The 288,358-nt window shown below is 37.5% G+C and overlaps 3 protein-coding genes across 8 annotated transcripts in view; 1 reads left to right on the top strand and 2 right to left on the bottom strand.

The window, feature by feature from the left end:
- The first annotated feature begins 27,644 nt into the window (after positions 1-27,644).
- Positions 27,645-160,673, top strand: SLC9A3 (solute carrier family 9 member A3). Of its 4 annotated transcripts, XR_008917819.1 has the most exons (18): positions 27,645-28,563; positions 87,324-87,626; positions 99,859-100,019; positions 104,674-104,752; positions 112,771-112,948; positions 116,173-116,393; positions 119,364-119,566; positions 128,624-128,713; positions 129,087-129,157; positions 129,897-130,026; positions 142,780-142,895; positions 143,738-143,867; positions 144,915-145,091; positions 145,807-145,879; positions 147,326-147,439; positions 149,349-149,592; positions 150,910-151,015; positions 154,489-154,619. XR_008917819.1 is itself a non-coding variant. In XM_056824346.1 (17 exons), exons 1-17 carry the CDS (start codon positions 28,338-28,340, stop codon positions 154,490-154,492), a joined length of 2,520 nt encoding a protein of 839 aa, XP_056680324.1. In that variant the 5' UTR covers positions 27,645-28,337; the 3' UTR covers positions 154,493-160,673. The 4 variants fall into 4 exon arrangements, 3 of the variants coding, with proteins under 3 accessions (XP_056680324.1, XP_056680323.1, XP_007486826.1); XM_056824346.1 differs by lacking the exon at positions 150,910-151,015 and having other exon boundaries at positions 154,489-160,673; XM_056824345.1 differs by lacking the exons at positions 149,349-149,592; positions 150,910-151,015 and having other exon boundaries at positions 154,489-160,673.
- An 11,059-nt stretch (positions 160,674-171,732) lies between these two features.
- EXOC3 (exocyst complex component 3) lies at positions 171,733-208,169 on the bottom strand. 2 transcript variants are annotated; one of them, XM_001368773.5, is made up of 13 exons: positions 207,926-208,169; positions 202,159-202,358; positions 199,484-199,703; positions 197,442-198,123; positions 190,132-190,249; positions 188,464-188,589; positions 183,966-184,066; positions 180,325-180,435; positions 180,066-180,216; positions 177,867-177,989; positions 176,719-176,880; positions 173,974-174,101; positions 171,733-172,411 (listed from the first exon to the last, which is right to left on the bottom strand). In XM_001368773.5, the coding sequence occupies exons 2-13, from the start codon at positions 202,300-202,302 to the stop codon at positions 172,240-172,242; spliced, it is 2,238 nt and encodes a 745-aa protein (XP_001368810.2). In that variant the 5' UTR covers positions 202,303-202,358; positions 207,926-208,169; the 3' UTR covers positions 171,733-172,239. The 2 variants fall into 2 exon arrangements, with proteins under 2 accessions (XP_001368810.2, XP_056680326.1); XM_056824348.1 differs by having other exon boundaries at positions 208,072-208,147.
- Positions 208,170-221,930: 13,761 nt separating this feature from the next.
- Positions 221,931-288,358, bottom strand: part of AHRR (aryl hydrocarbon receptor repressor) — a 284,514-nt gene continuing 218,086 nt past the window's right edge. For both annotated transcript variants that reach the window (XM_056824349.1, XM_056824350.1), the window contains exons 5-11: positions 281,313-281,402; positions 262,072-262,201; positions 259,672-259,805; positions 244,311-244,510; positions 230,326-230,384; positions 229,734-229,875; positions 221,931-227,170 (exon numbers count right to left, since the gene is read on the bottom strand). In XM_056824349.1, coding sequence (XP_056680327.1) covers positions 226,057-227,170; positions 229,734-229,875; positions 230,326-230,384; positions 244,311-244,510; positions 259,672-259,805; positions 262,072-262,201; positions 281,313-281,402 — 1,869 coding nt within the window. In that variant the 3' untranslated portion in view covers positions 221,931-226,056. The remainder of the gene's footprint in view (positions 227,171-229,733; positions 229,876-230,325; positions 230,385-244,310; positions 244,511-259,671; positions 259,806-262,071; positions 262,202-281,312; positions 281,403-288,358) is intronic.

A 288,358-nucleotide genomic window follows, 5' to 3' on the forward strand; every position in this document is an offset into this window, starting at 1 on the left:
TATGTGAAATGATTCATTGGGGAGACTAGGCATGTTAATCTGGGAGATTTCAATATGCTTGTCTCCCAGTAGAATCACAGGGGGGGTTATGAAAGGGAATCTTTTTTATCTTAACTTAATCAAGTACTTAGAGTATTCCACCCTTTTAATTTAATCAGTCAGGAACTGGAGGATCCTTTTGATAAAAGTTTACACCCTCAGAGGAGGGGAGTTGGATCCAACAGGCACTGCCCATCCTGGCAAATTAAGAAACTATGATTGATTCCTGATATGTGATAGGGAGAACTGATAGGTGAAGGAAACTGCATATAAGCAAGAGCCTCTGGGACCTTCTGGGTCTTTTGGAGGCTCAGTCTTTTGGCAGCTCAATCTAGTTTGATTCAGCTTGATTAGGCAATCAATTCTGCCTTGGATTCAGTGTTGGTGGCTCAAGGAGTTCGGCTTCAGTGACTCTCTTGAGTTGAGGAGACCCTGGCCAGAGACACTGGCTCTTCGGCTCTTCTTCTTTCTTCAGTGGGATGTTCTCTTTGATCTGGAGGCACCTGGATCTGAACTTAGGGTATTTAGCTGGGCAATATTTTCTACCTCCTTCCTACATTTCCCCCTTTATTATTTCTACCTTGCTATAATAAAACTACTAACAGCCTTGTGACTTAAGAATTAATTTTTATAAATGGCAACCACAACAATTTTTAATACTTATATTTGTCAAACCCATTTCAATTAGTACATGGCCCATGAGTTAAGAATGGTTTCTACATTTTAAAATGCAGCTAAAAAAATTTAAACTATTATTAGCTCTCTGGTTATATACAAAAACAGGAGACTATAAAATTTGGCTCACATGCAATTTTTCACCCCCTGAATTAGATAATAATATAGTTAAATAGACTTAGAAATGATTGAAACGCTGGGTCCAAAGAAGAGTTATTTATGGCTCAATGGCAACTTGGAGGGACATCTCTGGTAGAGCAGCCCAGGGATCTGCACTTGACCCAATGCTGGATGTGAATTAAATACATATTGTATTTGAGAGGAGCATGAATTTTAAATAGCATAGCCAATATACTGCCTATTGTCCAGACCCCCCCAAAAAAATCTGTATAGGCTGGAAATGATAGATTAATCAAATAAAATGACATTTATTCCAATATTCAAATAGATAGATGATCTCATTGATGAAAGAGTTTTTACCTAATGATACAATTATATTTCATCTACTCTGGCCCATCCTGTGCAACTTTTGTGTATGCCTTCCCATAAATGTGCTGGAGCAGAATCAATCCAAAAACCTTCCTTGCTTCCTCATGACATTGCAAAAATACCAATCAAATACTTTGGCTGTCCAATTATTGTCCCTTTTCCTGATCATATGGTCCAACCATTTTCTCTTCTCATGCAATTTTTGAAGACAATTTTTAACTCTTGTTCTTTTTCAGAGTTCTTCATTATTTATATTTTGAAGATTGCCCATATTCACTATGCATCTCTCCATTGCTTTCTATATAACACTCACTTTTAAGTCTTCAGAGATTATTGTCTTTTATGTTTCACTGTTATTTAGCCATAATGTTTGAATGATAGTATTGATACTGATTCAATCATTCTGGAGAGCAATATGGAACTACGCACAACGGACCATACAACAGTGCATACCCTTTGATCCAGCAATACAACTACTTTGCCTGTATCTTAAAGAGATTTCTTTAAAAGGGTAAAAAGACTTATTCATATTTGTATGAGCTACTTTTGTAATGCCAAAGAATTGGATATTATGGAGATATTCATCAACTGGGGAACAGGTGAACAAGTTGTAGTATATGATTATGATGAAATACTATTATACCATAATAAATGAAAAAAAAAATGATTCCAGAGACATCTGGAAAGACCTACATGAAGTGTTGCAGTTAAAGTGAACAGAACCAGTAAAACAGTATAAACAGTAACAGCAAAATTGGATGATGAACAATTGTAAATGGTTTAGCTATTCTTAAGAATACAGTGAACCAAGATAATATCCAAGAACTCCTGATGAAAAATGCCATCCACATCCATAAAAAGAACTGATAAGAGTCTGAATGTAGACCAAAATATACTGTATTTTACTTTATTTCTTCATTTTTTGGTTTTGTTTGGTTTGGTTTGTTTTTCTTCCACACATGGAAAAATACTCTACATCATTACAGGTGTAAAATCTATACCAGATTGCTTGCTGTCTCAAGGAAGGGGGAAAGGAAGGAGGGAGAGGGAGAATTTGCCTCAAGCTAAAGAGAAAAATGAAGTTTAAAAATTGTTTTTACAGATAAAATAAGAAGAATAAATAAAATATTATTAACTTAAAAAATATTGATGGAGCAGCTAGATGGTGTAATGAATAGAGCAACAGGTATTGAGTCAGGAAGATCTGAATTCAAATCCAGATTCACACATTTCCTAGCTGCGTGACCCTAGGCAAGTAACTTAACACTGTTGACCTTGGTTTCAACATCTGTAAAATGAGCTGGAGAAGGAAATGGCAAACCACTCCAGTAACTTCGCCAAGAAAATCCCCAAAGGGATCAGATATGACTAGAAATGACTAAACAACAATAAAAATTGAGACAATGAAACTTTGTGTTCATGAGAAGCTAAGAAGGTGGTGCAGTAAAGGAACTTTGCAATTTTGTTTATTTATTTTTCATATTCAAAGATATTTTATTTCCTCAATTACATGTAATAATTTTCAACTAAAATAAACAAAAGTAAAAGATCCAAATTGTTTCCCTTCTTCCCTTTCCCTTCACCATCTCAGAGATGATAAGTAATTTGATTGGATTATACATGTATTATAATGCAAAGCATACTTCCATATTGGTCATTGTTATAAGAGAATATTCATATAAAACAAAAACTCCAAAATAAAACCATAAAAAAGTTAATGTGGCATGTTGATGTGAAATATAGTATGGTTTCATCTTCATTCCAACTCCAACAGTTCTTTATATGGAGGTGGATAGCATTCTTTGTCATAAATCTTTCAGCATTGTCCTAAATCCTTGCATTGCTGAGAGTAGTGAAGTCTTTCACAGTTGATCATCATACAGGTATTGCTGTTACTGTCTACAATAGTTCTGTTTATTTCACTCTGCATTGGTTTCTAGTTGCTGTTTCCCTTCTAATCTTGGTTACATAGGTTTTGCTTTTACAAAAGTTCTTTTTAAATTTATTATAATCAAAATTATTCATTTTATATGTCATAATGTTCATTATCTCTTATTTGGTCATAAATTCTTCTTTAAAAAATCCTTAATTTCTGTCTTAGAAGAAATAGGAAGTCTTGGTTCCAAGGCAAAAGAACAGTAAGGGTTAGGCAATTGGGAATAAGTGACTTGCCTAGTATCATACAAGTAGGAAGTATCTTGGGCCAAATTTGAACCCAGGTCCTCCTATCTCCAAGCCTGGCTTTTTATCTCCTGAGCCACCTCGCTGCCCCCAAGCTTCACAATTTCTTGAAAGCAATCTAGTCATATCTCTTCCTCCTTTACAACTCTGAATGCAACTTCTCCAGCTGCACAAAATACAAAATGTATAAGATGATGTACAAGCTCTGCAAGGCATCCATGAAAATATATATATTGAAATCTGAGCAATAGACTTTCTTCATCCCCTTAAACTTTCCTCAGTGGGTAGTTAGGCCAAATTCCACTGCGTGGTTACTGAGCTCTACCAGGAAGCTCTACAATCTTGTTGGATTTAATGCAATAAACACAATATCATCTATAAGCAGGAGCATCTGGAGAACTTTGCTATCTATACAAAATCCCTTTTATATCTGCATTTCATAAAGGATCTCCTTCATCCCAGTAGCACATAATTTTTTCTTATATTGTTTTATGTTCCCAATTAAATTTAATAACATTTATTTTTTGGAAATTTTGAGCTCCAAATTTTCTTCCTTCTTTCCTGCCCTCCCTCCTCCCTAAGAAGACAAACAATTTGATCCAGGTTATACATGTGTGATCATGAAAAATACATTTGCATATCTGTCATCAGTAGCATATACTTTTGACACATATACATGTTTTATGCTTTTGTTGTTGTTGTTATTGTTCAGTTTCAACTCTTTGTGACCCCACTAGGGGTTTTCTTGGCAAAGATCCTGGAGTGCTTTACCATTTCCTTCTCCATTTCATTTTACAAATGAGTAAACTAAGGGAAACTTGGCCAGGATCACACAGCTAGGAAGTGTCTTAGGACAGATTTGAACTAAGGAAGATGAGTGTTACCACCTCCAGGCCCAGCACTCTATATACTATGGTGCCACATAGTTCCCCAATTTCTATTATGACAGGGTCATTGAACAAGATTATTTCTAGTAAAATCATTATGATGAACTGATGGAAAATACTTTTTTGTTAAAAAAAAAGCCTTTAAAGTGCAATTCTTTTCTATGGAATTGAACAATTTTCATAACCAACTAACAGTAAGTAGAATGTGACCTTATATTGCTCATATTTTTTCCCATAATTGTGAAATGGTAAGGATGTGCTTCACTGCTGAATATCATTATCAAAATCTTCTTGTCTCCTACTAATACTTTCCTCGAGGATGCCCTTGATTCATGTGTAGATGACTTCTAAAGATCTTGTGTAGGTGGGAGAGTAGACATATAGATCAGTGGTTATGTTCTTTATTTCATCTTTGTTCGATATTTTTCTTAAATCCTTACCTTTCGTTTTGCAATCAATATTAAGTGTCAGTTCCAGGCAGAAGAGGGATAAGGGCTAGGCAATTTGGATTAAATGACTTGTCCAGGATCACACAGCTGGAAATATCAGAGGCCACATTTGAACCCAAGACCTCCTCTCTCGAAGCCTGGCTCTCTGTCCACTGAGCCACCTAGCTCCCCTACCTTTGTTCAATATTAAGATCCAAATTTTTCCACACCCTTGGAACCTTCCCCTGATTCAAAAACAAACTTTTATTTATAGACTCTTCTTCCAAAGGATCTCAGGGAGGGATTGAATAATTAGAATCTGTGACCCTAAAAACTATGATTCCCAGAAAAACTATGATCCCCAACAAACTACGATTCCCAGAACTCCACTCACTTCCCATTGTTACATGCTGACATAGACAGGATATAAATTGGGTGGAGGTCCATCTCTCTCCCTCTTTCCTTCTCTATTGTGGTGTTGGTGGAGCAGGCTTTTTGAACAGGTAGAAAAAACTTAGCCATGTGGCTCTGTTTTGTTAGATAATAAACTCTGTGAAATAATACTTGAAGTATTGCAAATTAATTTTAATCTTACACAGGGTATGGAGAAAAGGACTCTGCCCCAATCTATACTCCACACAGGAGTAGCTGGGATAGTCTACAGCAGGAAGAGAAGAGAATAAACTACTGAGAGTAGAATACTTCCTTTTAAAGATGCCTGAGTCATTGGCTCTTCCTGCTCAGTGGTCCATTGGGACATTTCTTTATCATCCCCATAACATCTGATTCACTCATGGCTAGCTGGAAGCAGCCTGGGTTTTGGCTCCCCAAGCACTAGTTAATGAGAAACAGTTAAGGTAGCTATGGACCTAGCCTGTTACCTTGGGGAATAACATGGTGTAATTGTGCCCCCAAACTAGGAGACCTGAATCACTCAGGAACTGACTTTGAGTAATTATTCCTTTAATATCCCCCATGAGACATGCTATGTCCCATGTTCCATTTTTTCTCCTGTGGACCTCATCAAATACATATACATACATACATCCTTGTAGACATACTCTATACATAAATACTAGATAAAAGGTTATCTATATTCAAAATCAATTGCTCAGCTGTCAGATTATGCTTCTTTCTTCCTATTGCTGGACTTGAAGGCAGGAAGGACTGAGTTCAAATTGAGCCTCAATACTCTAGTTGTATGATCCAGGGCAAATCACAAACTCTCTAAGCCTCAGTTTACCCATCTTTAAAATGTAAATAATAATAGGATATATTTCAAGGATTGTTCTGAGTATCCAATGAGATGATGCCTTTGCAATTGTTAAGGCATTTTCTAAATGCTAACTATTATCACTAAGTGTGTGCCAGGCACAGAAAACAATGGCAGCCTAGATAGTACAGTAAGTAGAGTGCTGGGTCTGGAGTCTAGAAGACTCATCTCCCTGAGTTCAAATCTGGCCTCAGATTCCTCCTGGCTTTATGACCCTGTTTGCCTCAGTTTCCTCATTTATAAAAAAGAGCTGGAAAAGGAGATAACAAACCACTTCAGCATTCTTGCCAAGAATAATTCCAAATGATGTCACAAAGAATTGGACATGATTGAAATGAATGAACAATGAAAACATAGAAAAACAAGTTAATTAAACAGCAAATAGGTTCTTCTATTCTAATAGGGAAATATCAAAACATATACAAACTAGGTTTTCTATATTAAACCATAAGATCTAGCTAGAATGAAAATTCATACAATTGCCCAGATATAGATTTCAAAGATCTTGGTAAATGGAAACATCCAGGCAATTACTTCTTTTGTTCATCTTGTTCACCCAATTATTAGGTGAGTTGCAGATAGAATTTTTTGGTGAAGGATAGGATCCTGGGAATTTGTGGGTTAGGAATATTCACTTATTACTCAGTTACAGTATTCAGAGCTAAAAAAGGGGGGGGGGGATCTAGTTTCAGTCCTCATAATACAGATGAGGAAATCGATGGCTTTAGGGAGGATGTAACTTGCCCTAGCTCTCACTAGGAATCAAGGATCCAAGCCTAAGATTTGGAACCCAGGTTCACTGCCCCCAAGTTGAGCACCCTTTCCTTTGCATCTCATGCCTCAGTCCTAAGGAGTCTTGACTATCTAATGATCTGAGAGAATCTCATTGGAGAAGTTTTCTATTGAACTTTTCGTGGAAAGAATTGGAGAACAAAGTCAATTATTCAGATGTAGTCTGGAGTCAAGTGCAGATGTGTGAGGAAAATGGCTTTAGGTCATAAAAATTAACGAGAGCAAATTGCCACTGAAAAACATTAAATTATTCCCTGGAGTTTTTTTCCTAAGCTGATGAAGTCTTGCATGAATGGATATTCTGGTTTGAAAGGTTAATTTGTGCAAATGAATGTTCTGTTAAGCACAAAACCAGTGCATAAAAATTCACTTTCTTCAGTCACACAAGTTGTGTGAATTCCTATTATGAAAAGGTCCCATTGTTCAGGTGTGTGCCCACAGACTTAATATTCCTCGTTGAAAATTCTGTCATGCGTGTTATTTAAACAGAATGTTCTAAAAAGTGCAAGTTTCACAAAGATTAGACACTCAAATATGGCCTAGTGCCCTTAATATGCCTTTGTGTTTAGGAATATTTATGAAGCACTTTGTTCTTCGTATCCATATGGCATCGCCTTTGTAGTTGCCCCCAATTCTAAGGGTTGAGGGATATGGCCTTATTAATCCTGACCATGCCTGGGAAGGTCTATTGAAGATGGGGCCCAACATATTTCAAGGAGGCAAGAATGACACCCAGTGGGAGTGATTAATGAACATCAGAACCTGATTAACTTGGGTTTCCTCGTTTCTGGGCTCTGGACCAATGACACCAGGCTGCCTCCTAAGGTTTGCTGCCTCATGCAGTGGGATGGTGAGAGATTTTTGTTTCAGGGCATCGTTGAAAAGCCACAAATACACAAGAAGCCAAAGGAAAGAGCTGCAGGTCAGGGAAGTGAAAAAGCACAGCACTTTAATAGACATAAATTTTAAGTTATAAAGGAATTCTCCTGGATCCTCTTTTTTCCCTCCCAGTAGAGCCCCCGTCTACATAGACCCAAGGAGAAAAGTTGGAATATTCAAAATTATGCCAACCAGACTACATAATGAATGTAAGGAACTGTTGGTTTGTTTTTTAAATCATCTTTGTATCCTTGGGCTGGCACCTTGAACCTAGTAGGCACTTAATAATGTGCACTTAGTATAGTGCCTTGCACATAGTAGGTACTTAATACGTGTTTATTGAATTGAATTAGCAAATGCCTGGGGAAATATATGGTTCCTAATTCAACAGTAAGGGAGGTGGAGGGAAACAGCTTAAAGGTACAATTTTCTGAAAGGCTTTGAGGGGACCAAGTATTTGACAGACAATAAAGACAAAGACTAAATTTAATATAGGATTCTCAGAAAAAGAAACTTTCCTTGTTAATGTAGGTCAGCATCACTGCTGAAATTTATCATCTTAGAGAATTGTGTAGACCAAAGCAATGAGAGATTAAATGACTTCTCTGGGTCACCACTGAATATATGTCCAAAGAGCAACTGAAAAACCAGGTATCCGCAGCCCAAGGCCAGCTTTCTACCTTATCACATTGCCCATCTAGAAAAATGAGCTTGGATAAATTATATCAATATAAATAATCTCTCTTTTCTCTTTCCTCTTCCCTCACTATCCTTTCTTGCTCCTCCCTTCAGTTTCATTTTTTACTTGATAAATGCTCTCTTGACTGGGAAGCTAAGTAGAGATTTGGATAAAATGCCCAACCTAAAATTAGAAAGACTCTTTTTCCCAAATTCAAATCTAGCCTCAGGAACTTACTAGTTGTGAGGCTCTTGACAAGCCATTTAACCCTATTTGCCTCAGTTTCCTCATCTGTAAATAAGATGGAGAAGGAAATGGAAAAACCACTCTAAGATCCTTGCCAAGAAAACCCCAAATGGGATAACAGAGTCAGACTCAACTGAACAACAACAACATAAAAATGTATTTGAGAGATCTACATAAACAAGAAATCTTTATAATAAATAATAAAATGATTAAATTGACTAAGAATATTAATTTAGAAAGTTCTCTGAAAAGGTAGGACTCAATCAAAAAGTCATATAGTTAACATTCTTAAATGATGACCTAGGAATTTATCATCATACTTTGTTTCTCTACATGTCTATAAATACAGGAAAATAATTGTCCTGAAAATTTTAGTTCCTTTATTTTTTAATTTGACTATTTTTAGTGTCACGTTAGATAGAAATCTTGAATAGGATTGCTATTTATTCTACCTTTGCTAAAATACTTTGGTGGGCTTTGGGCATAGCCACTCAATGGGGAAAAAAAAAGAAATCTTACAAATTATTTGCAGTTGAGTTCCCCAGTTAATATCATAGGGTGCTAAAATTGGAAAGAACCTCAGAGACCATCATTGGCTCTAAGCACCTGAGTTTAGATTCTACCTCTTTTCCATACTACTTGTGTGACCTTGGGCAAGTCACTAAACTCCTGTAGACTCAGTTTTCTCATCTGTAAAATGAAGAGATTAGACTGGATGATCTCTGAGGACTCTTGCAGCTCTGAGTCTATGACTTTTGACTTCTCATTGAAGCATGAATAGCTCATGCCTCAACCCAAGTGAGTATTGCCATTCAATATCCCAGTAGCTGCTAGCATGCGGCAGTGGCCACACCCCGGGCAACGACTTGGACAGGCCGGCCAAACCTTGTGAGGGTAGCCATTGGGTCATAGACCCCTGGTGAACCAGGGCTTTGCTCACCCAGCATGTGAAGACTGCTTCAGCTGAACAGGCGGAAGAAACCAACAAGAAGGTTCAACGGCTGAGAGGGCGATGCAGCAAAGCACTGTAGAGTGCTTAGGGCGTGTTGGAGCACAAAAGACAACACGGCCATCCAATGCAGCTGAGGAAGTCTCCAAGTGTAACGACTTTTTGTGCCACTGGACCCAGGCTTCCAAAGCCGAGAGAGTGGGACTGTCTCTGTGCATCGACTTTTCCACTTAAATCTCCTTCACGCACAAGTATCTTTGTGTACACTCATCTATCATAGATGAAAACGCACAAAGACAATCGTCATCCTCAGTTACTGAGAGACTACTACTATTATCTATTAAGACTGTGCAAGGAATAATTTATTTTGTAGTGAACAGATGCAATCTTCCAAAAACACAATGTCTATTTGTATTCCTCTAGAGAAACTCAAGGGAAAAGAGAAACTTTTGCCACCATAACCTTCCTAATTTCCTCTCAGAATATTATCAAGAGATTTTTACACAAAATACAACTGTCAAAAGCTTCCTTCTAACAACTATTATGTTGTCTTATTGTTTCTTCCCATATTATCATTCCTTTTTCTATTTATTCATGTCATTCAGAAACCCAGAATTTTGATGTAATATTTGGGCACCAGAGAATTGACTCAGGTCATTCCTTAACCCAGAGATCAGTCTGATTTAAGAGTCTTCTAATAACTAACCAATCATGCACTGGCAAAGAAACTAACCTAGAGGAACAACTGCTTTGCATTTATTTTGCTAGCAATATCTATCGCAAAACTACAGAATCATAGAACTTTAAGGCTGGAAGAGATTTCAGAGATCATAGGATCACAGGTTCATAGAACTTAGAAATGGAAAAGACCAAGAGATTATCTCATCTAATATCCTCATGAGAAATCTAGTCAAGAAAAGTTGCCCAAGATCACACAAGTGGTCTGGAGCAACATCAGAATTTGAACGTAGGACCTCTGATTCCAAATCCAATGTTCTTTCCACTACACTTGCTATTTCAGACTGAATAGGAATCCTTTATGGTGTCCTGACCATTGCTTCTTCTGCCACCACTTGATGCAGTGATGGAGAATCTACTACCTCCCAGAACTACCCATTTTGATTATAAACAGCATTAACTGTTAGAAAAATTTGCCTGAAATAACTGGAACCAGGGAAGAGTCAGCTTCAGAAACTATCTTTTCACTTCTAGCCAAGGAAAACCTAAGGACAGAAAGGATAGGGTATGTGCACAGCAAGAATAAACAACCTAATCTCTCTCTCTCTCTCTCTCTCTCTCTCTCTCTCTCTCTCTCTCTCTCTCTCTCTCTCTCTCTCTCTCTCTCTCTCTCTCCGTATCATATGATAATGATGATTTCTTTTTTTTTTAAACCCTAACCTTCCATCTTGGAGTAAACACTGTGTATTGGTTCCAAGGCAGAAGAGCAGTAAGGGCTAGGCAATGGGGGTTAAGTGACTTGCCCAGGGTCACACAGCTGGGAAGTGTCTGAGGTCAGATTTGAACCCAGGACCTCCTGTCTCTAGGCCTGGCTCTCAATCCACTGAGCCATCCAGCTTCCCCCCAATAATGATGATTTCTTAATTATTTCTAGAAGAGATCAATCGAGCCCTCAGAGAAAAGGGACTAACACTCCACACTCTTGATTGTCCAAGCATTGTTATCTACTATCTTGCACAACTTGGAGATGCTTCCCCAACCTCAAAAAAATATCGCAGCATCTCAGTGTTGGAAAGAACTAGTTCAACCTACGTCTGAACAGGAGTCCACTACAATATGCCTGATAAGAGTCACCTAGTCTCTCCTCAATGACTGTGAGTGATCTCATTATCTCCCAAGGCAGCCCATTGCACTTGGACAGTTCCAGTTATTTGGATGGCTTTGTTTACATGAAAGTGAAATCTGCTCTTTCATCTGTTACCTGCTGTTCCTAGTTTTATCTTCTGGGACCAAGTTCAAGTTTGAACCACCTTCCACATATTAATCCTTCATGTATTTGAAGATGGTCCTGATGTTCCCTTCCTCCATGCTCCAAGTCATCACTTCATCAGCCTAAATATCCATAATTCCTTCAACTAATCACATGCTCCTCAATCCCCTCACCATGTGGATTTTCCTTCTCTGAGTGGGATCTAATTTGTGACATCCCTCCTAAAATGTGGGGCTCACAATTGAACACAATGATATGACATGACCAGGTTAGAATAGAGGCTCTATTCCTTTTCCTGTTCTGAATAATGCTTTCCTTCTTCCTTTCTTTTAAGAACCCACCTTCTAGAAAGACTACAGAAGCATAGCACTTATCCTTCCCCTTGATATATTTTCATGAAAGCTTTTTTACTGATATACATTACCTACCTATGAGATTGGTTCTTTTATCTAATGAAATGAAACAGCTGAAGAAATGCATATGACGTACTCAAAGCACGGCAAATTGGCAAGTTTGTCTTTGGTGCCCCTATCTTGCCCTTTCTATAACCTTTTTCTCTTATTTAACTGATTACTTGCCTCATGTGTGTCTTTCTTGCACTAAAAAAAATTATTTCATAAAGTAATTCACGTGAGATGTTAGTGATCTATTATGTTGCTACTCTTTAGAAAATATTTGCATTTTAAAAGAGGACCACAAGGAGAAGGTCATTCTCAGCCCAAATGTACTAATCTCATAATCACAGATCATAGTATTTAGAGATGAAAGAGACATAAAGACCAGCTAACCTGAAGCTCTCATTTTTAGATGAAAAAAACTGAGGCCTCAAAATAGTAACTGGCAGGTCTGCTATTCAAATCTAGGTCCTCTGATGAAAATCTAGCACTCTTCTATGATAGAATTCAGGGAAATTGAGGGGAGCTCATCTTGGAAAGAGAGATAATGGAATATTGGAAAGAGAATTGGAGTCAGAATCAGACTTCTGTACTAATTAGCAGCACAACCTTGGTCTTAGCCTCTCCAGACTTCTATTTTTTCATCTGTCAAGTGCAAATAATTAATGTATGTCTTCTATATTTCACAGCTTCCTGGGAGGATTAAGTTAAAGGACATATGTAAAAATGCCTTGAAGAAATATAATACCCTACATTTTGCTAAATTGTCATTGGCATTGGCCTGAAAAGAAACCCCTAGCCTAAATTGGAAATACCAATAATGGGAAAATAGTGTTTTTTATTAGAAATTCTAATACAATTGTATTATATACTTGCTCTAATTTCAGAAGTAAGATCTTGAAAACTCTAAGCCCGTGGTGGTGAACCTATGGCACACATATCAGAGTGGGCACTCGGAGCCCTCTCTGTGGGCATAAGTATCATCACCCAAGCACAGAGTTCATTACTGGAAAGTCAGAGGGATGCTGGGTCATGTTGCTCCCCACCCCCTCTCCAGGTCCACATGAGGACATTTCTCACATCACCCACCCACCCCCTAAAAGGTTCGCCATCACTGCCCTAAGCTCTCCTTTTATGATATTCTCATTTAGTTAAACCAGTTTAAGCAAAGATGCTAGCCATTGTGGATGATGATGTAAAATTGCTAGGCTGGAAACTAATAATCATTGGTGGAGTGCTTTGAAAGAAAGGTCTTTTTCTTTCTGAAAGAGATATTTCATGCCCACTGGCTAAAGTCTGATGAATGATTTATTTGAGAACTTCCCATGTGCCAAATTTTTTTTCAGAACCCTAAAGACCCTTTCTCAGGCCATTAGCAATAATTTGTTATTGTCAGAATTAGTTTAGATTAGTTGGAAGCTATTCCTATGGACCTGTATATACTGTCCTCTCCTTGAACCAATAAAAATAATTCTAATAGAAAACAGAATTTCTAATTCAGCTACCTTGTAACCTAGATTTTTTAAATTCTCACCTAAAGTAGTAAGTTCCTGAGTTTTGATTTCTACCAAGATTGGCAAAGTAAGAAGGGCCTTTAATCCTTTAATTTCTGGTACAGAAAAATGCAAAGAATCTGGAAATACCTGGATTCTATTTCATCCATTGTTTATACCAATGAACTCAGGAAGTGGAAATTATAATTCACTAATATAAATATAAGGAAAGGGCCCAGATTTATAATTTCATTGGGATCAACAACTACCTGATGAGGAAATTCTCTCTATCCATGCAGGTTAGCACCATCTTTAAAAACTTTTATATTCAACTTCTCGACTCTTAGAGAATTACTTGGAGAACTGGACTTGCTCAAGACAAAACAATTTATATGTACCAGATGCAGAACTTGAGCCAAGATCTTCTTAGCTAAATCTTCTAGTACAGGACCTCACCTTTCTAATAGAAATGTGCATTTGTAGGGTAGATAGTGGAATCACTCAATTATAGGATTCAGAAGTGGAAAGGACCTAAGAGGTCATCTAATCCTTTCACTTTATAGATGAGTAAACTAAGTGGGGAGGAGGTAAGTGATTTTCCCAAGGCCAAATAGCTGAGAAATAGTAGTCATGACTGAAACCCTGGCCTTCTGATTCCAAATCTCTTACAGATTTGTAGATTTAGAGTTTAGAATGTAAGACTTTGAGGGAAAAGACAGTTTAATTTTTGTCTTAAAATCCCTAATGCCTAATGATGCCATACACATGGAACTTGTGGGGTAAGGATTTGATTGAGTTAAATGAATGACTCCTCTAATTTAATCCCTTCATTTATAGATAAGGAAAGTGGTGCAAGGTTATATGACTTGAAGGTCATATAGTCAGAAAGATTTTGAGCCTATGGATATTTCTAGAGGCTTCCCTTTAGCCCCCAAATCATTCAATAAATATTTATTCATTCAGTAGGTTATTCATCATGCATTTACTAAGTCCCTACTGGGTGCAAGTCCCTGTGCTTAGCCTGCTCATGATACAAAGTGAACAAGTATGGTACAGTGGTAAAAGCAATGGTTTTAGTGTGAGAGAACAAGTTTCAGATCCCACATCTCATTTGCAAAATGAAGGCATTGGACTAGCCTAAGATCCCCTCTCCATGGATAGATTTCAGTGGGGAAAATGAATGTGGATAGGAGGAAAATTACATCTTTATTTTTACAACCTTGAACTGAAATCTAACATTTCCTTGGACCATGAATTTAGGGAACAAAACATTATCCTGAAAAGGGATCCATAGTTTTCAAGAAACTACCAAAGGGCCCCTGTTCTAGACTTGCTCTCCCTGTCTGGATCTATGCTATTCATTTGTGATACTTGTTATATTCGCCCAACTTCAGTGTCTTATGAGACAAAAGGGATTCTTAACCTGGAAATGAGGTCCTCTATACCATATTTTTGTGTTTACCATCACCACCACTTTTTCCAGCTTCCTTTGGTGTGCTGTTGTTATAGTAGTTGAGTCATTTTAGTCATGTCTGGTGCTTCTTGGGGTCTTCCCCAATGAAACTATAAGCTCCTTGAGGGCAGGGTCTGTCTTTCTCACTCTGTATTTGTATCCCCTAAGCTTAGTATAGTGCCTCACACCTCATCAGTGCTTAATAAAGACTAGTTTCCTTCCTAGGGATCTGTGAACTTGTTTTTAAAAATATGTGATTACTATATTTAAAAACAACCTGTTTCCTTTATAATTCTATGTACTCTGTCCTGCATTCAAATTTTGAGAGACTCAAAGGTTTCACCAGTCTGCCAGAGGGGTACACAAAAAAGATTAAGAATTTTTGGACCAAAAGGCCTCTGTAGTACCTTTCAGTGTTAAGTTAGACCATCCTAATGAATAAGGCATAGTCACCATCTCTAGAAGAATACAGAGACTTCAGACTCTGCCCACGGCACGTAATGAATGGTCAGAAAGGACTGTTCTACTCATTTGATTTATTTAGCACTTAATATGTGCAAGACACAGTTGGGCAGAGGATTACAATTCTAGGTGTTTAATGAATCTTTAGTGAATGGCATTCTGAGACACCTGGTACAGTTCCCTTTCTTTCCCACTATCTCCTTCCTCCTTCCCCCAAACCCCCCCAAAAAATAACCCCAACCATTCCAAGTTCTTTCCTTAGACCTCCCTCCTATGATTCTAAGTCCTTCCTCTCTGTCACACACCATTTCCATCAACCATGGTACTCCATTGCAGAATCCCAACTTCTTCAATAACCCCTTCCATTCCTCAGATACCCTCCCTCTCCTTGTCTACACAGCATCCCCTTCCCTGTGAGGTAGAGGGGGCAGGGGCAGGTGAGGCACTTTGTATGTAGAGCAGGGACGGAGGATAAGAGGTGAGAGTGTCCTCTCCTCTTCTCCTCCAGTAACTGCTTCTCTGTTTCTGCTGATTTCTGCAGCAGCTCCAGTCATTCCAGACTAGGCATGTGTTGTCTGAAGGGATGCTCAGGCAGACAGGGATGAGGGAGAGAAGGAGAGAGACCTCAGGTAGGTCTTCTGGTTGGGAAAAACCATGTGGCAGAGCTCCCATTGTGGACTTAAGTACATCACCAGATTAACCTGTCAGCTGATGATACTGTACTGGTAGCATCAAGCCCAGGAGCCTTGTAGATGTTCCTGGAAGAGATCTGTATCCACTCACACAAGAGCCTGGCTGACAATCCTCCAAAGTAAGACCAAGAGGGGGGAAAACTCCAGCTGGTGTCTGTTGGACTTATAGTCAGAAGGAAGGAGGGAAAACCAAGAAGACAGGAATAGTGAGAGCACAGGCTTGTTGTATATCAAAAATGTCAACAGTTAAATTAATTTTTGTAGTCTAAAATCTGTGTGGTTCTTGGTGTTCTCTGCCCTCTTTTTTGATACTCTGCCACCATTACTGTAGAAGCATAAAGAGACTACATAGAACTGAAATCCAAAGAGAGTTCACTCAATGACATAAAAGATTGCTGTCTGTTGCAAGGTATAAAGATTGTTTATTATTTAGATCAGAGGTGTCAAACATGTGGCAAACAAGATAGGCCACATGTGGCCTACAACATGCATGAGTGCTGCCAAAATCAGATTAAAATGTAATTGGGAAATATTTAATACTATAAATAATAATACGGTACAACATAAGTAATATTAGTTTGTGGTTTTCTAAGTAAACATGCTGCCCACAGGAATCTGTTTCTATTTGAGTTTGACACCACTGGTCTAGACTATGATATGCACGACCAAATGACTTCTGAGTTATACTAAACTATTTCAAGGGAAACCAAATGAATTATGGTTCTAAAAGTATTTTTTGGAAAAACAAGTCCATGATCCTCAGGTTAAAAATTCTTTGTTTAGAGGAGAAAATAAGAGGATAGAAGGATGGAATCTTACTGTAAATTCACAGTTACGATGATATGAATATAATGATAGGGCAACAAAGTCAACAAAGAAGCAGTGGTCAGACAGAAGGTCCAAGAGATATCAGTGTTACAAAAGAGAGCATGAAGAGAAATTAGTCAATAATGTTAAATACAGTAGATGAGTTAAGAAGCACCAGGACTGAGAAAAGACCATTAGCTTTAGCAATTAAGAGATAACTAATTTTGGAGCTACCCACTTGATTCATGAGGCTAGAAGCAGGATTTCAAAGATTTGAAATCTTTAGTTAGTGAGAAGAGACTTAGAGGCAGTGATTGCAGAGAACTTGAAAAGATGGTAATGTCTAATGAAGTTTTTTTAAGGACAAAGAAGACTTTTTGCATGTTTGAAAGCAGTAGGGAAGGAACTAATAAATAGAGAGAGGTTAAAGATTAGAGGAAAGAGAGAGGGGGGGAGGGAGGAAGGGAAGGAGAGAGAGGGAGAGCAAGAGAGAGAGGGAGAGAGAGAGAGAAGGAGGGGGAGAGAGAGAGAGAGAGAGAGAGAGAGAGAGAGAGAGAGAGAGAGAGAGAGAGAGAGAGAGAGAGAGAGAGAGAGAGAGAGAGAGAGGGAGAGAGAGAGGGAGAGAGAATCATTGGTGGAAAGTAGAAAAGAGTGACTGAGGCATGATGTCAAGATGTTTTGAAGTGAAGAAAGAAATCTCATGTCAAATGACCTCAGTTTGCCTCGGGGCAAAAGACAAAGTTCTCAAAGAAGAAAGAGTGGAGAGGGGTAGATATGGAAAGATTAAAGAGGGAAGAAAAAGTTTGTATTAGCTTCTTGTGGGGTGAAATAGGGAACCAATTATAACTGTCTTGCTGCAGTGAGGATCCAGTTGAGGTTTCTAACATGTATATTTAATGCACCTAATTGGCATTTTTGTGAAACTTCTTCCAGCTGTCCTCAAATAGCTCTGAGGCCAAGAAATGGATGTGTGATGGATGTATGCACAAGTGGTACCCCTTAAATGGCAGGAGATCTACTGTAACATTGCCATAACATTGGGTGGACCCCTATAAAGTATTTGAAAAGTTACACAGAATGAAAAGATGTATATTGACTGTCATCTGTACCATCAGAGGTGGAATTCATATCAGTGAGATCACCAATCTCTTGAAGGCTTGATTTGGAAAGAACACCCACATTGATGAGATCACAGAGCCACTGAAGTATCATTTCTTATGATGCAAATAGTATTCCTTTATAACCATATATCACAACTTGTTGATCCATTCTCCAAATGATGGACAACCCTTCAGTTTCCAATTCTCTTTCACTACAAAAAGAGCTACTAAAATATTTTGGTAGAGGTAGGCCCTTTTTCCTTATCTCTTATTTGTTCAGGATATGAACTCAGTAGTGATATTGCTGGGTCAAAGGATTATGCATACTTTTATGGCCTTTTGAGCATGGCTCCATATTGCTCCCCAGAAAGGTTGTATCCATTCAAAGTTCCACCAACAGCATATTAGTGTCCCAGCTTTCCTACATTCCCTCCAACATTTATAATTTTCCGTTTTTGGTCATTATTCCAGGTTTTTTTCACCTATTTCCTCATTTCTTACTGCATCACATTATTCCATCATACTCATTGATGTTTACATTTATTCACATCACATATTCACAGCTAATTTATCTATTGTATGATGAACTCTCCATTAGTTTTCAGTTTTTTTGGTCCCACAAAGACTTCCATAAATATTTTTTTACACAAAAGACCTTTATCTTTTTCTCTACTGCCAGATCTCAAATGATACTACAGAGTAGTAATTAACAAAACAATTTAGAACTTGTTTAAAAATATCAAAAAAGATCAATCTGGAACACATTAGATATACAACATACAGAAGCAAATAAATCTAATGCCTTAGTACTTGGTAAACAAAAAGACCATAGCTATTGGGGAAAGGACTCACTATTTGACAAAAAACTGCTGGGGAAATTGGACAGAACTATGGGAAAAATTAGATTTAGACCAACACCTTTGGAAGATGTACAAGATATCTTGTACAAAAATATTCCAAATGAGTGCATGACCTAGATATAAAAAGGGATCATAAAACAATTAGAGACATATGAAAAATAATACCTATCAGCTCTATGGACTACAGAAAAGTCCATGATCAAACAAGAAACAGAAAAGATCACAGAATATAAAGTGGACAGTTTTGATTTCAAAAAATTTTAAAGTTTTTGCAAAAATAAATTTAATAAAGTTTAGATTAAAAGGGAATCAAAGAGGGGAGAATCTTTGCAGCAAGTTTCTCTAAGAGGGTATGTAGATGGCTCAGTGAATTGGGACCCAGGTCTAGAGATGGGAGATCGTTTTTAAAATCTGGGCTCAGATACTTCCTAGCTGTGTGATCTGGAGCAAGTCACTTAACTTCCATTGCATAGCTCTTATCACTTTAAGATGGAAGATAAGAGTATTTAAAAGAAAAAAATTCTAGTCTTATATAGATAGTTATTAGTTTGTTTGTTTTTCATCTTTAAGACTGTGTGATTTTAGCTCCAGAATCTTAGATCTAGCTCATCATACAAATTAACAATTTTACAAATCAGGAAAATGATCCCTGGAGAAATAAAATGGTTTGTCCAAATTAACCAAGTTTATTGTTTACTCTAGAAGTTTGCATTTTTCTTTTGCAGACATCACTGCTTTTACCTGGGATGTCATTATAAAAATCCAGTCAAACATGACTTAAATATTGGACTCCTCATTGCCTAACTTTTCATATCTAATCATTTATTAAGTCCCAGGAATTTTGGTTCAGTAAAACAACAACAACAACAAAATTAACAAGACCTATTAACCTTAATAACTTGTTTACATTTTAATGAACTAATTTCCGTGCATGAAGTATATATTAACCTTTCCAGTTACTCCTTCTAAAACCTTTGTAAGGATTGTTTGTCTATTCATGCATATTCACTTTTCCTTTTCCACAATCATAGAGGATAATGAGGCACCCTGGTAGTTCATAAAAATAACACCAAATTTCTTTTCTATTCCTTACATTTGCTGGCCTTCATAGTATAATAGTATTCCACTACATGAACATACAAAAGCTTATTGAATTATTCTCCTGGTGTTAAGTTGTACAAAGGTAGGGGGCACTTGGGAATGACTGTGGAATGGCTAGTGTAGATATTGACCCTTTAAAAGGTGAGTGGGTAGGAAAAAAGTGGAAGAGAGCAGACTCGAGTAGGACTCATCCAGTGAGGGCTTTGATCCCCAGAGTCCTTAACCTGCCCAGTCAGTCCCCAGACTGCACAGTGTCTCCCCTATTAGTATGTGAGCTTCTTCCATTTGTTCTGGAGGACAATTTGAAACTGCCCTAAAAGCTACTACGCTGTGCATATGCAGTGACCGAGGGATACTGCTGCTAGGTCTATACTTCTCAGATAGTTCAATGAAAAAGTCAAAAGGGCAACATGTACAAAAATATTTCAGCAACTCTGTTTGCCATAGCAAAGAACTGGAAGCTGAAGACGTACCCATCAATTGGGGAATAGTTGAACAAGTTATCATCTATGAATGTGAAAGAATACTATTCTGCTGTAAGAAGTGATGTAGGGGATAGTTTCAGGAAAGCCTAGGAAGGCTTGGACGAACTGAGGCAAAGTGAAGTGAGCAGAACTGGGAGGACAACTTACACATAACAACTTTATAAAGATTTGAAGGTCTTGGGAACTCTGAACCATAAAATCAGTATCCAGGCATGATTCCAGAGAGCTCATAGTGAAACAGGCTACCTCCCTCCTGAGAGGCGATGGACTCAGAATATAGGTGAAGACATGGATCTTTTTTGGACAAAGCCAATGTGGGAATTCGTTTTACTTGACTCTATATGATTGTAGCAAGGTATTTTGTTTTTCTTGCTTTCAATTGGGGTTAGGGTAGGAGATAGGAGGAAGAGGAGGCAGGTCTTTGAAAAGTAAAATACAATTTAGTTTCTTTAAAAAAAAAAAAAAAGAATATCCTTGAAGGCAGACACCAGGTTTTTGGCTTTCTTTATATATCCAGCACTTACCAAAATGTGGCCACATATTAAGCACTTAAATGCTTGTTGACTGACTAACAGAGATGGCAGCAATAGAGAAATAATGGCAGATCAATGGAGATGGAACCATAAAACCTGAGGAGAAAATGGCCATCTTTTTTCCATAAATATCTTGACATGGGAACTCCATTCTGATATTTCCAGGAGAAAGTTGTTTGTTGTCCTTCGTACTAAAAAAAAAAAATGACATCCCTGATCATGTCTTTTGACTCCTGCATAAATTGGATTTAAGTGAAGCAGAGGTGCACAAAGTTGTCAGCTTTGGTCTCTCTTCCAGAGTGATCAAAGTCCAGGGGCCAGACAAAAGAAAGGAGGATTGGTGATGGCTTCTGTTGCAATGGATGACCTTGGCTTCTTCCATGTCTAAATAAGCTCTAAGCATTCCACAACAGCTATTTCAGCCATCTTCATGGCCGTAAGAACAAATTATTCTCATCTGCCCATTCTGCCAGGCAGAGATGCCTGGTATCGACACCCCCTTAACTCAGGTTTGAGAGCAGTTAGTTACCCTTAACATACTTCACTCTGACAAGAGGGCTTCCCAGAGTGTGGCTGCTGCACAGACTCTAGCATCTTGGAGCTACAGGTGAGATCTGGAGTGGTAGGTGTTCCCTGAATACCCTACACGCCTCACCAGGAGAAACTAGAAACAAGTCAAAAAGAAATGTGGGGGAGCTATCTCAAAATTGAACCATATATGCATTAATGCTAGACCTGGGATTTAAGGCCACGGGCTATTTGTGAGTCTCTTTTTTCCCCTTCCTAAATTATAAACTTTTTAAGGTCAAGGACTTATTGCCCCCAATATACTCTCCTTTTTTTCTATATAATCTCTAATCCCTCTTTCTCTACTAATTTATAATGGTGATAAACAGCAAGTCATCTGATCTGCTCTGGCTAGAGTATATCTTAGCCCATTTTCATGAAAAGTCAGAAAGATGGGGGAAGTGAGAAGGAGTAGGGGGAGGGAGCAGGAGGAATGAGGGGAGAACAAGTTAGCATGCACGTTAAGGACTTGTCTTTTTAAACACTGTATTCTGCCCCAGACAGTCATGGGGGTGGAGGCAGGGACTCTCAAGATTTGCTGGGTCATCCCAAAGTGCCAAGTCCTTCAGAGCTGAAAACATGTGAGCATGTTTCCCTGGAAGTGGCCAGGATACAGGCTCAGCATTCCATGGATATGCCCTAGCCAGGAGATTGCAGGTTACTCAAGTTCCTTCCCTGATGCCTAAAAACATGGCCACATCTTCCTATCCTTAAAATAAAATCTCACTAGATGCCACCATTCCTGATAATCTTTAATCTCTCTTCTGCCCTTCTCAACTTAACATGCAAATGCCATCTACACTTGATGTAGCGATTTCCTTTCCTCTCACTCTTTGAAATGCTCTGGCATCTGGTTTCCAGTCTCTTCTTTCAATTGCAGCTGTTCTCCCCAGAGTGACCAATGATCCCTCAATTGACATATCCAATGGCCTTCTTGACCTCTCTGTAATATTTGGAAGTGTTGACCACCACCTCCTGCTGGTTACGCTCTCCTCTGGGTTTTTCTTAGTTCTTCTCTTATCTATCTGACCATATCTTCTCACTCTCGATTTTTTGCTGGATCTTCATGTCATGCACACTAACTTGTGGGTTCTGCTCGGGGTCCTCTTCTCTTTCCCTCTAGTCTCACTTGTTGATCTCAACAACTCCCATAGGTTAATTCTTATCTCTATGCAAATAATTCTTAAATCTATATATTTAGCCCTAATTTTATTGAGCATTTCAAACCATAAGACCCTTTAGCAACTCAAACTTAGCATGTCTGAAAGAGAACGCAATGCTTTTCCCCTTCAAATTTCCTCTCTTCCAAACTTTCCTATTACTACTAAGAATCCCACTCTTCTTCTAGCCTTGCTTCATGTCCTCCATATCATCCTCAACTTCTTACTCTCATTCATAGGACATGCAAAATCAGTTGCTGAGTCTTGTCTTTCATATCTCCACAACTCTCAGAGAAGTCCCCTTCTCTACTCACATGGCTGTCATCCTAGTTCAGGTCCTCCTCACCTCTTCAATAGCGTCCTAATAGGGATCAAAGCTCAACTCTCTCCCCACTGCAATCCTTCACACAGCTGCCAAAGTGATGACATCCAGGTCTCACCAAGTCACTCTCCTATTTTAAGTAAACTCCAGTGGCTCACTATTGCTTCCAATATTGAATATTTATAGTAAAAGCTATGTAGTGCCTGAGACTACTTCCTCAATTCTCACTTGCAGTGAGTCCTTAGAGGGCAGCAGACTACTACCCCTTTGGGTTCCAGAGGTAATTCTGAGCAGTTGGGTTTCTAGTTCTATCCCTCACTAGCGCCCATAGGTATGCTTCTCATTGGTTATCAGACTTAATTAGCTTTTAGAAACGTGATTTGCAAAGCAGGTATAGCAAGGCCAGTTGCTATGAAAATAGCCCCTCCAATTTGGGGGCACACTCTTCTTTTGCAAGCTCAAGTTTGATGGAGTGGGCTCAAACATAGACCACAAAGCTAGTGGGGCACAGGTGCAGATGGCCAAGGGATAACTCAAAGCTTTAGTCTTTGGGGATGTCCTTTGTGAGACCTCAAGAAGTTGTCCTTATGTGTGGCACAAAGGAAACATGAACTTCACAAATTCAGAGATATCTCCAGCCCAAATGTTGTTAAGGGTCTACTTGTGCCCAACCTGTGGTAGACCTTCTGTACTCCATTGGATTGATCAGCTACATATGATCACATTGTATCCTTAACCCAACATCATGATATCATTGGTCCTCTTGAAAAGAAAGGACAAACAGCTGTCCAAAACGCCAAGGGCCATTGTCTTTGTAGATTCTTTCACCTGAAATCCTCTGCCTGTGGTGGGGGGAATCTTACTCTAAAACAGTTTCCTTAGTATCAGATGTGGCCTCAGCTACATAGCAAATGCTGTCAGGCTACTGCTCCAGGGACATAGCAATTGACTCTGCTGAACACTGCTGCTCCAAATCTTCTGAACTTCAAAATTCACAAGGTTATCACCTGGTTAAAGAAGAGGCTGGGGAGAGTTAGTGAAAGAGAGAAACAAAGGCAAAGAAAGACAGAGAGAAGAAAGGGAAAGAGAAACAGAGGCAGAGAGAAACTGAGACACTAAAAAAGACAGAAAGGAGGGAGAGAGAGATATACAGAGAGACAGAGAGAGACAAAAAGACAGAGAGATAGAGAGAGACAGGGGAGAGAGAAAGAGAGAGAAAAAGAGTGAGAGAGAGAGAGAGAGAGAGAGAGAGAGAGAGAGAGAGAGAGAGAGAAGAGACACCCAAAAGACACACACAAAGAACAGACACAGAGATAGAAATGGAGCAAGAGAGACAGACTGAAGCAAAGGGGAGGGCAGGAAAACTTTCCTCTAGCCCCTGCCCCCTAGAATTTCTTCCTTCAAAGTTGTTATTTGATGGATTTCCCCCACAATTCTATTGACTAGCTCTGAACTAAATTGCTCTTTTTTTTTATAATATAGCCCCACAAGACATGACTAATTCTTTCTAACCAGTCACCAGATATTTCCTCTGAAGAACCATCTGCTTTCATCTAATGATCTAAAGCTCCTATGATCCTTTAAAATTGATTAAGGATTTTATTCATTATTGGTAACCAAGAGGTCTAGACCTTCTTTCATTAATTTGAGGTAGGGAGTGGACCTCAGCCTCTACTTATAAACTCTCCTTTGTGGCAACTAAAGTACATCACAATCTAGGTCTTTCTACTCTTATGCATTATACCCTTTCATGCACTCCTTCATTTAGCCAGAGTGGTCTGGTTGCAGTTCCTAACACAATATACGCCATCTCCTACCTCTATGTTTTTGTATCAGATGTTTCCTATATTCAGAATGCTGTCCATCATCACCTCCACCTCTTAGAAACCCTGACTTCCTACCAGACTCCACTTTCTCAGGAGGATTTTTCTCGTACATGTATCTATACCACATGGAGACTTTACCCACTGAAGTTTCGATGGATCTCTGGTTAACATGAGAAAAAGGGAGTTTGGGGAGAGTTTTAGGGAAGCCACAGATAACATACAGAGGTCTATAGATGACAGAGAAAAAAAGTTTAGAAGCTCAGAAATGCATAAAATGTGTGTATAGTATTGTATAATAGCAAACTATTTTATTTAACTTTTAAAAGTTAAACTAGATAAAGTTAAAATTAAAGCTATTTTAAGTTAAAATAAATAAAAAGTTAAAATTTTCTAAAAGAATGCAAAAGCCAGCGGACAATCCACAAAGGCTGAAAATGTAGAGATATCTTAAAAGATTTAGTAAAATAAATGCCTATAAAAAAGAAAAAATTCATACTTCTCTGGTACAAAGAGAGAGCCAAAAAAATTCACTTGGATTTTCCAGAGTAAGGGATGCCTATACTCCCAGCTGCTAGTCTTCCTCCTCTATCTAGTCTGTATCTTGTATATACTCATTCATATACATGTTATCTTTCTCATTAAAACTCCCTGAGGGAAGAAACCACTTTTACTTTTTTCTATCTATTCTTTGTACTTAGCAGAGTAAACACTTAAGAAATGCTTGTTGATTGACTGATATTTTTATCCTTGTATTTCCTTCAGATTCTAGGCTTGCACAGAGTAAATTCTAAATGCTATTGTTGATTTAGTTTGATGAATCAATAGGACAGCTAGAGGGTTAAGGGGATAGAGCACTGGGTTTGGAATCAGTGGGCTCATCTTTCTAAGTTCAAATCTAGCCTCTCAGATACTAGCTTTGTGACCCTGGGAAAGTCACTTAACTTTGCCTCCTTTCCTCATATGTAAAATGAGTTAGAGAAAGGAAACCCGAAAACAAACAAACAAACAAACAGTATCTTTGCCAAAAAAAAACCCAAATAGGGTCATGGAAAGTCAGTGGTGACTGCAAATGACTGAACAAAATGAATCAGTGCCTTATTGTCCCCATGTCCAGATGGTCAGTACTATTCTTTCTTTTAAAACTAGCTACTTTTACAGCCAGCATTGGGTCAGCAAGCTTTTCACTTTAGATGCAATTAACTTAGCCACCATGTAGGGGTAAAGACCTCTGGAAGATATCTGGTACAGTCATATGATCATAGGACTTGGTACTTAGAAGGGCCTTGGTGAGCATCCAAGCTGAGGAAACTGAGGCTCAGTTATAAAGTGACTTTTCCAAGATCACACAGGTAGAAAGTAACTGTGATTCAAACTTGACTTGTGACTCTGCCATCATTTATAAACTGCTGTAGAAGCATTAGAGGCTCCCCTTTGCCTTCAAGCTAAAATGCAAACTCCTGTATTTGACCTTTAAAATCCCTGCCTTCCTCATATCTTTTTAAAGCTTCCTGTATATCACTCCCTCTCATATGCTCTAGGCTCCAGCAAAACTGGAGTACTTTCTGTTCTTTATACACAGTATTCAGTCTTTTGCCTCTGGGGCTTTGCACAGGCAGTCTCCCATGCTGGGCATTCTCTCTCACCTCTGCCTCATGAACTCCCTAACTCCTTTTGAGGCTCAGCTTAAGTGCCACTTCCTTTAAGAGAGCCCAAGTGGTTCACCTTCTTTCGGGCATCACTGTGTTTGTATACTTGTCTTTACATCTCTGTGAATCTGTTGGATCCCTCTAAAATATAAGCTCCTTGTCCTCACAGATTGTCTCACATTTGTTTTGATAAAAGTATGCCCATGAGCATTCCGGACACCTTGGGCTACTCCAGTGACTGACACATCATCAATTAGCCATGACATTGGCAAAAAAATGTAACAAAAAAATTCTCAAACTGAATAAATGGAAGAGAAAAAGAGCAATTTAGAAATAACTGAAGAGAATAGGTAGGTGGCTCAGTGGATTGAGAGCCAGTCCTAGAGATGAGAGGACATAGGTTCAAATCTGGCCTCAGATGCTTCCTAGCTGTGTGACCTTGGGCAAGTCACTTAACTAGCCCTTACTAGTCTTCTGCCTTGGAACCAATATATAGTATTGATTCTAAAAAGGAAGATAAGGGTTTTTTTAATAAAATGTTTTTAAAAGAAGCAACTGAAACTGTACTAGGAATTATGCTCTACTGTTTATTTAAAAACCATATGCTTTGATGTTTCTACCCAAATGAAACCTTACCTCCTATAGAAAAAAAAAAAAAAAAAGCCTTTTCTCCATGCCTAGAGGTCCTGGGTTCAAATTTGCTCTTGGACACTGCCTAGCTGTGTGACCCTGAGCAAGTCACTTAACCCCCATTGACTAGTCCTTACAGCTCTTCTGCATAGGAATCAAGTACAATATTGATTCTAAGACAAAAAGTAAAGCTGAAAAAAATAACTTTTCTCATCCCCATAGTCGGTATGACGCTTTCCCTGCAGAGACCATGCATAGTGCTTTGTTTTCATCTCTCAAGCCTGTTATTTTGTAAGATAATCATTTACACGTGCTAATGAATTACTTGTATAGCTCACCCAATTCCTCGTACAATTTTCCTCTGCACACAATTGGGACTTTAAAGAATTATTGAACGGAAATGAAGCAAACCTTCATACTTGTGTGAGCTCCCTTCTCCTGATGCTTTCGGCATCCCGTTAAACGGGCGTTCATCTGCCAAATTTTTGCCCCCCCCCCCAAACCCCTTCCCAGGATCTATCCCAGGCCTCGGCCCCTCCCTCCCGTGCATTGTAACCCCATTGCTTGTGGGGGGACCCCACGGGGACCCCACGGAGCTAACCTCGTGGCTAGGACCTCTCCGTTCACCTCGCGCTTGGGACGGTAGGTAGAAGCCGTGGGAACAGACAGCGTCGAGCGCTGCGACTCGGACTCCTTGGCCGCTCTCGGACTGACTTGTCTCAGCCGAACTCCTTATCCAGGAGTCAGACCGGCCAGAGCCTGAGATACACGGAGTGCGGGGCGGGGTACATGTGCGTGTGTGCACGTGTGTGTACGTGTGTGTGTGAACTGTGTAGTTGTGTGTGTCTGTGTGTATGTGTGTGGTGTATGGTGTGTGTGTGTGTAGTGTGTCCAGGGAGGGGAAGGCTCCGCCTCTCTGGGCTCTGGGTCCGCCCAATAAAGAGAACTGTGGCCAGACCAGCAGCTAGCACCGTGCACTACTCTCGACTTCGCTCCTTCTCCAGCTCCTGGCGTTTCTTCTTTCAGATAGCCCGGCGGCCCTGTGCCCTTTTGCGCCGGGTAGGCTCCTCTGTCAGTCTGTCAGTATCGTCTGTCTGCCTCGATAGCCCTGGCCTGATCTAGAGCCAGGAGCAGCAGGTGAGGCTCGGAGGCTCAGGGGGATGTCAGAGATTATGTTGATCCCATCAGACTGGAAAGGGCGCTGAGCCGGCACCAGCACCGGCTCCGCTGCCGCTGGACGTGGAGCTGTCAGCAGAGAGCAGGTGGCTGCTGTCTGTGACCATCGCTGCCCCCACTTGGAGGCAGCGCATCTCAGGGAATCCCAAGTGTCAGGCTTCAGGATGGCGTTCAGGGTGAGGGGGACGACCCAGGAATTCCGTTTCCCTGTCTGGGGACTCTTGTTTTTGGCCCTTTGGATGCTGCCACGGGTGCTGGGGGTTGAAGAGATCCCAGGGCACAATAGTCATGAAAATCAGGGCTTCCAGATCGTCACTTTCAAATGGCATCACGTCCAGGACCCCTACATCATCGCCCTCTGGATCCTCGTAGCTAGCCTGGCCAAGATCGGTGAGTGAGGTAACAAGCCCCCCACCCCACCCCCTAAGGCAGACTGTCGGGCGACTGGGGGAGTTGGCAGCTGCTGACCCAGACTCTAAAGATCCTCTTTTCATGTTTGGGGAGGATGATGGTATTCGCGACCCAGAGTGGAAGAATCAGAATCATTTAATTTATTTAGACGTTCCTTCCCAGATTTCCCTGCCCCTGGACACGAAAGATTGCAGTGACCTTGTTACACAGATGTAGTCTGAATCTTTAATCCAAATTAATGAGCTATCTTATCATAAGCCCTTTTTCTAAGGCTGATCCTATTTCTTTTTCATGTCAAATACTTTAGTATTTTCTAAAGCAAGTATTTTTATCCCGTGATGATTATTCTCCTCTATCCATAGTATTCATATAGCTAATGACTCTTCTGGGAAAACATCCCAGATTTTTTTTAATGGTGTGTCACTTTGTGACACCTCCTCTCCTCCCTCTCCCATAACATAACACTACCTCGAACTTTATGGGAAAGTGCATCTGAAGTAGATAGGGATTGCATTCCACAGCCAATGCTGAGATTGGGGTCATTTTGCACATAAGACTGGGTTAGTGCCCCTGGTATCCTCAACATTTCCTGGTTCTGGTGACATTTTACCTTTTGTAAAAATTTCTGTCTGGTTTAACAAGCATTGTAGGACTTGGCATATTTCACTTTTAATAACACTAGCTATCATCCACATATATAAGCCTACAGAATTCAGTGGTTGGCATTGAATTCTTGTGTGATTTTTGAAGAGGTTGCTGATAAAGTTTGTTGAGAGCTTTAAAGGATATAGTTAGAAACTGAAATGTTGTGCTTTTATTACCTGAATTGCTCTCCAGTATTTCCAATAGATCTGAAATCTCATTAAGCCTTAATTACTCAGCAAACTGAAAAATTTCATCCTGATTCAATGGCAACAACCTATGCATTAGCAAAAGTAATAGAACAGGAGAAAAGATATCATATGTAAAAGAGAAAACTTTTTTCCCAAGCCTTCCTTATAGATGTTTGGTGTTTATGACAACTTTCCCCCCTTTTCTCAGAGTTATAGTTTTTTTTTTCTACTACAAGTTCCTGTTTGTTTAAAAACTTGAATGTTTTTTTTTTTTTCAAATTTGAGTTCATTTCCTTAGACCATCAGTAGTTATGAGATATTTCTGCTTCAGGATACCAAAGCAGGTGATTGGGGAAACCATGTGTGCTATGACATTTTCTCCTGTAATACTTTTCTTTCCCCCCCCCCTAACTTCATTAGCTGTCTGTTCATTCCTCTGAGAAAGCTGCCTCACCTTTCAATAAAACAAAGGTGATAATTAACTACTAGGGAAGGTGATAGGAAGGTTAATTTTCCTCAAGTGCTAGCCTACAGAAAATTCAGTAGTTTTAATAAATGTGTCTTTTTCCTGTAAGTCATGTTTTAGTTCATAACAATCCTTTGACAGGCCTGTTGTCCCAGCTCTGTGCAGTGAACTTTTTTCTGTCTAATATAAGTATATCCTGCTCCCTTCAGGTAGATGGGCTCATTTGATACAACCTCATTCTCTTTCTTTTTAGTATTTGACCTCTATCTTTATCAAATGATTTCAATCCCAAAGCAGAGCAAGGGGAATAGGTAATTTGTGTAGCTACAACTGAACAGTTAACTAATAATAAGAGGACATAGTGTGGTATGAGAGGTGGCCTCAAAACCAGGAAGATTTGAACTCATGTTCCAACTCTAAATATATACTAGCAGTATGGCTTTGGGCATGTCATTTATCTGAGTGCCCTAGGCAATTCTTAGGACTCTAAATTGAAGAAAAGGTACTAACTTGATCTGGTAAGAGTGTTTTCTAATTAGGAATTCTCTGCATCAGTGAAATCACTGATACAATCCCTGTTCAAAAAGAAAGGTAAATACCTGAAAGCATAAAGCACTCCAACTCATTTTTTTTTTTTTGCATCCTCACCGGTACCAGAAAAGGAAGGATACAGATTAAACATCAACTTCATATTAAATTGTTTTGAGACATAGCCTGATAGATAAATGATAAAAGCCTAGTCATGGATCCAGGAAGGTCTAGGTTCAAGTCCTCCCTCAGACACTTACTAGCCTGACCAAATCAATGAACCTCTTGGTGCCCCCTTGGCAACATTCTAGGAAATTACACACTAGACTAGAGTCCCTACACCAGTAAGTCCCCTATATCAGTGAAAAGAAGACATTTGGGCTCTGGTATGATCTTTTTAATTTTCCTATCCCTTTAACATGCTACAACATTGAAAGTCTTCGAAGGGGATCTAATTTATGAGTAGATCAGAAACTGGATGGAAGAGGCAGCTAGGTGGCACAGGGGATAGAGTGCAGGAATTGGAACAGCTAGGTGGCATGGTGGATAGAGTGCCAGGCTTGGAGTCAAGAAGAATTATATTCCAATACATCCACAGATACTTAACTGTGTGACCCTGGGCAAGTCATTTAACCCTGTTTGCCTCAGTTCCTTGATGGTAAAATAAGTTGGAGAAGGAAATGGCAAACCACTACAGTATTTTTGCCAAGAAAACCCCAGAATGGGATCATTACACAACTGAAAAATGATTAAACAACAACAAATTGAAGATGATACTAGCACCTACCAACCATGGTTGTTGTGAGGATAAAATGAGATACTTGTAAAATACTCTGCAAACATTAAAGTGTTATAATACTTTCAAGTGGGATACTTGGAACTTTTTAGGAGAAAAACAGTAGATGAACATAGATTTAGAGCTGGAAAAAACCTGAGAAGCCGCTCAGTCTAATATGCCCATTTTACAGATGAGGAAACTGATACTCAGAGAGTCCCATAGCTTATAGGTATCCAAGGGCAAGATTGGACCATCCTTCTTTACTCCAAGCCCACTATACCATGCTGTGTTTCACAAAATAACATGGTTTGTATAAATGTCAGCTCACTGGGGGCAGCTAGGTGTCTCAGTGAGTCAGGCCTGGGAATGGAAGGTCCTGGGTCCAAATTTGGTCTCAGACAGTTCCTAGATGTGTGACTCTGGGCAAGTCCCTTAACTCCAATGCCTAGCCATTATTGCTCTTCTGCCTTAGAACTGATACTTAGAATCAATTCTAAGATAGAACGTAAGGGTTTGAGATAGACAGAGAGACAGAGACAGAGAGAGGAAGAGAGAGAGGGAGGGAGGGAGAGAGGCACCCTTTTCCTTGCTAAGCCCTTTTGAATAAAGTTCTCTCTCTACCACCTGCACTTTGCAGGTTTTGCATGACAGCTCCAACAGTCCTAGTTGTTTAACCTTTTTGAACTCATTTTCTCTTAAAGCCTAAATTTCCTCATTTCTAAAATGAGGAGGAAAATGATACGTGTACTACCTGCCTTGGAAGATGGTTGTGAGAATTGAAGGACCTAATGTAATGAATCTGCATTGTAACTTTAGAGCACTACCTATATTGAGGAAGCTTGTATAACCTAGAAAATATTTTTCTCTGATTTTAGTGAGCTGAGGTAATCATTTAGAGTGGAGCAGCCCTCATGTCTACATCAATTTGGCTGTCTTGGAAAGACTCCCTAAAGACTTCTGTAAAAAATACTCTGTCCTAGGTCACCAAGGACCAAATACTTATCCGCTCTCCCTGATATGATTAACCCAGAGCAGAAAGAGATCACTATCAAATCAGGGAGAAGGTTCTCTAGAAATACAGATGAAATTCTGTTTAAACAATTTCACATGACAATTCCATTATATGAAACTATTTCCATTTCCCAGATTTCGAGCCCTAATGTAGGCTTATAACTGTTTTGTTTCTGGTATAAATAATTTTGTGAAGAGAAAAGGCTATATAGATGATATGCCCACAAGTCTTGTCAATTTCATAATCAATCCAGTTGGGGATTATGGAGTACCTTCAGAATGTCAAAGAGATTGAGACGACTCCCAGCATGTTGATGGGCGGACCCCTCTCTAAAGGATTTATGAGGCCAAGTAGCTAAATGCTGCACTGTATGAGAGGTAACGAATAAGCAGCAATTGGCACTTATTGGTGAGATTACATATCTATTGGAAGCCTTTAGTGTTGCCCTTTCAGGATCTTTTAAATAAAGCATATGATACATATAATTGATGTATGTATAAAAAAAGAATGCTTTCTGAGAGAACTAGAAGATTGTTTGCATGTTGGTTGGTTAAGGTGACTAAATTGTTTGTCTTCAACATTTGAGTGAGATCTTCAATGAGTGAATGGTCAAAGAAGATATTCTGGGAGTAAATTGTTTTTAATTGGAAATTGCATAAAAAGAAAAGTAAAGAATGGATGGGAGTTAGGAATAAAGGATTCAGATTCAGAAAGACTGATAGAAGCAAAGAGAAATATAAACTGGAACCCATAAACTGAAGATGAATTACAAAAGTATGAGTGGTCTAGGGATCAGAGGTAAAAACAAGGGAATGTGAAAGAACTCTCAAGACTCATTTAAAATATGGCCTTCTGTTGACAGAATAAAATATGCAAAAATGATAAGATCTCTTCTAAATTAAAGAAAAAACCCTTACCTTCTATCTTAGGATGGGTACTAAATATCCATTCCAAAGCAGAAGAGTGGCAAGGATTAGATAATCGGGGTTAAATGACTTGCCCAAAGTAATATGGCTAGGAAATATCTGAAGTCAGGGATTTGAACCCAGGACCTTCTGTCTCAAGGCTTGGCCATCCACTGAGCCACCTGATTTAGATACAAATGTTTTAGACACCTCAAACTTTTTCATCCTAGACACCTCACAGAATCAAAGAGTTTTAGGAAAATATCTTGGCCTTGACCTAATCTGACTTCCTCAGCGAAGAATCCGCAATTCAGTTTTAATGAACATTTAATAAGTATCTTCTGTATGCAAGACTTTGTCTTAAACATCATGAAAGCACAAGGATATGTATAGTATTTGTTCAGCTTTCCAATCATTCTCTCTAGAGAATGCAGTCTGCTACCCCATACAGAACTCTCGCCCTGAGTGGGCAGTCTTTCAGCATTTTCTTATAGACACTATGTTGCTCATATACATTTACTTTGATTCTACATTCATTTGAAATCCCATTGAAATGGATGGGACCTTTGGCCATCTTGTCTAACCTATGCCTAAACAAGAATGTCTTCTTCATTACCTCTAAGGAATGATCGTCTTTTTCTCATAGATCTTTAATGAGGGAGACCCTACTATATCCTGAAGCAATTGATTCTACTTTGAGGTTAATTCACTGATTCTGAATGGGGGGAGGGGGAGGAGAGGTTGTTTTTCATATCAAATCCAAATATGAATCCCTACAAATTGCTTAGTTCTGTCATATGGAACCAAAGAGTTAAGTTTTGACCTTCTATATAATAGAGCTTCAGTTGCTTGAAGAGTGCGATCATGCTCTCCCCCTCCTCACTCTGTTTCTCTTCCCTAGGCTAAACATTTTCATTTTCTTCAACTGATCCTAGTCATAGTATCAAGGAACTGATTCACCATCTCCAGATTATCAATATTCTTAACCATAATGGATTCAATTTCAGGATGGGAATTCTGTTGAAGTCATAAGATCAGTCTGGTTCCAATAGGGAGTGCTTTTTATCCGAAGGATAAAAAGGATTTTTAACTTTTCTAAATCCCACCTCACAATTTAATACATTTTAAAAGAATGCCAGTGTTTTATTTATCTGATTTAAAATACTGAACAATAGTAGTGTCAAATTCAAATGAAATGGATTTCCATGGGCCACATATTGACTTGGAAAACCACAAATTACCATTATGTTATATTGTATTTGTATTATTTTATTAAACATTTCCCAGGTACATTTTATCTGGTTAGCAGTACTCAGGAATTTTTACTATGATAAATTTGACTCTTCTACTGTACAGTAAGTAGATCCTATACCATAAGAGTTTTCTTTAATTCTAATCTACTGAATAATGAAAGAATCAGAAAATGTAAAGGCTAGAAATGCCTTGGAAGTCATTTCATCTTACATCTGCATTTTATAGGAGGAGAAGTTAATTGCCTTTCCCAAGTTCCCAAAGCTCTCTAAAAATTAAACATTTGGCTGGATTATTTGCCTGGCAATATGTAGCCCAGTTCAATTATCCTACTAAAGAATACTTCTCCCAATTACCTTTAAACTGACCCTATCAGTTCTCAACACCATTCACTAAATTGACCCATCCTTTCTGCTAAAACAGTCAAGCACATCTCCAATTTCCTTGATTTTTTTTTCAGAAACGTTTCACAAGTTATTCAAATTCTTTACAGAGAAGGAAGTTACCCAACTCACAAGTTTACAAACTGTGTTTAATTGGGTTACTATGAACTGAGTTCATAGTCTTGTTCATCTTGAGTTCAAGTCTAGCCTCAAACACTTATTAGCTGTGTGCCTTGGGCAAGTCACTTAACTCTTTGTCTCAATTTCTTTATCCATAAAATGAACTGGAGAAGGAAATGATAAACTAGTCCAGTGTCTTTGCCAAGGAAAACCCAAATGGGGTCACTATGAGTGGGACACATCTGAAAAATAACTGAACAACTAAAATGAGAAGAAAATCCTTTTTTTACTCCAATGCCTAGGTCAAGCTAGTACTCAAGACCTAAATCCACTTACTTTCTTTACAATGTTTATTCCAGATACATAAATATATTCTTTATATTTTTGTTTCCAAGAACACGAGAAATTAAAAGATCACAAAAGAGGGGGAAGCTAGGTGGTTGGGTGAATAGAGAGCCTGGAGAAGGGAGGTCCTGGGTTCAAATGTGACCTCAGATAAGTCCTAGATGTGTGACTCTGAGCAAGCCACTTAGCTTCAGTGGCTTAGCCCTTACTGCACTGCTGCCCTGGAATCTATACTTAGAAGGTAAGATTAAAAAAAAAGTGCCTGAGCTAAGCCTTGAAGGAAATATGGGATGCCAAGAGGGGAAAAGGGAAAAGGGAGTACATTCTAGGCATGGAGGACAGCCTATGCCAAGAGAGGCAAGGAGACAGAAATGGAATTCCAAGTTCAGAGAATAACAAGCAGATCAATGTGTCTAAAATATGGAATCTGGGCAAAGGGAAGTAATATGAAATTTGACTGGATAGGTAGGCTGGAGCCAGACCTTGAAGGGCTTTAAATGCCAGGCTATAGAGTGTATGTTTTAAATCCTAGAAGCAATAGAAAGACAGTCTAACAGAAATATTGGATACTAAGCATGAGTGAAATCTTGGCTTTACCATAAAGATTTAGCATCCAATCATCTACTGGGCAGTTAGGTGATACAGTGGATGGAGTGTTGAATCTGGAGTCAGGAAGACATCTTTCTGAGTTCAAATCTAACCTCAGTCACTTATCAGACCCCAGGTACGTCATTTAATCCTCTTTGCCTCGGTTTCCTCATCTGTAAAGTGAGCTGGAACAGGAAATTGAAAACTACTCCAGTATATTTGCCAAGAAAACCCTCAAAGGGGTCACAAAGAATCAGATATGACTGAACAAGAGAAAGTGACTGTTTTAAGATAATGTTGCCGTTCATTACTGTTGCATAAAATATTTCCATGTTGAATTTACTCAAAAATGACTGCCTTATGCAGGGTCATTTTTGAAATATTTAAGTGAAGTTATTTCTAGAACAATAGGATTAAGTTTTATTCACATCAACAGAAACATCTTCTTTCATGTGGTATTTTTTAAAATAATTTTAATGCATCACTCATTCTGAATCTAGCCTTGTGTTAGGTCCTCCAGAGTGTTCTTTTTCAGTCACTCCCAGTCATGTCCAACTCTTTGGAACCTCATTTCAGATTTTCCTGCCAATGTGGTTTACCATTTCATTATCCAATTCATTTTACTAATGAAGAAACGAAAGCAGAGTTAAGTGACTTTTCCAGGGTCACCCAGTATCTGAGGCTGGATTGAACTCAAGAAAATGAGTCTTCCTGACTCCAGGCCCATCATTCTATCCACTGTGCTATATATAAGGCAATATATGATGGTATCAAAGTGAGTGACAATTCTCCAAAGTTCAGAAGAAGGAAGAAAATAAATAGAGATGATAAATAAATCTTATACTTGCTTGCTTTTGTAACACATACACTAAATAAGCCTAAAATAATCAAATTAACATTTAGGAGAGACTTTAGAGATCATCCAGCACAACTCCCTCATTTTTACCATGAAAGAAAGTGAGGCCCAGTGAAAGAGAACAACTTCCCCAAAGTCACACAAATATTAGTAGTGGTTTACTCAAAACATCCCAAAACGATTTGGAGGAAGTAGCCAGTTTTGTTGCTTAGTCATTTCAGTCATGTCTGACTCTTCTTGGCCCTATTTGGTGTTTTCTTGGCAAAGATACTCAAGTGGTTTGCCATTTGCTTCTCTAGATCATTTTAGAGATGAGGAAACTGAGGCAAGCAGGGTTAAGGGACTTCCTCAGGGTCATATAGCTAGCAAGTGTCTGAGGCCAGATGGTTACTCAGAAAGATGAGTCTTACTGACTCCAGTCCTGTCACTGTACCATCTGGCTGCCCAAAGTGATCAATACTGACTGTCATTTATGTAGCACTTGATATACATATATAATTTTGATTCTCAGGATAGTCCAATGAGGCAGGTAGTTCCATTATTATTTATATTTCACAAATGAGGAAGCAATCTCTGTAAAAGGGATTAATTCCCTTTTTCAAGGTCATAACACAAATAAGTAGCAGTCAGGATTCAAACTCAGGTCCTCTTACTCTAAATCCAGTGCTCTCCCCACCACACCATGTTACTTACCTCACACATGACATAGGGTAATAAACCAGGGATACGGTTCTTAAAGCATTCAAAACTTGCCCCACCTATGAGAAGCAGGGTACCCTCTATTTGAAAAACATGGTTGTAGCCTTATTGTCTAAGCAAGAGACACTTTCAGAGGTTTAGTGTTTTATCAAAGATTCCAAATTGAACATCAAAATAACTCAACTTGTTTAATAACTGCATTCATTCATTTTAATTCATGATGTGTCATGATTTGGTCACTCAAAGCCAAAAGGTGCCGTTATTGATCAGTAGAACATAATCAGTAGGTCTTTACAGATGAGTCAATGATGAATTAATATTTTCCTAGCCTTGGGCTAGTAATCAGGAGTTTTGCATTTATTCCTTTTGGTGGCACTTATGAGACATTTCTGAACGTTAGGAAACTGCCTTTGATTTCTTCATTCTAAAATAATTTTGATTACAAGATATCCCCTACTATCTCACAAGGTGTCTATGAAGTTAATAATATCAAGGATGCATATAGTCTTTGAATTGGAAAGGATCTAACTTAAATGTAACTTTGGAAAACTTTTCACCTAAAGCAGGAGTGCTTACAATCAGTCATCTAGACTCTAACTGGAAGTTTTCATTATGAGTCATCATCAGATGTTCTGTCCAGTTTGGGGGCAGTTCAGTTTATTGCAAAGTTCTTCCCCTGGTTGAATAAAAATCAATCCCCCTGAAATGTCCATCTATTGGTTCTAGTTTTGTCTTCTGGAGGCACAAAGAGTAACTTGTATCCTCTTTCAGTTTAATAGACCTTAAAATAGTTGATGATGCTCTCATGGACCCCACTAGGTTTTCTCTTTCCGGTTAAAACCACCTGCATCTTCATCAGAAACATCTATGTGAATCAGAGAACATGATTTGTAGACCCTTTTCTACCCTGGTCACCCTGCTCTGGAGGCACTCCAGGTAATCAATGTCCTTCTTAAGTTGTGGCACTCAGAGAACTGAACACAAGATTCTAGACAAGCACGGTGTACAATTGGACCATTATTACCTCCCACGATTTGGACACACTATACTCAACATTTATTGCTGCCTAAAATTCCATTAACTTTGAAAACAGCCACATCCCACTGTTAGCTCATCTTTAGGTAATAGTCAACTAAAATCTCCAGGGCGTCTTCATATAAAGTAATGCTGATTATTCTTGTGTTCAGTTTTTAGAACCTAAGTGTAGGACTTTCTATTTATCAATATTCAATATTTTGGGGTTGGGCCAATTTTTTTCAAAGTATTTTGAGATTATTTTGAATTTTGATTCTTTTTTTCTAACATACTTGCTTTCCACACAAGTGTTGTGCCATCTACCTAATTTAGTAAGCATGTCATTCATCTTCATTTCAATTGCTGATTATAAAAATATTGAACATGCCATAGCCAAGGACGGAGCCCCAGAGTACACCAAGAGATATTTGCCTTGAGGTTGACATTAATCTTTTCAGCAACACTCTGATACAATTCTTCAACCAGCCACAAACCTCCATAATTAAACAACATATGTTCCTCCCACATCCTGTCACACAGATAGCATTAAGGACTTTGTCAAGTGCCTTTCGGAAATACAGTAGTTGATTTAAAGAAACAATATTTGTGCTGGTCACTGCTCTGAATTTAGTATTTAATTTTTATTTAGTGTTTAATTTTATTTAGTATTTACTTTAGTATTTATAATTACATATGTCACATGTAATTATTATATATAAAAGTATTTATTTAGAATTTAGTATTTAAAATTAGAATTTAGTACTAATGTAAAGATAAAAGTAAAAACTATTCCATGCCCTCAATGAGCTTACATTTTATAGACTTCTCTCCTCTACCCATCTAACAACACTATACAAACAGGAAAAGAAATTGGTGATTTGTTCTTAGTGAACACATTCTGCATTTTCACCTCTCCCTGTTCTAAATGCCGACAAACCATCTGTTTAATCATTTCTAGATCTTGAGGTGAGGATGGGGGAGGGGAGGAATTCAATTTCAAAAAAAATTATTGTGATCTTTTCTTTTACTCTTTCAGAACACTGAGTTGACATTTGTACATCTCCGGTCTCTCATTACTTCTCCCACTTTTTATATTTTATATCTTCAAAAATCATTATTATGCAAGGCTTTTATTGCAGTCATTTGTTTTACATAATTTGACATTGGGCCTCTCCCAGTCTCCAAGATTTCTTAGTGATTGGAAGTTTCTATGATTGTACAACAATGATAAAAACAACTGATATTTATACGATGCCTTATAACCTAACAAAACATTTTATGTTCCTGATCTATAGAATTCTGTGAACTCAGTAGTATAGGCATTGTTCTTATTTTTACTTCACCATGAGCTGCAAAACACAAGTATTATCATTATTATTATTTTAGAAAATTCATTACTCCCATCTTTTCAATAGAGTGTGGGTAGAAAGTCTGCAAAACAAATCATTGTCATGCTATATAGGGTTTTTTTTACATTCAATGTTTTATAGGTTATTGTACAAGTGGATAAAACAATTGCATTTTGTTGTAGAATAAAAGTATTGAGATGTAGGTTCTAATGTCTTTTGTGTTGCAATGTCATCAATTACAAGGCACAAACTCCAGCAGCAAACTGTGTATACATATGTACCTTATCCTGTTTCTTTATGACTTTGATTTCTTCTGCTTGGTCTCTACATTTTGAAGATTTTTTCATCCCAAACAGTTTGGGAATTATGAATATTTGCCACCACGAAATCTTTTGAAATGTTCTAAAGTTTTTATGGAACAGTATTGTGTTTGGGTAATTGTGGAAAAGAGTTGGTCTGTGAAAAGTCTCAGTTTAGTACAATTTATTGTTTTTATTTCTCAAGAATATTTGGAGGACTGCATTTCTAGTCTGTAGTAGCATTTGTCTGTTCTTCCATGAAAGTTAGCAAATAATTGACATATAATTTTAGCCACTAGATCATGTTGTGCTGGGGATTTGAAGGGTGCAAAGTTGTTGTAGTCCACAGTGATTTGTTTTATTGTTTCTGCCATTTCCATCCAAAGGCTGCATTGATCACTAAGTGTAAGCTTCTTAATCATGTCTTTTCTTGTTATTTCTTGTGGCATTAACATGGTCCTGAATTGCCACTATAAACTCTTCTGCTTCCATAGACAAATCCAAATGTCTTGGCCATCTTCTTGGCACTTCTTTGTCAATGTACAGTTGGCCCAGGACATGAAGAGAGCACCTAAGAAGGGCCTTTGAATTCCATTGTAGGATCTTTGCCATTTCATTGGCTCCAGAGAGAATTAAACCAGTTTGAGTTATATCTAAAAATGTAATATTGTGTACCTGTTAATAGCTTTTACTACTGTGCAATGAAATGGTAAAAGTCAGCTTGTTTCAGATGTATCTCAATGTTAACATGTCCCTGAGAATGTCTAACAATCCTCTTCTTCCTTTTTAGTTAAGATGTGTTTATTTTTTGGTAGTTGCCTTGGGGCAGTACCTGGCCCCAGGTTCCTTCATGTGTTATGGTGTTTTGTTTGTATGTTAGTGAAATATGTACTAGTCCACTTTACAGTTCCAAAGGCATATATTAAAACTAGATTTTAGTAGATGTCAGTTGTATTAATTATGTACTTGCCATTTCTTATATCAGTGACAGCTTGGTGATACAGGAGGTAAAGCACTGAACCTAGAGTAAAAATCTAACCTTAGACATTTATTAGCTGCAATAAACAAGGTCACTTAGCCTCTGGCTCAGTTTCCTCATCTGTAAAATGGGGATGATTATAGCACTTACCTTCCAGGGTTGTTGTGAGGATCAAATGAGCTCTTTATAAAGTGCTTTGCCAACCTTAAAGTGTTTTTATCAATATATCAATAATAGATTTCTCCTTAATAACTTTATAAACTGTATGTCTTGCCTGGAAGAGATGGGAGGGGTTGTATTATCCTCACCCATTGGTTCCATTTTACTTCTAGATCCAAGCTTAGAGGCTTTAGACTTTTTGAAGCCAGATGATATTTTAGTAGCACTGGGAAAAGATGTAACACAAAATAAGGGGACTATTTAGGAGGGGCTTTGACTCCCTTTTTAATTTGGAAGCCATGTTTAGCTCCATTTAGGAGAAATGATAGACAGAAATGTAATGAGCTTACATTATGTCTCTGAGAATGATGTTCTCTGTGAACTAGGAACTAGAAATACTCTAGCATTTTCATGATTTAGTGTATTGGTGTGTGTGTGTATGTAGGAGGAAGGAAAGCAGGTGGGAGTCCAGAAATATGAATACACACATATACCATATAGTTGCATTCTAGAACTAAATATGTGTGTGTGTGCATGAGTGTAGATGCTATCCTTGAGCCTAAGCCCCTACCCCTGGAATGTGCTGTCTGCTCTTTCTCCCAGGGCCCCAGGTAGAGGCTGGAGGAGTAAGGAACCTTCTACATGGAACACTGTAAGGATAGGAAGGGAAAGGGAAATGAGCCATCCCTCCACATCTGCTGTAGTTTTTCTAGTCTGGAATGTCAAAGTCATTTGAGCTGCTAGACCATCCCCTGGAGACACAGGTAGGATACAAAGGACCCTCCTGGCCACTGTTTCTAACCCATGAATAGGAAGCTTCTTGCCATCCATCTCAAGACCTTATTAATGGATCTTCTGGCAGTTAGTTCCCCTTTTGATGTGGGATTATCTCTGCCTTAATGATGGTTATAGCAAATGCCAGATGATGTCCTGCAGGCAGAATACAGAATTTGAACTCTTTAGACAGATTCAGAGTCCCAAAATGCAACAAGGATGAGATGCACTGGTTTCCCATTGCCTCTATGATATGATGCAAACATCTCTGATGCTTAAAGCACTCTATTTATTTTTTGTATGCTATTTTTACAAACTTCTTTCTTCTTCCTACTTCTTACATCTTTGACATGCTGGCATGCGTAACTGTCCTTGCCATAGTTCTGTCCATAACACTCCACCTCCCTTTGCACCGGTTATCCCTCCTAACTGGAATGCACCACCACTATATCCTCTTGACGTTTGGAGTCCCTTTTAGGTTCAGCTCAAGTTTCACCCTCTAAACAAATCCATTCCTGATTCCCCCCAAAGGAAGTGGTCTTCTCTGACCAAAATTGTTTTGTTTTCTTACTTGTGTATGTGTTATTCCCTCCCCCTTCTAGAATATAAGTTCCCTAAAGGCAGGACTTGCTTTATTTTGTAATTTGAAATCACGACATCTAGTACATTGTGCTTGTCACATAGTAAATGCTTAATAATTGTTGGTTGAAACGAATTGTCTTGAACCAATAGAGAATGATTGCTTTTTAAAAACTGTATATAGTTTTGCAACAGGCCATAATGGGAAGAGAGCTGAACCTGAAGCCAGGATTCCATAGGCTTAAATCTTTCCCAGGGCTATAGGACCTTGGCAAATCACTGAATTTCTCAGTGGTCCAAGAAAATCTAGGTTATGGAGAAGGTATTGATCAATCTACATGGATTGGAGATTTCCTTACCTGAGAGTTCCCTTATACAGCAGCTCCAATCCCAACCCTGTATAGTTCTTATAACCACATAAGGGAAAGAAGAGAAAAAAAACCAAATACATTGCTACAATTTCTGTACATGCAGGGCTCCCACAGTTCCCCCATGCCCAGACAAACCCACACCCCTGAAGTTTAAAGGCCAATAAAATGTCAAATTTCTCCTTCCAGCTGATATGAGGGAATAGCCCTAACCACTCAGCCAAGGTCCTCCTCACCTTCCAATGCTATTATTCTTTTATGCTACAAAGAGCAGTAAATAGGGGCAAGTAGGTGACTTAGTGGATGGAGACCCAAGCCTAGAAACTAGAGGTTCTGGGTTCAAATGTGACCTCAGATACTTCCTAGCCATGTGACCCTGAGGAAGTCACTTAACCCTATTTGGATAGCCCTTACTGCTCTTTGCCTTGGAACCAATATTTAATATTGATTATAAGATAGAAGGTAAGAATTTTTTAAAAAAATAGAGTAGTAGATATACATTTGCATAAACCATGACAAGTCTAAGTCTTTTAGTCCCATCTGGTTGTCTGGGGTAGAAAACAGATACCCCAGCACTGTTACCCATCCCATTCCTTCTCCTTGTTGGTAATCTGGGGTAGATAGAAAACAGATACCCCAGCACTGTTACCCATGCCATTCCCTCTCCTTGTTGGCAATCTGGGGTAGAAAACAGATACCCCAGCACTGTTACCCATGCCATTCCCTCTCCTTGTTGGTAATCTGGGGTAGAAAACAGAAACTCCAGCACTGTTACCCATCCCATCCCATCTCCTTGTTGGTAATCTGGGGTAGATAGAAAACAGATACCCCAGCACTGTTACCCATCCCATTCCTTCTCCTTGTTGGTAATCTGGGGTAGATAGAAAACAGATACCCCAGCACTGTTACCCATCCCATTCCTTCTCCTTGTTGGTAATCTGGGGTAGATAGAAAACAGATACCCCAGCACTGTTACCCATGCCATTCCCTCTCCTTGTTGGTAATCTGGGGTAGAAAACAGATACTCCAACACTGTTACCCATCCCAAACCATCTCCTTGTTGGTAAGCTGGGGTAGAAAACAGATACCCCAGCACTGTTAACCATGCCATTCCCTCTCCTTGTTGGTAATCTGGGGTGGAAAACAGATACCCCAGAACTGTTACCCATCCCATACCCTCTCCTTGTTCTTCTTTTTAAATAGAACCATTTTTCAGGACCTTTTACATTTTTCTCCAGTAGAAAAAACAGCTTATCATAATATATATATATATATATACATATATATATATATATAATTCTATTTATTGCACACATAACTGAGACTAGACTCACAAGGGAAGAAAAATAGACTACATATGCAGAACATCACTGTGATGACTAGTTCCCCAGAAACTCATCCTGCTTTGTGGATGCCCATGCAGATTCTCCATATATACAGTTCTCCACGGGCACAAGGTCACAGTAACTTTTAAACTTCACCTTTCTCTTAACCTCTGCTATCCTATTAGGTTTTAGGTTTAGAACAATTTGCCCCAACTTAAATATCAAGTCCAACCTTCTTCATTAGTCAATTGGGACAGGCTCTAACAGGAAATATTTCCAAACTTTTCACTTAGTTATTTTAATGAAAAAATCTATCTTCCCAATTGTTTGAATAACTATTGTAAAATTCCTTGAAATAAAATAAAGGGTTCTATAGTGCAAGTCAAGTCACTAAGGCATCTTATCAAGTTCCTGCTATGTACCAGGTCCTGTGCTAAGCCCTTGGGACTACAAAGAAAGGCAAAAGGCAGCCTCCACCCTGAAGGAACTCACAACCTATTGGGACACACAACCTGCAAGAACAAGATATTTACAGCATGCATTTATGGTACTAAGATTCAGGAACCTGGGAAAGATTTACTTTCAACTTTTTCACTTTTAAGGCTTGTGGACTTGAGAAACTTGTATGATCCCACTTGGCCTTGGTCTCCCCATTTTGGAAATTAAAGAACTGGAATAGATAATCTCTAAACTCTTTTTCTGAGTCTAAAACATTATAATTATAGCAATTTGTATTTCTGAGAAGCAAACAAGGCATTAGAGCTCACTATGCATGATGGCACCTCCAGCCTGCTATACTCCAAACTTAATGACTCATCTACACCAGAAAGAAGTGTTAGACTCACTGTCAGGCCTCCAGCAAACTGCAGAACTTTCCAAGGACCAGTCAGAACCAGATTAAAGTGTTATTGGGAAATCTTTAACAAAATAAGTAAAAATACAGTATTGTTGTTCCATCTTGTCTGACTCGTCCTATCCCTATATGAGGTTTTCTTGGCAAAACTACATAGAATAGTTTGCCATTTTGTTCCAGTGGATTAAGGCAGCTTAATTAAATAATTTGCCCAGGATCACACAGCTAGATTTGAACGCAGGTCTTCCTGACTCAAGGCCCAGTACTTGATCCACTAAGCCATTGGTTTTCTAAGTCACAGGCAACCTCAGATCTGTTTCTATTTAAATTTGACACCCCTGATCTATACAACTTTCTAGGCATAACCAAGAAAGACTAGTTGAGCCAGATGCAAATCTGGAAAGCACAAGTGTCTTTTAAGAATGTACCTCTACCAGAAGCCTGGAACAGAGCAGTGGTCTACTCCCAGGAATTAATTAGACCTGCAACAATTATTGTAAGAAAAGGGATTTGCATGATACTTTTTGTATTTGCCAAGATGGTCTCTGAAAATATAAACTTATAAAACCTACTCCTTTAAAGAAAAGGGGTTTCAGAAAAAGTGAGGCCTCTATAAAACAAGATAGTGAGAAATACAGAATAGACTCTGGGCAGAACTTTAGGTAGATTGTTGTTATTTAGTAATTTCAGTCTTGTGCAACTCTTTGTGATCTCATTTGGCATTTTCTTAGCAAAAATATTAGAGTGGTTTGCCATTTCCTTCTCCAGCTCATGTTATAGATAAGGAAAAAATGAGGCAAACAGGATCAATTGATTTGCCCAGGGATCACAGAGCTAATAAATGTCTGAGGCTAAATTTGAACTTGGGAACATGAGTCTTCCTGACGAGGTAAATTACTTTCTCTTTAATTCAGGTTCCTAGCCCTGAGCTCTTCATTTTCTTCATTTTCTTTGGTTATTGCCTGTTTCTCTTGGGCTCTCTTAGCAATCTTCTTTCAAAATATGTTTTCAGAGACTTCATTCATGCAACAGTATAAATGACAGATAACATTTTCATTCATTTGAAATGTGGTTTTTAAAGCAATGAGGATATTCAGAAATGGTAATAAAAAGTCCAAGAGCTATATCCAAGGGATTTCCTCAAGGATTTTACTAGCATGAACATGAGGATATTTGGCATATAAAGTCTCTCTCTCTCTCTCTCTCTCTCTCTCTCTCTCTCTCTCTCTCTCTCTCTCTCTCTCTCTCTTTCTCTCTCTCTCTCTCTCTCTATTTCTCTCTCTCTCTCTCTCTATTTCTCTCTCTCTCTCTCTCTCTCTCTCTCTCTCTCTCTCTCTCTCTCTCTCTCTCTCTCTCTCTCTCTCTCTCTCTCTCTCTCTCTCTCTCTCCCCCTTCCCTCTCAAAACAGGACATTGATAGAGCTACCAGGTAGGTTATAAAATAATTTATTGGAGTCTGGAGCTGAGCTATGACCCTACAACATCCTGAAGAAAAAAAAGCAAAGGTTGATAAGTGCTGATAACATCTAGCATTCAGATTTCAGTGAGGGAGATTGATCTAGGTCACTCGTACTTAATATAAGTGGTTACCTTGTTGAGTTAAAACAAGGGCTAGTTTTCCAAAAGAAACACATGAATGAGAAGTCAGATTCTTTCTAAGGTAGAAACAATCTTTGGTTAGTGAAATGTTAAGCTATTTCACTGACACAAATGATAATACACACATACATAGGCAATATTTCATTTGAACCTCTCAACAATCCTATGATTTAAGTGTCATAGGTATTCTTTCCACTTTGCAGACAGACTAAAACTCAGAAAAGTGAACTAATTTATCCATGATTACAAGTTTCAGAGGTAGAATTTGAACTCAAAACTCCCAGATTTCAAGTCCAAACAAAGCCTCTCCTCTTTGTATCCATATAACAACTTTCATTGTTATGAAATGTATTACTTTGTTGTAGCAGACTTTTGTTATAAGGAATCTCCAACGTACTATTCACTGGGCAGTTATTCTACCTCATATTATAGCTGTATCTGTCTCTTGTCTCCTGCCTCCATCTCCCTGCTGCCCATTTGCAAAACCTGTGAGATGAGGTATTGTGTCTTGTACATCATTCTATTTTCCACAATGACTTTCACAGAGCAGGTGCTCAATAAAGATTTGCTGAATGCATGAATAATATTAAATAGTATTCCTAATATGTAGTACCTAAATTAAAAACAGGATACCATTATACTGGTAACGAAAAGACATAGTATTTGGACATTCTTGAAACTAAGGCACTCACCTTTTCCTTCTTGAGTCACTTCAGTCATGCCCAACTCTTTGTAACCCCATTTGAAGTTTCCTTGGCACAGATACTAGATTGGTATCTTTCCTTTTCCAGCTCATTTTACATATGAGGAAACTGAGGCAAATAGGATTAAAGGACTTGCCCAGGATCATACAACTAATGTCTGATGCTAGAATTGAATACTTCCCTGTTGGTCCAGCACTCTATCTACTGTGCCACCCAGCTGCCTTCCTTTTCAATATGTAGGTGTAATTATTAGTTTGAGTATATGATATAAGTATTCAGATGAATTTCTTGGTAGAGAAAGTTGGGATATTTAAGGACTGAAGAGAGTTGGCGAATAACTGATACTTGATGACCAAAGATGGGACTTGAAGAGTTCAATTGTATGCAATTCTTAGTAAATTTTCTTCCCCCTTTTCAATTATAATGAGATAAACATAGCCAGACACTCCATTTATAGAAAATGACACTTAGATGGGTAAAGTCCAATAATGAGATTTCTACTATAGAAACTTTGAAGAGGCAGAACTTCAAGTCAAAGAGAACTAGGTTCAAGTCCTACCTCGGAGACCTATTTATTTAGTACTCATACACAAGCCACTCAACCATTGAATGTTTGAAACAAATCTTAAAGGCTCAAAGTTCTGTAAGAGACGTCTCTATGACAATTTATTTTACATACCAGGTATTCCCTACATAGTTAAAATTGCCAGGCTAGGCAAAAATTAATAATGAGTAAGTAAGCACAGTTCCATTGAATACTGGTTATAGAGTCAGGAAGATTTGAGTTTGAAGAGTTCCTCTGATATCTTACCAACTGTGCAACCCTGGGCAAAATACTTAACCACTGTGTGCCTGTAACCTAATCTATAAAATGGAGATAATAACAGCACCGATTTCCCTGAATTGTTGTAAGGACTGAATAAGGTAATGATATAAAGCACTTTGAAAGCCTTAAAGTGCTATGTAAATGCTAGCTTTTATTTTTATTCTGTATCTCTCCTCCCTTTCCAGTACTGATAAACTTGTAAAAAGAGTAGTCTATATGAAATGCCTTTATTTCCTACACATCCATTTACTCTAAGCAAGTATGATTTCCAAGCCCTCCCTGTCCTTTCCAAGATCACTATTAATTCCCACATCCTTGAGATCTTTTCTTCTTTTCTCAGTCCTCATCATTGACCTTTCTGCAACATTTAACATTGTTGGCTATGCCCTTCTTCCAGAATATTCTCTCATCCCTCATCTTCCATGACACTTTATAATTCGAGCTGTCTTCTTGTCTACCTGATATTTTTATTTTCCTTTGATATTTTATTCTTTTTTCCCCCATTCACTAAGTATGTATATTCCTCAATAGCCTGTCCTGAGTCTTTTTTTTTCTATACTCTCCTTTGGCAATTTCATGGCTTTAATATGTACCTCTAAAGAGATGATTTCTATATCTATATGTCTAGATAGATATAGATAATATATCTTAATAGATTTAGATTGCATATGTATCACTTACTCCGATCTTCATCTTGAGTTTGAGTCTTATATCTCCAACTGCCTGCTGGACAGTGTCTATTTGCATGTCCCATAAGCCCCATAATCCCAAACTGAACTTTCCCTCTATAGATTTCCAGCCTCCAAAGATCCTTCTCCCAAGATTTAATGTGTCATTGAAGAATCTTCCATTAAGTCCTTCATGCTCTCAAATCTCCAGCTCAAATGCATAGAAATTCTCTCTTGCTCTTGACATCTTCCTTTCCTAGGTACAGACTGGTTGTTAAAGGTAACCTCGCCATGCAGGTAAAAGACAGCTTCTAAATGAATTATTCATAGATTATCATCTGGGATCATCTTTTTTTCATACACTTTTTAACTCTAGTATCCCTTTCCCAATCCTGGTCTACCATATTTACTTTCAGTAAAGTGGCCACAGTAGCAAAAATGTATTTTCTCCTTAAAAAAATCAGTACCTTCTCTTGGTCACCCCACCAAGTTCTTGTTTCTTAAAGCCTGAGATAGTAGAAACCTCCTGGAATGAATGAACTAGTAATGGGAAAGCAGGATGGCAAGAACAAGAGTCCTAGATTCAAAGTCAGAAGACCTTGGTTTGAGCCGTGACTCTTTTATTTACCTTGTGAGTGATCTTGTGTAAGTCTCTCTTTGTTTGGTTTTATATACATGCATACATATGTGTGTGTGCATGTAAGCTCTCTTTGGTCCCATTCCCTTATCTATAAAATGTGGAGTCGGATTTGATCTCTGTGGAAAAGTGAGTGGTATGTTGGCACTGGACTAGGAATCAGGAAAACTCATCTTTATAAATTCAAATCCAGCCTCAGATTCTTACTGTGTGACTCTGGGCAAGTCACTTAGCCCTTTTGCTTCCATTTCTTAATCTTAAAATAAGCTGGAAGAGGAAATGGCAAACCACTCCTCAGGATCTTTTCCAAGAAAACCTCAAAATGGGGTCTTGAAGAGTCGAACATGACTGAATGACAACAATAAATCTAATGTCGAAATACCTCTTATAAATCCTAATCCACAAACCATCACTTCCCAGCAGGACTTTTCTCCTCTTAGACCCAGCTGTGGAATTCTCCCAACTTCTTTCCCAGTTTCTTAGCCATGAAGCAAATAAACCATTCTTTGAAAAAATTCTTAGAGATTATAATGCTAATCATAACAGGGAACAGGAAGTTAAAAGACCTCTTTCCCTAACTCCTCACCCCTTATCTCAGCAAGCTACCTGTGCTTATATTTAATGGTTTACAAAGAGGCTCTAGATGCAGAGTAAGATATTTTTAGACATGGTCAATATGTGAATTGGTTTTATTTGACTATAGTTCTTATAAGGGAGAGTTTTTAGGAGAAAATAGTAGGGGATAATAATGATGATGTCTAAAAAAAGTAATTCCTTTTGCTTTAAAAAGCTATATATAATAAATATTCAAGGTCTCATAATATTATCTTTTTTTATTCTTGTACAAAATATTCATGATATTGATGCTTATCAAATTCATGCTAAAAAGGAAAGAAAAAGCTATGTCCCTTCTTTCTACAATCCTATTTCCTCTTTATTTTGCTCTCCTCCATCCTCTTATTTTATTTCTTGCTATATCTCTCATTTCTTTCTCCTTCTTGAATGTCATTCATTCATTTCTTTTTCTTGTTTCTCTCCATAACATCTTCTTATCTTTGTTTTGTTCTGTTTTATGAGTGCTTTTTGCCCTGATCTCCTCTCAGTTCAGTATAAAACTCAGATTTATTAGCTGCACCTGCAGGAATCCTGTCTCAAGAAACCGATAAAAGCAGTTGGGAAGGAGAAAGAATCAATGCTAGTGGACATGGCTGATGCTCTCCCACACCCTAATTCAAAATCCTCCTCAGACTCTAACCCTCATCCTAAAACTCTAACCTTACCCTAAATTTCTAACTTTAACTCAAAACTCTAATCCTCACCTTGACTCTAACTGTAACCCTAAATTCTGATCCTAACTCTAAAACTCTAATACAAACCCTAAGACTCTAACTATAATCCTAAATTCTGACTGTAACCCTAATCTTCACCCTAAAACTCTATCCCTAACCTTAAGACTCTAACCTTAACCCCAATTTCCGACCCTAATGCTAAATTCAAACCCTCATCCTAAAACTCTAACTCTAATGCCAAACTCTGATCCTCACCTTAAAACTCTAACCCTAGCCCTAAATTTGTAGCTGAGAGAAGGTATGGTATTACTTCCCCTGTCAAAAATATGTGAAAAATTTGATGAAGTTTTTGCCTTATGGTTACTGATTCACAGTATGGTATTGACTCTCTATAAAAGGGAAATATCATTCATTTCCTTTTTATTCATCTATATGCAAAGCTATCAAGCACCTACGTACAAATCGGTGAGCTAGGTCAAATAGGGAGATACTAGTTATTTGTTGTTTGAGTCTTTGAGCAAGTCACTAACCTCTCTGAATCTCAATCTTCTAATTTTAGAACAGTGTGTAAAAGGGCATTACCCATTCCACTGGGTTCTTGTGAAGATAAAATTAAACAACTTGAAAGTACTTTGTAAAGTTGAGAGTGTGAGATAAATGTGAACAGTTGTTGTGATTGCTACCATAATGATAAATAAGGTTCAGTCCCGGCTATTCATAATTCTAAGGAAATAGGAAAGGAATAAATTGCTTGTCTTAGCATATAAACTAGAAAAAATCAAGCACTCAAAGTGAAATGAATGGATATGCTGAATGTCAGCCAATACCAGTACAGTATTCCCTGGTTTAGGATTGTTATTATTAGCGAATGCCAGATTATTGAAGTAGGTATCCTGTGTAAATTACATATTTTGCAACAGTCTTTAAACCCTACTCCACCCTGACACGCATGCTTCTATCCTTCAAGTTTTCTCTCATGCTCCACCCCATAAAACACAGTCTTCCCCTCTTCAATTCATCCAGCTTTCTCTGACACTAAAAGAACTCTGGACAGAATCCACTCCAAGAAACTATTCCCAGTCACAAGTGGATTTGGTAACCTAAAATCTTAGTAGAAGAAAGTGTTTTAGGGGTAGCTAGATGATTCAGTGTGGATAGAGAGCCTAAAGATGAGAGACCTTGGGTTCAAATTTGACCTTAGATTCTTCCTAGCTATGTGACCCTGGGCAAGTCACTTAACCTCCCTTTTATCACTCTTTTGCCTTGAAATCAATATTTAGTAGTGAGTCTAAGACAGATGGTAAGGGTTAAAAATAAGGAGTTTTTGGAGGTACCATGCCAAAACTATCCTATATACTCATAGAACCTTTATTGTCATTATAAAACATGAATTTGCCTGATTTTTATCAGTTTGTTACAGTGTACATATACCAGCATTATGCAATGCTAAGTAAAATGCTTAATAACTTAATTATATTTTATAAGTCATAATTTTATAGTTTTGTAGTGTTTAGTCAAACCCTTCCTCCGTTTTCCAGACATACTTCTTACAAGAAGCAATATACTCCTTTAATAATAATCTTAAGCATCTTAGAATTATTGAACAAATGACTTTAGAGATGATCTAGTTACCTCTCTAATTTTACAGATAAGCAAACAGAAGCCAAGAAAGGGGAGTTTATTTGGCCAAAGTCACAAAGCTAGCAAGTGTCAAGAGCTAGATGCCTCTGCATCCATAGCCTAGTGCTCTTTCCAATAAGCCAAAACTAAAACGCTTCATCTGAACAATGATTTTTAATTTGCAAAATGGACATCAAATAAGATCAATAACTGAAAAGAGAATTATTGGCTAAACTTTGCAGAAGACAACTTTAAGTGTGAAGAGAACTTAAAACTAAGCTTTTCTGACTTTAATATGATGGCACTGCTTAAAAGCCTTCATTATATGATATGATATCATCAGTACCTAGCACATTACCTGATAGCTCTACTATTAGAAAATGCCTATCTTGATCTAAAAATCTACATTTTTGTAATTTGGTCTCAGTTAGCCTTTTGGAAAAACAGAGAGTAACAGAAAATAATGACTTCCTCTCTTTTTTTTAAACCCTTACCTCTGTCTTACAGAATAAACACTAAAGTATAGGTTCTAAAGCAAAAGAGTGCTAAAGGCTAAGGAACTGGGATTAAGTGAGTTGTTCAGAATCACATATCTAGGAAGAATCTGAAACCATATTTGAGCCCAGGACCTCCTGTCTGTAGACCTTGATGTCTATCCACTGAATCACCTAGTTGCTCCTTGATTCTTTCTTTGATGATATTTGTCTTTCATATATTTGGAGACAGCTATCATGTCTCATCTTAATTAAACATTCCCTCTTCCTCTGATGGAGTGATTTCTTGTCATTCCATTTGTCCTCCTTTGGATGGACTCTGATTCATAGTTATCCTTTAAAACATGGTATCCAGACTTGACCCTTGTATTCAAGATGTAGACCAAGCAGAATAGAGGAACACTATTATTTCATGTGATTTGGATAGGACAATCTGTTTTTATTGATGTGAAGTGAGAAACCAAGGAATACACAAATGTAAATGGTTGTGATTCAGGTAAACTTGTTAATCGGTTTCCCAAAGGGATATAACATCATTCACCCAAGATAAAACTATGTATGAGTACGTGTGGATAGAGAGAGAAAGGGAGAAAGGGAGAAGGAGAGAGAGAGAAAGAGAGAGAGAGAGAGAGAGAGAGAGAGAGAGAGAGAGAGAGAGAGAGAGAGAGAGAGAAAGGGAGCAAGAGAGAGAGATACACAGAAAGAGAAATATATAGACAATCAGATAGGTAGATGGAGAGAGGTAGGTATGTATGTCTATAAAGCTATACTGACTTATAAAAATATATAGATATATAAAAATCTGTTGCTCAGTTGTTTTAGTAGTACCTAACTTTTTATGTGTATACATATACACATGTACACACATATAGGTCTTTTACTTTAAAAAAACACTATGACAGAGGATCTATGGAAAGGGTTATGAATTCTGTGCCTATCATACCCTACTTCTGTTAGTTCTTACTCTAAACAATCATGTAAGCAGATTGCATAATGAATGTAATGGACTGAAGTGGCAACTCCTTAAGATGGTTTTTTAATCAGCAAAATGTTATTTTTATAGATGACATTTATATCCACTACCATGGGAACTATTATGAAAAACCTTGATCCTTGAGAGAGTTTATGGCTTTATAGTGTTCCATGGTGGAATGTTGGTTCTCAAGTCTGAGATGTGCTGAGTTTGTCTTTGAGCTTCTCCACATACCTGTGAGCCATGCAACCAAAGACAAATCACTTCCCCACCCAATCTGGCCTTTAATTTTTTCATCTGTACTAGATGATTTCCCAGGTATCTTTCAGCTATGGTATTCTGCATTTCTGTAAAATAGAGGAATTAAAAAACTCTTCCTGCCTAAAACAGGAAGAGTTCATGCAAAAGCAAGAAAATAGCATATGCTCCATCAAGGTTGGCTTTCCAACATGGTGGACATTCCAACACAATTCAAGACATTTCTGCAAGGCATTGTTCTAGGTGCTAGCAATACAGAGATTTTATACACACACACACACACACACACACACACACACACACACACACACACACCTACCCTTGTCCTCAGGAAGCTTGGAATTAAGCATGGAGTTTGGAAGGGATTGAGAACCACACACAGAAAACTATACTACAAGTTATAAAGAGAAAGGAAGAATATGTGGATTAGGAAAACCTGAGAGATTTGAAAATATGTATTTGTCTAGTTTGGAAGTTAGAGGAATTAGAAAAGTCCTCATTGAGGAGAATATTCTTGAGCTGGATCTTGAAAGGGGAGAAGCATTTCAAAAGATGGACTAATGGAAAAAGTCCACAAACTCTCCCTTCACTTTCACCACACAAATACAGACAGACACACACAGCCTTTCACAGTGCTTTGCCCCACGAAGACTTCACATATTACTGATTCATCCTGTTAATGAGCATCCTCTTTTTAAAATCTGAACATACCTGCAAAGGTTTAGGAAATGTCAGTCAGACATATTTTGGAAAGAATTCAATCAGTCAAAATTTCCTTCCAACAACAAATAGATCAGCTGAATGAAAGAAGGGAAACAGGTAGTTTTGAAGCATGGATGATTTTGTAAAGGAATCTTAGACTACAGAAACTATTATTACATATTCAAACACTATAATTAGGACATGTAGTCATGTGTACGTTTTAAGTAAATTACATCCATGAAAAATTAAAATCTAACCTGATTTCTTTTATACATCATTTATTTATATTATACATCATATTATATGTATATTATGCATCATATACATTTCTTTCTTTTATACATCAAAATGCCACTTACACACAAATCTGCATCCAAGTCCCCAAACTATATTATAGGTTAAAATTAGTCTTTATAAGTTTAGCTATAGACCAAACTACCATTTACAATACTGTTTGTTTTATGTTGATAGGGAAGTGGGGTTAGGGAGATGGAGGTGGCAGTATTTCTAGTTTTAAACAACTCTCTTAGCGACTAACTTTTATAAGTTGTTAAATTGGGGGACATCAGTATTTCCATCTCCCCAAAGAAGCTCAGCTTGAATCTGTTGGATGGTTTTTGGAGATAAATATTGAGGAGTAGTGTATAAGGAGATATCCAAGAGAACCTTTTTCTAAAGGGACGTTTGACTCTTTGCAACCATTTACTCCCCATAATCAAAAGGTGAGAGTTCAATTCATTAAATACTTATTGCATAGTCTACCTTGCATTAACTCAGTTTAAAATTTTCTCTTTTAAGAAATGATAACAAAATAAAAAATAGAAAATTGATTCATTGACAGGCATCCAAAATCTCAGTTTTCCAGGACTTCTGGATTCTAGTAGCCTGTAACTTTTTTTTTTATTATTCTGAGCCTCCTTTTGTATTTTTAGATAAAATGTATACAAGGAAAAATTGGATACTGTCATGGAAGAAGCACTAGGTCCAAAGTGAGTAGATACCTAGATTCTGGTACTGGTTCTAACACCTAAACGTTACATGACATTAAACAAGTTATTTACCAGTTTCCTCAATATAAAATTAGACTTCCATTCAGTTATCGATGTAGTCCCTTCCAGGAATAAAATTCTTTGATTCTATGATCTCTGATCCCTCACTGAAGGGCCTGGGATACACTCTGAATTAAATGTGAATTGACTGAGTTTGTACCCTGCCACTAATAAGCTGTTATTTAACCTCCTTTGGACCTGGGTTTCGTCATCTGTCCCATGTGGGAATTGGACTGAGGAGCTCTAATATCCTGTAATAATCCATTTAGACTCTCAAAATCTATTGTACCTGGAGAGAATTCAAATGAGGTTTGTTTTTGTTTGCTTGCTTTTTAAGTAATGGGATAAGGTTTATAGAGACTTGGTGAAGCCAGCCTGGGAGTGTGAGACAAGCGGACAGCTAACAGGAGTTAGGACAGCAGTTTGTGAGAATGAGCCCGAATTGGTCCTTCCTGGGATGGAAGCCGTGCTCTCCCTAGCCTAGATGCCCATCCTACTGAGCTCCCTGATCATGGCAAAGGGGGAGAAAGGAGAGGAGGTGGGTGTTCCCCATTCCCATCCAGCAACTGGCCAAGCTTAGTTGTTCTTTGTTTTCTCACCTTGACCAATGCGGAAAGCTTCCCAAAGAATTCGCTGCCTGCTAAGCTGGAAATATCAAAGTTCAGCCGGTTTTGAGTTCTTCTGTTCTCTTTGTGTAGCAGAAAAATGGTTTTCTGGTCAAAGCAGAATGCAGAGGAATTTAAAAAAAACACACACACTTTTTTCAAGATAACTTTGGAAATGAGACCTAAGCATGGAGAAATGCCAGCACAAAATATCTTTATTTCTATTAAGATGAAAATTCCTAAAATGGGTGACTCTAATAGCAGTAGAATCATGATATCTTTTTAAAAAACCCTTACCTTCCATCTCAGAATGAATACTGCATATTGGTTCCAAGGCTGAGAAGTAGTAAGGACTAGGCAATGGGGGTTAAGGGACTTGCCCAGGGGTAACCCAACTTAGAAGTGTCTGAGGTCACATTTGAACCCAGGACCTCCCATTTATGAACCCAGCTCTCAATCCACTGCTTCACCTTTACAGCATTTATGGGATGTTTAATAGTGCAAATGCTAAGAAAAGTGCAAATGCTAAGAGTTAGTAAATAAGTTTATATTAAACTTTTCCCTGCAAGATGGTGCAAGGGATGGAACACTGGGCCTACAGTCAGGAAGACTCATCTTTATGAGTTTGAATCTGGTCTCAGATACGTACTAGCTGTGTCTCTGGGCAAGTCATCTAAGCCTTTTGACTCAGTTTCCTCATCTGTAAAATGAACTGGAGAAGGACCACTTGGAAAACTATTCCAGTATCTTTGCCAAGAAATGGTATCCCAAAGTCAAACAAACTGAAAAATAACTGAACATATTTCCCTTTCTCATCTATTGCCTAACTTATGTAAGAAATGGGTCCAGTGTGATTGTCTTGTTGGGGTCATTCAGATGGGTAAGATATACCCAAGAACTAGTTTCTGACCTCTGCTGCCATTTCTTAAGTTGTTTTGTCTGTGGCAGAGGGCAAGGTTTGCTGTGGCATCTACAGAACTGTAGTTCCTGTGTGGATGGATAGAGCACATTTCAGCCATGTTCCTACCATTTAGTTATTTTTTACTGTACAGTCAGACCAAAATTCCTTTGTTTTCATTATGTTTATTTTTGGAAAATTCTGTTACCCATGATATTTGCAGGTATTCAATTGCTTCTCTTTTTCCCTATTAAAAGCTAATTCTCTGAAAAGAAAGGATAAAATGTCTTCTTTTGGCCCTCCCATTTCCCTTTGAACTGATGTGACAGTCCAAGAATGGCCACCAGTTCTCTGATATTTTTCTATACTCCTCTAAGAGATTATGAATGTCCCTGAGAGAACTCCATGAAAAATACATGAGTGATTACTTTATACAGTATTATTCTCATCAATAGGCACTTAATAAATCCATACCGAATTGACTCCTCATTTAATACATCATTCACAGGATACAGGAGTCAAATCCTTGTCACCACATGACATTGCACCATGCAGAGATATTCTTTCTTAACACTTTAATGTTTCAAATAGTTCAATTAATTAATAGCAATATTGGATGATGATTATCTGTGAAAACTTGCCTACTCTCAGCAGTGATTGATCTGGGACAATTCTTTTTTATTTTTATTATTTTACAGTTTATTTATTTATTTTTAGACTATTTTTCTATGTTTCCATGTTTCATTTTCTTTCCTTCCCCCCTCCCGGAACTGACAAGCAATTCCACTGGGTTGTACAAATGTTATCACTTGATACCCATTTCTGTATTATTCATTTTTGCTACAGAGTGATTTTTTAAAAGCCTAAACCCCAAATCACAAAATCTGGGACAATTCTGAAAGACTTTGACAGGGAAAGCTATCCACCTCCAGAGAAAGATCTGCTGGAATCATCTCCCACATCAGTGTATTTATGGTTTTATTTTGGGGTTTCAGTCATGTATAAGCTTGCTCTTACAACAGTGACCAATATGGAAGTGTGTTTTGCATGACAAGTTAAAAAGTGAAAAAAAAAAAAGCAAATATTTCAAAAGATCTATGATTTCATTAGGTTGGTTATCCAATGCAGATAGCAACCCCCTTGGGTCTTTATAGGCATTTCTCACGAGTTAACACAGCCAAAATTAATCATCACCTAGAAGTTAGCCTTCAGATGATGAGTTTTCCTCAGTTTCCTTAGGACAGTTCTTGGATGACAGACACAGAGTCAGTCACTAGTCCTGTATTCCAAGTAGTAATAGCTTGTCAGGATCTGTCCAAGATTGTGCTCTAAAAACATAACCTTAAAGAACAAAGGGTCAGCTCCATTACCTGATGAGGCATCAGGATAGGAATTTAGCAGAGGAATAATGACAATGACAACAATTCCTTGACTTTAGAAAGACTAAAGACATGATGGAGCAAATGAAGACTCCCAAAACTTCAGTTTGTTTTTACCTCCCTGATCTGACATTCGTGAAATGTCATTCCCATATTCTGTGGGTTCTGTTAGAACAGAAACTGCTTATAAATCGAACACTATTAGTTAATAATATAAAATCAATATCTTTTAAAATATTTCTTCTAACAAACTATTTTTAGTTTTTTAATTTTATTCTGAGTTATTTTGTTGTTTTATAATGCTAATCATCTCATCAATACTATCACTTGCAAGTAAAAGTATATTCAGAACCAAATCATTGTAACCTTTGTGTAAAAGAGGCAGCAAGGTGGTTCAGTGGCTAAAAAACTGGACCTGGAGCCCTGGATTCAAATCTAGCCTCAAAACATTTACTAGCTATGTGACCCCAACAAGCCATTTAACCGGTTTGCCTTAATCCACTGGAGAAGGAAATGGCAGACCACTGCAGTATCTTTGCCAAAAAATCCCTTGAACAATACAATCCTTGGGGTCTCAAAGAGTCTGACACAACAGAACATCAACAACATTTGTGTACAGGAATGTTTTATACTTATTTTGGTGTCCTGAATTACCTGTTGCTTCATACTTAGGGTTTTTGAGGTAGAGTTTTTTTCCCCCTTATTTGTATATTTCTGGAATCACTTTTTAAAAAAAAGACAGAAAGCTATTAGTTGGGAACAGTCAAGTATTTCTGATGATTCCAGAGAAAGAGTCTGGGGCATTCACAGAATCAGACAAGGATAGAGTTGGATTACATTAATGTTATGTTTCTAAATGATACTAAATAAAATATATACACAGAGACACAGGCTTGGCTACATCACACTGATTCTAAGAACTATGAATTCTTTTATACATAGCTGACCCTTTAATATATATTTTTTGAATTAAATTGAAACTTTGTGCTAGGAGGTAAGCTGCATAGTGGAGATAATTTTGTGCTTCTTGAGTAGAATAGACCTTGCAGTGGTGAAGAAGAAGAATCTGTTGTCAAAGTCCTTTATTCATTAACTCATTAATCCTAGCAGCATTCCTTTGAGCAGAGACACCCTTAACAGTGAGATGAGCCTTGTACTTTAGGAAAATGCTGTAAACTCTCAGAAGAGCCCTGTGTTAAGTACATTTTGCTCTAGGCCAACCTACAATAAAGATTGCCTACGGGTGACCCTGCACTTGAAGCATTTTACATGAGCTGGCAGTGTGCAAGAAGGGCAGGGTTGGCAACAGGCAACTGCCTCCTTCCTGGATGGCATCCCGATTTGCACACTTGGCTGGTCACCCAGAGAGAAGAAGGAATGGGGTCTGCCAGTATTTTCTTTATTGGGACGAAATGTCCCTTAATGTCCACAGGGCACTATGATCAAACCCTATTTTGGAACGAGAAAAACTGATGCATAGAATGCCTATATACCTTAATGGAAAAGCCAAGAGAATGCAAATTGAATCATCAATCAGGTAAGATGCCAAATGAACTAAAAGAAGGAATTTATTTATTTAGTGGGAAAACATCTTCATTCAGCCTACTTCAAGGAAGTAAAAATGGAATTTTTTGTTTCCATTTTCTTGTTCTATGTTAAAACTGTGTCCTGCATCACCTAATTCTTCCATGATTCCTTGAATTTCCTTTAGTGAGACACTTGGAAAGCTGCCTTCACCCTCACCAGTGGATTCTCTACTTCGGGGATTATCTTCAGTGAATAGTTAATCCTGGCCCAGCTCTTCCAAGTGTGTTCCCAGACCCTGTAGACTAATTTTCATATTAGCCAGAACAATTAATGATTCGTAAAGTAAGCTAAATGACAAAAAAGGAATATTCATCCCCAAACCAAAAGTTCATCATTTTTATGTAACCGATAACTTTGATTTCTATGCCACTGGTGCCATCCATTTGCCTAGATCATTTAAAGCTGACTATAAGTACTTTTCTTGCAACAAATTTGGGTTTGCTGGTGTTCCTTCAAAAGGGGAGAGGGAAAGCATGAAAATTTAAGAGGTTTTTCTTCCACTAATGGTTCTTCCTCCAAACTAAGTTTCTGCAGCTTTTAAAAACTGCTCATATAATCCTAGTTCTGCTTACCAGGAGAGATATTATTATCCTTTCCAAAGAAAGAAAATGGTGTAATCACAATGAGATCCTGTCACTGCCCCATTCTGATTTTAGCCTAGGATTACAATGGGATTTCAGATCAGTTTCTTATGCCACATTCATATTTGTGCCAAGCTAAATTGTTTTCAACTTAAATAGACTTCCTATAGTTCACAATGCATAACTGTGTTAAGTTAAAGTTAAACTACTACTGAGCATCAGCTGGGCTCTCTAGGGAACAAGGTCCTCTTTGCTTTGTAATGTACAACAAGTAGAATCGAATCATATTCATTAAGTGCCCTCCAGAACAAGCTGCTTTAGATTAACGAAGCTTAAATCCTTAAGGGACAGTATGGTCCATTGGTTTAAACATTGACCTCAAAATGAAAAGGTTGCCATTTGATGAACTATCTCTCATTGACCACACATTACTCTTCCCCATAGTTCAGTGATTTCCTGTAGGATTTAGTATTGAACAAGTTTTTCAGCCTCTAGAGTAAAGCAATATTGAGCAATATCAGAGAAGTGGTCGGTTTCCTAATGATCAGTACCATGGTCAAGGGAAGGGAACTCTCTAATGGTCTCCACAGAATACTGATCCTCTTCTTATTGCCTGGATTTTTTCCTCTTGGTTAGGACTTAGATCTTTATCATTAGTCTTTAACCTAAAACAAATGCTGAGAATATCACCCCCCCTCCCCAAGCCATTAAAAATCTTTTATACCATCTCATTATTTGTAAAGTACTAAGTTGATTGGTTGCTCTTAAACCTTTGTATCCAGAGCAAGAATCATTTTCTGTGACAGCTTTTACATTTATAACCCTTGTCCTCGCCACCTTTTTTACCACAAGATATTTGATTTATGCCTGACTTAAAACAGACTGTATTAAAAACATAATTTCCTTTTAATGCTTCCATCACTTATCCAAAATTAAAAATGGAGATCAATGATCTGTTGTAAAATTACATAAGTATATTTTGTCCCTTCGACAAAAAGTTTATGCTCTATAAATTTCTAATGTGTCTTCTTTTTCCCTTCTTACATGAGCTGCCTCTTTTTCCAGTTTCAGACCTTTATTTATGACTCCTTTCAGGACATTTGGATATCTCACTGGCACCTCAGCATATCCAAAACTGAGTTTATATTCTCTTCTCCCTCTCTAAAAGCTTCCCATTCTACCATTATGATTTCTATCAATGGCACTACCTTTTGTTTGTCTCCTTTGTTTATTACCTTCTCAACTCTCAAATTTATCAAGTCCTGGTAATTCTACCTCCAGAAAAATTGTCTTACATTGTTCCCTTTCTATTGCCATCACCACCACTCTCCTATTACTCATTATTACCACACTCCTAGACTATTTCAATAACCGCCTAAAAGATCTTTCCAACTCTACTTTCTTGGTCTTCTCAAATTCATCCTTTATATTATTTCCCAAATAACCTTGCTTTATTTACATAGATCTAGTCTTTTCATTCTTCGATAGCTTCCTATCAACTACCGAGTAAATTTCAAGTTTCTTTGGTTGATTTATCCAATGCCCTTCCACAACATGACACTACTCTTTATTTCCACCCTTATCACGTATTACTCTTTCTCAGATAATCTACTTTTTAACCAAACCAAACTATCAGCTATACAAATCAAAGCTTCATGCTCCCAACTCCCATGCCTTTACCAATGCCATTGCTTATACTTAGAATGTGTCTCCTCAACTCTTTTATTATTGAATTCCCACCTTGTGTCATTTAAAATCTGACACAGAAGCTTCCTCTGTTCCCCAGTCATTAACTACAGTCTCTAAGACATCACATGCCATTGTCTTATGACTTTCTGATGCACTACTCCTGTAATTTTATCTATTAGGAATATTAGAAAAACTAGAAAGAATGAAAGAAGAAATCTAGGAGGCTGACCAAATTTGTCTAAACTAAGCCTAATTTAGTAAGTAACCTGAAATCTTAAATGGGTGAGATGAGAGCTTCTTGAAAAAAGACCTATGATGGTTATCTTTGGTTTTGTTTTGGTTTTGTTTAGTTTTTTACTGTATTTGGGGATCATAGGATTAGGAGGAAAATCTAAAATAATTCAATTCAATAATTGTTTCTAGGCACTGGTAGAGATACAAACTGAATGGCATTTTGCCTTTTCTGGACATAATTATACATTTTTTATTTCTAATTTTTTTTACCAATTACATATATTAACAAATTTCCACATAAGTTTTCTGAAGTTATATGATTAAACTTCTCTCCCTCCTTTCCTTTCTGTATTCTTCCCAGTGATGACGGGCAATTCAATCTGGATTATCCATGTATTATTATGGAAAACATATTTCCATATTTTTCTTTTTTGTAAGTGAATAATCTTATAAAACCAAAACCCCAAAACATAAACCCAAAGAAACAAGTGAAAAATAATATGCTTTGATCTGCATTCTGACTCCAACAGTTCTTTTTCTGGAGGTGGGTAGCATTCTTTATCATAAATCCCTCAGAATTATCTTTGATCATTGTATTGCTGAGAATATCTAAGTCTATCACAGTTGATCATTCCTGTTATGCTGCTACTGACACAGATAAGTATCATAGAAAATAATACATAATGCTGCATCATGATGTGAGGCATAGAGAGTCGGTATATGATATATGATGGACAAAAATTTCCCCTGAGAATCAAAATATTGAAGTCCTGCTTCTGACACTCACTGGCTGAGTGATTTCTGGGCAAGTCACTTAACCTCTACTCATCCCCAGTAATACTTTAAATTGCAGAGAAACTGAGAGACCTACACAGTTAGAAGAATGAAATTACAGATCTAGGCAAAACAAGAGGATCAACAAAAGAAATACACCTAATAGATGTATAAGAGAAGTATATAGGACAATGCTTAATGAAGTCAGGTAGAAGGAAGGAGGTAGCCATTATGGAGATGAGAATTTAAGTTGGGCTTCAAAGAAAACATAGGAAATCACTGGGTAAAGGATGGGGAGGGCATTCAGGTACAGAGTATCTATCATAAACTTAACAGGCTCTGCAAATATTACCACACATCAAAGAGCAATCTTCACCCAGGCAAAGTATGGCAAATATTGTAGAGCAGTTTTTCCCACCACTCCCTCCCAGGAAGACAGGGATGGCTATCAGGAAATGTCATTCTAAGAACAATCTGTACACACAAAATAGATATGTGAACATCAGCGTCTGTGTGGCTTTTTGCCACAACTTGTAAGGGTTGGCATTTTACTCTCTACTGTACCGGAGCCATCACTAGCCTTTCATGCCCATTTAATTACATATCATCATTGGAAACTGCCACCTTCCAACCAACTAACATTGTTTAGAACCATAAACAGTGGAATCTATGCCTGTTTCAGGAGACCCATTTTTATCTTTTTTAAATGTTAAGCATTTTAAAGGCACAGACCTGAGTTTACAGAACACAAATTTGAAAAAAAAATGTTCCCATATTGGAAAGCACTGAGCCAGATTTTAACAATGAATAGAGCAGTCACTAACTAAAAGTCATCAGAAAAGGCCACCACCATTGCTATTGCTAGACCAACCCTCAGGACATATGGTGTTCTCATTGGTGAGTCAATATCCATCTCTTACTCAGGTATAGTGTGGTGACCAAATCAATTCTACCAGTGCTTCTGGAAGGGGCTTGTCAATGGAAAGGCTTTATTCAACACCCCTTTGACTTCCCACAGTAAAATATCCTTTCTTGGCCAAAAATAAAAATAATATAGGTTTATTTAGGTATTCTATTTCTTGCTCTGACGGTCGAGGCAGTTTTTTTTTTTACATATTCTTCCATTTCTCTCTCATTAAGTTTGTTTTCATATACTTGAACAAAATAACTCTTACTAGTTGCTTTAATTTCACCATTGGTGATATAGTCACCCTTTTCATCTTTAATGTAAGTGATCTGGTTTTCTTCTCTCTTATTTTTTATTAGATTAACCAATGGCTTAACAGTCTTGTTGATTTTTTTCCATAAAACCAACTCCTAGGTTTATTTATTAATTCAATGGTTTTCTTACATTCAGTTTTATTTATCTCACCTTTAACTTTTAGAATTTCTAATTTGGTGTTTAATTGGAGATTTTTGCTTTTTAAAAAAGTTTTTAAAATTGCATTCCCAATTCATTCATCCTTTCTTTCTCTGCTTTAACATAAGCATTTAGAGATGTAAATTTTCCTCTCCTTACTGCTTTTGCTGTATCTCATAAATATAAACCACTTGTTATAAATCACTTTGTCCTTTTACTATACTCCATAAACATTACAAATGAATAATCATACTCATGTCTTCCTGTAATATCTCAACATAACAATAAGTTACAAAGTCCTGAGTTTAAAGAAATAGTAATATCATGACCCACATGATTGTCTGCACAACTACAGCAATTAAATGTGTCTATGAACAGGTTAGATTTACAACAGTCTTGGAACATTGCCCAAATGTTTTATCTGTACAAAAGATGTCTTTTATAAAAATAGCCCTGTTGGAATCTTGTTGGCAATATAACATAAAGTTTAGTTAGACTGACATTTGACCTGCTCCTGATTTTTTTTTTCAGGAAAAGGATTGTTTGCACAATCACTGTAGTTTTTAAAGGACTTTTTTTTTCACCAAATGAAACGCTTCTACCAAGCAGCTGCTTTTAGATAATGCCAAAATTAAGTCATGCTATATTTTTCATACTTCTCAAAGTTTTTATATATAATGTGGTTCACTTCCATGTTCTCTAAAGTTAAAATCTTAGAAAGAAACATTATTTGTTTGCCTTCCAGTTGTGTGACTTGAGTCAAATCCCTTTGCTCTCTGGGATGCATTTTCTTTGTTCTGTAAATTGAAGAAGTTGGATCATCTCTTAGGTCTCTTAAGGGTCTAACATGATCATAACATATCTATTTTGTAAAAACATGGAGAATATTTAGTATCACATTTTCTTCTCTGCACGTGGGACTGTGTATTCTCTACATGATGAAGTCAGAAGATACTCTTCTGTTCCTTCCTTTTTCTTCTAGCACTGAAGGCAATTTAGGTTTATCTTTGCCTCATTCCTGACCCTCCATCTCAACTTCCAAATCCATTTTAGATATTTTTAATCTTCCTATAAGTTTTTTCTGGTCCCAGGAGATATGTTATGTATGAAATGCCCACAGTCCCTCCCCTGAGCCTTCCTTTCCTATGTGACTTCTGATAGTTGGGGCATTTCAAAATTTTCTTTCATTAAAACTTGTCTTTCCTGCCTCCCATTTCCTTAAGACTTGGCATTTTTGCTATATGACAGTAAATCATATGATCAAATAATACATGCCAGTATGTTCATGATGAAGAAGGAGGTATTTGGATAAAATGTCTTAACTTTAGTGATGGCAGTTCACAATGATATCCTGGGCCAGGAGTCTTGAGCAATCATTCTTTTGTTTTCCCTTTCACATAGGTGGGAGGAAAAGTTGGGAGGCAGAGATGGAAACACACCAAAAATATTTCAATATGAAGTGAATGGAGGTTGTAGATTGTTAAAATAACAAAGAGGTAAAGGAGAATGAAAGTGTAGGATAAAAAACCACAAAACTATAGGATTAGAACATGAGAAAATTGTTCTAGTACCAACTGTCCTTAGAGCAGGATGCAAGTCATTAATCATCATTTAAGTAATTATCCAGTAATACAAGTTGCCTTAAGTAAATAATTTCCCATTTTCACTTAGTTGGAGGAAAATAATAAAAAAGAACTTTATGAGGAGAATTGGTTTGTTAAGTAATATTGACCATGAGAATTTAGTTGCCTCTTTTTTAATTTGATTTTTAATTTAGAGACAGTTATTTAAAGCAATGGAAAAAACCACACACGTTTCATTGCCTATATAATGTACATTGTATGTATGTTGAGGCATAGAATAGTAGGATAAACTGGAGATTTTAAAAAATTAAGGAAGCAATAATAAGAGATAAATAAAACCAAATTTTCTTGCAAATAATTCTACAAGGTTCTCTTCCACCTGGATGAGGGCTCAGCAGGTTGATTTTGTCTAACAGTCAATGTGTTACTTGGGAGACACTCACAAATATAGTTGTGAATTAAACCCATAATCCCTAGCCTGTAATTCCTTTTGGCATGAATTTGAATTCTATGGGGAATTTGAATATATAATTTAAACTTTCTTGGTTCCAAGAATCAAGCTCTCTTTATTTCAAACTAGTGATAACCAGGTAGTGTGAGTTTTATGCTGAATCAAAAGTCCTTTCAGTTTTACTGCTTTTCTCTCAGATAAACCTAATCTTAGATGCTTCATGTACTGAACTCTAGAAGTCTAATTTGCTTGATCTGTTTACTGGGAAGCTATAATTAAAAAGAGAAGTAAAGTCAGTCCTGACAACACAACCTTGTTCTCTGGTGACACTGTTCAGCTCATCTAATTATCTCTGTAAAGGCTTTTTAATCTACATGGGGAAAACATTCTGGGGTGTAACTGACTTCATTAGAAAAATTGTATTTTTCAAGATGATGCTTAAGGGAATTGCACAAGTATTTAGGAAGGGCCAGGATGATACATGAGCTGCAAGAAAATAATGACTGCTAATTTCATTCAATAAAATTACTGCTGAAACTTCATTGTATTTCTACTATATCACTGACTGAATAGCATTTCTGTGGTAAATGTCAGTCACAGAATGACTACATGTATGTGTTGTTGTTGTTGTTGTTGTTGAGTCATTTTCAGTTGTGTCCAACTCTTCATGACTCCATTTGTAGTTTTCTTACTCAGATCTTGGAGTGGTTTGCCATTTCTTTCTTCAAGTCATCTTACAGATGAGGAAACTGAGGCGAAGAGGTTTAACTGATTTGCCCAATGCCATGCAACTAGTAAGCGTCTGAAGCCAGATATGAACTCAGGGAGCTTTGTCTTCCTAACTCCCTAACTAGCCCCTGTGTTCTATCCTCTGTGCCACCCAGCTTCAAGTGAAGATGTATGCATGTGTGTGTGGTGTGCATATGCATTCACACACATGTGTGCATGATGCTTTTCTAAACAAGGTACTGGGGATTATAAGACTTAATAATGTCTAGGTAGTAACTAGAACATTCATGAATGAAATGGGTGTCTCCATGTGTTAAGTCAAAGAAGTTAACTCAAGACAGATTTGGGCCACTTCTGACTAATCAGACAGAGTTTCCTCCCCTAGCTTCTCCCTTTGTGGTGGTCAGAGGCCATCAGATGTTTATGAGGATTAGGTTTTAAATCCTTTTAGAAAGTCTTTCTTGCGAAATACAAAAGTGACATAAAGCAAACTTGAATGTTGTAATTATAGGAGGGGGGAGTTGTAATCATTGTGCTCAGCAATTCAGATAACTAAAAAAAGTTGAGAAATATTCTCAGAGAAGCACACAAAATGTCTAAAATAAAATCTACCCCCTCTGCCCCCTTTCCAGTCTAGACAGCTATCTCACCAATGGACTTGCTCTTAAATACAGACAACTCCTTCTGACCTCAGTTAAGAGAAGTGGGACTTTTTACATCTGAGAGGGTGGGTGGGGTGCTACTCCCCACAGTTGGGAGGGAAGAGTCCTTAGTTCTGTTTCTGATTCACTTAAACCTCTGTGTGCTGCAGTGCATTCATCTGTAAAATTTCTACTAGGGCAAGAAAGTTTGGAAAATTCATTAAATAATATTGACGAAGTTCTTAAAGGTGACATCAGAAACTCTTACTTTCTGCACTGGGCTTTGGATTTTGACATAGGGAGAGATGGCTTGTATACACATACACACACACAATACAAAGAAGTACATGATCAGAGAAAAGGGAATGTCTCTATAATGTGAAACTTGAGGGGAAATGGGGTTGAGGATAACCAAAGAAATTTCAATGTGGAGGTGATAACTTAGAAGAAGGAGATCACTTCAAAAGATGGAGATGGGAGAAAAGGGAAAATTTCCTTTGGGGATAGGAGATGATGGAAGCAAAGCCTGGCAATTGAAGTGATAATAAGATTAGAACAGGGATAGAAGGAGCAATTGGTGGCTCAGTGCTTTGAGACCTAAGCCCAGAGATGGGAGTCTTCAGTTTAAATCTGGCCTCAGATGCTTCCTAGCTGTGTAACCCTGGGCAAGTCATTTAATTCCCGTTACCTAGCCCTTATTGCTTTTTTGCCTTGGAACCAATATCCACAATTGATTCTAAAATGGAAGGTAAGGGTTAAGAGAAAGAAAAGAATAGCCATAGAGAGTACTGCTAATTTGGATGAAATTTAGGGTTAGAGGGGGCAAGCTGGGTAGCTCAGTGGATTGAGAGTCAGGCCTAGAGACGGGAAGTCCTAGGTTCAATCTAGTCTCAGACACTTCCCAGTTGTGTGACCCTGGGCAAGCCCCTTAACCCCCATTGCCTAGCCCTTACCACTCTTCTGCCTTGGAGCCAATACATAGTATTGACTCCAAGATGGAAGGTAAGAGTTTTAAAATAAATGAATGAATGAATGACTAAATGAATAAATCAATCAATTAATCAATTAATTAATTAATTAGATTAAAAAAAGAAATTTAGGGTTAGAGATCGGGAATAATATCAATGCTGGAGAGATCAATTGATTCCTCATTACCAAGAAATCACCACCAAAAGCATAAACTCCAGATCCTGCCATTGAAGATTTCCTACAATCTGGCAATTTACCATTCCAGGTAACTAAAGAAGTTGTAGCAGGAGTGGAAAGGAAGGAACAGACCTGACAGGCATAATGGAGGCAGAAATGAAGGCTCAACCACTGATAAGATTACAGAGTGAAGGAGAGGGAAGTGGTAGAGATGACTGAGAGTCAGCAATGAAAGAAAAGTTGGACGAAGGGCAAACTGACAGGAAGCAAGGCTGCAATAAAGCATTCCATTTTGAAGAGCTGGAATATAAAAAAAAAAAAAAACTATTGGAGTGCTATAGGTCTGTGTAATTAGCTAAGTTGGTTTACACTCCTATTAAGAGTAACATATTATGCTGGCCAGTTAGAATTTGGGTTTGCTTTTTTTTCCCCCTGTCCGTGACCATGGCCTGTACCCTAATTCAATGAAGTGTTTCTCAAGTGTCCTGTAAGTCACAAGGGGAAACTGGGAAAAAGTTTGTGGTTAAGTACAAATCCACTGAGAAAATTATTAATGGATAAGCACCATAATATTTGCATAAAGCACACTTAACAGATTGTAAACTTGAGGGCAGGTCTGTGACTTATTTATCTTTGTGTCCCCTACATACTAAGCTTGATATTTTGCTCAGAGTGGAAGCTCATTGAATGTGGATTGACTTGATCAAAATCCATAGATTTGTGATTTTGACATCCATAATATTTCAGGACCTAATCTGGGTTCCCTGTGCATTATCTGAAAAAGGATAGAACACTAGCATGAACTCTCAGGGCTTTAGCAATGTTTTTCTAGCCAGCTGTTTACTGGTATGTTTAGTTGCATTTCATTTACAAAGGTTTGCCCATGTTAAAATAAAACCAAAGGATTTACTGTGCTTTTTAATTTAAGTGGATTCAGCTAAATCTTCAAATTAGCTCAAAAGATCATTGAAGGCCAAAGGGGATTTTTTTTTATACATATAAGTAGGTCAGAGACTCTCTGGAACTATGCTTAATGTCTTGAAGGATGGTTTATTTTGTAATGGTAGATCAGCTGATATCCTTTATGGGGACTGGAGGGAACTATTTTAGCCCCAACAGCCAGAGGACGCTTACTATTACTAACCTGTGCAACTGTAGTCAGCTATTGCTGACCTTTAACATCAGTTAGAAAAGTTTGTAATTAGAGTTAAATGCTTTGTTATCCTGTAGTTACTATAATGCAACTGTACCATTTTGTGTTTAATTAGCTGTAACTCTTTCAGGGCTCTTGCAATAAGTTACTGGCTACTTTAGATGCCACTTAAATAACATATCATTGCTTAAAAGGTATGCTAGACTCAGCTGCCAAACAATTCTGAGTTCTTGACTTTCTCCATTATTAAACTCTTATCAAATACTTCTTCCCTTTTTCTGTCATTATTTTGGTTTCTTGACACTAGAAAAAAATCTTTTGCCATTGGAAATTTATCAAACTCCTTGTTATAAATTTTCTCCAATATATTGTTGACATTGTAGCATTTAGCTGTGGCAGTTAGTCTCTTTTTGCAAGGGTTTGGTAGTAAATTTGGGTCAATGTGGAATGTCCTAATACAGAGCCTTACTGTTGACATTACTGTTCACATTATTGTAGGTTGAATTGTGGCCCCTGCAAAGTAGCAATTAAAATACCATGTAAAAACGGATTCACAAAGCTAATTCATAATGTGGGTACTAATTTGTTGCTATCAGTATTATAAAGAGATCTCATAATTCTTTATTTCTAAGCCTGCTGACTGGGCATTTTGAGGAATCCTAGGAACTGAAGTGTAAGCACTCAAATATATTATGGTTGAATGAATGAATAAATAAAATAATCTTTAGGAATTTCATTATGAAAAATTTTACAGTCATCATTTATAAAGGCTAATAGAAGATAGGTTGGCCCATATACCCTTTGACTCAATGACATTTTCAAAATATCCCTTTGATTTTTCATTCTCTCTCTCTCTCTCTCTCTCTCTCTCTCTCTCTCTCTCTCTCTCTCTCTCTCTCTCTCTGTCTGTCTCTCTGTCTGTCTGTCTGTCTGTCTGTCTATCTGTCTCTCTCTCTCTCTCCCTCTCTTTCTCATTCCCATACACACGTGTGTTCATGTACTTTCATAAATGAGGAATCTAGCAATGCTACCTAAAATGATGTTATGGTTTGTTATAAATAAAAATGAACAGATTTTTGCCCCCGTAGCCTGTTGGGATTCAATAGATAAATCTCTGTGGAGGTGCTTAAGCTGAATCTGAAGATCAAAATGGCAACTTCATGACATTGCCACTGGTTACTGGTATTTCCATGGCTCCAATAATTATAGTTATTTTCAGTGAAGGAGAATTATCCCACAGATTTGCAAAGCAACTTTGAAATGTAAGGCTGTCCAGAGAATGAAACAATTTCTGGAATTATGTGGTACTGATGAGGATAGAAGGAACCACATGCAGATGTGGGTAAGTGAATGGGACAGGTAATAGATCAAAATTGAATGACCTTCCTCAGTATCTCTCCATCTTAAAATCCCTGCCTTCATTCAAGATTTAGTTCAGATGTCACCTTCAGGATATTTGATAATATTTGGCAATATTACCCAGGGCCATCTGTCTTTCCAGCACTTCCTTTCCCCACCTTTTCCAGAACACTACCCTTCCCTTTATTTTCACACTCACATTCTTCTCTCCTCTTCTCTTTGTTTTTATGCACACACACAAAATTTGAACTCTTCTAGGAAATAGCAGGCATTGTGGTTAAGATAGGTTTAATTAATAAGTAGGAGATAAGGCAAGTCACTAGTTAGAGCATCTTCATTGACTTCTAGCTGCCCATTTCAAAAGAATCATATTTAGCAATCCTAACTGTGAAATTACCCTGAGATACTTCAAGATCAATAAAAAGGGAATTAATTAACTTGTTTGGAAAGGATATTTCTTGGTACTACAGGCACAAACTTTGCAAGATTTTCCTCATTCTGTTCTGAATCAGTCACATTATTACAAATTAATATAATGTTCACAGAAAATGGATTGTGAGGTACAGCAGACATGACCACTGGCAAAAAGAGGACAAAATAGAAATTTCAAAATTTACATCTTTGCACTCAACTCCTAATTAGTAGGTTCCATTGTCCCTTGGGGCTAAGGCTTGGGAATTGTAGAATATACCAAATAAGAATGTTAACTTATTGACCTTATTATATCCATTATACTTTTAATTGGTGAGCTACAAGTAAATTGCAACTTAAATTCAGCCAAGTCTTTAGTTTAATTAACTCATTACAATTCAATGTGCATTTTAAATGGTGATCATGAGTAGTAGTAGTAGGAATTGGATCAAACTAGAATCAGGTTAGTTTGAAAATCCTCTGTAAAAAAACCCTCTGAAGTGAATTGTATGCACAGGAGCTGTCTAAAAAGCCCCACAAAGCCAGAGCTACATGAGAATCTAAGTTGACTAGTGGGAATTAATTCAGTTACCCAAACTGGGCCCCCTCATATGCCTGCTTCTTTTTATTGGTAGTATATAGAGGGTCTCCACTCATCATCTGATCTCAAGAAATTCTTTACCTCTTGAAGTTATTCTTATTTTATTATAAGGAGCACTTTTCATGATCAGTAAACCTTAGACAAATCATTTCATAGTTCCAGCTTCAGTTTCCTCATCTTTAAATTTGAGGGGTTAGACTACATAATCTTTCAGACTCTTTTGGTTCTAAAGAAATTCTGATTCTAATTCAGGTCTGCAAAGGCCAAGTTTTCTGACCAGATTTTAAATGTCCTCCTTGCCTCATCAATGAATGAGGACTTTGAACACTAAATCTAACTCATTCCAAGGATATTTACCAGACTTCCATTTCTGGGAGCTAAGATAACAGAGTAAGGAATGCTTGCAGCTTGCCAAGGATATTCACCCACCATGCCATTAAACTGCTGCTAGCTCCAGCATCACCCTGGAGAGCTCCGTAAGTCCTCACATCATGGGGAAGTCTCTGAGTTGAAGAAGGAAACTAATTTTTCTCTACCCTTTCCCCTTTGGACCTCCAGTTTCCTCCACTCTTTGATAAATGTTGGTATATTGTAACATCATGATAGTGCCAGAAAAGGGGAATTTGCTAAAAAAAAAAAAAAATAAAACCTAGTTTAAATACTCTGCAAGGATAACAACAATAATCATAATTTAGTGTGTTTGCCAAATTTATAACTTAAATAAAACACTGGAGGATAAATGAACTGGGATAACCCCTTTTCCCCTCCAAAACTAATTCTCTACTCTAGACCAAAAACTAAGTTTGCTTCCTTCTTAACCATGTATGCATGTAAAATGGATGGGCCAGTAGCCTTGCAATTTCTACAAACACTAAAAGTTAGATGTAAACTAACCTTCTTATTTATTGTTTCTCCTTTTATCCACCTTTCATTTCTTTTCCCCTTGTTTCTCCATTACATTTTCATTAAGATTAATTTTTGGATTTCACAAAGAACATGATAAACCAGCCATAGTACATATACATATATGTATATACACACATGCACATGTATGTGTAAAAATAGACATTGACATATGTATGTCTATATACATATATATATTCTCACTGAATAAGGAGTTAAATAATTCATTCAATGAATTTTTAGAGTCTGGTAAGAAAGAGATACACTCTAATGTTAGCTTTTAATTACTCATTATTTCAACTGAGGGAGGCTTTATGATACCTAGCTTAATCTGATAATATATTAAAAGGAACTTTGAGTTTCTTGGAAGAGGGAGGGGAAGCACACCAAGGAATTGGCGTGCAAAGTTTTGTTATTATTTTTTTTAAGATAAGCATGATTTCCGTGTACCCTTCTGATATTAGCCAAGTGCAAGCTTTTATAATTGCCAAAGATAAATTCCTAATTATTATACATGTCTCTGTAAATCACCAACTAGACACTGAAAAGCCTAATACTAGGAGTAATAATGGTTAAAGTTCTGACTGCACGAGCAAGACAATCCCAATCCTCCAAATACAAAAGATCCAGGCACCTTACTAGTGACTTAGCATGAGGAAACCATAAAAGCTTTAGAAGTTTACCTTTGTGGTTCCAAGTGACTTAACAGTTTGCATTTGTTAACCTGTAGAGCAAATCTTATGAGAACATGCTGCTTCTTTCAATCACTGGAAGATTTCATCTTCCAGTAAGAACTACAGATAAGTTGGCATGATGCAAATTAGAGAGGGTTTCAGCTATCAGATATTATTTCCTTAAGATGTGAATTCTTTCTTCTATAGGCTCTAGCAGCCATTTTTTTAAACCCTTACCTTACATCTTAGCATCAATACTGTGTATTGACTCCATGACAGAAGAGTGGTAAGGGCTAGGCAATGGGGGTTAAGTGACTTGCCCAGGGTCACACAGCTGGGAAGTGTCTGAGGCCAGATTTGGACCCAGGACCTCCCATTTCTGGGCCTGGCTCTCAATCCACTGAGCAACTCAGCTGCCTTTTTTTTTTTAAATAAACCCTTACCTTCCGTCTTGGAGTCAATACTGCGTATTGGTTCCAAGGCAGAAGAGTGGTAAGGGCTAGGCAATGGGGGTCAAGTGACTTGCCCAGGGTCACACAGCTGGGAAGTGTCTGAGGCCAGATTTGAACCCAGGACATCCCATCTCTAGGGCTGATTCTCAATCCACTGAGCTACCCAGCTGCCCCCTCAGCTGCCATTTTTAAAAGGAAAGAGCTATTAGTTATGCTTTACCCTCCTTATCCCTACAGGGCCCTACATCTCTCTTATTCCTACCCCACTCCTTTCTCCAAGCTAATGAGTTTATGTTTAGGAATGGAGAATATTTTGTTTAGTTGTGGTTGTTCAGTCATTTTTCAGTCATGTACAACTCTCTTCATCACCCCATTTGGAGTTTTCTTGGCAGAGGTCTTGGCATGGTTTGCCATTTCCCTCTTCAGATCATTTTTCAAATGAGGAAACTGAGGCAGGCAAGATTAAGTCACCTGTCCAGAATCCCACAGTTAGTAAGTGTCTGAAGTCACATTTGAATTCAGGAAGGCACTTTACCTACTGTACCACCTAACTGCTTTGAAAGAATGAGGAAGATCATTTTTGGCTTAGAAGTGTGACTAGGTCTGGGTAATAATTAGGTAACTCTAACCAAACTCAGTGTCTTACACATGTTGTTGTTGTTCAGTCATTTCAGTCGTGACCAACTCTGTGACCCCATTTGTTTTCTTGGCATAGATACTGGAGTGCTTTGCAATTTCCTTCCCTAGCTCATTTTACAGATAAGGAAACTGAGGAAAACAGGGTTAAGTGGCTTGCCCAAGGTCACACAGTTAGTAAGATCAGATTTGAATTCAGGATGTGTCTTCCTGACTCCAGGGCCCAGAATTCTCTCCACTGTGCTATCTGGCCATCTGTTTAGCAATCAATTTATTAGGACCCAAACCCAATATAGAGTAAACTGAGAAAGCCACACATACTCAACATCAATCTTTTAAGCATGGACCATGTGTGAGACACTACATTGGGCTGGACACTAGGAATACAAAGAAAGTGCTGCCTCAAAGAATTCTACATGGGGCAAGGGGACAGTGCAGTATATCATATATATGTGTGTGTGTGTGTGTGTGTGTGTGTGTGTGTGTGTGTGTTTTAATTTTACATTACAATTATATTGCATATTATATTTACATTTTAAAATAAAATTATATATTGTAAATATATGTAGTAATTTTAGAACACTGACAACAAGAGATGTTGGGGGAAAGATCCCATAGCTGATGAAATAGAGGCTGGCTTTGATCAGAAACAGGGATTTTCCGAGGTTTAGGGAGGGAGAGAATGACTCTCTAGGCACAGGATACAGCCTTAAAAAGGCATAGAGATGGAAATGACAGATTCAAGGAACCAAAAGTGGGCCAGTTTGGCTGAAGCAAAGAGGGCATGAAGAAGAGCCATGTGAAAGCTAGAAAGGTGGGCTGGAGCTGATTTGTGAAGGCTTTTAAATGCTAAGCAGAGGAATGTGTCCTTTATCATAGAACAATCAGAAATCTGGAGCAGGAAAATGAGCTTGTCAGATTCATGCTTTTAGGAAGATCATTGTGGAAGCTCCATAACAAAATGGCCTGGAAAGGAGAAGAACTAGAAACCGGGGGACAAATTGGAAGAGTTTTGTAATTCAACCTGAAGTAGGATATCTAGCATGTGAGTGGAGAGAAGGGCAGTGAATAGATGCAGCATATGTTGTGGAGTGAGAGAGCAGTGAGAGGAGATGTTGTACTGATTAAATATGGGGAAGTGGGAGAGAAGGAAAAATAAAGATGAATCAACTTCCCTAATCTGAAACAGAAAAGTTTGGAGAAGGGGTGAGCTTAACAGAGGAAGAAAAGTCCTTTTTTTTTTTTTAAAGACAGATTGAGCTTGAGATATTTGCAGGATATCCAGTTACTAATGTGGGACTAGTGTGCTTCAGAAAGAATTAGGACTAAATTTAGAAATCTGGGAGTCATGTGCACAGAAATGATCCTTTAACCAATGAAAACTAATGAGGTCACCAAAAAAGGGGGTTTAGAAGGTAGATTCAAGACAGTCTTGAAAGATATCTATGGTTAAAATATGGAACATGACATAGCAAAGGAGACTGAGAAGGAGTCTTCACACAGAAGAAGAATCAAGAGAGAGCAGTATCATGAAGACTCAAGGAGGAGAAAGTATCCGGGAGAAGGAGTGACCAACAATATCAAATTTGTAAAGCATGTAAGCAACTTGAAAGATTGAAAAAAAAACCAAAATTTCTGTATAGGGTATCAGGAAATTGATTTAATAATAAAGAGGCATCAGTCAACATTTTCAGCACCACTTAGTACTGAGTACTCTCAGAGGTCAAGAAAGAAATAGAAAGTCTTTCCCTTATACCAAGTGGGGAAAACAGAACCACAGTGAACTGAAGGAATTTTTAGAAAGCATCTCACCAACAATTACAAGTGAATATAGTACCTGAACACCAGTGCTTGAAATCCAGCTTCCAGTTTCTACCCCTCTCCTCACAGCTGACAAACTGACGAAATTAAAAAACCCAAACAAAACTGACCCTGTAACTCCCCTGCTCAAAGAGCTCCAATGGCTCCCTCTTGGTTCTATGGTAAAATATAGTCTCTTCCAACCACCTTCCCAGGGTTGTTTTAAATTGCTTCCTCTCATGCACTCAATATTTCAGGCAAAGCAGCCCACCTGATATCTGTGAATACCTCCTACTTGGAATTGGCTCTCTTCCTAACTTAACCCGAATTTTTTCAAAACTCAATAGAAAAACCACCTTCTATAGAAAAACCAGCTTCTATATGAGTCTCATCCTCCTTGACATTGCTTCACCCAGAAATGACTGAATATTTTGTATTTAATTGTGTTTTTGTGGCCCTCTCTAACAGAAAGCAAGTCTCTTGAGAGAAGGAATTCTTTTGTATTCCCAATATGTAGTAGAGTGCCTGGCATAATAGCCTTAACAAATATTTGTTGAATGAATAAGATTCCTATCTAACAGAATGAAGTCAGGTTGAATGGAGCTAACCTCTAGATTTTTGAGAATCATCCTGGGGAAATTAAGTTCTCAAGTTTTCAGGAAACAAGAAGAACAAGAATGATACATTTGAACTTCACAGCAACAATGTGAGGGATTTTATTATCAGGTCAGGTTTTATTATCACAGTTTTAGAGATGAAGAAGGGCCAGCTTGGTTAAATAGCTTCCCCATGGTCACTACCTAAAACCCAGGTTGAGTTTAAACAATAAGGTAGTTCTCTAACTAAGGAGAAAAATGCTTTTGTTGAATTATCATACTATCATGATAATTGAGAACACAGCATTATGATTAACTGTATTTTAGAAATATGTGTCTTGTTTTAGCCTTCCTCTTTACCCTCCCTATTACATAACTAGATAATTATTTTTTACTTAGGTAATATCAACTTTTCCCATAATTTGTTGCAATCAGAGAAACACAGTAGTTCAGTAGAAAGCACGGTATTTGAAAAGGACTCAGGGATAGACTCCTGGATCCTATCTGTTACTAGTTATATCTGTGAGCATAATAATTTAATTTCTCTGGACCTCAGTTTCCTCATCTGTGAAATAAGAAAGTTGTACCATGTAATTCAATGAGGTCCTTAAAGAAGCACCTTAATGCATGAAAGTCTTGAAACAGTAAGCTACTGCATTATTTTAACAAATCTCATCTGTTTGGGGAGTTAGCAGAGCTTCTGTTATTCAATTATTTCAATCCTATCTGACTCTTCATGACTCTATTTAGAATTTTCATGGCGAAGATTCTGGAGTGGCTTACTATTTCCTTCTCCCAGTCATTTTATAGATGAGGAAACTGAGGCAAACAGGGTTAAATGGCTTGCCCAGGGTCACAGAGCTAGTAAATGCTTGAGGCCAGATTAGAACTCATGAACACGAGTCTTCCTGATTCCAAGCTTAGTATTCTATCCATTCTGCCACTTAACTGCCCCACCAGAGCTTCTAGGTAAATTAATTAATAATTCCTTGGTCTTATCCACTGGTGGTCTTCCTATCTCGGAGTCAGGGGAGCATCACCGCATGAATTGCTAGATCTAGCAGGTCTCACACTAGCATGAGAACCAGTTACCTGTAAATAAATGCAGTGGTTTTACAAACACTTTCCCTTCAGAGCACATTACAACCCCAAACCACAAAGACTTTTTAGAAAGAATTCACTTCCTTTATTTCAAAAGGTGGCTGAAACAGTCAAAGGTTATACATTCGGTCTGTATCTACCTAAAACAAGATTCCCAGGTTACCTGATTATCAATGCTATAATCTTACAGGAGCAACATTGCCACCGGAAAATGGGCTGTAAATGAGTAAACAACGGTAGAAGATGGAGAAATAGAAATTTTGCAACTGTGCCAAGGTAGCACTCCTAGCCCAATGTCCCACTGTCAAATGAAAATTCTTGAAGTCTACCCCAGAGAAGAGGATGCTTTTATATGCCCTTCTAACATGGGAAGACATTAAATACTAGCTAAGTAACATTGTTCTCTAAGAGCTAGTCTAGCTAATGATAATACTAGTTGGCATTTATATAGCACCTTAAAATGCCATTTTACATACTATAACCCATTTGATCCTCACAATAACCCTGTGAGGAAGATGCTATTATTATCGCAATTGCACAGGTAAAGAAATGGAGGCTGAGAGAAATTTACCACTGTTAAATGCCTTAAGGAAGGATTTGGACGTATACCTTCCTAACTTTGAGTCCTGTCTCTATTATGTCACCTCCATGCTGAAGTATGAAGAGACTCATTGCCGGAAGATTGCCTACTGAGTGAATAATTTTTATTTTGGCTACAGCGACTCATGAACCCCTCATGAAGGCATGGAAAGTCTTCAATATGCACATGTGGAGTAATCTTCCATGTTGACAAAAATATAGTTCTTCTGAAGCACTCATGCAAAATTAAAATAGCCCCACAAAGGAAGAAAATGGAGCCAAATCCGTATTATAACCAGTTTTAAAGGGAGAACCTAGGGCACCAATATCCTCAAGTTACTTCATTTCATGTCATTGTTTCACCTCTACAAGTTTTTAGTACCAAGCCTGTAATTCAGCCCCATTAGAAGAGCTAAATTCAATTTTTAAAAACTCCTTTAAGACCTATCTTCAGCATTCTAATTTCCAACTCGGTATTATTTGGAATCATTAGTTAGAAGATCCTAGATTTGGAAGAGATTATAACCTTGCAAGTGCAATCATATCATATCAAACAAGTGAAATATAACAGGGATAAATATTGCATTCTACAAATCGCTTTCACAAGTACAGGTTGAGGGAGTTGTGAAGAAATTAAGTTTCCATCAGCTCCTATGAAAAAGATCTGGGAGTTTTAGTCAATTTGTTGGCCAAGAAAAAAAAAGCCAATGCTATCCTAGGCTAAATTAAGAGAAACATGGCACCCTAATGAGGAAAGTCATAATACCACTACACCCCATCCTGCTTGACATATTGTGTTCAATCTGGCATATTGTGTTCTATCTGGGGTACTACATTTTTTAAAAAGATACAGATAAACTAGAGCATACCCAGAAAAGTGCAATCAGGTTAAAGAATGAGACATGCAAGGAATGGTTGAAGGAAATAGCACCGAGTAGCTTGTAAAAGACTAGGAGGTACCATGATGGTTATTTTCAAATATTTGAATGTAGAAGAATGATAAAATGTGTCCAGCTTGACCCTAAAGGGTAGGAACAGGAGTAATGGGTAGAAGTTTCAGAGGCAATTTAGGTTGAAAAGTTTCCTAACAGTTTTGGTTACACCAAAGTAGAAAGGGCTTTCTCAGGAGGCAAGTACTTTCTCCATCATTGGAGGTCAAGCAGATGCTGAACAGTCACTTGCTAGGGATGCTTTTACAAGGTAACTGATGCTTCTGAAGTCCTTTCCTTTCTTGGGATCAAGAGAGAGTTATTCTTATTCAATCAGATTGTTGTTTTTTGTCTTCAGCCAGACAATTAACTAACTTTATTAGGGGCTTACTACATTCTAGGCTTTGTACTAAACATTGGAGTTTGGGGGAAAAAAGAGAGGGGGATCAGGGGAATCCCTGCTCTCAAGGAACTCACAGTATAATAGGGGAGACAAAATATAAACAACTATGTACAAACAAGATATTGTATAGGGTAAACTGGACATAATCTAAGAGGGAAGGCTTAACCATTAAGAGGGAATGGAACAGCCTTCTTGTAGAAGGTAGGATTTTTGCTGAGACTTGAAGTCAGAGAAACCAGCAGCAGAAAGAAAGAATTCCATGTAAGGAGAATAGCCAGCAAAAAATACCTAGACAGGATACAGAGTGCCTTGTGCAAGGAAACAGCAAGGATACCAGAATCACTGGATCATAAAGGAGGAAGAGGTGAGTTGAGAAGGGTACAAAGGACTTTAAACCCATAAGTTGTTGTGTGGCATATGGACTGAAAATATATATTTAATATTCTGGAGCCTTATAAAAAAGAATCATCTACTATGTATATTTCCCTATACTATAACCTTGTATATTCAGTTCCATTTAATGAAACACATTTATGAAGTGGATGGAGTTCTGGAACTGCACTCAAGAAGACCTGATCTCAAATCCAGCCTTAGAAATTTACTCACTGAGTGATTCTGGGCAAATAATTTAACCCTATTTGCCTCAGTTTCCTCATCTGTAAAATGAGCTGGAGATGAAAATGGCAAACCATTCCCTTTTGTTTCCAAAAACATAAGGAATTTGTGGAATCACAAAGAATCAGACATGACTGAAACAACTGAAGGACAAATTTCTTGAAAGAGGGCAAGGCTCTAATGAAAGTCTATATGCACATCTAATTTTATTTGTTGACAAAAGAATAGTAGTACAGAGGGTATAATGGAAAGGTAGAATAGAAAGGGATAGGAATGGATGTCAGATCCTTGGATGGGAATGAGGAAGCAGGAAATGAATGAATGCTTATTGATTCATTGATTATTATGTGCAAAGTATTGTGCTAAGTTCTGGGAATATAAATAAAATAATGAGCAGTCTTTGCTCACATTCTGATTGGGAAGACAAGATGTATGAAGCTTCAGCTCCAGAGTAGATGGAAAGGTCCAAAAGAAGCCAAGAAAGGAACTGCCATTTTAGGCAAGTCCCAACTCGGACTAACTGCTAAGCAGAGATGTAGGGCAATAGCAAGGTAATGTTGATTTGACTATCAATCCCAGAAGAAAGGAGGGATCTTATGCAGTAGCCAGAAGATGGTGAGTCCTTGGTCCTATAGAATGGTCCAGAAGTGAGTAAGTGGAGTCTTAGGGTCCAACTGATTATACAGGAGTGAGGCATGTTCAAAGTTCTCAACCTCCACTTTGGGCCTATTCTAGTGCTAAATAGATCATCTAGGAAAGGAGTAGTGGAAAGGAAAGTGTTTGTTCCTAGACTGTTAGTCAGGGTGAAGATGGAAGGTGGAAGAGCAGATGGAATGTCTAGTATAGAGGGATATAGAATGTATAGAAAATTATTCTTAAATTGCATGGAAAATATTTGGCTAATCTTATATGTTTTATCTTCATACTATATCAAAATTCATATTGGATTTTAAAATATGTATTGTTTTATCCATAAGGATCTTAAAATTTATCTGCTCCAATTATTTTATTTTACAGATGAGGAAACTAATAAAGGCACAGTGAATAACCTAGGATCATGCAGTAGAACAAAATATGATAGTTGCCTCCAATTATTTGAAAGCTTCTCATGTGCTGGAAAAAATTAGATCTATTCTACTTGGCCCCTGTGAATGGTATTAGAAATAGTGGAATAGAAGTTACAGAATCTCCCTTTGATGGACATGCCATGTATTTTTAAAAAAAGGTTTAAAAAAAACACCTTACCTTCCATCTTAGAATCAGCATCATGTATTAGTTTCAATACAGAAGAGCAGTAAGATCTAGGCAATTGGAGTTAAATGACTTGCCCAGTACCACATAGCTAGGACTTTTGGAAGCCAGATTTGAACCTAGGAAATCTCTCTGTACTGAGACAAGTAGCTGCCCCTTAAAAATAGAATTTTGACATAGGATTATATATCTGGATTTGGAAGGACCCTTAGAATGCATTTGACTGATTCTCATATTTTATTGATGAGAAAACCAAGGTCCAGAGAGACAATGACTTACTTACCCACCATACACCAGCAATAAGAAACAGGATTCAATTGATCCAACCATTGTGGAAGGCAATTTGGAATTATGCCCAATGGGCTTTAAAAGAATGTATGTCCTCTGATCCAGCAATACCACTACTAGGTTTATATCCCTAAGAGATAAAAAATGGGAAAGGACCTGTTTGTACAAAAATATTTATAGCTGTGCTTTTTGTGGCATCAAAAAAATGGGAAATAAGGGGGATGTTCCTCAGTTGGCTGAACAAAGTGTGGTACATGGTGGTGATGGAATACTATCATGCTATAAGGAATGATGAACTACTTGATTTCTAAAAGAAATGGAAAGACCTCCATGAACTGATGCAGAGTGAAATAAGTGGAACCAGGAGAACATTATACAGAGTAACTGAAACATTGTGGAACAATCAAATGTAACTTCCTTTGCTACTAAAAGCAATGAAGTGATCCAGAGCAAGTCAGAGGGACTTAGGAGAAAGAATGCTATCTACTTCAAGAGAAAGAACTGTGAGAATAGAAATCCAAAAGAAAACATATGATTTATCACTTGTCTGTATGGGTGTGTGATTGGAGTTTTAGCTTTAAAAGATTACTACAAAAAGGAATAATATGAAAATAAGATTTAGGTGATTATATATATAACCCAGTGAAATTGCTTGTCAACTCTGGGAGGGGGAAGGGGAAAGGGGAGGGAGACAACAAGAAACATGTAATCATGGGAAAAATTTAAAAAGGGAAAGAAATAAAAAAGAAACAAACAGAATTCAACTCAGGTCATCCAAATCCAAGGCTTTTTCTACTATACTATCACAGAAAGATAAATTGGAACATTTGCCCATGGTTACCATGAGTCAGTAGGGGAGCTAGCTGGGGATAGGACTGGGATTTCCTAGTCTTAAAAGGAACCTGCTGTGTCATCTACTTAAATCACAAAATGTCTTTAGTAGCATGCTTTCAAAACAATCCTTTTATGTCAGATTATGATGAAGTAGATAGACTCCAGGACTGAGGTCAAGATTCTTCTTTATGAGTTCAGATTCATCCTTAAATAATGACTAGCTATGTGATACTGGGCCAATCACTTAACTCTGTCTCATTTTCCACATCTGTAAAATAAGCTGGAGAAGGGAATGGCAAAGCATTCCAGTATCTTTGCCATAAAAATTCTAAATGGTGTCATGGAGAGTCAGACACAATGATAAAAGGATAAAGCTGTCATGTACACCACAAGAATTACTGAATAAAGGTAATGTCTGAATAATTAGAGCTCATACTGGTCTTTATGAATCTAGGGCTATCACTCCTTGATAGTGAAACTCTGGAGTAGAAATGTAATGATTTATACAAATAATTATGAAGAAACTTCCACATTCTTACCTGGTTAGATTATAGTGGGATAAAGAATGTGAAATTTCAAACACAACATGTCCATGTTGTATATTTACATATATGTTGTTGTTATTATTATTTTCTATAGGGATCTTAGAATCAGTGGGAAGACAACTTCATTTCAACTCAAAGGACCTGAGTTTTAAATCTTTTCTCTAAATTTTATGACCTTTGTGATGTTTTGATGCATATCATTTGGCCTCAGTTTACTAATCTAGCAAAATGGATTGGATGAGATGAACTCTGAGATTTTTTCCAACTCTTACTCCCTGATCCTACTTGTACTATCTGAATGGCTTGGACATCCTATTTTTTCTACTTCAAAATTTGAATGGAGTAGATTGAACTTTTGATTAAAAATTATTTGCTGAGAGAATATAGCAAATCACCTGGAAATTCTTATCATGAGATATAATTTATCCAGAAAAAATAAGTTCAGTCACTAATTTCAGATGAGAAACTTCCATCTGTAACCCTATCAGGCCCTCCAAGAAAATTCCATTTATTCTGGAATACTCATGAATTTTTCTTGCTCTAGTCTCTGGGCTGATAAATACAACAGCTAATTAATAGACGTGACTGTTCCTATACACCCTTTTGATAACTTGGAAACGGAATGTTACCCTTTACCAGATTCATGGGATAGCCATTTAAAATTTAAAATTCTTTAAATAATAAGAGTAGTCTTTGGCACATAAATGAAGGGAATGTGACTATTTATCTGGCACACATTGAAGGCCAGTTATTCTTTACCTGGTCGATCAACATTAATTGTTATTAAGTTAAAAGCATTATTAACACAAAGAAAGTCCGTCCTTCCCCATCTCTTTTTCTGAGTCTGAAAATAGAACAAGAAATATATTAGACAAAATAGCCCCATCTAAGCACAGTTCACCTATGGGGATAAAAGACAGCCATCACTTTGCTTTAGGGAAATAGACTAGTTGATTATATAGAGATGAAAGGGAAGAATTCTGTGATGTTTAGGAAGAGGTCTCAAACTCTCAGATTAAAATCTAGCAATTGCTCTCAGAGCTTTATCTGACTTAATCTAAATCAGTCACTGTCTCCATACCTTCCTCCTCTGTCAGCAAAACCTTTTGGGGGGGCGGGGTGATAAGTTACCATCCTATCAGCTCACACATCAGTATCCCACCACATGCCTTGGAGACTACAAAAAAGACTTCAAGGTTATTCATTGTAGCTTCTCATCAGGAAAAAAAAGTTGGGACCTTTGCCTTAAGAAAAATTACTAGAATTAGCAAATGAAGACAGCAGTGACTTCCCGGGAGACTATACTAAAGTGAAGGCATGAAAGAAAGGGAGTCTAGGACACTGCAGTGTTTGTGTTACTGTATCAGTCAGATTGAAGTCTCTATCCAATGAATGAATTACAAAGGAACTGAAAGGATGGGGGAAAGGAGAGTGAAATATTGCCTCATAGGAAGTGAATCTAGGATAGTCCAGGCTAATCAATAAATCAGTCAAGAAACATTTATTAAGAACCTATTATGTGCTGGGGTTTAGGCTTATTAATTTAGATACAACGACAAAAATCAAATAATTCCTTTCCTCTTGGAATTCCCCTTGGAGGGAAATAATGTATAATCAAGCTGGTTAGACCAGGGCCAGATGAAGCCCATTTAAGAGAAAGATGCCCCCTGCTCCTGTACTACCAGAGGCAGTGGTAGTGATTAATTGGTAGACATTCATTGAGCACCTACTATGTGTTCAGTCCACATGTGATATGGAGGAATAGAAATTAAATGAAAAACTTAGTCTCTTCCCTTGAAGGAGTTAAAGAACTAGAAGATTTCTGTCCAGGTACCAAGTGGCGAGTTGAGATCCATGTTCTGTAAAAGACTATGGATTTGTTAGATCTAGACATGAATGTGCTTAAGAGGGGAAATGTTGCAATTCATCAACATAAATATTTTATTGGATTTGCAACCAAGTGTATTGCCTAGTTTGCAGGTGTTTCAGTTTGTTTGAAAAGAAAGGGCTAGAAAGTATCATTTGATTTTCAAAAGGGACCACTGCTGATATTTCCTATGTTTGTGAGTTCATCAAAGAAAGAGGGTCCATGATACAAGGGTAGCTCCAAGTCTTAGAAGAGGAAGAAGGGGACTTAGCTTTCAAGGAGTAGAACTTAACCTCACTCATTTCATTAGCATTTCCTAAGTGCTGGTTATGTGAAAGCTCTTCCCTCATGCCTCCTCAAAGCTTAGAGGTGACTCTAAGTCCTCAAAGGCTACTTCAGTTGAGTTCGAGCATTCACAGGTCCTACCATCTTGTGTCTAGTAATGGATTGTATGAACATTGCCAAAAGTCGAGCTAAGTTCAAAGAGGTTCATGACCGGAGGGTGGGCCACAAGTGATAATTTTGGGGAGAGGAAGAGTTGTTTTGTTTGATTTGTTTATTTGGTCATTGAAACTCATTCAATCATCTATTAAGCCTTTGAATGGTTTTTAATTGCATTGTTGTAGAAAGTGCTTGCTGGTAGAAATCATGGGTTCCAAAAATACTTAAGAATGCAAAAAAGTTCTAGGTGTTGGAATTCAAAGATGAAGACAATCCTTGCCCTCTAGATGCTAAGCAAAAACTACTTTATCTAAGAAATATACCCTGTGTTCTGATTCTACAAAAACTTTTTTTTCTTTGCAGTTTTCCATCTGTCTCACAAAGTCACCAGTGTTGTTCCAGAAAGTGCTTTGCTCATTGTTCTTGGCCTCATCCTGGGAGGGATTGTGTGGGCTGCAGACCACATTGCCTCCTTCACCCTCACCCCAACTGTATTCTTCTTCTACCTGCTGCCACCCATTGTATTAGATGCTGGGTATTTTATGCCAAACCGACTGTTCTTTGGAAACCTTGGGACTATCCTCTTGTATGCCGTTATTGGGACCGTGTGGAATGCTGCCACGACTGGCTTATCACTTTATGGAGTCTACCTCAGTGGCATCATGGGTAAGGAGAAGATCTTTGCAATTTTTTATGCCCAATGTCTTAGTGTTAATTTAATGAAGCCATCATGATTCATCGTATGAATGGCTCATTTCTTGAAATACTTTGCATAAATAATTTTTTCTTTCCAATTTTAGGTAAGAAAAATGATATAAAAATTCATTGACAAATATACTTTCAAAAAGGTAAATTAGGGTGAGATTATTCACAAAATCTTATCTTTACAAAAATATTTCCCACAGGCAATAATAAGTAAAGAACTCTCCTAGTTAATTTACCATAAATAAATCAATGAGCAAAAATTCCATTTATATTATTTTTGAAAAACACAGCTATTGTTCAAAAATACTTGTATTGTTCTAAATGAGCATACTCATATTGCTATAAAGCAAAGTTCCCCAAAAGGTTTATCTCAAATGATAACCCAGATGTGGCTACCATTCCCCTTCTCTGACACTTCCAGCAGAATGAGTCCTGTGATGTTGGCTATCAGAGGACCACAAGAGCAAATCTATCATTTCCACCAGGGAAGGGGATGTTGTTGGAAACCATTGGCATATAGCCTTCTTCAAACCTTTTGAGCAATACTTGCCAGTTCCCGATGACTTGAAGTACCCACCCACCCATAGAAGCTGATACTGTCAGCAACTACTCTTTCCTAACTATGCCTACCAACTCTTTGCATTGCATGACTTCCATGATCATGGACTGTTGGGAAAAGAAAAAATAAAACCTATTCTGAAAAAGAACTGAGATCTATGCTAGACATATGCACATATATATGCTAGATATATGTTTAGTATAGCTAAATGAATATTTCAGCACATCACATTTCAGCAAAAAGCCCTCTACAGTAAGTTTTTTTGTTATTCTAAAAATTGAGAACAAATACATACAATATTTTCTTCTCAGCTGACTCACATTAATTAACCTGCATGTCTGAAATAATGTTGAAGAATATGTCTCATCACAATTTAGGTCATTTTTATTGTTCTTGTGCCTGTCTCTTTACAAATGCATCGCCCTACCTTTCTCAATTAGATTATTTTTTTCAGTCACAGAGAGGAAAACAAAAATACAGAGGTGCTAAATGAATCGTCCACAGATTTTGAACAAATAGCCTAAGGTCAGAACTCAGGCTGGTCTTAGACACTGAACACTAATTTAATCTAAGGAAAATAACAGTTGGCTAAAACTAAACCAATTCACACATCAACAGGGTTGTGCATTTAACTTCTGGGTATGTAAAGTACAAGGCTCTCACTGTCCACACTGGGAGCCAAAATGGATAATTGAAAGGTCTCAATGACACATAGACTATTTACTCAATCTGGCCCTCAACAAAGTATGGTTCCCTAATATTCTGGCAGAATGTTTTAGTAATTGGTTATTCACCTTATTTTTTTCCTCACATTTAAAAAATTTGTTTTAAATCAAGTGCCTCTTTGGTTCACTACTGAACCAAACCCACAGAATTCATTTTCCTGTAGTCATAAGTAATTTTCAAGCTCCCACCTGATTCAATCCCTGAATTATAGAAATAACACTATGAAGAAGTTATTTTCTCTAAGTCCTTATTATATAAAGCAAGCACTGGAAATCTTCACTGGATTAAGGATGCATTGGGAAAGAGATGATCAAAGGTCCACATCAGAACGTGCAGGCTTTGACAGACTGATTATCATAACCTTGAATTGCATTTTAGTTAACATGAGACTTTGCCCTCAACACTGTGATCACACATGTTCATACTCAGGCCCCATTTACTGATCGGTATTAGTGAGGCCATAGCACCCAAGACACGAATCAGAAAAATCTATTTTTATTAGGCAGCAATCTCAAAAAATGATATGATTATATGCCAACAGTTCAGTTCTGTAGACTTTGATACCATACATATATCAATTTGTTACAGTCTATAAATAGCTCATAATAGCTCATTCTTGTGAACATTATATTTAAGATGACACTTATATCATCTTGGCAGCTGAAGCTGGCATTTTTATTTGTTTATAAATTTGGGGGTACCATTGTATATTGTCTTTGCTCCACTCAGAGATCTGATGAGCAACATATTCTAGGCTTGCATAGTCTACATTGCTCCCCATCACTTGTGTATGATGCCTCATTTCTTCAGTCTGGGAACTGCACCTAAAAGGAGTAGCATTTTATTCTTTTTATATATGACAATGCAGATGACTTACAATGAGTAGGGCATTTTTTTCAGTTTGCTTGTGGAGGATGGATTTGTGTGACTAGGAGGGCATTTGATGAATAGATGAGGTTGGAGCACAGTCTGTACTTGAGAATCAGAGCAGAGCTAATTGGCCCACATGAAAGTGAACTGACATCTTGGCTGAGTTGGTATGGTGCTACTCTAAATGGCTCTGCCAACAAACTAAAAGGAACGGACTCATTCTATCTCCTGGGTCTGTTACCTATCTTCACATCAAAAAGCAAGAGACATTTGCAGTTTCTTTTATTAGGACCAATAAACTAGTTATTTTGAATATGATCATCATAATGGTGGCCATTTTGTAGCTAGATGGCTCAGAAGACAGAGTACCAGCCTCAGAGTCAGGAAGACTCATCTTCCTGAGTTCAAATCTAGCCTCAGACACTAGCTGTGTATGATCATGGGCAAGTCACTTAATCCTGTTTACCTCAATTTCTTCATCTATAAAATGAGCTGGAGGAAGAAAATGGCAAGCCACCCTGATATCTTTACCTAGAAAACTTAAAATGGGGTCATGAAAAGTTGAACATGACTAAAAAAATGACCAAACAATGGTGACCTTCCTTTTCCAGAATTAATGTCATGAAGAATCTTGTCCATTTTGTATATAGTTTCTATACACCTGGAGTAACTTGAGTCTTCATAAAGTATGAAGAGAACATTGATACTTTTTATTGGATCAAACCATCGCTGTTCTCTAATACTTGACTTATGAAGCTTATTTCCAGATTAAAGGTCTCCTAATTATCGCATGGTCAGAAACTATGAAGGTGAGGGAAAATAATCTAATCAAGAGAAGAGCCAAGAAGTACTTTCCTGGGAACTTGGAAGCTGAAAACTTAGCACATGGAAATAGAATGAGTTACAAAATGAAGGGATCTAGCTAGATGGTATCTTTAAAAGTAATAACAATAATAATAATATTTATTTTATGCCTCAGCTGAAACTTGTGTTTTTTCATTAAAACATCACAAAAAGTTAATGGTTGAGCACATTACATTTATCACTAATTAGTATAGAAACTACCTAGTTTTAACTAGGTAGTTTTAACAACTATTTGAAAATACCTCTATCTGAATTGATGCCAAAACATAGTGGCTCTCCAGTTTCATGTAATTTTTTAACTAGATTTATGATCGTAACAGTGTGGGGAGCTTCCCAGAGGAGACTTCTGCCAATGTAGATGAGCAAAGGTTCTTCACCTTATAGTCTTGGAGCATTGCCAGGAGTGCCAAAAAGTTCAATGATTTGCCTAAGGTCACACAGACAGTATGTATAATAGGTAGAGCCCCTATTTTCCTTACAATTGACTATTCCATGTTGACTATCTTCATCTAATCTTTATGAAACAGACACTAAAAATGTTAGTACATAGAAAATATATGTAGCCATTACTCACTTGCTTTATAGTTCTCTAAAATAATGGTCAATGTGGGTCCATAGATTTCTTTTTAATAGTGATAACTATTTTAGCATAATTGTTTTTCTTTGTAATCCTATGCTTTTTCAATTCTCTGAATTCAAAAATATTATTCTGAGAAGGGCTCCATAGGCTTTATCAGCCTGTCACAGGAATCTATGACCCCCAAAAGGCCAAGAGCTTCTACTCAATAGAAGGAAGAGTGATAGTTAGGACTTATTGGTGGTAGCTTTTGTTTCTTTGAACTAGTTTGTATGTACCTGTATCTGTACCTTGAATTAGGATTATATTGGATTTCTTTTAAGTCATAGAAGAACACACATTCCATTGCTTTGACTCCTAAGTCAGGCAGGGAAGGTAAGAAGAAACTGTTTTTCCTTTGTACACTAGTGTAATTAAAGGTTTTTAGAAAAGTTAATCATAAAGGTCTCCTCTTTACTTTCTACTAGCCCCTAAAAAACCACTCAAATAGAAACCTTTGACTCCAGGGTTAGGACTTTGAGATGAACATTTTTAATGCTTCTGGGTACATACCTGCCCTCTACTGGATGGAAACAAATCCATTCCAAATAGCATTGACCCCTTCCCTGGTAATGGAAGCTGAGTGTGATGAAAGAATCCAAGTCCTGAGTCCTCATCTGAAAGTCCTCAGTGGTGATTATGTGCAGACTATCATACATTACTCATCAGATTGAATGGATGGATCTCCTGCATTAATTAGACTTTAGTCATCCTAATTAGCTAATGTTTGAGTTCTCTTAAATCAGCTCGCCCTCCGAGACTAGTATGGTGGATGAATGTGCAACAAACCAGACAGTGTCAAAGATGTATAGATATAAACTATATATAACTCTTGAGTTTGGCTTTTTGAGCTATAAACTTGAAAAATGCAGGATCCTATCCAGCTCTGAATCGATAATCCTATAATATAAACAATGATTTATCTACCTTGCACCATACCACCCATTTTACTAATTTTTCTAATCCTGAACCAATTGGTATTTTGACTAAACTGTCTGGTTTGGTTTTTGTCATAGAGCCTCCCTAAAGGGCCAGCAACCACAACTGTGTAGTGAGTAAAAGAGAACTCTAGTATAACTAGGGAGAAAATCATAGGAGACTACCAGAGTTTAAAGATTGACTAACCTTGAAGGGGAATTTGTATCTGAAATCCACTTGGGCTTGAAATCCAGAGAGGACAGGAAATGTGTGAGAAATTTGCATTTTCAAATTCCACTGAAATTGAATACTGACATTTGTGGATTGAAATGGTAAGATGTATGCTTCCAAAAGCCATCAATATTGATAAATAAACTTTACAATTGAAAAGTTACTTGAAAATCAGTTCCTTCCTTTAACTTCTATCTCTTTGTGAAACAATGAACATTGTACAAACAGCTGACAAAATGGTTCCTGTGGTGTTGGCGATATCAAACCCAGAGCCCTGAGTAAGTTAGTACAATACAGCACAGATAAGCTTTCCCAACAGCATCTGCCCTTCCATATCTTTAGAAACAAAATCTTGACTGTCAACTGATGCCATCTCCTGCATTGTTCTCCTTGGGCAGTGTACCTGGAGAACTCCAGGTTGTGTTCATTGTCACTTGCCTATTTGGCATACCCTCATATCATTCAGGAACTGTGCAGCATGATGCAAGAGACCAGGTGCCAGCAATATTCTTTCCAGCCTTCCTCTGCACTTAAAGGCTTCTTCTACTTTGATCTCCTCTGTCAGTTAGAACGTGCAGAACTGAAAAGCCCTTCATCATCCAGGAATAGGCGATTGGTGGCATGTATGTTGTCAAGTAATTACAATATAAAGTAATCGTGTTTGCATTCTGCCATTATTCACCAATATTGCCCTCTTTTTTCTTTTTCTCACTTCCCATTTTGTTCTCTTTTATATTAACTCATGTCTTTCTTCACTGCAGGGTCATAGTGGCAGAAGACACTGTTTGGTGTCTAAAGAGCTGAATGCAGGAAGAATATTTTACTTATCATGCCTCAGTTTATAACCATATTTGTGCATGTGCTCAAACATGGGGCAAACATACATGTATACTTTGCCCCACACATATGTGGACAGTGTGAATGTTAACGGTAGAGATTTCATTTCAGCATCTATTTCTAAGCACCTTCTGCATGCAAAGTTCTGTGCTAGTCATGAAGGGAAATACCAAGTTTGGGTATGAGGTAAGCTTAGAAATTTAGTGGTAGAAGGGACCTTAGAGGTGATCTAGTCCATTGCTTTCATTTTCCAAACAGGAAAAATGAAGCTTAGAGATATTAAGTGACTTGCCCAGGGTCACATCAGTAGTAAATGCTAAAGACACAATGTGAGTCCTTCAAACCCAAACCCAATGATTCTTTCAATATTCCACCTAGGAAATAAGGCATAAACATGGACAGCTATAATAGACAGTATTGCCTGAAAGTGGAGTGGGGAGACATATGATGAAGTCCTATGTGCGGTCTAAGGGGGGAACAAAAGGAATATCTGTAATGTTGGACCTCAATGATATATAGAGTACTTACTAATTACTACCATTCACATAAGGCTACAGGGATAACAGTTGGGAGCTCCAAGTTTTGATAGAGAGTAGAAGCAATCTCTTTTAGAAACTTTAATCCTCCTGTTAGATAACTCAGCAATCTTTCAAATTTTTTTTTAATTTTAAGGAAAAATTATCTCATACAAATTTGTGGGAATATATTTTTGGATGGGGGATGTGGCAGAGAATTACTCTTAAACTCAAACATCACTGTAGATTCATGGAATTCCATTCTGGTGGCTTGAATGTGATAAAATATATGTAACATGCCAATAAATATAGCATAAAATAAAAATATATTATATTAAGATATAAAATAAAATGTAAATAGGAAATTTATATTGTATTCATATTACCAGGAAAATGACATGAGAGCAAAAATTGTGAAAACTCATATTTACCTGAGGCTTTTTAATATTTATGAAAGTCAGCAGCTTGAAACAAAAGTTAAGGAATGTTTAGTGACTTGCTTGAGGTCACAAAGAAAGTGCAAGTGCAAGAGTTGAGACCTGAATTCAGATCTTTTGACTTTGAATCCAATACATTTTCTACCATTATATTTCATTGCCCTCCAAGCATTTGGGAGACACAAAAGAAAAATAACACAGATGCTGACCTCAAGGACTTTATAGTGTAGTTACAGAGACAAGATTAACCATATATAAGAATTAGAGAATAGTTAAGCACTAAAGTGTAGCTCCATTTATACTACAGAGATGAGAGAAATTGTTGTGGCTCAGGGAGTAAGGGAAGACTTCGTCAAGAAGGTGAGACATTAGATTCATCCTAAAGGTTTTAATAAATAGCCTGGGAGAAGGGAGGGCACCAATAAAGCAATTCAAATTTGGCATATGAGGCAAAGACAAAAGTGATCCACTAACAGATTCTTGAATAAGAAATTGGCATTTTCCATGGCCTAAACCTGTGATTTCATTGGAATCCAGAACTCTTGTCAGAGAGAGGAAATGCATCCAGCCCAGGAAGAGCCATATGTACTCTATAATTTAAAGTTTTGGGGAGTCATGGTGAGGTACTGAGAAGGTATTGACTGGTCCAGAGCTCTGTAGCCAGAAGACACCAGAGGCAAGATTTAAACTGCAAGTCCACCTCTCTACTCTCTTCATTTTCTTTAAACCCTTACTTTCTGTCTTAGTAACAACACTAGGGCTAAGCAATTGGGGTTAAGTGACTTGCCCAGGGTCATACAACTAGTAAGTGTCTGAGGCTAAATTTGAACTCAAGATGTCCCATCTCCAGACCTGGCTCCCAGCCATGCTTCCTCTAAGCCATTTAGATACCCTTTACTTGTTTCTTAACATGGTTAACATGAAGGTTTTTAATATGGTGATGTGCCTGGAAATGTGAACATTCATAATGTTGGAATTTTGGAAAAGACCTCAGAGCACATCAAAACTAACCCTTCCCTCTACAAGAACCCTTCTCCTATGTATCCAGCATATAAAACTTTGCTAGAAGGCTTTCTCCATAGGGAACCTGTCTGGGGATTTCAGTGAGAGGGAATGCAGTAGTTCCAGAGGTAGTTTGTTCCTTTTTGTGAGAGATTTATTGGGATTTTTTTTTACTTAACTCAAGCCTAAATTACTTCTTATTACTAACTGGTATTTATGTAGCACTTTAGTGACATTATGTTATTTGAGTTTCATAGCAACCCTGTGAGGTTGGGTACTATAGTAAGGATTATCCTCATTTTATATCTAAGGAAATTGAGGCTAAGCAAACAATGTTAAATGGCTTTCCTAACACAACATAGCTATTAAATATCAGTGATGGGACCTGAACCCAGATCTCCCTGTCTCCAAGTCTAGCATGTTCTCTGATCTATATTATTGACTCAATTTCCCCCAACTGTTTCTAGCTCTCCCCTGGAAGGTCAAATAAAACTAGTCTAAACCCTCTTCTGCAATACTTAAATTCTTTAAGATAGTAGTAACTAAAAATAATTGTAGTACCCATCCCCAAGTCTTCTCCAAATTTACCTAGATTCCTCAAATGATTCTCTACTTTGAGGTAGATTAATGGTTGGTGCTTGTGGGTAGAGCTATAAAGATATTGTGAGATGTAGTTTTATAAGAGTATAAGAGAAGAGAAGAGAAAAGGAAAGAGATGGAAACAGAGAGACAGAGTGAGAAAGAGACAGACAGACAGACAGAGAGAACCAAAGATACATGTATTAAGATGGGAAACTCAGCTAAAAAGCAGAGTACTGTGCCAACAACAGAGGAAAAATATAGTCTGGGAATTTCTTTGAAAAGAATCAGAATTCAGCTGTCTTTAAGGAGATTAATTTCTACCTGAAGTGGAAGTAAACCCAGAGCTCGAATTGTTTGGCTTTTTAAAATATTCTTTTGCCAGATACTTAAAGACGCTGAGCTAAGAAGCTCAGCCTGAGTCTGAAGGTCTAAATGAAAGGCAAGAAAAGACAATGGTCACAAGAACTGAGCTTTTGGAGGAATTTAGTCACCAGAGTAGAACAGGGAGAGTTTAGAAGAAGCAGGTTAATGCTTTAAGCCTTTGCCAAGCTAATTAAGTAACATGAGACAATGTCCCTGTTACCGGATTTATTTATATTTTATGTTCTGAGATTTCCTTGCATTTTAGTAACAATAGTTGGTGTGGTCGAGTGACTGTAATTGCTCACATTTCAATAGCACTATACGTTTTACAAACATGTTCTTCACACCCATCCCTTGAGGAGGTAGGGAAGTAATATCATCTCCATTTTAGAGATCATCAGGAACCTGAGGCTCAGGGGAATTAACTTACCTTTCCATACTAAGAGAGAGAGAAAAAGAGAGTCAGTGTTGCTGAAAAGTTTGATTCCATAAATACTAATTCGAGCTCTACCATGTACCAGACAATGTGCTAGGTGCTGAGAATACAAAGAAAAAAAGCCCTGCCCTCAAAGAACTATATGAGGAAAATCTGGGATTGATAGGTGTGTGTACAAATAAATACAATCTAAGGTAATTTAGGGAGGTAAGCACCTGGGAGTTGTTGGAGTAGACTCTGAGGAAGCAGCATGTGAGCCTAGTCCAGAAGAAAGCAAATGACATTGAAAGGTAGAGATGAAGGGAGAATGTATTCCAAGGTGGAGAAACAACCAGCACAAATGTACAGAAACAACAAATGAAGTCTTGAATTTAGGGACCAGCAAATAGTCTATTTGATGGGAACCTGTGACACGAGTATGTGAAGTGGATAGGTATAAAATAAGGCTGGAAAGTGTTTTGAAATAAACTTGTGGCAGGCTTTAAATGCCAATCTGAGAAATTGACATTTTAGCCGAGAGGCAATGGTGAAAGGTTTTTTAGGAAAGTGGTGGTCAAAGCCAGACCTTAGGAATATGATTTTGACTGCTTTGTGGAAGATTTGTGAGAGAGAGAAAGAAGAGGGATGCAAATAGAGACAGCAAACAAGGGCTTGAATAGGGGAGAAGCCATGTGGAATAAGAGATGAGGAATAGGAAAGAATCAAGGATGACTCAGACATGGGTGACTAGGAAGATAGTGGTACCCTCCAAAGAAATAAGGGAGTTTAGAGAAGGAATGGATTTAAGGGAGCAGATTATTATGAACAATAATTATACCTGCCCCATTCCCATGCATAGGACTTAAAAGATTATCTACCTCAATTCCTTCATTTTGTAGGTGAAGAAACTAAGACTCAGAGGAGTGAGGGAGTGACATAGCACTCCAGCAAAAGCAAAACTCAGATGCTCCTTGGATGCCAAATCTGGGCCTCGTTCTACTTGACCATACGTACTTCATCCAATTTCAAATAGAACATAAACTCTTAAAGATGAAATCTGTTTTTGTCTTTGTGCCCTCAGCATCTAGCACAGTATTTTGCACATAGAAGGCATTTAAAAGTTTGTGTTGAATTGAAGTAAACTAGATTTGAGGCTAAGGAACTGGAAAAGATGTTGAATAGGTAATTTATGCAATAGAACTAGAATTAAGAATGAGATTAAGATTAGAATTATGAGACTGAAGACATATGTATGTATTTTTACATGTGTATGTATATTTATATATATATATTCAATATAGAACTGAATATGTGTTTATATAACTATATGATTGTGTATTTTATATATACTTTCAGTATTGGATTGAATATATGTAAACATATATTTACATATAAACATATTTTACTATATATTTTATATATACTAGGTATTTATATATGCTATATATTTATGTGTGTATAAATGCTCAATCCTATATAGGATATATGTGTGTAATAATATATAACAAACAGACAGATAGGTAGATAGATGGATAGATAGATAGACAGAGATATGTAAATAAATACGGTGAGACTATGTAGATAGAATGTCAAGCCTAGAGTCAGGAAGAGTTACCTTCCTGAGTTCAGATGTGGTGCCAGATACTTACTAGCTGTGTGACCCTAACTAGGCAAGTCACTTAATTCTGCTTGCCTCCGTTTCCCCATCTGTAAAATGAGCTGGAGAAGGAAATGACAAACTACTCCAGTATCTTTGCCAAGAAAACTTCAGTTGGGGTCATGAATAATCAGATACAATTGAAAATGCCTGAACAACAGCATCAAAAATACAGAAAGAGAGATAAGTAGATGAATGGGTGGATAGATGATTGGTAAACAGACTGATGGTTGCATGCATACATACATGCATACATAGACATGTAGGTAGGTGAACCCCTGTCTTCTGGTTCCAAAACACAGTGCCCTTTTCACTATATCACTCCACCACTCTTGAACTAATGTGAACTAACTGAACATGATGTAAGAGAGAGACCACTGAAAAAGACAAGGAGCCAGGATGTGGATGCTCAAATTGTGGCTTTTGAGGCAGGACTCCTTTAAACTCTTGAGTTATAAAAGTTACAGGGAACAAGTTAGAGGTACCTTCTTTTTGCAGCCTGTCCTTACCATCTGATTCATTACATGTTCTGAACTGCAGAATAAAGCAACTCTACTTAGAGAATCCCATAGAATTACCTTGAGGAAGAGAATGAATATCTATGATTGGCATTATCATGCGGATAAGACTGGCTTCTCCAAACTAATTTACATGCTTGTAAATCACTAATGAGATGAGACTGGTAGAGAGGATTGTGTTATGATTCAGGACGCTAGAAAAATGACTCATAGTTGATGTCTCGCAGTGAAGTGTAAGCAAATTATATATTTGTTTAAATTTCATTCATTGCTTGGCTCAAGTGATGGAACTATAAAGTTGAGGCATAAAATCTGCCATAAAACTAAAACTAAAAAAAGAGGAATATAGGAAAGATGATAGTATATACTTTCAAACATGGATTTTATCAACCATCAAGCAATCTGTGAAAAATTCACACTGATCCATCAAACTTTTACTCCTAAAGAACATTATTCTATAACAAACTATTTCTTAATGAAATGCAGGAAAGAAGAGTGGATAGAATTCTGGAGTTGGAGATGAGAAGACCTAAGTTTAAATTCCACTTCGGACCTTAGCCCTATGACTCTGAGCAAGTCCCTTTATCCCTCTAATATTCAGTTTCTTCCTGTGGGAAGAGAGGCTGTTGGTCTACATGTCCTCAAAGATCTCTTCTAGATCTAAATCCATGATCCTATGAACCTGAGAAACATATGTACTCCAAAGACCCTCCCTCTCCCTGTGCCCTGTCCCTGCCCTCTTTGCTATGAAGTTGTCACATTTGGCACATTTGTCAAAAGCAAAGAATTTAGAAAGTTTTTTCAGGTCTTCCAAAGAGTATAACTTTAGATGACTGTTTCCTTCCACTCAGGAATCTGATACATTGGAAACTTTTCAGGATCTAGGAGCCAGCTGTAGAAACACCCATACATTTGAAATAGAACTCAAATAATCTTGGTACCTCACCTCAGAAATTCTCTGAAGGATTCAACAGTTCTTTATGTGACTGATTTTCCCTGGAACTGACTGCTCCCAGATTGACTCCAGAGGTTCATCTCAATACTGGTTTCCCATGTGGCTTGTTGCTTGCTTTGTTTTCCTAGGAGACCTCAGTATTGGTTTGCTGGACTTCCTCTTGTTTGGCAGCTTGATAGCTGCAGTGGACCCTGTGGCTGTCCTGGCTGTTTTTGAAGAAGTCCATGTCAACGATGTCCTGTTTATCATAGTTTTTGGGGAATCGCTGCTGAACGATGCTGTCACCGTGGTAAGCAAGTGGTGGTGAGGGTTTGATTTAGTGGTTGTTTCTTCCTAGAGATTTGTTGTAATTTTTTTAAATAACTGGGAATTAGATGCAAAAACAGTGCAGTAGATTTGAAATTCCACATAGCTAAACATTTGAAAAGGGCTACAAGTTATTGGCAAGCACATACACTTTTGTTGTTTCCTTTCCCATTCTATAGACCCTAACAGACACTGCCACCAACACCAGGATAATCAGGCCTGATTCTCCCAAGTGGAAAACTTTACTGAAACCTAAATCTACTCTATCTGCAGTATTCTCTTTCCTTATGAAATTTATAATCTCATCAAGGAATGTTTCTGGCATGTCTTGTTGTTCAATCTGATAGCTCTCCAGACCCCAGGACTTTATTGATTCCCTTACTGTGTTATTTAATACTTTTGCCCACATTAAATATCAGTTTAAGCAGCTGTTAGTCTTCTTGTTGTTTTCTATCTTAACACCTAAGTTAACAAGCCCTTGGGAGCAGAAGGAAAGAATGAGGAAAACAGGAGAAATCAGATGTGTGATTTCATTACTGTAAGGAGCTCCCAGTGAGTAAACTCCCTCCACCAATACAAATCAGCACCTGCTCTATAATTTTAGTTCCCTGACCCCTCAAAGATTAAGAGAATTTTGCCCAGGATCATACAACTCAGAGGCAGGTTTTGAACCCAAGTCTTTATGATTCCAAGACTGGCTAGCTTTTGATCTACCACACTGTTTCTCTAATCATTTTTTATCTCCTCCTAATTTAAAGTTTAAGAACAGTTCAAAATGAGGTTTCTTCCATTCCTTCTTTTCAAACTCAAAGATACATAAAGGCCCACCTAAATATTTCTATAAATCTCATGCTGTAAAATGTTGGTTATTCAGTCATGTCCAACTCTCCATGACATCATTTGGGGTTTTCTTGGCAAAGATACTGGAGTTATTGGCCATTACCAGATCCCACAGATCATCTACCCCATCTACTCCTGTTTGTCATTGCATAAAAGTTCTATTAGATTCAAAGAAGGAGGAGCCACAAAACTTCTCCTAAGACACTAATGCAATTACTTCTAGATTTTAGTTAATATAATAAGTAAATTACAGATTTCTGATCAAAATAAAAATATTGCTTAAGACAACATTTTATACAAAATCACACAGAATAACTAGAAGGTTTCTATAGATGATCAAGGGTCCCTAGACCACTTTAGAAGAATACTTTGTGAACCTAGATCACTTTGAGGGTAGCATATGGGGGTAAAGTACTATGATAACAAAAGAGGATTTATTTGCCTTTTTTTAAACCAAGGACCACATTTGCTTCCCTGACATGGGAAACTAGATCTATCTTCAGTGCTTTCCAGGAGTCTCTCCTTTGTCCAGCTTTATATCCCAGGAAAGAAGGGAAGGAATTGGCTGGTTTTCCAAACTCTCAGAAAAACTGCTTCTTGAATCTCCTTTTAACAATGGTTTAGTGGATTTAGAGTCAAAGAATCAGGGTGCAAATCCCATCTTATCATGCAGTCTTGGGCAAATAATCCAAACTCATTGAGTCTCTGTTTCTTTATATATAAAATGAAGGTGCTGGACTAGATCCTAAATCTATAGGGTCCTTTCTAGAAGGAAATAATTGAAAACTATATAATGATCACAACAATGAGCTAAAAAAATCATGGCACAGAATTGATAGGCTATTGTGCCCATTCTTCTACATTGTAGAGTAAGACCTTGGGCAAATCACTGTCTGCTTCTTAGTATCCTCATTTGTAAAAATGAAGTGTTTAGATGGGGGGAGGGGGAAAGAAGGGTTGAGGGGAGAGAGAGAGATGGGGAAAGAGACAGGCAGACAGAGACAGACAGAGAAGAGAGACAGAGACAGACAGAGACAGAAAGATAGAAACAGAGACAGAGAAACAGAGAGAGAGAGAGAGAGAGAGAGAGAGAGAGAGAGAGAGAGAGAGAGAGAGAGAGAGAGAGACTGAGAGAGAACAGATTTTCCTCTGGAGTATAAACCTAGTGCTCTTCTTAGTCAATCATTCTTACTCTTTTTAGACTGTGCTATTATTAGACGTGATAGCTCTTCAGACACTGTATTATACTGTTTACTGATTTACTGAAAAAGGATAATAAATCCTTGAGGATTAACACAGCATTCTTTTTTCTCCCAAAGGTCCTAATTGTTTATTTGATTGTGCAATGTACCCTCTCTCTTCTAAAGTGACACACACAAAACCTTAACTCACCTGTTTTGAGAATTTCACAATCTGACATATTAGAGGTACCCCCAAAATGCTGAAAAATCAGTGTCGGGAATCAGTGACCTACAAACAAGGAGGCATACTTGTTTGGAGAATTGAAACTCCTAAAATTGCAGGAAATCTTAAAGGCAGAGGGGGCGGGTGTGCAAGTGTAGGGGGAGCAAGGAAAAGTAGAGAAGGGAGATAGCTACACAGTTCATGTAGAGCTATAGTAAACAGTTTGTTCAGTTCTGACACTGCCATCCAATTATGCTGCCCAGGTGTCAAAGAGAAGTACCACAGAAAGTCTAACCTATATTTAGAGTTATGTCTGAATGGAGTATATAAGGCTATCTAAGCACTATCTGTATTAAGCAAAAGAATTATGAAAATCAAATAATGCTACTTGATATTACACTGCCATTGTCCATTATTCTTACAATATAAACTGATTTTTGGCCATTGCCATTTTGAAAAATCAAAATCAAAATAGCCTGAAAGACTAGACACCACTCATTTCATCTTTTTTGTGGAATGTATGCCTTTGTGTCCACAGAAATCTATTAAATAATTCCACAAGGCACTCACAGACAAAAATGAAACCAAAGTGATGGTACTAAATACTAGTTACTTCTCCATTTCTAAAAGATTTTTCCATAAAAATAATTTATTTCCTTTAGTAAATGAGCTGATATTGATTATCCTTAGAAGTTTGAAGGATGAAAACTGATTCCTCAATAAGATACTGTGCTCATCCTGTTTAGTTTAACCCATGTAGAAAAAAAAGGAACTTGGGCATCCATCTTAGTTCCCAGAATATTCTCAGTGGTAATACTTTGAGAATTCATAGAATATATGATTGTTAACCCTACTTGGAGTGGCATCATTTTTTTCTATGACTTCTAAACTACCAAGAGCAGCTCACTATTTCATTCTTCTTGAAGTTCCCAAATAATTTCATTTTTCTGATACATGAGAGTTCCCTCTTATTTTATCTGGCCTATATATGGAGAAAGTGCATATATAATCCTATGATTTTGCATTTAAATGTTTTTATAAAATAAAATACTTCCCATTTCATCCCCATGACCTAGCCAATATTGCTTAGCAAGAAAAAAAATCTTCTTTTGAGGATTCTTTTCATCATGCTTTTAGGTAACTTCTAGACATTCACATCAATTCTCTTTCTCCAGCACAAAGATCACTAGGCTATGGGCTTAGAAGGATAAAGTACCCCGTTGTGGTATGGTGGGGGAAAGGATTTCATTTAGAGTCAAAGAACTCGAGTTCAAGTCCCTGTAATGCTATGAGCTGCCTCTCTGACATTGAGACTCAGTTAATCACAAATGAGGGAGTTGATCTACATGACCTTTAAAGGGTTCCCTTCCATGTCTATACCTACAATCCTAAATCAGTGTCTATACTACAAGACATGTTCTGAGGTCTAGTGGTGCTATTTATCAGATTGGCAATACTAGAGGGGAAACTCTTATTGCTCTCTTGTCTTCTTTCCTCCAATGGTCATAGGTATTTCTAGAACAGAAGATTGCCCAGCAGGGGTACACTTGGCAGGTGGGGTAAAACCCTACCTTTCTCTTCTGCAGAGAATGAGTAGTTGGGGGGATGGGAGAACAAAGTGGTGCTAGACAGTTCCTCTTGATCCTTTCCTAATGGCACCCCCTTTTCTGGGTTATGTAAATAAAATGTTATAGTGCTTGTGAGGTACTTTCTGGAAAAGAAGTAGAAACTAGCATCATTTAAAAAGAACTCAGACACAGAAAACACAGCTGTCTATACAAGCTGAAGTGAGGAAAAGCAATTATGCAGGATCAAGTTTCTTAGCTTTTTATCTCAATGTCTTGATAGGATAATGTTTAAACATCAACACCCACATAGACCACAGGGGGTGAGGATCCCACAAGCCAGGAGTCAAAATGACACCAAAGTCATTTTTTAAAAATATATGCATTTGATAATCATAATTTATCAAATTATATGGTTCTTTATCCCTGTTTTGTCATGATAAAACAACTTTCCAAATCTGCCTCCTAACAGGTGATCTTAAAGAAAGCCAGGGCCTACATGTGGCAATAATTTTGGATTTTGCTATTTATTTGAAAATATTTCAGTTCAGAATGTTCTTTCCTCCTCCCATTGAATAGACAATGTATTGCATTTCATCCTTCTCTCTTATTTTTGGCCTTTTTAATGTTGATTATTATTATTCCATGATGATTTTTTCCTTCCAACATTTTTATTTCCAAACTAGATTGGTTCCTTTCTCCTCCTTCCCATCTTTGCCACAGTACTACATTCTAGGACATGTAAAACCAATGACTATTACTAGGAGGGAATTATTTGATGTCATAAATATGATGAACTCTTATTTGACTCATTTTCTCTTCTTTTAGGTCCTGTATAATGTATTTGACTCTTTTGTGTCACTGGGTGCTGACAAGGTGACAGGAGTGGACTGTGTTAAAGGAATAGGTGCGTAAATAAAAATATTTCTTAATCCTTTCTTCAGAACCATCCCATTAAGGACTTGTCTAGCAAAATTAAAGTCTACAAATGATGTCATTAATTCAATAGTTTTGTCAAAAAATAGTTTGCACAATCATATGCATAGCAATAATAATCCTTTCCAGGGGCAAGTGAGCATTTCTTTTGGTGGATCTATTTATGTGTTAAAAATATTTGTTTCAAAAGTTTCTCCTTCATAGGCCTATTATCTGTGCAACCAGGGGGTACTGAAGTTGAAATACTGAATATTTAGTACAAGCAGTCAATCTACCAGTTCCCTTTAATAAGAATTTCTCACACAGAAGAAAAACAACTGCTTGATCACATGGGTTGATTGGGGATATGATTGGGGATGTAGACACTACATGATCATTCTAGTGCAAATATTAATAACATGGAAATGGGTCTTAATGATACATGTAAAACCCAGTGGCTGTTGGGGGAGGGGGAGAGAAGAGAAAGAGCATGAATCATGTAACCATGGGAAAATATTATAAATCAATTAATTAAATAAAATTTTCCAAATCAAAAAAATAAGAATTTCTCCTTTATGGTTTGAGACTGCCTATTCCAAAATCATATTCATCCTGTTCTGCCAAATCTGCTTTCTTCCTGAGATTTCTGTGAATTACCACCATCTTCCCAGTTATCCAGACCTGAAACTCTAAAGGCACTTTTGATACCTAATTCTCCACCATTCTTCAAATCCCATCAGTTGCCAAGTCTTGACTGCCATTCTTTCTTTTCCATTCCCATGGCTAAATGATTTTCTCAGCTTTTTGTTTTCTTGCCACACTCATGTTTAGAAATTAACAACTGCCCATCTTCTACATAGTCAGCAACAAAAAGTATTTATTAAGAACTTTCTGTGCCAGGCAAATACAAATACAAAAGTGAGACCATATAAGCCCTCATGAAGCTTACATTCTACTAGAGGAATAGATAAATTACCCAACATATATGCAAAATAATTACAGAGGGTAAAACTAACAACTGGAAGAGTCAGCAAAAACCTCTTGAAGGAGGTGGGGACACTTCAACTGAGTCTATCAAGGAACACATGATTTCAAGGTGAGGAAGGAAAGCATCCCAGGCATGTGAAACCATGGAGATAGAAGAATGTCCTGAGGGACAGATATAATGTATAATCTGGAGTAATATGCAATAAGCCTGAAAAGATATAATAGAACTAAAGTCTGAAGGCTTTGAAATGACAAACGAGAATTTGCATTTCATCCTAGATGCAGGGAAATAATATTGTCAGAACATCCTCTAGAAGTATCCATTTCATAGCTATTTGGAGGACAGATTAGAGAAAGGAGAGTCTAAAAGGAAACCCTTTTGAAAACAATTGCATTAGTTTAGGTTAGAGGTGACAAGATCCTGAACTAGCTTGGTTGTGGTCTAAGTAGAGAAAAGAGGATAGATACAAGAGATTCATAAAAAGGAGAAATGGTAAGATTTGTCAATCAGTTAGATATATGGGATAAGTAAAAAGGAAGAGCTGAGCTGAAGATAAAGCCTAGCTTACAATGTTATTTAACTAAATGAATGGTAAATCTCTCAGCATAAATAGGGAAATCAATTTGGGAGTGGAATTTAATAGAAAAACATAACAAATTCTGTTTGGGATATGTTGAGTTTGAGATTAACTTAAGATGTCTCTCAGAGAGCCTGAGATATGGGTCTAGAAGTTTAGATTACATCTGCATAGAGATAATAGTTGATTTCTATATGGCTGAAGAGATCACTGAAAGTACAGAAAGAGAAGAAAAAATCACCAAGGGCAGAGCTATATAGTATACCAACAATAAGAAAGAACATATGATGATCTTTCAAAAGTGAATGAGAAAACAAGATAAAAAAATAAGTGTCATGAAAACCTAGAGAGAAAAGAAGATCCAAAAAGAAGGAAGTAGTTAACCCATTGCAGCTAAGTTAAGATGGGTGAAAACAGAAAAGGACATTGGATTTAGTAATTTAAAAATCATTGGTTACTTTGAGAAAAGAAGCTTCAACTTATATAACCTATATCAAATTGTTCAGTGAGCGAGGAAGACAAAGAGGAAGAAAGGGAGAGAATGTGAACCTCAAAATGTTAGAAAATGAATGTTAAAAATATTTTATTTGTAAAGAATGTTACTTAAGCAAAAAAAAAAAAGACAAACTACTTTAAAAGACCCTGATTAATGTAATGACTAATCATAATTCCAAGGATAATGATAAAGTATATTATCTACCTCATAACAAAAAGATAGTAGACTCAAATCCATTTTTGACCATGATCAAAATTTAAATTTGTTTTACCTTAAAAAAAAAAGAAGCTTCATTTGGAGTAGTAGAGATGAAAATCAGATTTCAAGATGTTAAGAAATGAGTGTAAGGTAAAAGGTAATATGAGTAAAAGATTTTTTAAAAGTGGTTGAGATAGTCCTTTTTAAGAGTTAGTTTGAAGAAAGAATAGGGTCAAGAAAAAGTTTTTTTTATTTTTTGGAGAGTTTTGGAAAAATTGGAGTGTTTGTCAACAACCAGAAAGAGTCAGTTTATAAGGAGTTGAAAATTGCAGAGTAGAGAGGATGATTGAAAGAACAAGCTCCTGGGGGAGATGAGAAAGAATATACTCCAGAGTAAAAGCAGAGAAATTAGTGTTGGCAAGAAGTGTCACCTCATCTCCTGAGAATAGAAATAAAGAGGAGAGAATGGTGGTGTGTTTCAGATGATATGAAGTAAGGAATTGGGGAAAAAAGTTAGCTCCTGGAAGATGGTCAAAGATGGCATGCACTCTCTGCAGGCACACATACTGCCCCCTCCCCATCCCAACCCCCAGAGTTCATTACTAGAAAGACAGAGGGATTCAGGCAGAGCTGCTCCCCTCCCCATCTCCATCCCCATCTTGACAACATTTTTTTCACATTTCCTGCCCCAGCAATCCAATGGGAGTGCACAAGGAAGTGAGCTGGGTAGCTCACAGGTGCCAGAACTAGAGGGGAGCTGAGCTCTTGGGCCACTCCCCTCCACCCTCTACACTTGCTGAGCACATTCCTCACTTCAACCCTCCACCCAGGAGCAGAGTGGGAGCACTTCCACCCTCCCCTGTGTTTGGTAAGGGGATGGGGAGGATGTCCTGCACTCAATGGGGGGAAGGGGCACAGTGCTCAGCCTCTGGTAAGGGGGCATGACACTGCCTCTAAAAGGTTCACCATCAGTGCTCTCGACCAACTAAACCACTTAGAATTACTTGGAAATGAACTGTGTTTTCCTATCTTTGAACCTTTTCTCAACTTATTCCCTATACCCATACTGCCAATCTTCTTTCTTCTTGTTGAAATAAAACTAGTCTTATAGGTTCAGCACAAATGCTACCACCTTCACGGAGACTCCCTTGAACTCACCAGCCTGAAGGATGCTTTTGCCTGCTGTGTGCTAGGGGTTAAGGATACAAAGATTAAAAAAAAAAACAGTCCATACCCTCAAGAGTTTATATTCTTTTGAAGGAATATAAGATGTATATAAATATACAACCACAAGATCAATTCAAAGTAATTTCAAGAAGGAAAGAGGGGCAAGCAACTGAATTGAACTTAGCTGAGCCTTGAAGGAAGTTAGGGCAGAGGTGAGGATAGATTGTATGCTATACACAAGGGTCCAACCCAATTAAATCTGAATAGTGGGAGAGGAAAGGTCATGCAAAGTGAATGGTGAGGTCAGTATGAATACAACACCATAGGTGTGAAGGAAAGTAATATAAAATTAAAATGGATATGTAGTGTGGAACTATATTATGGACAGCTTTAGATGCCAGACTGAGAAGTTCATGTTTTATCTTAGAAGCGATAGGGAACCATTGGACATTTTTAAGTAGTCATTGAGTTAACATGGTCAGATAGCTTTGAATAATGGATTGGGGAGAAGAAAGACTCCCTATTTTCAAATTCAAATGAAGAAATTATTATGGTACTATAGGTGAGATGTAATACAGGCTTGAGGGAAAGTGGAGGCTGAGCAAGTAAAAAGAAAGGGGTAGATATAAAAGATATTGTGAAGGTAGAATCAACAAAACTTAGCAACTAGATGAGAGAGAGAAAAACATATTTAGAGAGATAAGTTAATATTCATATCCATACATGCACAGATACATACATATAGATAGATAGATATGTATATACATATATATATATATAGAGAGAGAGAGAGAGAAAGAGAGAGAGAGAGAGAGAGAGAGAGAGAGACAGAGACAGAGACAGAGACAGAGACAGAGACAGAGACAGAGAGAGAGAGATGACAATTGAACCCATGGATGTAGATGCTCTCACCGTGGGAGAAAATGAGAAAATGTAGGGGAAAAAAAAGAAGAAAAAAGGACCCAATATTGGGAGGAAGGAAAAAGAAAATGATACATCAAAAGGAAATGAGAAGTTATAGTCAGACAGGTAGTAGGAGAATTTAGAAAACAGTTTTACAGGGAGAGGGAGCAACAATGTAAAAAGCATTAGAGAAGACAAGTAGGCTGAGGCCTGAGAAACTTACAACAGTTATGAGATCTCTCAAAGCTTTTGAAAAAGCATTTTCAATCAAGGGGTGGAGTCAGAGATCAGACTATAAGGAGTTTAAAAGTGGGAGGGAAATAAATTATATGAAAGATCTTTCTAGGAGTTTAGTTATGGAAAGGAAAAGAGATATGGCATGATCAGCTTGAAGGCATGGCAAAGTCGAGTGAAAGATTTTTATTGTTATTAAAGGATGAGGGAGACCTGGAATCCCGGGGGGGGGGGGTTCGTACATAAACAGCTTCCCCAGTCCTGCTGCTTTAAGGTTTAAAAAAATAGCTGTGTTCAATTTAAATTAAGGAGAAAAGAGAGAAAAATGTTTTATACTCACCTGCTCTTGCAGCTGTGTTTTGAAGCCAAGTTAGCTATTTAAACAACTGACTAATTTGAGGAAGTAATAAAGAGATAAAGGAAAGAGATTTCACAGAAATTTGAGGGTTCTGGTCACACCTTTCATGGATTAGCCAGACTATAAGGATAATTTTAGGGTTGTGACTTAAATATAAATTAATTTTGATTGCTAGAGGAAATCCCAAATAAAATACCCAAGTCAGCTGGAAATTGATGGTGATTTTAATTAATATAGAGGAAAATATTTAAGAAATGTGAGAGAGAGAGAAAATGGGTTTCTAGTTAGAATGTCTAAGTCCCAGCCAGGGGAAAAGAGTCTCAAGAAGTTTGGGCCTTTCCTGGAGGCTTCACGCCTCCAGAAAGGCGGGGTCACTAAGTCAGCTCACCAACAGTGACAGTCTTAAAGAAGTCTGGATATTGGTCTTCCAGTTGCTCCTCTAAGTCAGTGCTCAAAATGTCTGAACAAATGTATATTCTCAAAATGAATGTCCCAATCTGAACTTTTCATCCTCTTTTATAGATCTTTTATTCTTGTGTCCCCTCCTCTAAATTTTCACATCTACCAATCACATCAGATGCTTTCCTCCAGGACTGCCCATTCTTTAGTTCTCATCTTCTTTGGTTAGATTATATCTTTTGGAGTTACTTAACGCTTCTTTAAGTTCACCTTTTGTTAGTTACTTAACCCCTTTTTGTATTAAGATCTAAAAATAGATTGTAGCGTAAAGTTCTAGCTTCACTATAAAGTAAGAGCTAAGTACCTTCGTTGTTACAATCAGGAGATAGCGAAAGCCAATCTTCACAATCCCCCCTGATGATCATTGGGAGACTAGTCTCTCCAATTGATCACTAAACATAATCATCCTGCACCTCCAAATTTTCTAACTGCAGGTGCATACATAATTTCACCTTCTAAGAGGAAACTACAATAGTTAGATAGAGGAGGGAAATAGAAGAAAGAAAGATGGCAAAAGCAATGTTTACTGGATGCATTGACAAAAATCAATTAGGGGGCAGTCCCATTTTGGCATAGGAGTATACATTCAAATAAATGTTCAATCAAACTTCAGTTCAATCAATCACATCCAAAGTTTGTTCTGGATCTTCTTGATGCAGTGTAAGTTTTCTGGCATCTTTCTGCAACAGTTCATTCTCTGGATTTAGGAGTTAGCAAGCTTCTTTCCTTGAAGATCTTTTCTCGAACAAAAATTCAAAATCTTGGATTTTTATTAAAATACAGAAAGGAGCATGATATAATGGAAAGAGTTCTGTGCATAGAATCAAGAAGACTTAGGTTCAGAACTCACCTCTGGTACTGTGGACAAGCAACCTATAGATGCCTTAAGCAACTCCCTACTACTCATCTACTGTCTGTCTAAGGGGGCAAAAATTACCCCCCCCAATAATGTAATCATACATTGTTGCCTAGTTAATCTACCTAGAATTATGCTAGACAATAGGATACAAAAGTTTCATCAATACACAGTTCCTGCCTATAAACAATTCAAAATGCAGTTATTATATTCTTCTTTGTGTTAACTGTGTCTCTTCCCAATGCGATTGTAAATTCCTTAAAGGTAAGGACTGTGTCTTAATAAATTTGTGTATCCTTTACTAAACCTAGCAAAGTTCCTTACTCACAGTTAAAGTGTTTCATAAATGAATGAATAGATGATGAATAAATAAATTGATCACTGTTAGCTTCATTCAATTAGTTCCATACAAACAGGAAGTCTAGAGCTGAGGGGGGAAATGGCCAAACTATTTTTTCTTAATTTTCAAAGTTGAGGAATCCACTGTTGACAGAAGTCATTAAGGGTATCTGGAATGAGATCCAAATCAACAAATGCATTGAGTTTTCATTTTGTTTTGACATTTTAAAAAATTTACAGATGGGTAGTGAATAAATACTCTAAGAAAACTCAACAGGTAGCTCAGACTGTGTTCTAATGCAATGAGGCTGCTTGCTGTACCCATACACATCTCCCAGTTCATTTCAGCCCTGAATCTTTACCATACTTGGAATGTTCTCATTCTCCACCTTTACCTCTGGAAATCCCTAGCTCCTATCAAGGATAATATACCACTTATGATCAGTTAGTTCCAGACAGTCAAGAATTTTTTATGTATACCAAGTCTTGTGTTAAGTGCTGAGGATATGATGAGAGATTTTTTAGAAGCCCCTGCCTGCAAGGATCTCACATTCTAGTGGGGTAAAGAGCATGTAAATACTAGAAACATATAAGCAATATACAGAATAGATGAATGCAACCACAAAAGGGAAGAAGGCATTGCAGCTGGGATTTTCCTGGTTCTCAAATTTTTAGCTTCTCTCTCCCACCAATTTGTATTGTTACTTTACTTATATGAAAACATTTTCTCTCTAGTATATTCTAGGGGCAGAAACTGCATTTTTCTTGTCTGTATCCACATCTAATGTACAGCCTGAAACTTAGAAGGTGTTTAATAAATGCTTAATAAAATTGAATTGAGTCTAGTTCACAAAACTGTGTTTGTCCAACCCAATGAGAATCTACCTTTGCTTTTAGGAGTAATCTGGTCCTAAAATAATTATTTCAAGAGGAAATAGTCCCCCACCAAATATTCAGAATATAGTCATCTTGTATGTTTTCTTAAATGGTTGGCCATGGTGTCAGGTCATTTAAGGAGAAATTCTGAAATTTCTTCACTTGTCCTCCTCTCTGTGATGGGGGAGTGAGAATGCTTTTTTGAGGAACAATCAAAGTCTCTAGAAGAGATATGAAAATGTGTTGGTCTTGTTGGTTGACAATAAGAGCTTTCCCCCTCCTCCATTCTCCTCCCATGGAAAATAGTAGCTGGAGCATTAGCTACTCATGTATGAGGTAAAGAACTGAGAAGCAGAGAATGCAGTCTCTTGTTTCCCAAAGCTTGTTGATTCCTCAGTAGGATGGGGTTACTGGGCAACGAATGATGAAAAAATTATCATAAGAGACAGGCCATGTCCAGTGCTGTCACCCACAACACTGGGGCCCTGGGATGCCTGAAACAATGAGGCCATTCATCCTGTATCAAAGTCAGCGTTGTTGGTTCTTGTCTCTCTTGTAGTGTCTTTCTTTGTGGTGAGCTTGGGAGGCACGCTCATTGGAATTATCTTCGCCTTCCTTCTGTCTCTGGTGACTCGTTTCACCAAACATGTCCGGATCATTGAGCCAGGATTTGTGTTCATCATCTCCTACCTCTCCTACCTCACCTCTGAGATGCTATCTCTCTCAGCCATTCTGGCGTAAGTATTATTAGCTACATTAAAACAAACCTTGTTTGAAAGTGAATACAGAAAAGTATACCATTGATGAGTGTCTTGGCCTTAGTTTGACTGTGTTATTAATAATCACTGATGGGGCAATGAGGTGGCTCAGTGGATAGAGAGTCAGGAGGACCTGGGTTCAAATTTGACACTTCCTAGCTACATGACCCCAGGCAAGTCACTTAAACCCAACTTCCTAGCCTTTACCACTCTTCTGCCTTGGAACTGATATTTGTATTGATTCTCAGACAAAGGGTAATGGTTAAAAATAATAATAGTAATAATCACTGGCAAGTACGGTATGTTGCAGAATTAAAGCCCTTTGGGAAGCCCCTGCCACCTAACAGTATGCAGTTGACATTCACTCAATAAAAAAAATGAAACATTTTGCTTCTTATCTATGCATATATGACTACATTGCTTAAGAGAATATAAAAATGATCAGATCTACTCTTCTCCATAGACCTAAAGTAATCTTTCAAGGGAAATGTAGCCCAGTCCACAAATTGTGAGTCACATCTGCCAGGTTATAAAGGAATCAAATAGGAAAGAAAGAAGGGAGGAGTGGGTCAGGGCTCCACAGATAAAATCAAATGGATGAAGAAGCAATTGTCTGGTAAATGAGACTAGAAACCTGACTATTGGGGATAAAGTGAGTGCTTGTAGGCCTGAGTTGTCCGAGTTGTCTGTTTATATTTATCTGATTGTTAAATTGAGAATTTTCAATTCACCTTCACCTGATTAGACGCCATCTTAAGGGATTTTTAAAAAATTAAATAGTCTATTTTATGTCCTCAATTTGAAGGATACAAGTTTAAAAATATTTTGGGATCACATATTTTTAATGATAATAACCAACCTTAATGGTCTAGATCAAATTATTCCTCCTGAAGCTTTTCTTGATTTCTACCCTTTCCCTCTCCACCCAAGCTAGAAGAGATTTTTTTATCTGATAACTTAGAATTTTATATTTGCATTTGAATATAAATGTCTTCTGCCTTAACTATACAAATAAAAAAAGCATTCACTCTGGAGTCAGAAGACTTGACTTTGAATTCTAAAATTTGGAGCAAGTCACTTAACTTTTTGGTGCCTAATTTTCCTTGTTTATAAAATAAAATAATTGAGCTAAATTATCTCTGAGGTCCTTCCAGATCTAAATCCCATGAAATACAATAAAACAAAAATATCATCTTTCTTTGTTTACTTAGGCACATTAGAATGGGCAGATTATAATAATTCTGTTATAAAGTGCTTCTTTTCCCCAGTAGCAGGTGTTTAGCACCTAATTGAAGTAATTCATGGCATTCCTCAGGACTCCTCTTCACCTCTCTTTATGTGCATAGATTTACCCTCTCTACAGCTGGTGGTCAGTTCCTCCACCACAGATATCATTGTGGTTATCTTCAGACTAACAGGCCCAGAAGATATTCCATCCAGGAATACAAGAGAGTTAGAAGACCCATGCAATCAATTAACTCTGATCAAAACTTGCAACCTACTGCAGCCCAGAACTTTTGTTATTGTTGTGAAGTCATTTCAGTCACATCTGACTCTTTGAGATGGTTTTCTTAGCAAAGATACTGGGATGGTTTGCCATTTTCTTCTCCAGTATATTTTGCAGATGAGGAAACTGAAGCAAATAGAGTAAAATGACTTGCCCAGGGTCTCACAGACCAGAACTTAAGGGGTGCTTATTCAATGCTTGTTGAAATTGAATTGTAGCCGAGCAACTGGATGGCACTGTGGATAGAACAGAAGGCCTGGAGTTGGGATGATATGGGTTAAAATCTCAACTCAGACACTTCCTATCTATGTGTCTCTGGGCAAATCACTTAATTCCATTTACCTAGCTTTTGCCGTCCCATCTTAGAGTCCTTACCAAGACAGAAAATAAAGGTTTTTTTTAAAGGAAAAAAAAAGAAATTGAATTGTATCTAGTTAGCTGATAATGCATTGCCTTTCTCTTGATACATTATAGCAATGAATGCTACAGTAGTAATTGTGATATAGGAACTGGAATAATGTCAGATGGAATCCTATTTACAAACAAAGTTGCCAAGATTCATATTTAACATATGTTTACTATTTCAATGATTTAAATTGAATGCAATAACATTTTAGAGCTGTAAGGAACCTCAGATCATCTAGTAAAATCATTTTACTTCACTTATATAGAAACCGAGAGGTTAATGTGGGATAAAACCCTGACCCAGCTCTCCTGGTACCAAGTCTAATCTTCTCTCTGTCTCTTACTACAATCCTTCCTGGCCTGCCTCTTCCAGTATATGAATTAAGTAATAAATGATTATTTATGGAACACCCATCATGTTCAGCACAAGGCTGGTCTTTAGGAGGAAGACACAAAAATATGTAAGACAAGAAATAATTTCCCTCAAATAAATCTACAGGAAAACTAATACCTCCCAGGGCTAAATTGTTCAGAATGGATCTTTAGTACTATAGAAATTCAGGAGAGGGCAACCCTTGAGAATTGTATTAGTCAGGTAGTCAGGAAAAGCATTACAGAGAAGGTTGTTCCTGAGCTATGCAATAAAAGGATAGGATGTCAACTTCTAGAGAAGAAGCAAAGCCATAATCAAAGGTACAGAGGTTCCAATGAGTGAGTATTGATGGAACAGTGTGGATTCTAGCTTGACTAATTTAAGGAATGTTGACGTTATGAACCTGTACACTACAACTATTGACCTTTTGTGGTCCATCTTGTGAGAAGAGGCCATTGTTGGCAAGAACTTATCACAAAGACATCTAAGCACTTTTTATCTAAGGGGTAGGAAATGATGGAGAGAGCCCTGGGCCTGGAGTCAGCCAGACCCAAGTTCAAATTTGCTTCACATATATACTAGCTATATAACCCTGAGCAAGGCATTTATTTAACCTTGTTTGCCTCCATTTCCTCATCTATAAAATGAGCTGGAAAATCAAATGGCAAACTACTCCAGTATCTTTTACCAGGAAACCTCTTAATGGGGGCACAAAGAATTGCATATGACCAAATTAACTGAATAGCAATTTTTTTTTAATCAAAACTCCCTTTGGTTATTCATATTGCCCTTCTGCTCTGTGGTCATGTTATAGCAAGTACACAGAATTAACATTTCATTATTAAGTCAGTTAAGACCATAAATAACCCATTTTATGGAGGTGGTTGTTTATCTGCATAATTATGAATATCTTTCCAGGATAACTTTCTGTGGCATATGCTGTCAAAAATATGTGAAAGCTAATATTTCTGAGCAGTCGTCCACAACAGTGAGGTATACCATGAAGATGTTGGCAAGTGGAGCTGAAACTATCATCTTTATGTTTCTGGGAATCTCTGCTGTAGATCCAGCCATCTGGACTTGGAACACAGCATTCATACTCCTGACATTAGTCTTCATTTCTGTCTACAGAGCCATTGGTAAGGAAAGCCTACCTGCTTCGCTTAATTCTAAACATTATTATCTTATCCCAAGGCATCAAAATATCATACCTGAGAAGACTGCAGTAGGAACCCTTTGGATCATGTGTGCAGTGAAGGGGTTTCTAAGGCAGGAAGAAGGAATTCTGGAAACCTAATACATGATGGATTTATCAGACTTTTCAACATATTTTTGTCTTTAATTTCAAAGATTGTTCCTTGGTTACAAAAATCATTTTCTTTTCCTCCTTCCCCTTGCCCCACCCCTCCCACAGCCGACGGCAGTTTGACTGGGTATCGCATGTGTTCTTGATCAAAACCTCTTTCCATGTTGTTGGTATTTGCAAAAGGATGCTCATGTAGAGTCTATTTCTCTATTCATATCCCCTTCGACCCATGTCATTAAGCAATAGTGTTTCTTTTGTGTTTTTACTCCCACAGTTTTTCCTCTGGATATGGGTAGTATTTTTTCTCCTGTAACACTCTGGGTTGTTCAGGATCAATGCATTACCACCCATGGAGGAGTCCATTACATTCGATTGTACCACAGTAGATCAGTCTCTGTGTACAATGTTCTCCTGGTTCTGCTCCTTTCACTCTGTATCACTTCCTGGAGGTTGTTCCAGTCTCCATGGAATTCCTCCACTTTATTATTCCTTTTAGCACAATAGTATTCCATCATCAACAGCTACCACAGTTTGTTCAGCCATTCCCCAATTGAAGGGCATCCCCTCATTTTCCAATTTTTGGCCACCACAAAGAGTGCAGCTATGAATATTCTTGTTCAAGTCTTTTTCCTTATTATCTCTTTGGGGTACAAACCCATCAGTGCTATGGCTGGATCAAAGGGCAGACTTTCTTTTATCACCCTTTGGGCATAGTTCCAGATTGCTCTCCAGAATGGTTGGATCAATTCACAACTCCACCAGCAATAAATTAATGACCCCACTTTGTCTTTTTTTGTCTTTCTATTGAGAAGCCCCTCATCTGGATAATACAAAAATTCTCATGAGAAACTAAAGTATTATGGACACTGACTGACTAAAAATCCTTTTCAAGTTGCTCTTATTCTCCCTGTCCCAGTTACATATTAAAGTGCATTATGACCATAGAGTGGGTTAAGAATGACAACAGGTATGTTCCTGGACTTGTAGGTCAAGGAGAAAGCACGAAGCAGAGCTGGGACTAAGCATGGTCAAAGTAGGAAATCACCTAGTAAACTACATAGAGGTAGAAGGTAAAAAAGATATCATATAGGACAAATTTTAGTTTTACTTTTTATAAGTATATCGAATTTTCATGACACAAAATTTTCTTTGTGGCATGTAAATATTTTTTTCAATGATGTATTGTTACCTTTTTACACTCATGATTCACTGCCACTGGCTGGCAATAAGATATGGCAATATTTAAAATTGTGAGTGGAGTCATCATTTAAAAACTTTTTCTAGGAAACCCAAATATCTTTGCCTGGTCCAGTTTTAAACCAGGATAGTGAATGGGTTTCAAATCATAGAAATCATTTGGTTTCAGATTGACTTTCTTTGAACTCTGCAATTCCAAAATGATTTTCTAGTAAAAATCAAAGCCCGTGAATGAGGTCTAGGGAAGGGAATTTGGGAAGAATTATTCTGAGATAATTTACAAGCTTTCTTCCATAAGCAAGTTCTTATTCTTTCATCATGAGCAAGATCCATCCTGATAATCTCATTCCACAAGTAGTAGTGAAATGGGGGCTCAGAGTGAGGCATTCCACAAATTCTATACCTGCAGCATGAATAACTTATTGAGACTAAAAAGTTTCTCATTGGTTGCCAAAGAATTACAAGGCAGGTAAGGAGGGAGTGGCAGCTGGGAGATTTGAATCTTTGTGTTTTTGTTCACAAGGTTGGCACTGGGACAACCAAGTCCCCACACAGAAACAGAGTTCCTTCCCTTTTTTGGCAGTCACATTGGGAACAAAAGTTGGAATTTCAAATGAGAACATGGAGTAAGGAAATGAGCCATTTTTACCTTATCCGTTTCTGCCATCTTTGTACTGTGGCATTAACATCTACCTCTGAAAATAATGCAGTAAGCTAATTTTAAGCTTGAGTTCAAGTTTGAGCTGTGATGATGTAAGGCCATACACAGTTACAGCTCATATTCACCCATCCAAGATTGAAATCATTTCCAGTGACTGCTGAGAAACAAAGAATTAGTGTCCACACCATCACACACATTGAAAATGTAATGCCTTACCAAGTGGATGAGGATTTTAAATTGAAGTGTCAAACTTCCGTTCATATTTTGAAGTAAACTATGGCATTATGAGGTTGAGAAATAGTTGTCGGTGTCTCATTAAGAGGATGTCTGAGGATATTCAGCTTTACTTCCATGTGTAACCCTATAGATATTTTTGGTCTGGACACTGGTCTTGGGGAGGCTGTGAGAGGTATTCTCCAGATGAATTTCTCACAAAAGAAATATAATAGGAAGAATAGTGTTTGGAACCTGTTTTCTATCACCCCGCTAATGAAATTTCCTATTTTGTAAGATAATCATGAAAATAGATTACTAGATCCTCTACCTTTCCTGAGAATTGAATTACCATGCTAGGTAGAAGCAAATCCATTCTCACTCTTCATATGCCTATGAGGCATCTTGAACACAAACTTAAGGAAATAAGTTTCTCTGAGTTCTATTTCCTATGGGTTCCTAAGTCTGTTTCTGCTAGACAAACTGACAGAGAGACAGTGATGAAATATAACTAAATGAGTCTATGGTAAAATTTTTTTTAAAATACCACATTCTTGCCCCTGAGCTCTCTTCTGAGGGAGAAGAAAGTCTGTGTCTTAAGGGGTAAAATAAAATTGAATAGCAGTTCTGTCAGAATTTAATAAAACATTTCTTCCAAGCTTTACTCCAGAAGGGAGATACTAAACAAATGTGTTTGCTGTGTGATGAGACCACAATGCAGATTTCTTCTAGGTGTCGTCTTACAAACGTGGCTTCTGAACAAGTACCGGATGGTCCAATTGGAGATAATAGACCAAGTGGTCATGTCATATGGGGGACTCCGGGGAGCAGTTGCTTATGCCCTGGTTGTTCTTTTGGATGAAAAGAAAGTGAAGGAGAAAAACCTCTTTGTGAGCACCACCATCATCGTGGTGTTCTTTACCGTCATATTCCAGGTAATTCTGTAGCCAGGTTTTATGTGCTTAGACAAAGAGACTAAGGCAGAATGGTTGTCCCTAAATCCAAAAGGGTCATTAGCTGCAAATGAGTATTATAAAAGTGTTTCAAGGCACCAAAAGCCTAATTGGCTTTGTAATTTTAGTAACTAGGAACCTGTTTTATAGGTTTTCACGTGGCACCACATGGGACCCAACACAATTTGTCCTGCCTTTAAAAAAAGTTCTTCCTCAGACTGTCGCTGATTAACAAAGCCAAAGTTAATATTTCAGCTAACATTACTCAGCACCAGCCAGAGTAGCCCCCTTTTTATGACAAAAGGAAGGGAACAAGATAGTGAGGGAAAGCACGTAGGTGTCACTTTTCAATACCCTGCTGAAACTAAGAAGCTACTCAGGTCATTTATTTAGGTACTACTCTCTTCAGGAAAGCCAGCTAGAGCAGAGAATGCTGGAGGAGGAAAAATTACACTTATTATCTCGGCTGTTCTCCATGGGTTGGTTCTCTGCTATCTCTGCTGACATTCAAAAATCATTCCTCCTACTCAGGATTAAGCACAAGTGACTTCGTTTACCTCCATTCCACTGACACTGGAGGTTTGGTTAGTTTGGCCATGAAGCCATTTTTTTTTCAATTCTTACTTCAAGTATAACAATGGTGAGGAAGAGGTTCCAATTTGAATTATATTATAATATCAGGGAGGTTGGCCTTAATTCATTTCTCATTGACCACTGAAGAAGCATGTCTAGAACTCTGGGCTATTTTTTAAAAATCTCTGGATATCAAGGTCTGAATTAGTGATAGAAAATGAATATTAGTTCTTGTGATGATAATTTTTACTTATGTGGCTTGATGAGATGGTCATTTGGTTCAGAGAACCTGGACTCAAATACAATGGTGGCATGAGCATGACGTAGTGGTAAAGTCAACTGGCTTCATCAGGCCTTACTTTCTTCTTTTGCGTAATGGGCCTGGAGAGGCATAGGAAGGCTGGCCTATTTCAAGAGTTCTTTAAAAAAACAAACAAACAAACAAAAGAAAACCCTTATTTTCTGTCTTAGAATCAATACTGCAGTCATTTCCAAGGCAGAAGAATAGCAAGGGCTAAACAATTGGTATCAAGTGCCTTGTCCAGGGTCACACAGATAGCATTATTTCAGAGATTCTTAAATGTTAGTGATTTTATAGATTGATTTTAGGGAAGTATAATTTTTTTAAATAGTTGTATAGTTATTTTATAATAATAATTGGTTCCCTTTATAATCCTATATATTTTATGGTATGTATTTTAAAACATTTTGAGGAAGACAAACCAAAAAGACAGTCACATACAAAAATCACACACACACACACACACACACACAAATTAAGATTTAGTAAACCTTAATGAAATAATAGACTCCATGAAAACTAGAATAGTCCAAACAGAAACAAGTATTTCTAAGAATTTAAAAAAAATTAGAGTGAAATCAAAAGATTAAAAAATAGAAGAAAATGTACCTGGCATAAAAACAAACTCTCCTTATTGAAGGAGAAATAATTTAAGAATAATTGAATTCAGGGATTATGATGATGATGTGCTAGGACCTAAGACAGCTCAGATCTCAGGAAAATACACCAACAAAACTTTAAAATGTACTGTTAACTGGCAAAATAAGGAGAATCACACTTGGACGGACTCCTCCACCCATCCCAGGGTTGCACAGGGGAAGAAATGTTCTGGACACAAAGACTCTAAAAGAACCTGGAAAAAAATGAAATAAGAGATAACAAAATAGAATGGCTAAGATGTAAAGAATGTCAAACAAAACTGAAACCTTAGAACAAATAGTAGAAAATTTCACTCAAGAACTGAATGCCCTGGTGAGACAGATAGGAGAGGACTCATTGAGATAAAAAAATATTAAAACAAAATTAAAAATTAAAATGACCACAAAAGAAAAAAGATAAGGCATAAATCAACAATTGATCTGAAAAATAATGCAAGGCAAAATTATCTAAAAATCACTGGATTATATGAAAATCATGACCAAAAAAAGACTGCATATCATATATCAAAAAATTACTAAACTCATAGAACAGGAAAAAAAAACAGAAATCAAGCAGAAATTGGATATGGACCAACATATGTAGATACAACCTAGACATAGAATGTGATAACATAATAAAATTAGAAGATGCAGTTTTTATATGTATAAATAGGGAAAGAGTTCATGACTAAAGAGGTGGTAGAAAAGATCATGTAAGATAAAATTTAAAAATTGTTATAATACAAAAGTGAAACTGTGCACAAATGGAATACAATTAAAATTAAAAAGGAAACAGGAAACATGGGGTGGGGGAGAATCTTTGAAGGCATTTTCTCTGGAGAAAAGTTTCATATCCAAGATATATAAGAAATTAATTCAAGTGTATAAGACTAAGTATCATTCTCCAAATGGTCAAAACATATGACTAGTTTTCAAAGGAAGAAATCTAAGTTATTAATAGCTATTTTTTATTCTTAATCATTTATAATTAGAAAAATGAAATTAAAGCAAGTTCTACTTCACATCCATTAGATTGTCACATCCATTAGATATTGGTAGAGTTGTGACTTTGTCTAGCCATTCTGAAATGCACTTTGAGACTATACTCCAGAAGTAATAAACCATACTTATCCTTTGACTCAACTATGCCACTACTAAATCTTTACCCAAGAGATATTAAAGAAGGAAAAAAGGGAGCTGTATGCACATACACACACACACACACACACACACACACACACACACACACACACAAACCTTTATAAAATATTTTTTATAGTAACTCCAAACCAGAAACTAAGATATGACCTACCTACTGGGACATGGCTAATCATATTATGCTATAGTGATATAATGGAATATTATTGTACCATAAAAATGACAAAATTTATAATTTCAGAGAAAATTTGAAAGACCTATAGGATCTAATATAGAATAAAGGGGGCAGAATTTAGAGAATAATTTATGCCCTGGCAATATTAAATAGAAAAATAACTTGAGTCTGGAGAACTGATTATGCAACCTCCATTCCAAGAAGTAATGGATTAAAATGCTGGATATGCATTCTTGGACTAGTCCAATGTTTAGGGAAGGTGTTTTAGTTAGGAGTAGAAAAAATAAATGTGAGACTCCCTGAAAACCATGATTTTATAAAAGCAGACATTACATTTAAAGAAACCACAAATGAAAACTATCTAGATCTATTAGAACCTGAGGGAAAAATAAAATAAAAAGAATATATCAATCACCTTCTGAGAGAAACCCCAAAAGGAAAAGTTTCAGAAATATTATAACCAAAATTCATCTTTCCTACAGCAAAGAAAACATACAGAATATGTGTACAGAAAGAAACATTTAAAATATCAAAGAACTACAGAGAAAGTCATATGTTGTTAAATTGATTTGTTATTTTCAACCCTTTGTGACCCCATTTGGGATTTTCTTGGTAAAGATACTGGAGTGGTTTACTATTTCCTTCTCCAGTTCATTTTACAAAGAAGAAAGCTGAGGCAAACAGGGTCAAATGATTTGCCCAGGGTCACACAGCTATTAAGTATCTGAGGCTGGATTTGAACTCAGATCCTCCTAACTCCAGACTGAACACTCTATCCACTGTGCTTCTGCTGTCCTGAGGATCATAGAGACCCTGGCAATTTCTACTATAAATGAGATGAAATCTTGGAACACAAAACATCCTCATAACCAAAAATAACTTTATATATGAAAGTATAATCCTACAGAAGAAAAAAAAGTATAACTTTAATGGAATAAAAGACTGCCAAGTATTTTTGATTAAAAGATCAGAAGTTAGTTGGAAATTTGAAATACAAACAAAAGAATCAAGAGAAGTCTAGAAAGGTAAATTTCTTCAAACAGAAGGAACTGTAGGATGGTATATATTATTCTAGAGTAGAAAAAGAAATTTAGTATCTTCAAAAGGTTTTGAGAGAATTAATTTTTTTTAAAAACAGAAGCATTGGGAAGAGATTGGTTCTATTTAGAGGATTTCAAGAAAGGAGAAAGAGAGAAGGAAGTCAAAAGGGATACATACCCTAGTCTAGGAAGGAGCAAACTTTGCTATTTTTTCATATTTGGGAGTATGTGAAAAGAGGATACACTCATGTAGAAGAATATGGAGGGAATGGCCATTAAAGGATTCTCACTCTTAAGCAGAAAGAATTGAACACACACAAAAATATCATCCTCAACAGGGCAACAAGGAATAGGTAGGTGTGTGTGAAGAGGGAAAATAATACTGAGGAAGAAATAATCACAAGTAAATAAATTTCCTGATCCAATAGGTGTGATTAATGAGGAGAAAAAAGAAAAGAACTAGGATCAAAGGGGTACCCCTCAGCTAGAGAATATCAGAACAAATTGTGGTTTATGAATGTAATGAAATATTATTATGTTGTAAGAAATTTTGAAGTTTTCAGAGAATCCTGGATAGCATGGAATGCTAGAACAAAGGGAGGAGATCCAGGAGAATAATTTATACAAGGAAAACAATATTGTAAAGAAAAATCAACTTTGATAGACTTAAGAAGTTCAATCAATGCAGTGATCAAACCATGTCTCCCGAGGATTGATGTTACCCATTTCCTGGCAGAAGTGCTATAGGAAAGGTGCAGGACTATGTCGACACCTAGATTTAAAATATATACTGTGGTCTTCTATTCATTATGACCACTAATGAATTTTTTAAAATATAGTTATTATACTCTGTGTTTAAAGTCAGGAAAACATATGGAACATTTTCGAGAGATTCCCATATATTTTAGGTTTCAAACAATTTAATGCTCCAGAACTTAAAGGGTTAATTCTGAGGTACCAGAAGAACTCTCTTGTTAAAAATTAAGCTAAGTTTTCACTAGATTCAGTGCTCCTGTGGAAAATATTATTTTGGTTACTATTTTTTTCACTCAGTTATAAGTACCCAAGTCAGAATTGAACTTTTTGACCACCCTATGGCATCTAAAAACAAACAAAACACTGAATCTATATAACAAATGCTTGAGAAATGTTTATTGTTTGAAGATTGCATCTGTTGTTTGAGTCCCAGTACTAATAATAATGAAAGAGCAATGATCCTGGAATCAGGAAGAATCATCTTTTTGAGTTCAAATCTGACCTCAGACACTTATTAGCTGTATAACCATGGGCAAGTCACTTAACTCCATTTGCCTTAGTTTCCTAATCTGTAAATGAGCTGGAGAAGGAAATAACAAACCATGCCAGTATCTTTGCCCAGAAAACATCAAATGGGGTCATGAAGAGTTGGACACAAATGAAAAAAATGACTGAACAACAAGTAGTAATAAGCTCCATTTTTCCTTCTATGACCAGGGAAATGAATGTGGACAAGTAGTTAAGAGCAAATCATCTTTGATACGAAGTATGGAGTGTAGAGATAGTTTTTTTTTTCCTACAGCAGTCCTGGGATGGGGTAGGGTGTAGAAAGAGTGAGGCAGTAGAGCCCAGAAGTTATTGCAGCTTTTCTATACAAGCTAAAAACTTCCCCACACTAATACTCCCATACCTTAAATGGGTAGAAGCCAACCCATCACAGACAGTATGGAAAAACAAAGGGAACAGTATTTACACTTCCTAAATGTGAAGAGGAATGTATTTCACGTTTTACATTAAATGTTATTAATAGCCATTACCAATTAGTATTGGAAAGCAACAAAAGTATTTAAAAGTATAAATGTACTACTATAGTATAGCTGTCATTAATGTTTATTGTTCCTTTCCCTGAGAAAAAAGAGAATGTTTTTCTTCATGGGCCTGAAGCCACAACTGAGAAGGGGATAAAAATCCCCTTTCTAAAGGAGCTCTGGCTTCTTTTCTTTATGTTCTTTGTGTGTGGGAAGAAGTAATTTTCCAAATAACCTTGAAATGAATTAAAGGAATCAATGACGTAAGAAAAGTAAGCAATTTGTTACCTCCTAAGATCCAGGTCCAATGAATAATCTTTCTGTGACACAAAACCCTTATAAACAAACAGGCAGTTCAGTGAGCATGCATATGTAAGATACTGAGAGTTCTGATGGAACAGGTTCTATTTGTCCCCATTTCATGAAGAAATGGTCTCAGTTAATTTAGTGGTAGCAAACTCCCAGTGCAGGGCATTCAAACATTTTATTCTGTTATTAACCTGCAGCTCAACATGCCCCTGGGGCACATCCAGAATTCAGAAAACAGTCCTGTTGTGGTTGTTGCTAAGACTGATTTTGTTAAATGCTGACAGTCTAATAGGAGGAGGACTTTATTTTATTCTAACATGACAGACTTTCCCTAAATCAGACCTGAGTGACAGATGACATTTCATGAACAAAGCTCCTTGAGACAGATAGGGTTGAGTTCATACCAAAAGTTTCTCCCCAAGAGTCAGATTTCTGCCAAACGCTGGTCTACAGAAGGTGGTTTTTAAAAAAAAACAAAATGATTTAAAACATAATCTAATAGTAGAGGTGACCTCTAGAGATGGCCTAGACTAGAGATGGCCCATACCCACTGGGGTAACATACAACACTGACCATTGTTCAGATCCACAACTGTCAGCTTGATGTGACTGACATAAATTAATATAGCATATACTAATGCAGGACTTAGCAACATCTTTATTTTGATATTCTCCATCAAAATGCATTAGTTCTATTGACAAACTAAGGCCTAGAGGGAGGGATGGAGGGAAGAAGGAAGAAGACAAAGGGAAAAGTAAAGGAAATGGACATGATGAGAAAGACTGAAGATGCCCTGACTAGTAAAGTCAACCAATCTGAGAGTTTAAAGCTCCTATTCTTCCACTGGTCTGATCTGTAAAAAAGGCTTCATTCCTTTTTTATGAAAAAAAAAATCTACACTTCTCTTTACTCCACGTAACGATTTTAAATATAAAGGATGCCACAAATGTTTAACATTTTGCTCTTCCTAAAAGGAAACTTTTGGAGGCTGCACAAATTAAAATGTCTGGAGTAAGCACATTGTTTTCAGCCTCATTTCCTTTTTCTTTATAGACTAGAATAACATGAATTTGAGTCAGCTAAGTGTTTATTCATACATACAGTCATCCCTTGATTATTCACATACATATCACACCCACAGCAGAGCTGTGGGTAATACAGGATGACAGGTAATCCAAGACTCATTTGTTTCTGGCTTTGGAATATTTTTATTCTACTTAGATTTGAATATATCTTTTCCCATAGTCCTGAACCACTTCTGTCTCATCATACCACCCTCAGGTCTAAAAATTTTCAATCAGAGCACAAGCTTTGGAATCTTCTCCCAGTATTTTAGTCTAAGGACTAGCCTAACCAAGTTTAAGTAAGAAATGATAAATACCAGGTTGGCTACAAGATGGCCACAGTACCTCTCAAAGACCACCTGCTAAATTATAGATTGTAATCCTCCAAATGGGAGGATGAATTGCTCCCACAGATGAACTCAGAACCTTGAAACATTATTGACATATACGTTTTGACTGTGGGTGTAACTAATGTTCCAAAAATTGACTTCAAAACAATTATGCTATTCTGAAAAAACCTGACTGAGAAAGAGCTAGTGCCTACTTCTTGCTCAACACTTTGCTTCAGTCCATTACAGTTTACTTATATCAAAAAAGGTAAAGTATTTAAGTATTTGAATTTCCACCTGAAAACGGCAGCAGGATTTGAGAAGTTCAAAAAATATAAAGTGTAGGGTAGTTGTGAGTCCATGAGGTGGACCCCCAGAACATGAGCTCCTTAAGGACAAGAATTATCTTGTTTTTGCCTTTGCTTGGCACAGTATCTTACATAAAGCAAGTTCTTAATAAATTATGTTATTACCAAAGACTGATATAAGTATATGTTGTATTACAGAAACAGTTCAATTCAATTTTCTGGTATTCCAGAGACCCTTTATCATTTCCTTTTTATCCAGATCATGTTTCCTTAATACAAACCTCAAAATTTCTCCTCAATATCTCAGAGGACCTAGAGACAAATCTCATTTCTGACATTATTTGTGTGGTTTTTAAGAAGTGATTTAACCTCTGTGAGTCTCAGTTTCCTAATCTGTAAAATGAGATATTGAACTAGAGAGTCTCTGAGATCTCTTTAATGTTTTCATCTATAATCCTAAACTCCCTGTTTTCCCTCTGATGAACAACTCATTCCAAAAATAACTCTAAAATATTTTAGAGCTATGTTGGAAAACCTATGGCTACTCCCTTCCCCCTCTCCATGGGTGTCTCAGGACATTTCTCACATGATCCTCCCCTCTGCGTAGCAGCCCAATGGGAGTGTTTCCTTCCTCCCCTGTCTAAGGTAAGGCAGAGGGCTCACATGTAGCATGAGGGTGCAATTTGGGCATTTGGTCTCTGAAAGGTTCACCATCATTGCTTTAGACCATTTTGTTCTTGGTTATTTGACATCTACAGCACATGCTGAGATATCTACTAATGATGAAAGGAGGTCTTGCCAACATATATATATATATATATGGTAGCACTTTCTGAGGGTTTTGCCTGAGGTTTTGTTCAGTTATTTTCCAGTTATGTCCAATACTTCATGAATGAATTCTTTGAAAAGACACTGAAGTGGCTTGCCATTTCCTTCCCTGGCTTACTTTACAGATTGGGGAATTGAGACAAATAGGGTCACATAGCTAGTAAGTATCTGAGACCAGATTTCAACTCAGGAAGATGAGTCTTTCTGACTACAGGCCCAGCACTCTAGTCACTCTGCTACCTAGCTGCCCTTGTTTTGCCTGATAACTTAATTCTAAGGAGATGTCTGTATGGATACTGGGATGCTTGGGACCAGAGGCACACTAATATAAACCATTTGACAGCCCATCATTGCTTACTTAAGAAGAGTAAGCCCTGGTGGTCAACAGGGAATAAACCAGATAACAAAAAGGTGTATTAAAATGGACTAGTTTTTAAATGACAGCAGACCTTTAAAGTAGGATTCAGAGCCATTGTGGATAAATCGTTTACAGATAATTGAGGACTGACTATAAGTTTCTCTGATCTCATAGGGTCTGACCATCAAACCCTTGGTACAATGGCTGAAGGTGAAGAAGAGTGAACACCGAGAACCAAAGCTCAATGAAAAGCTTCATGGCAGAGTAAGACCCCACAAGGGCAGTGAGATGGGAAAGAGTTCTTAGTATCAATCAGGTGAATCAGTCTGCTAAGGACCATCAGGGTCCACAAGAACTCAGTGATTGCCTTTTATGAGCCTGGCTTCCCTTTCATGCTGCCTTCATGTACTCCAGGCCATGGGATAGAGCAAAGGAAGCACTTTCAAGTTTCAAGACTCATTGAGTTAATTTACAAAAGGGAGTTAATCCCTCTTAATCTTCCTGGAGGGATGAGGAGGGAGAAGGAAGGAGGTGTTGAAATGGGAACAAGAGCACAGAGGGATTAAAGCTAAAAAGAGAATGCAAAAAGAAACACAATTTCTCAGGGACATTAACAGAAATATCTTCATTTTTAAAGGCTTTTGATCATATTCTCTCTGCCATTGAAGATATATCTGGACAAATAGGACACAATTACTTAAGAGACAAGTAAGTAGTTTTAATTACTCTTAATAAAGTCAAGCATTTAAGAAAACATAATGTGTTTATCTTGGATTCCATTAACTTTATTGCTCCAGTGAACATTTATTTTTGCATGCTTGTTGGTATTCTTAAATGTATCTGTCTTGATAAAATTCTAATCTTACAAAGGCTTGAGAGCAATGTGTTATTGACAGTCAACAATATTTGTTAAGTATTCATCATATACATTCTTACTAGAGTTTTATTATAAGACTAATTTGTATTAGAGAATATAAAAGAAATAGAGGATCTAGTTTGAGATATCTGGAATAATTTATTTACCTAGGAGCATAAAAATGAATACAATTTCAAATAGCATGTAAGTATTGAAGTTCAGAGAAGGTTTTTGAGTCTTACAGCCTTGGAACTGGAAAAAATATAAAGTTCACCTTCATGGAAGCAGCATGGTGGACAGGGGGCTGCACTTGGTCCTTGACACTGATAACTTGTAGGTCCATTGGGTAAAGTCCCTTCACCTATCAGAGCCTCAACTTTCTTCCCTGTAAAATGGGAATGTTAGGATATTCCTCAAATTGTGAGGACTGAATATGATGATGTATATAAGTGCTTTCAAACTTGAAAGTGCTGTATAAATAGCTAGTATGTGGTCTAGTGCCTTCATTTTGCAGATAAAGAAACTGAGGCCTGGGGATGTTGAAGGTATCATTCCCACTCCTGCTGTCCAACATTTTTGTTTCCATTTTAGGTGGTCCAATTTCGATAGAAAAGTCCTAAGTAAATTACTGATGAGAAGATCAGCTCAAAAGTCCAGAGACCGGATTCTGAATGTTTTCCATGAGCTCAACCTGAAGGATGCTATTAGCTATGTGGCTGAGGTACTTTCAAAAAGAATTTTGGGCTATAACCATTGTTCTTAAGTTTTATACTTAGCCACAGGACAATTTAAAAGTTCTGTGTGGATGTTACACCTAATTACATTACCTGCTTCCAGTTATACTAAGTGGCATTCTTTGGAACTCAAAAGGTTTAGTACTACTGCCCTTCTCATACTGTCTGACTGATAAGCGCCAGGTTCTGATTGTCTCACTGTTTCCAATGACAGGATCTCATTCCTAAAGCTGCCTCTCATTACTCTGACAACCATCCTGGAAAGGGTGTCTCCTCAGGAGGTTATAATTTTCACTCTCTGTTCATGTCTTTCTCCAAAAATTATGCCTTTCCAAGATGGCACTTGGTATAAAGACCCCCCCAAAGATCCTCAGATTGTCCTACTAGGTCAGACTCATGGTCCATCCAATTCCATTATCAGTATCACTGAAGGATATGTCATAGGAAAGAATTTCTTTTTTTTTTAAACCTTTACCTTCCATCTTGGAATCAATACTGTGTATTGGTTCCAAGGCAGAAGAGTGGTAAGGGCTAGGCAATGGGGGTTAAGGGACTTGCCCAGGTTCACACAGATGGGAAGTATCTGAGGCCAAATTTGAACCTAGGACCTCCCATCTCTAGACCTGGTTCTCAATTCAGCTGTCTCCCCCTCGCCCCCCATAGGAAATACTTTCAACAGCTTTGATGTCAACCTCAAAGGTTAATCATGTACTTAGAATGGAATAATAAAAAATAGCTTCTGAATCCTATCCCAAAACTCTCCTCACTTTCAGTATGGCTGCAAGAGTCCTACTGGTTTTGACACAAGTGCAATGGTATGAATAGGAAAGAACTAAGAAGGTGCCAAATCAAAGCCATCACTTACCTTAAAGCACAGGCATCACTGCCTAGTGTATAATTTGTGTAGACTGTGTCTAAAATAAGCATGGCCCAGTGCATAAAATTTTCCCCAAGGTCATCCTTAGCATGGGAAACAAAACCACACATACAGGGATAACCATTCAGTTTACCAGACTCCCCAGCATCATGTTCCTTAGTCATAAAAATGTCTCACCTAGGTCTCTCTCTTCCCAAAACAAATAGCTCAGTCAGCACAGTTTAATGTTTTAGAGTGGGAGGAGCAGCTGATGGGCTTGATAGAGACTTTCCTTCCCTACAGATAACTTTGTCTCTCTGATTGTCATAATAGCTGCTCTCTTCACCCCCCTCCACAACTTTCAATTTTCTGTCAAGTGTAAACTCAGCTCCAGCCCTGGATCACTCACTGCCCATCTTCTCCATTTTTATACCTGGGTCATCATGTTTTGCTAGAGGGAATGCAAAACTGCCATTACGAGTCATAGTTAAGGTCAATAGCATTTATTAAGTGCCTACTATGAGCCAGGCCCTGTGCTCAGTATATGTTGCCATTTCCTAGTTAGCAGAGCTGGTACACCTAGCCCTAGCATCACTTTAGTAAGCCATTTTTTGGTCTTGCCTGACTCCTCATGACTATATTTGGGATTTCCTTAACAAAGACACTGGAATGGCTTTCATTTCCTTCTCCAGATCATTTTACAGGTTGGGAAACTGTGCTTTAAGATAAGTGATGGCTTTGATTTGGCACCTTCTTAGCTCTTTCCTATTCTATCCTATTGTATATATTCTAACTTTATATAATATTAAAATTAGGCAAGCATGCCATCTATGATTTTATCTAGGTCACTGATAAAATTCTCACACAGCATAGGACCATGTTTAGATATCTGAGACACTCCCCTGGACATTTTTTTGCCAAGATGACATCAATCTATGAATGCCTGTATTAATTAGATTCAGTTGTTCAGTTTTGAATCCACCTAAATATACTATCATGTAAGCCCACCATTTCCCCATTATTTCTTCAAAAACTATTGCATGAGAGAATTTGTTAAATACTTTTCTAAAATTTAGATAAACTATTTTTATAATATTCTTCTGATCTACCAATTTCACAACTTTACCAAAAAGAAAATGAGAGCGCAGCTAGGTGGCTCAGGGGACAGAGTCAGTTCTGGAGACAGGAGATCCTGGGTTCAAATCTGACCTTAGACACTTCCTAGCTGTGTGACTGTGGGCAAGTCACTTTACCCCAATTAACTAATCCTAATCACTCTTCAGTCTTGGAACTAATACAAAGGGTTGGGGGAAAATGAGCCATTTTCCCTTTTCCCTTCAAAGACACACAGGTTTCTTGTATTTTAAAAAAGAAAGAGAAAACCCCAAACTCTTAAACTGACACTATCCATTTCTTTTCCTCTAATGATAATTCTCAGATAAGTAGTTTATGTGAGTATGAGTAGTTCCTTCCATTTCTTCAGTGTTTGTTCCTTTCTGTCCCCACTTACATTACTCTACATAAAGTAGTATTGAAGGTCACTGTGGCTTTCTTATGGTTGAATTGAGGGGTTTTTTCAGTCTCTATCATTACCTCTTTGCTACATTTAACATTACTTATTCTCTTCCTTCTTAAAACTCTCTTCTGCTTTTACTTCCATTGATCCAACTATCATAGCAGTACTGAATATTTTCGAATCCAATTTCAACCTCTCCCCCTAATTCTAATATCATATTTACAATTACTTAAAGATATTTATTTCCACTTTGATATCTCAATAGAACCATGATCTTTTGAGCATGAATAGGAATAAAAGAGTCGCTGAGGTTCTTTCTCAGCTCTCAGATTGTGTTATCCTGTGATACTCCCTCTACTCATATAAATTGTAACTCATCTCTACCTTTTCATATTGTTTTATATTTATCTCTGTCACTTCATCAGTCTCCCACAGAGTCTTTCATGAATGCCAGTTCTGCCTGTCTCTTATTCTTCATTCTTACTACACAACCAGCCCATTGGTTTTTCTTGTCATACCTGTTCTTGAGAGGTAGGGGGTTATAGTGGAAAGAATGTTGAACTTGGCATCAAAGAGACCTTGGTTCCAATCCAGATCTAATACTTACTAAATTGTGTGATCTCAGGCCAGTCATTTAACTTTTCAGAGCCTTGGTATCTTCATCTATAAGAAGAAAAATAATACTTATAAGCCCTCACTCACAAAGTTATTGTGGGGAAAGCACTTCCTACATCTTAAAACACTGTACACATGTGAAGCATTATTGATGATTTCTATCACATGACTGCTCAAATCAACTGTATTTAAGAGGACCTTTGGAATATGCCATAGCTACTTGTTATCCACCATATGTTTTCCATTACTCTTTGAGGAACCTATTTTTTTACTCTTTTGAGATTATTGGATTCTGAGGTCCTCAATTAGATGGTAGCATGAAGTGAATATTGGTGCTCAAAAGCGTGACATTGGAAGCACAACATTCTAACACTACCCTTAAGCTTTATGAAGTACTTTCTTCACAAGCCTATGGGGGTATTGTTGTTTGTCCTTCATTTTCAAAACAGACTTTATATCACACTCTCAGAGTCAGAGTACATTGTATTTGGCTATGGCTGTATTAGGCACAAGTGGTCTGTTAGAACATTTGCTGGGGAGATGGTTCTAGATTTGCATAACTCTTTTTCCTTTGTGTTTCTATAGTTCTGCTTTGTTCATGGAGTACATTACCTTCTTTGAGGTGGGTCCAACACCATGTTGGATGGTCCTATACCAACATTTCTCATGTGTCACAGTCAATACTAAAGTTCTTCAGTGATACCTTGAGAATGTACCACTTATACCACTTCTTCTGACCACCTCATGAGTGTTTATCATGTGAGGAGGTAGTTAATACAAGCCTGAAGGAAATAAAAGTCCTATAAAACAATCAACAAATAATGGAATAAAAAATTATTTTGTTTTCTCAACTTCTCATCAGTTTGGTGTCTAAAGACACAGTCTGCTATAGAAAATAATCTGTGGAAACTTGCATCTGTAAAAGTTCACCTTCTCATATTTTCATCTTTTATGTGTACATAGATTACTCTCGCAAATACTTTGTTGGATGAGAAAGGAAGTATGTAGGGCAATAGTGCTAATGCCTTCTCAGTCACCTTTTTATTTAAAAATACTATCTCTGAACTTTTCCATTCTTTGAGAAGATTCCAATTTTTTTGAGACATCTTGAAAAGAAAGCTTTTTAAATTGTGTTGCTATGAGCCTGTTTTTTTTCCCCCCTGTATCTATATGATTGAGTACTATTGCTGTTCTCAACTCCAAGTGCCTTTACCACTTCTTCCTGAAGAGGGAATGTGGCTTAATGAGAAAGAGTTCTTCTGAGCCTTTGTGACAAAATACCTGGCCTCATATCCCAGCTTGGACTCATAGAACTGTGTGGCCCTGGGAAAGTCACTTAATTTCTCTGAATTTTGACTTCCTCATCTGCAAGTGGAAATGATAATGCTTGTATTACCTTCCCTTGCAGTCTTATAAAGAAAGTACTTCACTAAAGGGTTCCATGTGAGTTACTGAATATTATAGTGTTAGAGCTGAGATGCTGGCCTCCACTGTTATCACTGATGTCAATAGATTTCTGTGGAAACACCAGAAGATCTATTCCATTTCATATCCACTTTTTGTTCTTCCAACTGTTCATCTCCATATATTCTTATTAGGATCTGGTTTAGCTTAGTCTCAACCAAGTTCTCTAATGGCATGCTTTCTTTCCAGTAACTTTTTGCTCCATTACATTGGGGGGGGGGGGAAGCTCTTAATGAACAGGGCCCTTGGCTGCCATGTTTTTCATCCTTTCCAATCATACTTTGGGCCATAACTATCCTTTGCCAAGGTAGGTTTTGTCCCTACTATCCTGTTAACTTTTTTGCATTATCAGCAACAAGGCAGGTGGGGAATTCAGCATGTACCTGTACTCTGTCCATTAAATCTTACACACTGTGCTTATTCTCATCTCTGTGCCTTCCCAATGCTATTGCCTCAAGCTAGCATATCTCCCCCTCTCAGTTTTTCTCCTATGGAGCATATTCATCTTTTCATGACAACCCAATTATTTTTATTGATTTGTTTATAATTCCAACTTCAAGACTCAATGTTCTGCCCTAGGAATAGGAAGATTTGTTATGTCCTGAAGGTGCTGACAATAGTCTAATGAAATGACACTTCCCTTACTATGGATGTAAATTTGATATTTCTATGGTATTGTTACTTACAGGGGATTATAATGCTGTAGGAGCAGGTAGGGGCATAATGCATAAAGTGCTGGGTTTGGAATCAGGAAATCTCATCTTCTGGAATTCAAATCTGGCCTCAGATACTAACTAGCGGCATGACCCTGGGCAAGTCCCTAGGTATAAAATGATCTAGGGAAGAAAATGGCAAACCTGAACAGTATGTTTTCCAAGAAAACTTCAGATAGAGTCATAAACAACCACAACATAACACTGTTAAAGGTGTTATTCAGGTGCACATTTTTAGCCACAGCAAATGGCTCAATCTTGTGAATAGGAGAGTGGGCAAAGCAATTTAGCACCCAGACTGGGACAGGTGTTAAACATTTAATTTGATCCAGCCTTGCAAATAAGTAGAGAATCTGAAGTTTAATGGAACTGGAACGTGATACAAAGTATTTTCTTTTGACAAAAGAAAAAAAGAAAAAAGTTGAGCTGGGAGCTCTGGTTTGAATAGTTTTTAACCAGGCCTTCTCTATAGAATGCAGAGCAAACCACATAACAAGCAAGGCCAGGCTTAAACACTAGTTAGATATAACACTAGGAATAAGGTGCTTTTGGAAACATTCCATTTTCTTGGTTTTTCAGTTGTGTCCAACTCTTCATGACCTCATTTGTGGTTTTCTTAGCAAAGATACTGGTCTGTTTTGCCATTTCCTTTTTTAAACTCATTTTTCAGATGAGGAAACTGAGGCAAACAGTGTGATAAGTGACTTACCCATGATCACACAGATAATAAGTGTCTGAAGCCAGATTTGAACTTAGGAAGATGAGCCTGGTACTTTATCCACTGTACCTCCTAGATTAAGAATACCATAGAATGCCATCTCTACTCTCCAATTCTTTTATTCTGTACTCTTTAGGACTATTTTACTTTGCATTCTTTCCCTTAGTTACCTATAATTTTTTTAAAGCCTAGTCTTTCTCGTGGCCAAATTAAAAGGGGACCCTAATGCCTCTGTCAGGAGAGTTAGAGAATCTAGGTGCCCTGGAAAACAGGAAACAATTGCTTGCCAAGGTAGAATAAAAAAACTTCAGAAATAAATTGGACATTGGATATTATCTAGTCCAACTTGTACCTGAGTAGAATTTCCTTCTACAATATCCTTGTCGCATAGACATTCACTCTTTGCTCCCATAATTGTGAACCCCAAAATTCCAGAGATATACCATTGAGTCCACTTTGGGGAAGCTCTTGTTTTCAGAAAATATTTTCCTCTATTGAGCCATAATCTCCGTCTCTGCAACTTGCATGACACTCCTTGGCCTATTCTCTGTGACCCAGAAGAGGTCATCCTTTTCTTCTCTATGAAAGAGGAAGAGAGAACCTACCATAATAGCAGCTCTTGAATTTGGACTCTTAGAGAGGAAAATCATAGACCTTTACTTTCTTGGGTCATTCCTTTGCAAATAGTATTATATTTTATAATTTTTCCCTCCAAATATCTTTATTGCATCATGTAGCATTTTTTGATAGTTCCACCCCATTTTGCCAAATCTCCTAAGCATATATGCTGTCTCTTTATCTAAATAGGAAGCACATTAAAATCACAGGCACATGAAAGGTGTTTATTTATTTATTGATCCTTGGAGGATAATCATATCTACTTTTGCAAACATCCCTCCCTCCACCCTCAATACATATGTTTTTATCAGAAATAAAACCTACAAGTTATAGTATTAAGAATTATCCCAGCAATAGCATGAACATTTTGCCCAAAAGAAGGTAGTGAAGATAACATTAAATAAATGAAAAACAGGACCAATTAAAGGCCAGCACCATGTAGTATAAGGACATTACCATGATCATTCTAGGTGATATCTACACCCTGACCTCTGCTCCTTTGATTGCTTGGCCCTTTTGGAAGATGTGACCCCAGGACAAAATATAGAAACTTTTCTCTGACTACCTGAATCATCTGGTATTGCATCAGACAGGGTTGAAACCAATAAAAACCATATAGGCAATATTTCTTCATCATTGTAGGGCAAGAAGTGAGTTTTCTTTTAGGTGGAGGAAACAGAAAACTAGTTGCAGGCTAACATTGAGACATCAAGAATGGAAGACTCAGATGTAGGGCCATATGTATGTATGTCATACTGTATAGGATCCTGTGTGAGGTCAGTTAAGTATGTAACTCCTGCTCTTTGAGAGCTTTCCATCCAAAATGGCACAAACTCAGGTTTTTGATAAAGATAAGAAAATAGGCAGGAGAAAATCTAGAGTTAATGAATGTCCAAACATTTAGGGTTATTCTACATTCCAAAGTTTTGTCTCATTTTCAAATGTACTAGGATGTTTCAGGGTTAGAGAAAAAAATGAGTAATCATCCTTGGTGCTTTCCATCTTTCCACTTTCTAATTTCCCCTTTTGTATATTATCACTCTTGATTGCCAAGTAGCCCCCAAGAGTACCTTATGTTAGAGAGCTTTCCCAACTGTTCTTCCTCAAAAGGAGCAGTTGATATTTAGGCTAGAGAAGAAAGACATAATAGATGGTTGCCTTCAAGTATTTGAATGGTTGTCATATGGAAGAAGTATTAAAGATATAATATAATATAAAGATATTAAAGACTAAGAATACTAAAAAAAAGTCACAAAGAATTAATTTAGGATTTAATGAAAATTTTCATAACAATTAGAGCTATTTAAAAGTGGAAAGGACTGTTTCCAGATTTACTGGATTTTGCTTCATTAGAACTTTAAGCAAAAGTTGGATGGTATTTGTCAAGAGAATTGTAGAAAGATTCTAGTTCCATTGTGGATTGGACAGGGTAACTTCTGATATTCTTTCCCTCTCAGATTCTGTGATTCTGTGAAAATCAGCTTTGCAAAGTAAATTGGATGGCTTTGCATAATAAATGAGGAGTTTGGACTTGCTCAAGTTAAAAAGATTTTTCAGCAGGGTACAACATAATAAAAATGTTTTAGAAAGATAATTCTGAAAGCCATGTATGGGATGAACTGGAAGAAGCAATACAGGTGAAAAGAGATAGACAGAAAGACCTATTCAGAAGACCACTATACTTGTCCAAATATGTGGCAATGAAGATATAGAATGACATCAGTGGTGGAAATGGGAGTCGAGAGGAAATGGTCTCTCTTGGGGTAGAGATGATATCTTTACTTAACAAGTAAATGAGCCATTTTATAGTTGGAGGTATCTCCAAAAATGAGCCATAATGTGAGAGGTTACTCTGTATTCTCCCCTATAAGATGACCACATTTTCAATGACCACATTACCTGGTAACATAAAAACATTTTGTGGAAGCATTTTTGTTGACTTAATTAGCATCCTGTGGACTAGGTCCAAAGCTTTATATATCAACAAGTAGCTGGGTACATCTCTGACATTAGGCCATATATATAAATGTGGTAAATAGTCTCTATGTTTATTCTAATTTATTAAAGTCCAGTTTAAGGGAAATTGATATGTAATCTGAAAAAATAGGATACATTTGTACAAATATTCTAAAATACATATTTTCTATAAATTTGCTTGATCTAATAGAGGTAGCATGTAATAGTGGATAAAGAATCATCATCCAAGCCAGGATGACTTAAATTTATGTCATCCTCCTTCTGACAGTATTGGCTATGTGATCCTGGACAAATGCTATAAACTCTCATTGTTCCAGGAAACTTTTTAAAACTGTAAGTCGCCAAGAACTTGTCAAACAATCTGGTGAAAGGAGTTCCTCATCAAGGAATGACACTAGCCTTGTCCCTGTCCCTAATAAAGTGTCAATTCACTAGAGGTCCTTCATAAATGGCACATCAATTGGTTTTAAATAAATAAAATCCTTCTGAAGTACTTTAAAACAATCCCTCTCAAGCAAGGAAGATATTTTTCTTGCAGCCTTACTGATATCACCAATTGGCTTCATAGTCTCTTCTTCATAGAAAGTACAAATAATAAATCTAGATAGAAAGTTATAGTGGAAGTACAGTGGAAAGGTTTCAAGTTGAAAAAGACCATAAATATCATCTGTTTGAACCTCCCTCATTTTTTTCAGATGAAGAAACCTGTCCAGTGATCACAAAGCCAGAAAGAACAGTGACTAAATGAATGATTTCACTGAGTTCATAGCAAATTTGCCCTTCCTATTTATCCCTATCCAGTTAAGCAGTGTAGGGGGTACTTAGTAACTGTTTGATCTCGAGCTCTCTGAATCACAATTTCTATTCCTTGTATTAATACTTGCCTCTAACTTGAGACATATCAGCCCATTTTTGAAGAATAAGAGATGGTGTTGGAATCATTATTATGACTACTTATGATGATTTGAAAGAGTTGACTTTTAAGAAAAGGTGCCTTTTTAGCACCCTTTGTAGCAGCTATTTCTGAAATTAATGCCTGCAAGGGATAGAGGAGGCAAATTTTACAAGAAATTTTATAGCTTCTACTCTTCCTCTGAGAGAAAAGCTAACAACAGCAGACTATCAATCCATCATGTGTTGAATGAGATAGGACAAACTCCCTATATAGGTAGCAAAACAGTAATAAAACAGTATTTGGGCATCCAATTCCCAAAATTAAGAATTACCCTTGTGGCCTAGAACACCACTTTCCAAATGTGGTCAAACAGCAACACCACGAGTAAAATCCCCCATATTCAGAATAGAGAAAATAACAACAAAATTACATTGATTCTTCTTAAAATAGCTTTACTTTTTCCTTGCTGCATGAAGATGGAAGAAGAGGAAGAGAATAAATAAGAGAATAAAGATATTTTATAGATGTTAAAGAACCACGTGCACAGTTCTTTCTTAGATTAAAATAGAGATCATCACAAAGCTGAAGAAGCAGAAGCCAGGTAGTGGAAGGCTAATGATGACCCCATAAAGACCACAAATTTAAATGATAATAACAATAATAGGCAACATTTGTATGGTTCTTATTTATATAGCCAGGCACTGTACTAAGTCCTTTACAAATATTATCTTACTTGATCATCGCAACACCCTGGGAGGTAGATGATGTTATTATCCACATTTTACAGATGAGAAAACAAAGGGAAACAATATTCAAATTAAAACAATTTCTTAAGAAAAAAAGTTGCTTCGAAAGTAAAGTATTACATAAGTGTGAGGAACTATTGCCATCCATGTTTCGGGTGGTTGTGAGTGTCAAATAAGATAATGTACTTATAAGTGATTCCAAAACTAGAGATGTGAGAGCATACTAAGAGAGATATTTAGAGTGGAATGCAAGGCATTCAGGTTTTGACATCTTTGGTGTTCACTGTTTATCACATTCTTTATCCACCTGTTAAAAGGTGCTAAGTAAACACAATGGAAAAGATCATAAATTCTAGACACCGTATGGCCCTTTGTGAAACCTGTGACCCACTCGGATTAGCCTTGGTAAAAGACAATAAATCCTACCACATGGCAGTAGGTGCTATTAAATCCCTGCTCTTCCTCAAATGCTCACGTGGCTCTCAGATTATTACAGCCCTAAGTACATTCTGCACTACCAAAGTTCACAATTATCAAGGATCAAAGCTGATGCAGTCCCTGTACAATGATTGTAGTTATCTCCCACTGAACAACATGCTCCACCGCATGGAGCCTTGGGCTTGAATGCCCTTTACTCACACTGGGAGGTGGCTGGCAGTAAATGTAATATAAGGGAAGGAGCACTGGATTTGGAGTTAGAGGACCATTTCAGGGTTGTTGGTTTTTTCTATCTGTGTCATGTTGCGCAATCATTTAATGTTTCTGTGCCTCCATTTCCTTATAAAAAATGGGAGAGATGGATGAGACAATTCTGGCTTCAGAATGGCCTGTGCTCTTCAGATTTGACTGTAAGCCTTCATCCAAATGTCTTCTTAAAAAGGAGCACAAGAGTATACATCTCTGGCTAGAATGCTAAAGAGATTCATGAACCAATCTATGGGACTTATGCTTCTAAGCAAGAATTCAAGTCTTTGGAATTGTGGGTTATCGTGGAGCCCAAGATTATGCTAATAATTAATAGCTTGAGGAAACTGCCGAGAGGAAAGAGGAAAATAACTGTTGGACAGTACTAATAAAAGACCTAAGGTTCCTACTGTTATGACTCCATAAAACTCTTAGCCATCACCAAGGCAAAGACACTTGGCCTGGCTTCTCCCCTTTCCACAACTCCTTTAGGGTGCTCTTTTGTAACTCCCTTTCCACTACGATGTAGTTTTTAATGCTCATTTAAACCTGAATCCATGAGAATGAAAATGTTGGGGTTTGAATAATGTGTGCACACAGCAGTACTTTTCTCCTTCTTGTACCCCAATTTAGTTTATCCAAACTCTAATCCTACTCTCCTCTTGGTGTCCTTCTGTACAACTATTAAATACTGAGGGAAAACTTTGTAGAAGCCAAGATTTTCTCATATTATGTAATCAAAGGATAGTTTTCTGGTTATAAATGAGAGCTAACATGTAATATGTATTTGAATGTATGTTTAATACCAAAGACATACAATAAATATATTCAATCATTTTTTCAAGAGCTTAATGTGAACTGTTCTCTCCCACATGGATTTTTTTCCCCTCAGTCTCTTTCCTTTGCTAGATAATTATTAACAGTCTAACTGGTTAGTTCAAGCAGCCTGTTCAAGAACCTTAAAAAACTTGATTCACATCACAGCTTCTGCATTAGTTTGGGCTATTTTCTCTCTCCTACCTCTGTGTGTGTGTGTGTGTGTCTGTCTGTCTGTCTATCTGTCTATCTGTCTCTCACCCGCCCCACCAAGTTCAGGCATTTTCAGTACTATAGTATTTCCTCCCTTCCCCAATCATGGGAGTTTCATGATAGTAAAAGACACTATGCCATTGGCTTTCTCTGACCTACCCAAAGTTCTTAGAAATGGCAAGTTCCCTGGATGAAAGAAAGTCAGTCACAAAATGAACGAATCTCAGAGTATGGATCATCCCTTGCCAAGAATTCCATCTACATCTCCAATAAGTGATCATCCAGCCTCTTCTTGAAGGCCTTTAGTGAAGGAGCCTGCTAACTGCCCCCTGGGTCACCCCATTCCATTTTTGGATCATTCTCATTATTAGGGAGAGTTTCTTTAAACCAAGTTGGAATTGTGCCATTGCATCTTCTACCCATTGTTCCCACTTTAATTCAATAGTAACATATTATATAGAACTTTAAGATAGATGAAGCCCAAATTCCCTGAGGCAAGTTGTATAAACATTCTTGTCACTATTTTAAAAGAAACATCCAGGACAAAACAGTGCATGCCTGGTCATATCACAAAGAAGGAAGCATTGGAACTGGGACTCAAACCCATGACTCCCAACCCATCCAAGCTGCCTTCATACTGATTCACATCATAGGAGCTAGAAATGGTCTAGTAGGATTGTTGCTCTCTTCTCTGGGCTTGCAGACATGCTGTACCTGTCATTCAGAATATTGATTAGATTGACTTTTTATTCCTAGGAGGGCAATTGGGTGGCCGAGAGGAGAGGATGGTGAGCTTATAAATGACTGGTCCTTATTAGCAGGGAATCAAAGCTGATTTTCAGTACCACAATCTATATTAGGTACTGTCCAATTTGACTAACTTGAAATATTCCCAAAAATCCATAACAGGGAGAGCGAAGAGGGTCTCTGGCATTTATCCGTTCACCAAGTACTGACAACATCGTCAATGTGGACTTCAGCACTCCTCGTCCATCTACAGTAGAGGCCTCAGTCTCTTATCTACTGTAAGTATTCAGTTCTCTGGATTTTCCTTCTGTAGAAATTATGACAAATGGATGAGTGCCTGGGTACCTGGGTAGAAGAGACTTTGAGTGAAAAAGTCAAGGGTCCCATACCTCTCCCTACCCTTTGAAGTGATCAAATACCTCATGCACCCAAAACTTCTCTTTTAGCAGTGTTACTGACCAGTTTTAATTAAAAAGAAAAGAAACCAATAGAAAAGAAAAGGAGTCCTTGTTCCTTGGTGTCTGATGTTCTCTTGACTTCTGACAACCATAACAGCTGGTTAATCAATGAATTCCTTATAGAAGGCCTTACATTGAGCTACCGAATCCTGGTTTTATCTCTAGCAAAAAAAAAATCAAAAAGAGAAGGGAAATAGTAGGGGAAATTATACCCAATACCCCAGCCTGTCTCCTTCCTCTTATGCAAAATGTTGCTTTATTGACCAATCAAGTCAAACCATGTTTATCTTTCCATTGTGGCATGATAATAAAATGAAACAAGGTCATTTAGGGGGCAGGCACCAAAGGCAGAAATAGAAAGTGTCTGAATTCATCACCCTGGATCCTGGAGTAGATAATGTTCTATCAGAAGGGATCTGAGACATTACCAACTCTAACCCTTTCATTCTCTAACTGGGGCAGTGAGATCCAGGGAGAATGAACTGACTTGGTACCCAGGGTCAGCAGTAGTACTCTTCTCCCTATGAATTAAGAGAATGTGACTTGGGATGAAAGAATTGTGGTTTTAGGCCCTGGTACAGTCATGCTCTTTAGTTTTTGGCAATTTGTACTGACTCATAGTAGAGAAATAATATATTTTGTTTGCTTGCTTCCTATTGTAGAAGAGAAAATGTCAGTACTGTTTGTCTGGACATGCAAGCTTTGGAGCAGAGAAGAAAGAGTATTCGGGATACAGAGGACACTGTCACTCACCACACACTGCAGCAATATCTCTACAAACCCAGACAAGAGGTGAATGGTCACCTCTTATATGTCATACTCAGAGTTTTTATTAGGGATGATACTTTGGACTTCTTTGTTAGGCTAAAAACCAAACAAATTAATAACCCTATAGAGAGTTATCTCTCAAAACAGAAAATAAGTTGACATAAAGGGGTACCTGACCTTCCCACCACCACCACAACATATCTGCAAATGAGGGCTACTGTGAACAAGGGTCTTAACTTCTCCCTCCCATACCTCACCCCAAAACAGCTAGAATGGGGATAGGAAGGGATGAGTAGCAATAGGGAGGAGTTAGTGAGCCCACTCTGCCTGCATCATTCAGCATAGACCCCATGAGCAAAAGAGGGTTGTGCTCCATCAAAGCTATACTTCTGGGGTAGCTAGGTGACACAGTGGATAAAGTGCCAGGCTTGGAGTTGGGAGGATCTAGGTTCAAATCTCAGTTCAGACACTTCCTAGCTAGCTGTGTGATACTGGGCAAGTCAATCAATCCCATTTGCCTACTCTCTTAAGAGTTGTTACTAAGACAGAAAGTAAAGATGTATATTTTTAAAAGCTATACTTCCTTTTTCTGCAGCTACACAGACAAGAACTGAGCAAAGTATTTAGCATCTGTGGGTCCTTATTCTATGCTGAATTAGAAAGGTCCAAAAAGAGTGAATGGTTGGTGAGGATCAATGAATAACTTCTTAAATAAAGCCTATGGATTTTGTTCCATCATTCTTTTGCTTCTGCAAAAGCCAGTGAGATTATAAACTATGGTATTCCAGGTTGGGCCCATAAATTTTTATTTCATTTTTACTGAAATAATAAAGTACAAAACAGAACTAAAGATCTTCATGCACCAAAGTAAATTTTATTGAATGGCTCTGTCATAGTTGATGAGAGAAGGAAGCCTTAGTAGATAGGTCATCAAGGAGAAGTTGGGTAAATTTGTGAAGTAACTTTGGGTTCATAAGTAATCTAAAGCCCTTGAAGTTCAGTGCATGAATCAAGTGTAGATTAATAACCTGTTCCTTTATTGCTTCATTTGTTTCCCTTTTTTCTCTGTAGTACAAACATCTCTACAGCCGGCATGAGTTAACATCAAATGAAGATGAAAAACAAGACAAAGAAATTTTCCACAGAACAATGAGGAAGCGCTTAGAGTCTTTCAAATCTACCAAACTTGGAATAAACCAAACCAAAAAAACAGCCAAACTCTACAAGAGAGAGCGTGGCCAGAAGAGGGTAAGGCGCACAGTTTTGTCTAGGACAGCATTCAAATTAAAATCCATGGGAATAGCACTTTCATAAGAGGTAGTTCCATTGACCCCCAATCAAGGGAATTTAGTTCCTGAGGACCTATAGTTTCACCTCAGACAGCCAGCCCTTTGGCATGGACACTGAAGAGATTGAGTGAGAGGCAGGTTGATATGGTGGGAAGAATGCTGGACATGGAACATAGAAGACTTGTTTTTGAATACCACCTCTGATGCTTAATAGCTATGTAGTCACAAGCAAGGTATTTAGCCTTTCTGAGCCTTCCATTTCATCCTTCGTAGAACTTTTAGGACCTGCCTCACAGGATTGTTGCAAGGATCAAATAAAATAACATATGAATCTTGAAGTGCTACCTACATATTAGTTATTATTATTATTATTACTATGTTGTCAGGATTAAACTATACAATGTATATAAAGTGCTTGGAAACCTTAAAGCTCTAAGAAAACATTAACCATCATTATAATAACCATTATTATGTTATACTGTATTAACATTATATATTACATATAATATATTAACATTACAACCATTATTATATTATAAGATCTTATGATGTATCCAGTGCAATGGTTTCTAAGCAATGAGTGCCCCTTCCTCTCAAACTCTCAAAGACACTCTCAAAGGTGTCTCTGATAAACTTTGAGCTGTTTTTTTTTCCACTCCATTTTTGTTTTACAGAGAAACAGTAGTATACCAAATGGAAAAATACCAATGGAAAGCCCAACTCGTGATTTTACCTTTAAGGAGAAAGGTAATTATTTAATTAATTATTTTCCTTTAGACAGAATCTATGACTGCTCTTGAAAGAGCCACCTGCTAGGCAGGACAAATGAGGAGATGGGGGAGAAGGGCAGTATTGCTGGAGAGGCTCCCACCTCAAACTGCTCAAATGATCCTTTCTGGAGAACTCACTCCCTCTCTCAGCAAGCAAACCAGCTCTCATGTACATTTCCCCAGCAAGGGTGCCAGGACTGAAAGAAAGGTTGTTGTTGAAAGGCAAGTCAATAATGGGGTGAGGTGGGTTAGCCCCAAGAGCTATTTGCAAATCCTTCCAAAACCAGCCCCATGCCCCAGCCCTAGCTCTCCTTGGCTTATGATATGTAGGCTTACTAGAATGGCAATCAGGAAGAGTAAGGAGAAACAATGTTAGAGTTCTTTTGTTACCTATAACACTAGACTCTACTGGAGTTCTGCCATGATGCACTCTGTGGCTCAAAGGGGACTCTGGATTCTTAAAAGCCATCCCAAGCAGAAGAGTAGCTCTCATACAGGACTGGCAGTAGACTCTGTCTGTCATCCAGAGACCAGCAGCTCAGAAAGTCTCATCATCAAAAGGGGATGAATGTTTTTTTATGGCTATGACAACTTATGAATCCATCTTCTAGGGCATGTCAGAGTTATAGCCCCCATTGGTGGAGGGAGTGCCCATACTGAGGAGACTATGGACCCTTGAAGCATGGAAGAAATGATACTCTTCTACTTCTCACCTTATAGAGAAGGCTTCAGATCATCCCTCTAATTCACATCTTTTGCTTTCTAATGTTCTCTGTTTTCACACTCCCTGCCTTTCCCCTTAGACTCCTCAACCCTGACCTGCCCCACCCATCCAAAGTGTGGATTAAGGATGCATGGGATAGGTAGGTGGCATCTGAGAAAAGATCATTGGAGTTCCAGTTTATTTCTTCTCAAATTTTTTTAAACTTTTACCTCCCATCTTTGATTCGACACTGTGTATTTGGTTCCAAGAAGAAAGACCAGTAAGTACTAGATAACTGGGATTAAGTGACTTGCTCAGGGTCACCCACCTAGGAAGTATATGAGGTCAGATTTGAACCCAGGACTTCCTGTCTCCAGAACTGGCTCTCTATCTCCTGAGCTACCTAGCTGCCCCAGCCCCTTCTCAATTCTTAATCCAAAACTATCTGTCTCCTCCCTGTTCAATGTTACCATATGATTCACTAGTCTGTTCTTCTCTAGAGAAACAATCCCTGGCTAAGATTGTTTCTAGGAAAATAGTGCATAGCAATTATCAGTCTCTAGAACAGAGACCCAAGATGAAAATCCCTATCGTGTCTGCACAATCTTTTCATGAGAAGTGCTGCTTACTTTTGGCTACTGTCCTGAATAGCTACCAGCTTGAACTCGACCCTGTGTTTCTGGAATGCAGAATTTTGTCCATAATTTTTCCTTCCCTTAGAACTGGAATTTTCAGACCCAGAGGAGACTAATGAGTATGAAGCAGAGGAGATGAGTGGTGGGATTGAATTTCTAGCCAATGTTACTCAAGACACAGCCACAGACTCAACTACAGGTAAGGGGAGGGATAAAGATGTTTCTGTCCCTGAGATGGAGATCATTTAGGAGAAGGAAACCCTGTGAAAGAGGTTGCAATACAGAGAATGGAAACATTCTCCAGGCTTCAAAATGCCTTACAAATAATTAGATTGCCTAGGGGTTACATTTTGAAATATGTCCTTGCCTCAAAGAAATGTAAATTGTTGGCCATATAACAAAGAAATGCCCAAAACACAAATATGAGAGAGAAATTAATGACTTACTAAGACAAGTATGTTTGTGAAGGGATGAGAAGGGGAGTGGAGAGGTGGGGAATAGATAGATGGGTGTAGATGTGTGTGTATCTATTTTGATACCTAAGAAATGAATCACAATCCTGTTATTGCATAGTAGATGGACTTCAGAAATTGTTATGATCAGAGAATTCATTACCCTGAGGCCAACCTGGTAATGTGTCTCTAAATTTAGTCTGGTACTTTGACCACAAAATCTATCATAAGCTTTGGCACCTTGATAAAATTTGCCAAAGCCTGTATTCTACTGGCCTAGCCCTGGAAGAGTTCAAGTCATTGCCATGCCACAATGAGGCATTGGAAGGAAATTTAAAGTAGATATTTCTTTATTACATATATGAGTATATTATTGCTATGTGGCTCCGTGTATAAAGCATGAGGGCTGGAGTTAGTAAAACTCATCTTTTTTAGTTCAAATCCAGCATCAGACACCTAGTAGTTATGTGACCCTGGGCAAGTCACTTTACCCTGCTTGCCTCAGTTTCCTCATCTGTAAAATGAGTTGGAGAAGGAAATGACAAACCACTCCAGTAACTTTGCCAAGAAGACCTCTAAAGGGGTCATGAAGAATCAGTCAGGACTGAAATGATTGTACACATAAGTATCTAGTTTAGAGCTCTGATTTTTGTGTGTGTAGATAAAATATATAGTTATATTTACTAAGAAGGGAACCAATTCTCATGAAATAGCCTTATTTTACCTAAGATCATCATTCTGAGAATCACAAGATTAAGTATTAGATCTTCCTTGATTTCAGATAGTATAAGAAGAAATTTAATTAAGTAATTTTTAATCACATATAAGGATTTCTCTATAATAATTTGATAAATTGTAAACATGGAATAAGATATACTAGGACTAGGAATAGTATTAAAAGTTGCTACTATGATGAAAGTACACTTTCATCTATCTTGGCACACACTCTCAGTGTTATGATGGGGGAAACTGGTCTCCTAGCTGTGCCATTTCATGACCAAGTCACCCAAATGGGGGGATGCCCTGGTCATAACCCCTATTACAAGTATATATTCCCGAAATCTATTTCATAAACCCTGTTCAGGATCTCTGTTCTGAACCTACATTCAGAACACCAGGCCCTGTTCATAACCCCTATTGAGTCACTGCCAATGCTTATAAAATCTATAGGATCTAAGAACTCAATGTTTCAGACTAAACTGGGTGTCTGTAGACCCTAGTTTGGTAATCTGCAGCAGCTCTTACTATAAAGCCAGTTTTACTCAGATCTTTGCCCCATTTGTTTTCTTTTTAACAATAGGTCCATTTAAAAGATGGATTGAAATAGAACTCAGATAAACATAAGATTGTTCCAGGTGGTGTGATTTTGGTCCATGACATTTGGAGCTGGGGAAGCTCTGTCCAGTCCACGTGATGTCATTGCTCTACCTGCAAGTGGCCCTTTTCTTTTCAGGGAGTACCTGCTATGAGGCAAATAGACCAGGAATTGGTGCTAAGGCAAATTGGACACTTAACCATTGAAAGAATAACATAACCAGCTCCAGAAGTCTGTGCTTTCTTCAGGCTCTACATTGCTTCTGCTCCCCTCCAAGCAGACTGGCTGCTTCTTTGACTCTCCACGCACTGATGTGACTTCCCATTACCCTTCTTTCCTAGGGATTGATAACCCTGTTTTTTCAACGGAAGAGGACCAGAGCATCTTTACAAAGGTGCCACCATGGTTGTCTCCTGAGGAGACAGTGGTACCATCACAAAGGGCACGTGTGCAGATTCCATACTCTCCCAGCAACTTCAGACGTCTTACACCAATCCGGCTCAGCACTAAGTCAGTCGATTCCTTTTTGCTAGCTGACAGTCCAGAGGAGCGGCCTCGGTCTTTCCTTCCAGAATCTACACATATGTAAATTTTTTAATGCAAATTTCATATTTTTTAACATGTCTTCTCTTCTGTGGCTGCCTAACAAATTTTTCATCTTTTTCTTCCTCAGATTAATTTTCTTTCTGCTCCTCTGACTATATTTCTTACTTTTTCCTTTCTCTCTCTTATGATCTGAACCTGAATTTTGGCTGGACTTCTTTCTCTAGGAGGCATGTTGTATTCACTCCCAAGGAGACTACTCCTGATACTTCCTTGATGGAGGTTCTGCCTTTTCTTAGTCAATTCCAACAGATGCAGATTGATTTTCCTTGTGTCGTTCAGTTCTCTGACTATGTACAAATGTACTTCTTCATTGAAGTCACATCTATTTATTCTACCTATAATCTGTTTCTTTGATAGCAAACTTTACTTAAGACATGATTTTAAAAGAAACTAACATTTTGCCATAGTCAATAAATTTTTCAATGAAAGCTTTTCAACCCTTAAGATAAAGCTGTACCTTCAGATCTGAGTGAAGAGGGAGATGAGCTAAGATGAGGAATTAGGAAAGTAGGGATAGTCATGGCCCCAGGGAAAGGTAAGAAAGGGGGGATTTTGTCAAAGGCACAAGATACTATATGGACATTTGAAAGGTTTGGGAAAGGAATCCCGATCAGAAATCAGGAAAGGTCCTATTTCAACCTTAATATAAAAGTTATTAATTTACTGGAGAAAGAAAAATAAAGCTGAAGATCAGAAACCACAGTGTGATTATATTTCCCTGGGAAATTATTCAATTTAGGGATGACAGCAACCCAATACAATCCCGAGAATAGGCAAAGGTGGCTTCCTTCAGCCATGACTGGGGACCAATCATTATGTAGGTGACTCTGCTCCCCAGGTATCCTTTTGCCAAAGATGAGAGGACCAGAAATACCAATACTGTGGGGAGAGTCAGACTCCAGACCAGTTCTGCTGAGGGGTGGTATACACCTGCAAGGCAACTACTACCCTCTATTGGACAGAGGCTTTGAGGGGATTCAGGGGATTCCTGCTGGCTCTCTTGGGGGTTACAGCAGTTTCATTGGGGCTTCTGTCCCAGGAGATCATTTCCATTTAGGAAAATTTTAGCATAGAGCCATGAGCTAATAGGCCAATAGGTCAGTTGCCCTAAGAAGAGTGGTAAGAAAGCAGAGTGTTATGAGCCTTCCTATCCCCAACCTCAGAAGTTATTCCCAAAAAGTTATACAAGATATCAATATTGGATCCTTCTTTTTCATGCTTAGAAACTAAATGAAAGTGCTTTAAAATTGTAAGGACACTTACAGCTACATGTTATATTTTTCTTTCTTTCCCCAGTCCCTGAGAAATGACACAAGAAAGTATCAGTCTATGAAGCAGCAGGGAATAGTCCTGTTAAAAAAGAATGGGACTGAGGCAGGATGAGATCAAAGAGCTGGAAGTCGTAAGTTTCTCACTTCCAGTTTAGCCAAACTTCCTTCCTTCCTAACCAGGAGCAATAAAAATGTAAACAAACAAATAAATAAGTACATAGATAAGTAAGTAATAAGTGGAAAACAAAACAAAAAACTACAAGGGAAACCTTAATACTTCTTTTTTCTCTTTATACTTTGTTTATCAATGCTGACATAGAGGCCAATTTTTTCTGCCTTAAATTTTGGTCTTGCCAAGACTATTGAGGTGGGTCCTGGAATATGGCAGAGCCTTCTATTTTCAGGAGGCAATTGCCAGGAAAATCCAAGGATTGTTTAAAAATAATTTTAGATTTGAAAAAAGGAGAGAAAAATTGAATTACTTTTTAATGACACAGCAAGTGTTTTAGCTTCACTTAAAACAGGGGTTCTTCACATGGAATCTGTAAACTATGAAATGGGGACCATAAGTTTCACCAGAGTGCTGAAGGAGATCATGATGCAAAAAAAAAAAAAGATTAAGAACATCTGAGCTCTAGCTTGAGTAAAACCTCTCCCCAAACTAAGTTGTGGTAGAATCCTAACTGGTAGTTTCAGTGTTGATTTAGAAAATAACTAAAACAAAAACAGGGTTAGTTTTCAAAGGGGACTAGAAGATAATGAGTCTCAACTAGGGGAATGTTGTCTCCTTCCTCTTGGAGAATCCCTCTATTATTATTAGGCCAGTTTAAGGAATTTCTGGGTAAAAATGGGCCTTCTTTAAAAAGCAGTAGATTGGAATTAGAAATGTTTGGTAAATAGTTTGAGAAGCCACTTGTATCAAGCTTCTCTGACTGTCACCATTAGGCAGGGATGTCTTTTTTTTCCACAAGAAGCATCCTGCTGCTGCTGCTACTGATTAGCTTCCATCCCATGCCTTCTCCCTTAGGTTGAGAGCTTTCTTTTTTTTTTAAACCACCTGGGGACTCTCAAGCAGACAGAGAGCCCATTCCCAAGCAACACATACTTGCTTTTTTCCCCTCCCTGTAAAACCTCTCTTTTGCAGAGTGATACTTGCAAGTTTCAACCTGATTAGGTGAGGTTGCCTTTCTTTCTGAGTGCATACCTTTGAAGAAAGTGAAGGGCTAAGCATAACCAAAAAACAGAATTTTAATTTCAAGGCAAAAGTCAGAGGAAGGGCTAGCAGCCCCAACTCTTACCTTCCTCCTGCAACCCCTAACCTTTGCTAGACCTTCTTAGTGTTTTACTCTAGGACTTTTCTCGTTAGAGCTCTTTGTAGGACAAAACATTCTTGGTTTTACCCTTGGACGGGAGCCTACAATAAGAATAAATAGTCAGACATGGAAAGGGAAGGGCACATGGTATGATTTCCACCCAAATAGCCAGATGGTACCCTGCCACCCTGCAATCACAGAATTCATTCAGCTCCTACTGTATACAAGGCACTGTGCCAGATCCTGACATACAGAGATGAATAAGTCTTGGGCCTCACCCTCAAGAAGCACTTAATAAGAATAATTTTCACAGGTAAAAGGCAGGCCAGAATGAATGCTATAATCTTACTCAATAGATAGGGTCTCCAATGACACATGTAAAACACAGTGGAATTGTGTGTCAGCTATGGAAGGAGGTTAGGGGGAAGGGAGGGAAAGAACATGATTTCTGTAATTCTGGAAAAATACTCTAAATTAATCAATTAAATAAAAAAGAAAATACATTTTAAAAAATAGATAGGGACTCATGAATCATCTGCAAAGAGGTCAATTGGTGTTCTCAAAGCTTTTGAATATAAATTGGAGGAAAGGAGCCTTCCTGAGCCCACAGTGCCTTGCTTTAAGGAAGGAATTCAAAGGAAGGACGTGTTAAAATGAGATTCAGTCAGAATAAATGAATGCATGAACTGAATACATTCATTAAGCCCTTCCTATATGCCAGTCACTGTGCTAAGTGCTGTACACACAAATACAAAGAGGAGTCAATCCAGCTTTCAAGGAGCTTACAATCAAATATCACAATAGAGGAGCTGTAGACAATGAAGAGTTATCCATGTCAAACCCACTATCCCTGGGTGCTTCCCAAGGATCTGTTCTGAGCTCCCACAAGTTCAGTTATCCTCACTGTGCAGATCATTCCCAAATCTATATGTCTACCATTTATGCCTTCCCAACTGCCTTTTGAAAACCTCAAGCTAAATGTCCCATAGATATCTCAAACTCAAACTCAATGTGTGAAAAACAGTTCATTATCATTCCCTAAAATTTTCCCCCTTTCTGAACTATTACTGCTGAGGACACATCATCCATTCAGTCCTTCAACCTTGGTGTCATCTTCAACTCTCCATATCTAGTCAATTGTCTGACCTTGTTTTCTCCTACACATCCTCTTATTCATTTAGGCACAACACTAGTTCATTCTCTCATCACCTCTCATCTGGACCCTTCTGTTTTCCTCATCTCGAATTTTTCTCCTCTCCTACTGATCCTCTTCAGCTTGGCAATATGGTTTTTCTAGAGTTTAACCATGTCATCCCCCCCCCCCACTTGAAGAACTTCCAATGGTTTTCTATTACCTTCAGGACAAAATATAAAATCTTCTTTTTGATTTTTCCATTTCTTCATAAATTAGCCTCTTCCAGCCTTCTACCACTTCACTTCCTTTCACAAAGTCTACAATCCTTAGCCACCTGGCAATTCCTCAGACACAATGTTCTATCCCTTGTCTCTGTGCTTTGGCCTTGGCTATCCCCCCATGCCCCACCCCATATCTTCTCAGTCCTATCCTTTAGTTTCTAATACTTCCTCCTGTTTATATTCCACCTCCCATAAGAGTCCCAAATCCCCAGATGCTAATCTAGCCTCATGTCAGATTGTCTGCCATTGACTCTGCGTATAGCTTGTATATACCTAGTTATTTACATTGTCTCCCCTGCAAATAGAGGGACTGTTTTTGCCTTTCTTTCTATCTCCATATCCTCCCCAAATATTCTACTTAAAAAGATGTAAGAGGCAAAAGCCCTAGATAGGTAAAATGACCAGCCCATCCCACATAAGTAATAACTAGTAGCATTGATATTCAGAGCTGTTCCTCTGACTCCAAATTCATTGCTCTTTTTTTAAAACTACATTTCACCTTTGATTTTGACCTTGGGCAAGTCTCTTCCCCTTCGTAGCCTTAGTTTTTTCATCTATGAAAATGGGATAATAATAACTCCTGTCCTACTATTTATCTGACAGGGATATGGTGAGTCGCCATAAGGAAGCACTACATAAAAGTCAACTGTTGCCTGTTACTAGAAAGTACCTTGAATTGGAAGTCAGGAAACCAGGGTTTATTCCCAAGTCTGCCTCAAATTAGTTATGCAATTTGTCCCTTTGGTTTCCTCATGTAAAAAGAATGTACTGGATTGGGTAAACCCAGAGGTCCCTCCCAGCCCCCCCCCCCCCCAATTCTATCATTTTAATCATTCATTGCTGGATTGATTGATTGTCTCCATTTGCTGTCCTAGGTGAGACAGGTTCTGATGTGCCATTGACAGGATATTCTTCTTCAAGGGAAAAATTGCCTTCCTGGAAACCAGATCAAGCCAACCCCACTTCGTGTCCCCCTGAGAAGCCCCTGCTCCTCCTCCCAGCCTGTCTGCAAAGGCCATGGACACAGAACTATTCTTCCCTAGACAATAGAGGAGTCAGTACTCTGCCTCCTGCCTCAGAATACACAAAGCCTTATGATGGAAAGCCACCTGACACCAACCCCAATGCCAACTCCAGTCAGAACAATCCCCTGCCCGTGAGCCCCGGCTATGGTTCTGAGACCAAAGGGGAGTCGGCGAACTCCAAGCAAGACGCACCTGCGGGCCTGAAAGAAGAGCTGGGGGGCCCTGCCCCCAAAGTCCTCCAGGAGAAGAGAACCCTGCTCAACATGCACGCACACTTGAGATCAGCGGCAGCGAGGCGAGTTCAGAGCCGAAGGTCCTTCCACAGACCCAAACCCCTCCGCTACCCCAAGCTACAGAAACTAGCTTCCCTCCCTCAGTCTTGCCACATCCTCCCGCATTCTCTGGAACAAGAGGAGACACAGCTGTGAACCAGGAGAGAGCAAGGGGGGAAAGTATCATTGGGCATAGAAAAAGAGAAGCGGGATGGGAACTGAATCTGGGAAAAGTAGAGCTCTCCATCGCAAAAGGGAAAAAGGAAGCCCAGAGTCCCAGCTTTGCCTGTTTGTCCTGCAGAGGGACTTCTAGCTAGCATTTCTCCCTTTCCTCATTGGCATGAGAGGAAACGAGATTCTTGACGCTGAAACTTCTTGGCATCCTTTGCCTGGAACTCCATGAGGGGATTCGAGGAAGGGGGAGTATGGCAAGATTGAGTCCACAGTCACGAACTCCCAAATGTTTTACTGCCCTCTTTAGCTATGGTTGCTGTAGCAGAACTGTGTTGGGTGCTGCCCATATGGCATCCCTGCCCACAGAGCTCATAAGTAAAATTTAGTCAACAGAGAAGAGTGATGAGAGGGAAATGTCACCGGGGGAAAGGTAGGAATATGGTTAGGGAGAGGTATCACCTTAGCTTTAGATACAAAACAAAGATAAAGCTGTTGACTTCGAACTACTGCTCGGCTTTTCTTTGGGATCTCAGGTCTCCTCTGGATGAGATGGATCAGTGCCTTTTCCTCCAAGGGAAACTCTTCAGACATCATTTTCCTACTTCTGACTGTTTTGTGTCATTAAATCCTTGAAAAACTCACTTCACTTGAGGAATTTGATTCCTCATTATATAGCTGATTTCTCTCAGTGATGCTAAGATTGAGCAATAGAGAACTACCTGATGAAACAGTCGTGATCTTCATGGCTAATTTGCTGACCCATCTAGTCCATCTAAAAGTCAGACTGAGAGATTTGATTGGCCTCACCTGGAAAACTCATGCATGAACAGATTCCTTTTCTGCAGTCTTTGCACATGGTTGATTCCTCTGCTGTAATGAACAAGTCACAAAAAAGGTCACTTTGGCTCTTTGGTGTTGGTAATGGTGGGATTTACCTAATATTCAATGGATAGTTAACTACAAATTTGATTTTGGTTTTTGTCTTTGTTTAAATAATAATTCACACACCTTTCCTCCCCTTTTCATCAGAAAGATTGCTTAACTGAGTCTGAGTGATTAATCCCTTATTGACCAATTTTGCAACCACTTATGTTCCCATCTGCTGTATATTTTCTTAATCTTTTTTGCACAACTCAATTAGTCTTATTTCCTCTGTCCTTTTGTGTTGCTTTAAGTGCCACAATTTGATGACTCAGGAAGCAAAAATTCACAAGTACTGTGGACAGAGATGTTGGATATTAGTATATCCTGGCTGCTTTGGGGATAGGGCATCATTATATAATTATACTTTATGCCCCAACACATCTCAGCTGAGCAAGAATTGCCTTGGTCAGCCAGATCTTCCCTCATAAATGAACTCTTTTGGACCCCGAAGCAAGGAGCCATTACAAATATGGTTGCTAAAGATCCCTAGTTGTCCAAAAGAGTTATCATCATCAGGTTTTCTTGCCCAAAAGGTAAACTTTGGGAAAGGATTGGCTGTAGGGTCCTAAGAGCTCACTAGTGTTAGGTGAGGCTTCTCAGGTCTGCCTGTGACTCCCCAGGTGAGTTACTTGTTGAATGGGTGAGGCCGAGCTCAAATGACTTTTCCAAAGTGCACCAGAGTTCTTTGGGGAGGATGTATTTTTTCCCAACAAACTGTCTTGTATTTCATTTGTTTCAATATGGGACATTTTGAGTTAATTATGTATCTTTATCTTTTTGACACCAAAGTTTCCTGCATTAGTCAACTCAAGGTGAACACTGGATGAAGTTCAGAATAGAGTTTCTGTACCTCAAAGAAATCAGAGTTCAGCTCCCACTTTTGCCACTGTGCAAACCTAGGAAGTCCTTTGACCTCTCTATATTGTTCTCTATCAGTAATAAGGCCTTCTGTCTCTTCACCTCCTGACAGCACATAAAAGTGAATGATTAGACTGAATGACTTTGATAGTTTCAGATATTGCATAATAACTGATTGTCCAAACATTGGCCTGCTACTGTCCCAAACCAGGAGAAGTAAGGAGCTAGGTTCTATCTTACCTGTATTTTAAGCTACCTATTCCCCCAGTCAACTTCCTGTTTGGAAGGTAACAACAAAGAGAAAGCTTAGCTATATTTCTGCAAGGGATCACTCAACACCCCTTATGACTACTATTAGGACAGAGGCTGAAGACCTGACTGCTTCAAGGATTCTGGCATTCTCAGGGCCTGGGGAAGCACTTTTCATGGAGTGGTTCACCTGCCTGAACTCACTGGTTTAAGACACCACCAGAAGAGTCGGGTAGTTTGTTAGACCAAGCAATGGGAAGGACAGTCCTGAGCAGTGGAGGAGGTGGGAGGTGGGAGGTGGGAGGTGGGAGGGAGAAAAGATTGCAATGATTAATAATGTATGCCTGCCAACATAAGAGCATCCATACAGAATGGCCCAAGGGTAAATTCTGGATATCATTTACCTTCCCTACTCATGGTGCCAATACTGCTGGTTAAAAACCTGATTTAGAAATCAGTTCTTTTAAAACATGGTACCCAACAAACAATTTGACTGAAAGGCTATTTTCTCTTCCAACAAACTGATTTGACTTATTAGATAAGTTTTATTTGTTCTGTGTAGCTGCCATCATCATTTTTCCATGTTCTTTGAGAAGCAGAAACAACCAAATGGTAAAGTGGTAAATCTATTTTTTATCAAAGGGAGCACGAGACCATATTAGGAGATCTGCAGGGTAAGCCCTCTATGACAGTTCAGAAATTTAAACTAAAACTGTCTGCTGAATCTTTTTTCCTTCCTCCCCCCCTTCCACATTCCTATGCTCCGGGAAGAGGGGAGCCAGTCCTTAAGACAACCTAAGTATGAATTGCCCCATGCCATCATTAGGGCATGATTTCAAGAAAGGCAGGAAGGAACCACTCTCAGAGTACTGGTGATGATCCTTCATCCTACTCTGGATGACTCCTGAAAGGGAGTGAGAGAGTTGTTCACTGTTTAGAGAACATCAGTCTTCCCTGGGTCAACATTCTATGTTGACAAAGCTCAGACCTGGAAAATTAATCCTAGGATCCTTCCCCACCCCACCTCCTGCCCCCCAGCCCCACCAGAAAGGACCCAAAGTAGTCCCAGTGAAAGGAAGAGTAGGTGCTCTTTTTATGAGGGTAAAGAGTGAGAACAGTGTGGCAAAAGAGCACCTCTCCCCTACACGTAGCCAAGAGAAGGGAGTATCAACCAGGTTGTAAACTTAGGGAACATATTGCAAACATCTCTGATGCAGGATATCTTTTGAACACCAAGTAATAAATGAATGGCTCCTTGGTTCACATCTGAGTCCAGCAGAATTCAAGCTGCATTGTTCAAACTTCTATTTTGGGGAGGCATAATAAGAGACAGACTATAGTGATTTGAAAATGTTTTTTATAAGTATGGCATAAGCAATCAGTCTTCTCAAGCCCTTTGATCAGGAAAATGAAATTGCTCACTGATCACCTTTGTCTTCTGATTTCTGATTCATCTTTTACCAGCAGCTGTTCTCAGAATAGTCATGACAAGGGAAAAACTATGAATAGTTTATATCCATTCATCATGGTGTGCACCAGTTGCAGATTACTCAAGTAGCTAAAGGTTCCTCACTTTCATACCCCTACGAATGTTTGTTCCAAATGAAGAAAAGAAGGAATTGTCACATAATAGAGCAGATGATACCTTTTAAAAATCTGTCACTGGGAGACAAGACTCTGAGACCTGCTTTTAGGAATCTTACTGTCCTGTTTTTCCTTTTAAAGGTGCTTAGATTCAGGGGACCCATTTTGACTTATCACATATTCCAATGTGTAATAAAAATCCCAAATGGTGTAATAGGGATCTCTTCTAGTGAACTTTGCGTGTTTTCAATGGTTCTTCATATTTCCCAATCATCTTTTCAGTCAGCATAATTTCCACGGTGCAGAAATCAAACTACATGCATATAATTTTATATTGAAAGCAAGTCTGGTGTTCTTGGCTATCATAATGATCCCCTCAGGTTAATCACATGGCCAGTTAGACCTGTTGAGCAGCAAGGTTGGTTCTTCAGGACAATTCCCAAAGAATAATTTGACCAGAAAATGGCTAATTCTATGCTGTCAAAAAACAGTCTTCCAGCATGACAATATTCTGGGCACTCTGAGAGCCACACTAAGTGTTTCAGGTTGTTGGGGTTTCATCCTTAGAATGACCTCTCCTGTGCACTGAAAAGTCCTTAAAGATCTGAAAGAGTTCATTCATTTTCCAAAGTGCCTCCTTAATTGCTTGGTTGCATCCTATGTGTTGGAAGGCTCAAGCTTGGCATAGTACTTATCCAGACAATCTAAAAACAAAGCAACGACTTTTTAAAAAAATGGATCACAGCACAGACAATCAGATATTTTCAACCATCTTAACAAACAAGTTGGACTGCAACACATTCTACCCAATCTTCTTCAGCACAATCAGCTGTAAAGACAGGAAAAAAAGCTCTTTGACTGTCTTGTCCCAACCGTACACTACTGCCTCTGGATGTTGGTCAGCAGAGCTCAGCTGTGACTTGAGAACACATTTGTCTATTGTTTCATTCATTCAACAAATATTTACTTGAACCTTTTGTTTTTGTTATTTTTTTTCTTTGCAGTTTGTCCTTTAGTGGCCAGGCAGATATTTTCTTTCATCTCTGCTTGTATGAAATACAGAAGTTACCCAATAACTGTGTAGGGGGTAGAATTTCCAGATAAGAATATTTTGTATTGAACAAGGAGACCTCATTTCGTGGAAGGTGTGATATTTCTCTTCCCTACATTTCACATTCTCAAGAAAGAGTTCAGTAGGTTTTTAGTCTATTTACACAGTGTTATGAATCTTATTACTGTATATTTGATAAATAGCACATTCTCACCATTTTTATCATTACTGTAAAATGGAATGTAAAAAAATTCTTATGAATGTATATTCCTTAGGAGAAAAAATGTGTTATATAATTTTATTAGGGAAGAATTTAAATTTCCTATTTATTTAATACATACCTTTAGCCTACTTTGTTGTACAAAGATAAAATGCATAAATATAAGAAATCAATGATTCTCAGCTCTGTATACTTTGTACTTGGTTTAATTTTGTTGCGATGTTCAGTGTGCTGTGATAGTGATCTACTATGGTGAGAAAAACAGGGGGAAGAATTTCCTTGGTATTGAACTGGAAGCAAGTTGTTAAGCTGGTTGTATGGAATGTTAATTTGCAGATATGTGATCAAATTGGAACTTTGTGTGATCTTAATCACAAATAATTATGTGCCTTAATGAGCCTTTCTCCAGATGCCTTTTAGAGGATTGGCAATAATTCCTACATAAGGCTAGGACTTCATTCCCATTACATGCTGTAATATTGCTTGATCAATTCTATGAAATATATTTTCGAATCACCTTGTGATGAAAACTTTGTCTATAAATTATGATTTTGATGGAATCACATTTCATAATCCCAGATATAAAGAAACGTATATGTGACCATTGCTCAGACATTAAAAATTAATTTATTCGCTTCCCCCTTCTAAAGGGTTGTTCTTTGTAGCAATTGTGTGATTAAAAAATTGTGTAGTTGGGAATGAATCTGCTTTGATCTTCTCTGCCATGATGATGAGACCAAAGATGTGACCTTTCATAGAGAAGAAATCTACTTAATAAACTCTGCAAGGGTATAGACAGACAGTGAAACTGTGAAATCAAAACTTGATATTTTGTACAATGATCCCTACATGCCACTGACCCAGAGAGGACCCTTCCAGGTTACTATAAATCAATGAGTGTCATGGAGTCTACTGCCTTGGACAAGTAAATGAAGGAATGGGGCCATAGAAGCTTAATTCCCCTGGCTTTTTCACTGAAAGCAGGGTGGGGATAGGAATATTTGACAAGAATATAGCAGCTCATTTATTCTGAAAAGGGTTCCTTCCCTTTTGGTTTCTGGGAGGTGGGAAGAGAAAATGTTAACTAGGACTAGCTCTAGGCAAAATTTTTGAATTTGGGGCTCCTCCCACACCCCTTCTCCATTTTCCTCCTCCCTTCCTCAGCACCTACATTCCTAAAATCAGAATCAGAGCTAGAAGGAACATTAGAGATCTTCTAGGCCAGTGATGACAAACCTATGGCACGGGTGCCAAAGATGGCACACAGAGCACTCTCTGTGGCCATGCGGCCACCCTCCCTCATTTCCCCCAGAGGAATGTCCCCAGAGTTCATTATTAGAAAGGCAGCAGAGACTAAGGTGGAGCTGCTCCCCTCCCCCTCTCTACCACACCTGATGACATTTTTTTCACATCCCCCGCCCCTCCTCCCAGCAGTCAATGGGAGTGCACAGGGGGATAAGGTGGGTAGCTCACAGGTGGCAGACCTGGAGGGGAGCAGAGCTATTAAGGTAGAAAGGACCAGACTTGAACATTGATTTATGCAAGGAGAATGAGGAGTGAAGGATGACACCTAGCTGATGAGCTTAGATGGCTGGAACAAGGGTGACAGACTCCACCAAAATAAGAAAGTTAGGCAAAGGGGAGGGTTTGGAGAGAAAGATAAGGAGTTCAGTTTTGAACATGTCATTGGATTATATCTGCATGACATGCAGTTAAAGATGTCCAAAGGGCAACTGGAGACATTAGAGTAGAGGTTAGGAGAGAGGACAGGGAAGAATAAGTAGATTTGAGAATCATCAGTATAGTGATGATAAATGAATTCATGACAGTGGATAAGATAACAAAGAAAAACTGTAAACTTTCATGGAAAAGTTAATTGTTACAAGAGGAATGAACTAGGACTATATAGGACAGCTCTTTGTCCTCGAACAGTGTCGAGAATGCCCCTCCCCATCTTTACTGGTTGAATTCCTGTTAATCTTTAAGAAACATTTTTATTTTTTACAAAAACCCTTATCTTCTGTCTTAGAATCAATACTAAGTTTTAGTTTCAAAACAGAAGAGCAGTAAGGGCCAGGCAATTGGGGTTAAGTGACTTGTCCAGGGTTACACAGCTAGGAGGCGTCTGAGGCAAATTTGAACCCAGGCACTCCCATTTTCAGGCCACTCATATTCCCTTTTAACGCCCAGGGGTCCTTCTCCTTCTCCCAGAATCCTTTCTTTGATCAGTAAATGCCTAATGAGAAACAATCTCCCCCTCAGACTTCACAGTATTTTCTTTTATGACTCTCCAGCATTCTCGTTGTGTAATAGTATGTGTCAGTTATTTCCGTGTTATTTTATCCCATTATTAGCATAAGGGTCTTGAAGGCAGTTACTGTGCCTCGTCTATGGTTTATGTCTTACCTAACACATCATACATTATACGACACCATGTAAACAGCAGTTGTTGAGGAGATGTTTGTGTCCGGCCATGGTAAAGGTCTGATCCCTGTACCCAGAGGGCTGAGTTGAGGCAGGGCGAAAGCCATTGTATATAGCCTCAGAACGAATTCTGGCACCAACATGGTGAATCGCTGGAGCATGGAGTCCACTAAGCTGTCTATGGAGAAGCAAACCAGACTAGATTGGAAACAATGCTGCCAGTCAGTCAATAAACACACATTAAGCACCTACTATGTGCTAGGAAGTATGCCAAATTTTAGGGAGAGGCAAAATATAGTCCCTTTTCTTAAAGAGCTCAAAGTCTAATGGATGAGCCAATATCAAAAGTGGATGGCACTAGAATTACGTGAGTTCCTCGTGTGAACCTGAGCAAGTCACTTCGCCCTGATTGCCGATACTAAGACAGAGGTAAAGGTTTAAAAAAAAAAATTAAGAGGGATCAAGAAAGACTTCCTAACTGAAGGTGGGGTTTTCCCTGGGACTTGAAGGAGGGCAGGAAGCAAAGATGAGGAGGGAGAACATTTTGGGATGGGAGACAGCCAGTTAAAATACCTAAAATCAGAATCTGGACTGTCTTATCAAGGAATAGCAAAGAGGTTAGTGACACTGGATCACAGATTATGTTGAGGAGTGGTATAAGAAGCCTAGAAAGGTGGGAGTTGGAGGTGGGAGAGACAGGTTATTGAAGGCTTTGATAGCCAATCTGTGGATAACCATTTATTATCTACCATGTGCCAGGCACTGTGCTAAGTGCTGAGGACACAAAAATCAAAGACAGTCAGTCCTTGGCCTCAAGGAGCTTCCAATCTAACGAGAGAAAGACCACACACAAAATGAACTTGAAAGGGGGAAGAAAGGCACCTGGCATGGGGCCATGATGGAGAAGTCCAAAAGTCCAGGGCTTTGGGAAGACCATGTTGAAAGCTGACTATAGGATGGACTTGAGTGGGGAGAAACGTGGGAAGCTTCCATTTCGATGCTGATCAACAGTGGGAACAGGTCCATGATGGATGGGTCACTTTCCTTCCAGGCTCAAAAATACAAAAACAACAACAAGCATTTCTCATCTTTTGTCGTTGCTGTTTTGTGTAGGGGTCTACGAGCCTCCAAAGTGGGGTCAGGCTTTCAAAAATCATTGTTGTGGTCAAACTGGAACCTGGTCACCTGGACAGTATGTCCTGAGAGCAAGGACTGCTTCATCCTTTTGCCTGTGTATCTCCAACATGTACCACAATGCCGAGTACATAGGAGGCATTTAATCAATGCTTGCTTGGTTTCTGCCACTTTCTACCGTGCACATACCCACTTTAGAACCAGAGCATTTATGAAGCAGGCAGCTAGGTGGTTCAGTGGATGGAATGATGGGCCTGGATCCAAGAAGGCCTCAGATCAGACACTAGTATAATAGGATCGTTGTCAATTAAGAGTTAATTAAGTAAGAGTTCAGTAGGAAATGGAGTTAAGTAACTGGCCAAGCTGGAATTCTGAAGACTGCCCCGAGAGCCATTTTTCTCAACAGTCAGAACACTCACAGCCTATTCACTTAGGAGAAATTAAGAGGATACCACACTATATAAATAATCGAGTAAGTGTTAGGAAACCCTTACAAGAGTTTACAACTTTAATAAGTCACTACTTTGCCCTATTTGCCTCAGTTTCCTCATCTGTAAAATGAGCTGGAGAAGGAAATGGCAAACAAAGCTAGCATCTTTGCCAAGAAAACCCCAACAAAGAGTTGGACACAGGGGTCAGCTGGGTATCTCAGTGGATAGAAAGCCAGGCCTAGAGAAGGGAGATTCTAGGTTCAACTCTGACCTCAGACACTTCCCAGCTGTGTGACCCTGGGCCAGTTGCTTAACCCCCATTGCCTAGTCTATACCACTCTTCTGCCTTGGAACTAATACACAGTATTGATTCTAAGGCAGGAGGTAAGGGATTAAAAAAAAAAGAGTTGGACAGGACTGAAAATGACTAAACAAACATTTTATTAAGCACTATGACTCCTGGCATCAATAAGGACCTCTTTAGTTCATTGTGTCAAGAAGGTGATTCTGGATGCTAAAAGAAAGTGAGGTATAATGGAGAGTACTGATCTTGCCATCAGAGGGCTTGAGTTCAAATCATTACTTCTACACTGTCACCCACCCTCTCTGGGATGCAGTCACCTATAAAATGGAGCCAAAGTGCCCAGGGTTTTAGAACTGGAAGAGACTTAGAGATTTATTGCACAAGTTATATAACTGACCAGAAAGTAGATAATCCAGGATCTGAACTCTCATCCTCTGCCTTTAAATTCAGTGCTCTTTGGATAGCCAAACTAGAGATCAAGTAATCTTTTTTCTTTTTTTTCCTCAAAAACGAGGTTATACACTTAGAGAAACTGGGGAAATGGAGACTCTTTGGATGTTGGAGAGACAGAGAAAGAAACAGGGACTGATACCATGGGAACTAGAGCTGGCCCTTGGCGATGCTTGAGAGCAACAAAAAATACTAGCCCAAGAGTCAGGAACCTCTTTTTACCCTTAAATGCCACCAGAAGGATCAAGTAGTATTTCAATGTGCCAATCTTAATGCAAATGGATACTCTGGGAAAGAAAGAGGAAGAAGAAGAAGAAAAAAAGGGAAGGGGAAGAAGACCAGAGAAAGAAGGATCACAAAATCTCAGGACTGAAAGGAACATCAGAATATGGTCTAATTCTCCGAGAAGTGGTCATCCAGATTTTACTTGACTTCAATGAGAGAGGTCACAAAGCAAAATTCAATAAAAGCAGAGGTTCTTCAAGGTTCTTCAAGCAAGATAACATTTTATTAACAAAGGCATCGCCTGCTAATAGAATCAGTCAATGGCTTGCCTTAGTTTCTTGAGCCAAAGGCCCTGAGATGAAAACAACTCATTTTTAGGTTAAAACAGAGTAGTGTAGATGACATCATGGGGTTGCTGACATGATTGGTTACATAGCTGAGGCATAGGAAAGCAATATAATTGGTTGGAAGTTGAAAATGAGGGCTAGGAATGGCTCCTTCCTACCCCTCTGATTAAGAAAAGTTCATCATTTGAATCTACCTGCAAAGTCAAAAGATATTAGGCTAAACTTTGGATGGCAAAGTAGACATGCTTGATGAAGACATCTACCAGTCTCTCAAGGACAACAGATTCCTCCGAGGCGTTCATTAGCAGAAGGGTCCCTAAACTTAACTCCCAATATACCACCCGAATTTCTAAACTAAGTCCAGAGGCAAAGAACCACAACGTAGGCAATTACAGGACAAAATCAATTAACTGAAAATAAGGTCAATGAAAAATGATTCAGAATCAATTTTAATCTTCTCAGAAAAACTCAACCTCCCAAAGCAACCCATTTTACTTTTGGAGAGGTTAAATGTAATAAAGCTTTTCCTTTCTGTAAATCTGCAGAAATCAACTGCAACCTGCCTCTTCAATACTTAAAGTTTGGCCCTTTGAGACCAAGCAGAACAAGTCAATGTGATAATACTTGAAGCCACATGCCCCATTTAATCAATGTTGTTTATAAAATATGGCACTCAGAACTGGACAAAACATTCAGATAGGTACTTCACAGTAATAGATTGGAAACAAAAATAAAGAATACATATTGGGGAGTAGGAGAGAGCATGCCTTTAGTGCCTAGTTTTACTTTTCCTTGAACTGGGGGACTAAGTGAAAGGAAATGCTTTCTCAATGGAGCAAAGTTCTGTTTTTCCTAGGTGCTCAAAGTTGAAAATGAACAAATTCTGACTTTTCAATAAATTAAAAAACAAAAACACCCAAAGTACAATCCAGTGAAGATGCCATGTTTCCATAAAGGATAGTTATAGGGGGCAGCTGGGTAGCTCAGTGGATTGAGGGTCAGGCCCAGAGATGGGAATTCCTGGGTTCAAATCTGACCTTAGACACTTCTTAGCTATGTGACCCTGGGCAAGTCACTTAACCCCCATTGCCTAGTCATTACCACTCTTCTGCCTTAGAACCAATACACAGTATTAATTTTAAGACAGAAGGTAAGGACTTTAAAAAAAAAAAAAGGATAGTTATAGGGGCTAGATAGGTTCCCAGAGCAGCAGATCCTCAGGTAAATCAAAACAGTTCTAGTTGGAAAGACAAAATTAATTGTGTGAGTTGGATTTTTATTTGTTGTTTAAGCTTTTTTCAGTCTCATCTGACTTCAAAACTCCATTTGTTATTTTCTTGGCAGAGATACCAGAGTGGTTTGCCATTTCCTTCTCCAGCTCGTTTTTATAGATGAAGAAACTGAGGGAAACAGTTAAATGACCTGTCCAGGCAGTGCTTGAGATTGGCACTCTATCCACTGGCCACTTCGTTGAATGATAAATAACATTTTTAACTTGTCCAAAATATTTTCACATACATTATCTCAATAAATTTTCACACAATCCAGCAAAGTATGGGGAAATTGTCTTTGACAGATTAGAAAACTGAAAGACAAATCGGTTAAGTGATATGCTTTCATTAGTGAGAAAAACATGGCTAACTCAAAGCCCACATTCTTTCCACTGGATCATGATGTTCCTTATCGTTATATTGTCCGGTTTCTCATATAATGCTGTCTGGGAAGTGCCACTGTTTCTGGGCACTGAAAAGGGCATTAAACCATCAGGGATGCCTGGGTTCTCGTCCTGTTCCTGTCACAGATGGCGTTACTGTAGATGCCATTTGGCCTTTTGGGAAATCTAAAGTCTTTCTAAGAGAAACGATCTGACCACTAAGTCCTTGGCCCTCTCAGAATGGTTCAACATGAGAAACAGAGATGGCCTAACAAATGGAAGTGACGTTAGAGATGTATTGTCATCTGCTTGGCAGCTGCGTGCTACAGGAGAGCCTCCCATAGGACTTGTTTCTAAAATCTGGTACGTATATGCTGTCTCCCCCATCCCAGCAATAAGCTTCTTCAGAACAGATTTTTCTATTTGTCTCCCCATTTAATCCTGGGCTACATAATTACAATATTAATTGCTTTTCCATTCGTTTACATGCTACAATTCTCCTTAGAAACTACTTGGACTGCAGGGAGTCCCGTGTCCAAGTCTAATGAACAATGTATTTAACTTAACACTGGTTCTCCCTCAATCAAGGTGTCCTTTGCCAACCAGAAGATGGCGCCCTAGGACTATCCAGGTCCTCTTAAGATGCTTCTACCAAAATGTCCCAAGGTTTCCCTGTTATGTTTCTGTGATCTTGGTTATTTTACCTTCTATCTACATATCCAAATATATACACTTGCGCTGGCTTGGGGAATAGATTGGGTTTCGAATCTCAACTGTCCTCCTTGCAAAGTCTCTGGGTCTCCATCTCCTCTGCAAAATGAGCGGGCTGGATTCACTGACGGGGTCCTCCCACCTCTAAATGCCATGATCTGGTGGCCTTGTCAGTGCCATGCCTCCATGAAACGTTTGCCCTAATCAGCCCCATACACTGCCACGCACAAACCCACATGCAGCAAGTTTGTGAGGCATAAAGCACGGCTTTCATAAGCAGTAAACCAAGCGCGCTTAATTACAAGATAACTTGGCCCTTATGGCTGCTGCCAAATATAACATTAAGTGTCTTGGCTAAGGCAAACCATAATGGAAATTGCTTTTTCCTCTTCTCAGTTCCTGTTATTTATCAAGTACCTTTTTAAAGGATTTCCTCTCACCGGGCTTTTAAAATACAAAGCAAAAACTTGGTGTTACCTGAAATTCAGGGATTACTTCAAGAACATGCTAACACTACTTCCAAAATGGAGTGGGGAAGCCAGATGGTTCAATGGATAGAGAGGAAGTTCTGGGTTCAAATCTGACTTCAGATGCTTCCTAACTGTGTTCACCCTGGACAAGAGGACCCCAACTGCCCAACCCTTACCATTCTTCTGCCTTGGGACCAAAACTTACTATCGATTCTAAGATGGAAGGTAAGGGTTAAGATAAAAAAATAAAATACAAAATAAAGTGGTGTGACCACCAGAAACTTAATAGGACTATAGATTTAGAGCTGGAAGGAACTTCAGCGTCTAAGGCTCTCCATTTGCAATGAGGTTAAATGACTTGCCTACTGTCACAGAGGTAGTCACCCCAGAGATAGAAATGGGTCCTCTAACTCCAGAGCAATTTTCTTTCCCCTGGCGCCAAATTAAAAGAACCAAGTGAAATGAATCATGGATTTGTCTTGTGCCATCCAATGACACTACCAGGCAACTTGGATTCTTAGTCCATCCCTCATGACCAGCAATAGGAGCTGAGTTAGGAAAATGGCAACATTAGCAAGATGCCCCAGAGGCACTGGAGACAGGAAACAGGACAGTCAGTGTGAGACAAGTCAGACTTAACTTTGAAAAATACACACACATATATAAATAATGCACATATGTAATTGTATCATATTCACAATCATATTTCTCAAATTCAGCTTTATGATTAATATAATTAACATCACCCATATCTTATCAACATAATTACATACAAGTATAATTGTGACATAATCATATAACCACTTAAATGTAACTTTGTTGCTTTGTAAAGCAGATTACCTGAAGCACTTATCCCACAGAGCTGATGTGAAAACCAAATATGATACATGTATATCATTATAAGTCTTAAAACACTATTTAAATATTATTGAAATACCATAAAATTGACAATTATTGATTAAAAATTTTTTTGCTTTTCCTCAGATGTACTAAATGATGTAAAGGAACAACTAAAATATGCCCCCTTTTCTTAGAAACCATACATTTAATTTACCAGTGAGGAGCCATGAGAGGGGTGGTACTTCTTATTCCAATAGCCAGTTATGGCTCATGGCTTTTAGACTTAAAATGGGTGTTCAAAAAATTGCTGTTGCCAAAGAGATCTATGAGAGGTGAAGGCACAGCTAAGAATTAAGCCCCTCTTACATTAGTAAATAATTACCTCCAGTGGAGGTGGGGTACCGGGGAATTGCTGAGAGGTAGGTGAAAAGGAGGTCTCAGTGGATAAAGCACCAGGCCTGTGAAGTCAGGAAGACATCTTCCCAAGTTCAAATCTGGCTTCAGATACTAGCTTTGTGACCTAGGCAAGTCACTTAACCCTGTTTGCCTCAGCTCTTCAACTGTAAAATGAGCTGAAGAAGAAAATGACAAACCACTCTAGTACCATCTTTGCCAAGAAAACTAGAAATGGGGTCACAGAGGCAACCACAACTGAAATAAATGAACAACAAAAAAAGGTTTATCTATATTAAGAAATATGTTAAACAATCAGTAACAGAAGTTACAATCCTTAAATTAATTTTTTTCTCCAATTAAAAAACATCTACCCTCAATCTCCACCAACCTCACCCTTCCCACTTGAAAAAGCAACCAATCAACCCTGCAACAAATATGCAGTGTCAAGAGGAAAAAAGAAGATTCCAATATTGGTCATGTTTGAAAATGCATCTTAACTCCAGTCTATTCCTGTCCGGACATGGGCAACCTTCAAATCATTGTTTTTCTAAAATCATGGTTGATCATTGTATTGATTAATCTTTCAAAATTGTTCATTTTTACTATACTGCTATAAATTGTTCTGCTCTGCATCAGTTCAAAGTGAAGTTCAAGTGATACCTGCTCCCCCCACCCCTTCTTGCTTCATATAAGCCTTCTACTTGCACCTCGATTCTGATATGCTCCCCATTTCTTCTGTAGCATACCATTTCCTTTCTTCTAAGACAAATATCCTCCATGTTATTAGATGCTATGACTTCTGTTGAAATTTTATTCCCATGTTTGCATTTCAAAGTTTCTACTCAGCTGTAATCTTTTCATTAGGAATGCTTGGAAGTTCTTTGATTCATTGTCTGTTATTTCCCCCTAAAGAATTATACCATTCTTCTGGGTAAATTATTCTTGTTCACAAGTCTATATAGTTTGCCTTTAAGAATATTACATTCCATACTCTTTATGTAAATGTGGTACACTTCTTAAATCTTGTGTGAGCCTGGCTAGTTCTATATGTGGAATTCTTTCTAGCAAATGAATTTTTTTTTAAACTTGGAAGCTCTGGATTTGGCTTTTTTTTTTCTTCCTGTTATCATTTTAGGGTTTGTTTGGTTTTTTCCAGGAGGTGAAACTATCAATTCTACTTTCATTTTACCTTTTGGTTCTGAGAGATGTGGGCTGATTTCTTGATTTCTGATTTCTTGAAATAAGTCTGGGCTCTTTTTGTGGTCAAAGCTCTCAGGTAGTCCAATGACTCTCAAATTATATCTCCTTGATATATTTTCCCAGTCTTTGTTTTTTAACATAATATCATACGTTTTCTTCTATTCTTCAGTCTTTTACTGTTTTAATATTTGTGTCATTAATTTTGGTTTGGTACCTTTTAGTTTTCAAAATTCTTTCCAAGTCATCTCCACATTTTTTTTCAGTTATTTTCTCTAGTATTTTAATTTCACTTAAAATGCTTTTATTTTTTTAACTCTTGCATCATTTTTCTAGGATTTCTAATCAATCATGAGAGTAAGCTGTTTTTCTTTGAAGCTTTGAAGTTGTTCTCTTCTGGGTTTGTGTCTTAGTGTTATAGTAGGTTTTTTGGGGGGGTGGGGGGTTTCATTATTTCAGATATATTCTCTGGGCAACTTTGTGTTAATGGCCCAACTGGGCATTCTACAAGACTCTGAGCAACCCATGTTTGAGGCTCTAGGTATTAAGTCTGAGTTCTCAGTCCTTATAGGAGACGCCAGCAATCACTGATTGCACCGAGGGGCTGAGTCAAAGTTCTCAGCCCACCTTTGCCCTGGTCATTTGTCAATGGGTCAAATTTTAAATCTAGGACCAGAAATATGAGTCACTGTAGCTTCTCCTTTATTTTTCCAGTTACTACTCAGTCCAATATTCTTCTTAGATAATTATTGGCAGACTAGTTGTTGGTTCTTTCTATTCTGCAGTCTTGGCTGATCTTCTACATCATTACTCTTTCTAGAAAAATCACCAACCAAAATGAAGTCAGGAAGGACAAATCAGTCTGTAGTCAGAAAACTAAGCTCCTTGTGAATAAGTATCATGAAATGACCCCCTCTGATTTCAAATGTTTTCCTCCAGGTGTTTTCACTGATATACCCTGATATGAATCATTGACAGAGAAAACTGAGATGATATATAGGAATAATATGGATTAAAACTGGATGAATTTGCTATTGCAATAAGTTGGAGGGGGAGAACATTTTTTAAAGTAATATCTAAAATATAAAATTATAAAGATATCATTATAAAATGTCATCATTTTCATTTTTCAACAAAGAAAGGTTCTTTTTTAAGTCAATTTTTAAAAATAAAATAAGGTTACAGCAAGTATGTTAAAAGTTTAATCAAGCATCACATGTACAAAACAGGATATGTATTAACCTTTTAAATAAGCAAAAGTGCTTTATAAGCAGTGAAAATTAAATGAATACAGAATCTTACTATACATTTCATGACCTCTAAAAAACTTTTAAAATATTTTTATTAGACACAAAAGAAACCACATGATTAACATTTCTGAATCCTGAACAACTTTACAAAGTACATTCATCACAGAAGCATTATAAGCAAATATAACTATTGCTAGTTTGATACAATGCACATAGGCCATCAGAATGTCTCATTCTTCAAATGGCCAGATAAGCACATCAGATCTGAGGCCAGATAAGCCTAAAACAACCCTTTTCAACCCCACAGCAAGCAGGTACAGAAGTTCAAAGAATTATGTTTGAATTATCATGAGTCACACTTGCCTTAATCATTTCTAAGGATGTTGATGGTCAGCCACAAGAATAATTATACAAAAACCAGAGGCTCCCTAGTTGGTTATTTTAAAAGTTTAGTCACATTCAGTGAAGGAACTGTAATGTCTTTAAAAATTGGCACATAATTTGGATTTATTTGAGTTTGACCTTGTTCCAGAGTTTCAATAATTGTCTGCTTCATATCTCTGCTAGCATCTCCTCTTACTGTGAGCAAAGCTGCAATGTGATCATCTCTGTGAATGAAGAGAGGGGAACAGTAATAGCATTAGTCCAAGTCTGAAAGCAACCCACACAAAAGCAATCTAATCTCTTTATACAGCACATGGTATCTGAACTTAATGCTACCAGTTTGTCCCATATGCTCAGAAATGGCACTTCTAGATCTAAATGCCTAGCTACTCTGAACAGTAATTAAAATGTATATCTCATCAGCATCGGCAAATGCCAAATTTTTATTGGAAGTCAAGCTATGGATGACCTAAGGCTGAATAAGATTTTACTTTGACTAAAAAGGGGAGAGAAAATGGATTTGCCATATGAGTCGATTTTTTCCTACATCATCAGTCCATATTTGGAAGAGATTTTTACTTTTATATTTTTGATGGACATAGCAATTTTTTGTTAGGTTTTTGTTTAGTAAAATGAAAAGGTGAATAGGAGGAAAATAATGGTTTGGTTGGCACCACTTACTTCTTTTTGTCAGTCAGTGTTCAGAATATAGGATCAAGATTATAAACATAAAATGAGAGAAGAGTAATAAAGTGAAGTCAATGGTGCAATTTGAGCCAGGTCTCTTCTCTTTCACACTCAAACTGTACCATTGATTTCATTTTGCTACTCTTCATCTCATTTTTTACATATCTCTCCAGGATGCAGTGAACCAACCGATCCTGGTAAATGATATTCAGGACCACATGGCCCCATTCTACTTTCTTTAGATCACCTATTGCTCCTTTACAAAGAATACTATAAGCAACTTATTTGGGGGGAATTATGTCTTGCAACCCCCAGCCTCAGTGTCTTTACTATTACCATTCCCTTTTTCTGGAATACTATTTGCCCTCCTCTCAAATTACTAAAAATATATGCATTCTTCTACAATAAGATCAAATTCCCATTTTCTCAAAGAGACTTTCTTTGATCATTCTAACTTAAAGTGATTTCTCCTACTTCTCTACTCTTATGACACTTAAATTATACCACATCTGATGCTTATCTTTAATGTCTGATATTTATTGAGGTGATGCATCATAGTGAAGAGAATACTAAGCCTGTTCAAACTCTTATCACTGACACTTAACAGCTACATGATCAGATAAATTACTTATTCTCTCTGTGCTTATACATCTCAGCCTTCTATCTACCAAATTAAGTCAAAGTAAAACGAATCTAAAGGGAACTCAAAAGCAGAGGATGCCTTTATTAGCACACATATATAATTCACATATTTTCAAAAAATGGCAATGTGGATTTAGTGGTTTTGCTCACAATTTTTTGCATTTACTTAAATGTTTTTTTGTTGTTGATGGTTACTAAATATATAATTTTTTTTTAAAGAATCTCTAGTATATAGTGCCTTACATATAGTTTAGGAAGTACTTGATAAATACTATACCAACCACTCCTCCCACAAGTACTCAGAACAGCAAGTATTTGCCTTTGGAATAGAATTCATTCAGTTTTTTCCAGAGAGAGGTAAACATTTTTTTCTGCTCTTAAGAAGAAACAAATTTGAAAAAAACTATGGACCTCAAGACAAACATGGGTTGAAAATAGAAAATATGAATGCCATTACCTGATATCTGGATATTTGCTGACTAGAGTGGAAACTTCAAGATAAAGCAGTGAAGGATCAGTCAATTTAATAACTTCTGCAATGGCTACAATAGTATCACAGTGTCCATCTGTATCCTCTCCAAATCCCTAGAAAATGTCATGCAAAGAGCACTAAAGATTACCTCTAAGGATATATTATCTCATTTAATGCAAACAAGAAAAGTCTCTTCTTTATAAGATCAAGTCAGATGAGAAACAGCAGTTTCTTCCATTACTGCAACACTCTTAAAGTTCACAAAGAGTTTACCTCACAACCACCTGGTGAGGCACAGTGGAAGGAGCACAGGTCTTGGAATTAAAATGCTGAGCCTGGAGTCATGGTTTTTCAGATTGCTAGCTGTGCTACCTGGACAAGGTATATGCCTCTCTTAAGACTCAGCTTCCTCGGCTATAAAATAGGGATAATGATACTTGTGCTAACTGAGGCAAATGTTGAGTACCTTAAAAGTGAGGCCAAAATGCAAAGGGTAATTAAGCAAGTAGTGCACATAGCATTATCTTCATTTTGTAAAGAAGGAAACTAGGATTATAGAGGTGAAATGACTTGCCCAAGGTCAACAGGGCTATGGTCCAATGTTATTTTCCCCTGACCAATAACAATTAGTAATAATAATAATAATCTTAAAGCTGCATTTTTGTAATGCATAATGGTTGTTCACGAAGTCATTACAATGTATTGCCTGATTTGAAACCACAGAATTTGATAAGCCTTAGCTAGTGGAAGCCTCATCTGGTCAATGTGGGGTCTGTTTTTGTAGCAGTCCAGCCCATAGGTATTGTGGAGACAAGGATTGTGAGTGAGCACATGGCCATTCAGCACACGGCAATGAATTCTATTCCCAGCCTGGCTGAAGTTAGGGCGTGAAACTTTGCTTCCCTTTGTCTCACTCACCTGAGGATAATAACCCCACCTTCACCTTGTCAGAATTTGCAATTATCCAATGGCAATACACTATGTAACTCATCTATATGTATTGAGGCATCATGTAACTTATCAATATGTATTGAGTTCATTTGCGTATCAAAGAGAATAAAAGGAAGGAACACAGCCAGCTCCACCCACTCCGAGGACATCCACAGGTTTGCCCTACAGACTAACTTCTCCCCTTTCTCTCTTCTCTTTTTCTTTCCTGAGGCCTGGCCCTTCGGTCAGGTCTCTCTCTCTGTCTCTCTCTTTTCCTATGCTAATACCTAGCATTGTCTAATTCTTTCAGTCTCTAATCTCTCTCCCTACTGAGCTAGTATTATCCTCTGACCAGTGCAGTGTTGAATTGGGATCACTGGATGGGAATAGCCTTAAAAGTAATGTCCAGTGGTCAGAGCATGGCTGTGGCTCCCGAATATTAATAATAATTGATTACTGACTCATTATTCATATCTCAAAGGTCGGCTCTTTCACGCCCTTCGTGGGATTCAAAAACTTCTATCCTGTTTCTATTTTCCTACCATTAAAGCCTCTCGCTGGCCGGGAGGCTTTAGTTTTGCCTTTACTCCAATCTATTCAAATTTTGCTTAAAAATGGACTCTCATTTATCTAAATATGACAGCATATTGAATCTAGAGGGGTTTTTTAAGTAGTTGCATATTCTTAATTGCACTTATTTCTTATGTCATTACTTTTTAAATCAATTTTATTTAGACTTACTCAAAATCCAATGTACTGTTTGGTAACAGATTAATAAAGAATAAGTAATTATTTGGTTTCTGTTTTTTTGTTTGTTTGTTTTCTGGCCTAGTTGGAGTTAACTTTGGTTAACACTAATTTAAGTACCTCACTAGATTGTGAAAACAGGATTAACTCTCCTTTGTCTACCTTTTGATTGAATCAACACAAGCTTGAACTAGGTGGAGGAGCTTGCAAACCATTCAGTGAATTCACACCATGCTTGGTGCTAGGTGAGAAGCCAACAAGATGCTTGGAGAGCTCCATTCTTTTTTCTAACTCAAAAAGCCAGAAACTTTTAAATTCTTTTAAGAGTTCATACATTCAGAAACGTGTGAATCCTAGGAGGAGAGAACACCTTTAGAGGTAAGAAGTCAATCCCACAGACACTGCCCTAGTTAGTGCTAGACAATTTGGAAACTGTGTTGGCCCCTGTGAAAAGGGGTAGGGACAGGAAACCACCATAAAAGTCATGAAATCCTTTAGCTAAGGCAGTCCGAATTTGAGACTCGTGGAGAGTGTCTCCTGGAGATAGTCTTCGAGGGAACTTCACTGGAGACTGTGGCGTGGATTGGCATGGATTGTGACTTCAACTTAGACTCTGACTCCTGTGCTACTTCATTAGGTTAGTGAAAAGACTGACTCCATTTCTAGTTTCCTAAGTTTCCATCTTGGAGGAGGCCACATGGTTACTCACTACTTACCCTCCTGGCTGAGGTATAGTATAGTATAGTATATATAGTAGTATAAGTATTTTCTCTAACCTTTTTCACATTTCTCTATTTAATTGTTTCCTCTCTATTTTGGTAAATAAACTTCTGACTTGAGATATAATAATTTCGGCAACCACATTATTTCATACAATTTAAATCCAACCATTAAATTTAATTTAACATTTATAACACACACACACACACACACACACACACACACACACACACACACACACACATATGCACACATGCACACCTAGGAGAGATAGCAAAACCAGATGCTAAAACTAAAAGTGAACTGACAAAACTATAGACCTAAGACACTTACAGAAGCAAGTTTTCTAAACAAGAATCTGAATTGCTCTGCCTCTTTGATCATCCTTTCTGCACCCTCTTTGCGTTCCTCAGCATTCTTGAAGGAGATACGCTTCTGCATGATGGCTTTGATGTATTCTACCACCACCCTTCGGTGAGCTTCAATTGTCATTTTCTGTAGGAAACAAGTACATGAGGTTTCCACAGCTGAATTATAATAGTACACTACTACTTTCTTATATTTTAATAAGGATTAACACACTTTGAAGGTTTTTATAAAATCTACTGTGATTAATTAGAAGAAATGAAAATGAATGAAATATTGATTGTGAGAATGGAGAGCTGGAGAATGGAATGTTGAGTGCTGGATGATTGACAGGGTGGAACTGTCTCTGCCCTAGTGAGAGAATGTAAATGAGAGTTCTGGGAGGAATATGACTGCCCAGATATCTGCCTCTGCACCTCACTAGAGCTGGGACAAGAGGGGGTTTCTCAGGAAAGAGTGGGTTCCTGAGAATGGGCCAGAGATGGTAGCCTGAGGGGTGGTCTTCTCTATTGATTGATGTTAAAGATACCCCAGAATAGGTAAGCAGGGATCCTCTTGAGGGACAAGCCTCCCCCTGGATCAAGGCTGCATAGAAGGGCTCCAATAGAAACAGTGTATGATTGATCAGCTGTCTGCTCCCTCTATGTCTCCCTGAAATAATAGTCTTCCTCTATTTGACTATGGTTTATGAAGTAGTTTAATGTGTTTAATGTATTAGGAATTGGGAAGCGGGTTAAGGCTCAAAGGAAGTCCCTAACTCTAATCCCCCAAGATCCTTCTCTCTGGATGACCCTAGGGCCAAACCAAGGATTCACCTTCCCTGCCCTTGATTCTTAATCTATCAATAGTATACAGGTATGACTGGGATTGGATTGAGGCAGGTATGAGTACAGGTCAGTGGAGATCAGCTCAGAGGCCATCTGAGTCCTTGACCCATCCCCAGGTCAATTTTCTGAACTTAATCTCTGATGTTTCTTCCATCTCTCAATGGCAATTAAAACAATAAGATCTGTTTTTATTAAAAATATTTATCCTGTGTTTTGATCTAAGTATGAAAAGGTGAGTTTCAATTGAAAAGACAAAATGTTTTGCATATGACCACGTTTTATTCTTACCTTCTTATAGGGCTTTTTAATTTTAGCAAAGTCATTAAAATAATCTTCTACAGTGACACAAATTGTATCCACAGCATTTGATCCCATTAACCATTTCTTTGTCATCAACTCACTGAGATGTGGCTGAAAAAAAACAAAGAAATTGAAAATATCATATGTTCTATTTCATTAATTTAACTGTCAACCATGTAAAACATTAGGCAAATTCAACTTTTCTTCTATTTCAAGAAATGAAAACTACTGTATTGTTTAACATCTTTAAAATAACAAACTAATGGAAGAATTTATAATACAGCTTATTTATGCATTAGTCTGAAAAGTTCAAAATTTCCAAAAAAAAAAGCATTCAACATTATAATTTATGTACCTCAAGCAATTTTCATTTTTTTAAAAGAAACATTAATAACTATATAGCACCTGACTTTTATAGATCTTTGAGTCAGAATGTTAACATAAGTTATTTGCAGAAAATGTTATTAACAAATTTTGGAAATCATAGTATTAGTTCATATTGTGTGGGTTTTGTTTTGTTGGGGTTCTTGGGGTCTGGATCAGGGATTTCACTGGTGTAGAAAATTCCAAGTGTTGAAACTATGCATTGGTAATCCACTGAAAACGTGGGAGTCTCAGGGAATAATCCTGAACAACTAACTGCCTGTCAGCCTGCCCTTTTTGCCCCATCCCACCAAACATATGCTCTTCTAATTGTAAATACCTAACAATGTCATTATGTCTAGTGAGCTCCAGTCATGTTTCACTTTATACCGAGCTTATCACCTTGTCATTCTATTGGTTTCTACCACAAACATACTCTTTTCTGACCCTTCCAACTTTGGAAGCAAAATCCAATCAATGTCACTGTTCATGAAAAAGGCACATCATTTCATTGCCCTGTAGTTCTACCCACTATCCCTGTGATTTTCTAAACTAAAACACCCTCCCTGGCTACCTTTCCCTCTATGTGTTATCTCCTCCATTAAAAGGCAGGGACATTCTTCCTTTTCTATTTTTATCTCTAACACTTAGCAAGCCCAGTACACAGAAAGTGCTTAATAATTTTTTCCTTCATTCATTCATGTGATTTGTCATAAGATCAACTTCTCATAGCATCTAAAAGTGCTTGTTCTAATTTTTAAAAAATTGAAGAAGGTTTCAGGAAAAATAGATGATTCTTTATTCCTAAGGTCTATATATATTTTATTTCCTTAGCTGGAAATAAATGAACTTTGTATGCAGTAGTGATTTATTTTTCTAATAGAATCTCACTACTGATACAATTTGTTATGCCCTAGAGCAAGTGGAAAAATTTCTTCATAAACTTTCCTTAAATGGCCTAAATCCCTTCCAAGGAAACTTCAAATTCTGCTTAAATGTTAACAGCAAGTCAAACATGGTTTCAACTGGTTTCATCAAAATAATATATATCCAACATTTAATTATAGTGTTTTACATTACTAGTTAACTTTTAAGGTAGTATTATTTTTCCAAATGAGGATAAGGATTATGTTATTATCTCTGTATCCCACAAAAGCAATTCATATAGTCCTATGTATTCATCCATATTGATATTTAATATATATTTCTCCAATTAAAGAGGCAATGCTATATAAGAATATGACTTTCTTCATTCCAATAAACATTTATTAAACACCAACTAGATGCAAACAACTATTCTAAGTATTAGAGATATAAAATCAAAAATAAAACTCTGTTCCTCAAGGAGTATGTTCTTCTGAGGGGTTGGGGTGGGATAATACAAAGATAAGCACATACAATAGGCCTCTCTGAAAACTCAGCTTTGCTCTGAAGGAAACAAGGGATTCCACAAAGTGGCAGAGGTTAAAAAAGAATATATTCAGACATAAAGGAGCGGTATGGAAACACAAAATCAGGAGATGGAATTTGGTGCATTCCCTTTTTTTGGAAATAACATTACTGAGCGCAATCTATGCCTAAGCATATTATAGTCTTTTTATTTTTCCTATGCTTCATTAAATAGTTTATCTTTAATATTACTTATACTATCATATAACAAAGGAATGTAAACACATAAAATTTAGTAACTATACCCCTAAAAAATCAATTTACAAAGAAGTTACCAAATGGATTTGAATATAAAATAATCATGAACATGCAGTCCATAAATATGTTGGCAATATTTTACATTTTAAAGTAAAGAATTATGAGAAAAATACTAACCTCTAGATCCAGGAAGACTTCATCAAGCAAGCTACTACAGCCATCCTTTGCAATTGTATCTAAGATCATATCCATGCTAGGCTGGCTCATTGAAATTCCCTCATCTGTTTCATTTTTCAAATACTTCCTTTTTAAACTGACTATTGACTCCCTGAAATAAAAAAGATTGTTAGAGTCAACTTTAACAAATATCTATTCTTACACTCTTTCCTTTTTAATCAACCCAGTTGATTTTCACAAGTAATAGAATAAAACTTACTTAAAGGTCTGACAATTGTTGATGACAGCTATCATGTATTGAACATAGCAATGTGGATGTTGCCGATTTCTTAGGTGCTCTTCTTTATATAATTGTGCCTCATCTTTATATCTGAGGAAATATGAACCCATCCCCCAAATAAAACACTTTAGCATCAGACATTTTTTAAAGTTATCATTTTGTACATATAGTTTTTTTAGTCACCTTTAGTCATAAACTAATGCTTTTCAAGAAAATACATTCTTGATTATTGATATTAATACACTCTACAAGTGTCTATATTATGCTAAGTATTAAGCAATGAAAAGATTATATTATAGTTATTTCTCACATAAACAGAGCCTCTACCAATTTCGCAAGACTTTTTTGTATAGATTAAATACATAATAAAATCAGAATTTTTCTAAAATTGGAAGGGATCTTAGACAAATTTCCTACCTGATGCAAGAATACCTTTTATAACATCCCACATAAATTCTGCATCCTTTTCATGTTGGAGAGCTAACAGAGGTATAATAAAAAATTCTGCTCATATTAAGTTATTTTTATGTAGGCTTTTCACCTGAGAATATCAAGATTTTTTGCAAATGATCCTTTTGAAAACACCAATGATTTGTTTCATCCATGGCTTTCACAGGTTACAAGTCTATAAGTGCTTTATCTATTTTAGTCTAATTGAAACTTTCAGTGGCTGAGTAAAAACCCATATACTTTTCTTTCAAGGCTCTCCACAATACTGTTCTAAAAGAACTTCCAGCTCTCTCATACAATACTCCTTCAAATATATTATATTTAAGACATATGCGCTACTCTAAATAGCCTCATGTGGAAAAATGTCTTTTGTTCTCCTATTTCTCTACTGAAGACCATCCCCCTTCCTTCAAAGCCTGACTTAAGAGTCATCTCCTTCATGAAGTATTTGACTTCATTTAGCTTAGGTCAAAATAACTCCCTCCTCTTTCTTAAAATTTCTCATAGCTAGGTCCCTATTAGTGCAAAAATTAAATTTATTCAACTGATTACAGTTGAATTCACACTATATACTTCCCTTGAGTTGGAGCCAATGGACATATTTTACCTAATCATAACTCTGAAGAGTGGAAATTTGAATATATGCAACCACTTCACTGGATTCCTTACTAGCAATAATAAAGACCAAGTTATACCTATTTGAATCACTTTCTTGCACCAATCTCTAATTTCTCCCTTGAACCACAATTTGTATTTTTTCCTCTTCTATAACATATAAGCTTCTTTGAGAGCAAGGTCTGTATCATATCTATCTTTTTTATCTCTAATTCCTAGACCATTTAGTACATGGCAGGCAACTAATAAGTGCTTAAGTTAAATTATACATTAAATCAGTAAGAGCATTAAAAAATATAATCATCAGCAGATTGACTAATATGACAGCAATGGAAAGTAATGAATGCTAGAGGGGATATGGCAAAGTTGGGACATTAATGCATTGCTGGTGGAGCTATGAATTGACCCAACCATTCTGGAGGGCAATTTGGAACTATGCCCAAAGGGCGATAAAAGACTGTCTGCCCTTCGATCCAGCCATAGCACTGCTGGGTTTGTACCCCAAAGAGATAATAAGGAAAAAGACTTATATAAGAATATTCATAGCTGCGCTCTTTGTGGTGGCAAAAAATTGAAAAATGAGGGGATGCCCTTCAATTCGGTTGAATAGCTGAACAAATTGTGGTATGTGTTGGTGATGGAATACTATTGTGCTCAAATAAATAATAAACTGGAAGGATTCCATGGGAACTGGAATGACCTCCAGGAATTGATGCAGAGTGAAAGGAGCAGAGCCAGGAGAATATTGTACAGAGAGACTGATACACTGTGGTACAATTGAATGTAATGGACTTCTCCATTAGTGGCAATGCAGTGATCTGAACAACTTGGAGGAATCTACGAGAAAGAACACTGTGGGTGCAGAAACACAGAAGAAAAACAACTGCTTGAGGGGATATGGCTGGGGATGTAGACTCTAAGGCAGCGGTTCTCAACCTTTCTAATGCTATGACCCGCAATACAGGTCCTCATGTTGCAGTGACCCCAAACCAAGAAATTATTTTGGTGGCTACTTCAAAACTGAAATTTTGCTACAGTTATGATTCGGAATGTAAATACCTGATTTGCATTATGTATTCTCATTGCTACAAATTGAGAGGTTGAGAACCGCTGCTCTAAAGGAACATCCTAATGAAAACACCAACAACATGGAAATAGGTTCTGATCAAGGACACATGTAAAACCCAGTGGAATTGCCTGTCAGTTACTTACGGGAAAGGGTGGGGGGAGGGAAGTGAGGGAAATAATGGAGCTCTTGTAATGAAGGAATAATATTCTAAATTGACTAAATAAATTAACTCAATAGAGAGAGAAAAAGAGAGAGAGAGAGAGAGAGAGAGAGAGAGGAGGGAGGGAGGGAGGGAGAGAGAGAGAGAGAGAGAGAGAGAGAGAGAGAGAGAGAGAGAGAGAGAGAGAGAGAGAGAGAGAGAGAGAGAGAGTCATGTCAGTTAATTCACTATTTTGTTAAAAAAGTATGGTTCCTTAGTTAACTTTTTTTTATCAAAAGTAGACATACATAGCGAGCAGTGAATCGATCTAGTCTACTGCTTAAATGGACAAACAGGTTAAGTATTTGGTTAGAAGTAAAATATTATTAATGCCCATTTCAAGGTATATTAAAATACCACACTATTCAATTTAAACAACTGCAAATAATTACTTTGTAAATATAACAAGGGTGAAGTCTAATGACAGATTTTTAAGTCTAATGACAGACTTTTTTGAAACATATTTCCTAAGAAAAGCTGTTTGTGAATTCTGAATATATGATTTTTTATAAATTCCTAACATTTCCATGAAAAATACAATGATTTCACTGATATTGTGAATTATAAGGTATAAATTGCTTCCACAATGCAAGTTGATAGAGTTTTAGAGGACACAATGATTTGTCCACAACCGGTTTGTATCAGAGACAGGCCTTAAACCCAGTCCTTCCTAGACTCAATACTGTTTTCCATCCACTATATAATCTACTATGTAATCTTCATATTATTAGTAGGAAATAGTAATTTTCATTTTAAAAATTTATATCAATAATGTAGACAAAATGAAAAGCCCAGTAAAAGGGTAATCAGCCTATGAGATTATGAGTCATAATTCAAGGGCCAGCTAGGTGGCTCAGTGGATTAAGAGCCAGGAGACTAGACACAGGAGGTCCTAGGTTCAAATCTGGCCTTAGACACTTACTGTGTGACCCTGGGCAAGTCACTTAACCCCCCCATTGCCTAGCCCTTATCACTGTTCTGCCTTAGAACCAATACAAAGTATTTCTAAGACAGAAAGTAAGGATATTTTTTTTAAAGGTCCATAATTCAAATGTAATAACACCATGACTTAAATTGGGTAGAATATACCAAGATGTAGAATATGTTATTCAAAAAGTCTTACATCTGGTGTCAAAAGAAAGCTATAATGTCCATTATCAATGAATTTTTTTCAAATTTCTAAATAACATTAAAGTTAAACAAATTTTGACTTTTTAAAAATAACAAACCAATTAAAATAAAGTAACATGCTTTTTATATAAGCATACTAAGTATAAAAATACTCACCTACTCAAGAAAGAATTCATTTGCTGAAGACATAAAAGTAGTACTTGGGTTTTTAAATCTTCACTTATCTGAGCAGCAACTTGAAGATTCTGCTCAAACATCTAAAATCACAATTTAAGATTAATCTTGACATTATTTATCAATTCACTAAGATATGCTTATAGCTTAAACTCTTTCACAAAGCACAAATCTTTAAGTTCTTTAGAAATTTGGACTATGATATTCATCCTTGTAGAAAAGTCTGCAAATGCTAAATATGATGAACTAAGGATACTTGTGACTTCTAATACTATCTTCTGGTCAGTAACATTATTCATTTTCCTCAGGAATTAAAGAGCAGTTATTTTGTAAAGGGTTAAAAATTTTATGCCTAATTCTAAAACACAGTATATAATGTCCTCACTGGTACCTGTGTGTCAGAGGTCATGCTAACTACAAAGAACGAGTAGTGGAAAAAAGAAGCCTATGCCAGCAGGTCCTACAAAGACTTCTAGGGCTTAGTCTTAAAAGATTTTATTTTAAGGCAGTGGGATACTTTCTCTTTATACCATAAAGATAAGCTAACACTTGTCTATGGCAAAGTCTTATTAATTTGTAAAACTTGTATTTATGAAAAGTCCTTCCAGCTTAATAAACTAACTCTTCTTCCCTATGTCTTGCTAGTCCTATTCTAGTCCTATTCTCAGGCCCTTCCTTCTTCCTTGCTCCCATTCACAGGGCCCTGCCAGCTGGTGAAGCTACAGAACGCAAATGATCCTTTGCAAAGAATGAACAAATATCACCAGCATATAGTTTGTTTTGGGAAACACTATCCTAGGTGAGGTTAAGGAAAAATTGATGAAGTGCTTATTAAGAGCAAAAAGTGAAGGCAGGAAAATTAAAACTAAGTTTTGGCCAGGGAAGTTGGGGAAGATATTCTCTTGTCACCAGGCAAGATGAATTAATGAAATGGTGAACAATAAAGAGATAAATGACTATACCTGACACTTTTTTAAAAAAGGGTTTTTTATACCTACAACGTAAGGATAACAACTATAGAAGATGTTATTAATATCCAACAATAATCAATCCTGTAGTAATTTACCAAAATTGATACACTTAAGTTACTTTACAGAATTTGACATTTTAAGAATGGTAAAAACATAATCATTTTAGACATTACAAATTTAAAATTCATTGCATTTCCTATATGGCAGGTATAATAACAGGCCCCCCAGTACTCTAGAGCAGCTTTGGTGAAGTATTGACAGCCATGCCCAGCTGATATGGAGGGAGCTGCTCCATTCCCCCTTTTCCTGGCACCCAAGGACATTTGTTGCATGCCCCACCTCTCCACCCAGGCACCCAAAGTGAGCACTTCCTCCCTCTGCTCTCTGGGGTAATGCAGGGGGCTCCCAGGCAGCTTGAAGTTGCAGTTTGGGCATGCAAACTTAAAAAACTTCATCAACACTGTTCTATAGTAATCCAAGTAGTTCAAGAGAAAATAACATTGATTTGCCTTAATTATTTATTATCTCAAAGGAGCAAAGCCAAGATGGAGTAAGAAACTTGTCTGAGATGTCCCAAATATTAACTCAAAATGAATTCTGAAACACCAGAATCAATGAAAGGAAGCTGTGAAACAATTTTTCCAGACCAATACCAACTTAGAAAGTTGAGAAGAAAGGTCTGTCTCATTGGGGTTGTGGAGCATTGTCAGCTCAAGACCATTCTAGCAAGCCATTGGGGATGACTGAATCAGTGATGGCAGCTTCTAGGACTCTCAGTATACTGATAGGGAGTAAAGACAACTAGTCAGAAGACAAGGATCCCTTACTGGCTCTAGGAGCAGAACACTACTGCACTGTCCATACATGGCTCCAGGTCTCAGTTCCCAAGTGAGGAGAAACACTAGTAGCAGCAACAAGGATCCTGGACACAGTTCCATGGGGGAAAGAATGCTTATCACTTCTCAAAGACCAGAGCATAGGCTGGGAGATCAGTGCCCACATCTCTCCTTAGATTATACCATCAAGGAGAAACTGAAAACTTATAGATCTCCAAAACAAGCTATGAAAATAGCAACATGGGGGAAAAAAATGAAGCTTGAAACAATACCCCCTCAATCCCAGGAGTAGAACCTAACTTTACCATAAAGTTAAAAGTCAAGAAACAGGCTAGGAAAATTAGCAAAAAGAACCAAAAAAGGAACCTAACTATGTTACTATGATAACGAGGAAGGTCCAAACACTAGAAGAAAACAATGTCAAAACAGTTACATGCAAAGCCTCAAAGGAAAATGTAAATTGGTAACAGGCCAAAAATAAAAGAATTTCTGAAAGAGCTCAAAAAAGATTTCAAAAATAAAATAAGAGAAGTAGATGCAAAATTTGGAAAATAAATTAAAGTGCTGCAAGACACCCATGTTTTTAAAAAGTCAACAGGGGGCAGTTGGTGGCTCAGTTGATAGCAGCCAGGCCTGGAGAAAGGTGGTTTGGGGTTCACATCTGGTCTTAGATATTTCCTTGCTGTGTGACCCTGGGCAAGTTATTTGATCCTAATGCCTAAGCCTTACCATTCTTCTGCCCTGAAGAATTATTAATTATTATTATTAATTCAAAGCTAGAAAGTAAGGGCTTTGAACATAAAAAAATTTTTTTAGAATCAACAGTTTATTAAAAGAGGCACAAAAAATACTGAGGACTATAACAGCTTAAAAACCAGAATAGAACAAATGGTAAAAGAGGCACAAAAATCTACTGAAGAAAATTCCATAAAAAGCAGACTAGGCCAAATGGAAAAATGTGTACAAAAATCCACTAAAGAAAAGAACTCCTTGAAAGGCAGAATTGGCCAAATGGAAAAGAAGATAGAAAAGATCACTGACAAAAATAATTCCTTAAAAATTTAAACTGGGCAAGTGGAATCTAATAGGCATCAAGTAACACCAAAACAAAAATCAAAACAATAATTTTGAAAAAAAATAGAAAAATTGTCCCAATATCCTAGACCCAGAGATTGAAACTGAAAGAATACATAGATCACCTCCAGAAAGAGATCCAAAAATGAAATTTCCTAGCAAACTATAATAATTATAATCAAATTACAGGCTTCCAAGCAAAGGAGAAAATATTATAAGCAGTCATAAAGAAATAATTCAAATATTGTGGAACCACAATCAGGAAGATTGCACAAAATCCTAATTAAAGGATAGGAGCACTTGGAATAAAATATTCCTGAGGGCAAAGAAACTAGGATCATAACCAAGAATTATGTACCTAGAGAAACTAGGCTTAATTCTTCTGGAGAAAAAATAGATATATAAAGAAATAGAGGTCTTTCTGAAGAATTTTGGAACTATGTCCAATTGCACTACTAGGTCTCTATCCCAAAGAGATAAAAAACAAAAAAGGAAAAGGACCTACATATACAAAAATATTTAAAGCAGTTCTTTTTTGTGGTGACAAAGAATTAGAAACAGAGGGGGATGACCATCAATCGGGGAATGACTGAACGTGGTATATGATTGTAATGGAATGCTATTGTGCAATAAGAAATGAGCAGAATGATTTTAGAAAACTTTGGGTGGACTTATATGAAGTCATGCAAAGCAAAGTGAGCAGAACCAGAACATTGTATATAGTAAAAGCATTATTATACAATCATCAACTGTCAATGACTTGGGTATATATATATATATGTATATATATATATATAGCAATATAATGACTTAAAACAATTCCAAAGGACTTGTTATGAAAAGTACTATCCACCTCCAGAGAAAGAAGTGATAGAGGCTGAATGCAGATCAAAGCATCTTTTTTTTATTTTTAATTCTATTTTTCTTGGAGTTTTTTTGGCCTGTTTTCTTTTACAAAATGACTACTATGAAAATATGCTTTGCATAATTATAATATGAGCAGCAGAAGAAGGAGAGAATTTTGAACTAAAATTTTTAAAGAATGAATGTAAGAAACTGTTTTTACATGTAATTGGAAAAATATATTAAAAGAAATAAACAATATATTTATTATCTATTATAGGCCCCTAGGCAAAAGAAAATTTCACTGCTTCAATTCAACAAGCATTTACCAAATTTATACTGTAGGAAAGTCTCTGGACCAAGAGTCCAAATGGGAAATGACAAGAGCTCTGAAGCACAGTGATGGTTCCCATGAGGGAAGACAAAAGCAAAGTATACAAAAGATGTTTTGGTAGCAGAATTGATAAGACTTGACAACTAACGGATGTGTGAGAAATCAAGGATGATTCCATGGTTGCAAACAAGTAAGATTAGGAATACTAATATTAGATGGCTCCAAGCAAGGTATGGCCTCTCTGAAACTATTTTTACATCTGTAAAATGAAGGAATTAGACAATATGAGCTCCATGGTAGCTTCCTAATCTAATAGTCTTTGCTCCCTGAATAATAATAAAGTGATTTTTCAAAGGTTTTGGTATTATACAAAAATTAAATACACTAATAAATCAGAAAAAAAAGTCAGCAATGGGTCCTACCTGGAAAACAATAGCAGGGAGTGTAGTTTGATAGAAACCATCTTGATCAGCTTCAGGTTCAGTTTCTTTAATCCAATCTTTCTTATCTGTTTCTAGTGCTTTTCTTAGCCAGGCAATGATATTTGACTGAAAGAAAGATAAAATTTATGTGACAAGATGGAAATAAGACAAAACAAGGTCCACTTCTGAATCAGACAAAATGACTAAACCAATGTTTATTCTCTAATTATGGAAAGCTGTGGACTATGGTATGAGAGAAACTTAATAATTCACACTGGTCTGGGCCAAAATAGAAATTCAATTTTGAAACCTGCTTGAATTTCCTCACTAGGTTATTTGGTCATTACTTTGATCATTAGTTTCTGATAATGTTCTCTTTAGTTTTTCAAAATATAAAGGTAAAGAAAGTAGCACAATCGAGATACAAAACCCTTTTAAAAGATGCATAGGAAAAATCATTATTGGAATCAAGACCAGGAGAAGAGAAGCAGGAAAGAAGCCTACAGAAATAATGGATAACTAAGATTTACAGAGATCCAGAGGAAAACTTTCCTAACACAATTTGTTTAAACATGGTTGGAAGGCAGAAACTCAAAGCAAACTGACTTCATCATAACTGGCAACTTAAATATAGGTCAGTCATAAAAAAAATTATCTTGGGGCAGATCTTCACTTTCTTCACCAGGCACTAATAATTGCTCAGTGCCGTCCTATACCTTCTCCTTACAAGCATCAGTCTCTTCTACAGCCCGCCCACCTTCCTTCCCTCCCTCCCTCCCTCTCTCTCCCTCTAATTCCCCCATTCCCCTCCCCCCATCTCTTACCTTTTTTGTCTTAGAATCAATACCAGGTATTGGTTCCAAGGTAAAAGAGTAGTAAGGGTTAGGTAATAGGAGTTAAGTGACTTACCCAGAGTCACATAGTTAGGAAGTATCTGAGGCCATTTTTGAACCCAGGTCCTCCCCATCTCTAGGCCTGATCTCTGTCCAATGAGCCACCTACATGTCCCTGAAGGCCCTTATTTCTTATCACCTGTGACTTCAACAATAGCATGAAGTTAGAGCTGTCCCTTTTCTTGCTAACATCACATGAATTCTTGTAAAGTTCCCTTTATAACAGATGGATTAGCTCAAAATTTTGTCTGATTGCTCGCTTAACAGTCAACTCTACCTACTCCCCATAGTCTCTTGCTCTTTTTTTGTGTCACCTCTCTCTCACACTCAACATATAACAGAAGGTCTGAGTTAAATCAGGGAAGTCTTTAGAGCAGGAGCCCAAGGACCCTACCTAGTATTCTTATTCAATCCTGCCTTTCACATGACATGTTCCCTTTCAAAGTTCAGCAACAGTCAAGGGGCTATGTCTTTTACAACTGGCAACCAGAAATTTCAAGGCCTAATAGAAAAATATACCTTGCTTACAAGTCAGTAACTTATTTCAAATGTCAATAAGAGACTAATAATTAGAAACAAGGTCAGATATAAACATCTTTAAACCTCCAAAAGTAAATTATAAAGTAGGCTTTCTTTTTCCCCTTTGGCAATCAATATGCCAAAATTATTTACTATGTATAGATTAAAGCTAGTGATAGCCATATATTTAGCAGCATAATGATACTATAGAACAAGTCTTTTTTTGTATATGACTGCACATGCCAGTTTTACTCACTGTAAGTGTTGACATATATGTGTCGAGCAGGTCAGAAACCACATTTTGTGAAATTAAGGGCTGCAGGGTATTTATATCCACTTCTGGGGCCAGTTCCAAATTTCCCATCATCTCTGCACTAAATTGTACCAAAACAAGATCAACCAATTAAAAATGAAGAAAGACAAATAGAAAGAAAATTCTTTAGTTACTAGAAATAGTTTTGCTTTGTTCCCCCCCCCCCCCCCCCAGTATGCTATATTGCTATTCTTTTTGGTCTGAAATTTAGGCAATCCTAACAGAAATCTGAAATGTACATAAATCTAGGATGTATCTTAGTAATATTTTAAAAATATTCAAATTTTAAAAAGAAAAATCTCAAATTTAGACTATACCAAATGTATTAATGCTTTACTATATTTCCTTGTTATTTTAATGCCTCATTGTAAAACCTTCCATCTATTTTAAACTTTAGTTTACAAATGGTCCACATACATTATCCTATTTGAGTCTCACAAGCCTAGTGAGGTAAGTATTTATTAAACAAATGAGGAAACTGAGGCTCTTGACAGATAACTTACTGTTCCATGACCATATGGCTAGTGACAGTGCAAGAATGAGAACAAAAGACTCAGTCACATTATCTTCCTTAAATGGCCTCCTGGGAGAATATAATGTTTATGTAATAAGTGGAGTGGCAAAGTTTAAAAAAATTATAATAATGATGTTAGGATGACCAGAGGTCATAGTGAGCACTAGTTGTATTCTCTAGGTGTAGCTCTGAATAAATCAAATGAAAATGACATTCAACTCAGTCTGTAAGAGGTGCTAGTTCAAAATATTAACCTTTAATGCTTTCTTAAATAACAAACAGGCCCTCTCTCCTCTCAAAAGAAATGTGAAGAAACACTCAAGCTGAATAATACATACAATGTCAGATTCGGCCACCATATTGGTTGTTTTTGCCTAATTTTCTGTGTAAAAAGGGAGAATTTAATTCTTTAAATGGTAATGAGAGTTATTGCCAGAGATGAAAAAGTCAACAATAAAACATCCAAAATACAAATGTAACCCATCTTTTCAGATAAATCATAATGTTTGTGGATCCTCCACAGAGCCATGGTAGTCATTTACTCCAAGCTAATCATAAAGTTTGGCTATTAGAATTAAGCTCTGCTTTATACATTTATAGGCTTTATCCTTTTATATATAGGTTTGGATATTTGAATCAAGCTCTGATATAAACACAATACTGGTTGTATAGATAATTCATTTAAAATTACAAATTTATTGGGGGAAAAAAAACAAACTGATTCATTCCTTTTAATACCATAACAGTTTTTCAATCAAACTATTTCTAATCTACCAGGTTGCCTATTTAACATCAAATCCATTTTCAGTAGTATAGCCCTAATTAGTCACCTTATGCTTTTACCTCACTCATCCAAAGATCTAATAACCTCTACTTTCAGACCATAGCTGAGGAAACAAAGAAGAACTCAAAGTACCCAAAGTTGAGATGGCACACAAAATCTGTACGTATTATTTAATGGCAACCTCTCAGGGTTTAATTAAGAGATAATATGCTTTTATTTTATATACAAATCTAAAAAATGAGATTATCTTGTTTTCCAGGTATTACAGTATATCAGAAACAGGGAATAAAGCACTAAGGATAGACTAACAGCAGTGAGAAATGATAACCACTATAAAACACAGAAAGACAACAAAAAGCAGACAAATTGACTCAAAAAGCAGAGCCTTTAGCAATGTATCTAGTTAGAAACAAATAGTTATAAACCCAAAAATCTGGTTTCAAATTCTACCACTTACTGTAACTGTTCTCTCCAAGATTAGAAGCAACTTCCTAATTGCTACAGCTGATGGCCTTTTCTGAGTTCTCATTTTTGACACAGCTTTTGAGATGACTGAATACCTCCTCCTCTTAAATACACTCTCCTCCCTATAGGTCATCTCTTTTGGTTCTCCACTTTACTATTTGATTTCGTTTGTGATGTCACCATCCATATCTTAACACCACGCTGTGGGTGTCTCTGAGATTTTATCCTAAGCATTCTTTTCTCTCCACTCACACTTAGTGACTTCATTAGCTCTTAACCTGGCGAAAGGCAGCACAGAGTTACAGTCAGCCTAAGGGTCAGAAAGACCTGGATTCAAGTCCTGGCTCTGAAAAGCTGTGTGACTCTGGGCAAGTTACATAACTGCTTAGTGTTCTAAGCAGCCTACTAAGACTATAAACTGCAAAGATGGTACCAACTTGCATTGCTAAACTTTCCTGCACTGGGAGATCCCTATACTAACAAACTAAAAGGTCTATCCTTGTTTTGATCCTTATCTCAAAACTAAAAAGCAAAATAAACAATATTCTAGAATATTGTGCTTTCATAATTTTACATTATTGGTAGGTTACAAAACAGGAAATAACCATTCATAAATTAGTAGCAAGAAAAAAACTGGAAATTATCCAGTTATTTTATAAGAAAAAATTGCTACCAACCTTGATTATAGTGGGGAAAAGGGAAGCTTATCGCTAAAATTGCTCATATCAGAACAAAATATTTAACCATTTAAAGGTCAAACATTGACTTTGACCTCCTGGATATGTATAATTCCTATGTGCATTAGTCAACAAAAGAAGGTTTTCTTAAGCTCAAAAACAATTCAGATGACTGTTGAGAATTTAAATATGTCTTTAGTGATGTTTTTAAACACCATTTTTTCAAAAATTGAGATATGGAAGAGACTTTCTAAACAATCTAGTCCAACTTACTCATTTTACAGTTAAGAAAACTGAGGCCTGGAGCAGTAAAGTGATTTATACAACAAGGTTGTGTGAGACAGAGTTGAGTGTGCTATTCTCAGAATGAATATGCAACTTACAAAGGCTAGTGTGTTACCTTTTGTTGACTAAAGACTCCCAGACAAACTTAGTAGGGAGACTAAGTTACAATGTTTTGGATTGTAGGTACCTGGTACAGGGGCCTGATAGGGGAGAGGGGTGGAAACCTGTGGTATATATTGCCTGTTTGCTGCCTAGTCAGTTGGCACTTCTTAGCCCATCATTGAAATGCTCTCTTTCATGAGGGAAATAAACCACTGCCTCTTTTGACTCCTACCTTCTGATTCCATGTTTTGTTTATTTGAGTGAATCATCATTTTTATCTCACACAAGGTCAAATAGGAAGTATTGATGTAGAATTTGGAACTGGCCCCTCCATAGTCAATATTTTTTCCATAGTATCATACTGCTTAGAGGCCTTTTCACAATCAAAGCAGAGGAAAAGCAAGAATTCCTAATATTACCATTATTATATGACACAGTTCTAGAAATACAAGCTATAACAATAAGCCAAGAAAAAGAGAATTAAGTGAAGAAATGAAATTATTGATTTCTACAAGTGATATAATAATCTATGTAGAGAACCCAAAAAAGTCAAGTAAAAATTTCTTAAAATAACCACAAAAGTAGCAGGATATAAAATAAACTCACACAAATCATTAGCCTATCTGTATATCACCAACAAAACCAAAAAAGAAGGTAAAAATGAGAAGTTCTTCTCAAAATAACTACAGAATATATATAATGTGTAAATGTATAAAATATTTGGGTATCCAGCTACCAAAATACATACAGGAATTAAATGAATACCACTAAAAAATACACTCTGTAGAAATAACAAAAGAACTAAATAACTGGAGGCATATTATTGTTGAAGGTATCCCCAGGCTAACAACTTCTTGACTCTTTGTCCTTTCATTGGCTGTCTTTTATGCCTGAAATGCTCAGCTCAAATCCTACCATCTATAGAAAGATTTTCCTGGTCTTCCATACTGTTAGGACTTTCCTTCTAAGAATACCTTCCTTACTCTGTATATATTTTCTATGTTGTTTGCATTTGAGTTATATGATTTCCTTAAGGGAAGAAATGCTGTTTTTGCCTTTCTTTGTACATCAAACACAGTGCCTGGTATATAGTAAGAACTTAATAAAAACTTGTTAATTAATTGACTTGCATGTGGTTGAAGCATGCTAATATATAAAAAATGACAATGCTATCTAAATTAATTTACTTAGTTGGTGGCATGTAAAACTATCCAACTATTATATCCTATAGCTAGAAAAATATTATAAATCCATATGAAGAAAGAACAAAAAGACAGAAATCTCAAGGAAGATAATGAAAAATAGTAAAGAAAATTAGTCTAACAGTATTAGATATTAGATATACTACACAGTAGCACCTATTAAAACTATTTGGTACTGGTTAAAAAATAGGAAAGCTGATCAATGAAAAAAATCAGATAATCAACATACTAAAAGGAACATAAGAGCATAATTTTAGGCAAACCCAAAGATCCTAACTGGACAAGGATTATTTGACAAAAAATATTACAAAAAGTAGTCTAGAAGAAACTGGTTTTGCCTAATACAGTCTACACAAAAACAAGCTACAAATTGATAATGGCATAATAAATTAAGGAACAAGAAAAGATCTTTAACTGTTAAATAGTTTTTTATGAAGGGATAAGAAATCTAAGTTATTTATAGTAAAAGGAAAAACTTTCCAATTCACTAGTAATTAGATAAATGCAAATGAAAACAACTTTGAGATCCCACCTCATACCAAAGACAAAAAATGAAAAGGACAAATGTTGGAATGGCTATGGGAAAACAATGATACCCTATTTGTGAAACTATAAATAAGTACAACCATTCTCAAAAGCAATTTAGAATTATACAAAAGTTACTAAACAGTGAATACCCTTTGACCAAGCTATACTAACTGTTAGGTCTATTCCTAAAAGAGATCAAAGAAACAGGAAAAAATACTGTATATACAAAAATATTTGTAGTAGTTCCATGTTGCTTTGTTGTTATGGGAAAAAAATACCCTAGAATTTAAAGGGAAACCTATCAAATGAGGAATGACTGAATAAATTGTATATGAATATAATAGAATACTATTATTTCATTGTAAGAAATGAGGAAACATAATTTCAAAGAGATATGAATGGACTCATACAAAATAATTTAGAGTGAACCAAAAGAACCAAAAGCAGAACTAAAATGATTTTATAATACTATATCAATTATCATAAACAAGTTTTAAAGACTTTAATAATAAACTGGTGAAGAACGAAATGAGAAAAAGAAAAACAATTTATACAGTAACAAAAACACTTTAAAGGCAAAAAGCTGAGAACTGAAAAAAACTAGTATCAATGCAATGACTATCAACGATTCCAGAACATTCTATCCATTTACTGACAGAGAACTGATGGATTTAGAGTAGAGAATAAGAATATATATATATATATACACACACACACATACTTTTTTTTTTAAACCTTTACCTTCCATAGGCAGAAGAGTGGTACGGGCTGGGCAATGGGGGTTAAATGACTTGCCCAAGGTCACACAGCTAGGAAGTGTCTGAACCCAGATTTGAACCCAGGACCTCCCATCTCTAGGCCTGACTCTCAATCCACCGAGACACCTAGGTGCCCCCCAAGAAATATATTTTTGTATACAAAGAATGAATTCATTTTGTTCAACTATGCACATTTTTTACCAAAAATGTGTTCCTTTTCTCTTTTATATCCCATGGGGGGTGGGGAGGAAGCACAGGAATAAGAGAAAACAGATCTGTGATCATTTTTTAAAAGTTTTTAAAAGAGAGATTAGGGAAGCTACAGATGTGAAATATTATATACAATGTTAGATGAGGACACTATATTGTAAGTTTTTTGTTGTTTATTGATGAGTTGTTTCAGTCATGTCCAATTCTTCATTACTCCATTTAAGATTTTCTTGGAAAAGATATTGGAGTAGTTTGTCATTTCTTTCTCATTTTACAGATGAGGAAACTGATGCAAAAAGGATTAACAGATTTGTCCAGAATCACATAGCTACTAAGTGTCTGAGGCCAAATTTGAACTCAAGATGAGTCTTTCTGACTTCAGGCCCAGCACTCTTATCTACCTTGCCACCTTTGCTGTCCCTAAATTGTTATTTTTACTTTGTTTCAAAAGAGTTCTCACAATGTTAATAAATTGAAAGTGTTTATGATAATAAAACAAAACATTTCAACAAAATTTCAAAAAATCTTTACATCAAGTTTCTTTGATAAAGGTCTGATATCTAAGCTACATTAGAAACTGAAACAGAATAGACTAAGAGCCATTAACCAATAAAGAAATGGCCAAAGATTAAGAACAGGCAAAATTCTCAAAAGAATAATAGCAAGCTAATGAGCCATATATAAAAGTGCTCCAAATTGCTAAGAGAAATCCTAATTAAAACAACTATTTAGTTCTTCTTCACATACTAGATTGGCAAAGACAACAAAAAAGGAAAATGGCATTGGTCAGAGGTAATGTTAGTCACAGTAATGCACAGTTGGTGAAGCTGTGGACTAGCCCAGTCATTCTGGAAAGCAATTCTGAACTATTCCCAAAAAGTCATTAAATTATGCATAACTATTGATTCTGCAATACCACTAATAGATGGTAATAATATTTTTGCATGCAAATATACACAACTATTAATAGCAGCATGCTTCTATAGTAGCAAAGAATTGGAAATTAAGAAGGTGCCTATCATTCAGAAGATGGCCAAACAAGTTATGGTAAATGAATGTAATATTTAGGGACCATAAAATAATAAATGGAATAGACTCAGAAAAAGTGGGACTAATTGTATGAATTGATGAAATAAAGTGAAAATCAGAATAACAATTTATACAATGACAACATTGTAAAGAAAAAAAAAACTGAGAAAAAACCAATAAAGAGGCAAGCTTCTCATTTCTAGAAAAAGAAGTGGCAGATTTGAGATACAGAATGAGATATATATTTTCAGAGATGATTAATATATAGATTTGATTTGTTTGACTCTGCTTCTTTTTCAAAGAGAGGGTTTAAAGAAAATTGGGGGGTCAGAATCATCAGAGAGAAGCCTCTAGGGACTATGATGCTAAAAAAATGACAATGATGCTTCTTTTAAAAATTCAACACAGAAAAGAAGGAAGTTAAGAGCTCAAAGACAAGCAGGACAACTTTGCAACTAATGTGACAAATTTAAGACATACTTTTAAAAATGCTATACTAGATAGTGACTCCTAATTGCATATATGGCCTTTTTCCATTATTCTATGTGAAAGTGTTCACTTTTGTCGGTGTGTCAAATTCAGAATAACAAAACATCTTTTTTAAAACATCAAAAGATTAATCACATCTTCTATTCCTTCAGCTCACAGTATAAATTTGTTTAATAAATGCTAAGCAAATAAATGTAAAGTTCACTTTACCTTGTATAAGTATTTAAAACCCAGGTTAAGAGGCTAACAATTTCATTTGCTTCTAGGTCTTCTGATGCAAGCTCCTGCATTCGATTGGACAAAGCCTGATGGTACATGGTTAAGAGTTTTTTGAAAATATCATAATGAGGAGGAAAACACTGAACCATTAGGTTTTTTGCAACTAGTAGATCATCAAGAACATATTTCCGTATAATTTCCAAGTGGCGAACAAGCCACATCTTGTCAGATTCTCGGGTGTCTGCCTGGGTACCTTCAATTCTAGTAGTCACAGTTCTGTCCAAAATGTTAAACATTTTTTCTTTCCACTTTTTGGGTCTCCCACTAGGAATGAATCCAGTTTGTTTTTTACGGTCAAGCATACGCCGATCAATTTTTTCTTCTCTTTCAATTATTCTGACAACAGAAACAAGCAAGGTAGGATCCCGGCGAACAGTAACTAAAGATCTTTGCAATACCATCCAGAGCTGCTTGCCTAACTCCTCAGAAAGTTTCTCCATATCTCCAAAATAAAGCTTGATGAGAGTCATGTCATGAGTATTCTTGCTATCCATTCGGTATTGCTCATACATCAAGCCATCTCGAGAACATTCTAGGTCCATCAGCTTTCGATGAGCTTGCAAAAATTCCCCTTGTTCAATTAAGTCTTGAGTTTCTCTAACAATCTCTGGTACTAAGGAAGGAGGGGGAAAGAGTTTTAGCAATGCACACAATATAGGGAAAGCAAAAAATTCTAAACAAAAGTCTAACATCTACAAAACTGGTAAATTAGATAAAATGAAAATCTTTAAATTAAGCCAAAATAGCACTCTAAAAACTCAATCTCAATTCTGGATGGTCTACTTACAAAAAGAAGAAAATATTTTTGTCAACAATGTATTTTCATCATTTGACAGAAATTTAATTTAAGTCTACAACAAAGTATCCTTTTCTATTCTTTTTGAGTATTAGAGGTAAATGTTGCAAATAACAGGAGAGAGTTAGCTGATAGCTGAGGTATTAGGTTTTTTTTTAAGCAGATATTACTCATTCTTTAAATATCAACAACACAAAAGTATATTGCAACACAAAGAGAAAATGCCATCCAAGAGAGTTGGTAGGCACCTGAATGATCAATTGTTCTAACACCTTAATTATATAAGTGAGGAAATGGAGTATGATAAAATTAAAGTGACTTGCCCAAAATTATGTAGTTAACAGGGTAAAAGGTCATTAGGGCATTATGCCAACTCCAGAAAGGCAGTGATGTAGTAGAAAGAACATTGTACAAGAAGTTAAATGGCCTAGTTTCCACGTCTGGGTCTACCACTAACTAGCTTTGTAAATTGTTAGGAAGTATTGGTTGCATTTCATTTTCCTCAACTATAAAATAAAGTTAGACTAAATCACTTCAATTCTTTCTGGCTGAAAAATTCTATTATATAATTCTAATTTCCTTCTCTCTAGAAGAAATGATCTTAGCAGCTATCCCTGAAAGTGCTAAGCAGTCACTGACATTTTGTAGAGCAATATTGTATTTGGCAATGCCTTAGCAGAGTTATTTGATAATACAATAACAACATTTATGCTACTTTGAGATCACTACAAATTTTGAGAAAATCAGTTAAATTTGTGGTAGTTCAGTACAGGCAGTCCATGCTTCATGCATGGCTGCGCATCTCATTGCTGCACTCATTCAATATTGACAAATAGAGATTCAATATTTTACTTCTCATTAACTTGGCTCACTCACTTGATAGTCTTCATCAATATCCAAACTGATATATAGCATATATGTATCAGAATGCAATGCAATGTGCAATCAGGATTTGGGCTTCCTCCATAAATACAAAGTGGCTGACATCAGGAACTATCTACACATTAGCCATACAGGAAATAAGGAAATGTAATGGATTCAGAAAAAAAGATGGAAAATTGGATGATAGAGCTAGTAAGAATTATCCTACATAAAAAGAGGGCCTCCAGAGCTATTCTGCTACATTATACTTCAGAGAGTTTATTTCATAAACCAATATTATTTCATGTTCCCTTACCTGAAAAAATGTTTTTGAGATTTTCTACAGCAGCAGCCAGCTGGCTATGCTGTACTACAGCATCCTTCACATCCTTGAGGTTTTCAATAGTGTTGATGCTCTGTCTCCAGTCTTTACTGACATCTCCCAGAGACTGCTGTATATCTTTTACATCATTTAATGCATTATGAAGTTGGCTCAAACCAGTCCGGACGCCATCCAATTGTGACTGGATGGCAGCCTAAAGGGAGAGAGACGTTCACATGCTTAACATAAGTTGGCGATCTCTCTTCAATATTTCTTTTTTTTCTCTTCAATATTTCTTGATGAAAACATCTTACACAGCAGTCACTCATTCAGAGAGCTGTGTCATTGAAAATGGCTATAGAATTGTATAAAATGCTCAATGCCTTGACAAAAAGGAATCAACCTTGAGAGGACATAATTAAAGAAGGGGTGACCAGGCAACTCACTGAATAGAGAGCAGGCCTGGATTCAAATCCGGCCTTGGATACTTCCTAGCTGTGTGACTGTGTGTGCAAGTCACTTAACCCCCATTGCCTACCCCTTACCACTTTTTTACCTTAGAACCAATACATAATATTGATTCTAAGACAGAAGGTATGGTTTAAAAAATGATTAAAGAGATTTTTTTTTCTTTACAGCAACATGACAATGATGTCTCATTTGGAACATAAGCCTCTCTTCTAGTGTCTCATTGACACAATTAAATAATTCTGATCAAGCTTCTAAAATGAGCTGCAAAGATGCCATTGGAGAATACATCTTTTATAATAAATGAGAAAAAACATTGTTGGTAGGTGCTGTAAACATGGGCACATGGCTGTATTGGCTCACTTGTTCTAAAATACAATTTGGAATTATTTAAGAGTAGCTAGTAAACTGCACATATCCTTAGATCCAGTGATTTCACTACTTTGCAAGTGTGCCACAGAAGCCAAAGGCAGAAGTCAAAGTGACATAAGGATAACAATATTCTTATGAACATTTTTTGCAGTAGCAAAAACTGTAAAGAAAATGGGCAAACACCATTTGGCTGAAGAGCTCATGAATAGGGTAGAATATTATTGTGCTATGAGAAACAACATGTATAAAGAAACATGGAAAACTTTATGAAGTGACGGAAGAAAACAGAACTAAAAAGAATATTAGCGCAATAACTATCACCATACAAATGAAATAAACTTTAAAGTATAGCTCAATTCAAATTAAAGGCAATGACCAATATGAATTTCTGGCAACAGAGGATGAAGCACAATCCTTCCTCTCCATAGAGAAAGGAACTACTAGTGATAAATGCTGCATACACTGTCAGATGTAGGTGTTTGATTAATTGGTTTTGCCCATTTTTCTTCTTAGCAAGAAAAGGATTGGGACAGATGAGAGGAAACATGATGGAAAATTACTATAGTGTAAAAAAAAAAAAGTCTAAAAAAATAAGGCTTTAGACAAAAGTCTGGTGGCAAACTAATAATCAGAAATATTGGGCTTAAGAATTACTTTCCCTAAAAGCACTTCCACAAACCAAAAAGTGCATTCATCCATAGTCAAGTACAGGACAGCATCTTCCAAAGATGAACTTGGTTCACATAAAAAGAAAAGTGTCAGCACTCCCCAATCAATAAACAGGGACAAAATGTTTCTTCTGCTCTGTATGTATGAAGCAGCCTGTAGAAAAGCCAAGTCCAGAGAAAGAAGCTGTTTATATGTAAGAGTATTTGATTCAACTTCCTGAGCTTCCTATTGATGCCATAGAGGGACATGAAACAATCCCAGTCATGACTGAGAAATAGTCATCCCAAACTTCATTAAAAAAGAGCATTTACTATGTGCCAGGCACAGTATTAAGCAATTTACAATCATTGTCTCATGTGATTCATTACAACTCTCCTGAGTTACTACTATCACCCCCATTTTACATATGAGGAAAATAAAGCAGAGATGTGAAATGACTTGGCCAAAGACACAAAGTTAATACATGTCTGAGGCTAGATTTGAAATTACTCTCCTTCCTGATTCCAGGCTCAGCACTCTGTGCATAATGGTGCCACCTCATACTTCATTAAACTAAAAATAAAACTTCAAGAGGGTCAAGATGTTTAAATAGTTATCTGAAAAATAGCTTATGTGAAATTTATAACTACATTCCACTTTCAGAGTACAGCAAAACCTCACTAATTCAGATAATTGGAATAAAGCCCAGTCTGGGGGAAAAAAATCTGAAGACTCTTTTAACATGTTTATTAGCACCACCAGAAACTTTTATTAACTCAATCTAGATCAAGAAAGAATTGGGTAGAAAAGGTCTATAAGGGGCCTCCTGAAGAGCTGAGTAATTCATCACAACACAATGAGTCTTGGTTAAACATATACATTAAAATGATCTATCTGAAAGTAACTGAAAAGTGATTCTCCTCAACATGTCAAGAATCCTCACAATCCTTTTTACCATTAATTTGCACTAGGAAAAGAGTCTGTAAGCAAAGGAAAATGCTTGCTTCATTCTTTTCCAAATAATTACAAATTCTGACTTAGCAAAGCTGATATCGTTGCCTTTTGCTGAATAGTTAAAATTACAAATACCCCAATCATGGAAGGAGTATAATTGTGAAAATAGGACTACTTGTTCTATCCCTAAATGAATCCAAACCCATTTGATGACAATGGTTTCTTACCTTCAGTCTAGCCTCCACTGATGCTTTTTTACGAGCCTCCCTTCTGCGGTATTGTTCCACTTTGTCCAGCTGGTCAGGTCTTTGAAGCATTCCTGCCACCCTTTGGACAGCTGTGGCTACTGCTTCCCGATCAGTCTCCTCCATGGTTTGAAAGTATGCGAAATTCCTACAGCTGTCACACCATCATCATTTAAATGGCACTAGTGAAATATGAAGGTACAGTTATTAAATATGTAAAAATGACTTCTAAAAATGGAAAGTTACCTAAAATGTGGCTGATGAGGCAAACAGCTGATTCTTACACTATATTTCAAGATCTAGTGTATAGAATTATTTTGAACAGATTTGGTTTGTTTTTAAGATATCCAGGCCCTTATATATTTCTAGCCTTTGGAACCCAAACTGTGTGATCACAGACAGGTCATTTAACTCCTTATCTATAAAATGAAAATGTTGGATGCAGTGATATAAAAGATCACTTTAGACTCTAAAATTATATGACTCAAATATGATAACTACATTTTAGCAATGCCAGAGAAGAGGTGCAGAACTTTGTAGGACTTACTTGGAAGGAAACCCATACCAACACAAGGTCAAAATCTCCAGAAAACAATTTAAAACTATTCAGGGGCATCCTGAGGGAGAAACAGCACATACCAGGTAAGTCAAACCTCCATTTTGACCAGCATCTTCCCTCAGACCCTGAATGAGACAGTCCAGGACCTTGAATGCAAGAGCCTTTAGAATAGTAATGCTTCAATTAAGTGCCTATCGCCATCTTCCTGACTTATGCCTTTTAAAGTCTTGGGAATAGCAATGCCATCCAAACCAAAATATACCTGCTTTTAGTACATTTCCTCTAGCCATCACTGAGGGAAGAAATTATTATAAAGAAGGGTTCTTCCTTCCCCAATGCCAGCCAACAAGTGCCAATCAACTACCACCAACAGATAGCTTACCACAAGGAGCCTTGGGAGTGGCAATACCAACCAGACCATTGCTCATGATTCTAGTCTAGTCCTCACCCAGGGAAGTCACTCCTCTGGTGAAGCTAGTTATTCCCACCAAATGCCAACCAACTGCCATAAACAGGATAGTCAAACCAATTTAGCTGAAGCAGCATGGCAACCTGAGGGAGATATAAGAGGCAGCATTGCTAGGCAAGTCACCACTACAATCTTCACTACTAGAATGCCTTAGACTTTGATACAAATAGTTCAGGACCCTGAACCCAAGTGTCTTTGGAATAGCAATGCTTCCAGTCCAGTGCCCAAAGCTATCATCCAGGGAAGCAACCCTTGCAGAGATGACCCTGGCAAATGTTTTTACAACAGGTGCAATATTATCAGGTATTGAAAACCCCCAAAAAGAAAGTTCTTGGCACCAATACTTGGCTTTGCCAAAATGTTCAACATCAAAAATGGACACGATTTTATTGTGGAAATGACATTTTTTTAAAGCGTTTTTTTTTAATTAGTATCATTACTATCTGCTATGGACCATGGAACAATTTCCTATCTGATTTAAACCCTTCCATACAGCTGACTCTCTCATTAGAATGTGAGCTCCTTAAAAGCAAGGACTATCATTTTTCTATTTGGATCCCCACTGCTTAACCCACAGTAAGTGCTCTGCATACAATAACACTTAATAAATGCTTTATCTATTCATAATAATAAAAATGTAATGCACAAGTGGGTTTTTTCCTCTAAAGATCTAGAAACTCATACAACAAAACTCCATCTCCAGGTGGTTCCCTTCCCCAAAAGAACCAATTTTTCTGTTTTGATTTCTTACTCAGGCTCTTGAAAAGCTCTTCCACTATTTTTCACACTGCCAACAGCAGTAAAGAGATGTAAGAAAGGAATGTACTCTTTAAGATAAGTTCTCTGGCTCTTCTAGACTTATGCTTTATTTCAGGGGTCAGAGTTCCATATTGGCCCACCTTCTCTGTCCAAAGTATTTCACAACCCTAAAGGCACAACCACATCTTTCTCTATATTTCCCAGAACTTAAAAGATTGACAAATGGCCTTGAGTAGGATTGTGTAGGATATAGCATTTACAGCTATACTTTGAACGTATTCCAAGAAATTGAAGTGAGGAGGAAATGTATTCTGGACATGATGGATCATCTAAATGAAAACAGAGTGGAAAGAGAGAATATCAGGTAAAGGGAACATTGGGAAGGTTAATTTAACTGTAATGCTGAGTGCCTGAAGGGTGTCATGAAATGACACTGGAAAAGTAGATTGAAACCTACCACCTTCTAAGGGTATTTATTCGTTGACAACATATAGGATAAAATACAAATTCCTTAGGTTGACAATCAAGTTCCTCAATGAGATGTTCTTAATTTATCTTTCTACACTTGACTCTTAACTATTCATTTCTAGCCAATCCAATAAAACTAGCTTATTTACTTACTCCAGGAAAATGCTTTATATTTTCCAAGCCCCCGACTTTTTTTTATAACCTGCACAGAATGCTACCCCTCTCTCCAGGGAGCTAAGATCTCTCTCACCATTTCAAGCTAGAGAAGTATAATTTTTGGAGAAACATGGTGAAAGGGACTGTTTTTCCCCCTCAGTTTTAATAAAGGAAAGGGAAGAAATCTCAGAGAAAAGAGAAATGTACAGAGCTATTTTTAATATCTTTTTGAAGATTTAAAGTCATTAGTTTAAGAAGATATGCTCAGTAAATCATTTCCTTTGGAATACTAAATGTAAAGATAGAGCAATTCAAATACTTAGACATTACTAACTGAATATACTTTGACTTTTTTTGTCCATTTATTAAGCCACTATCTATCTAAATTTAAGAAGTTAAGCATCTTGGTTTTGGCCAGTTTTTAAAAAGCTGACCAAAAAAAATGTGAAAACAAAAGAAATAATCAAGACTGCAGCAAAATCAAAAGCTATTTATTTCTCATACTTAATGTCTGCCCCCACTTTCACAAAATGCCCTAAACTTCAGGGAAACAGTAAAAGAGGAAAAAACCCTGCACTGAATTCATCCCCTTTTTATGAAATACAGTACTGAAAACAAATTAAGAGAGATTAAATAATTTTTATCAGAGAGTAAGTAGCAGATGACAAGATGCCCTCAACTTCAGAAAACTTGGTAAAACCTTGAATTCTTTCCCTTTTTAATGAAAAATGGTATTAAAAAAAATAGGTACTGTAGCAGATTTGGTACATCTTTCTATGCACTATTTGATTCTATTATCCCTATCTCAAATTATCTTCTTTAAGTAGTTCAGAAGTTCTTAGTAAATCAGTAGTAAATTACCAGGATTTTTCAGGAGTATATATATATTAAATAGCTACTGCCAAATCAAGGGAACAAGAAAGCTCAGAAGTTTTTAAACAATTAGAGAACAGAACTGTGGAGATGATTAATTAACAAGTATTATTGATTGCCAAAATATATCATCTGCTAAAAAAAAAATTGGTTATTATTAGGAAGTGGCATATTGCACTGAATTCCTTTCAGAACAAACTTTATAGATATAGGGGAAAAGACATTTACATGATCTGACTTAATGAGCACTGGGAATATTCTCCATTTATTCTCCTATCCCTGTCTTTATACTCTGTACCAAATCAAAATGTAAATAAGTGTGGGATAACATATTATGTTTTATTCAGTCATTTGCATTAAAGCATCAAAGTGTCTCTCCTCATTTCCTTTTCTGAGAGGTTTTGATAGGAACTGTAAAGACTGCTAGTGTCAAATATAAACAGGCAGAGGGTATGGAAAAAGAAGATTAGGATAGCAAACACAAGCTTCCCCTGACTCAAAGTTTTGCTGAGTATTGGCCCTAGTGACATCCATTAAGATTTGAAAAGCCCTTTGTAATTTCAGATTTGTGAGATCCTCTTCCAAGGAAAACTAATGGAATTTGTGATAACAAGTAGGGTTATTTAACACTGACACATAAAACCTTACTAGTGGAAAAAGCAAAATTTTCTATAAGGAGCAGCTTTATGGACAGGAAAGAACTCTCAGAAAAAGAAATGAAAAATGCTTTGATACTTTGCTACAAACAACCAATTAAAACAAAGTATTACTTTTCTCAGACTTATTTGCATTTTGATTTGGCACAAAGTTTTAAAATAAGGAAATTAATCTCTAACTAAGCAATTTCAATCATAATCTAGATGGGTGGCCAAGAAGGGGGAGAAGAAAAAAATGGAGAACATTCCCAGTCTAATAAATCAGAGAATGTAAATGTCTCTTCCCACATATATCTAATATCTGAAAGGAAGTTGATGGCAATTTGCCATCTTCCAATAACAACCAGTTGTATCTGGAGTTAGACAACTTAAAATTGTGGGGTTATCATTTCTAGTTGTGCAGTCTTAGAAAAATTTAACCCTTTCAGGAACTAAGTTTATCTGTGAAACAAGAATTGGGAGATGAACTTCAAAGCTTTTTCCAGCTCTATGATTTCAAGTCATTCAATTAGAATCACAAAATAATATAATTAGAACATGCCTTACAGAATATCTTGTCTACCCACATCACTCTTAGGTATGAGGAAATCAAGGCTAGATTCCTCATACAACTTCCACAGCTAGTTAATGGAAAAGCTAAGACTACAACCCAGTCTCCCGGATTTCCAATATAGTGCCCTTTTTCACCAGGTCTTATGACTGTCAGTCATAAATACAGTCACTTGGGACCCTCAGTTTACGGAGCATTTTTATTAAGCACTTATTATGAGCCAGACACCGGGTTTGGGGCTAGGGATGCAAAGAAAGGCAAACATAAACCCTCAATGAGTTCATATTCTGATGGGGGAGGCAACATGCCAGTAACTATGAACCTACAAAATATATGCACTCTAGGGGCAGGTAGGTGAGTCTAGTGCCAGGTGTAAAGATGGGAGGTTCTGGATTCAAATGTAGCCTCAGACACTTCCTAGCTGATGACCCTGGGCAAGGTACTTAACCCTCACTGTCCCCTTACCACTCTTCCACCTTGGAACCAATAGACAGTATTGATTCTAAGATGGAAGGTAAGGTTTTAAAGGCAAGGCACTAGCAGTGTGGCCAGAAACAACTTCCCGAAGAAGATGGGATGTCAGAGAAGAAAGCCTCTAATTGTTTTTAAAGTTCTTTGAGAAACTTATAGAAATCCGGGAATATAATATACCTAGACTAACAAGATGCCTAAAAGATAAATGAAATCGTCTAGGAGCTGAAAAGAGGTCACCTTCATATAAGGTCTAGGAGGATACAGTAAAAGCCTTCTCAGCAGTTAAATGACCCAGATTCTGCCACCTGGCCAAGATTCCCGCAGCTGTACCATCCTGGAGAGAAACAAATGAATCTAGCCCCGCCCGAGGGGTAAATGCTCCGATAGGTACTCCAAGAGGTCCTCGAGGTTCCCCTTTGCCCTAATAGCCTCTAAGCGCAGAGCTGAGAGCCCGCCGCAGAAGCCGGCTTCCCTGGGGCCATCACTCAGGCCAAAAGGTAAGAACGATAAAAAGGCCGAGGGTGGGCGAGACAGAATCGAGCCTCTCCCTCCGACGCAGCCCGGGGCCCACTCAGTCTGCCCCGCCGCCCGCTGGCCAGGACCGGCTGCCTCTAAGGACAAGAGCCCGGCGGGGACCGCACCTGCCAGGACCGGGGTCTCCAGACACCCCACGGGGAGATGCCTAGGGCCACGAGTCCCAGGAGCACTCTCTCCCCCACCCCACCCCCACCCCACCCCCGACCCCTAGCCGCAGCTGCTCGCTCAACGCCTCAGTCCGGCTGTACCTGCTCCGGGGCGGGGCCGCGCTGCCGATCTTCGCCTTTCGGAGACAGCAGACATCGAAGCCCGGCCCCAGAGAGGTTCCGAGGAGAGCGCCCCGCCACACCCCCCCCCCCCCCACAGGGAAGCTAAAACTGTGGCTGTCACCAACTGGGGGTCTCAAGCGCCTTCCCCGAACTCCTTAGATGTCCACTTCCGGGATCACCAACCATGCCGGAAGTAAGCACGCGACGTTGGGTGACGCGCGCCTGCGCGTTCTTCTGGTCCTCCAGAGCACGCTTGGTGGGGCGATCAGAAGGTTGCCGTGATGACGATGGGCTGTTACCTGACCATTTGTAGAGCAAAGTAATAGTAGGTTTTTCAGTTCATGGTGAACTCTAAAGACCATCAGCCTAGCCCGCAATCCCAACTCCACTTTCCCTCACCTTAAGCAGGCGCGCCAGTCTAGCCTCTAGGGCTTTTTCCTTCTCTCCACTCGCGCAGCCCCTACCATGAGGCCTCCAAGGCCTCTTGGTAAAAAAAAAAAACCTAGCAGCAAAAGGCTGAGGTAGAGCTAAGCTTGTCCATGTGATCTTGGACAGATTCTCCTCTACTTTGCCAGTTTGGGTAAATTCTCTGCATAATCAGTAAAATTCTCCCCATTTCATGTCTGGTGATCAGTCCTTGTCCTCCACCCCCACTCAGTTCTTTGTAAGGGGGGTTTTCCAAGTGATCTACCCATTCCAGATTCCCAGAGATTGAAAGGAGAACAACGGAAGACCTAGGTCATGGTGGTCTCCAAATTCCTTTTTAGCTCCAGACACGTGCTCTAGAAAAATCTAAATGAAAGTATATACTTTCTGAATAGTACCACTCCCCCAAATCTTGGATGCTGTGGCTCTGCAGCAGCAGGATGGAGGAGAAGGCTATATAAGGGAGACTTCATTTGAGTTAATGGAAGTTTTCCTGGAGAAGGAAGGAGCCCAGGAATCAGATCTAGAGAAGACAGTTTCACTCTATGTTGTTAATGCCATTCAGATCATTGGGGGAAATTCTGACCAGAGGCAGCTGATAGGTGATTTCACCAAGGTCTATGTTCTACCAACAGTGACAGGAAGGCACCAAGATCTGAAGTATATCAACCCTGAGATGGTGGTTGCTCTGCTAGGAGGGCAGCTGCAAGACCTGATTGAGAAGTTTTATATTATTGATTGCCACTACTCATGAGTATCAAGGAGGTCACATCCAGGGTGTTCTGAACCTGTATGTGGAGGAAGAGATTTGTAATTTTTTTCCTGAAAAAGCCTTTTGTTCCTTCTGATACCCAGAAAAGAATAGTCATCTTATTTCAATGTGAATTCTCCTCAGAAAGAGGCCCCCTGCGGAGGGGATATGATTGGGGATGTGGACTCTGAATGAACATCCTAGTGCAAATACCAACAACATAGAAATGGGTTCAGATCAAGGACACATGTAATACCCAGTGGAATTGCAGTAGACTATGGGAGAGAGAGGGGTGGCAGGAGGGGAGGGAGGAAAAGAAAATGATTTTTGTATTCCAATGAATAATGTTTGAAATTGACCAAATAAAAATAATGTTTATTTAAAAAAAGAAAAAGAGGCCTCGAATGTGTCCCTATCTAAGAGAAGAAGACAGAGCTAGGAACAAGTACCCTGCCCTATTCTACCCTGAGCTCTACATCCTCAAGGGAGGCTACCAAGACTTCTTCCTAGAATATGTGGAACTATGTGAACCACAAAACTATTGCCCAATGCATCACCAAAACCATAAGGCTGAGCTGTTGAGGTGCTGCAGCCAGAGCAAAACATGGATGGGAGATCAGCAGCTCCAGGAACAGATTGCTTACCTCATGAAGAATGTGAGCTTAAGCTGAGGAAAGAGCTGCCATCACAGTAGATACAGGCTCTCATCAGAGTGGGCCCCCCCTCCCGACCACCCCCAGATGAAGTGGTAACTTCCATGGAAAACCAGACCAGTGATTTACAAAAAAAAAAAAAAATCAGCAGACCAGAACATTTGACTGCCCAAGTCAAGTCAAACTGTATCCCAGTGAGAATAGGAGCTTTCTATATGAGCTGTGTCCTGAAAGTTTTTCATCCTTGCTAGAACTTCAAAGTTTACAGTAATCGGGGAGAATTCTTTTTTTCCCAGGCTGTATGTCTTCTTTTTTTTAGCCAGCTTATCTCCTCTGCTTGAATTTCTTGCCAGACTTGAGATGGTAAATCCTTTCTTCTCTCTTAATTTCTCTCCATTCTTCTCTACCCCCATTAAAAAAAAAGAAAAAGACAATAAACATACAGGATGAGAAGGGAAGACAGCACACACTGGGAATCTCCCTTTTCACTTGACAAGCTTGCCTCTTCCCCTTACACTCAATATTCTGATACCTATAGCTCCATCCTTGGCTTCTATCTCAGACTAAGGACAGGAAGGATCTGCCTCAGCTCACCCTTTCCCATGTTTGGAAAGGGAATCTAGATATAGGCTAGAGTCAGAGTTCTTTTCTATTTACTGAGAGTAAAATGAGTTGACAGCTAGCCCACATATCCAGCTTTTTATAAGGGTGGCATCAAGACAAGTGCATGGTCACTTTAAAGCTGTAAATGGAAGTCAATGTAATATGGATTAAAATGAGGTCTATAATCAAACAGATATAAGCTCCCCCAATATGTACTATATGTTGATATGTATACATATGGGTGTATATATATGTATATATATATAAAACTTTTAGGTATATGTATGTATATAATAATGTGCATATAAATAATGTATGTATGTAAATAAATATGAATGTTACATGTATATGTACATATATATAAAATCTATCAGGGGCATTTCAAGGTCCCACTTTCACTGGTTTTGATTCACTCACTTCAACCTGCTTTCACTCAAACAGGTCTGAGTTTCTAGAGACAGACCATGAACACATGGATTACATTCAAAATAAGAGTATAAAGAAACCCTTTGGGAGGAAGTATCATTCCCTTTTCATCACTCTAATTCTTGAGCTCTGATCCATTATGTTTTCTATCTGTACAACCTGCCACTCAGAAGATAATACTTATACATAATTTATACAACTAGCCACTCATGATGACACTTTTAGATGTTAAACATAACTACTTATTTAACAAAATGGCAAAAGAAACATTATATGTAAATGTTAATTTTAAAGTAAATGCTTTAAAAATAGCACATTAATAATAGAAACCAGGATTACACTTTTCTGCCCATACATTAAATATTTATGATGAAAAATGGGCATACACTTATAGGAACCTGCAAGGGAAGAGTAAGAGGGAGGAAAATTCATATGCTCAGGATAACATAGGACTCTGGACTGTGGACTTCATTTAAAGAGGTTGGAGGGGGATTATTGGAGCACTGAGCTTCACTTTTAATGCTCTGGACATTATGCCTCATTTAGTAGAATAGAACATCATTGATCAACACTTATTTCCATATTATTATTATTTGCATTAGGATGTTTGCTTAGAGTCTAGACATCCCCAATTGTATCCCCATTGACCCATGTCATCAGGCAGTTGTTTTTCTTCTGTGTTTCTACTCCCACAGTTCTTTCTCTGGATGTGAGTAGCGTTCTTTCTCATAAGTCCCTCAGAATTGTCCTGGATGATTGCATTGCTGCTAGTAAAGAAGTCCATTACATTTGATTGTGGCACAGTGTATCAATCTCTGTATAATGTTCTCCTGGTTCTGCTCCTTTCATTCTACATCAATTCCTGGAGGTCTTTCCACTTTATTATTCCTTTCAGCACAATAGTATTCCATCACCAACATATACCACAGTTTGTTCAGGCATTCACCAATTGAAGGGCATCCCCTCATTTTCCAATTTTTTGCCACCACAAAGAGCGTGACTATAAATATTTTTGTGCAAGTCTTTTTCCTTATCTCTTTGGGGTACAAACCCAGCAGTGCTATGGCTGGATCAAAAGGCAGACAGCAATGACTTACTTTATAAAGGTATTTTATAAAGGTATATATGTGTATATATATATATATGTGTGTGTGTGTGTGTGTGTGTGTGTGTGTGTGTGTGTGTGTGTGTGTGAATATGTATGTTAACACAAGTAGAATATGGCTATAAAGATTAAAAAGAGTTTTGCTTAAGAACTCCAAAGAATTTTATATCTAGAAGGGACCTCAGAAATCATCTATTCCTGCTACTTTATTTTACAAATGAGAAATTGAGGTCTAGAGAGATTAAGTTGCTTACCTGTGTCCTAACACTCTCTATGTGACTTGAGCAAATGAGTTAACCTCCAGATGCCTTGGTCTCCTTATCTGTAAAATGAGAAGGTTATACTCATGTCATTTGAAGTCTATTTCAACTATAATTCTATTATCCTTTGCTCCAATAACTTCCTGAGAAATAAGTTTCGGGCATGAGGGGAAATGTTCAAAGACTTTTCTACTTGTCAGTAATGCTGTCAAAGGTATCTGCGTACATCTATATGGTAAGATTCAGTAGATGAATTTAAGATTATGGATGTGAAAAGAACACATTAAGAATCCTGGGTTCTTTCTTACATACACAACTTGGTTAGATCTTCACTGGTATACTACTTGTTTTCACAACAGACGAGTTTCCCTTGGCAGAGCAACAAAAATTTAAGGATTATTTGTCACTTTCTTTATTCACTCACTGGTATAAATATGATAGTTAAATAAAAAATCCTAAAAACTAAAAAACTTACCTTCCATCTTAGAATCAATACTATATTTTGGTCCCAAGGCAGAAAAGCAACAGGAACTAGGCACCACACCCAGGGTCACATGACAAGGAAGTATCTGAAGCTAAATTTGTACCTAGGACCTCCCATCTCTAGGCCTGACTCTCCATCCACTGGTCCATCTAAATGCCCCCACAATGTCTTTTTGAATTTAAAAATATTCTGCATTTTTTTTTCAAACCCTCACCTTCCATCTTGGAGTCAATACTGTGTATTGGCTCCAAGGCAGAAGAGTGGTAAGGGCTAGGCAATGGGGGTCAAGTGACTTGCCCTGGGTCACACAGCTGGGAAGTGGCTGAAGCCAGATTTGAACCTAGGACCTCCCATCTCTAGGACTGGTTCTCAATCCACTGTGCTACCCAGCTGCCCCCAATATTCTGCATTTTTAACCTCCTGAGTTTTTACCAAAGCAACTGTCTTGAAGTCAAGGAATTTTTCTTATTATCTTTAGAGCAATTCCTAAAACTGTCAAGAGGAAGAAGTGCACTTTAAAACCTTAAGCAATTAAGTTCCAGGTACAAACAGGTTTGTTAAGAAAAAGCATATAGGTTATAATTTTCATAGTAATAAGCTATTTTAATAGGCCAAGATAAACTTATCAATAAATGTTATGAAATAATAGTTCAAAATAATAAATATATTACAAATATAAATATATAAATATTTCAATGTCCATGAAAAGTCACAAATGTTTTATACAAAAATTTCTAAAAACAGTCTCATAGGATCAAAAAAGGACAGCACAAAGATGAATTTCATACTATATATTTAGTGTTTTGTGGGAAAATTTTCCTATTAGTAGACACTCCTCTAAGAGTACCCAACCTTAAAATATGAAACACACAGGAATGCATAAATTGAGAATAAATCTAATTGTGGAAGAAACTAAGCCTTTCCAAGGCTTTTTAGATCAAAACATACTAAATTAAAACCAGGAATCAGAGACCAATACAAATTATTTGGCAATGTTTCTAAATAAATCAGAACTTTAAGTAGTATTCAGACCCAAGTGAAGTGTCTTAATATCTTCAAGAGCAACCCCTTTGGGAAAAAAAAATCACAAAAGTATAATAGAATATTCCAAATGTATACAGGAATTAATAAGATACAGTTTTTATGAAAAACCAATTTTAAGATTATTGATAAGAATTTTTTATCAAGCTTCCACAAACATTCCTAATTTTAAAATTCTTTTTTGAGATTTATAGTGTGATTTCTTTCTTTATAATCTTTATAAATCATCTGGTCTTCATTTTAAAAATGAGGAAACTAAGGCCCATATCCCTACCATTCTATTCAAGATTTCTAAAGTGAAATATTGGTGATTTCTTCAGTAGCCTTCTAGCTGAGACTTGTCCAAAGTTTCATAGCTAGAAATCCAAACTATCTTTTTTCTTTTTTTTCTATGCTATTTACTAATTTAGTGAGAGTCCCATTATACCATACTGCTTTCATAAATGCCTAGGTTAAAAACCCTACATACCAAATCTTCCTAAAGCTTTATAGTGTACTAATTAAGGATAAATTAAGTCACTTTCTCTAATTTACCTTTTTTATGTATGTTGCTAAATTTTACTGATCTTTTTTTTTACTTCATCAGAAATTCTTCTAGTATTTTCCCTCCTAGTCATTCCCTATAACAAATAATCATCTTCAAGAAAAAAATCAGCAAAATTGATTAACATATTTAAAAAGTCTAAAAATATAAGCAATATATATCTCTGCAAACAGGAGAGGGAGAGTGATTTCTCATTTCTTCAAGGTCATATTTATTTTTTGTAATTGGAAGCATTCAGTTTTTATTATTTTGTGATTATTTTTTCTATTTACAACCTTATAGTCAATGTATATATATATTTTTTCCTGGTTTTGTTTACACTGCATCAGACCATGCAAATTTTCAATGTTTTTTCTGTATTCATCATATTTGTTGTTTCTTACAACAGTAATATTCCAATGTATTTATGTACCACACTTTGTTTAGCCATTCTACAATTGATAGTCATTTATTTTCCAATTTTTTCTTGCCACAAAAAAATTCTACTATAAATATTTTGATATACATAGGAATCTTCTCTTGTCAATGACTTCTTGGGGTATAAACCTAGTAGTAGAATCTTCAGGCCAATGGAAATGGACATTTTAGTTGCATTATTTGCATAATTCCAAATTGCTTTCCAATATACAATTGTACTGATTTTCAGTTAAACCAACAATGCACTAGGATGCCTGCCTTTCCACAGCTCCAACAATGAGGCCCTTATCTTTCATCATCTTTACCAATTTGTTGGGTGTAAAGGGAAACCTTGGTTTTATTTTGTAGTTTGGTTTTTTTATGATTAGTGAATGGAAGAATTCTTTCATATGGTTGTTAGCAATTCTCATTTTGAGAATTGTTTCTTTTGAGAATTTTGAGAATCGCATCCTTTAATCACTTAGCTATTAAGGGATGGCTTTTGGTATGTATGTATATACCTACATGTAGACTATCATATAGGTGTGTATACCCACATAGAGGTACAGATAGATAGATGTACAAACAAAATTAATGTATCTAGGACACCTGGCATATCTGTATAGAATTAAGTAAAGAAAAAGTTATCTGCTAGATATTCTAGATGTATTCGTTTTATTTTTGTACAGCTTTTCAGTTTCATGCAATCAAAGTTATCAATTCTATCTTTTGTATCCTTTGTTCAATTAAGAATCTATCTCCTCCTCATAGTTGTGAAAGTTTTATGATCTGCTTCTCTTCTCATTTTTTTCCTATGGTATGATCTTTATTATTAAGGTCACATATTTTTAAGTTTTTGTGATATATAGTATAAGATATTGACCTACACCTAATTTTCACTAGACTGCTTCCCAATTTTCCCGGAAGTTTTTTATCAAATAGAAATTTTTTAAAACTAGGTAATTTATGTTTTCTGGTTGTCAAACACTAAGATATTAAGTTCAATTATTTCTGGTTGCTCTTTGTCTAGTCTGTTCCATTGATCTATTGTATATTTTAACCAATATCAAATTATTTTGATGACTACTGCTTGATTAATATAATTAGAAGTCTGGAAATTCTAGTCTTCCTTCATTTTATTTTTCTTCATTATTTCCCATGATTTATTAGACCTTTTGCTTCTCTGATTGAATCTTTTTTTTTCCTCAGGTTCTATAAAGCATTCCTTAGATAACTGGATTAATATAGCATTAAAATTGTAAATTAACATTTAGAATATTGTCATTTTATTATATTGGTATAGAAGCTATAAGCTTTTAATTTCTTCCAGTTATTTAAGTTACTTCTTCTTTATTTAAGAAGCATTTTGTAAATGAATCTGTCCAAGTATTTTATGTGATCTGGTAAATTGATCCCCCAAATTTTTTATGCTTTTTGTAGCTATTTGGAAAGAGATTTTTCTTTCTATTTTCACCTCCTGGATTTTATTACAGAAATGCTGTTGATTTTTATGGATTTGTTTCATAGCTTGTAACTTTGCTGAAGTGATTTAAATCTTTGAGGAGAATATTTGTTGATGAATAAAATATTTATTAAACAGTTATGTGCAAAGCACTATGCTAGGTGCTAGGGACACAAACAGAAAAGTTAGACAGTCTTTTATTCTTCAGGAGTTCACATTCTAATAAAAGAGACAACACATATGGAAAGTTTCAGCTGTAAGTCAGATGGAAAGGTCTCATGGTCCTAAGGGTGCAGCCCCAAAACAGATGGTAATGCTTCTTTAATGTTATTTCCACTAATGAAATCATATTAGTTTCTGATGCTGAATCATTTGGCAGTGCCAAGGACTCTGGTAACATGAAGTATCTTTGGGCTGTTAATAGATGTGACTGTAGCACTTGCAGGAGCAGTAGACAGGCTGCAACTCCATGAGATGCTCCTCAGGATAATGGCATCTAACACTAGGCTGAAAATATTGTTTGTTACATGAAAGTTCCCAAGTATCTCTCTCCTTCCCCTCCCTGCATTAGAGAAAGTATCATTTGACCAAGAAAAAAGCATATATTAAACTATATCTGGTTTGTTTCTGTTCATCAATTCTTTCTCTGGAGGTGGGGATATACAAGTTATTCTTCAAACAATATTTCTGTTGCTGTATATAATATTGTCTCGGTTCTGTTCATTATGAAGATCCTCTGGGGGTTTGACTATATTTTGTAGAGGTTTTGTTTGTTGTAGTATAAATGATGGTGTACTTTGTCAAAGACTTTCTGCACCTTTTAAGATAATCATGTGGTTTTGAATTTTTTTGTTTTTAATAACATTTATTGTTTTCTTAATGTTCAACTCATATAAATATATCCTGGTATAAATATTTATTGCTATGTAGATATATACACATATTTTGTATATGTATAAATATATAAATATATGTGTAATATATATAGATGCTCACATATATATGCATACATTTATACAAGTAAACATACTAGTATGGATATGGTAATAATGAATGATTTGTTATATGAATTGATGCAGTCTGTTGGATAGGATTTTACTTAAAATTTTGTGTTTTATCTTTCCCTTGTGTAGGATTTAAACTGTATTTGGAGGGGCAGTTAGGAGGCTCAGTGGATTGAGAGCCAAGTTTAGAGACAAGAGATCCTGGGTTCAGATCTGGCCTCAGACACTTCCTAGCTCTGTGACCCTGGCAAAATGGTTTAACCTCCACTGCCTAGCTCTTACCATTCTTGGTATCCAATAGACAGAATTGATTCTAAGATGGAACGTAAGAGGTTTTGTTTTTTTTTTCTTTAAACTGTGTTTGGAGCCCACAAAAAAATGTTAATGCACTGGATAAGCAACTATGCATGAGATATAATTGGTATCACAAAGCTCATCACAGTTTCCACAAACCCATCCCTTTTCTGAATTTCCAATTTCTGTGAAGGATACCACTGCCTTCTATTTTTCTGGGCTCCCAATCCCAGTCATCCTAGGGTCCTTACTCAAATAAAACTGCTCTTTTCAAAGTTCTGAATGGCATATCTTTGTTTTGTTTTTTAAAAGATTTTTTATAAAAGACCTTGATAGAAGAGCTTTGAACACATGCGTCCTGTTATATATGTGATTAAGGCATGGCTGTTTGTTCTGGCTTCCTACCCTTCTGATCTGAGATGACGATAGTAAGCAAAATCTCATCCTTGGACTCTATGATGCTCACATGGTCAGGCAGGGGATTCTAGAGGACTTATCTTGCTACGTGGCTATTAGGATTTTTTTATCTTAAAGTCTGAGACAGCTGAGGAGCACAGCAGTGCCAACATAGTTGTTTAGAGGGCAGTTTGCATCCCTTCACCATACTCGCCATAAAGGAGTTGAGTGTGCCTAGCAGGGATCTGGGCACAGAAATACCTCCCAGAAGCTTCTCACCAGGGACACTGCCTAGGCGAGAGCAGAGAGACCTCTAGTGGCCAATTGCTCAGCACCCCACTCCACCCTGCTTTCAGGGAAGCCCAACCTCTTCTGAACTACAGCTGTCACTTCACGAATCTGGTGACTTTTCTGAAAAAGAACATTTTGCATCCTGGTGGCCAAGGTAATTTCTGCCTTGGTTGGGCTAACACATCTTCCCTCCAGCATGGCCATGACTGTGAAGTTGTCTTTCATAACAAACTTCCTTTTCTTAGACAAGAACACCACCATCTTGCATCAAAGGATGGGACATGAAAAAAGGTCAGGGTGATAATCCATGCATAAGCCAGTGGAATTGCTTGTCAGCTCTGGGAATGGGGAGGAAACAGGGGAGGGAGACAGCATGAATCATGTAACCTTGGAAAACTTATATGTAAATTTATTATTGGAAAAAAGACAAAAAAAAAGGTCAAGAATACCTGCTTTCAACTGTGTCAACATTCTATGTCCCACCCTCCCCATCCTTTTCCTCCACATCTCTTGTTCTTTTTTCTCTACCAGTGCAGGAACCTGCAAAGCACCTATTCATCATAACTTCATGATACACATGTTCCTGTAGATTGTGTTTTGTTAGCATTGTTTAGTTACATACTCCTTTTTTTTCTGTTGACTTTTCTAGTCCATAACTAGGATCTTTACCAGATGAGAGCTCAAATGACTTCCTATTTTTATACCCCTATACTGAATCCAAGCACAGCATGAGAGAGGGAGGGGAAGGGAATACGCATTTATATAGCCCCTAGTACATGCCAGGGACTGTGCTAAATGCTTTACAAATATTATTTCATTTAATCCTCACAACAACCTTTATTATTCCCATTTTATAGTTAAGAAAATTAAGGTAAACAGATTGCACTACATCACACAGCTAATATCTGAGATGGGATCTGAACTCAGGGTTTCTGACTCCAGGACCAGCACTCTTGCCATTGTGACGCCTAGCTCCCTTAAGGTGTACTGGGAGGTTCCCATGATATATTATTTACAATTTAGTTAACTTGGGTGCCATTGTACAACGTCCTCTACTAGACTCTGAGTTCCACATGGACAGGCACTATGTCTTATTTAAACTTTGTATTTCACTAAACATGGTTCACAGAATAGGTGCTTAATAAATGTTCAATTGAATTGAACTCTTCCCTACCTTCCCACTTTATTCCTTTAATTCTTTCCCAGGACACTTGTTATAGGAAGTTGGATTAAGGAAAATAGATTATAGGGCTGGATTGTACTGTTTGGGGAAGGATAGCAACTGGAACAAAAGGAGTTTTGAGAATTCAGCAATTATTGTGGTTTTATGGCCTAATCAAAGGCTATACATAAATGATAGAACATATTTTCTTAGTAAAAGTTAAGAAGCTGATAGGAACTCAATAGAATAAGAATTTCTTCATAGTTCCCATAAATATCCTTTTCCTTTCATTCTCCCACTTCTGTTACCTTAGTCAAGTCAAGTCAAGGACATCTTCACTTCTTGAGTAGATGACTAGAATAATTCAGTTAGACTCTCTGCCTCCACTTTTGTCCCACAAAACTACACTATGCACTATACCCAGATTTTATTTTGCTAAGTAGTAACCTTATAATGCTATTTTTCTGCTAAGAAAACTATAATGGCTTCTTTTTGTTGACAAAATTGATCTAAATATCTCAGCTTGGCATTCAAAGAATTCTATAATCTGTCCCCATACTGCCTATCCCTATTTCTCTTTCATTACTCTGACTTTTTTGCTTTAGTCAAGCCAGGATTATTGCCAATCAAAAGCCTTTATTTTTGCTCATGATGTTTCTCAACCTGCAGTGCTTTTCCCTCTCTCTTTACCCATCCAAAACCTTTAGCATCCATCTCAAATCCCATCCCCTACTGTGACCACTTGTTCAGTCATTTTCAGTTATGCCCAGCTCTTTATGACTACATTTGGGGTTTTCTTGGGGATACTGGAGTGGCTTACCAATTTCCTTCTCCAGCTCATTTTACAAATGAGGAAACTGAGGCAAAAAGGTTAAGTCACTTGCTCAGGATCACACAGCTAGAAAATGTCTGAGGCAAAATATGAACTCATGAAGATTCAGGTCTGGCATTCTAGTCACTGTACTACCTTGCTACCCCTTGATCACTTACAGGCTGCAAATCTCCCCTTCTCTGAATACGTATCGTCTGTAGCATTTTATTTTGGTACTTAATTATATATTGTCATCTATTGTAACCTAAGTGGTATATAGCCTAAAATCATAGACATAGTAAATGGAAGAATTGGGATTCAAATCTATGTTCTCTAATTATAAACTCATAGCTTTTTGCAGTGTATCACTCTGCGTGAATTATTTAGAATCACCTTCTTTAAATCAATAGCAAGTACTCTACCTAGAAGAACCGAGGGATTTAGGGTTTTTATAATATTTAATCTGTAGGAAATTTACCCACTTAAACACTGTGGACAGCCTAGGTCCAAGCTCTTCTAAGGCTTGCTTTAAACACAGGCAAAGTAAAGAGAACTAAGGGAAATATCCATTTCAGTGATAATGGAAAAGGCACTGCATTCAGATCCTTTCCACCAAGATCCCAAGTCTACTAGTCATTACCTGGGTAACCCTGACCAACCACCTTCAAGGTTGGACCAATTCCTTTACTTTTTAAGTGATAAAATTGAGTCTGCTAGATATTAACTGATTTGTCCACAGTTATACAGGCCAGGGTAATAAGAATCAAGGAGCACAATCGAATTCCTACCCATTAATGCTGTTGATGTCACATTAATGCCACCATGGAGAGAGTAGGATCCATAATAATTCTTTTGATTTTTCAATGAACTGTCACTCTCATCATATAAATTCAAAGTACCCTGGGAGATGGGTAGGGTAGGTATTATTATCCTTAGAGCTGAGGAAACAGACTCCAAGAGATTAGGTGATTGCCCAGTCATTTGACAAAGTTTCAGAGTTAGCCACAGAATTAAGCTCTCTTGACTTCTCACCCAGTGCTCTTTCTGTTACATTAGGATAGCCATTGATATTATAACCACTCTTCTCTTTTCCCAGATTACCTGTGTAGAGAAGACAATGACAACTAAGTTTCATAGTTAAATAGCCAATTATTGTGAATTTCAGAATCACAGAATTTGAAAGATCATCTGAGTTTATGAATTCATTTTTTAATGTTTTGATGACCAAATTTCAATGTAATCCATTTCCTTTCCAATCCTATGTGATTTTATGCATTTAAAAACCTATTCTAAGGCACCCATAGATTTCACTTGACTGGCAAAGAGGTCCATGACACACACACAAATGGTAAGGAATCCTGCTCTACTCCAATCCAGATCTGAACAAGAATCCCTCTATATTCTCCTTGGCAAGTGGTCATCCAGCCCTCACAATAACTCCACTGGCAGCCCCTTGCATTTCTGAATAGCTCAAATTTTCAATTCCCCCCTACATTGAGTTCTGTTTTGCCTCTCTTCAATTTCTATCCATTCTTCCTAGTTCTGCCTTCTAGGGCCAAATAGAATCCTTTCCACATACAGCCCTTCAAATATCTGAAGACAGCTATCATGTCATCACCAAGTCTTCTGCCCTCCAGACTAAATAACTCCAGATGCTTCAACATATGGCAAAGTCTCTAGGGCCTTTACTGTTCTGGTCCCACCCCCATGGGTTCCCAGCTCATCAATGCCTTCAGTGACAGCACTTCTGAAGTTGCTACATATGCTATTTAGTACTTGGAGACTATTTCGGTCCTTCAATCACTCAACAAACACTTTTAAAAAAAGAAACTAAATGGATCTTTTTGAAAAATTATTTATATATTTCCACTTTAGGTAAACATATTAACAAAAGTTTTATTTTACATTGGCGTTAAGAATTAAATGCAAATCAGTCTCAGAAATACAATTGAAAGCTCTTTCTAAAGGCAGTGGCAAATACTACAAAAAGTTACATAATAGTGCACCAGTTTTAAAAAAATTGAGCAATAAAGTAAGAGTCTTTATCATGAAACTGCTTTCCTTCTAAAGAAACTGATAAAATAGAAAATACACATTAGTGATCTCCCTTCTTCATCTCATTGCCTCATCACTATTACTATTGATTATAATTCTATTTTTTTAGCCATGTGTTGAAAAAATGATATAAAACAGGAAAAGAAAAACCTGTAACTGGCACCATAGAAAATGCATTTTTGAAAGCAGAAATGACAAATTTTTAACTTCCAGATTCCATTTTTTAAAGCTGGGCTATAGTTCATAGAAAAAAGTGCATTAAACTGAAAATGTCAGCTTCCTTGAGAGAGGCTTTTCTCAGTAAGCATTGTGTTTGGTTGCCCTGGCCAAGAGGGCTGATTATTACCTAGACTGCAGAAACATATGTTTCACTCAATAGAATTTTTTTTTTGTTCTGGGGTTAAGATTTCAGATATTTTGAAGTACGTTGTTGCAGCCTAAAAATTTGAAATGAATTTTCTGAAAGTAGTTCCACTTCCCCCACTAAGTGCTGCATATTGTGTGTGGTTCATATTACTCCTACATATTCCAAAGCACTAATAATACTTTGTATTTTTGCTGTATTTTTTACTTTTCAAAGAGCTATCAAACATCTGTTAGCTCATTTGAGTCAGATTACAACTATGAAGGAAGACTTAAACCTTACATTGCAGGGAGAGGAGAATGAGTAGATGAATAATATAAGAACTGTGGCAGCCAGGAACAAAGAGGAAAATCCAGGTGGTAGACAAATATAGGAAATTCAAGTTCAAATACCACTTTTAAAAGAAAGTATAGTTATGATTCGGACCTAGCCAACTGGAAAGATCCAGAACTAGTTCTGTATGCAAAAGAATGTGAATTAGAACACAGGATCATCGAATCCTAGAGCTGGAAGAAGCTTGGAGACCATCTAGTTTAATTCATATCAAAAAAGGATTTACCCCTCACAAATGATCATTTAGCCTTCACTTGAAGTCTCTCAAATAGAAGGAAAATCCTCTTATTCTACTTTTGGGGAGCTCTAATTGTAAGAAAGTTTTTCAAATCCAAAATGGAATCTCTGCCACTTGCACCCAAACTAGTTTTTGCTACCTCCCCTCAGCCCCCCCAGCGCCATCCTGACTATACTCTATGTACGGGGTCAAAAGATTTCCAAGACAGTCTAATTTGTAATCACAATAAGTAGGGAGAGATGGGGATGCAAGACTGACCTTCGGTAAAATTTCAGAGTAGGAAGTGTGTCTGTTTATCTCATTTCTGTTCCCTTTTCCTTTCGCTCTACCTAAGCCCTCACTTTAGCATTTCTCCCTCTCCCCAGGTTCCTAATACTTCATGGCTGCCTTGGTCAGTGAGATACAAAGGAAAGGAATACGGGATGTACGTTAAAATGAAGATATATGGGGTTTTCTGGGCTACTCCTCCTAGGATCATTTTCATTTGAAAATTCCAAAAGGAGAAGACAAGACTCAACAGAAAGGAGTTGCATGTGATAGTCAAGTAGCCATAGGAGATATTGATGGCAGAGAGCCTTTCCTCAATGCACCCTGTTGGCCTTGGGGACCTGAATCATCACAACTGTCAGAATGGTGCTAGGAAGGCCTTTGGCAAACAAGAGGGAGAATAGCCATCAGCACTCACTCATAGCTTCTGCTGTCCTACAATCTGGTGTCAGTGAAGATGTGGGAAAGGCCCACTACAAACACTAGTAACAGGGGAAAGAAATTCTCTTTCTCATAGCCTGCATCCCTGAGAGAAGCTTAATATTCCCAGTCGGGGCAAAACTTCCCTTAAAAAAGAGGATTGTGAGACAGTGGAAAATGTACTGATGTGGGCTCACAGAATCTATTTAAAATTTTAAATTTGAATGTTAAGGACTTTTCGCTTTCAAAATCTCTGATCCAATGATCTGAGAACAGGAAGGGGCCAGTACAGACCTAAATTTGGCCCTTCAGAGGCTACCACAACATAAAGGCTCATGAAGTTAGTCTGTGGGAATGATTTAGCAAAAGCATAAAAGCAAAGGATAATTTTTTAATGCTAGAAGATACGTTCAGATAAATATCATCGCCATCAAAATGGTAGCCAAGCACTAAAGTAATCTAAGGGAACAAAAAAAATGAATAGAAGCTGATTTGGATTTGATTGGCACTCTAGACCACTTTCCTTCCCTGGTTTTGAAACTTGACCCAGTTCCAGTTAATTAACGGGGTTTTAGGCAATCTCAAATAAAATTAATCATAAAAGTGCTATATGCCCTATAGTTTTATGAAGGGTAAATGTTACGTGTTCAAGAATAGGGTGTTCCAATTACATAAAGTTGAGGAATTCAGACCGCCAATGGAACACTGAACAAGAGAAACAAAAAGTTCTAGAACTATGATCCATGATCAATACTATTTTAAAAAATGAAAACATGGACACATTCCTTTTTTTTTTTTAAATTATCTCTTCATGCTGAATATTCTCCATCTTTGTTTTTCACACATTTGGCCTACTATTTGATGGCAGGAGTCCTTAGCATGCACTCTGAACTCACAAGTAAATATGGAGCCTGGTGAGAATCTTTTAGTATTAAAAAATGGGCATGCCACCCCCTGGATTTCATTAACCTATCCCATCTCTAACAGCCCTTCTTTGGATTAGGATTAGAATCCTAAAAGATTGGGCAACTGATAATATCCAACAACACTTTGGATATTTGTGATAGGAAGGATTTTCTTTGCTCTTCCTCCTAAGATCATTTTCATTTGAAAAAGCCAAAGGGAGAGGATAATAAGGAACTCTCTCCATGGATGCAAATCTACAACTCGCTTATAATTTGTAGTCTTAAGGGAGCTTTCTAGAGAAATGCAAAGATTCAAATGGCTTGCTGAGGGTTGGATTGACAGTATGGGTCAGGGGTAGAACTTAAACCCAGGCCTTCCTGACTCTGAGGCTAGTCCTTTATCCACTCTGCTGTGCAGTCTATCCAAATTTTTAGCATTCTGTAATAGGTTCTATTAGCAAACATGATCAAATTCCATACGCCCATATATCTCCCCTCAAACTATTATGAATAAAAGCAAAAGCACCTCACTGTTTCATAGCTTTTTAAGCTATTCTCTACAAACCCTTGATTTCTTGATGCAACATTTAGTCTTGGATGTCTTGGTTCTAAACCACATAGACTTTAAACAATCAGAAAGCTTATCGTGACTGTGTACTAACTAGTAAGGTAGTTGATGACTCGTTAACACCTTTTTACTTAATGCTGATCCTTCCACATATCACAAATCATTTCTGAGAATAGGGTTCAGTTATTTTTTTATTATATTATAATAAACCATACTTCAGAGTCTTAACCACCTACTAAGTATTAACCAGCCAAGTCCTTTACTTCTCTCTGTGCTCACTTTTTCTTGGTACTAACCTGATATTGCTGCCAGAGGAAAAGAGAATCAGTAAACTCAATGAAATGTTATCAGGTCTTAGAAAAGGCTGACGTAGGAAGAGTTAAAATCTAATTCAATTTTCCGTGTTGCCATTGTTCAATCATCAGAGGTAACTCAGAGTTGACTTTGTTGCATGTATGCAGAAGAGACCGTGGCCATGTAGAAGAGATCCAGCTTTTAATCTTTTTAGAACTAATTCTAGTACTTCAAAGGAAACACAGATATAATTGGACATATTTTGTGCTTAAGACCACACAGATTTAAGCATTCTCTAACACCTAGCATCCTGACATCAAACAGAGCTGAAATCGTGCAACACTACAAAGAAGACCACATTTTAAAAATGGCTTCAAATATAATCTGACAACTTAAGCGTGCTGTAAAAAGGAAATTCACTCTTTGGCTGGCCTCCAAACTCAGAACAAACATTTCAAGCCAACCCATGAGTTGGAGGGAATACATTTGAAAATGTTGGACACCACTTTGGAAAATAGGCAGAGCTTTTAAAAAATATATTAGAAATGACTAGGAGTCTATTGTAAAAATGTGCATTCTGTAGTTTTATGAGGCATCAGGGTTGATAAGGCATTTTTAGGAAAAATCACTTGCACACCACTTTGGCCATGACTAGCCCATGGAGGAGAGTCCAAAGGTTCACGTTTGATCATCTGGACCCTTCCAGGAGCTTTAAAATCACACTGTAGCTTATAAGGCGGATGCTCCGTATGTCCCTTCATATTTGTCGAGCTGGGACTATACAAGTGGTTGTAGTATTCTGGGTCTTGCAGGCCGTGCACGCGCTCCAGATAGGCACAGTTTGGCGAGTAAAAGGGTGCGATCTCTTTCCCAGATCTGCTGATGGCTCTATTGTTAGCATGAGCGTTCACAACGCACTGTCCATGGTGAGGGGGATAAGCGTAATGCTTGGGGTTTTCACAAGGTGCCAAGTGCTCGGTGAAATCCGGTTCTGTTTTAAAATGCACCCTGTTAGGGAAGCTAAGAAGATGTCTCTTGACCACACTGCCTTCCCCCAGCCACACCTGGCTTTGTGATATGGGGTAGCCATCCACTCCATTATCAGAATCAGAATCATTTTCCATTTTGATGGGTATGTCTAGAGGCAACATTTGATTGTATAGAGTTTCGGGGGGTATCAATGCACTTTGCAATTTAACATTTTCTGAAGCATAGCTTCCCACGGCGAGATGCTGAAAGCCTGGACAAGACTGGCAATTCTCGATCCCACCCTGATGGGGATGGCAGCTGGAAGGAGGGTTTAAATGACCCTGATCTCCATTATAGAAAGGCCTGATTATTCGGTTGGGGTAGGCACTTAGGGGCGCATTCATAGGTTGAGAATTGGATGAACTCCTGAAGGCAGAAATACTGTTTGTATTACATGTGTTTTGGACACCGGGGTAGGGCGTGCAAGAATTCAGGGCTTCGTCTTGTAAAAAACATTTGTCCGTTTTATTTGGTTCAAGCTTCAGTTTTACACCATCCTGATCATGTTTTTCTGCCATCCAGTTCAGATGCTTCATGGGTCCCAGCGTTTCAATGGAACAATTATACATTAGTGCTTCTCTTCGTCCTTTTCCACTGGTTGCGCTGCCTGCCATCTTCAGATGTTCTTCCTCTTCCCTATTGCTAAAAATGGTAAGAAATAAGCCATTAGGTGATAGAAAGGAATTCAGTTGATGCTGCGATTCTATTGATTTTAAAACTGTTTTTAAGTAGTGCAGGTGTCAAATACCAAGCACCTAAGTTTGCTATAATTGCCCCAATATTAATCAATTAATCGATGGGAGTTTATCTAGCACTTCTTTTGTTTGATCCACTTTAAGATCAAAAAGAAATGTAACATAAAGCACTTATCTACAGAGAACGAACAGTCAAGTTAGGAGTAAAACTTTATGGCAGACACAAATGAAACAATTTATAAATAAGGCACTGTTTTCTACAACTTTTTTGTTCCCTTTAGAATCTGTGATTTCACTGACATGGGGGACTCCCAAGAATGCAACATCTCTCTGCAATGTACCCTGGCAACTCTTCTGTAATTTATAGTATTAGAGAGTTTCCTGGGACACTCTCTAGGAAGAGTAACCCAATGCAGAGATTAAACCAAGTGCCTATCACAAATCTCTTATATCAGAGGCAGGAACTGAATTCAGTCTTCCTGATTCCAAGACCACTGTCCTTTCCAATAGTCAGTGTTGCCTATCATTAACATCACAGCTTTGTATTCTAATGTAATTAAGTGTTAAACCACGTTCTGTCTTCATACCGTACTTCATCAACTTTTCATTTAAAATGTCACTATGACCCTTTTGTCGAAGGTTAACTTCCTTCTATTCTGTATATAGGACAAGGAGGTGGCACAGTGAATACAGAACCAAGCCTGGAGTCAGGAAAATCTGGATTCAAAACTGGCCTCTTACTAAATGTGTGACCCTGGGCAAGTCACTTAATCCTGTCTACCTCCGTTTCCTCATCTGTCAAATGAGCTAAAGAAGAAAATTGCAAGACCAGTCTAGTATCTTTGCAAGAAAACCTCAAAAAAGGTCACAGAGTCAGTCATGACTGAAACCACTGAACAACATCATAAACAATCCAGTCTAGATCACATACATTCCTACTTATTTATTTGCTGAGTTTTTGCCCTTTTTTGCTTCCCCAGTACATAGCTTAATGCAAGCTATACATAGTTAGCAATGAATAAATACTTATGGATTGATTCTAAATCAGTTACAAAGTTGGCTCCTGTATTATAATGCCTCATTTGTAGTTGACAAATTGGTTGCTGAATCACTGATTTGAAATCAATAAATAACAAACATTCTTTTTGTCAAATGCTGGAACTCAATCTGATAACTCCAATTCCATTATTATGATTAAAATGCACATTTTCATATTATCAATCTAGCTGAAAAATAGCACATTCCAGATGGGGCTCAAACATTCTGTGTGCTGTTAAAATGGATAGTGCTCACTTTGGGGTCCCATTTGAAAGAATCACCAGAAATAGGACAACAATGGAAAAATGAGATTGGGTAAGAAAAAAAGGTACAAGGGGGGTCCTTGCTTCATCCCATTAGGTGGCTGGATGAAGTACGTTCCCTCACTGATTCCTTAGTGCATATATATATATATATATATATATATATATATATATATATATATATATATATACATGTATGTGTGTACATACATATTTAAAGGCTTATCTTCTGTCTTAGTATCAATTCTAAGACAGAAGTCTGGCAAGATCTAGGCAATTGATAAGTAAGTGACTTGCCCAGGGTCACACAGCTAGGAAGCATCTGAGGTCAAATTTGAACCCAGGTTCTTAGTATATTTTTTTAAAATAACTTTTAGTTGGTTTGCTAGTAGCCAGTTCTGGGAATTGGATAAACAATTGCAGTTTTAATAGAAATATAAGGGACCATTACTTTCCTGAGTTTAAATTCATTACCAGACATAAAAGGAGATAGTGTTCTTATCCTGTAGGGCCAACAATGTTCATTGGTAACTTTGTTCATAGTGAGCTAGTAGACAATTCTGTTCTATAGGGGAAGTTAATAGCATAGTCAGTGCCACTGGGCAAAATATGCAAGCATTTGTCATTTATTAGCTCCAGAATTCGTGATAAGAAGCTAGAAAAGGGGAAATTCTCTTAGAACACTAACCAAAAAACAGTATTATTCTAAAACAGGAAGTTGTTAATAGCTGAGACAATTTTAGGCTATTTTTCAGTGTGAAATATTTTGATGCCTGAAATTTGATACCTGAAAATCTCATATGATATTTAGAATGCAAAAGTAATTTGAAATAAAAACAAAATATACTGCAAAATCAAATGAAAAATGTAAAAAGGAGTAAATGAAGATGTGTTTGTCTTCCCACAAATTTCACTCTAGGGATATAATCTGTTCATTTACCAAGGGCAGTAATGAAGGCAGAAAGTTTTTGTTAAGCAAACAAAAAACTTCCTTTGGGAAGACAAGTGAATTTGTTAATTGTTCTACCTTTTCCTGGCTTAGTCAAATTAAGAGATCACTCATTCATTCATTCATCCATCAACAGTTTTTTTGGCCCTGAAACATACATGTATCTGTAGCTATTCAGGGCAGAGGAAGCCCACTGAGACAAGTGTGGAAACACCTACCAGTTCTAATCAGTATACTTAAAGAGACCCAAACATACTTACTTTGCCCCTGGCTGTGAGCTTAGGAGATAGTCAGAACAACCACTCCTATAGAGGAGTTGAGTGTTGGCTTGTACCCAGACCCAGTGATCATCATTTGCTTGTACTTTGAACACAGAAACACCATTTTCTCCATTATTCTTTACTATAAAAGTTCAGAGGAAAGAAAATGTCATTGCATGCACACTTTTCTTAATTGCAATCTCTGTTCTCCCCCCCCACATATACATATAATCTAGGAAATCACAAATACACCTAACTTCTAATATTAATTGACTTTTCAAGCTATTCAGAAACATGAAGGCCACATCGTATAGTAGTAATAATTAATCATCCACTTCAAAGACGGGGCCGGAAATCTCTCTGCCCCATAAAAACTTAAATAGAACCATTGTCTTTTCACCCCTCCCCCTCAAAAAAATCCAGGTCTGTGCAATTGTTACCCAATGGTAAAAAATGATTGTAGAAAACTATAGAGCATAAATGTCTTCAGTAAAGGAGTCTCCACATCTACAAAAAAAGGTCAAGGCAAATATATTTAAACCATATTTGTTCTCTTTCCTAGAATAAAATAATGGATTTGTAAGAACTATACCTCCTTGGAAATGTGTTCTTCCCTGTAATTCAGATTCACATAGTGCTGCAGTTTTTGCTCTGTGAAAAACAGAAAATATTGCAGCAACTTGTTAATAAAGTAAATCTCAAATGCAGAAATCCACAGCAGGACAACTAAAACTAAGAGTCTTTTTGGGCTACTTTTTTGAAAGTGATTTAAAAAGTTGGACAATTGGTCATGGGAAAAAATTAGGGGGATCCATCTTTTTTGATCTCAAGAGTAGAACGTTCTAGACAAGTCAACTGATTTGGGTAACATAAAGGAGGGAACAGAATAATGGTACACGCTGGCTTGTACATAGTAGGACCCTATTTGTTGAATATAATGGGGAATAAGGGCTGGAATTGTGATTTCATTGGTATAGGGAACCCTGAGGTGAGGAAACCTCTCCTTTTCCAACATAGGTTGTCACCTTTTCTGTAACTTGCAATATAAAATGGCCACCTAAAGCACTGAAAAGGTCAGTATCTTGTCACTTGTCACTATGTGTCATAGCTAACATGTTAACCCTGATTTTCTTAATTTTGTCCACTAGGCCTACACTTTTTCTCTAAAATGATCTTATTTTATCCAGGTCTATCCACTGGAGGGCAGTGAAGTTCAATTTTTTGTTTCTTAAGTGGAAGTTTTTTGGAGAATTTCCTTTATTTTGTTTACGAAGAATGGAAAAAAACATAAAGAGAGAACAATTTCAATTTCTAATTGCAAAAAAATTAAAGAGCAAGGGGGGTAGAAGGTAAGATAAAATCAGCAATAAAGAATTTAAAAACATAGCAAAATTGGGAGAAGGAAAATAAAGGTGAAAGATACCCAAAAAGATATTAACCATTTGTTGAGGACTTTTTTATTAGGAACTCCTTGTTGTTCTTCCTAACCATATTTCTACAAAACATGTAGAGAGGAATTTACCCTGATGTATAGAGAGATTAGAGAAGGATAAGGGAGGGGGAAAAGGGAGTGCTTAGGCTATACAAGTTCACACAAAAAGTCATAGATGGGAACAAAAAATAAAGACAGAAATTAAAGGGAAAGGATGGATTAAATATCCAAAAGTACAAAATATAAACATAATGAGCAAATGGAAAATTAATGCCTTGCATTTATATATATGTATATAAATGTATATATATTTGAGATATAAATATCTATATATAATACATGCATAAACATATTCCTCCTCCACATCTTGTGATTCCATCAACTCAAGCAACTCACAGTATGGAAACTCCCTCTGCCAATGCACATTGACACATAATGCACACATGTATATACATTTTTTTGTGTGCACAAATTTATGTGGACTTTTTAGTGTGTTTTCACATCCATAATTTCATTTGATCATCACAACAGCCTTCACAGGTTAGGGCAGAAAAATGAAATGTTAGTAACCAGGTCAAAGAATAAGCAGCGAAACCAGGAAAAGGAGTTGGAAAAAATAGGGGGAAGTATTTTAAAAGGTTAAAAAATAAAAGGTTAGTGAAGTATATTAAAAAGAGGGAAAGAATAGAAGCAAAAGAAAGTCAGAAAGGACTTTTTTTGGAATCATAACACCTTGGTGTTCTCAGAAAATGATACGTGATTGAGGGGTTAGTCTGTGTGTCAGTATAACAGTGTTTTTCCAGGACACAGCAACTAAAAGACCACTCCACTGTCCTGGGCTATATAATGCTATATCTTGGGGTAAAACTGATCAGTGAAGTGTGAGCTCTTCTTTAGGATGACTTCGCATTCTTGAGCTTATTCTCTGAGAGTCCCAGAACTAGAAGGTCAATTGCAAAAGAGACAAAAGGGAAAACCCTGACAGCATTCCAGAATAAAAGTGACATGCTCAACACTTTGGAAGACATTAACACATTTTGTTCTTCCAGACTTAAAATGGCAGGACTTTGGTCATAACAGTGTCCTCAGTTTTGACCATATATAATGGCAATGTTAAGGAAGATGGTCAGAAGGAACTGGAAATTGAGGGATGCTGAACAAGTTGTGGTTTAAAGTTGTGGTTTATGATTGTCATGCAATACTAGGTGTTATTAGAAATGATGAGCAGGATGGTATCAGAAAAATGTATATGAACTGATACAAAGTGAAGTGAGCAGAACCAAGAGACTACTGTATACAGTAATAGAAATAATCTACAGTTATTAAATGTGAATGACTTAGTGATTCTAATCAATGCAATAATCCAAGAAAACTCCAAAGGATTCATGAAGAAAAATGCTATCCACCTCCAGAGAGAGAATTGATGAACTCGGGGTGCAGATTGAAGCATATTTTTTTCATTTTCTTTATTTTTCTTATTTTTTTTTGCAACAAGGCTAATATGGAAATATGTTTTGCATGACTTTACATGTATAATTGATATCATATTGCTTTCCTTCACAATGGCTGGGAGAGGGGGGCCTAGAGAGGAGAAAATTTGGAACATAAATTTTTTTTAAAAGTAAAGGCAAAAAACAAAGAAAAAAGAAAGCTGAACAGATTCACCTGGATATTTAAAGTCTGAAAACAATGTTAGTGATTTCTAAACTATAAATATGACTCAAGAGTCTAGGTACAATAAATGCAGATGTGCTTGAAATGAGTGAGCTGCCTGAAGGCAAAAACCAAATAATCACCAAGGTTTTAACTTTGATTATTGGTTTCAGATTCTTCCAAGTTTCCAAATTAGTGGTTCTGGAAAATAGTTTCATGGAGGAAGGAGAGCTAATAATGCAAATAGAAAATTACTGGGATGAAAACTGAGAAACTGAAAAATACTAAAGAAAAAACTCAGAAGACGAGCATACAGAAGAAACCAGAGATCTAGCACAGCAACTCTGAGTCATCTGTTGAATCACATTAGTGAAGGGGGTAGCAGGATTCACATTTATGACAGGAATATCAATATTAGCTCATATTTATAGCATACTATAATTTAGAATTTTTTTGTTCTTCATTTCTCATCACATCAGCTCTCTGTTGTGGCTAGTGCAAGATGACTAGTACAAGATACATGCTGGCTGTGTGAGACTGGGCAAATCACAGAATTCTAGGAATCCAAAATTACAAATTGAAGAGAAGTTGGTCTCCATTGGTAAATGAAATTTTTCTCACCTGTAAATTCCCCATGCCAATGAAATTACCAGTGTAGGGCCTATTCCATAAAACATCAGGGTCCAATCCTCTCATTTTACAGATGAGGAAACTAAGGCACAAACAGGCAAAACAATTTGCTGGCAGGGCCAGGGCTAGAACTCTGGCTTCTTTACTCTCAGTCTAATTTTATTTCTATTTTACTATTCCTGTTACTCTATGTAAAAAGAGAATCACCAAAGAAAATACCTGGCCAGTGAAATCATGTCATAAACAAAAATCGCCTGTACCTATAAACTCTCCAAAGTGAATGTTTAAAAGCTGAAAATTGGCTTAGGATACCTGACTGGGAGAAAAGGCCTACAGTAAATTCCTATGGAATACAAAAAGGGGAAATGTACTCAGAATGGAGGTATATCAGTTCAGATGATGTTCCAGTTTTTTAAGTTTGGTGTCAGGAGCATGAAGCTTTCCATGGTCTGTATTCTAGCTGGCCAAGTCCGTGCAAAATTTCCTAAAGATCCTTCAGAATTACTACTTTGGTTGCCCTGGATTACACTGCTGCACAACCCATATAAGGAATGACTTTACATTCTGAGCACTGTCCTTGACTGTATTGCAATCAGAAAGGAAAAAATTGATTGTAGATAAGAAAAAAAGCAAAACAAGGTGTTCAAGGAAAAGGAGGATGAGGAACACTGAGATTTATATTCATGCTTTAAGAAGCAGTTTGCTCAACCAAATTATAACTTTTTTGTAAATGATATGATGAATTATTCAACTTAATTAATTGAACTGAGAACTTTAGCAAACTTGCAGGATATAAAATAAAGCTATACAAATCCTGACCATTTTGTATATTACCCACCAAATTCAGCAGGAAAACAGAGAAAAAGAAATTCTACTTTAAACAACTACAGAATGTGGAAAACACTTGGGAGTAGACCTACCAAGATACAATCAGGAACTCTATGAATTTTTTTAAAAAGGGAAATACCTCAATAGTTTGTTAAGATTGAATTTTTTTTAAAAATTAAAATTTTTAAAGAAACACTTTCCCCCCAATAGCTCAGTGAAGTTGTTACTATAAATTTTATTTCCATTCTGCAGATAAAGAAATTAAGATTCAAGAGGATTTGAGTGATTTTCCCAAACACACAATGGTTATAACTGTGTGTCTAGGACTTGAACCTAGGTTTCCATATTCTAAATTATGTGCCCTTTCTATCATACTCCACTGTATACTTTTTTTTTTTTAAGAATCAATACTGTGTATTGGTTCTGACAATGAAGAACAGTAAGGACTGGGCAGTGAGGGTTAAGTGACTTGCCTAGGATTACATAGGTAGGAAGTGTCTGAGGCCACATTTGAACCGAGGACTTCCTGTCTCTGAGTCTGGCTCTCAATCCATTGAGTCACTCAGCTGCCCCCTCCACTGTATATTTTAAGGGAAAAGTAGTTATGTATATTTACATGCATAAACACAAGCCAGTTTATATATAAACACAAGTGTATATGTATATATTTGCATAGGCATATACACATATGTGATACACATGTTTATACACCTATACGCATGTTTATATACATAAGCATATGGATATATCTCAATACATTCATATATTAAGTTATATTCACAAAATACAAGAATCAACCCAGCCTTGTATGGTAGGACCAGAAAGTCCTAATGGTGAAATTAGGTAAAAGGAATTTACCAGCTCTGACCCACTTTGAGCTTCTCAGGTCCATGTTCTAAACTCAACCTAGGTTTTTCCCAACTTCCCACTTTTAATTTATATATAAACAAGGGCTACAAAAATTAAGTTAGATTTTCCTATTCAAAGAACCCAGGTTCACAGTTGAGTTCTTTTTGGTTATCATTGTTCTGAATTTGTGATTTGTATCTGGCAAAGGGAGCTCCTGGTAAGGAAATTCCCTTGATCAAAGCAGATCAGCCAGTATTGTGCCTGCCTGAGGCTAAAAGGGATTAGGTGATTTATCTAGCCAGGGTCATGGAATTAGTTTAGTTCAGAATCATAATTTGAACCCACTTCTTGCTAGGCTTGCCCAGTTACCATCCTGTGCTGCCTCTCTTTGTCATTGCTATAAGGAAATCCTCAGGAAAGAAAAGGGACAAGGGGTTGAGAGATTAAAAAAACCTTTTCTAATCTGTAGCTGCAAATGGTAAAAGGAAAGCGTTTGACCCAATATGCTTTAGAGTTCTGAATTCATAAATACAATAAAAAGCATGAGCCAAACCTCAAATATGTCTGGGCTCATCTTGTCTTACTATTTGCCTCTCTACGTAGTGGGGAAATACTACTTCGATGAATAAGTACCATATTTCAAATATCAGCCTGGAAATACTTGTCTATGTAATGCAGAATTAACCCATAACCATTTAATTTGTGGGCTTGAATAATGGGCTTTTTTAAAAGAGAAAAATGAGGCCATTCTGTGCAAGCGCTCCCCTTTCCCTTCTTTTTCATCTCCTATTACTGGGAGACCTTCTACCACTTTCTTTTCCCCATTCCTGTTGCACATGATGAAACAACCTTATTCCTTACCATAGCTAAACCCAATCAAGTGATTCCATTCCATCCAATTTCCTCCAAAAGATTTCCCCTTCTGTCATTCCCCCTCTTACTTATTTTCAAACTCTCCCTGTCTATTGGCTCATTCTCTACTGCTCACAAACATGCCAATGTCTCCCCTACCTTGAAAATAAACCATTCCACTAATCATTCTCATTCTCTCTCCCCCCCCCCCCCCTCTCTCTCTCTCTCTCTCTCTCTCTCTCTCCCCTCCCCTCACGTTCTCTCATAAATCTATCTCTTCTGCCTTTTATAAATAATCTCCTTGAAATATCCATCTACAATAGGGGCCTCCACTTTTTCTTTTCTCACTCTCTTCTCAGTCCCTTACAATCTGGCTTCCAATTTTATCATTCTATTGATTCTGCTCTCTTCATCTACTAATAATCTCCTAGTTTCCAAATGCAATAGATTTTTCTCATTCTTGATTTTCCTAAATGTCTCTGTAGTCTTTAACACTGTTAATCCCTCTGTCCTCTCCTTGATACTCGCTTCTCTCCAGATTTTAAGGGCATCACTTTTTCCTGGTTCTTTTCCCATCTGACTACTCCCCTGCCTCCTTCACTGGATCCTCCTCTAGTCTAGATCATGTCCTCTAACCACAGATGCCCTCTGGGTTCAGTCCTAGGCCTTCCTCTCTCTTCTCTCAATACTACTTCATTCAGTGATCTCATCAGCTCCCACGGATTTAATTACCCTCTAATGTTGATGTCTCTCAAACCTACCTATCCTGCCCCAATCTCATCCCCAACTGCCTCTCAAACATCTCAAATTGGATGTCCAATAGACATCTTAAACTCAATATGTCCAAAACAGGACTCATCATCTTTCCCCTTAAGCCCACCCCTACCTTCCCTGTTACTAGAGAGGGCGACATAATCTTCTCAGTCCTCAGGCTCACACCCTAAGAGTGATCCTGAACTCCTCACAGCCTCTCACAAACTACATCCAAGCTGTTGCCACAACCTGTCTAGTTCACCTTTGCCAGCTCTCCCAGATATTACTCCTTCTTTCCTCTCACCCGGCCACCACCCTAGTACAGGTCCACATCCCCTCACACCTGGATTACTGCAATAGACAGGTGGTTGGTCTGTCTTCCTCAAGTCTCTTCCCATCCTCCATTCAGCCACTAAAGTGCAGATACAACCATGTCACCTTCCTGTGCAAACTCCAGTGGTTTCCCTATTGCCTCCATGTCTGTTTGGCATTCATAGTCCTTTGTAATCTAGCCTCCCCTGATCTTTCCAGTCTTCTTTCACTTTACGTCCCACTAATCCCATCACACTGGCTTCCTGGCGATTCCAAGAACAAGATCTCCATCTCTCAGCTTTTGATATTCTCTCTGGCTGTCCCCCACATCTGGAATGTTCTCCCTACTCTACTCCTACTACTGACCTCCCTGGCTTCCTTTAAGTATCAACTAAAACCTCACTTTCTCCAGGAAGCCTTCCATAATCCTTAATTCTAATGCCTTCCCTTTCTTAATTACTTCCTATTTTATATAGCTTGCTGTGTATATATTTGTTTACATGTTCCTTCCCTTATTAGATTGTAAACTTCTTGAGGGTAGGGTCTGTTTTTTGCTTCTCTATATCCCCAGAGTTCAGCAGAATCCCTGGCACATACTTAATAAGTGTTAGTCAAGTAAACACTGATTGATTGATTTTTGATTAAATGATTGATTAAACAATTAAACATTAAACATTGATTGTTGATTAAAAGAGTAAATTCACATTAATAAGAATTATTTGAAAATAGCAATGGCTATGAGAAATTAATTCTGCTACTGACTACAGAGATAGCTACATATAGTTAACAAGATTTTCCTAGGACAATATGACAATATTCAGAAATCACTGAGGGCACAGAAACTCTATGGAACCTGCAAATGTTGTATCAGCCCCTCTGAATATGGCTGGAACCACATTTATTAGTGTCAGATTCTGATGCCAAGCCCTATGCTTTTGGGTGGGGAGGATATGTTGTTAATGCGTAATGTCTACTTCATAATGTTTTCTGATTGTTTCTAATTACTGCAAGCTGGTAAAATGCACCCTGGGGAGGGTAAAAGAGGGGATGTGAGCCACATGAAGCATGATGGGTGTAGTGAAGTGGTTGGCTTCACCATGAGGAGAAAAGGGACAGGTATTCAATACATATTAATCTTAAGGGAAATTTGCCCTCTCAGCTTCCCATTCTAGGGTGGGCCACTTACAAGGGATGGGTCAAAACAAGAAGAGATCTTCTGTCCTGACAAGCCTTCTGTTGGAAGAAGCATGTAATAAAATCAGGGTTAGCCACATAGACAGGGAGGCTTATTCTCAGGTCCTGAGCCACATGGCTAATTTTAGTCTATGGCAGCAGGAAGAGTTGGGAGCTAGCATGGGCTACCTAAGCCACTACTTTCTGGCCAAGTGAATTTGGCTTGAAGCAGATCAGCCAGAAAGGAGGAAGAGACAGATGAGCAAGAAGGGGAGAAGAAAGAAGAAAAGAGAAAGGAAGGAAGAGCAGGAGAGGGAGAGGGAGAGGAGAGGGAGAGGGAGAGGAGAGGGAGAAAATGGATATTTTCAATGTGGGGTGAGGGAATTAAAAGGCCCAAAACATAGGGAGGAGATAACTTGGAAGGCCAGAGCAGGAAGAGCCTTTCTTTTCTAAGAGCTAATAGGAAGGAAAAGGGAGAACTTTTCCAGGCCTATAGCCAACTAGTTGTGGAGGAGGGAAGCAAAGATCTGAAGTTCAAGAGAAAAAAAATAGAAGTGAGGGGATTTGAGCATACAGATACCCTTCCATAGCTCATCCAAGGTCCTGGATTCCTCAATATAGACCCAAGGGGTGAAAGAAATAAATTCTGGAAGGTGGAGAAATCAACAACCTCATCTAAGCATATCTACCAACTAGTGGAAATCACGTTTAAAAATAAAATGGAGAGAGAGAAAACAAGGATCATAAAATGTCAGAAAATTATTTTTGAAAGTTGTATCAACATAAAATCTGAAAAAAAATTAAATATTTTAAAAAAGAGAATGGAAAGATGTGTATCAAATAGCATGTGTCATTGGTAGAAAACAGTCTTTAATGTAATACCTGGCACACAGGAGGTATTTAATAAGTGTTTATTAAGCAGGGTAAGGCAGTTGGAGTTTTGCTCTGGAGAACCTACATTTAGAGGGCATAAAAATGTTTAAATTTGTTTTTTTAGCAGATAGAAATAACTAGCTTAGCACCTAGTTACCAAAAATAATTCAATTAAAATAGAGAACTACCAGCTGTTCCCATCTGTGAGCCACTCCAGTAACTAATTCCCTTTCTAGTTCAACTGAATTCATGTGAAGTTGATTTTAGGCTGCATTCAATGTTATTTGCCCCCAAGAAACAAAGTTACTAATGTTCAAGTGATATATGTCAACCTTGTACCTAAACTCTGAACATAGAAGATAACATGATACTGTTGAAAGAATACTGACTCCAGAGTCAAAGTTGAGTCAAAATGTTGCCCTAATGTTTACCACCTGTGTGACCTTGGACAAGTCACATAAGCTCTGTTATCCTGTTAGAGTTGTAATAAGAAGTCAGTCCCTTCTAGCTCTCAGCTTGTGATACTATCAATCTTGGTTTGCTCTAATTTGTTTTTTCATTTGTCCTTAATTTTGAGGCAGAAAAAAATTTATTTTGATTCTCTCATGTCTTAAGTTACTGATTAGAAGAGGGCAAAAGAAGTGGGCACACCATGGGAGATATGTGGTTCTTTCTACAGCATGGTCAGAGAAGGGTATTACACATGCCTCCTCTCCACCAATCTACTTCACTCCCATCTGACATTCCCTTTCCCCAAACCAAAAGAATTTCCTCATGGCCATGGATTTCCTTTAGAACTAAACATAGGATTTCCTGGCTAAAATGGCCACAGAGTAGAACAAGAGTCTTCTCCTCACCACCAACAAAAATCAAAATCAGATAAGAGAAGGGGCTCTACTGTAGGATGCAGCCTTGTAGGCAGGGTTTTGGCATTTCTACGCTATAAGGGGGTCAAATTGCTCCTACTAAAGCATGAACTGATCACCCTTCCCCCACTCCACCTATAGCGCCAGAGTCAGAGCAAGAGCAGGGCAATGGAGCGCTGACTGAGGCCACCACAGACTTACCCCTGAGAGCAGCTAGACTTGGAACCCCAGGAGGTTGAGGAACACAGAGTTTAGGCACAGAGATAGGGCAGAGAGGGTTGCCCACAGCAGATGTGGAAGAGACTGAAAAATAGCCTCAGGGCAAAAACTACTCTGTAGCTTGATACACAGAGACCTGCCTATCCTCCTAACTCAGATTTCTGGGTGGGAAGGGAAGAAAAAACTAACACAGCCACACCAGCAACACCCAAGAACTACAACCTACAACTACCAAAAAAAAAAGAAAGAAAAAAAAACCTCTGACCCAGGATAACTTCTTTGGAGAAAAACAGCAGACTATAGAGGAGACAGTAGAGGATGATTTAAAAGCAAACAAATGCAAACTTTCCAAAAAAAGGAAATTGGTCACAAGCTTTCCAGGAATTCAAATTGCAGTTCAAAAACCAAATAAGAAAGATAGAAAAAACTTGGCAACAAAAGTGGGAAATAGTTCAAAAAGAAAAAAAAAAGTTTAAAAGACAGAATCTCCCACTTGGAATGAGAAGCCCAGAAAGCAAATGAAATGATAAGCAAATTGGAGACCAGAAGTGACCTGTTAGAAGCCATGAAAAGCAGGATAGACCAAACCAAAAAGGAAAATCAAAAGATCATATCTGAAAACTGATCTTTAAATACTAGAATTGGGCAAGTAGAAGCTAATGATCTCACAAGACAGCAAGAATTAATAAAGCAAAGTCAAAAGAACTAAACATAACTGGGACTAGAAGAAAGAGGTAGATTATGAAAGATTTCTTTCACTACTTCATTCCTAATATTTCTTCCTCCATGAATTCTTTATGGGTATCTGGCTACTTTGATGACTGGTAAGGAATCCAGGGAAGGCTTTGAGGAAATGAGAATGGATTGTGACTAGTTCTATTCACTTTAATAGAAAAATTCCTTCTAGGATCAGTGTGGGGTTGATGAGTCTGAGGATTCCAATCCTAGTGCTTCACCTCTATAACTGCACCCTCCACAGTCATGTCAAGCTTCAGAGTTAGCAGATAATCTAACTTTTGGACTCAGTTCCCCAAATTTATAAATCACCACAAAGTGAAAGTTCAGTCAAAATTGAAGTTGGATTTAGACTCTTTAGAAGGAAAGTTCAAGGACTGACCCACAAGGGCCTAAATCCTCTAATGAGCCCAGAGCCATAATTTTGGCAGGCAGGGAGTATTTGTTGTGAGTACCAGATTCCTCCAATGACATCCTAGGAAGGCTATTGCCATATTAAGCGGTTCTTCCACTAAGACCAGGAAGGGAATATTATGATTCTTTCAAGTACCTGGGTGGCACAGAAGGCAAATGGAAGGTTAGGTGAGGGGCAATGGATAGCATGCTGGATTTAGAGTCAGGAAGCCTCAAGTTCTAATCTTGCCTCAACACATTTATTAGCTATATGGTCCTGGGCAAGTCACTTCACTCTTGTCTCAGTTTCCTTATCTGAAAAATAAGAATCGTAATAATACCAACCTCATGAGATAATATATGTAAAGTACTTTCCTAGCTCTTTGGGATTTAAAACCCATGGGCTCCAGAGAAAGGTAGGTCATTCAGCTCTGAGTATTGTCCTGAATGTTCCTGAGTCCTGGTAGTTGGGCATCTCATTTTTAGGAAACTGGGACTGCTAATATACTTGGTTCCTGATCTTGGAATTTACTTTCATAAACCATGCTTTAAGCCACAACCAATTAAGTCATTATAGACATAGTCACTTGTAGCATTTCTAGACTGTATATGAACCCTGACTCCCCAAATCAGTAGATATTTGGAACTGAGGAAATTCAATAGGTTCTCTGCAGTATGCCTTTTCATACTTTGGTGCCTACTGTCCCCTTATTTGTAAAATTGCAGCAAATTGTGAGTAGCTTACAGGACTAAGAAAATGATAGCAAAATAGTTTGCTTGCAGTAAATAGTAGGATATGGCCTGGCTTCTAGACTATCTGGTTGGCCATCTCAATTCTATTATCCAGCTCATTGCCTTGTACATGGTGGATATTTAATAAATGATTCTGTTGAACTATAGAGAAAAATCAAGGAAGAGAAGTACATTGGCATGACTATCCACCTCCACAATTATATAGGTATTATTGGACTTATTTCCCCTGAAAACAATAATGAACCTTGTTAATTTAAGGCAAATGTGTACATTTTATATATAAGTCTGTAATGAACTTGGGATATAGGCAATATAAGGACAGATGAAACTCAGTACTAGTTACTTAAGACAAAACGTGAAAGGTAAATGTGAGCAACAATAGAAGGGATTGAATGTTAAAGACTCAAAAAAGGAGGGGTTCAGTTTGCAAGCTTCAGTGTTGGAAACCTGAACAGATCATTCTGAAGGATGAAGGCCACATTAGTGTTTAGGGTGTTGGAGATGCCTAAAAGTACATTTTGGTCTTCCAGAGTTAAGACCTGGAGAAAACAGCCAGAAAAGAGAATGTTTCCCTCAGAATTAGAAAATAAATAGGAAGAAAAATAAGATAGTGGGTCAGATGAGAAGAAAACCTCAGTCAAAAAGGGGTCTGCTCTTCCAATTGTACTGTACAGTTATGATTTTCTGTCATAGAAAACATGTGTACCCCACTATTTTTCCTTGACATAATAGCATGTGTTTTTTAAAAGAGAACACTGGTGGAGGGATACTAGCAGTAGAGAGAAGTACAAAGAATGAAGAAGGCCATTCTGCTTAGAAGTGGGAAATAACTAGATAAATCTAACCAAACCCAGTATCTTTTACATTTGTCTTATCTGACTCTTCTTGACCCCATTTGGGGTTTTTTGGGCAAAGATACTGGAGTGGTTGGCCATTTCCCTTTCCAGCTCATTTTATAGATGGGGAAACTGAGGCAAACAGGGTGAAGTGACTCATCTAGGGTCACACAGCTGGTATGTGTCTGAGGTCGATTTGAACTCAGGAATATGAGTCTTCCTGATTCCAGGCCAGGTGCTCTATCCACTGTGCCACCTAGCTATCTTATACATATCAAACGATTAATAAAGTTCCAATTGGGCAATGCTTCTGTTTCAGGCTTTGCAAAAAAAAAAAAGCATAAAATCAGTAATTATTATCTGTTATTTGTTTTTTGTTAATAGTGGAACCCTACAGCACTTTGTATTACAGAAAATAAGGATCTTGTATTGTAAGACTGTCCTTGGTCCAGTGTCCTTTGTCTCTCCAGAATTGCTGACCAAATAAGAATTTAAGAGTTTCCTTAATCCCCTTGTGACCTCAAAACTTTTGACCAGCTCTCCCCCCCCGGATGTTGACTATGGTGCCATTTAAGTTAAATATTAGAACAGAGGCGTTCTACATTAAGCCCAGAGTATCTCCTGAGAACTGCTGTAAGGAGATTAAAATGTAATTGGGAAATATTTAGCAAAATCCTTACAGGTTCAATAAAACATAGAGGGCAGCCTGCAGTGATCCTTATATACAAATTCCTGCCCCCATTTCTAAGTTTGACATCAACTGTAATAGAAGGCCATAACTGAGAACTATTTCTGTCATTTTCATTGCTGCAGAATTTCATTTTTTTTTAAATGAATTGAGCATTTCTTTAGGCAGTGTTCTATGAAAAGCAGGGGAAACTGTTGGCCGCAGACTTTCCATGAGCAAAACAGCTTATTAAATAATACAATCTCTAACAGTCTTGAACCAAACATGGAGTGAATGTTTTCTTCCTCCCAACTTACTTAATTATCTCACAAGTACTCAAATTTATCTTTTTGACTTCCTGTTGAAAATGAGAAAGGGATATACCCCAAATCTTTAGAACGACTGACAAAATATGTTATTAGGTCAAAATATTTCTTTGTAGGACCATAAGAAATGCATTCTTCCACATTTTTCAGGGCTTAATCACCATTTACTGTTATTGATCATAATGAAGAATAAATGGGGGATAGGGGTGCTAGGTGGCTCAGAGAATTGAGAGCCAGACTAGACCGGGAGCTGGGAGATCCCAGGTTGAAATCTGTCTTCAGATATTTTCTAGGGGTGTGACCTTGGGCAAGTCCCTTAACCTCAATTGCCTAGTCTTTCCTGCTTTTTCGCCCTGGAACTGAAACTTGGTACTGATTCTAAGATGAAAGGTACAGGTTTCAAAAAGGAGAATAAGTTGGCATTTACTTGGCATCCGTGGAGGCTGCCACATCAGCTTTCTGCTTGGCTCTCAGAAGCACATTTTTCATTTTCATTTCTGTCACAGAAGGGAGAAGAATTGGTACCACCACACAAAACAACGAAAGCTGAGGAGGCAGGAGTGTTCCTGATGGCGTCTTTTTCTTTTGTCCAAACAGAAACTTGAGTTTTCCTTGAAATTGCATTGTCTAGTACAAAAGAAATAAAGAAACTGTCAGGCAACATTCAATATAGAGATTGCTACAACACTGAGTCACAGAACACACTTGTTTGAGATTAAGTAACTGGTTAAATAGTTATCTTTAAACAGAGAATGGAAAAGAAGCTCATTGAATTAACTTTGTTTCCCTTTAGAGATCCACAGGAAATGCTAGTGGCAATATGTTCAGCCAATATGCTCAAACTCCGTTCATTCAGGATTGTTTTGCCAGGGATATGTAGTTTCTGTAATACATACTGGACGGTTTCACAGACTTCTCTATAGATGTCCTTAATGCTTTCAGCTCACAGAGACGCGCATCTGCACCTCCCTGCTCTTTAGGTTATGACTTGAGATGAGGACTAACTTCTCCATAGTGTGTAGGATAATAGGCACAGAACTGGAAAAGGCCATTAAATTCAAGCCCCTCATTTTACAGATCAGGAACCTGAGGCAGAAAAGTTCAGTCAAAAAAAGTATTTTTAGTAAGTGCAACCTATGTGCCATGCATGTACTGCATTAAGTGCCAGAGGATATGAAGAAAAGGCAAAAGACCATCTCTGCTCTCAAAGAGGTTCATAATCTAATGAGAGAAATAATACACAAACCACAGTCTACACATAAGATATATGTATGTGTCTGTATGTGTATAAAGATATACATATACCATATATTGTATGTATATACATACATATATATCTTGCATGTGCATAAATATTTAATTTTTGTTAACATGTATGTAGGAATATATAGGAATTAAATGACTTGCCCAAGGTCACATAGCTAATAAGTATCCGAGGGGAGATTTGAACTTGGGTCTTCTTAACTCCAAGTCTAGTGTCCTGTCCATTATGCAATACTGCCTCTTTATGGAGCCAGAGATCTGAGCTTGAATTCCTAATCGGGGATTTTCAATTTTGTATCCCCAGCATTTAGCACAGGACTTTGAATACAGTAAGTGCTTCCTAAATATTTGCGGAATCAACATAACTCTTTACAAATGGCAGCAATTCAAATATCTCTTACTAGTAAAAAGATTTTTTTAACCCTTACCTTCTGTCTTGGCATTAATACTAAGGCTCAATTCCAAGGCAGAAGAGTGGTAAGGACTAGGCAATTAGGGTTAAGTGACTTGCCTGGGGTTACACAGGTAAGAAGTACCTGAGTCCAGATTTGAACCCAGATGCTCCCAACCCCAGACCTGGCACTCTATCCACCTACCTGCCCCCTCCTATGAGCTATTAACTGTTAAAGAATATGAATACAAGATCATCACTTTTGACAATTGGTGAAACTAGACTCTTAGCATGCCAAGCACCAACAGATGAAATGTAATGAAAGAAATGAAAAAAAAAGTGAGCAAACATTTTTGATTTATCTCTCATATCCTCCCTTATCAAAACTAAATGAGTTCATTTTTTCTTGAGTTACTTGTGGGTAGCATTGAGGCAAGAGGCGAAAGAAGAGAAGCCAGGATTGGAAGAGCTAAAAAATCAGCATAAAGAATACACTCCCAAATGAGTGAGATGTAGGCAAGATCTAGAAGCTCCAGATGGAGCCAAAGAGCAGGAACCAGGTAAGCAAGCATCTAGTTATCAAAGGTGAAGGCTAGACAGCAGGTAAAGTCAGAGTCAGGACACATCAACCATCAACAGTCAAAGGGAGCATCTGGTTCAGCCCTAGCCAGATGAGCAAGGCTCAGGAGGTCACAAAGCCTGTATGGCAGAATGAGGCAGGTGGTCCAAGATCCAAGTAATGAACAGGAGCCTGGACACGTGAAGTAGCCAAAGTGATGGGGGAAAGGAAGCAGGAGAACATAAGCCAGTTATCTGAGGCAAGAAGAGGCATCACATGAACGAGATAAAGTAAGACAATGGAGTCAGCTTCAAGCACAACTTAAATGGCTCTGGTTGAAATGGGCATCACAGTGTGGAGAGTGTGGAGCCTGTAGAGGAGGGAAGTGTATACTTGCTGATATCTGGCATATATGGCCTAAGGGTGCAAGGTGTAATAACTTATGGCCTATAGTTGAGCCATAATTGGGATGGAGCTTAAAGTTGTGGATGGAATTTTTTTCCGAGTGCCATTACCCTGAATTCTTTTTTTTTTTAATCCTTATATTCCATCTTAGAATCAATACTAAGTATTGGTACCAAAGCAGATGAGTGGCAAGGGCTAGGCATTAGGGTCAAGAGACTTGTCCAGGGTCACACAACTACAATCTAATTGTTGATTTAAGCACAAGTGTTGATCAAACAAATGGAAGTACTTTCAGACCAAATTGGAAATTGCTACCTTTTCAGTAAGAAATATCTCATTTTTTCCCCTTGAATAACAGGCATATGAGAAAGGTATTAGCTGAGTGAACCTGGAATTCAAAGGAGACCAAATTTGTTAACTTGGCATTCAAGGCCTTCTACAACCTGCCTCCAATTTACTTTTCTAGCTTTATTTTTCCATGCCAACCCTTCATTTGTCCTTGATTCCAGCCATACTAAGTGTATCTCCCTTTCACCATAAGCATCCTTTAAGATCCTACCTTTGCCCTTTGGGGTGTGCCTATGCCTGGACCTGTGTAGGAGGGGAAAGTCCTCCGTCTCCCTATTTTTACCTAGCTTCCACAGTACACTTCAGAGGCTTTACTTGGGAGCACTCTCTTCCTCTCTTGAAAGTTGCACTTTGTACATCTGCAGTTTCATTTTATATCACATGCTTTATTGCCCTATTTAGATAAAAAACTTACTGAGGACAATGACTGTTTCATTCATTTTTGTATCCCCAATCCATAGTATAGTGCCTTCCACATAGAAGGGTCTTCAGTAAATGTCTGTGGACTGGCCTGGGCCAATTAACTACTGGAGTCCAGTCAATTTCAATTACAACCAATGAACAAAAATAGAAAGATCTCCACCTTTTATGTTGCTTTAGCTTTAACCAATTCTGACACGATAGTTATGCTTCTGATGTTACCAAGTCATTTATTCATAAACATTAAACTTAGAAACTAGAGGGAGTTGAAGGGGACCTTGGAGATCATTTAGTCCCACTTCCTAATTTTCCAGATAAAGAAACTGAGTGTAGATGAGGTAAAGTGACTTGCCCAAGGTCATACAGCTAGATAAGTAGCAAATTGAGAATGGGATCCAGTCATGTTTCTTCCTTTACACCATGATGTCATGCCACCAGATTTCATTTACCTAGAGTGCTTAATGCATCAGTTGAAAAACCTTTGAGTGTTCCTAGCAGCTTGTAATTAGAGAATAAATATAAAAAGAACACAACTCAAAAACCTGATAGTCAGTGCCTTCTCTGAAAAGAGGCTCCTTGGCTTCAAAAGGAGCCCTGGCACGTCTAGTGATGACACTATAGGGAACACAACTAGAGAAGGGTTGCTCCTGCCTCTCAGCTGTAGCCCTAAGACTTTCACCTCTTTCACTTCATGAACTTCTGTCCAGCTGTGTCTTCTCAGGGTTGAGGGGAAAGAAAGCCCTGGAGATGGCAAGACAGCTAGTCAAAGGATGGTAGAAATCAGGGGGAAAGGGTGAGGAGGTAGGGATGATACTTCATGGTCAGAGTATTGATGGTGAACCTATGGCACACAGAGTGCTCTCTGTGGGCATACAGCTACCCTTCCCCTCCCTGCCCTGTCAGAGTTTGTTACTAGAAAGGCAGAGGGACTTGGGAGAGCTGCTCCCCTTCTCTTCTCCACTGTTCCTGATGACATTTTTTTCACATCACCCGCCCCTCTGCACAGCAACCCAATGGGAGAGCTTCCTCCCTCCCCTGTGTGGGGTAAGGGTGGGGGCAAGGCTCACCCAGAACTCCATGGCGGGGACGGCCACAGCACTCATTTGAGGGGGAGGGATGGCACTCTGTTTCTAAAAGGTTCATTATCACTGACATAGAGACTGGGCTTCTCCATGGAGGTGGAAAGACTTCTCAAAAATATTGGTCATTTCTCTCCAGCTCCACTGAGTACTAAGCAAGATGAAATCGCCTTACATTTTAACAAGGGAAGTGAATTAGACAGGACCAAGAATATCCTATCTAGAAAGTTATGAAATGTTTAGTCCTGAACAGGGCAGTTTCTTCAGGAAGGCTATGGATAGAGGTCTGGAATCAGGAAGATCCTGCGTCCTTCAGACCAATTTAGCTCTGTGACTGCTGGCAAGCCACTTAACCTGTTTGCCTGTTTCTTCCCCTGTAAAATGAGGATCATAATAGCTACTACCTCTCAGAGTTGAGATATTTGTAAAGTGTTCAGCACAGTGTCAGACACATAGTAGGTGCTTAATAAATGATCCTTTCCCTTTTCTCCTATAAGTCTTTACAGTTTGAGTTGCTATCTATGTGTCTAGGCTAGCTGAGGTATAGTCCTGCCTGAAGGCAGAAGAATGACAAGACTTCTTAAGATTCCTTTTAATGTTTTACATGGAACTAGAAATCCACATATACTGTAGGTGTATATATACTGCATATTTGGACATCACAAAAATGACACAAGGAAAATCATTCACAGTAAATAATTGAAAATTCAAGTTAAGCAACAGTACATTTTGCTGTACTCCTACCCCCACAACCATGTCAGGAGGACGATGAGGAATACATGATAGGTTTAGCCCCCTTTAAGAGGTTAACATGTGAAATTACTTTTCTTTAATATGAATGACTGGGGTCGTACATTGCATTCTGATCAGCTGGCTCTTGTGACTCTCTTTAACTGGCTTTTGGTGAAGGAGGGGAGAGACTGATTCACATTAATAAAAGAGAGTCTGGTGCACCCATTCTTAGTACTTGCTAGCTGGCTGTAACACCTATAAAACTGGCTTGTGAGTACTCATTCTCATGATAATGAAATAAAAGACCCCTTGCCATATTAATGCTGAATTCAAGATTCTTTTGAGTAGATGGTTGCTCCTCTTAGTTCTTAACCTTGGGTCTATGAATTAAATTTTTTTAAAAAATTTTATAAGAAACTGTTTGCTTCATAATTGATAGATCCTGGGGACAAAGCACCCTCTTCTCCCCCTTCCCCTAGCACCTTGCCGAGCTTGAGACAGAAACTGCCCCAACAGTAAAACCTGGCAGAACCTCAGGATTTCCTTGTCAGGCCCAGACAAATGACCTCCTGCATCACTGACCATCAAGCTTGAGAACTTCCCATACCATCAGGGCCTTCCAATGAGCTTCACCCAAGAGCCCCAACTTTGCCCAATAGAGGCAACACAGATCACCTCATCCCAGACCACTACCCTATAAAAGATTGCCCCCTTCTCTACCCAGGTGGAGACCCCTAGCCAACCTAGGTTGTGGGCTGCCCCCTTGCTCTTCCTTCCTAATCAATTTCTGTGTCTCATCTGCCTTGGGTCAAACCTCATCAGCTGGGCCGTATATTTTCTGCATGGAAAAGGGAGTCCATAACATAAAAAAAGGCTAAGAATACCAAGATTCAGGGAATCAAGTAAGGTTTTCTATAGGGGCATCCAAAAGAAATATTGAAGAAATCTAAGGATTCTAAGTGGCAGAAATAAAGAGGATATGAATTTTAGATGCATCAGAAAGTCTGTACCTAAAAAGAGACAATGACTAAATAGCTTAGCTATTATTTTCACAGTGAATTTGAAGATGGTTCATAAAACCACTCAACTATTCAAGCATTTTCAACCATCAACTATCAACTGCATCTACTAGGGATTAGTTTTGTTCCACTTGCCCAAAGAGAATGGAACCAGGACCAGAGAGAAACTACAGTGAGCTAGATTGTAGAGTCAACATAAGGAAAAACTTCTTGTAATCAGAGCCAACCAAAAAGGAATGGAAGTTAGTGAGTTGTCCCCTCCCAAGAGGTCTGCAGGTGAAGGCTGGATGACCATATCTTGGTTGAGCATGCTTTAGAGTGAATTCCTATTCAGGTACAGGTAGAATTAGATGACCACAAGGATACCTTCCAACTTTAACGTTCTGTAACTTTACCTTCATTTTCATTATCCATAAACTGAAGAATTAGAATTAGATAATCTCTGTGGTCCCCTTCATTTCATCAATCTAATTATTGACAATCTTCCAGACATCATGTCTGGAATAGTGGAATGCACACATCAGCATGGAGTGAATGTTTAATTCCCACCTTTAGAATATAAGTTTCTTGAAGCCAGAAACTGATTCTTAACTTCATCTTAGCAATTTTAGCATTTCAGATTAAGTACTTAGTAAATGCTTATGGAATTTACTTGCTAATAGCCAAATTAATAGCTAACATTTTTATAGCACTTACTATGTGCCAGGCACCATGTTAGGAGTTTTACAACTATTACCTCATTGGATCCTCACAACAACCTTGGGAGGTTCTATTATTATTCCCATTTTACAGATGAGAAAATTCAGACAAATAGCAGTTAAGTGATTTTTCCAGGGTCACAGATCAAGGAAGTGCTTGAGGCCAGATTCAAACTCAGGTTTTCCTGACTCCAGAACCATGATAACTGCCACCTGGCCAAATTGAAATGGAGTAAATACAAAGGATAAGAAATAAATATAAAAAATAAAAAATAGTCTCCTCACTCCAGGAGGGTGCTATCAGGTAGGGAGAAAATACACACATGTCTCTAACGGGGGATAGCTCTATTTTATGGATTCCTTCCTTCCTCTCAGTTATGAAAAACTTCCAAACTCTGTCCTCAATTATGCTATTTTCTATACTAACTTACTACCCTCAGAAAAATCAACCATGACCAAAGCCTCAATTATCACCTCCACTCAAGTGACATATATGTCCACTTCCCTAGTCTTATGCTTCAGTTCTGTATTTCCAACTGTCCTTAAGTTGTCCCATTATTTCCTTAAAATCAATCTGTCCCACACCAAGCTCATCATTTTCTCATTTTTTCCCCAAAACCAAATTAGTGTATCTTCTCAATTATCCCATTTAAGTCAGGGTACTATCATTGTCCAGTCTCTTAAGTTAGAAATTTGCAATCATTCACTAAATATTGTCAATTCTTTTGACCTTTGTCTGCTATATTTATTCTGTTGTTCCTACTGTACCTATCTTCAAAATATTTCTTGAACTTATCATTTCTTCTCTATTTTAACTCTCATGATTCCTGTCCAGATTTTCATCATCTCATTCTGGGATTATTTCAACAGTTTCCTGGCTAGTAGTCCCCAAATCCAACTCTAATTCATCCTGCATACTACTGATATGTATATACACATATACACATAAATACATATGTATGTGTGTGCATATATGTATGTATATATGTCTATTTTAGGTCTGGAGTAATGATTTTATTTGTATAGGGAACCACCCCCTCCATCCTTTCTTAGCAACAGGTATTAAGCTCTTAGTAAGTGCCTAATACTAAGCTCTGAGAAAACCAAGAAACACAAAAACAGTTTTTGTATTCTAAAAAGAGTGACAAATTATTGTGACCAAGAAATAATGTTCTAAATTGACTAAATAAACTAATTCAAATGAGAAAAAAAAAGAGTGACAAGACTCAAAAGGCAACTCTATATATATAAGACACATATGGGAGAATGTCTCAGAGGGAAGGCACTCATAGTAAGAAGAACCAGGAAAGCCTCTTCCAAAATGGGGGATTTCAGCTGATCCTTGAAGGAGGGAGAGGTGAAGAAGGAGAGCATTTCAGGAAGAGTGGACAAAGTTGGGAGATGGAATGAATGTGTGAAGAAAAAGAAGGCCAATGTTATTGGTTTATAGAGGACACGAGGACAGACAAATGTAAAAGGATTAAAAAAGGTAAAAGGAGCCAGACTGTGAAAAGCTTTAAAAGACACACTGAGAATCCTTGAGATAAAAAGGGAGACCCTGGAATGTATTTAGTTTTGAGATCCATCCAGCGGTCTCTCTGAGGGTCCAAGCTTATTCTGTCCAAGTGTGATGATTCCAGTCGAATAATGGAGTGAGATGCACTAAATGTTCAGTTCCACATGCATAGGCATCACAAGTGATCTGCCATGGCATAGAGGTTTGTTTATTATATAGCCTTAGTGAATACATACTTCTTTGGCACACAATCATTTTCTACATATATGTTTCCATAGAACCTAATGACAGGCACATAGCCTAAGGAGATAGTCAATGAAACATTGTTGCTACAGATGCATGGCATAAACAGGGTGATCTAGAGGTTAGTTCTTCCTGACCTAGGAGTTGACCAGTTAGGAGGATCATTGTTACTTTTGGTCAGCTTTCATAATCAATCACAAATATTTAGGAGATGGGTAACAAAACATTTTGTAAATGGTTAGAGGGCATTTTAATGACAGGCCAGATTTGGGGTTTTCCTCAATTTCCAGGCCACATTTTTCTTGTGTTTCACTTGGATATTTGGAGATGTTGCTCTGGCTATTGTAGCATAACAAACCAGTGAAGTGTGTCCTGTTGACCTGGGCTTAAAAAGTGATTGATGTTCTTGGCTTGCCTGGCTTGTAATGGAAGTGAATGTAACTCTGTGGAGAGGGAAAGGAGGTGGGGTAATGGGTATTGATCTTCAGGGTTTAATTCTGTGAATGTAATCTTTTAGGGTAATAACCTGGGGGATTAAGGTGGGATATATATTTATTCTATAAGTCTTTGCCCTTATATAATTTATTTTATATTGGAGAGAAAACAATAGTCATCCATTAGTGAGGGAAGTTAAAGAAAGAGAAGTCACAGAAGGGGATCAGTGGGAGCCTCATTTTCTGGGGGCTACAAGGCAGCCCCTATTTCCCCAGACTGTGACTCTGTCAGACAGCAGAGGTGATGGCTTCCCACAATTTAGTACTCGTGGGGGTGACATAGTTGGATTCTGTTTTTGGACAATCACTCTAGCACCCGAGGAAAGGATACACTAGAGTGCAGAGAGATTTGAGGCAGGAAGACCATGCAGAAGACTATTTGAGTAGTCTAGATGAGATGATACGGTCCTGTATTGGGGGTAATAACCATGTTGAGTAAAGAGAAGGGGACAAGAGATATTGTGAAGTTAGAAGCAAGAAGAGTTCATAACAGTTTGGATGTATGGGATGAGCAGAAATAAGCAGTTGAGGATGATACTGACAGTTGTGCATCTAGGTGATGAGGAGGATGAAGTGCCCTCAATGGTAACATGGATGCTGGAAAGAAAAGAAGGCTTGGGAGAAAAGGTAATGAGTTCTATTTTGGATATGAGATGTCTATAAAACATATGGTTCAAGATACCCATTAGGTAGCTGGTGATCTGAGGCAAAAGATCAGGAATTGTAGCACTAATTCATCTGTAATTATTGAGTTAGATAGGTGCCAGGGGTGCTGAGAAGAAAAGTTCAAAGGGTCATAGGATGATGAATTTCCATAGTCATGGAATCAATCTGTATGTGTCAGAGATAGGACTTCAACCGATGTCTTCTTTATTTCAAGGTTAGCTCTTTATATTCATCTACAGCTAAATTAATCTTTCTAAATTACTAGTTTCAACCCGGTAAAATAATGAAAGCTATGATGGTTCCTTATTTTCTATTTTCCAATTGAAGTCCAAATTCAATTTGAGTATTAAAGGCTTTCTATAATCTAGTCCCATCTTCTTTATCCAAATTTACTTCTTATTACTTTTCAAAATGGAGTCTCTAGAACTTATCACTGTCTCCAAACATGCTATACTGGTCACTACTATTGTTTCTGTTGTCACAACCATCTGAAAAGACCTCCCTTTTTCCCTCTCCTAATCTAAAGTTTACTTCAAGCCTCAGATAAAATCTCACCTGCTCTATGAAAATGTACTCTCCGAACATGCCAGCTGGAGCTGATATTCTTTTTCTCTGAACTCCTACAGTACTTAGAATCATAGACTTAGAGCTTGAAAGATCCCCAGAGGACATCTAGTCCAACCCCATTACTTTATAGATGAGAAATTGAGGCCTAGGGAGGTGAAAGAAGGGCTTTTTCCAAGGTCATGTAAGTGATAAATGACAGATTCAAACCTAGGTCTTCAGACTTTGAACCTGGTTCTCTTTTTACTGAATCACTAGGCAGAGCTATATAGTATAGGGCTTTATGCTTCTCTAATCGTTTTCTGTGGTCCATGTTTGTTCTACCCAGCTACACTGTAAACTTCTTAAGGTTAGGAATAATAGCTTATATTTCTTACATATCCCTCCAGGGCCTCTAGTTACAGAAGAGAATTCAATAAACTTAGTCAGTGGATTGTTCCAACATGAAAGTCTTGTTGCAGGTTAACTAGTCATGTTCAAAAGGGAACTTGTCTTGCTTTAAACACATTCTGAACTTTCCTGCTTCCATGCTTTCTTGGAATTTTTCTTCCTAACTGGATTACTTTTTCTCCATCTCCTTCACAAATCAATCCTTTATTACTCCAAAGCACACTGATCTCTCTCTCCTCTGTACTCATAGAACAGACTATCTATGCCACTCATTTGGTACTTAATTAACAATCCAAGACAGCATATGGTCTTTTGCTGTGTATAGGTTTTGTCACCGCAATTAAATTCTAAACCAGATTTGGCCATCTGGACAAATCCAACCCACAGAATGGATGCCCACTGCCCATACTTGTACAGTCCCAGAATTTTTAAATAAAATATTCCTATATTTAAAATATAAAAATCATTCTTTGACTGAAAGTGATATATATATACACACACATATAAAGATAAAGATAAAAGCAAGTAGTGGGCCAGATTTGGTCCCTGGGTCATAATTTGCTGGCTCTTGTGAACTGTTGGAAGAAAGAAACTATATTTTAGACTTCTCTATATTCCCCATGATACCATAAAATGAGTAAGTGTTCTGTAAATATTTGTGACCTGAGAAGTACTAGGATTTATCTGATTTTAATTTCCAAATGGTATAAATTTTTCATGTGGCATCGTTAACTAGAGAATTTAAAAAAATAATTTTTAAACCATTTATGTGATGGTAATTAAGATCCTACAGATGAGACAGCCTTAAATAATAAGATAACTAGCAATCTATATGTCATGAAGATGTGTCTTTCTGCTCAAACTTTTCCTATTCCTGGAATCCTCCCCTCCTCCATGTTGTAGTGCTAATGTAAAGGATTCACTGTCTCTTTGTTTCTTTTTCTCTTTCTGTCTCCCCTGCACTACAAAAAGGAAAAATAACTTACCAATAATTGGATGCCATTGTCATCCTCTTCCCTCTGACCAATAGTGTTATGTTTCCACCTACCAGGAAGCATGAAGGCAAAAAAGACTGTCAATCACCTGCTGGTAGGAAGAGCTCAACCTCCTTCCACCTTGGTTTAGAAGTTTGACCTATTTACATTCTAGTGCTGGGGCTCAAACTGAAAGCAGGGAGAGAAAGGTTGATGCAGGATGGATGAACAAAGAGAACCGTACCATGTTTATTTTACTAATTTCAGTAATTCTAATTATCATTTTAGTCTGTCTCTGCCCCCATGTTGCAAAGGAAAACATTCTGACCAAGAGTGAGATAATCATTGGTAATAGCAATGGGAATATGTTAAATAATTAATATCTTTAGTGTGATTCACATGATGTAATAGCTCAAGCTAGATCCATATGATAGAGAGAAAATAATACCTCTAATCTATGATGAATAAAATCTAAAAAGATGCACTAATTAGAAACAAAGTACTCTACCCAGAACCAATCTAGTCCCATATGCTATTTTTTAAATCAAAGTAGCAGATTAATTTCCCCTTATAGTGAAAAGAAGAATGCAGCTTTTTCTATTCAACTTCCCCAAAGAAATAGGTAAAAAAAAAAAGCCTGCTTTGGCATACTTCAATAAAGGGACAAGCCACATGACTGCTTTAGCGTCCGAGAGCAAACATTAGTGGTAAGTAAGAATTCTCAACCCTCTGAATCCCTGGCGTATTATGTTGCACCATGAGTCATGATTACAGTGGACTACATCTTTAAGGACTTTATTTTTAAGCCAACTCTGAGAGAAAGCAAGAAAGATCAGTTTATGTGGATAAAAATGGAATATGGTACTAATCAAAAGGATGCTCTCCAGATATTGGCAGCTGTTTCATTTGTTTCTACCAAGAAAGTATAGATGAGGAGCAGAGATGAAAGTCTGAGCTCTTCTCCAGCTACTGTTATTCTTTAGTGGCTAGACCCCAAAGGCAACAGAAGATTAGAGATGCTAAAATGGAACAATGGAAAGTGTGATGGATTTGGTATTGGAGGACTTGGGTTCAAATCTTGCCTTTGGCACTTACTGTGTGACCTTGATCAGGTCATTTTAAATTTCTGGGCTTCAGTTTCATCATTTAACAAATAAGAAAGTAGAACTAGATCATTTCTGAGGTCCCTTCTACTTTAAATCTATGATCCTAGATTCCTTCCTAAAGCAGGGAAACTGTCTTAGCAAAAACACTCTCAATCAACAAATAGATTCCACTTTGCAAAGAGTCACAAACATACAGATCCTATCACACCTCTTCTGCCAACAGCAACCAAAAGGAAATTTGAAAAAAATGAGATAAATTTTCAGATGACGTTGTCTTCAGAAGTCATAAGAGATCATTTTCTCTCAGAATCTTAAACTTCATCTCACTCATTCTCATTCTGCCTCTTTCTGATATTCCTTTCTCTTCCTGAAGAAAATTTCAGTCTTCCAAGAATTTTACCATAAATTGAAACCAAAAGCCTTTTGAAATGTAGGTTAACAAGTCATTCTTTTCAGCCTCTATATTACAAACTCAAGCTCCCACACCCATCTCCTCTTTCTATGATTTGTTTTATAAAGCCCTGCATGCATATGTATCTGAAAACCTCATCTGTAAATCTCAGCTTTACTCTTACTCTAATATCTGGCAATCTTAGGCATTTTATGGAGATGGACTTTTTGGCTACCAAGTTTATTTTTAAGCCATCCCCCTTTGTACATCTCCTGGTAATCTCCATGAACTTTGCCTGCTTTTTCAGTTATTTCCCATTCCTCTGTAAAGAATTTGCTTCTTTCTTTATTTTCATTTAAAAAATAACATGATCTAAACATTTCTCTGGGCCTTTTCATAGTTCCTTTCTATTTTGACTACCCACATTTATAAAATCTTAATTCTCTAATGTCACAATTAAATTGAGATCTCAAAGAAGGCATAGGATGAGGAGAAAAAGTATTAATTTAATCCTCCATCAATATAATCAGGAGATACAGGGTGTATCTCAGGAAATAAAGCAGTTCTATAATAAACACTGGCTCAATTTAATCTTGGCTATTAAACAAAACAAGGCAAAACAATATAATGTTGGTCCTCCTTTGAGAGTTTCTTGACTCCAAATTTTATAGTATGAACTATAAAAGTATTACCCTATACCACTGTGTTCTTCTATTATGATTTTTTAACATGTGTGATGCCCACCAACCCCATCAAAAATGTTAATCATGCTTTCTATGTATACAAAAACTTTTACTGAAGTATCTCACCATCTCTTACAGTCACAAAAAAGCTTTAGTGCTTTACTATTGGCAGTAGAATTAAGCAAAGAATTAAGGGTTCCTGATTTCCAAAGGCCAAGAACTTTTTCTTCATCTGGAAGACAAGAGCAGGTGCCATGGCATGAAAGAAAGGACTCTACTCCTGGAGTGTCAGGAGCTGGATGGGAATCTTGGCTCTCATGCTGACCAGCTGAATAAACTTGGGCAAGTAAGTCACTTAGCTCTTTGAAACAGCAATTTCATTTGTAAAATGGGGGCAGTAAACTATGATTTGTATACCTTATAGGGCTGTTGTAAAAAAATGCCTTGGCAACCTTTAATTATTATACAAATATGAACTAATGTACTGTGAACAAAATATTAACAAATGCACTTCCAAGTGGTCATGGCGCAAACTTGAGAAAAGTAAAAAGTCTGAAAAAAAAATAGTGGTTTTGGCTATTTATACCAGCAGTAACTGACAGATTTTTCTTCTTCCTTGTTTCCTGGCAGGTAGAGTGATGAAGTTATTGGTCAAGATGCTTTCCTCTGTAGGATGGGGGAAATATAGTTTGGAAGGAAAAAGAAAAAACATACATACTATATTTTAAATAGAAACACAAATAAACCTGAAGGTGTATTATAAGCAGTCCATGGCAGGATTCCCAACATTTTCTAGAACTTTTATCCCTGTGTGGCACAGTTGATGGACAGTTATCCTCAAAGCCAGAAGGATCTGGATTCAATTCCCACTTCTGATTTTGTGACCCAGGAGAAGTGATGTTCCTTTGTAATGCTCTAAACAGCTTTCTAAGACTATTCATCCAGGGAAAAGATGTAGCTCTATATTGATAGAAAGAGTTTCCTCAACTGGTAGCTCCTTATACCACTGAAATCATTGGGCTATTTCCTATTCCTATCCTTTAACCACCATATATCATCAAAACTGTCTTATTCAATGGTCATATTGGATGAATTGTCAATTTGCTAATCAAGTATACATTTTTTTCATTCATTCATAATTATTTACTGCTTGATTATTATGAACCAAGAACTGTGTATTTATTGTGTGTGGTATTGAAGATAGTCAGATTATAGGCATGAAGATTATATAACTGTGTGGTAATATTGACAAGAAGGGAATCGGATGACATCCATTTTAATTAGAAGCTTTTTGGAGAGGCAACATTTAGTGGACCCTGAGGGAGAAAAGGGTATTTTTAATACAAATCTATAAAAGTGCAAAAGCCCTTTTGCACCATTAAGCACAACTAGGATGAAAGACTAATTGTTATTAAGTAATTATCATTACTTAAAGTAAAAAAGAAGAAATGTGATGGAAAGAGTGCTGGGCTTGGCATTAGGAAGATGTGGATTCAGATCTAGCCTGTGATAGACTCTAGATGTATGACCAAGGGCAAGTGATTTAACTTTTATGTACCAACTTAGAGTTTATCTACTATGTCATAAATGTATTAAAATTTGTATATTAGAAGTCACTCATGGCCAATTCCCTATTCAAATCAAATCATAGATTCTCTTTTTTGACTTTGTCAAGAAGTTTACACAACCCACTCCTTTTTCTTTTCCCATTCTCTTCTTCCCCACTCCACAGAAGTTATATTTTTCTGTCATTAGCCATACTGCTTCCAGATCACTTAGAAAAATCATAGATTGAAATGTTGTTTAGTCACAAAGTTTTTTTCCCCTCCTTAACAAACTTTACTTACCAGGAAACCAGAAGTGCTGTCCAGCAAGCAGCGAACCCGGCAGATGAAACAACGGGTTAGAAAGGCAGAGTACTCCGTTGACATGCTGTCACATTCCTGAGCTTTAAGCAGCTTATCAAGAATGTATTCTTCCCCTGCCAATAACAATAAAGGACAAAGTAGGTCTAACAATAAAGTCCATGTTAAAACATGGACAGGTGAACAAAAGAAAAGTAAAAGATCATGCCTTTGCATTTTTGTTTTACTTTTGTTTTTCTTCAAATGAGGAATTTTCAAAATTTGACTCAGACACGTAGCTTATCTAAAGGAATTCTTAAATTTAAAAAGTTGCTATTACTTCTTTGAGTGTGGATGTGACTTTCTCTAACTGTTTATAGTCATTGGATGTGTATCATTTTATTTCATTTTGGGATTTTGGTGAAATGACAGATTTTCTTGCCTGTACCAAATTCCTACAGGATAAATTCAAAACGTGCCTTTCGTTTTCTGCCTGACTTAGAGTAAATTACTTACCTCACTATGTATGCCTTCATTTCTCCACTGGTAAAATATTAATGATTGGTCACATATGCCTTTATGCTTCCTTTTAGCCAATCCCAAATCTGAATTTCCTCGAAGGACTACTTTCTCTTTAAAGTCTTTCCAAACTAACTGGCATCTGATCTTTTCCTTCTGACTTAACTTGTCTAATTACTTATGTATACCCACAAGATCGGTGGAGTGGTAGAGATAAAATACTTGGGAGTCAGGTAATTTGCCCTTGCGTCCTTAATTTCCCATTTTTTTTAGCTTTTAGTGTGACCTTAGGTGAGCTATTTCACTTTGTAGGACCTCAGTTTCCTTATCTATACAGTGATTGTATAGGTGGGGTTGGATGATTTCTAAGATCAGCTTTAGCACTAAAGGTCTGTCTTGCCTCCCCAAGTATAGAGTAATTTTCAAGACCTGAGAACATATCTGTTTGTTTTGGATTCCCCCAGACCACCTTCCATAGTGCTACATGAACAGTTAATATTACATTAGAATACATTACTAGATGAATGAACTGAAGAGCTGCACAACTCTTACAGTGTTTTTTTTAAATCATTTTTATTTTGCATGTCTTAAAGGCCAACAGAAGTGTTAGTCCCTTCTATCAATATAAAGAAATGTTTCTAAGGAATTTTTTTATCTTAAGAAAGAAAGGTAGAAAGTAAACAATAATTTTATATTAGAAAAGTATCCTAGGAAAGTTTCCAGGTATGTCTAGATATCCAGCAAGATGCAATCTACGAACAGCCCATTTTAGGGAAGAAAAGTTTCCAGGAAAAAAAGCAAATTTTGTAAGTAAATTTGAAAATGAGAAGTCAAGCAGCATAATTTGTTGGATAAGTGGATAGAAAGAAGTAGAATTTTCCAACCCCTCAGAGAAAAGAACTGGATAAAGAAACTAAGTAGACAGCTGCTCTCCTGTGATAATAGAAAAGGAATAAAATATATCAGAAGAGAGGGATAAAAAGAGATGTAGAGTGTTAGAGATGACAACTGAGGCTAGAAAGGCCCTCAAAGGTCATTGAGTCCAAGCCCTCCTATTTCATTAACAAGGAACCTGAAGCATAGAAAGATTCAGAGATGTGTCCAGACTCATACAGCCAGTAGATAAGAGTCAGGATTTGAACCTAGGTCTTCCTGACTCCAGATCCAAGGGTCTACCCTCTCTGTCACACTCCCTCTCAAGGGATTGTTAACCTAGAGCAATAGGGAGAACAAGGGTTCATGCCCAAGATTGGTCATTGCTTTAGATTTTCATGAGAGCTGATACAGAAACCCTTGGAAATCATTCCAAATTCTTTGGGAGCTCTACTCAACCCGCTACAAAAAGTGATCCTTAAATATTAGTGAGAAGAAAACAGAATTGAACTTGTAGTAACCTAGTTAGGTATGAGGTAGGATATTCAGTGTTTTTTGGGATAGTTGTCCATGTTTGTGAGGCCCTGTTATTATAGTCCATGACCAGGGGGCGTTCGCCATGCTCATTTGGTAGAAACCATAAAGGGTAAATTCCATAGAGATCATTCGTGGGCAACCAAAATTAACTGGACTGCCATGGAGGCCTCCCTTCCACCCCCAACCCCAGCTTAAAGGTGGTTGTAAGATTCTTAGGCTTTGGGGCATGAACAAATAGGCTCAATGATTCCTGGCTACAAGAGTAATTCCATATTCCATCAAAGGGAAGAGTCACCAGCTCCAGCCCCAGTAGCCAATGGAGGGCTCTCTCTCACCAAGCCAGCTTCCTTTGATATCTTGCATGCAAGGAGAATAAAATGAGGTCAAGCCTGGACTGACAAGGATTTTCACCAACATTGGCTTGGACTCTCCAGCGCACATGAATTCCTCACCTTTTGCTTGATTTTGACCCACCTGTTTCTGACTGCAGTGGCTGCCCAAACACCATCTGGGGAGGATTCATGGCCCAGTGAAGCTGTCTGCAGAAATCTTGGCGGTCATCCACATGAATATAATCGTATATGTTTTGATGCATTACATCCGTCTGAAACAGTTACAACAAAGAATTTTTAGACCAAATCCCAAAGGAAATTCTTCCATTTCTGTCATTGGCAAAATTTCCCATATTCAGCTGCTGAAGAGCATTAAAATCCATCAGGAGAGAATCCTGTGTCAAAGATTTAATAATAACTTGAATTTATACATTGCTTTCTGGCTTATAAGAGTTTTCTTCACAACAACCCTGTGAAGTAGGTATTAATTGTTTCTATGATTTGTTCTCTAACTAGCTGATTTTGGAGAATCATCTTATTTAATTTCCAATTAATTTTTGATTTGGCTCTCCATGTACCCTTACTGATCATTATTTTTATTACCTTATGATCTGAAAAGGTTGCACTTATTATTTCTTCTTTTCTGCATTTCTATGGCATGTTTTTATGACCTAGTCAACCTTTGTGAATGTACCATGTGTGAGGTAGGTAGTAAAAGCATGATTTTTTCCCAATTTAATAGGTCTCGGGCAATGGGTATTATCAGTTAGGACTCAAACTGGAGAGCATGAGTTCTTTCCTTTATGCCACATTGTCAGGCTATTAATTATGTTTTGAGTTTAACATGGCTAAAGGAAGGAGGAAAGGCAGGCCACACAAACCTTGCATACTAGAAAAAGTCTGACAAATTGGGAGGCGGGGGGATAGATCCATTGCATGAATGTGATGGGCATTCAGTAAATAACTTGTTTGATTACTCATGCCTTCTCCCTATCACTCTTCCCCACAACTGTTGTGTCTTTAGTGGGCTAGTTAGTAAAAGCTGGGATTGCATCTTGCCAGCTAGCTAATGGGCCTGCTGCCTGCTGACAATTTATTCCTCTCCTTAGATTCCTTCACATTCTAGACAGTATATGAGAAGTGGACACTTAGAAATAGAATATTTTCTTAGCCACAGGCTTAGTTGTACTCTAATTCTTTCGTATTTTCTGCCAAGATCCCTTTTTTGGCATCAGATTCAATCTCTTCTAGTATTTCTACCTACATTTCCTCTCCCCTTGAGTTTCTCGGCACTATTTTGTTTTTCTTAAGAGTATGTTTCAGTCTAAAATTGTCCCTCTTATAAATCCATGTCTTTTCCTCTATTCTTTTCTCTTCAGAACATCTCTGGTACCAGTTTTTTACAGCGTTGACTAGAAACATTTCCTGGCCCAGAACCACAATAGGAAACTCCCTTACAGGATTCTCCAAAGCTCTCTTTGGAAAGAAACAGACAAGTAGATTAAGCAGAAAGCAGGAAATTCAAACCATGGCTAGCTTTAAAAATAAAAAAGCACACACACACACACTCATTGTGCAATGGTTGCTTATCTTCATATCATATTTTTAAATGACCTTGACAGGAAAAAAAAAAGTGATAATTCTATTACTGCACTTGATTATTCCCCTCCCTTCACACCTTTCCTGATTAAAAAAAACTTTCATTTACTGTTTGAATTATGAATTTGACACTTACACAATACTTTCTTAGTTAACTTTTTCTTTCAGTTTACATTCAAACAATTAAAAAAAATTTTTTTAGTTACACGTAAGAAAAAGTTGTTGACAAGTGTTTTTTGACACTGTAATAATTCAGATTTCCCCTCTCCATCCCTTCCCCACCTCCAGGTCATACAAATGCTTTCATGCAATATATATTTCCATATTGCTCATGCCATGACAGAAGACATATCACACCTACAATGAAAAAACTCAAGAAGGAAATGAAGTGGAAGATGGAATACTTTGATTTGCAGTCAGACTCTAATAGTTCTTTCTTTGAGTGTGTACAGCATTTTTTCATCATGATTCCTTTATGGTTATCTTGGAAATTTGATTTGCTGATAATAATTTAGTTCTTCACAATTAATTGTCGTATAATAGTTCTATTACTGTATATATTGTCCTCCTGGTTCTGGTCACTTCACTTTGCATCAGTTCATATGTCTTTACAGGTTTGTTTTTTTTTAATTCAACCTGTTCCTTATTTCTTATGGCGTAGTAATATTCTATTATAACCATATACTACAGCTTGTTCTTCCATTCCCCAAGTGATGGACAATCCCTCAGTTTCTAATTCTTTGCCACTACAAAAGAGCTGCTAAGATAGATAGATAGATAGATAGATAGATAGATAGATAGATAGATAGATAGATAGATAGATAGATAGATAGATAGATAGATAGATAGATAGATAGATAGATGGACGGACGGACGGACGGACGGACAGACAGACAGATAGATAGATAGATAGATAGATGGATAGATAGATAGATAGTAAAGGAAGGTCCATTTCCCCTTGTCTCTTTGGGATACAGACCCAGCAGTAGTATTTTTGGGTCAAAGAAAATACATGGTTTTATAGCCCTTCAGGCATGATTCCATGTTGCTCTCCAGAATGGTTGTATCAGTTATAGTAACTCTCTTCTTTAAAATTAATTTTTCAAATCAAACACGTATTTTTCCTCCTTTCCTCCCTCCCCACTGGGATAAAGGAAAAACAAAGCTCTTCTAACGAGCATGTACAGTCAAGAAAAAACAACTTCTTATATTGGCCACATCAAAAAATGGCTCTCATCCTGCTACCCAAATCCATCACCTTTCTATGAGAAGGTAGGTAGGTGGCTGGGTTGATAGAGTTCTTAAGTCTCAAAATTGTTCTTTTTTTATTTTTTTTTCAATGTTGTTAAAATATAAACTATCTTCCTGGTTCTGCTCAATTCACTCTGAATCCAATCATATAAGACTCCCCAGGTTTGTCTGGAATCCCTCCTTCATCATTTCTTTTTCTTTTTTTTTTTAACCCTTACCTTCCGTCTTGGAGTCAATACTGTGTATTGGCTTCAAGGCAGAAGAGTGGTAAGGGCTAGGCAATGGGGGTCAAGTGACTTGCCCAGGGTCACACAGCTGGGAAGTGTCTGAGGCCAGATTTGAACCTAGGACCTCCCGTCTCTAGGCCTGGTTCTCAATCCACTGAGCTACCCAGCTTCCCCCCCTTCATCATTTCTTACAGCATAATGGTATTCCATGACATTCATATACCCTAATTTGTTCAGCTATTTCCCAACTGATGGATACCCTCTTAGTTTCCAGTTCTTTGCCACTTAATAAACAGAACTGACATAAACATTTTTCTACATAGAGGACTTCTTCCTCTTTTTAAAATTTTGTTAGGAAAAAAAAAGAAAAAAATTGTTAGGGATATAGGCCTGGTAAATTAACTTTCCATGTAGAAGTAGCATCTCTAAAACCAGACCATGAGGGACTTAAGATCAGAGTTTCTGGGGGCAGCTGGATGGCTCGGTGGATTGAGAGCCAGGCCTAGAGATGGAAGATCGTAGGTTCAAATTTGGCCTCAGACACTTCCTAGCTGTGTGACCTTGGGTGAGTCACTTAAGCCTCCCTGCCTAGCTCTCACCACTCTTCTGCCTTGGAATCAATACATGATATTGATTTTAGGGGGAAATAAAAGATCAAAGTTTCTCATGGGTACAACTAGTGTCTCAGTGGCAGAGAGTCATGCCTGGAGATGGGAGATCCTAGGTTCAAATCTGATCTCAGTACTGCCTAGCTGTATGACCTTGGGCAAGTCATTTAACCCCAATTGCCTAGCCCTTGCTGCTCTTCTGCCTTGGAACACTACTTAGTATCAGTCCTAAGACAGAAAGTAAGAGTTTTAATTTAAAAAAAAACACAAAAACCAAAGATTCTCATTTTTTATTCAATTGATCCATTGATAAACATTTATTAGCATTTATCATGCACCAAGCACTTCGCTAGACCCTAGACCCTCACATCCTCTTATTCACAAAGTATCCAATAAAATAATTTCTGATTGATTATCTGGTTTTCCTCTCCAGCCTCTCATAATATCTAGAACATAGAATGTATTTAATAAATATTTGTTGATTGATTAGAGAGTTGCCCGAGGCATGATGAGATGAAGTGACTTGCCCATAGTTCCAGAGCCAGGATGTGCCAAAGGCAAGACTTGAACACAGACCTTCCAGACTCCAACGCCTCCCTCTCTCACCACTCCACAAGGCTGCCTCTCATTTATAAATAAGATTGCACATCTGTATAGTGCCTTAAGATTTACAAGGTATTTTTATTTATGAGATAAAGAGGTTAAGCGTCAGCGCTGGAGGTTAAACCAAGCCCTCCTGACAGTCCTGGAGCAAGAGCAACGAAGACCAGAGTTCACAGCATTATTAACTTAGTGGTCCCGAACAAACCGGCTCTTCTGAATCTGGTTCCTCGTCTGCGACACAAAGGGGTTGGATTCACTAAGTGCCCTCTCCATGACTATTGTGTGTAGAAGACAAAGTGGCACTGGATGGAGTGCCAAGACTGGAGTCAGAAAGACTCATCTTCCCGAGTTCAAATCTGGCCTCAGACACTCACTGTGTGACTCTGGACAAGTCACTTAACTCTGTTGGCCTCAGTTTCCTCATCTGTAAATAGAGCTGGATCAGGAAATGTCAAGCTAAGCTAGTAAGAAAACCCTAAATAAAGTTATAAAGCATTGGACATGTCTGAATGTCTGAATAACAACAGAACGTATAACAAAGCTAAGAAAGTGAAGATCTCAGCTTGAGAAGGTACAATTTGAAAACTGGGTGAAATGCTGCATTTATCACTGTTTTGTCTTTTAAATTGTCATCACATCACTCATTGCCCTTATTTCCTGCCTGATTTCTTATGGGATTTATTTTGATGACTGATGGGAAAGAAAAACCACATATCAACAGGAAAAGAGGGCAGGAGACAAGCAATGAGAACAGTAGGGAGTAAAAGAAGAGTGTTTAAATGATACAAAATAAACATTAATTCAAATCAGTACAGTTGGTTTACTTGAACCTTATGGAGTGGGTTAAATTAAATTTTTCCCCTTTACCCTACAGAGCTGGTCATTTCAAGAGCATTCACTTCCTTAAGTGATTTTATAAGTCTATAAAAAACATCAGGTAGGTTTACTAAAAGACCAGCTAACCTCTGCTTTTCTTTCCTAGAAATCCTTATTAATTACCCTCTTTAGAGCTTGGCTTTTTTGGCCTCACCCATAGACGTACCAGCCCATTTTCTGTGATATTCCAACACCGATACTGAAATTAGAGGATAGGGAGAAGTGTCTGGCACTTAAGGAGAAAGTGCCACTAATAGCCGGAGAGCTTCAGTGCCACAGAGTGCTTATCAATGATCCAAAGACTTCCAAAATGCATTCTTCTTAATAGGGAAGCTCTTCACATTTGTGATCTTTTTTTTTTAACCTTACCTTCCATCTTAGAGTCAATACTGTACATTTGTTCCAAGGCAGAAGGGCAGTAAAGGCTAGGCAATGGGGGTTAAATGACTTGCTAGGAAGTGTCTGAAGTCAAATTTGAACCCAGAACCTTTGTCTCTAGGTTTGCCTCTCAATCCACTGAGCCACCTTGCTGCCCCCTCTTTTGCAATCTTTTAAGATTCCTGTGTTCTTGGAAACAAAAATATCAAGAGTATATTTATATAACTGGAATAAACATTGTAAAGAAAGTAAGTGGATTTAGCCTTAGGTACTAACTTGATCTAGGCATTGGAGGAAAAAAGGATTTTCTCCACACAATTCATTTAAGTTCAGTTGTTTTTCAGTCGTGTCCCACTCGTAGTGACCCCATTTGGATTTTCCTTGGCAAAGACATTGGAGTGGTTTACATTTCCTTCTCCAACTTATTTTATGGATGAAGAAATTGAGACAAACAGGGTTAAGTGACTTGCCCGGGGTCACACAGCTTGGAATTGTCTGAAGTCATATTTGACTCATGTAGACAGGTCTTCCTGACCTAGCCACCCATACAATGCATTACACTGCACGCTTCTCAAACCATAGAAAGCCTTCTTCTGAAGGCTTACCAGTAGGGGATAACAAATATAGGTGGGGGATCTTCCCCATCCTTATTTTGCCTGCAAAGAACATGACAGCAAAAAGGGTAATGAATAGACTTGTAGATTTAGAGCCAAGAGGGACTTTATAGGTTTTCCAGTTCAACCCCACCCCCCATTTTGTAGATGAGGAAATTGGGACCCAGAGAGAATTACTGCTTTCTAGCACACATTCTGAAGTGCCCGGTTATGATCCCAAGTATGAAACCAGACCAACAATGTAACACACAAGAAGGATTTTATTGTAAACTGCAGTTTGGGCTCAGCTAGAAATGGCTGGCCCTGAGTCTGAGGTCTGCAGGCTTTTCATACACTTTTGTGGTAGTGGAGTGCAGTGGAATTCCTGGGGTGGGGAGAGTGAACAGGAACTCCTGGGGCTGAGGTGTTATCAGTTCCTAGCATATATCAGGAGGGGGAGGGACAAGAACTCCTGGGGTTAGGAGTCAGGGAGGGGAAAGAAGGGGTTTGGGAGCTGGCTCTTCAATTCCACTCAGATATCTACTAGCTAACTCACTGAACAAACAGTTTATGGACAACATCCCTCACGAACATTTACCTGTTTGTTTAAAATTCACTGCAATACAATTCACCACGGTGTCTGTCTCTATCAGCAAGCAATTTTTTTCCAATACTTGGAAGCCTTGGAGAGAGTGGCCAGGGGCTCAGAGGTTAAAAGTCCCATCCAGAGTCACACAGTTAATATAAGCAATGGGATTTAAACCGAGGTCTCATTCAGAATATCTACTTTAAAAAATCTTTTTTTTTAATTTGTGTTCTGTAACAGTTTGTCTAGGCTCTCTCGCCTCACTCTTCTAATTTGTAAAATAAGGAATTTGTACAAGATGGCATCTAAGGTCTCTCTCAACTCTAAACACATGGATCCTATATAGGATTGTAGAAATGTTAGGAAAGACTGAAGTGATCATGAACTTGCTACTGAAATAATTTATCAGTTTTTCTATGAGGTTTCCTTTCTACACTGTAATAGCACAAAACTCTCATCATAAGGATTAAGTTTCCAAAAGCCATGAGGGCTGATACTTCTAATTCTGGAATCATTCTCCTGAAATGGCTCATGATAACTCTGTTTGCCACTGGGGTGTTTTTGTGCAGAGTGTTGTAATGAGCCAAGGATTAGAACTTCTCAATAACAAGTCACCCATAGTGCCCACCTCATCTTAACACATCATTTGAGGATGACTGCATATGTGCCCGAATGCATATATAAGAGGGAACCCCGCTCAGCCCAGAGAGAGCAACAAAAAGATAATGACTGGGCTTAATGCAGAAGTTTTATCACTACTGTATATATAAAACTAATGGTTGTACTTTAAAAAAATTAAATTTAAATTTAAATTTTTTACTTTTAAATATTTTTCCATGTTTACATGATTCATTTTCTGTCCCTCCCCTCTTTCCTCCTCCCTCCTGGAGCTGACAAGAAATTCCACTGGGTTGTACAAATGTTATCACTTGATACCTATTTCCATATTCTTCATTTTTGCTATAGAGCCATTTTTTAAAGCCTAAACCTCAAATCACATACCCATATATAAATGTGATAAGTGATATCATATATTTTGCATTTGCATTTCTACTTCCATTGTTCTTTCTCTTAATATGGGTAGCATTTTTTCCCATAATTCCTTCAGGAGTGTCCTGGCTTGCTGCATTGTTATTAGGTGCAAAGTCCGTTACATTGAATTGTTCCACAATGTTTTACTTTCTGTGTACAATGTTCTCCTGGTTCTGCTCATTTCACTCTACATCAGTTCATTGAGGTTCTCCCAACTCATATAAAAATCCTCCATCATTCCTTTGAGCACAATAGTATTCCATCACCAACAGATACCACAATTTGCTCAGCCATTCCCCAATTGATGGGCATCCCCTCATTTCCCAATTTTTGGCCACCACAAAGAGGACAGCTATGAATATTCTTGTACAAGTCTTTTTCCTTATGATATCTTTGGGGTACAAACCCAGCAGTGCTATGGCTGTATCAAAGGGCAGACAGTCTTTTATCACCCTTTGGGCATAGTTCCAAATTGCCCTCCAGAATGGCTGGATCAATTCACAACTCCACCAGCAATGAATTAATGTCCCAACTTTGCCACAACCCCTCCAGCATTCATTACTTTCCTTTGCTGTCATGTTAGCCAATCTGCTAGGTGTGAGGTGATACCTCAGAGTTGTTTTGATTTTCATTTCTCTGATTATAAGAGATGTAGAGCACTTTTTCTGGATGGTTTGTTTTTATACACTTATCAGAACATATACTCATATGCATCTATCATTCTTTGAAAAAACATAATTTTATCATCATTCTTGTCATAAAATACAAATCTACATTGGGAAATTAAATGTAAATGGGAGACATAAATGAAATACAAAACACATATAATAAAAAGTATAAAAATTGAAGGTAATCAGCGTGGTTATTGTTCTTACCCCGTAGTTATTCTACCCTGAGAATTAGAGTTTTAATTGTAAGAAGCAGAACAGAGCCAACCAATTCTCAGATAAGAAAAGGAGACTTTGAAACTTTAAATTGTTTCATCTAAAATACTCTTTTTTCTTTGAATATTTATTTATGGTGTTTATTTTCATATGACCTATTTTTAAAATGTTTTCTTTTTTTAATTTTTTCCATAATTATATGATTCTTGTTGTCTCCCTCCCCTCTTCTCTTCCCCCTTCTCAGAGTTGACAAGCAATTCCACTGAGTTATACATTATATCACCTATTTTGTCAATATAGTCTTCCCTCTGCCCATTCTGGAAAATAATTACTTCTAACAAAGGACATATAGGAAGAAAAATTAGTCTAGTATTTCACACTCATTGTCCCCTACACTTTCAAAGAATGAAGAGTAGTATATTCCCAAAGCTCTTCTTTGGGAACAACTTAGTCATCATAAGTTAATAGCATTCAATTTTCTCTGTTTATTGGTTTTCTTTGCATTTACATTTTTGTAGTTGTTGTGTATATTATTTTCCTGTTTCTGCTTACTTCAGTTTACATCAATTCATTTAAATCCTTATTTGTATTCATCATATTCATTGCTTCCTAGATCAGAGCAATATTCCATTTGTATTCACATTACACAATTTATTTTGGCATTCCACAGTTGATGGGCATCATCTTTGTTTTCAGTTCTTTGCTACTACAAAATCTGCTGCTTTAAATACTTTGGCCTGTCTGGTCCTTTTCACCTTATTATTGACCTCTTTGAAATATATGACTAGCAGTAAAATCTCAATCAATTAATCAATCAACATTTATTAAGTGCCTACTATGTGCCAGGTACTGTGCTAAGTGCTAGATCTCAAGGTCAATGGGTATGTTTATTTTAGTCATTTTTTAAAAATCCTTACCTTCCATCTTGGAATCAATAATGTATTGGCTCCAAGGCAGAAGAGTGGTAAGGGCTAGGCAATGGGAGTTAAGTGACTTGCCCAGGGTCACATAGCTGGGAAGTGTCTGAGGTCATATTTGAACCTAGAACCTCCTGTCTCTAGGCCTGACTCTCAGTCCACTGAGCAACCCAGCTTCCCCCTTTAGTCACTTTCTAAACAACTGCAAATTGCTTTCCAAAATGGTTAGACCAATTTACAACTCTACCAATAGTTTATTATTAGTATCTTTCTACAATCTCCCCAATAATGACATTTGGCATTTTTTGTCATCTTTGATATTTTTCTGGGGGTGAGGTGAAACCTAAGAATTGTTCTGAATTTGATTTCTCTCCTTTTTAGTGATTTCACTTGATCTTTCAAATGATTAGATTAATAGTTCATGATACTTTTCAGAAGTGTTGTTCATATGTTCTGACCACTTACACAATGGGGAATGGCTTTTGGTCTCATACATTTGCTAGCTTCCTATATATCTTGGATGTCAGAAATGACTGATGCAAATACTTTCCCTAGTTGACTCTTGCCCTTGTTTTCAAAGGTATGTTAGTATTACTCATGGAAAAGCTTTTCCATTTTATTTAGTCTGTGATCACTTTTTTCTTTTGTGATCAACTCTATCCCTTGTTTGGTTAAGAATTCTTTATGAAGTTATAGTTATTAACTTCTGATAGGATTAACTTTTAATTTTTATAACATCATTTTTACTATCCAAGTCTTTTATCCATTTTGAGCTTTTTTTAATATGTGCATAAGATTTTGATCAAAAACCTATTTTTTGCCAATCTCCAATTTCCCCAGTATCTCTTGTCAAAAACAGAATTCTTCCTTAAATAATTTATTTTTTTAGATTTCTTATCCCTAGTTTATTGAATTCAGTTGTTCCTATTTTTTTCCTGATCTAGTCTGTTCCATTGACCTGCTATTTTCTATGTATTAATTCTATCTTCTATTTATTAATCAATACTACATAGTTTAGAAGATTATTCATTTTATTATTGCTGTGTAGAAAATCTGCTAATTTGGGGTATATTTTGTATTCTCTCAGTTACAATTTGTTTCTTTTGATTCCCTAGAATATTTATGTAAATAATTATGTCTTCAGTTCTCATGCTTCTTTATGTCTTTAATTGCTGTCCTTAGTTTTATTGCTATTGCTAGAAATTCTAGCATTTTTTCAAATAATAGAAGCAAAAGAAGTCATCTTTGCTTTTTTCCTACATTCCTGGGAATGTATTTCATGTTTTTACACACATGGTTTTTATTCTATTTTTAAAAATAGTACTTCTATGCTTATATTTAGAGATTTTTAGAATAAATAAGTGTTTTACTTTGTAAAGGTTCTTTTTTGCTAATTGATATGTCATGGTTTTAGATGTTTTTTTTTTTATAAGATTGTATTAACTGTTTTCCTAATGTTAAACCCCTTGTCTTATCCCTGATACAATTCTACCTTGCTCATTTTGAATTATATTTTGGATACATATTATAATAGTCTTTTTTTAGCCAAAACTTCATTTAAAATTTTTTAATCAATATTCTTTAATTATATAGTTCTATAGTCTTCTTTCTTCATTTCTCTTTCCTGAGTTTGAATATTAGGATTGTATTTTACTTTTAAAAAGGTGGTAAAGACTTTGTTTTTATTAATTTTTAGAGTAATTTTCATTATTACAAGTCTTAACTATTTTTTACATTTGTTTTAGAACCTTCTATAAATCCACATTGATGTTTATATCTAATTCAATTTCCTTTTTTAAAATTTGGAGTGTTAAAGATCTCTATTTGGTGTTCTGCTATTATGAAAATTTTATGTTTTTGCAGATAAAAACCTATTTTGTTTGGATTCTCATTTCTACTGAGTAGGTCCTGATATTTCTTTTGGTTTCATTTCTGTTGTGATTTAATCTTCTTTTTTTATTTGTTAACTTCATTCACTCACTCTTCCTTTTTAAGTAGATTAGTTAAAGGTTTATCAATTCCAGAATTAGTGTTTTCAAATAATCAGCATTCAATTTGGTTTAATAAGTCTATCATCTTTTAATTGTTTTTTCTATTTCTAATAATTTTTCTAATTAGATTTTTTTTAATTTTCCAAATTTTCAAAAGTTCCTCATTTTGCTTATTCTGTATATGTCTTTTCTTCTTTTTAAAATTGCATTTTTTAGTTCATTAATCCTCTTTTAAAATTTTTGTTAATGTATCTTGTCAGCGTTAGAAATTTTCCTCTGAGAATTGCTTTGGCTACCTAACAGAAATATTGGCACACTGTCTCATCATTTTCATTCTCATTAGTGTAGTTATTGTTTCTATGATTTGTTCTTTGTTCTCTCATTATTAAGGAAGTCATAATTAAGTCTCCATTTAGATGTCTATCTTTTGTTTGTGCTCTTTGCACTAGTTACTTTTTATTGTGTTGTGGTCCATAAAGGATGTGTTTCGTATTTCTTTTCTTTTTTATATTTACTTTTAATTTATTTGTGTCCTAGCTCGTGGTCTGTTTTTCTGACGGTCTATGAGGTGCTGAGAAATAAATTGAATAAATGTATATATATGTACATATATATTATCTAATGCTCCCATTCACTAAGTTTTATTCATCAAATTAAATATTATCCTAACTTTAAAAATTAATTCATGAAATTACATGCTAAAAAGGAAATATTTGATCCTAGAGGAGTTAATTGAGGGGAAGAGTAAGCATGGCTAGACTTGTCCTTTAGGAAAATCACTCTGGCAGCTGAGAAGAGATTGGGAAGAAGTGAGGAGGTATTTCAGGCAGGGAGACCAGTTAGGAGGCTATTGCGATCATTACGGAGAGAAATGATAAAGGCTTGAATTATGGTAGTGGCTATAGGAGTGAGAAATGTTGTGAAGTTGGAAGTGACCAGATTTGGCAATGGACTGGACTTTTGGAGTGAGTGAACCAAACTACAAAGAGCAGGTCTTGACAGCTCTGTGATCCGTGTCTCCAAAGTGGTCCCAGAGATCTGGATGGCTCTGGCATTGACCTAGAGCCTTGGAGTGACCTGGTGTAAAAAATAGACTCGAATACAGGACTACAATCCCCATGAGCCTTTGTTCCACTTCCCCAGAATGCCTTGTAATCTCACCTGGGCCGAGATCGAGAAGATATTTAAGCAAAGGCTTTTGAAGGGCTGGGCTTTTGGACTTCCGTTTGGAGCAGAGGCGTCTCTTCCATGATGTGAGGTTATTTTGTCTAGGCCTCTGGCCTAGGCACATGTTTCTTACTTGTATATTCTTAACCTTAACCTTTAATAAACCTCTAAAAATTATAATATTCCTTGCAGAGAGAAACTAATTTCTACCTGCCTCAGTCTCCCCATCTCCCCTAAATTTTATTCATTACAGTTTGGCTAACCACTACGGGAAAAAGAACTTTCAGTCTTCTGATTTCTTTTCTGATCTTAAATTCAGTTTTAATAGCTAGTACCTAGAAAGCGGCACCGCCGCTTCCTGCCTGCAGCCTGCAGCCCTGATCATCCTCACCTGGTACCTGGTCCCGGCCTTGCCCACCCCCGCAGCCGCTCCTGCTCCTGGCCTCTCACCGGCCCGCTGCCTGCCTATTTCTGTGCCTCAGACCCAGGAGCCCAACCCAGCCGGCTCATCACCCAGATCCTTGGAGCAGATCGCTCAGGACTCATTGCGACCAGCTGGTAACAGTATTGGCCACGTGGGCGGAGGGGAGAGACCAGAGGGAAAGGAGATTTTCCCTTAGGCTAAGCCTCCACGTGGCTGGGGGTATTGGCCACTGCGGGATCAGAGAGGGGAAAGAGAGAAAAGACTAGAGAGAAGAAACAGACTTTTCAAACAGAAACCTAAAAAGCAATGGGCTGTTTAAAAGGATTTTTGACTCTTCTGGCAGTTTCATTGATTTTACCTGCCTGTCTGGGAGCAGACTCAGCCCAAAGATTCAACTTTAACTTTGGGGAGGAAAATGGGTGGCCCAGCGAACTGGAAGCCAGGCCCAGGGACCGGAGGTCTCTAGTTAAAATCTGGCCTCCGATGCTTCCCAGCTATGGGGCCCTGGACGGATCCCTTGAACCCCATAGCCTAGCCTTTACTACTCTACCTTCGGACAATAGACATTTAAATGGATAAATAAAAACAAACAAACAAAAAAAAACCCAAGGAACTTTGAAGAGACTAAAGGCTATATTCTAAGGCATTTCAGACTCCAATGGTTTATAAACATCTCTGTATTCTATTGCATTTTGTTATGGTTTAACTTTGTGATTTTAAGTTCATATATTACTGGATTGAATATTATTCTGTGAACTGAAGGTTGATTGAATTTATTTTGAATGTACTGAGTTTTAAAATTCTGTTGTTTTTCCCCTATAACTGTTGAACAAATATTGTTGTGAATAAGCCCATATATGAAAAAACAGCTTTTTTCTATTTTGCTGAGGATAGATGGACTTCAGAACTGGCTATAATTGTATTAACAACCTTTGAAAATGTAATGTGCTAAATACCTCAAATGATTTGATTTTAAGGGTTTTTTAAATATGATTTTGGAATTTTTTTAACAGTCTGGTTATTTTTGCCTGCCCCTAAGGCAGGCAAATTCTAAGGCCCATTCTAGTAGCTGAAGTGAAATGTATTTTATAACCCCCAACCTTCCCACATGTGAATGGAAGTTGGGCAGTTAATTTCAGGGCATTTGTACCCTTGGGAAAAGCCTCCAAAAGGAGCACCCCTTTATTTATGCTCTTTAGCTCACTATTTTACTTCTACCAGAATGATATATAGATTTCTTGATTATGTTCTTAACCCAAGATGAGTTTTACTTTGTTTAAAAAATATGTTTAAATACCAAGGTTGAAAGATTGCTACATTTGTAAAAATTGTGACAAATGTCCATCAATTCATAGGTTTTAAAAATGTCATACAGCAACTTGTGTGAAATGTGAAAGTGTGTTTGTTTGCTATTGTAATTAATTGGGCTATTGAGAATTTTGGGGATTTTGATATCTACATATTTGTACTACTGTATTTTTAAAGATGAAAAAATTGTTAACCTTGTTCAATTCATTTGCCTTCTACTCACAGTGATCATGGCCAGATATTAAGAGGAAATGGATCTCATTTTTGGTGAGAAAGCCTTGTATTTTATATTTTCTTAACTGACACAGAGTGTCAATGATTATAAGCTATATTTTTGAATTTTTTAAAGCTCTTTTATTATATTTTTCTTGCATGTGCAATATACTTTTTCAGTTTTTTATTATTATTTTTTCTCTCCTTTTTTATATTTGAAGCACATGTCACCAGTATTAAGATTTTCTTTAACTTTTTGACTTTTCAGTGCTACAAGTTTGAAATACATTTGCTAATGCATGCCCTAGAAAGCTTGTGACTATAAAAATTATGCCACTAATTATTTAAGTAAATTATGGGACTTTGCTTAATGATTCTGTCTGATTCTAGGACAAGATATACACAAAAGAGCCACTGCATAGTGCCAATAGAGCATAAGGTCAAAGAGACCAACCAATCCTGGAGAAATTGACGTCACTTTGAGCCTAGACAAAGAGGACTTGAACGTGTTTGGGGTTCGAGGTTGCGGCTGTTTAACATGTGTTAAAAGCAGGTCTTCCTTGTTCCACATTCTACCAAGTACCTCAAACTTGGCTCCCGGAACCTTGGCTTATATACTCTGGTCCCCTTTTCTGCCTCTCATAGTGTGGTAACTTTCTGTAGTCCTGGCTACTGACTGGGTAAATGCATCATTGCTTAGATAATTTTGATTGGGCCCTGATTGAAGGACCTGTTATAGATTTATTTTTCTTCTACTTGGAATTTTTACACATAAGACTTTGATAGTCTATATTTTCATCCAGAAATTTTTCTTTTCTTTTGGATTTTCTGGTGTCTTTTTAATATCTCTTGCCAATTGATTCATATACCTCATACCTCAGCCATGCATCCCTAACTGATTCTGAATCTTTCAATCACCCACAACACGGGGGAATGTAAAAAAATATCATTATTTAAATTGCAAAGTTTAAATTCCTTTTGAGAAGAATTTTAGGTAAAGAAGATGCTACCTCTCTGAATCCAGAACTGAACTGTTGGAGAAGCCACCATGAAGAAGCCTCCAGACCACAAGTTGCACAAAATTGAACTTTGGGTGTGGTTGATTGAACATTTATTTGTATGTATACTTTTATGCCAAAGGGGACTGCCCCCTAACGGCTTTTTGTCAATGTGTTCAGAAATTATTGGTTTTATTCTTTTTTCTCTTATCCTCACACTATTGTAATCTTTTAAGTTTATTATGTTTTTATGATCCTTTTGGGGAAAAATTAATTTTTCCACAAATGATCACACGGGGGGGATGTAAAAAATAGACTCGAATACAGGACTACAATCCCCATGAGCCTTTGCTCCACTTCCCCAGAATGCCTTGTAATCTCACCTGGGCCGAGATCGAGAAGATATTTAAGCAAAGGCTTTTGAAGGGCTCGGCTTTTGGACTTCCGTTTGGAGCAGAGGCGTCTCTTCCATGATGTGAGGTTATTTTGTCTAGGCCTCTGGCCTAGGCACATGTTTCTTATTTGTATATTCTTAACCTTAACCTTTAATAAACCTCTAAAAATTATAATATTCCTTGCAGAGAGAAACTAATTTCTACCTGCCTCAGTCTCCCCATCTCCCCTAAATTTTATTCATTACACTGGCTATGTTTAGCAATACATGTGAAGCTGTGGAAGCATGCCAAAAATAGCCTGATGATTTTGGTTACAGCTGTCACTAGAATAAAAATGATGTCTTTATATTTCCCTAATATAAAGTTCTATAAAGATTCATTGTCATAAAGACGACAAATAAAGGACTTGGTGACTGAATATGGGGATAATGTTTACTGGTAGCTTGAATCTAAAGTATTTCCATGAGGTTATCTTTGGTCCAAATGTTAATAAAATTACCTTTTAGATTGAGTTTAAGATAAAATGCCTGTTTAAAATTCTCAATGCAGCTATTTACTTTTTGATGATAGTTCAAAATGATGGTTCCTATGGTTCCAGGGAACTTGACTATCTGTGTTGAGAATTAGTGTCACTGTTGACAACAGAAGGGAATATGTGGCAAGAGCTCAAGATTCTTTCAAAGGAGGGTCCTAATTTCCAACTGTGAGCAGACATATACATAGTTGTCAAAGCCCAGAAGCTTCAATCAATTACTACTTCTATTTGTGCCCCTCATATTTCTGCATAGCCCTCCTTCATTACCTCTTTAGCTCTGTATATCCCAACATACATCCCCAGATCAGTCATAATTTCAGTGCTAATACAGTGAAACTAGAATCTGAATGAAATGACATTTGGAAAGTCATTGGGTTGTCCAAAATAGAATTCCCTTTTCTTTTTTCTTGCCCCCTACTTCCAAATTTTCTTTCCAACCAAGTATGCCACTATCCTTCCAGCCACCCAGGTTTGTAGCCTCAGTGTTACTCTCAATTCTTCACTCTCCCTCACAGCACATATCCAGCAAAATGTGAAATCTCATTCTTTCTACATCTACATCGTCTCATATATGTCTTCTTTTTAACACAGCTATTGCTCCTCTCTTCTTGGGACTACCGGAAGTCTCCTATTTGTTCTCGTGGCTTCAAATCTCTCCTTACTCCAGTCCATCCTCCCTATGCAGCTGCCAAAATGGTTTTCTTAATGCACAATTCTGATGTGAATCTTCCCTTTACCAACAATCAACAAACTCCAGTGATTCCCTATTATTATGAGGATTGGATATACATGCTTCTATTTTTGACATTTAAAACTCTTTATAACTTAATTCCTTCCCATATTTCTAGCCTTTTTTTTTTTAATTAAAATGAAGGAGTGATTCTCAGGTACAGTAATCTCTCACATCAAAAAGGTTGGGTAGCCTGATTCTAAAAAGTCATGATGATGTATAATGGGAGTGACCTACTCCCTGATTTGGAGCATGTGCAGACATTCTCCAATGTAAATACATTCTGTAATTCTACTTCCTGCCTGTTAACGACAGGATGATCTAGATTTTCTTAATAGCTGGAACTGGGTTGCATTCAAAAGGCACCCCCAGGAGAAGTGAGGCTCTTGCTTCATTTGAGAATATTTGGTCCTCATGGTAACAGGAAGCCACTGGAGTTTGTTAACTGGTGAAGGGAGGATTGACACAATCAGAACTGTGCTTTAAGCAAATCATTTTGGCCACTGTGTCAGAAAGATGGACTGAAGAACAGAGAGATCTGAGGCTGAATGACTCTTCAACCCCAAAGAAAGGATATAGCTAGTCTCCTTAGGAGAGAATATCATATATCATATTATTTGTACCATTCTTTATTCCCCTATCTACTGTTCTGTACACATAATGCTTTTCCTCCCATCTTCTTGCCTTTTTATTGGGTATCCAACATTCATTCTCCCCTCACCTCTGGTTCTTAGAATCTCTGATTTCCTTCAAGACTAAGATCAAATACCACCTTCTTTGTGAATTCTCTTCTATCTCCCCACTTCAACTTCACTCCTTGTCCCTAGATGCTAGGGCTCTCCTTTCCAAACTTTTGTATTTATTGTCTCCACCAGTGATGGTGAACCTTTTAGAGACAGAGTGCCAAACCCTGTCCCCAACCCAACCCCCAGATCTAGTGCCATGCTGGTCCCTCTCAGAGATGGCATGCTGTGCCTCTCCCCCCACTGAGTGTTGGGTGCTCCCTGTCCTCCCCCCCTTACTTCACACACAGGAGGGAGGAAGCACTCCTATTGAGCTGCTGGGCAGAGGAGTGGGTAAAGTGAGGAATGTCCTCAGTAAGTGTAGAGAAGTGGAGGGGAGTGGCCCAAGGTCTCTGCTCCCTTCCAGCTCTGTTGCCTGTGAGCTGCCCATCTTACCCCCTGTGCTCTCCTATTGGGCTGCTGGGCAGAGGGGAGCAAGGTGTAAAAAAATGTAAAAAAAAAAGGCATGATGGAGAGGAGAAAGGAAACAGCTCTTCCAGAGTCTCTCTGTCTTTCTAGTAACCTCTGAGTGGGGTGAGGGTGGCCACATGCCCACAGAGAATGCTCTGTGTGCTGTTTTGGGTATCCCTGTCGTAGGTTCACCATCACTGTTCTACACAGTCTATATTTACTCCTATGTCATCTACCCTATTCGAATGCTCCTTGAGGCAGGGAATGTTCCAATTTTGTCTTTGTATCCCAAAAGCTTAGCATAGGGCCTGGCATGTAGTAAATGCATAATGAATGCTTACTGATGGATTGATTATCTTTTGTTAGAATTAAATATATGAGGCTAAAAATTTGGTATGTTGACTGCCCAGCATGGTTTTCTTCCATCCTCTCCCAAATTTTAAGAAAAAAGAAATCTATTAATGCCCTAGAAATGGGGATTCTAAAAATATTCCTTCTGAGCTCAAATGAAATCTTGTTGACAGAATGGCAATAGTGAGCAGAAGAGGAGACAAGGAAATTCTGCTGATTACATATCCCTACCGATTAGCTGGACTTCTAAATTCAGTAGTTCCTTTAAATGATGCTCTCAAAAAGTATTCTGAGAAAAGCTTGTACTCTGATAGCAATTATCCTAGGAAGAAACTTAGCGATAGAACAAAGTATTTTGGTTCCAAAGAAATTCACAATGAGGAAAGGCAAATACAGAAAACATTGTGGGGAAGTAGGGAGAATCTTAAAAAAAAAAAAAAGCTTAAAACTAATCAACATTCACAAAGTTGATTCCATCATTAATAAAAAAATGGGGAGAGTTTTTAAAAAGTTTCTTCCTTTACCTGATGAAAGCCCAAGTAGTCCACGATTGTTGATGATGCATAAAATATCATTCCTTCTGCACTCACCACCAGAGCAAATCCATTAAGAGACTAGAAAAGAATAATAAATCTGAAATTATTTTAAACATCAGAAAATGCTACTAAAAATCATTCTTATGCATGTCACATATCCTATTCCAAATCTTGAGATTTCTACCTTCACAACAACTTTTTCTTAAATGTATCTGGTTCTTTTTATTCATGCAGCCACCTCCTTTCTTCAAGCCCTAATAACTTCTCACTTGGACTAAAGGAAGAACTTTCCAACTGATCACCTGCCTCAAATCTCCCCTTCCCACTTCAATCCATCTTTCATTCAGTTGCCAACAACTTTCCTAAAATAGAGGGGAGAGGTTGAATTCACTCAACAAACTCCAATGGCTCCCTATTACCTCCTGTATCAAACAGAAAATCTTCTCTTTGGTATTTAAGGCTTTTCATCAACTAATCCCTTTCTTCCCTGCCTTCTCCTTTATACCAGTTGGTTATTCATATTTAAATGTTTCCTTGGTTTCTGTTTTTTGTTTGTTTTCTGTTTCTAGTCCTTCTACTCTTTTCTCCACTCACTACATTCTATGACTCAGCTATTTGGGGCTTATTTAATCTTCTTAAATGTGTCACCTCCATCTATCATATCAGTGCCTTTGTCTTCGTTATCTCCCATGACTGAAATATATTCCCCTTTTCACTTCTTTCTCTTAGTTTCTCTTGCTTCTTTCAACACTAACCAGATTATAATATGAAGGAGGCCTTCTTCTCTGAGATTACCTTCCATCGATTCTGTTTAACTTCCATTGTAGAATTGATATTAATTATCTGTCCCAAGGCAAAAGAGCAGTAACAGGCCACTGGGTTTAAGTGACTTGCCCAGGATCACAGAATTTGTATCTGAAGCCAAATTGGAACCCAGAACCTCCATCCAACTCCACACCTGGCACTCTATTCACTGAAGCACTGGGCTGCCCCTGTACCTAGTTATTTTGCTGTCACTTCCCCTATTAGAGTAGGAACTCCTTTAAGTCAGGGACCACACTTCTGCCTTTGTTTTAATCCCCAGCACTTAGCACAATGCCTGGCACTCTGTAAACACTTAAAACATCCTGTTGACTAACTGGCATCCTGCAGAATATAAAATGGCATCCATTTGCCTTTATAAAGAGAAAGTTTTCAATCATTTCTTTGTTATTAGCACCACTTACAAAACCACATTTCAACCCTCACCCATTAATAGGTGGCATGGGAATTGGGGTGGAGCTCCACTTGGCTAAAGCCATGTGTGTTTTTGCTAGTGCATAAAAATTATAAAAGACAAGAGACAATGAAGTAAAATTAAATTCTCACTTTCCTCTTGGTTGATTTTTCCTTTTTATACACTTTCTGCTCTAGGGAGTTGGGGTGGTGGTGCTTGTGTTAGTGGCATTGTTAGACTGAAATATGTATGTAAGTAAACAACGTCTACTGGAACCACACTTCCCTCTATTATACTTCAATAACTATAACTAATGGTAAAACATAACCGGAAGGAAGATCAATGAGCATTTTATGGCCTATGTTTATTTCACTGTTTCTGGGATCCAGATACAGTATTTTGTCATATCAGTAAATAGACCTTCTCTTGTCATAGTGCTTTTCTTCTAAGGAACTCTGCTGCTAATCATTTCAAACAATACTATGCAGAATATCTCCATCAATTCTAGGACAAAACAACATGTTTAATAGGGAAATATGTTTTGCATGACTTCATATGTATAAAAGAGTTTTCTATTTCTTGCCTTCTCAATAGATGGGAGATGCGGTGGAAGGAGAGAGAGAATATGAAACTTAAAATTAAAAATAAAAATAAATCCTAAGAGAAAATAAGTACTATTGTCTCTATTTTATTTCTGGGTAACCGAAGGTGCAAATACACTTCATGCCTTGGGAAAGTCAACAATGGGTTCAGTAAATTAATGCTGGGTCCAAGAGATGATGAAAAATTCCTCCCATGGCTCAGTAACAACATCATTGTCTGGTTTTAAGAGTCTGTCAGATGAGGTTCCTACATTAGTGGGCTTTGTTTCATTGCTTTCCTTTGTTTCAAGGAGAGTTTGATGGCAGGGAGGGCAAATAATCAATAAGATCAATAAAAGCAAAAGATGAAGAAATAGACGCTACTTTGGAAACCTGGGTACTGCTCTTTTAGCCCACACCGATGTCCAGTTTCTCCATACCTGCCCTTTCTTGTAGCCTTCCCCCATAAATGACTATATTGTACCTACAAAGTTTTCTCTGAAGAAACTATGAAGTGGGCTTCTTCTATTCAACATAGTGTCTGATTTTGCCTTCTCCAAGATTATTCATTTTAAGAATACCTAGAAACTAATAATAATAATAATAGTGAACATTTACATAGTACTCATGATGCTAAGTGCCTAATAATTATAACCTCATTTGATCCTCACAATAATCCTGGGAGGTAGGTACTATTATTATTCCCATTTTTACATATGAGGACAACAAAGCCAACAGAGATTCAGTGACTTGCCATGGGTCACACAGCTAGTGTCTAAGGTCACAGTTAAACTCGGGTCTTTTTGACTCCAGGACCTGGGGATTCTATCCACTGCACGGTCTAGCTGTATTATTTGGTTCTAGCATATAAAAGTACTTTGAAAATGTAAGGCACTTTAGAAACATCCTATCAAATATTTTAAAAGGAAAATTTCACATTTTTCTTGCACAAACTACCTATTGCGCAACATTTGGTGCCAATGTCATTGTCTGATTTTAAGAGGAACATTTGTTGTTTTCTCTAAAGAATCCTCAAGAGAAAAAAGCATTAAAATAAGGACTGTTGTGTTCTTTTCCAGACGAGGCTTATTTGTATCCATTTCTGATCTTGGAGTTTGCTCACCTCTTGGGGCTTTCAGAACTCTTTTATCTAGTTTGCAAGGACACTGATGAGTCAACTATTGAAATTTAACAAACAAATAAGTAAATGCATGTTATCCATCATGCCTTACTCTTCGAATACCTCTTCCAAGAATCCATTTTCACCCCAAACCTGTCTACCTAGGGTTTCTTTTTCCTTGGCAGGTTTCCTTACAGAAGGATGGAAGGGTCCATCCATTCCTTTAAGAATTCTTGTATGACAGTATTCCTAGATTTCCAGCTTATTATTTGCCTTTTGCTTGCATAGCTGTGGTGTCAGGATCTAGGAGGAATTGAATGAGCCTCCTGCCTCCAGGAAGGGGTTCATAGGGGAGGGGGAAGTGCCTCTAATATTCTATCAGTTAAGTCATATTTGATCTTTATAATTTTACTACATTAACTTTTGATATTTCTGTGAATTGTCTTTTGGCTCTGCAATGACATGTGTCAGTTCTTTGAGTACCTGAGGACATAATTGATCTGGTCTGAATGACTTGATTTCATCATGTGCAAGTAGGTATCCTTAATGTATCTAACTATTTCCTTATTTATATTGATTATCAACTCTATTAGCCTTTCACTGTGGTTCAGACCTTTCCAGTCCACAGGTCATTCATTCTCTTCAGCAAAGGAAAAGAGAAGCCAAATAATAATGGGGCAGCTCTACTGCCTTCTTCTCTCTGTTGTCTCTGTTTCCCCCACATCCCCCCTCCACATACAGACAATAAGGCACCACTTTTGCAGAAATAAACTGGATTCCTATGTTTAAAAAAGTTGTCATCATTCTACCACTGGTGGCAAGGATTTCTTCTTGGATTCTTCTTGGATTCACCTCTTTTCCCCAGTAAAGATAGCTTAAACAAATAAACAAAACAAAGAAACTCTCTCCTTTGTTGTTTTTAATTTTCTTCACTAATATCAACTCATCTTGAGCCTCAGTTCTCTTATCATTATTCTTCGGGTATAATTTAAATTCAACTTTTGTTACCTGGTGTGTTTAGAGGGTGTGTCAAGTATGATAGGACATACTGGAGAACTCTTACTGTTGGTGTTATTTTTTTCAACTAAATGGAAGCAGAAGGGGGCAGCTGGGTGGCTCAGTGGGTTGGGAGTCAGACCTAGTGATGGGAGGTTCTGGGTTCAAATGTGGCCTCAGACACTTCCTAGTTGTGTGACCCTGGACAAGTCACTTGACCCCCATTGCACAGCCTTACCACTCTTCTGCCTTGGAGCCAATAAACAGATGGAATGTAAGGGTTTTAAAAAAAATAAATGGAAGAGGAAGACCATTGGTCATATACAGTACTGAGTATGATGGCACACCCTCTATGCACATCTACACCTACATGGCTTTTAAAAGTCAAAGTTGGTTAGTATGTTCTTCGTCTAAACTCCACTTTTCTCCTTCCCATTGGGATTGCTTCCTTTTGTTTCTTCAGAACTTTATCCTTGAGAGTTTTTCATTTTTTGTGTCCATAAGATTATAGGTGTGCCTAAAGGGTGTGCCAGCTTGTTGCACGAATTAATTTTGATTCTCTCCTTTCTCCTCTTTCATTCTGGAGAAGTACTAGCCACAACAGGGTATGTAATAAAGAATAAACTGAGTGTAAACTTATTACTTGTTGAGACTAGCAAATCCCCAACTCAGCTCCAACTGCCACCAACCTGGGGACATTCCGATGGAATCCTGGGTTTTGCTTTTTCGAGCTAGATGCATCTTGGTCCACAGGTCCTGTAAAAACTTCTCTGCCTCATATCTCTACCACAGGTACCACCCATCACACTCTTCTAGCCATGGCTATATATATATATGTGATTCCGCCCATACCTCTCCTGAAAATCTTTTTCGAGTATAATCTAACAAAATCTAGTGTGAATGTCATACTATGCCCAGTTTTTATCTCCTTTATTACAAATTTCCATTAAAGAACAGCTACTTTCACACAAGGTTCTCATATCTTTCTCTAAACTAATGAATTTTTCTCTGCTGGAATCAGATCCAGAATAGAAATTCCCACTATTAGTTCCTCCAACTTTTGAGTGATGAAATGATCATTTATACAAACTGTCCTGCTTCTAGTAGAGTGAGAATTCCAATAGATGTCTGGATAATTGAATCCTCCATCAAAATTCCAGGCCATGTCTCTGGGCTAGGTCTTTGATCTATTTGATTTCTAGAACTCTTCATCAATTTCCTCTTTTTGTCCAGGAGAACTGCAGTATATTACAAAGGCCAAATCATTTGTTTATCTCTCCACTGATGTTCACTCAAATACCCTCCCCATCATGTTCCCTCTTGCTCCTAGATTTCCTCACATGAATATTGCCTTTTTCTAATATTTCTTTCACTTTCCCCTTTTAACTTACTGTTTCTTTTGAATTAGGTATACCCATCCAAAATGATATTCTAGTAATGGAGTTCATCATACCAAGTCTCAGTGATACTCATAAGGTTAAATATGCCTCCTTGAATTATGACCTCTAGTTCATGTTATTTATTGCCTCAGTTTGAACATTTAAATAGAGATAATTGGTACCACTGATTTCACCATTAGCTCCTTTAAAAAACTCTAATTCCTGTGAACTTCTAGGTAATCTAAACTATTCTTATTCCTACGTTGCAGTTTAGTGATACCTAAAAAGACAGATATACACAGGCAGTTTTCCCCTTCCCCATCCTTTTCAATCAAAAGTTCTTTTGGTTAGATTTGTAAAGCAACAGACAAATATAGTTTTGCCAGCCTTTCTTAAGTATTTAAGAATACTTGCTGGCCAGGAGCCTATAATTCTAATATTTTAAACTTACATGAAGAAATCCAAATCTGATTTCTCAGGCAACTTCTTCCTAAACTATCTGTTCCTTTCTATATTCTTTTCTTTCAAAAAGAATCAGTGTTGAAAATAGCAGTGTGCCCCTGTGATCTTCAGTCTCTCAACCACAATACCATCCTTTTTGACAGTACTTTCTTGATTTCTACTAGCAGTATGAATCACCAGAAGTTAATAGTAGTCATATGTTTTGACAGGCTTAGTAGGGACGTTAGCTTTCTACTACTATTGGGTTGATCAACAGATGCCTTAGTAGGGAGTAACCAACCACCACTCCTCTGACAATTACTGGATCATCTCTTCCCTTATGGCACCAATGAGTCTGCGTTATCATTCCTTATAATACCAAGAGAAGCTTCATCCTCCAAACATGCAGCTCCTTCCTCTTAAGGAAGCACCTTAAACTTGTCTTTAGCTGCAGATTCGTGGTTCTTCTCTTTTTTCTGTGTCCTATTCTTTCACTCTCTAATGTGCTGGTGCAGGATTTTCTCTACTATTTCAGACCCACTCTCCTTCCCATTAAAACGGATTCCTGGGGGCAACTAGGTGGTTCAGTTGATTGAGAGCCAGGCCTAGAGACAGGAGATACTGGGTTCAAATATGGTCTTAGATACTTCTGAGTTGTGTGACTCTAAGCAAGTCACTTAATGCCCATTGCCTAGCCCTTATTGCTTTTTTGCCTTGGAACCAAAACAGAGTATTAACTGTAATACAGAAGGTAAGGGTTTTTTAAATAAAACTGTGATTCTGGGGGAAGCTAGGTAAGACAGAGAGCTAGGCCTGGAGATAGGAGGTCCTGGGTTCAAATGTAGCCTCAGACACTTCCCAAGTGTGACTCTGGGCTAGTCTTAACCTCCATTGCCAAGCCCTTGCCTCTCTTCTGTCTTGAAACCAAAACTTAGTATCAATTCTAAGATGGATGGCAAGAGTTTAGAAAACAAAATTGTGATTCCACTTCTTATTGATATTGTTTTAGGAACCCTTCCTTATCTCTGATCAACTGAGATGTGAAAAAGTCTTCCCCAAGCCCTTTAACCTTCTCTTCTAGGAGAGGGGCCAAGCTTCACTTTGGACACAGATAACAGTCATAAAACTCTTTCCTGCTATTCCTACTGATTGAAATTCTCACCCTTGCCTTTCAAACTGCTTGTGAGTGTTTACCACTCATTCCCTAAATGCTTTTTAGAACCTTTATAAACATTTTATTACCTCAACATTTTTCCAGCCACACAGAATTTCCTTTTCTTCCTCAAAATAACCTGACAGGC

Source organism: Monodelphis domestica, chromosome 3 (genome assembly GCF_027887165.1).
Source record: "Monodelphis domestica isolate mMonDom1 chromosome 3, mMonDom1.pri, whole genome shotgun sequence".
NCBI lineage: Eukaryota > Metazoa > Chordata > Mammalia > Didelphimorphia > Didelphidae > Monodelphis > Monodelphis domestica.

Excerpts from the sequence above, each read along its gene's own strand:
- EXOC3 (XM_001368773.5), bottom strand. The coding sequence starts at position 202,302 with ATGGAGGAGACTGATCGGGAAGCAGTAGCCACAGCTGTCCAAAGGGTG. Across the intron at positions 184,067-188,463 it reads TCCCTGCTATTGTTTTCCAG|ATGTTTGAGCAGAATCTTCA; the intron begins GTAGGACCCATT and ends TTGTGATTTTAG. Across the intron at positions 174,102-176,718 it reads TGTTTAGAAAACTTGCTTCT|GGATTTGGAGAGGATACAGA; the intron begins GTAAGTGTCTTA and ends GACATTTTCTAG.
- SLC9A3 (XM_056824345.1), top strand. The coding sequence starts at position 28,338 with ATGGCGTTCAGGGTGAGGGGGACGACCCAGGAATTCCGTTTCCCTGTC. Across the intron at positions 100,020-104,673 it reads TGAACGATGCTGTCACCGTG|GTCCTGTATAATGTATTTGA; the intron begins GTAAGCAAGTGG and ends CTCTTCTTTTAG. Across the intron at positions 104,753-112,770 it reads GGACTGTGTTAAAGGAATAG|TGTCTTTCTTTGTGGTGAGC; the intron begins GTGCGTAAATAA and ends TCTCTCTTGTAG.